Source organism: Ambystoma mexicanum, chromosome 2p (genome assembly GCF_040938575.1).
Source record: "Ambystoma mexicanum isolate Mex_15411 chromosome 2p, UKY_AmexF1_1, whole genome shotgun sequence".
NCBI classification, from domain to species: Eukaryota; Metazoa; Chordata; class Amphibia; order Caudata; family Ambystomatidae; genus Ambystoma; species Ambystoma mexicanum.
The window spans coordinates 1,046,899,786-1,047,173,814 of NC_090923.1; the positions used below are offsets into that span (position 1 = coordinate 1,046,899,786).

At 46.5% G+C, this 274,029-nt stretch overlaps 1 protein-coding gene and 1 pseudogene across 1 annotated transcript; one reads left to right on the top strand and one right to left on the bottom strand.

Moving 5' to 3' along the window:
* Positions 1-29,165: 29,165 nt before the first annotated feature.
* On the bottom strand, positions 29,166-220,841 carry NAALADL1 (N-acetylated alpha-linked acidic dipeptidase like 1). The gene is made up of 19 exons (XM_069643069.1): positions 220,639-220,841; positions 209,312-209,484; positions 184,383-184,504; positions 171,349-171,471; positions 150,702-150,891; positions 148,432-148,525; positions 122,179-122,283; positions 114,276-114,361; positions 107,156-107,275; positions 103,103-103,188; positions 92,652-92,715; positions 91,452-91,519; positions 91,162-91,253; positions 74,603-74,693; positions 73,438-73,519; positions 70,674-70,847; positions 55,791-55,878; positions 38,406-38,501; positions 29,166-30,211 (listed from the first exon to the last, which is right to left on the bottom strand). Exons 1-19 carry the CDS (start codon positions 220,839-220,841, stop codon positions 30,031-30,033), a joined length of 2,238 nt encoding a protein of 745 aa, XP_069499170.1. The 3' UTR covers positions 29,166-30,030.
* Positions 145,401-146,287, top strand: LOC138567079 (phosphoglycerate mutase 1 pseudogene; annotated as a pseudogene).
* Positions 220,842-274,029: the final 53,188 nt, after the last annotated feature.

Below are 274,029 nucleotides of genomic sequence, written 5' to 3' on the forward strand. Positions count from 1 at the left end.
AAAAGAGGGCTGGAGACCCTCTTTCAGGCAGATCATCTGAAGACCTCACTTGAAGCATGAAAAATAGCTCATCCTTGAACCCTGGCTGAAGGTACAGTCTGCCTTACAGCTTCTGCCAGTGAAGGAAAGCTATGAACATCCATAGAGGGAAGCAAGATCCCTCCCCTTAACTTCTCCCAGGGAACAAAAGGAAAAAAGATCCCAGAAGACATTCCAGCCACTTCAGAACCGGTACCTAGCCAGCACATAGCGTGTCCTGCTAGGTTCTGCAGCAAGCTCCTCGGACAGGGAGGGCCAGAAGGTCTCTGAACCCGAAACCAAGGACCAGGCAGCTGCCTTCAACACACTTTCTAGCCCTGGGCCATCTACCTTAAAGGACAACGCTAGCCCATTGAAGAGGAGGGGAGAACTGCAACGATAAGCTTCTGCCGTCATCCACCTTTAACAACATTCTCGAGGCAGTCAAGTTCATCAATCCGCAACCGCCTGCAATGCTGACCGATGTCAAGCCTCAAGCTACCGCCGTCAAGTTGCAGTCGCTGAATGAACCCGAGATGTCTCGACCAGCCCTTTGGAACTGCCTATCAGTAGTGAGACGATTCCTGACCGTGAAGGCCAGTCTGCAGCCGACCACCAAGCTTCTCATGCCAAACTGTCTTGCCGCCCGATACCCGCCATTGACTCCCATCTCGAATTATGTCGTAGAAGCCTGAAAGGCACCCTGAAGCCGACTCAATGCTCTCGAGCACCAAGAACAACTACAGCAAAAGGTACATTGTGGTTCTTTCTCCCTTTTTTGCAGAAGCCAAGAATCCTTGAAAAAGAACGATTGTGGTTATTAACCATACCAACGCCCCTCCTGTCAGTATCCGGAGTGCATCCCTTTTCCTGCTTGGAAACTGTCTGTTCTCTGCATTCCTTTACAGGGTGGGTTGCATTTAGTAGTGTTATTAGATTGTTTGTTGTGATCATAATAAAGTAGATATTTGTATACAACCTTGTCTGGACGAGACTCCTTTTATCATTGGGCAATAATTGTATTTTCGCTGTGTTGCAAATAACCAGCGATCCAGGATCTTTAGAGGAAGGAGCAAGTCTCGTGTCCCGTCCACGTTAACAAAATTGGACAAGGAGGTTTATAGTTTTAATTGTACGCTTGTTTATTCCAATCTGTTTGGATCCATTCCAGTGTATTAGAGTTGTGGAGCTGATGATGGTTTAGAAACCGATATTCACCCCTGGACCACGGGTACCCCGGCATTTGATTCCTCGCAGCACTGGTCCACTCTTACTCTAAGCTTGTTATCCTCTTGCGCTGCTAATGAGGGATTCGAGCCTATGCATGACCGATTCAACCCTGACACCTGCTATTGTGATTTTTCTCCAGATCTTGGCTGGGAGAGCTGGGTTATCCATCCTGAGCTCTTCTTCTACACAGACTGCGTGGGCTGTCAGTGTGCTGATGGCCTCAACGCCACTTCCACCACCGGGCCAGAGACCTGCGTAGAGGACTTGCCCAGCAGCCGGCTTCAGGGAGAACAGGTAACATGTGCATGTCAGGCTCACTGGTATTATTAGCCTTACAAGAGAACTGTTCAGATTTAACTCTCACTGACAGAGTCAATGACGTAAACGTATGGGCTCAAAATCCTCTTAGTCTGTAGACCATGGTAGGAATGTATGGGCAGACTTCTACCCCCAGGAGTCCCTAAACTCTGTCCTGACGTTCAGCACAGATCTTCCATTTTATGGCGCCTATACATAGTGCCAGGGTATAAGGCATAGACCTTCTACTCTGAGGAGCTCCTAAACTGTGCCAGGGTGTTCATCACAGAGCGTTTACTTCCAGGAATTCATCCACAGTGTCAGGCTGTTAGGAGCAGGCCTTCCGTGTCGAGGAGTTCATAATAGGAGTGTTAAATACAGGCCTTCTAGTCCCAGGAATGCATACGCGATGCCATGGTATTAAGAATGGGCATCCAACCATGAGAGTTTGAAAATTGTGTGACCTTCTACTGCTAGTAATTCATACTTGGTGCAAGGGTGTTAGGAACACACCTTCCATCCCTGGAGGTTCATATGCAGTGCCTGGGTGATAGACACAGACCTTCTGTTTTAAGGAGTTCTACAAATATTTTGGGTGCTAGCAACGGTCCGGGTGTGTCCTCATAAAATCCTAAAATGTGTCAGGGTGCCCGGCACATAATTTGTTGATGCAAGAATGTATAAAACATGCCTGTGTCATGGGCATCAACCGTTTATACTAGTGAGCCCATACACTGGGCGAGGGGTCTGTACTAAGCAGTTCATAAGCCGCGCTGAGGCTGCAGGCTCAGATCTCCCTACTTTCATTACCTTACTAATAGAAGCTATGATCTGAAAGAGAAACATTTGAAATCTGTGTGACACACAGATGTTTAAGCCATTGATTAGCAATCAATTTCATGTGTTCACAGACAAATCTTCCTGACTTGGGGATTAACTATTCTGCTACCAGTGCAAACTTTTCTTAGTTTGGGAGCCATGAGTCCATCGCAGGTCGCTGGCACACATCTTCCTAGGAAAGGAGCAAAATGCTCCCTCTCTGTGCCTGCAGCAGCAACCGTGCTAGACGCTATGATGTCTTCAGACACACACCTCGGTACCCAAAGGGATTTAAGTTTGCGTTTCTTTCACTGAAATCACTGTTGACTGGTATTTTTCAGAGGCTGGGGGTTCAACATGAAAATATGCACTTCTGTGTTATTTGTTAATTTTGCCTCTTGGACTGACGCCCACTCGGGCATTCTCGGCAGTAAGAGCAGAAGGTTCCGAAATATTACAACAGATGTTGAGAAAAGTAGTCAATAACTGGCCTTTGATCTAGCCAGGTGTTCTGCAATGGTGTGGACCCCTTGTGCAGACTTCAATATGAACACTTTCTTACCTGCAGCCCAGGGATAGGTTATTTGTTAGGTCCTCCCGTGTATCCTTCAGCCCGACACAGAATGGATCAAAATGTTGCTTCCAAGCTTGGCCACTTTCACGTTTCATGACTAGCTTATGTGGACCGCATCGTTCTGCTTGATATAGCGCAGATCGGTTGCAGCATTCCATGGACATGAGTTGGAATGTGTAGATAAAAATCTCTCAAAATTAATATTGGAAAAACTTCATGACATTTGGCAATACCTCAAGGAAAGTGAAATCTGCTTGGTGCTTGGGAGATAATAAATTGGAGGATGTGAGAAATTAGTTAGACTTGGGTAGGACCGAAGGACTCAACCAATTTGCTTTTGTTTGTAAATAATTTCTACAAGAAATTAACTGTGAAATTAATTACATTATAGAATCCAAGTTGAAGGAAGTGAAAGACAAACCCTACAAATGGGACAGTGTGATTAATTATAATTATTTGATGACTTGGATGATTTTCTCCACTGAATGGCTAAATGTTTATCCAGCATATAGAGATGGTACAGGTTATATAAATGCATTTCCTGACAAGCATACCTGTTGCTTCATTATGAAATTACGTTTCAATTTATTAGAAACTTTCGAAATTCAGGGAGCAATGTTAAGCATGTCATGTTATACCAGGACTTGTAGAGTTTGTAAACGGGAAGATCAAGTTGAAACCTTAAGACATTCATTAATTGCATACACACTATTTTAATAAGAATTATTTTCTTTATTGATCTGTTAGCGATGTGGAAATATTAAACACAAAGTCTTTCGTGATACGGTTATTAAATTTGTATTTCTTTGATTACAGCTCTAGGGGGAGTTTGAGAGGACAATAAGCTCTTTTATCAAACTTGCGAATGATTATTGTGTATCATTATTTATTTTTTGATTAAATCTATAATACAAAACATATTTATTTCTTCTTGCAAAATAAATTATTGCACCATTTATGTCCTTTCTGAAAATAATAAAGTCAAGGAAAGGAAAAGAGAGATGCTGGCTGAAACCGCCATATGAAAGTTCTCCTGAGGAAGGCTGTGGTTTAGACGGCCAAAAAATTGCAGTTGCCACGATTTGTAGAGATCACATTAATAGAATGTCTCTTGATGGGATGCCCATTTATTTTACTGAGGACTAAAAAAGAAGCATCTTTTTAGAGTAGAGGTGTAACATGAAAACGCAGGGATTAAATCCCTCGTCAAAATGGAATAAGGGAGAAACACTTGATTGTTTATGCTTCTGTCTTCTTATTCCTGAATGTTGCGACAAGACGGAGTTTGCGAAATAGGGATGAGATTTCTTCTCTTGGCTTTGTTATTTACAAAACGGACATAAATAATGCATTAGAATTATTTGGAACATAGAACTATCCAACTCTTTTTTGGTATCTGCGTGATAGTGTGAATTGAGCAGTTATATACCTTAGGTAGTCCCGGCCTCATAAGAGTGCCGGTAGACCTCCAAGAATGAGAATTTAATGCCAGCCTATCTTCTCCAGCTGAGAGGCCTACAACTGGGATCATTAACTGCATGTTAGAACAGATGCCTAGATGGAAAGTGTTAGTAGAAATCCTTGTTTTAGATTCTTATCTTGGCTCCTAGAATTTGCCTTCATGCCCACCCGTGGGACCTTTTCAGAACTTTCTCTCACCAGTCATATCCCCGGTGGTTCTTGACTCAGAAGAATCATTGAGTGCACAATTACCATCAGTCAATTGTGCAGGCTTCTATTCTCTCTTGTTGATCAGAAGTATGGTCTAGAGAGTTACTTAATTGGCAGCCCATATCCTATCCCATCTGCACTACTCAAACAGGCTCAGTACCAGCCTCCTCGTGTACCTTGTGAAGCCATTAGAGTGACTTAAAGTAGGCCAGCGGTAGAGTTCACACTTGGGTCACTGCACAAGCTGTTCATAACCCATACATGTTGATTTCAAGACCTGCATTGTCCACCATATTTTCGGCCACTAGTGCCCAGAATGTTTTATATAAGCCAGCTCCCGTTTTTCTGGTTAACCAAGTTCCAGAAGGTATTTATAAATGACATCAATCCTTTCACGTCCAGATACTTGTAGTCTCTGTAATGTAATTCCTCTCAATGTTCTTTTCACTGAAGACAATTTATGTTTCTGGAAAATGAGTGTGACCTGGCTTTTTCCATGACTATAAACTTAGCTAAAACCCCTTGTTTAGTTTGTCAGTCTCCTTAGCGTTAATAAGTGTCTCTGATGCCAATGGCCACAGCAGCTACAGAGTGACATAGTGTAGCTTTCTGTTTTTACGAGTAGTGCTGCTCATCACTGCTGTGTGCTTCTTCATCAGACGGGAGGGACAGGAATTTGCATAGCACGGGGTCCGTTACCTTCGTCGCCATTGTTGGGGGTCGGCCATGGACATCCATCCGGCCCCCTGTGGGTGCTATGGGACGCCAGCACCACGTAGACCCAGTGCCTCGAGGAGTTGCCGGGGGAAACCCGATCTTGGATGGGGTAGGGCGGGCCTTACCAGCACATGTGGGACCCTGGCCACCTTGCTGGCAAAAGGGCCCCATGGCAACATGGCCTGCATGCCCGTGCTTACATGACGTGGGCCTGCAAGCCTGAAATGAGACACAGAGTCAGGTCATTCCATCTTGGAGTCTGCAGCCGTTCTCCTGCACGTGCCTGCGGGGCTCCTTTTATTATCTTGGGCCATGACACAGTCATGGCCCATCATAAAAGGTCAATACACGTGGGAGGGACACATCCCCTTAAAGGGGCAACACACGTGGGAGGGTCACTACTCAACACAATGCAAGAATGTGGTGGTCAGGTTCCACGTGCAATGCTGGTGGCTACAGGTGTGGCATTCTCCTGTGTGATGCAAGAGTAAGGAAAACACACTTTAATTACCCCAGTGGGCAACTGCAGGTACAAATCTGCATGTTATTGTCCAGTGCTCTAGGATGTAATATTTCAGTGCCCGAAAAATACAGAGTATTGGCTGAGGAAGTTCTAGAAATCTATTTAAAGAGAATACTAACCCTTGAAGTCCTGTGAGTATGTGTGCAAAGCTCACTGTGTTCTTGCCTGGTTGCCAGCCCAGATTCCTTGAACATTGAATCCATAGTCACCCTAAAGACCTGGTCTCTCCAAAGCATGAAGTACAGTGCCTATTGTAAGAGTCTTTTCTTATATTGCTAGGCATAGCCTGACAAAGCAGGATGGGTTCCCATACTTTGTGATGGGGACAGTTGTAGAATCCATCCGATGAGCAGGAGCTCTACCCACAAGGCCCCGACACTGCTGGAGTAGCGGGCCTGCCCAGGAAAGCAACCTGGATCAACTGCTGCACCCCAGTAAGCACTGCCACATCGCGCTATTTCCTGCCATCTAATTTCGATTATCAAAATTTGTTGCATAATTGCACGCAATTGCCCACAGAAGCCCCACAAAGGACACAGTGTGCTTTTCAACCCTTGCACCCGCCCCGCACCGGAAAGAGCACGTTTTGTGCCCCGCATCAGAACTGAGGTACACGAGGTACCGACACGAGGCACCCCTTCAAAGATGGCCGCCACATTTACGCATGTTACAATCTGTGCCTTACCTGGCACCCTGCAGTAGTCTTGGACTGTCTGATTGGCCACTGTGACTACTACCCCTGCCGTTGGGCGCCGGCAGGCGAAACCGGCCCTCTCCCACCAAGGCCCTTGGGAACAAGGCCGGTGCCTGTTCTCAGCCTGTTTTCTGCCGACCCTGCCGTCTGCCAGACCCCTGGACCTCCAACACCCGCTTCCTAAGGTAACATCCTGGACATACAACTATACTGCAGTGCAGAGGCCACAAATGATCAGCTTCACCCACAAACTTACCTGATTTGCTGTAACTAACCTTGGCCCGAGTTAACCACCACCTTGTGACACCTTTACCCAACCTACTACGTCTGCATGCCTCTCTTGTACTTCATGGGTATCCGCGCCACCCCACTTCTCTAGGGTGACACCAGTGCATTGTGCACAATTACGACACCAAATCCTCTCTAAGAGTCACACTCGTGAGCTATATTAAATTTACCTTCATCTTGCTCGTCGGTATTTTAGAATTGCTGATTTGTAGCCCATATGCAATATTTTGAATCTAGATGCTTCTACCATTGCACTGTGTCTAATTTGCCATAGAATAACTGATTTGTAGTCCACTAGCAATATTTTGTAACTAGATGCTTCTACCACTGCATTGTGTCTAATTGCCTTAGAATTGCTAATTTGTAGCCCAAATGCAATATTTCGAATCTAGATGCCACTACCATTACACTGTGTCTAATTGCCTTAGAATTGCTAATTTGTAGCCCACTAGCAATATTTTGAATCTAGATGCTTCTACCATTGCACTGTGTCTAACTGCCTTTAGAATCACTGATTTGTAGTCCACTAGCAATATTTTGAATCTAGATATTACCTCCATCACACTGAGTCCAACTGTGCCTTAGTCACCCAGCCATTGCTTAACTGTTATCCTTCCCCTCGCCACCACACCATACCTATCTGGTCACGACATGCGGTCACTGCCCTTTGCCAGCCTCTACCTTACCCACATAGCCGTTCTAGGATCCTTATCCTTCACGTTACGCACTCCCCCCGCCCGCACTCCTAAGTCGCACTACATGTACACCCACGACATCCACCCCACCACTCCCTCTACCATGCTCCACTGCTCTGACCCTCCCTCGAATCCTTACCTCAATGACTCAGCCCTGTGGATTAAACACTTTGCCACTAAACCTACACCAAATCTTCCATGCACTGTACAATACAGGAACACCAGACTTAGATCTAGACTGCCCCGTCCACCTGGCACTCAGCGCAGCCACGCCACCCTCTTACAGCCCATCCCACCTACGCCCCCTAACCAATCGCCATCCACCACACCTACCTTAACACTCAAGGGAGCCCTTATCAATGCCAGATCCCTCATGGCTCACGCCCTTGACATTGCGGACCTAATCACTGTCCAAAACCTCGACTTCCTAGCCATCACTGAAACCTGGCTACATGATGCCTCTGGCCCACTCCTCGCCCTATCTATACCTAACGGGTACGCCATCATTAGAAATGATCGACAATCCAACTTGTCCAAAGGAGGAGGAGTCGCATTCATACACAGTGACAAGATCACTATGAGAACTATTGCCAATGCCCAATTCAGCTCCGCAGAATCCCTATCATTGAAACTATCCCTCTCACCAACCAACACGGCAACACTCCATGTTATATACAGACCCCCAGGTCCACTTGGTTCTTTCACTGATGATGTTGCATCCACCTTGTCTGCCAACACGAAGCCGAATTCTCAGGTACTGCTATTAGGTGACCTCAACCTTGGCCTCTCCGATCCTAAGGACCACATGGCCACCGAAGTTGCCACTACCCTTACCAACCTAGGTTTCCAGCAGCGCGTTCGTGATCCTACCCACAACAAGGGTAGAACGCTAGACTGGATAGCAGACTTTAATTGCAACACCACTGTCCGCTCTAACACTGCCTGCGTTTGGTCTGACCATCACGTCATTACCTTCCTCCACCATAGCCCCTGCTATACCCACGAGAAATATAAAGGACATTACCAAGGAGAAACTGCTTCCTCTCATCCTCCCTATTCTGAACACCTGTGCCACGCTGCACAAGGACCCCACCGTCTTAGTAGACACTTTCAACAGCACTCTGCTCAAAGCCATTGAGACTATAGCCCCGCTAAAACTTCGCAAAGCCAAACAACAGTCCCACCTGAACTCCTGGTTCACTCCGTAGCTTAACAATCTACCAAAGAAAAGCGTAAGTCCGAAGCACTCTGAAAAAGTCATCCTAGTATGACTAATAAAGCCTCCCTACTGATCACCTCACTTAACTACCAGGAAGCCATCCTTCAAGCCAAGAAAGAGACGTATAACCTATGCATATCTCAAGCAAAATCCAACACGAGAGAACTTTTCAAAATTCTCAAAGAATTAGAATCCCCATCCCCTGCCCCAGACTCATGCACTAAAGACAGCACTTGGTGCAACAATATACAAAATACTCTTCTTAACAAAATAACCACTTTGTAATCTAAAATTAATGCTAAACAAAACTCTCTCCACACGCCCCACACAAGCAAAACCATGCCACCTAAAACAACCACCCTTGACTCTCCCGTGCCTTTCAGCTTCATGCCGTTCACCACCCTTGAAGTTGAAAAAATCACCTGCAATTTAAAACCCTCCAATTGCCAAGGGGACGCCTGTCCAGCTCCTATCATTAAGGAATTGGCCCACAACGTTGCTCCCTTCATTACAACCTTTATCAACTCTTCATTTCAAGTGGGGGTGGTCCCTAACAACTTGAAGGATGCTTGGGTCACCCCTCTTCTAAAAAAAACAACCCTAGACCCTGAAGTCCCAACCAACTATGGACCCATCACGACGGTCCCATTTGTCCTGAAAATTTTAGACCGACCAGCGTATCTACAGATACAGAACTACCTGGAAACTAACAATCTTCCAGGCACTAGACAATCTGGCTTCAGACCTAAGCACGGTACGGAGACAGCCCTCTTAGACCTCAAAACCCAAATCGAGGATCTCAAAGACAAAGGCAAACTAGCCCTCCTTCTACTATTAGAATTATCCGCTGCCTTCGACTTGGTCAACCACCAAATCCTCTGTCATCACCTGAAAACTGCAGCCCACTTTTCTGATAATGCTACCAATTGGATTAAATCATTCTTGGACAACAGACATATGAGGCTATTCTCCCTCACTTCCTTTGCCGACCCTGCGCCAGTCCCTTGCGGGGTCCCTCAAGGATCGTGCGTATCTCCTACCCTCTACAATGTTTTCACCAAACCCCTATTTGATGTGCTTGACTATCTGTGTGTCACCTACACCAATTATGCAGATGACACCCAGATACTCATCCCGATCACGAGTGACTACACGGTAGACTCGAAATCCCTAAATGACATATACTATGTCATTCAAGCCTGGATGGCACAACATGAGCTCTGTTTTAATGATGACAAGACAGAGCTCCTCATTCTAGAGCCACAGCAAAGACTTAACAAGTTGCACCCTATGTTCAGCTCCTTCAATATCGACGGAAACTCCATAAAAGTCTCCAAAGATACCAAAACCCTCGGAATCTACCTTGATTCCACTCTTTCCCTTCACAGACAAACGAATGCAGTAGCAGCCGCTTCTGCCCACACTTGCAAGCTAATCATAGCATGTCACCGCTTTCTCTCTACTCAGAACTGCATAACCTGGCTAGGACTTTGGTCATGTCCAAACTTGACTCCTGTAATGCACTGTACCAAGGCACTAACCAATGCAACCTCGACAAACTCCAGATCATACAAAACAACGCCATTAGAGCAGCCCTCAACATCCCGAGATCAGCCCACATCTCTGAAACCAGGAAGAACCTGCACTGGCTGTCAGTCTCCCAAAGGATTGCACTAAAATCTCTTGCCCTGACCTACAAATGCATGAATAACCTGGCCCCCAGCTATCTATCCTCCCGGTTCACCCAGTATAGCCCACATCGCTCACTAAGGTCCGCCTCCAGCCAGAGCCTACTGATCCCGAGATTCAAGCTCCAAACAGCCGGTGAGGCCAGTTTCCCAGTTCTGGCAGCCAAACTGTGGAACTCTGTGCCCCTCTCCATCAGAAACTTGCCTTCCATGAACTCATTCAAACACAAAGCTAAACTTTGGCTAGTCTCCTCTGACGACCAATTGTCACTTAGATAAACATGCTTATTTATGTATTAGTTCTCTAATCTGGAATGTGATCTTACTCTAATGTTCAAATTAAATGTTCTATGCAATGTCATACTGTTATGTAACCACTGTTTCAAGATACGCGCGCAGTAGCCTCCGGGCCTGTTCTGCGCTATACAAATAAAGTAAATACAAATACAAATAGAGCATACTGGGAGGATTACGGTCCAACACGCTCATCATGAGCGTCCAATTACTTTGAAGCAGCTGCTCAGCCTCATGGTGCAAGCAGAGATGTCTTTATAGGAGGGTAAAAGGGGCACTTGCCCCGGGCCCCCACCTTGATGGGGGCCCCACAAGGCTGCATGATCTTTTGAAGTCAGTTTCCATTGTTGGCCAAACATAAATGGCACATGTTGGGATATTTTTTGGCATGCTGCTGAGGCTAAACCCATTGCCTGTCTGTTGTTGACAAGAACATTCTGCCATGATTATGTCATCCTCTAATGCTTTCTGTGTTCACTGTAGTGTCCATAGTTTGTGTGTTCACTATAGCACACATCTTGTATCATTCTCACCGTTCTGCAGGGACACTATTGATCATGTGCAACAGCCAAAGTTGAAATGGATATTGATATATTTGAGAGGTGCAAATGGTCCAGGAGATAGCTTCGTGTGTTAAGCATTCATGCAGAGATCTGTGTTCATAGGCAAGATTACAAAACCAAATTCCAGCAAGGTCAACTCAACCTTTCCTATGTCTGAAGTTGATAAACCTGCATGTATATGTACTTTGTTTTGTAGCACACCAGGTTCTATTATCAACAATGTACCTGCACCAGATAATGGTTGCTATAAAAACAAAAAGCATCAGTATGGTGAAGGTCTAGAAACCAGAAATTGGTTCCTTCAGACGAGTCTTTGTAAAACCTAGGCAGCCACCCCTAACGAGGAGCATAAAGTGTTAGTCTGAAGAGGTAATTAGGTAACCATGTTCAAGACTGTGAAACCAAGGCGTTCATTCTCATGTCCCGGCTTTGTTAGCAAAGATACAGTGATCCTGGACAAATCGTCTTATATCACTGACAGTACTGTGCTATCTTCTGTGAAAAAAGGTTTACCTTCTCACATGCTGGTGGCATTGTTTAGCCCATTGCCTGATCTTACTTTTTATATAGGCCATTTGAGTGGGAGGGGTTCTACACAGAAGAAAGCGGGCCAGATATTGCAGGCCTCTGGCAAGCATATTTTAGGGTCTGCTCATTTGACACAAAAAACAATTTGCTTTTGAGTACAATTCAAAGGTGTATCTGTTTATTTATAAATAACAATTTCACAAGCCTCTGTTTTTAGCGTATTTAAAGCTTTTAAAAAAAAGAGAAAGCCAGATAAAAATCTTTTAAGATCACATCAGTTAGAATGCTGGTACTTAAATCCTTCCCTTGATGATGGAGACAATGAAGCTAGAATAATAACCATTTTGCATAATATATATCTACAACATTTTGTTTAAAAAAACATTAATGTTGGGTTATGCGATTTGTGTACTTTTATAAAATTGATTATTTTATTTAATGGTAAGAACTGGAGAAGAAAATGGCAGAAATTGCAGAATGGGCACAAATCCCAGGATCACTACTTAACCAATGTGTGATCCTCATCTCATTTAATCTCATATTGCCTAACCTGTCAAAATTACCATTCCCTTAACCTTTCAAAAATCTCACCCTTCAGAGTGATTTCGTTCTCAGGGTATGGTCTTCAAAAAAGCCTCACACATGCTTTCAGTGGCTATAGTGTTACTTCCTCTGTAGTAACAGTGAGCATTTATATACTGCACACCACAGTCACTTGTTTCTTTGCTCTCCAATGGTAACACTACTTGTAAAATATGCCCTTCTACTCTCAGTCTCAGACACCTTCCCGGTAGCTTGTTATCTGCAGCCACTATCTATGCTATGGTATGTGTAGCTTTCTCCTTGCTTCCAATTGGCCTCCTGTGTTCATGCTTAAGCACTTTTGCATTGTGTGAGGTGGCTAACCTGAGTCATCTATTCTGAATTATGTGCACCCTTTTCATATGATGCGTGTCCTGCATTCATACTATGGCAGGTATACTTTCCTTGTGGCTGGCAGTGATGAAAAGTGTCCTGTACCTATGCCACAACACAAGTACCTATTTTGTGGACTGCTAATGTCCTTGAAATGCTACTTCTTTATCATTCTGATTACAGCAAGAACGAAGAGGGTAATGGAACTGAAAGGGAGTACCTAAGCTTATTTTGCAAGGCAGCATATCAAGCTATGTGTGGTGATCGCAACAGGGGTGGAGGTGGGCATGACTAGATATTCGGAAACCTTAATTCCTTTGGTTTGGTGGAGGGGGCAACACAGGTGTCCGTGGCCTGGGCCCCAAAAGTGATTAAAATGGCCCTGGGTTCAAGCAGGAAATACCACTGAGAATTAGGTGGGGACAGAGATTGGACAAGTGGCCTCCATGTCAGGATCCATAATACGTTCTATTAGATGTGCAGTGAGACCATTGTTTATGTGTTTTCCTCTTTTTTTAACTCTCCTTTTTTCCACTTCCTTTTAACACCAGGTGAGCTGCTGCCACGTGACAACCTCCCGTGTCCTGTTTGCTTACCTGGACCAGGGCAGCGGGTTGATGCTGCGCTCAGTGGAGGTGAACGAGGAGTGCCTGTGCGGGCCATGAACTGTCCCCATCCGCTTTTCCCGAAAACAGTCCTCTTGAAAGAAAAGAAAGAGGGGGAAGAAAAGGAAGAGGGCCACATTTCTGACCAACTTTCCTAGTTCTGAGTTGCACGTCTTCGACAATTTCCTCTTCCCATCCAGTGATCCCTTCAAGGACCGTGTCCTATATTTTTATTTTTTGTAACATGGAGCCGCGCAGTGGTTCTGTATCTTGGAATTGATCGTCTAACGTTGAAGGGGTCTGAGATGGAGAGTAATTTCAGTTTAATATTGAGCAGTTGTCTTGAAGACTTTCATTAAAGAGAAATGGCAACTTCATGGCCCATGTCCTACCGCCCCACCTTAGCTGGGGGCAGCTGTAGCGAGCAGGACATTCAGTCCAGCTTCAAATGCTTCTTCGCCTTTCAACCTGCACCCCCACCCTGGTTGTTCGAACATGGAACTTGAGTATTAATGACATTGTGGCTGGGACGCTGAGACCCTACATGAGATGATGTTTCTGTCCTACGAGTCCATGTCACAGCCCTTGTGCAAAGGCGCCTGGCTAGGTGCCCCATATGTATTTGCTTAATATAGTCAAGTGGGACTGTACCGCCATTAAACCAGCTGGAATCGAAACACATGTATACAACTGGAGCGAGGGAACACATTTTGGAAATTGTGCTGGCAAAAGATTGTCAATGAAACTGCATAGTTTTGCCTTAGTGCCTGGAGTTTAGTCTTTCCCTCGGTACATTCTGGCGCATATATATGCCCAAAGGCCGCTCAAGCGATTACATTGCTGTATGGTTGCGTACGCCGCTCTACCCAGGCGCCTCGTGCATGGGTGCTTATCTGATAGACATTTCTCCCTTGCAAATGGTAACCATCCAACTCTATGCTTCTGCATAAATTAGTGTATCTGTTGGAAGTCAGAAATTCCTTCAATTGTGAATATGTGTATCTTTGTATTTGTGTAGATACGTTTATGCATATATTTCATGGGTCTAAAAGAACTGTTAGTTAACTCTCTTTATCTCTCAGCAAAGTGGCAAAGAGGTTTTCCCAGAAAGGTGTTTTCTTTCCCAGTTGTTGGAGCATGGTGATGGGGATAGTTGCCTTAGCCAATCACTTTCATCGCTTCATTGAACAGGATTTGGATGCCCCCATCTCCGCAGGACCTGCTATAATTTGTGGGCGCTTCACTGCGTGGTGCTTGAATATCCCAAGTTGATCGGTGCAGCTCTGGGAGGTGGGAGGGCCCTGTATCATGGCTGAACCGGAACCAGTTCAACAGCAATTCTGTTGAATTCTCAATAAGCGGTGGGATGCCCAGCTCAATCGCATTGCAATGCTGTGGCAACTGGTAGACGATCTGCTCCTGAAGGACTTACCACCCTAAGAGAATTCTTCTAAATTAATGTGTCTTGCATATCACAGGTTCCCTATTCATCTAGATCAGGGGTCTGCAACCTTTTTTTTTTTTTTAAATATATTTTTATTTTATCTCAACCAAACAACATTACAACGAAACATAAATAAAACACCTCAAACAACAAAAACAAACGAACAAAAAATAAGGCACTGCAGTCCCCATCCCTCCCCCCTATGAGCCTGTAGAGTGTCCGCCATCAGTGTCCGTTCCATGCGGTGGGGCCTCATCGCTCTCAAGTCCAGCCGAGGCCGACCCCATACCAAACAGCTCAGCTAACAATAACTTCCATGCCGTGAGAGAGCCTGTTTCTTCCTCTTCCCCTGCCATACTGCCGTCCTGCCACACTGCCGTTTCGGCATCAGCCCATTTTTGGAGATCTCGCCACCAGACCTCCACTCGCGGCTTATGACATTTCTTCCACCCCATGGCTATCCTACGTTTGGCAAGCACGTAGGCCAGATCTTTAAGTTTCTCAACATGTCGAAGCTTACGCGCCCTGGGATACCCTCCCAGCAGACAGGCCCAAGCCGAATCCACCTTAAGTGTGATACCCCTCCCTGCCAGCCTCCGCGCCACTTCACCCCAGTAGGTTGCAATCACTGGGCACGCCCAGAACATGTGTATCATGTCCGCATTCTCTTCGTTACACTTGGGGCACGCCTGGCGCCCATTATCCAGAAATTTGGAAATTCTAAGGGGGGTCATATATGCCCTGTGCGTAATATAGAGCTGTATCTGCTTAAACCTGGTGTTCCTCGATACCTTTTTGTGGTACCCCAGGGCGCGCTCCCACATCCCATCCGCCATCGAGGCCCCCATCTCCGCTTCCCATTCCAGTCTCAGGTGCCCCAAATCCTTCCCGACCTTTGTCATCAACATCTCGTACAACCTAGAGACCTCGTGCCCACCCTCTGATGCGTCATACATTATTTCCAGCGTGGCATCCGGTTCATCGGCCAAAGTAGTTTCGGGCCACGTGCTCCGGACCTCCCGGACCACCCTATGATATGTCACATACTGACCCCTGTGTAGCCCCGACCCTGCCTCCAGTTCATCGAACTCCATCAGGGTCCCATCCTGCCAGATGTCGCCCATAGTGATCAACCCCACTGACTCCCAGTATGTCCGGAGAATAGCTCTCAGCTGCCCGTCTTCCTTCGCCAGGGCGACCAGAGGTAACTGCGGCATACACGGCAAGGGGTCACCCATCATCCGACAGGCACGCCGCCATATGTTCCTGCCAAGGGCTAGCATCTTAGGACGCTCTCTCATCCATGAACCGGTCACCCAGATCACCTCCCGCAGATAAAAGGGGGAACAGTCTTTCCCTAGCAGCCTGTGTTCGGAGGTCTCTTCATCCGAGAGCCACCTGGCCACATATTGCAGTTGCGCCGCCATATAATAGGCCTCAAAGTTCGGCAGCTTCGCGCCACCTTTCTCATAAGAGTTCTGCAATTTCCACAATGCGACCCTGTTGCGCGTGCCGTGCCATAGGAAATTCCTACATACACTATGTAACCTAGCAAAAAACTTCCTAGGTATCATATACGGGATGTTATTAAAGTAATTCAGGAGCCTGGGCAGCACCACCATTTTAAGCATAGCTCCACGACCCATCATCGCTAAAGGCAATCTTTCCCAGAACCTCATGCACTTCTCAATCTTTCCCACAGCTAGCTCGGTATTATGCCTGTGTTCTTCCTCGGTCGTGTGATACACGTCAATGCCCAGGTACCGGAAGGAGCTCGTCGCCCGCGGGATCCGCAGCACTGGCAACCTCTCCACCGGTATCCCCACATAACTGCCTAGCGGGAATAGTGCGGATTTCTGAGGGTTGACCGCTATGCCCGACAACCAGACGTACCTCTCCAATACCTCCAAGATATACTGCAAATTCTCTTCCGGATGTTTCAGGTATAACAGCATATCGTCTGCATACAGGGATATAAGATGGCACTCCCCTCCCACCTCTATGCCCACCGGATCATAATGCTGCCGGAGGTAAATCGCTAAGGGCTCGAGGGCCAGTATGTATAACATTGGGGACCAAGGACACCCCTGCCTAGTGCCTCTACCTAACTGCCATCTATCTGGCACCACTGCGCCCGTACGGACCCTAGCCAGAGGCGCACTATATAATAGCTCGGCCCACCTCATGTAGCCTGGTCCCAGTCCAAACCGCCCCAAAGCCGCCAGCAGCCACGGCCATCGCACAGAGTCGAACGCTTTAACCGCGTCCAACGCCACTATCGCCATTTCGCTGTCCTCATTGCACCCCCATTCAACCACCCTGTGAAGGCGTCTATGATTCTGAGTAATATTCCGATTCGGGACATAGCCCGTCTGGTCAGGATGGATCAGCTTGCCTATCACCCTCCGCATTCTGGCCGCCAGGACAGCTGTTAGGATCTTGCTGTCCTGGTTCAGCATCGACAGGGGCCGGTAGGAGCCACAATCATGTCCCGGTTTATTGGGTTTGGGGAGCGGTACTATAATCGCCTCCCTGAGCGATTCCGGCAGCTGCCCCACCTCGAACGCTTCGTTAAGCATCTCCAGCATGGGCGGGAGCACCTCCTCTCCATACGCTTTATAAAATTCACTGGGGAACCCATCCGCTCCTGGGGCCTTGCAAGTGGGTAGCTGCCGCACAATCTCCTGCAGCTCCTCCAGAGTGATCGGAGCATCCATCTCCTGTCGCTCTTCATCACTTATCCTGGGCAGGCCTATGTCTTCAAGTACTACCTCTATCTCCTCCCGGCTTCCCCCTTCTCGATCCTCATATAATGCTTGATAATATTCCGCAATGCCCCATTCACCCCTTCCTGGGTGTCCTCCTCCACGCCCTTTCCAGTGATAACTGATCGGATCGGGGATCTCGGGGTCTCGCTCTTATACAGCCAAGCAAGAAGCCTGCCCGTCTTGTCCCCCCCCGCATGCAACCTCTCAATGTACTTCCTGTAATTCAGATTACAGAGCCTGTCCCAGTGTTCTGCGCACCTCTGCTGCAGATTAGTGACCTCCTCCGTATCAATCCCACCCTCCCCCAGCTCTTTCTCCAACTCAATCTCGGCTTTACGCAGATCAGCCAGGACTCCACCCATTAATCCCTTGGACTTTGCAATGGCAACCCCCCTCATTACAACCTTAAAGGCCTCCCACAAAGTACCAGCCGACTTGACACTACCTGTATTCGCCTCAAAGTAAGCAACTATCTCCTCCCTCATGTCCTCCCTAAAGACTGGATCCTTGAGCGCTTCCGCCCTAAGGCGCCATGTTGGAATTCGCGCACGTGGGGGACAAAGCTGCCATCGCATGACCAGGGGCGAGCGGTCCGAAAGGACCCTCGCCCTGTAGTCTATCTGGTCACACTCCGCGACAACGTCCGGAGTGGCGAAAAAGTAATCCAGCCTTGTGTGTAGCTGGTGCGGGGCCGAGTAATGCGAATATTGCCTCACGCCAGGGTGTCTCGTCCTCCACACGTCTGCCAGGCCAAGGTCTACCAGCAGCGCCTGCAGTACCCTAGCCGCCGGGCTGGGCCTGACCACCCTGTCATCCGACCTGTCCTCCCTGGGGTTTAGTACACAATTAAAATCCCCACCCCAAATCACCGGACCCCCCATCCCTTCACCAAGTCTAGTGATCAGTGTCCTAAAGTATGTCGCCGTGTCCCGGTTGGGAGCATAAGTATTTATAATACACACTACTTTATTTTCCACAAGCCCCCTTACCATGACCAGCCTCCCATCAGACTCCACAACCTCCCCAAGTAGCTTAAACGGGACATGTGGTGCAACCCAAACCAGCACACCTCTAGCATAGGCAGAATATGTAGATCCAACTACTGTCCCTCTCCACTTCCTCCCCACCAGTTCCAGTTTATCCCGTGTCAGATGCATCTCCTGTAACAAGGCGACATCTATCTTTTGCCTTTTTAGGTACAACATGACCTTGTTACGCTTAAGGTAGCTGTTAAGCCCTCTAACGTTCCACGTTAGTATCCTAAGGTCCCCCATGATTTATCAGTAGCTCCCTCCTCCCTCCCAGGCCTGCTCGCCTCCCCCCCACCTCAAAGACCCCCATTTCCAGTTTCTCTCACAGGCTCATATAAAAACTGACACCCCCCACCCCCCTAACCCAACCAACTGCCCAGCTCCATCCCTGGATCTCAGGCATCCCGTGTTCGGTTCTCTCTGGAACCCAAGTAGAGAACCCAACAGGGTGTCACCCCACACACAGTGACTAACCTAAAATCAAACTGGGGTACAAAGAACAGCCCCTGGAGGCTCCCCTCCCTCGCATCCGTATCCGCACACACGGACCATGTTCCAAACTCCTAACGCATACACTTCCATAACAAAGTCACAAAGACTATATTCCAGTCCCAATGTTCATAGCCCAACCGGGCCCGCAGCGTCACTTATCTCTTCCCGTTCCATCCGCCGTCCGCTCATCTGGCTCCTGAGGACAGTTTTGTGCATCGAGCCATTCCATGGCCTCCTCCGGAGTGTCAAAGAACGGCATCTTAGTCTTGAAGAAAACCTTCAGTCTGACCGGGTAGAGCAACATATACTTGTACCCAGCTGCCCGCAATCGCCTTTTAACCGGCCCAAAGTTCATGCGACTGCGCTGCACTTGCAAGGTGTAATCGGGGTAAGCAGTAATGGTCGCCTCTCCTCGCTGTATGGTGCCCCCCCTTACGAAAGTGTTCGAGGATCCTTTCCCGATCCCGATAATTGAGGATCTTGGCGATCACAGGCCTAGGCGGGTTCCCCGGCGGTGGTCTCCTGATCAAGGCCCTGTGCGCCCTCTCCACCGCAAACCCCTGCGACAGGGCTCCTCCAGTGATCTCCTGCAGCAGCAAGTTCTCAATAAACTCAGTGGGATTCTGGCCTTCAGCCCCCTCCGGCAGGCCCACGATGCGAACGTTGTTTCTCCGGGCACGTCCTTCCGCCTCTTCAGCCCTACTTTCCAAGTTGCCCACCCGCTGTACCAGGGCATGGATATCACGCTTATGTGCGGTGCAGTCCGCCACAGTAGGGCCCATCTCCTTTTCCAAAGTTTCCGTGCGCTCAGCCAGGGCTCGCACATCCTGCCTCAGGAGGTTCACGTCCTCCTGCACCGCCCCAACCTGTAGTTCCATCGCAGTTTTCAATTCGGCCACAGCAAGTTGGAGCTTGGTCTCCCACGTCGCCTTCAGGTCCGCGATCGCAGCGAGGACCTCCTGGTTCGCACCACCGGCGGCCATCTCCTTGGTCTGAGCCTTATCCTTGCTCCTGGCTCCTTCCGGGCCGGGCGGCGTCTTGGCGTATTCGTCGAGCGTGGGCTGTTTATTCTTCGCTCTCAGAAGCTTGTTCGACATATCTCCAGTCAGGAGCGTCCTTCTGGCCGCGCTCAGGTCCAAGGCAGGGAGGCACTATGCCCATACACCACAACTCAGTTTGAGAGTCCCAGCTCGCCCAACAATCTCAGGCACCGCTGTTGTCCCGATCCACCGCTCCTTTGTCCCCTCGTCCAGCGGCAGCGGCCATTTTGTCATCCGTCGAGGTCTCGCCACCAGCGCTTCACTCGGCTCCTAAGTACACGTGCGCAATACGAACCCGTGTAAAAATGTATCCTCGCGTGCAGCCGAACTTCATGTACACAGTCTTCACAATCTTCGCCAAATCGCAGCGGTCCTTGCGCGGTATCAGTCGGATTATGTACGGATCAGCGGGAGCCCCCGTACAGGCACGTCTTTTCACATGGCTTCCAAGCCACGCCCCCCGGGTCTGCAACCTTTGGCTCTCCAGATGTTTTGGACTACAAATCCCATCGCCCTAGCCAGCAGAGTCAATAGTGGAATCATGAGAGTTGCAAGTCACAGCATCGATCCAGTGATCTGAGGAAATGCCCTTGAAATTATGCCCCCTCTCCCCTTTTTTTCCATCTAGCAATGGAGAGCACAAGTTGCAAAACATTTTGCACGCCATTGAAAGGGTGTGATAATGCATCCCCTTGGCTTGGGCAGGGAAAAGTTCAGTCCGATTCGCAGATGGCCCCTGAGGGAGCGCGTTCTAGGTGTGCTCATTCAGATGCCCCCTCCTCTCCTTTGCACAATTGTACACATGGAAATTGGGATCCCGTGCCTTTCAAAAGCACACCCCATTTCACAAACTAAACGCTCTTTTGAATGTGTAAAAACGGGAACCAGCCCCTTGCAATGGCATATAAAGCACTGCTGGCCTGCGTGCCAGAAATCCCTTTATCCTCACTTGACGTGACTGGCACCTGACACCAGTTTATGGAAGCAGGCCAGACAGTAGTGCTTGTGCTGGCACGCAGGCTCCTTGAAATGCACAGGTCACCTTTGCGAATAAGGCGAACTGCACGTTTCTCAAAAAGCCTTTCCTCTGTGCTGTTTGTTGGTCCTCAATATTTGGATAAGCGGCCTGGAGATGTTGAAGGAAAGCACTGGAAAAAATGTGCACGATTTTTAAAAATAAGTAGAGGTAACACTCCCCCAGTTGCCTAGTGTTTACCGATCAGATAGACAATTTCTTATAACTTTTGCAGGATTAATTATGCAGGGTCATTTCATGGAGCGAGTGTCAATGTAATACTCCTATTAACCTCCCTTGGTAGATGGAAGTCTCCAAATATCAAGTCTTCTGGAACAGGAACAAGGATAGGAACCTTAGGGGGGAAATCAACTCTAGGACAGAGCACCGCAGAGAGTCCCCCAGAGCCTGGGATTACTGTGTGCAGAGGAGGCAGCACTTCGTGCTGAGTCTTCTGACAGCGGTCTGTTCGATGAGACAGAGGATCTGGGAGCCCCTGGGTCTGGGGGACGGAACGGTGCTCCAGCAACACGTTTTGTGCCGGAGCGCCGCTCCGTCTTGTTCCGGCCATTCCCTGCGCTGAGTGCTTGTATATCAAGTCTTCTGGAACAGGAGCAAGGATGGGAACCTGAGGGGGGAAATCTACTCTAGGACAAAGCCCTGCAGAGAGTTCCCCGGAGCTTGGGATAACTGTAGGCAGCATTTCATGCTAAGTCTTCTGACAGCGGTCTGTTCGATGAGACAAGAGGATCTGGGAGCCCCTGGGTCTGGGGGACGGAACGGTGCTCCAGCAACACGTTTTGTGCCGGAGCGACGCTCCGTCTTGTTCCGGCCATTCCCTGCGCTGAGTGCTTGCATATGAAGTCTTCTGGAACAGGAGCAAGGATGGGAACCTTAGGGGGGGATGAACTCTGGGACACAGCCCCGCAGAGAGTTCCGCGGAGCCTGGGATAACTGTGTGCACAGAGGAGGCAGCACTGAGAGTGCAAAGAATGGATATGCCTGAAGTTGGCCTGAGTCTACCATCACTATGCACCTTTATTGAAAAGAATTCACCCTGCACCCCTGAGTATCTTAAAACACCCGATATCTATGGGCAGAAAGGTATGGGCCTTGTATATAAATGCAATAAATATGTTTACTGTATTCAAGTACAATAAATCTTATCCCGTTTTTTCAAGAAGTAAAATGCTTCCGTGTATGTTCATGTTAATTACACCGAAGTGAAATGTATCCGTTTGCTAAAGCAACAAGCATTTTTCTGCATATAAATATGTATGCAGGCAGATATTTAACTGCCATGTGGAGGTATTTGACCCTTTTCATGGTGATATTTTGGCTCCAATTATCGTATTTTATTACAATATTTAGCCGTTATGTTATACTATTATGTTTCAAGAAAAGTGCCATGATGCTGTCGATCAAAAACATCTTTTCTAAAACAGCGCATGGTGATATGTTAGACCACATCCATCTAACAGCCGGAATGCAGTCATGACATTATCTGTCAGTTTTGATGCAATGCGTTAATTTTCCATCTTCCAAACTTTAGCTTCACTGTTCCCTGCTTGGACTGGCCAGCTGCTCATCTCCTCCTTTTTTCTGTGCACCGCCGACCACCTTCTGCAAATGTGTCCTTGTCATGCTCCTCCTTAAAGCACATAGATGTCACTTGTCAGACCAGGCTGCGAGGATGCCTTGAGGGTAGTCTATTTGAATGCTCTCATGGTCTCCTATATGGGGGTGACACCGTGGCAGGACTCAGAGGGAAGAGTCCATCTCTCCCCTCTCTTCATCCTGTTTCTGTGAAGTGATTCTGGAGAAAGCGAAGAGCAGCCAATCAGAGGGACCATGCCATGCAGAAGGTATGGGTGTGTGTGTTTGTGCGTGCATGTCTATCATTGGTGTGTGAGTGTATTTGTGGGGTTTTAAGGGTATGGTATGTTGGAGTGCAGGGTCAGAGGCGATAACAGGAGCGGCCGGAGCACACAGGTTAGAACTGGGCCCTGAGATTGACACTGGGGAAATTTGGAACAGACCTAGGAGGATAAAGTGACATTGGACAAGAACTATGGAAGTAAGGGTCACATGCAGAAGAACCTAGGTACTGAATGTAAACCGAGGCGAACCAGAGGGGCATTGAATGGGCCATGATTTTCTTTGGTCGCAACCAGTATGAGAAGGGAGCAGCACTGGCATATATTGCAGAGACAGGCTCCATGATTTTCTTTGGCCACAAATATGCTTTAAACAGGAATGCTGGCATACACTGTTGAGACAGTTGCGATCTTGGTCTTTGGGCTCAACCAGCAGGAAAGGGGGCAGCGCTGGCATATATTGTTGAGATATGATTTTCTTTGGACACAAGTATCATGGGCACATGCTTTGTAGGGGCAGAGGCGGCATATATTAGTGAAGCAGACAGCACAACCATGATGAACTTGTGTATGCCAGGATAAATTATTCAGACAAGACGCATGATCTCCTTTGGCCACAACCACCATTAAAATGCTAATATTATTTGGGCACAGGCATCATAAAAACATTTTTTATAGGTGCAGTGCTGGCGTATATATTGTTGAGGAAAGCTGTATGGTTTTCTTTGGTCACAACCAGCACGAAGCAGAGGGGGAGATCCCTGGCATGTACTGTTGCGGTAAGTTGTATGACTTTCTTTGGGCACAAGCGACAGGAGAGGGGGCTGTGCTCGCATGTGTTGTTGCGGCAGGCTGTATGATTTATCTGGGTAAAAGCAGGATGAAAATGTTCATTACAGTGACGATTCTGCCGTACTTTGTTCAGACAATTATCATTATTTTCTTTATACACAACCAGCATGAACAATGGCATAGCTGGCATATAGTGCTTAGACCAGTTGCTTGATTATGTTTGGTTCCAAACATCATTAAAATGTGTTTTACACTGGCAATGCTGGTGTATATTGTTAAGTAAGGCTGAATGATTTTCTTTGGGCACAGGCAGTATAGGATGGGTTTTACACAGTAGCAACCAGCATTAAAAGTATCATTGGCATGTTTAGTTTTATTAATTTCTTAAGTGAACCCAACCCCAAAGGCAGTGGGGCGTTGTACAAAAACGGATAAAAAAACGATGTACGCAATTGGAAAAGTAGACAATCAAAAAAAATGCAATCTCATCCAAGAATAAAAATCCAACACAAAATAAACAAACACAGAGAAAGCCGTCACATATTAGCAACCCGGCGAGAGACAATCTGAATGCAACAAGCATTCTGATTGGCTCTCGCCAGGTCCCTACCCGGCTGGGAATCCCTCCGTCGGGATTCCACGGCCTTTGTCCCCGGCGGGGGGCGTGGCAACCCCTCAGCCAATGAGGAGGCTCAAAGCGGGGCCATCCCCGCTCCGAGCCTCCTCGCGGCTGAAAGTCTGCCTTTGCCCCCCGCCGTGGACTCGGGTAAGTCTTTTTTTTTTTAATTCCCTTCCCTGCCTCCTACCCGCCCCCCAACTTACCTTCTTGGTCCTGCGTCCCCGGCGGGGGATGGACGAGGGAAGCCTCGAGCCGTGTGGAGACTCGGAGTGGGGCCATCCCCGCTCTGCGCCTCCATGCAGTGTCAATGCTGTCAGACATTGTTCAAACCAGCCTTATGATTTTATTTAGGCCCAGCCAGCATGACCACGGCAAAATGCAGGCATAAATTGTTGAAGTAATTTGCATGATTTTCTTTGCACTCAACCAGTAGGAAAGTGGGTGGGGTTGGCATGTGTTGTTTGGACTGGCTGCATCAGGGACATCAATTCACCAAAGTGCCATCACAAGATGTGGCAACACACAACCTTTGCTCCTGATGGCATCACAACAAGTGACATCACTGATGCAAAATAACAGACGGCTTCAAAAGGAGATATTATGGATGGTTGGACCCCTGCGCTGATTTGTTCTCTCTCTAGGTTGCCCCATGATCTTCCTGTAGCCTGGTGTTGAGGTTCCAGTGGGACGGAGCTCCTGAAGTCCCAATGATTGTGAAAGTAGAGAATTGGGTTTCAATCTCGGTTACAATGGCGCTGGATATGGCAGTTGCCATGTGCTATGGTAGTACCCTAGAATGAATCTCCAATAACTCCTGGACTCAGTTAGATGTTAAGGTTGGTCGATTGGTTGTGTACAGTTGCATATTAATTTTATGCCATTTGCATGTCAAGTATTGCCAACACGTGTTTCGACCTAGGGTCGTTGTCAAGGCGGGGCTCACGCCGTGAGCCTGCATGGTTTCACCAGCCCCGCCAGGCTTTAGAATCTAACCAGCTACCCCTTAACAGGAAACACTGGGCCTGCTCATTCACGCCTTGAGAAAAAACCCTAGGTCGAAACACGTGTTGGCAATTCTTGACATGCAAATGGCATATAATTAATATGCAACTGTACACAAGTTTGTCTGACCAACTCGGGCAGTTACTGTGACCTGACCAACGCACCATCAAATCGACCAACCTTAACATCTAACTGTGTCCAGATAATCCAGACTCTTCCATGATCTCAGCTTAATTTGTGTTGAGACACAATTCTCAGCCTTTCCTCTCCATGGGTCCTTGCTTACTAAATTCATGACACTGATGTCCAGCTTTTATATAATGGAGGCTTTGCCTGCAGTCTATTCACTATTCATAACCAGCATCTAAAATTACTTAATCTACTTGCATTACAGCATCTGTACAGTTATTAAATGGCTTGCATTTTCTGCAGCTCATTTCACAAGTGAAATATTCTCTTCGCACATGAAAGTTTCCTCGATTCTTAACTCCGTCATTAGTTTCTGTATGGTCCATACATTTTCTTCAGCCAATATTCTTCAGGCATCACACTCGTCTTCCGTGACGTCACCAGCTTTGTTTTCTCTCTTTTTCATATTCCTTCGGGGAGTTCCTCAGATTGTCATCTTCTTGGGATTACATCTGATAGGGATTCTCAGTGGATACCTTCTATCGAATATACGTCACAGAATTGGCACAACTGTTGGGTTTAAGCATGGCATGATCTCCAGCTTGCAACATATAGACAGCAGGGGGCGGGACTTCCTGCAGAGGCATGTACTCCTCGTCTACATTCCCCTCTCTGGTCGAGTCAACAACCACACCTTCACTGGTTTCCACATCTTGATATTTTCTTTTGAAGAAGTGCTTCTTCGGAGTCCAGATCTTCATCACCCCCTCAGGATACCAGCAGATTTAACATGTTCATCCACACTCCAGGTCATGTAGCTGCACTGTCCATTTGGGTTACAATAGACCCATTATCCCATATGCTTCTTATGATTGTTTGGATACAGAAACTTTGTTTCTGACATCTTCATTGGTCAATTCTTTGGCTCTAAACCCTGATTCAACATCGATCATAATCTTCTTTCCTACTGCCTTCTTTGCCGTCTTCTTACACCAGGCAATCACTATCCTGATCACAAAGAATGCAAACATTACCATCACCAATATTGCTCCAAGAAACTTAAAGATGTTTGCCATCCACTGTGGAATCCATGAGAATATTGACGCAAACCAACTGTCATCTGCAATATCCTCTGTCTCGTCTTCCATCTGGTTATGCAACGTTATGGCCTCTGTTAAATTCCCATTTTCGTCATCATGAGAAGGTGTGAACGTGCAACATGATGGCCCAATTTTAGCGCAAATTCCTCCTTCCATCGCTGTGATCATGTCAAGGACATATCTGTTCTGGACGGTCATTAGTCGTATGTCCCTCAATTCTTCCTTGATAGCGTTGAATCCCTTTATGGTGGTGTTAATTGTCTGCAGAAGCCCCCATCTTGTAATCTGCAACCATTTGGCAATGGCCATCATCTGGAACCTAGGCATGAAGATAGTCTTGAATATTGAAGCAGTCTTGCTGAGCAACCTCGGCTCATACGGAATAGCCTCATATGTGTCTATTGACTTGGCTGAGAAGTAATTCTCTCTTTTGGTTTGATTAAGGAATTCAAGCGATCTTCTCCCTCTCAAGTGAGCATCTACTTTCCAATGTTCAGGTCACTCTGAGGAATCACTAATGCTGGAACATGGACGAAAACCAAGGAGCACGTCCCTCCCCAATCCTTGGGCTGCTTCATGTAGGCCATGCGCCCACAAGCCCAATATCAGTCCATCAGGATGGCAGTCCCTGCTCCCATTCTGGAAACGCCCATTGTACTTTTGCAGCCCGCCTTGTCCCCTATTCTCTTCAATATTTATATCTGGCCTCTTGTGTGTCTGATCCGCTCCTTCGGCGTCAGGTGCTACTTATATGCCGACGACACTCAGATCCTGATCCATTTAGATCTTGATCAGGCTGAGATGTCGTTGTGCCTGCAGGGGTGCCTGTCATCCGTGGGAGACTTGATGAACCACAACTGGCTGAAGTTGAACGGGGATAAGACGGAGGTGCTGGTGGTGGGCTCTCCTTTTGTTCCTTCACTCTGGGTGTCTTTTTTCTGGCCTTCTTCTTTGGGTCCCCTTACTGTTCCAGCCGGCAAGGTGAGGAATTCGGGGGTAATAGCCTTAGCTTCACTTTCTATGGAATCACAGGTTTCTGCTGTCTGTAAAGCAGGGCATTTTCATCTTAGAATTCTGAGGAAGGTTCTTCCTCTGATACCTCCTCATTTACATTCTCTGGTAGTAGCTGCCCTTGTGCTCAGTTGCCTAGACTATTGTAATTCTCTGTATCTATCTCAACCAAAGGGACTTATTCAGTGGCTTCAATGTCTGCAAAACATGGCTGCTCGGGTTGCCACTGGCTCCCCTTATGGTGCCCATATATCCCCTGTGCTATGTGCCTTGCATTGATTGCCGATTGCCCAGTGACTTGTCTTTAAAGCTCTTTGCCCCAGGGGGGTGTGGGTGTGTTGGGCAGTAGAGGGGGAAGGGGGGAGTGGGTGTGTTGGGGAGTAGAGGGGGAGGGGGGAGTTGGTGTGTTGGGGAGTAGAGGGGGGAGGGGGTGTGTGGGGTGGTGGGTATGTTCACTTAGTTTTCTCTATTCAATACACTTTTTGGTTAATCAGAAATCACATGTGTGGACATTGCTTATTGCGTACGTGTGCTTTATTGGTTAATAGTCTACAGTGTCCATGTCCCTGACACACCCAGTGCCCCGAGTGCCATCTCCATGTAACAGCCCCCGTCCATGTGTGCTAGAAGATTTGGTTGATCAGAGTCTGACGCATAGCACGTCCCTCTTGTGCATCGCCTCCTCCATGAGGTGCTGCCCCATCCCCACCCTCCTCATCCTCTTCATCAGGTGGTTGCAGTTCAATGTCAGGCGGCAGGGGCACATTCCGTCTGATGCACATATTGTGTAGCATGACACATGCCATGACGATCTTTGCCACCTTCTCATGGAGGTACAGGAGTGCCCCACCAGACCTGCTGAGGCAGCGAAACCGTGCCTTCAAGAGGCCCACCACACGGGTTTGTGTGTGGGCACGATTATAGTCCTCCTCGTGCCTGTTCTGTGGGTTCTGGACTGGGGTAAGGAGCCACCTCTTCAAGGGATAGCCTGCATCACCTGCATGTGGGCAACAATGTATGTGTAAGTTATCACATCATATTTGACCTCATTAAGTGACACCATGGTATGCATTTATTTCTTCATCTCAACCCCATTTCCATGCATGAATGGAGTCACACGATGTGACTGCTATGTGTGTATTCATCTTATGGACTGTTTTGCATGCCATCAACTAGTGTGCGCTGGGGGGGTCCAGTTCCTTGTGAGTGTCCATGCACTGTGTTAGTCTACGGCGGTTGTTTCTGTGATCTGGCAGATGTCCAGTGATTTGTATGCTTTCATGCTGGCACCGTTGATGTCAGCCTCATGATGATCTCACTACGCCCAACAAAGAGCAGAGAACTCCATTTTCCAAAACGTGATGAATTCTTTAAAGAGCTTGTTTAAAGAAAGCACCACACTTTTCCTCTTGAACCTCTGCGGAAATATGCTGTTTTTAACATACGTTACAGATGTTTTAATAGTACGCTGAAAGATTTTAAAAACAGTAGAAACAATGATCTGAAAAAGTGTGCCCAATCATTTATTTTTAAAAAGACAAAGAAAGAGGAACTGTTCAGAGGTGCCAGAGGTATGTACAACTGAAAACAGGTACAGGGTGCTTTAAGAAACAAATGCAAAAAATTGCAAATGATCATGTGATAAAGTACACAGATGTGTTTAAAAACATGTTTTCTGAGAAAACATTTTCTTAAAGTGCTATTCTTTTTCAAAACAAGCGCATATGCTAGCATACAGAAATCTCTCTTAAAAAGTATACAGAAATACTTTTTTTAAAGGAGCAGGAAATTCTATGCAGAAGTTTGTAGGATTACTCGATCAATGCTCAGAAATAGAATCAGTTAGTGAAGTGTACAGAAATCATTTTCCTAGTGGCAGCAGGCAGAATTATTTTCAAAGTGAAGATCATTGTTGAAAAAGTCATACTCTCAAAAGAGCCTGTTTATCCTTTTCCAAATGGCAGGAATTATTTACAAAAGAGCACTGAACATAATTGCTTATAATGGTGCACATTTTCACAGTGTATATATTTTTCACAAACAAGGCACAGTATCCTTTGAAAGGGGCACTGAATTATTTACAAACCAGCATAGCAATCTATTTAGGAAAGTCTCCATAATAACTATGCTGAAGAGCACTTGACGGAACTCTCAATGCTTGTCCTTTGTGCCTTATAGACATTGATGCATGGCGGCTGCATAGCCTCAGTCTTTTCCAAATTCCCATTGTTGCTGGTTGGTGGGTGCAGCCATTCTCCAGTGGATGGAGGCATGGTCTCATCTCCTGAGTGCGAGAGGCAGTTCTCCATGTACAAAGGCCACCTTACTTCTCCGGGCACGGTTGGTGTGGTAGGAGTTTGAGAACATCATCCTTATATGACAGCCTCCAGGGTGGATGCAGCATTCTCCACGGCTTGGATTGCGATGGTGAGGTGCTTGTGAACCTCCTTCCAGGCATGTGCCTCGCACTGACTGCCTCTCGCTTTGGCATATGCATCTGCCAGCCCTGGAAAGGTGTTGTCGCCAGAGGTTTTGGAGGCCCAGAGCACGTGACTGGAAGAAAGAGAATTGTGGGGGAAAGAATTTTTGTGTTTTAGAATACTCACAAACTCCAGTCACGGGCACGCTACAAGCAGTAAATAGGTTTGAGGTGATCAGAACAAAGAGCAGAATAATTTGTGGCATCAGGCAGATGGATGTGGTGGGTGGCATTGGGTAGGGATGCCCGTGGTGGTTTGATAGGGCGGAAGGAGCTGGGGGATTTAACTGAGGAATAGAGGACAGATAAGCCTCTAGATGCAAGGAGATGTGAGGAGGCTGGACTGCTGAAAAGAGGTCTGAAACACAGTGGATTAACTTTGCTGAAAATGTTGTGGGGGGTCATGACATCTAAATGAGGGGGACCAAAGGGTGTGCCACTAAAGTTGGGGAGACAAACACCATTGTCCCCGTCACCCCCATAAAATTACGCCCATGCGGAAAGAACTTGAATCAATAACTACAATAATCAGGACAGACATACACCACCTCTAAACATAAGAGCCAGGTATTATAAATAATCACTGCTTGAATTATTTAAATTTGCACAGATACAACTTTCTAGAAAATACTATAAAAATACAAACTGCTGTATGTTTTTTGCAAATCTGTATGGGAGAAAGAAAGGTGAGGGTTTTCTGGAAAGTGGAGTGCTGTGCCTAAATATAAATCTTGTAAGTGCAAAATGGCAAGGGGACCGGAAGCGGTTATTAAAAAATTCCATAACAAATACTACATCCAATTTCTGTGTTGACATGCATGTTTCAACCCCTTATACACATCTTAACGTGGGATCTTCATCAGGATGATACTCCCTCATAAGTTCTCTCATATTGTTCCAGAAGTAAAATGTGTTTTCTAGAGGTGCAGCATTTAGTTATTTCTTAAACAGACTGGTCAACTGGTCGAGCCCTCTGTTACATTCATTGCCTCATTAAGTATTGAACTTATTATTTCATGTGGGTCTTCTACATGTTTATGGATACTTCATCCTCGGGTCATCCATACCAGTGTCACGGCCAAGGCAGTGCTGGAAATGGAAAAAATGTACTGGGGGAACTGTCACCTCTTTAGTGGGGCTGCGCTATGGGAGGCAGGGGGTGGGACAAGGGGCATGGCCCCGGCCAGGTTGTACAACACAGTATCTCTTCATAGAACCCAATCCTGATGATTTGCATAAAAGCCAAGAGCATTATGGGAACATCCTAATGTCACAATTTTTAATGTTAAAAATGTCTTATAGTGATTCAGTAAGAACCTCTTTTAAGCGAATAAGGGATTTCTGTTCTGATTGGTCATAAAATTCATCCTAATAAAGAGATGTCTATACATTGCAGGACATATATATCATTTTGGACAGCTTCAACAGCCTATGTGAGGCGTTGGCATTTTCTGTATGCAATCTTCTGAAAGCTTGTTGGAGAGCTGGTTAGTACGTGTCAGAAGTGTGAAAAGGCAGCTTCAGATCGGGTTGGTAGATTTCCGTGCGAGCTCCTGGGGAAAGAGCAGGGCACTCTAGAGCCGCTCTTCTCATTGTTGGTGCGCCTGGGTCTGCCTGGTGGAAGGAGCGGCGCTCTGGCAAGACTCTTTTTGCAGGAGCACCGCTCCGTCTTGTTCCAGCCCATTCCCTGCGCTGGACCATGAGTGATTTAATGGATTAATCACTTCCTGCGTGACCCACTCTGCTTCTGTGTTTCCCTCTCAATAAGGCTGCGATATCACCGGAGCTGTAATAGACAGAGATCTGGCGAAATATAATGGAGGCTGATATATCCGAGCAGTCTTCTGATGACCAAGAGAGCTGTGAGGGCTTGAATGGAGGCACTACACAAAAGTGCATTATGCCAGAAAATCACACTTAGTTGTTGTGAAATCAAGTTTACAGAAGGTTTAGAAATTGCAAAAATGACTGGAGAGAGGCTGCAATCAGTGGGGAGGCAGTCAATGCCTGTGCTGCTCCTACACCCAAAAATCACTTCTAGTTGCTCATCATGAGACTGCGGGTAATACGGAACAACACTCAGCGGCCGGCTCTGATGCTTATGCATAGCAGGAAAAGCACAACACTGCCTATTGATGGGGAACAGAAAAATATATAATTTCACAACTGTTATTGTGCATTTTAGGAAACGTATTATTTATTTTGCAAGAACAGAAACTACCTCAGATGTGTAATAAATCCTACTTAGCCCTGGACGGTAGAGAATTGCGGCAAGAGTCTGTCATCCGTCGCAATGATCGGATGACCAGGCACAGGGACGCAGATTCATCAAAATGCCTGGGGTAGTGGAAGTGACATCGCACACACATGATGACATCACAGGAAGTAATGTCACATCACCTTTGACCTGGATGCCAACAGTTCCTCTTTAACCCTGGGGACAGCACCTTAAGTGGCTTGCGGCATGAAGTACATAAATGTAAACATATTATAATTCCAAATAGGTACTAAGACAGATATGAAGATTTTAGATACCAACCACATTTTAACAAGGGTGCTGCCTTCATATGCCATGGTAGGGATCATGATATGATAGGGTTAGACCCAATAGAATCAACATAAGCCAAGACACTGACATATATATGGCACTATATATATGGCAGTGTATATTTATCCATTGAAGATCGCCTGTCGCCGCCTGACCTTAATTTTTAAATACAATTATTATGACCAAAATTGGTACTCAGTTATCAACCTCAGAAGAATGAAAGCTGAGTTGACGTTGCTGGGATTCAAATCTGCAACCTGCAGATCGCACATAGATCGCAGCAGTGAGCATTCAACCAGCTGAGGTATCTTATTTATTTATTTTGCATTTGTTAGGCACTTATACAACAAGTGAATTGTGTTTAAAAGCGCCCACAGGGCAACAGTGAGGGAACATGGGATTGAAAACAATGTATACATTGGAGGATAAGGACGAACCTACAAGAGCATGCAAGTGCAAAGAGGGAAGAGGGAGGACGGAGGGGAGAGTAAGTGCTGGAGTGCCTGTGCTCGTGGCTGAGCAGCAGATGTAAGTGCTCAGAGTACTAATTGATTGGGAGCGTTGAGCTGCAATAAGTAGGTCAATGCAGGCCTACAGTGGCGTAGGCTTGTGGGTGCCGAGGCAAGTGCTGTGTGTGGGCAGAGGCTGAGGCGATTGGGTGTGGGAGGCCTCTGGCCCTTTGTTTAGCAAAACGCTTTACACACAGAGAGTTGGTACCAGAGGAACATAGAACTCTATAGGGAGAGAATTTAGTAAAAGCAAGTTGCAGATAGCGTGGTCCCCGGAACCAGACAGCCTTATGGATAATGCAGAGTGATTTGAATTTGATCCTTGCAGCAACCAGGAGCCAGTGAAGAGTTTTTAGGGCAGAAGAGATGCACAGTACCTGGGCTTGAGGCCAAGGATAAGTCTTTCTGACCTGTTCTGGATTAGCTGGAGGGGTCGTAGAGAAGAAGAGGGTAGGTTCAAGAGAAGGCTATTGTAGTGGTCAAGCCTAGAGAGAACCAGTTCTCGGGCAACATTGAGCGTCTGGAGGAAAGTGAGAAAAGGGAGCATTCCTTTGAGAAGGAAGAGTTGAAAGTGGGACTTCTTGGCAATGTCCTAAATATGAGGGAGGAAGGAAAGAGAGGAGTTGAACATGACTCCAAGGTTTCTTGCTTCAGATGAATGAGAAGGGGGAGAGCCCATAGAGAAAGGCCAAAGTGAGGGGAAGAAAGAGGGAGCAGGGGTCCCAATAGGAAGCATCTCTGTCTTGTTGGCATTGAGGCAGAGAGCACTGGAAGTGCACAATGATTGGATGGCAGATAGGCAGTCTGGGATGATGGAGGAAGTAAGAGGGTCAGCAGGGAGTTTGAAGAAAAGTTGTGTGTCATCTGTTTAGCACTGGAACTTAGGAGAGAAGGTAGAAATGAGGAGTGCCAGTGGAGCAAGGTAATTGTTAAAGAGCCAAGGGGATAGGTTGGAGCCCTGGGGGTCACCACAGGTGGAGAAAGAGGTGGGGAAGAGAAGCTGCCCAGAATATCCTCGGATGAATGGTCACTTATGAAGGAGGCTAGCCAGTCCAGTGCCTGCTCTGAGATACCCAGGGTATTGTGGAACCCTTTTATGGGGATGGAACAGTTGACTGTGTAAAAATGTAATGCCACAATAAGAAAACATGTAAAAACTGGCTGCACTATGTAGGCTAGACATGTAATAACACGTATCATATTTGCTATAGCCTTGCTGATGCACAATAAAACATTCCATGACACAGTAAGGCATACCTAGATGGGTTGCACCAAAATGCCAGTCTAACTGCATAACACTTATCATGCTTAATTTATCATAGATGCCCAGAAAAATAAACCATGCCACAGTAACAAAAGGCTAGACTGGCTGCACCCAAATGCCAGTCTAGCCAGGTAATTACACTTATCATGATTGCTTCATCAGAGATGCCCATAACTAAATGTCAAGCCACAGTATGAAATTGCTAGATTAGCTGCACCAAAATGCTAGTCTAGCCACATAATAAAACATACAATGCTTAATTCATTATATATGCCCAGCAAATATACCATTACCCAGTAAGAAAAGGCTATACTGGCTGCACCCAAATGCCAGACTAGATAGGTAATAACACTTATGACGCTTACTTTATTATGGGTGCCCAGTAAAATGCCTTACCACAGTAAGAAATGACAAGACTGGCTGTACGAAAATGCCAGTCTAGCCACTAATACTTATCATGCCTGTGTTATCATTGATGATCTTTATGTATTAGTGCACCCCATCTCCTGCCCCACCTTTCCCACACGTCCCCTCTCCCTCCTACTCTCCTCCTCCAGCCCCCAAAATCAACTCCTGAGCCCAGTATTAGCTCTACGTCCCTCTTCTTTGTCCCAGTACTTACGTATGAGACAACGTGCTTCATAGGCAAGTACGGGACGAGGAAGAGTGGGGCTAGGAGTAAGAAAGATTACCAGTAAGTAATCGAGGTATTTAACACAAGCACACACATTCACACACCACTTGCTCATTTACACATGCACTCATTCACTCACACAAGCATGCTTAGCCACCCAAACATTATGCACTCATTCACACACATTACATGATATATACACACACACGTACATTACGTGACACACACACTCACACACAAATACACTTTAACATAAAAGAAACATTTCCTTACCTTCCTGAATCAGTTGCTCCTCCTCTGCCGGCATGACTCTGGCCTCCATGCTCCAGCATGCACGCAAGGAACCAGCTCTGGTTCCTGCCTGGCGCAGCAGAGCACAGGAGCCAGTGCCATCCATGTCCTACCGCCTGCACCCAAACTACAAATAGGTAATCTGCCACCAACCATTCGGTTACTCACAACCAATCATATGAGAATACTCATAGAAGGCAAAAATGGGTACTTGATGTATCCTAAAACTATGAGTTTTAGGGTCTCTGAGAGGCACACCATTCCCATTTGCATCCCTGATGTGGCTTCAGAGTAGGACTCACCAGGGTAAGGTAAATTAACCAGTCAGAGAAAATGCAAAACACACAAAGGCCCCTTGCCAGAGTAGTAGTTAATGACTTTTAACGTCACAGCAAGGAAAGGTGAGCTCAGCCCTCTGATAGTGCATGAATGATTGGGTAAAGGTGAGCAGGGCACTATCACCTTGTATGATTCAGTGGATCACCGTAAAAAAAAGCAGTCAGACAGGACTGGAAAACTGGAGCAGTAGACACCCGCGCGACATCCAAACGATGAGGAGCGAGGTGTCATCTGCATTAGTGAAGAAGAAAAACCAAAGGAGGAAAACCAAAGGAGGAAATAGTAACAGAAAAGGTCTGAACATAAATGTTAAATAAAAGAGGGGACTGTGGTGATCCCAGGGGGAACACCACAGGTCAAGGGGCAAGGGTTTGAAGTTGATAACAATTAGAAAGAAAGGAAGAAAACTAATGCAAGAACAGTGCCAGAAATGCCCAAACTCCAGAGCCGCTCAAGAAGGTCAACTGTCTTGAAGGTTAGCTTGAAGGTCAACTAGGAACAGACCAATTACAGCAAAGACATCAGTCGCCATCCCAACATCATCGCGAAGAGCTAAAACAATGGACTCAGCGCAGCAGTCAAGGAGAAACCCAGCTTGCAGATGTTGAAGTAAACATATTGCTGAAGCTCGGAGGTGGCATTGGCCTCAATAAACTTAGCATGGGCAGGGGGACAAGAGATAGGATGGTAGTTATAAGGAAATTAGAAATGTAGTAATGATCGCAGACTTAAAAGAGAAAGGTACCAGACCCTGGAGAAGAGAGGAATTAAGAGCAGAAAGTTGGGGTCTGGAGACGGGCCAACCGTAAGTTAGGACAGTCAACCAGATAAATCAACAAGAGAAAGGTAAGTAAAGAAAAAAAAAGAAATTAGGACAGCAAGGAAGTCCGGCAGACACAAAGAAAGAAGCGAAATAGAAGAGGTCCGAGACAAAACAACTTTAGGAATCGTAGCCCAAGTCTATCGGTATAGATAGCGAAACATTTTTCACAAAAATCAATAGAAGGAATAATATCAAGAGAAGAAGCAGCAGAGTGAGATTTCTAAATGTGATTTTTCTGGATCATGAGCAGAACCAGTCTGGGGAGGATAGCAATTATGTTTCACCGTGATAATAGCATTTTAGAAGCCTTAAGATGCGAGTAATAGTGAACTCCAGCTGAAGCAAAATAGCAGGGCACCAAAAGAGCTCAGCTGCATTGTTGGTGGTCCTTAAAACCATGTGATCAGGGATTAACCACTAAGCACGGGGATGAGGACAGGAAGTCTTAAGGGGAAGAGAAACACCAAGGACTCCTGTAATTCATGTGGTGAAGGAAGTTGCCTCAGCATCATGATCCGGAAAAAGCGACGGAAGCGAGCAGGTCAAAGTGTTAGGGAAATCCTCCTCCGACATCAGTTTATTCCAAGATCTGGGTGAACTGAGGAGGGCAGAACAAGAAGAAAGAGAACAGGAAACAGTGGGAGACATCAAAAAAGGAATAGCTAAGTGGCCAGACCGAACAAGTGGCAGAACAGATACAACCTTAAATCGTGTGAGTGGCCACATCCGTAGGGCCAGAAACATATGAGGAAGATTAAAATAGCAAGATGACCATCAGTGACAGAAAGTCAATAAAGAAGCACCAAAGAGATGGCAGCTAAAAAGGGGACTCTAGAAGTGTGTGGTGAATCCCTGATCCTCCGTATGCCTGTCCTGCTGAATCCCACCAACCTAATCCCACCCTATCAGCACCACTCTCTGTACCCCTCCCATCGAATTCCAGCGACCACATCTGCCTCTTGTTCCTCTCCCCTCCCACCCCTACTCAGCTCTGTAATAGGGGTTACACCCCATGCCTTCCGCATCACATACCCCATGCCCACCTCCCTATTGCTATGCCAAACCCTCCCATGCACCCTTCCCATGCCCTGCTAGACTCATTTATGTGCCCTCAATGAAGGGCTCTGCCCGGTATGACCCCCAATTCTACCACCTAAACCCAGCCTGAACCCCAGCCCCATGCTCTTCTTGCTGGTTCCTCCTGACCGCCCCTATCCTCCTCGTCCTGCCTCTGCATGCTTACACTGGATGTAGAAAGCAGAACACAGTTTCATGGCCCTGTGTTCATTGCGCAGAGCAGTCAGCAGACCGGGATTCTGATGTGTCCCGTTCGGCGGGGATGGACTAGAGCCAATCAGCAAATCCAAAAATGGGAAACGAATCTTGGCAGCAACAGTTTGGGCACCAGTAACCACTGGAACGGGGGTGGGGGCTACCATGAAAGTAAATCATGGTCTACCAGAGTGTATGAATGTAGGGGCGAAGGTGATCAGAGCCCTCTCACAGTAAATGGCTGAGGGGATCGAGCTGAGCTCTATCAGGACCCTACCAAAGTCAAGGGATCAATGTCAGCATGGCCCGCCAACCCTGACCATGCCCTTGACCCTCTTTTCAAGTTAATCAACGTCTTCAGATGTATGGCCGAGGGAAGCCCTGTGTGGCGCTGGGCATTTTCAAGAATATTTGTGACATGCGAGGGGACAGAGGAAACATGTGAAAGGGAAGATAGAGAAAATGATGTAAGGACAAAGGACAAGAAATGTGGGAAATTAGAGAATGATTCTTCTAGGTGGCTGCCCACAGACTCATGTCTCAACCGAGACCCCCTTAGAAAGCGTCCATTCACCCCACCGAACCTACCTGTAGTAAAACTTATCTGGGAAGGCCAGGGGGTTCAGAAAGGCCCGCTCCAGAAGCATCAACTGGTCATTGATCATCCGCACTTTCAGGGGGCTCCTGCATGTAAAAGAAAGACAGAGACATACGTTGAACTTTGTGATCTGAAGGTGGGTAAAACCACAGTGACAACCGTACATAACAAATAGAATTGAAGATGGGTAACTATGAACTCTACAGCGTCACTCAGAGCCCTGTTGTGGATGGGTGCCTAGCTATAATGTTACGTTATTGACCCCTGATGTACATCCCAACTCTGGGATAGGTGACATGCCCATCAGATTAAGGTCAAGGATAATGCGTACGTATATCCCTTTTCATCCCCTGCATTGTCCAAAGGGATCAGCAGTACAGGTTGTTGACAAGAGCGACATAATGGAAGCTTAAGCAATCTGGGCCTGGGCCAAAAATAAAATACCTGGTTTATTGCCACAATCCACCACCTACCTCCAGTGTCGCCCTCTTTCCCTCCCCACACCACCGGAGACTCGGGGGAAGCAGATCAAATTCTATAGTATCCTATTGTGTGGTCACGCCCGTGTCTTCCATTTTCCACTCGTGTCATAGTAGGGGGTTAGAGCAATCAAAAGCATCTGCACGTCCTACTGACGTTCCATGCAAACCATTGAGTTATGGGGACATGGAAGGGCGCCACCATTTTGTGCACACTTCTGCTAGATTATACCAGTTTAAGTGTCTGCCAAAACCTCAAATTGTACTTAATTCCAGCAAGAGAAACTGTCAAACAAAACTAATGAAATCAATCATCAGCTCTGGTGGTTATGTAAAGCAGTAGTATTTACTACATATAATGAGGGTCACCGGATCTGATGACAGTTCTATACAAACCATACACAACACAGACATACAGACAACTCACTGACGGTAAGGGACAAGCAGTGCCCCAAAGACCTCCAAACTAATAGCCCGGCTCACGGTCCCTGCATTTTACCTACAAGACTACTTCAAAAAGCGTGTAAACATGTAACTACTGCCCGCAGGCTCTTAAAGTTAACAATGTTGAGGTTCTGTCCTCGAGTCCCTTTCTTTAGGTGATGTCAGGGCCTATGGCTCGATTCCAAAATGTTTGATGACATTTCTGAACAGTTACTACAGAGCCCAGTTTATGAGGATTTGTTTCAATCTGTTCCGGGTCTTGGCACAAGAGATGTACATTGCAGGTTTTGGAATCGGGTGGAAACCGGGGAGCACTTGAGTCACCTGTTGATGTTTTGCACAGCCTTTACCACTCTGAGGACAAAACCTTTTGGGAGTTTCTTGAACAATCTTATTTCCACGACCATAACTAGTGGAAGTTGCTACTGTGTGGAGCTCGGGCTTCACTAGCACTAGCCACGGTTCAATTCCTAGAAACTGTATTTAGGAAAGATACTAGAGGGGCACTGTAAATAGGGGCGGGTGTATTTTTATAACTGGATGTGATAACTGGCAACAGAATCATGATCAAATGGACATCACATGGTTGTGTAATTGATTTGTAGGGAAACTACTTCTTTTTCTCTTTTCCTAAGGTTTTATGACGATTATGTGATTGATGTGTTAAATTCTCTTTTTTTTTCTAAAAAGGTTTGTAATAAGCCAAAATGCAAATAAAAAAAAATGTGTTCATTCATTCCAATGATTTTTATTTTTATTTTGTAAAATGCCTCTGATCCGGGGTGGACTGGGAATAATTTGAAAGTGGGCCATATTACAGATTTCATGAACTGTTGATGTAATTTGACTATATTTTACTTCTTTTAATATTGATAATTGTGAAGGTGATAATGTAATATTTACTGTTGATAATGATTGTAAATATATTTTATTGTAATATTAATTGTGTGCTTGAGGTTTTAGTAATTTTAGCCAAATTCACAATAAATAAAAAAAGAAAGAAATGACACATTTTCAGCAAGCCCAACCCTTTTCCTATGAGAATATTTGAAAATGCAATAGGTAACCACACAAAAGAGGCCCAGTTTGCAGAGGCCCACTGGGAAATCTCCGGAGTTCCATATAGGCCAGTCCACCCCTTCCACTGGTCCCTTTTAGTGCTCATTCTGTAAGTCATTTCATCTCGAAGTTACAATCTGCTCTTCAATAAATGCTCATGAACAAAAATGCAAAATACAGAAAGGAAGCAGCGTGGCGCTGTTTGTCTGGCAGGGCCCAGTCCATGGAGGGTACATGGAGGCCAAGTTTTGAGGCTAACTTGCTCCAAGGAAGCTAATAGGACTCTTCTGAGGTGAGGGTGCATTTCCCTTAACTGTGGTAACAGCAGACCACACCAGACACCTGGGGGCCGAACCAGGAAACTAGAGGGGGTTGTTCAGCGATATGTCAGAGTGCACCAGTCTAATTCTGCAAAACATGATATGATACGTTATTTAAAAGGCACTTAATACCCAGAGGTTTCTAAGCGCAGACCCAGGTGTCGAACCTGTGTCGCTGCGTGTCGTCTTGTTTCAAAGCGAGCACGTTGCCCCTGAGCTATCCTCCCCGAAATGCTGATGCTGATGCATAATGCTGAAGACAGTCTCACGATTCAAAAGGTATATGTGTAGGAAATCAGAGGCGCTGAAGGCAAAGGCCACACTAGTCAGATCCCTTTCGTGTAGCTTCAAGGCCACGAGCACACAAGTTTCAAGTGCTACAAAATACAATGTAGTTATGATTTCTGCTGTTGAATTTGATCATGCAACCTGATGCCCATCCAAACCCTGCAGTCGGTGATATGCCAATGAGGGTGAGCCAGCGGCATTGCTAACAGATATTTATATGGCAAGTGGCTCTGGCTGGAAGGGCGAGCTGGGTTTCCAGCACAACACCAAATCCTCTACGCTTTCACTTTCTGGATTTTTATGGTACAATACAAAAAAGAGCCTGGTCTTTCGGGATCACCTAATGAGCCTTGTCCCCAGCAGTTCACCATCAACCTGGCACAGGTCCTCTTTCAATACTTTTCCCCAATGATCAGTACATCTTTTCAAGATTTTTGGTTCATTCCAACCTAAAGCATGTCAAAGTACCACTTCAGTAAAAATACTTCCCTTTCTCTGGTGTGATCAGTGAACTACCGGCTCATCACCAATCATCCCCGCAAAGTGAAGGGGAACATTCCAGTCAAGCAACTCGAAACTCACTTCCATCTGAACGCCCTCCTGTATAGATCTCCATCAGGTTCTGCACTCATAGACATCATTGACCAAACCCAGGACCAATTTGTTTCCTCACACACAGAAATCCTGATCATGCTGGATCTGTCCTTAGCATTTGACACTTTCCCCCCTCATCTTCAAATGCCTCCAATCTTGGTTCAGTGTTTCAGGCTTTCCACTTGATTGGAAGAGATAGCTCCTAGAAAACAGATCTCAGCAGGTCCACCCATGTCCTTGCTTTCGACCTACCCGCATACTGGACTACAGGCTGCCACACGGCTCATCTCTCTCTCTTTACTCTTCAATGGTTATCTGCTCACTCTAGTCCACCTCAGAAGAGGCCTCAGCCTGAACCTTCAAATGGGTGCATACGACACACAACTGGATGTCTGTTATGCCTCCCAAACTGAAGAACAACATGACTCCACTGCTTTTACTTCAGAAACCATCGCAGTCTGTTTTCAGTTGAATGAACAGGAACAAGCTGTCCCTTAATCATGATAGACCTGATATTCTTGTGTTAGGCTTCACATTGCAATCTTGTATTTTCACTGGCTCGACCAATGACAGTCTGCACCAACTCCTAAAACACCAGCCGGAAATCTCATGGTCATCTTTGACTACAAGTACTTCATGGCCAATCCAGTTTATATGTTGGGCAAAAACTACAATGACCACCTCAAACTTGGGGAAAAAATCACCCCACACTCGCTGTGCATTTTTGATCATAGCCAACTTTCTGTCCAAACTACAGTACACCTCCTTTTTATAGGTCACCCTTTTCCACTAGCGCTGTGCTCACAAGACAATCTTCAAAGTATCCAAAGCAAAGATGCCACGCTCATAATCAACCTAAAAGCTGGCATTCACTTCTCCTCCAGCCCCCCGCCCCCGCTTGCCATCAATCAGCTCCATTTGGTTTCCCATCAACTCTCACATCCAGTTAAACATCCTATGCATCATCCATGGAGCCATCCATGGCAAAGAACCCTTGCACCAGAAGATCACATTAGGAAATACAGACTTGATTTGTCCTTTGCTCCCCCCGCCCCTCCTCCATGTGTTATTTATTTATTTATTGTGCATTTGTAATGCATTTATACATCAAGAAATTGTGTTTCAAAGAGCTCACAGAGCAAACGGGGAGGGAACATGGGAACAAAAAGCAATAGAATAAAACTGAAGAACAAGAAAGAGGTGGTCCTACTAGGCCTTGTGAGCAGTGGTCGAAGTGTACGAAAAAAAGCAGTGATATGATATGATATGGCATTTATAATGCGCCTATACACAAGTGTTTCAAGGCGCAACGAGGCAGGGGGGGGAACAAGGGGAGACAGACAACGATCCTACTAGGCCAGGTGTCATTCAGATCGCGCAAGTGCAAGGGTAGAGGGGAAGGGAAAAGTGCAAGGGGGAAAGGGAGAGGGGAAAGTGCAGTACAGGGTTAATAGCATACAGGATAAATAACAAGGGCCAGCTGGTGGCAAGTGCAAGGTAAGTGCAGAGAAGCGCGGGGAAGGGGGGCTGTAGGGATACAGACACAGTCCCGTAGTGCAGGGGTTGCCAGGGAGGCAGTGCAGGGGAGAGTGGCTGGGCCAAGGACCGAGAACGGTGAGTGGCCCAGTTGCAGATTCAGTGCAGTTTCAGTAATTTTAGCAGGGGAAAGTGGGAGAGAAAGCGGAGGCAAAGAGGAGGGTTTTGAGGTGCTTCCGGAACCGGAGGTGGTTCTCCTCAAGTTTCAGGGAGGCAGGAAGGCTGTTCCAGAGGGAGGCCCCTGCAGTGGAGAGAGATCTGCTCCCAACTTGTTGTTTGGAGAAGCGGCTGACCCTGAGGGAGTTGGAGGCGGATGAGCGAAGAGCTCGAGAAGGAAGATATTTCGGAAGAGAGAGTTGAAGGTATTTTGGCCCAAGGCCCCAGAAGACCTTGTGGACAATGCAGAGGAGAGTTTTGAACTTGATCCTCGCAGTCACTGGGAGCCAATGTAGTGATTTCAGTCCTGGAGAGATACGGTTCCTGGGCTTGAGGCCAAGGACAAGTCTCGCAGTCCTCTTCTGGATGAGTTGCAAGGGGCGGAGGGTAGAGGCAGGCAGATTTAGGTAGAGGCTGTTACAGTAGTCCAGCTTCGAGAGAACCAGGGCTCTAGAGACAGTGAGAGTCTGGGGGAAGGAGAGGAAAGGAAGGATAACTCTGAGGAGGTGTAGCTGGTAGTGTGACTTCTTAGAGACGTCGGATATGTGAGGAGAGAAGGAGAGTGTGGAGTCGAAGATGACCCCGAGGTTTTTTGCCTTGCAGGTAGGAGCAGGAAGAGGGCCAAGAGAGGCCGGCCAGAGAGCTGCAGGGAAGGAGGGAGTGGGTGTGCCGATGAGTAGGATCTTAGTCTTACTGGCATTAAGGCAGAGGTCGTTGGCGGCACACCATGCCTGGATTGCAGAAAGACAGTTAGAGATGAGAGAAGGAGAAGAGGAGGCAGAGGGTAGCCTGAAAATGAGCTGGGTATCATCCGCACAGCACTGAAAGTTGGGGCAGAGAGTGGCGATGCGGTGGGCGAGAAGTGCCAGATACTGGTTGAAAAGCCAGGGAGAGAGGTTAGGTCCCTGGGGGACACCACAGGTAGAGAAAAAGATGTCAGAGATGAAAGACCCCAGTTGGACCTGGGAGGGTCGATTGGAGAGGAAAGAGGTCATCCACGCCAGAGCCTGACCAGTGATACCCAGGTTATCACAGAGACGGTTGAGCAGGATGGTATGGTTGACAGTATCAAAGGCAGAAGAGAGATCAAGCAGAATGAGAACACATGGAGTGTTAGAGTCAAGGTTCGAGAGCAGATCCTCACAGATGTTCAGGAGAGCAGTTACCATTTTTCTGGCAGCTCTGAAGCCAGACTGATGGCCATGAAGACTACCAACAGATTCAGCATGGAGATTAAGCTGGGAGATGGCCAGTTTCACCAGGAGCTTGCCCAGGAAGGGAGTCATAGAGATTGGGCGATAGTAAGCTGGGCAGAAGGGATCGGAAGAGGGTTTCTTAAGAAGGGGGTTCACAAGGGAGTGCTTGAGAGGGGATGGGAAGACTCCAGAGGCGAAGGAGTGATTGCAGAAGTCAGCAAGGGCAGGAGCCAAGGAGTCGATGTGGTCCTTGATAGTTTTGGAGGAACAGGGGTGGACCTGTTTTGACAAGACTTTCATAGATCGGACTTGTCTCGAAACCTCGTCAGCAGATAAAAGGGGAAAGGCAGAGAAGGAGCGAGGAGGGGTGGCTACAGAAGGGCCAGAGGAAGAGCAAGGAATAGAGGGGGGGAGGTGATAGGAGGAAACTGAGGACAGGATGTCCTGAGTTTTTGAAATGAAGTGAGAGGCCAGTGCTGTGCAGAGGGCCTGGGAGGGGACAAGAGTGGTAGAGGCTGCAGCAGGGTTGGCCAGCTCCTTGCAGATTTTAAAGAGTTCGGCCGAATTGTTAGATGCTGCAAAGATGCGGGCTTGGATGAGGGCTATCTTCTTGGTGAGAACGGAGAGCCGGTATTGCCTTTGGAGCAGGCGACAGGCCGGTTTGTCAGAGGATGAACATGAAGCACGCCATTTCCTCTCTGCCACCCTGCACTTGCATTTAAGGGTGACTGGATCCGAGTCATACCAGGAGTTGCATTTGGCTTTGGGCTTCAGGCGGATTCTCATGACAGGGGCAAGGATATCAAGGGATCAGATATAGCAGAGTGGAGAGTGGAGAGGGCTGTGTCAGGGTGGGAGTCAGCCAAAGGGGGATGAGGGGGCGAGAAGGTGGCAGCGAAAGCCTCAACTGACACGCGCTTCATGGGTCGGATGACCGAGAAGGAAGGTGGCAGTGATGGATGTGGCTTTGCCTGTGGGGTAGGGAGGGTGAGGTGGGAGGATAGGAGAAAGTGATCACTCCAGGAGAGAGGAGTGGAGAGAGGGACAGAGAGGGGAAGGTCAGAAGAGATCAGAGCATCAAGAGTGTGCCCTGCATAATGAGTCGGACCAGACGGGAGAATAGAGAGTGAGAGAGAGACGCAGAGGTCGCAAAAGAGTCCAGAGGGGGGACAAGAGGCATCCAGGTGGATGTTGAAGTCTCCAAGAAGGACAAACTATGTTCCTTCCTGGCCTGCACCCACTCTCTACAAACCCCATCACCACACCCCCTCCCACACACAATCCAACCCCCCAAACACATGAACCTGCTGTATAAGGGAACGTTCAGTGCTGTTCACTGAAAATACACGTTTCAACTGCTTCCTACACTTTTATTTTGAAATGAAACCATTCCGGAACGGTTTCATTCTAAAATAAAAGTAAAGGAACAGTAAAACTTAATTTTAAAAAGTAGAGGAGCACCGCTCCCACCGCTACCGCTCACTTCGACCAGAGCTTGTGAGCATTTGGAACATGCAAGTGCAGAGAGAGAGAAGCGACAAGGGAAGGGGGTAAGTGCTAGGAGTTCCACAGAGGGAAGTGCCAGAGAGTCAGTTGCGAGCAACAGTTAAAAGATATGTGATTATCTGCCCATCCGGTGTTAGAGCTACATTAGCCATATCTAACGACCTCCCAGCCCACTCAGCAATCCCACTGTCCGCCTTCCTTCTACCGTGCACCTTCTCACCCCATCCCCACATCACCCACAATGCTTGCATGCGCGCCAAAGCACCATGCACTGACACCCTGACCACAAGAGCCACGCATAGACTATCGCTACCTTGCCTCAGGAATGCGAGGTGCACACTCATCACTACATGTGCCTTTCAGCCCCTTCTTCTGCCTCACAGACCAATGCCCCATCCACTAAGAAATGAACGCCTGCATGCACGTACAAACAGATGCCTCATGCAACTTGCCCTCCAGGCTGACCCCTCACTAGACTTGCTGGGCATTAAAAAAGTTGATCCCATCACCATGCTTGCTCCCTCCACTCCATGAGCGTTAAAACCCGAGCTCCAAATATGCCTGCCACCACCGTACCATGCGAGGCATCGTCACCCGTCATGCCCTCTACCAACACACCCGCTCTACCGTGCGATCCAGCACAAACACTCTGCTCTGGCTCAACCACCTGCCTAAAGCCAACTCCTAGCCTTACCTCTATGGCAAACACTATGCCTAATCTACGTAACCTCACTAGCTCAACTAAGATCTATGCTACCATCACAACATAACTACCACTGCCCTTGCGGATCCTTACTAAATCTTGCAGGGGTGCCAAAAACTTGCTCTATCTCTAACCGTCTAAGGGGCTGCCCCTCTCGTGATCTGAGGAGCCACCTTACCAGTGCCCTCTCCAATAGACGCTCTACACACAACAAACCTCCTCTGAAACCTACAACGTCAACCCTAAAAGGAGCTTTAGTTAATGCAAGGTCTATCCTAGCCCACCCATTAGACATCTCAGACCGCATCACCTCAAATAATCTCAACATGCTAGCCATCTACAAAACATGGCTACAAGCCACATCGGGTCCGGCCTTATCCTTAGCCATTCCTCCCAAATATATAATCTATCGGAAATACAGAGCTGAAACTAGAGATCGGGTGGGTTGCCCTCCTAGCCAGAGATACCCTCCATATTAGAGAAATCAGTAACTCCACTATCCCCACAGGAGAACTTCTGACTGCTAAGCCAACCCTGTCTCACACCTCTACAATAACTATACACCTGGTCTACCGGGCACCAGGTGTACCCTACTGCGTCGAAGAGGATATCATGCAACTCTTTCCCGCCAATTACATGCCATTATCCTAGACCATTCTCATGGGTGACCTCGACCTCAACCTGGGCTTTAAAGATGACACAAAAGCCATATCTTTAGCTAGCTTCATCAAAGCATTATGCTTTACTCAACGTATCCTCAGACCTACTCATGCCTGCATCCTGGACTGGCTAGCTGACCTGTATTGCAACATTAAGGTCACTTCCAATCTGCCCTGCTTCTGGTCTGATCACAGCATCACCTCCTTCAATATCCCAGTGTCAAATCTTACACCAAGCCTGGCCACACTACTGCCCCCTACTCTAAGAAGGAACTCCCGTAACATAATCTGTACCCACATCTTGCCTCTGCTGAACGAGCTCGCAATCTCTCAGATTCACATTAGGGACCCTGGTAGAGATTTACAATCAATCTTTCACACGTGCCATCGCGAAAAGTTCGACCTACACCATAATTGCCAAAGCAGATCCAAGCTCCTGGGAGATTTTTGCTATATTACAGGAGCTAGAAATACCAGTGACCCTCCCAACTAACTGTACCTGGTGTGCCAAAATACAAAATTCCTTGCTAGATAAGATTACCTTGCTCCACAAGAAAATACTGCTGAAAATACACTGAGTAGCTGCTACTCAAATCACTCTGCCTCTGAGCCCCCATCCCCGTACAAAATGTGTCTCTATTCAACCTTAAATTGGTTGCAGAAATGGAGGTCATCTGGATTATCAAAGGACTGAAACCTTCCCGATGCCAAGGGAATGTTGCCCTGCCACAGCCATTAAGGACTGCGTGGAAGCGCTTGTACCCTTCATCTACACCCTTATTAACGCCTCATTCACATCCGGTTCAGTGCCAGCTAACCTAAAGGATGCATGCGTCCTGCCGCTGTCCGGTCATTTGGTCGACAGAAAATTGGCCAACAGACAAATGGTCGACGCAATTTGGTCGAAAGACAAATGGTCGAATTTTTATATATATTTTTCAGGTTTTCGTTTAGGAAAAAAAAGGGTTTTTAAGCAAAAAAAGGGGTTGGGGAGGACCCCCCCAAAATCCCCCCCCAAAAAAAAAAAGTGACAATACAAAAAAAAAAAGAATTCGACCATTTGTCTTTCGACCAAATTGCATCAACCATTTGTCCTGTCGCCCTTTTTTTTTCGACCAAATGACCGGTAACCTGTCCTGCCACTGCTAGAAAAATCTACCTTGGACCCGGCCACCCTCACGAACTACCGCCTTATTACTTCCGTCCCATTTCTTCTCAAAATCCTGGATCTTGTGTCATACTTCCAGATCCAGTTACACCACGGACAATCTCTTAGGTCTGTCCCAATCCACACCATTCCAGGCTTCGACCAGGCCATGGCACAGAAACTGCACTACTAGACTTAAAATCAACTCGCTGAATTCAAAGATATGGGCACGGTAGCCCTCCTCCTCTTGCTGGATTTGTCGGCGGCCTTTCACCTTGTGGACCACCAAACCCTGTATCAACACCACTATTCTGCAGCTTACCGCTCTGCTGAAGTCATAGCTTGGATCTCCACTTTTCTGACCAACAGATCAATGAGAGTTTTCTCAGCCACTGCCTCGGCCCCTCCAGCCCCTGTCACCTGTCGGGTCCCCCAAGGCTCTTGTGTGTTACCGACCCTGTACAACGTCTTTTCTAAGCCCCTCTTTGGCTTCCTAGACGACCGGGCATATCATACACAATCTATGCATATGATACAAAACTACTCCTGTCCATCACAGGTAATTACGCTACTGACTCAAACACACTGCATTCAGTCTACCAAGCCATCCAGGCTTGGATGGCCTCCTACATGCTATGCCTCAATAACAATAAGACTGAAATCATGCTGGTCTGGTTGCAAACCTTACTAAGCAAACACGACAAAGCCTACAAATCTTTTGTCATCGACAGTATTACTATCCCAGTCTTGGGTGATGTCAAGACCCTAGGTGTTTACCTAGCGTCCACTCTGTCTCTAACTAGGCAGATCAACGCTATTGGATCATCTGCTGCTTACACAACTAAGTTAATTAATGCATGTAGACCCTTTCTTTCTTCTGACAGCCTGTGCACGCATTGGCTTCAGATTGGAAAATTGTAACGCTCTGTTTGCATGGCACCACCGCCCGAAACATCAGCAAGCTGCAGATTGTACAAAACAATGCGCTCAGGGCTTCACTGAATATCCAGAGATAAGAGCATATCTCTGACGTCAGAATAAGGGCGCACAGCCTTCCGATTCTTGAGCACATTATCTTCAAAACACTTGCCATCACTTACAAATGCCTATCAAACTCTGCCCAAAGATACCTCCTGCAAATGTTCACAAAAGTGCAATCGGCTAGACCCATCCGCACCTCTAACAATCACCGTTTGACCACCCCAAGATTCAGACTTCAGAGATCAGTGGGGTCTGTGATTCCCGGTCATTGCCTCTAAGAACTGGAATGCCTTACCACTGGATCTAAGATCGGAACAATGTTACTGGGCCTTCCGTAAGCACCTTAAGACTCTGCTATTTGCCCAGGATGAGACCACTGTAGGATTCACATCCTAAAAAACTTGTCATTGCCTGAATTGTTTTCCCATGCTATTTTAACCTTTGTAACTAGCGCCTTGATGCCTCCGGGCTTAGTGCGCTTTATAAATGAATAAATCAATAAATAAAAAAATAAATAAAGTAGGCTCATGGTCCAAGATCTGATGGTCTGAAATGTCTTGTCTATTGTGTTTTGGGCCGAAGAAAACCTTCTGGCACTCTGAAGAATTCTGCAAACTCACATGTTCACAGCCTTCTGCTGAACCCAATTCGTCCCACGCATCGCGCTCTCCTCTCATGCAGTGTCCACCTTTTTCCTCTCTCTGGTTCTTCTGTGCTCTGAAGTGAAACTTGTATCCATGGCTTTACAACAAATGCCAATAAATAAATAAATACAATGTTGAAAATCACAGTCATGCTGTTTAATCCCTCTGCGGCTCAGTATGCACCTGGCATGGAAATGCAAGAGAGTCTCCACTCAGACGTTCAGCCCTCAGCTTCCATTTTATTGTCGCGAAATTCTGTGGAAAGGTCACTGCACATGAACAGATATTGCTCTTTGCATAGCATTGGTTGTGTGTTATCGTGCATTGTTCTGTTCCATTAAGTGTTGGCCCATAGGCCATAATGTGATTCCCATTGTTTGTCATTACTGCGTGACATTCCACCCAGTGAACCCTGTGAGGTCCTCTGGTGTCAGTTGGTGCCAGATAAGTGGTGTCCATGGGGAGCTCAAGATTAAACTCCATATCTTAAGCTGGTGGTGTACACCTCATTATTTCCCATTTCCATGGTACCCATGCTTGTTGTTTCCCTACTTTCCAAATCCACATGCCACCCGCTTCCCGTGGCACATGCTTTCCTTGCAAATACTAGCCTTTAGCAAGGCCGTTAGTAGCAGTGAAGCCCTGCTCTTCAGGCTATACTAGGCTAGTAAAGTTCTGCATTGTTAGCTTGGGCCACCCGGTAAGGCCCTAAGAATGCAGCATTATTGTGGTATTAGCACCCAGCATGAGGGTGGGGGGGTCAGATGGGTGGCAGCCTCCCAGCCCATAAGGGGAGTCTGAATGGGGTCTTTGCCTCATGGTCAAAGCCCTGCTCCGAGCATCCTCAGAAGCGTCAGGCTGCCATCTTTCCCTCCGGGAATCAGGTAAGTGTGACCCCATGCTCTCTTTCCCCTCCTTCTTTCCACCTTCTCCTTCTTTCTTTTGAAACCCAGTGCGAACGCGCCAGGGGGGACGAGTCGGAGCCAGTCTGCTGCAGTCCGCGGCTGAACGAGGCGCTGGCGTAGTCTTCCTGCGCTGCCCTGCCATCACCAAGACACAACTCTATCACTGACCATTCTCAGGTGAGATCCCTACCCCGGGAAGCGCCTCAGCATCGGTCTAGCTCAAAACAGGCATTAGGGCCTTTTAGGGGTTAAGACACAGGCTCCCTTTGAGGAAAAACAAGCCTAAAGTCGCCCACAGCAACATACTCGACACAAGGGCATAGATGTAGACCCAGGTGGCAACATCCATCAAGCCAGGACCACAGCTGACAGATCTTACACCGGGTACCCCAGATAAGAATGGCACCACAGAAAAAACCAAGCAGCAACAGCAGGTCTCTAGGACTCTAAAAGTCTGTCTACTAAACACACGGTCTCCTAGCAAACACTCAGAGAACATTCACGATCTCATCAGGGAGAAAGAGCTGGACATGCTTTTGCTGACAGAAACCTGGCTCAGGGAACCAGTTGGTCCTGTCTGTAACAAAGCGGCCCCAGAAGGATATACGATCTACCACCAGAACCAGGATAAAGGGGTAGGAGGTGGGGTGGCCATCATAGCAAGAGAGACATTTAGCTTATTTAAAGCACAGGCTGCGAAACCCTCCACTTCAAATATTCCCCAACCCCTACTGAATGCGTCAACTGCATTGTGATATAAAGGCCCCCATCCCTTGTTTCAGATCTCAACTGCGAGATCACCCAGCAGCTGAATATATTGAAATCTACCAATTCCTCTTCAATTTTGGTGGGCAATCTTTACAGGTGGCGTAGAAACACCCTAGACAAAGAAGCAATCAGTCTTGAAACTACTACTATGAAAGGCAACCAGTTGGACTGGGTTGTAACCTAGAATATCACCATTCAGAACATAACAACCCAGCCCTGTATCTGGTCTGACCATTTCAAAGTTATGTTTGAAATATGTCTGCAAGACACACCCAAGCCTAAACACAGTCCCTACATCAGGACTCAGAGTAGACATTTCAAAGGGATAGGTCCAGAACAACTGGAACCCTGCCTTCGTCAAACATCAGAGAGTTTCCAAACAGGGGACTCCTGTGAACAACTGTTGAGGCACTCTTAAATCTAAAATAGTCAGAAAAACTAATAACCATCAGAGCTGGTTCAACAACACACTTTGTGATCTCAAGATTGAGAAAAGACGATTGGAAAGAATTTGGCAAAAAGACCCCTCACCAGAGACCAAAGAACAATGGATCCTGGCAAACTCCAAATATAGAAAGGGCATTAGAAAGGCTAAAGCAGAATATTACAACCAACTGATCGAAGCTGCTCCCAACTCGCCCAGCAATCTCTTCGACATCCTCAAGTCGCTTGAGAAACCTAAATCCCTATCCCCCCCCCCACATACCCACGGAGGACTGTGAAAATGTGAAAAAGGCCTTTGCAGACAAAACAGAAAAAGCTAGAGAAGCTATCATCCAGGCTAGAGAAACCACTAAAGAGATCCACCTCCCTAACACGGCCAAACTACAGCCATATAAGTTAGACAACTTTAACTTTCAACCTATCTCCGGAGCTGAGATGGTGAAGGTGCTAGCCAAGATGCAACTGTCCTCCTGTGCAGAAAACTTTATTCCTCCTAAAATACTCCTAGAAAATAAGGAATTGTTTGCCCCAGTGTTGTCTAAAATAATCAATGCCTCCTTTCACGATGGCATGATTCCTCAAGCCACAAAGAAGGTGACCATCACACCACTGTTAAAAAAAACAGGGTTGGATTCTAAGGATCTTGACAATATGCACCCAATCACTAACACTAATTCTATCCTGAAAGTTATGGATAAAATTGCCACTGAACAACTGCAGGCTCATGTCGAAGCCAGCAACATTCTGCATGAGCAGCAGTCGGGTTTACGCGCTGCACACAGCACGGAAACCGCAATGTAAGACTTGCAATCACAAATGCTCTCTATAGTGGACAAAGGCAAGACCGGGATACTAATACTTCTGGACCTAAGTGCGGCTTTTGATCTTGTGGATCACACATTACTACAACAGGTACTGGAGAAAATAGCTGGATGCTCCAAAACAGCCCTGGCCTGGCTGGCATCTTTTCTCACAGATCGAGTAGCCAGAGTACATTGGGAAGAGAAGTTCTCAACTCCTACCCCCATTAGTGCTGGGGTCCCTCAAGGAGCTAGTATATCCCCCCTCCTTTTCAACCTCTTTATGAAATATCTGTGTGTCCTCTTGGAATTCATCAGCGTTTATTTTACCAATTACGCTGATGACATACAGTTAGTGCTAGAACTGGAGGGTGATTACCAAACCAACAACAATAAGATCATGACCTTATACGACCTGATTGACAAATGGATGGAAGAAAATTGGAACATGCTTAAATAGCAAAAAATCTGAGCTAATGATTTTTGGCTCCAGCCAAGCGAGGGACAACCTTGGAATAGAATATGAGGAGTTTGTGGTTAAAGACTCATGTATGAAGGTAGTCTCCCATGTAAAAATGCTCGGGATGATGATGGAATCCACCCTGGGGACTGAGGCCCAGACAAACTACCTCTACAAAAAGAATGCCTACAACATAAGGCTCCTGAGAGCCATCCGCCCGCTCCTCAACGAGAACAATGCGGCCACGATAGCCAGGGCCATTATACTGGCGCGTCTTGATTACGGCAATTCATTATTGCTGGGAGCATCAAAAAATGTATCAAGAAATGCCAGATAATTGAAAATAATGTGGTCCGGGCCATAAAGGGGATTAACAGAAGAGACCATGTGATGGAGAGCAGAAGAGCTCTTCACTGGCTCAGTGTCAAGGAGAAAATCCTCTTTAAATCCATGAAGCTGGTGCATAGATGCCTCTACGGAGCAGCACCGTCATACCTCAGATCCAAGTTCACTCGCTATATCGGCAAGAGGGTCTTGAGATCTCAAGCATTAGGCAAGTTACTGGTACCATCAGCAAACCGAGCCCACCCCACTTACCTTCTGCTCCTTTGTCCCTAGTCAGTGCCAGGAACACTCAGTGTGGTTCTATGTGTAGTTCCCTTCTCCCTAATCCATGGCAGCCATCTTGGGTTGTATTTATTTTCAATTTGACAAACGCCAACAAGGTTGTTTCTTAACTTGGAAAAAATACTATTAGCATCCTAGTACAATGGGAGGAGGCTTTGCCGCGGCAGGTAATGCCCTTGCTTTGTTCGGACTTCTAACTGGCCCGGTAAAGTCAGGGTTTATTGCTTAACTAGAATCTGGCACTTGGCTGCATACTCGGCATAGTGGTATAGAGCACTGGTGACGGCTGTGAGGTGCGAGGTGTGCGTGTGAGTTATGTAATTCTTCTGTTGGTTACTTATAAAGCCCATAGTGAGATGAAAGGCACATGATACATACTTACGTGAGACGTTGTCATGATGCTCAGAGCATTAAACATGAATGAGAGTGCTGTATCCTCGGCGTCTCCCCTGTTCTGCTTCTTTATCAGCCCTGCGCAAGATGGCCGAGATGCAGCTTCCTCTGGCAGGCCCATTTGTTGTTCATACTGCATGAAGTGGGGGGGGGCTTTGCCAGTTGCAGATAAATATTTGTTCATATGTGTTATGAATCAATGAATGCATTATGGATATTTGTTATGGATAAAGGAATGTATTATACATTACTATATAGCTCGAGTTGCTTTGCTGTTAGATGTCCACTTTGTTTTATTAACGGAAGGTTATTAAGGGGCAAGTTCCGGGGATGTCACTTCCTCTGACACCACTTCCCATGACACCATGTATGCCCTCATGTGAAGTTATCGAATATGAAAATTAGGCCTAACTATGAAGTAACCTGGCCCAGCAAGATGACATGCAGCGACTGTGTCCAAGGTAGGTGATGCAGGTAGGTTTATTTGAGTACATGAGACAAACCACTAGTCCATCCACATCCCAGCCAGCTCACTAACTGTCATACTTCGGAAGACTCACCCAGCACTCCACCAACAATCCACACCAAGACTCCATCTGTGCATTCAAGCATCCCAGCCCTAGCACGCACACCCCGACAGGCAGACTATTGCACCTCGCCGTCCGCACACACACAAACACAAAGGATGTCAAACACAAAAACACCAGACAAAGGAAAAAGCCCCGCACCATGACAAGACTGCCCAAACACCAACACCGACATTCCAAAACACACTATCAGCACCGCACTCCCAAACAACCCCAGTTGCAGAAACACTGCATCACCTGGAATAAATCACTCAACTGCCAATCATGCACAGACACGCACACTATGCCCCCAAGACACAATATCACCCAGACATAGTTTGTGCATGAAGGAAAATACACTAAACAACCTAGAACTATGCGCTGTTCCTGTTTGCCCCTCCTTGTCTTGTCACGCCTAGAAACACTTGTGTACAGGTGCGTTATAAATGCCATATCATATCATATCAATATCCCCCCACCTTACAGGGCCCAATTTGGCCGGGTGCTGTTACAGGGGGCCGGCTATGGACATCCAGCGGGCCCCAGAGAGCTATGAACACCAGCACTCGACAGGACCAGTGCCTGTGGGGGTTGGGGCCTGCCCTGGCTTGGGGGCCTGGGGCCCTTATTCATCCCCATTGTACAGCAGACACTTGCAGAGTCGCAAGCTTCACAGACGCGTCACAGAATCTTCTCTCACCTCTGGCTGTCCTGCTGCACGGCTGCTGTCTGCTGATTTAGGTGGGTGGCGGCAGATTTGAACCTGGCAATCGCGTCCCCCAGAGGTTCTGAAAGTGGAAAAGGAGAACTATGATTAGCAACTGGCTTATTCCCAAGAGCCAGTCAGGAAAGTAGTAAGAGGCATAGCGTACTCTGTCATATTTCCCAGTGGTCGAAGTGTACCAAAAGAAGTAGTGGAACTATGTTGCCTACTGGCCTGCACTCACTCCCCACAAACCCCATCGCCATGCCCCCTCCACATACAATACACCTGCTGTTTAAAGGAACGTCCAGTGCAGTGCACTGAAAGTGCAAGTTTAAACTGCTTCCTACACTTTTATTTTAAAACGAAACTATTCCTGAACGGTTTCTTTTAAAAATAAAAGTATAGGAACGGTAAAGCTTAATTAGAAGAAGTAGAGGAGAACTGCTCCCGCCCACTTCGACCACTGATATTTCCCAATTCTAAAACGCATAGCTCAACAAAGCGGGAAATGTCACGGCTTGATCTACTTTGAACAATCCCTGTATCTACTGGGGTTGCTGTGCCGCCATATCTTGCCTTGTATCGCCCTGCATTCGCAGGAGGCATCTGTGTCACAATTATTCCTGCGTTAACCGGTTTGAGGGAAACTCAAACCGCTCGAAGTTCGGGTGGTTGCAGGAAGCTTCGTGGAACTTTAAAACCTTTTCAGAGATGTATGGTTGCACAAGTTCAAGGGTTCAAAGCAGACATGGGCCATCTCCTGCCCACCTTCCAATAGAAGCAAACAAACTTTACAAACCTTTTTCTGCAAGAGCGTGCCCTCTTGCAATGGCACAAGATTAACAAAACAAATATTTCTAGTTCAAGCATTCCCTGGCGCGAGAATCCTGGAAGTTACCCCTCCTCTATTTATGATTTTAAAACAAGAAAGAGATCATGACAAAGGTCGTGGACTACAGCAATGGGTCAGAAGGTGTTGGACACAGTTGGCTCCTCGGAAGACGAACCAAAAGACAACCTATACAAAGTAGAAATAAGTCTGGAGAACAGACTGGATATTAACTTTCCGAGGAAGCCAACGGGTTCAAATGATCGTATCACCTGAGACACGAAGTGAGGGCATTTGGATCTCTGACAAAATATTTATCTAAATTCCCCAATGCTTATTTCAGATCGCAATTCATGAAGATTAGGTTGAATTGAATGCCCGTGGCAGAGCTACAGTCAGTGAGAAAGAAGCCGAGACCCAGAGTGATTACTTGCGATCACTGTAAAGAGCAGGGGGCGGCGGGTAATTTAAAGAACTTCACTGCTTTTCTGGCAGGAATGGACGACACCGAGAACAATCCACTTTAAGTCTTTTGTGGAGGCACAAAGCACTTTATCGGCAGAAGATTGGTGGTTGCTTTTAATTAGTGGGGAAAATACCTCTTTGGTATTAGCAACAGGTTTGTTTCTGGATGTTACTTTTAAATCAAAGATGAAATAATAATGAACAAGTGCAACGTGCTGTGTTTTGTACTTTAGAATTTTAAACTCGATGGGATGATTAATTTTGGTTAATTGATGACTGGATGAAATTGCAAAAAGGTTTGTAATAAATCAAAATTTGCAAAAAAAAGTAGTTTAAATGTCTTAACTAGGTCTGCCTTCAAGCACTTGATTTATAAGCACTATGCGTGTCCTTCACTGAAGTCCTGTTAAAAATAAGCATTGGCATAGCCAACAATGTTGGCTTGTGTATAATTATTGGGTATATACCAGGCACTGCTATTATATGCACAGGTACTCACACCATGTTGCACCTGCTACCATTAATTGCCTTTTAATACCACTATGGCAGTGCCTGGCAAGTGGCGTTCCCATGCCTACACAAAAGCCCAAACTATTGGCATTGCCAATGCTTGTTTTGCATTTGTGTTCAGCCCTTGCCCTCTTTGCTGACAGCAAACACGAACAGGGCCAATTTTGATTGCACAGTTAGACTTGCTAATGTGAGAATTGCTTAGTTATGTATTGGACTACAGTGCACTACAGTACAGTGCCAACATGTTAGTGGAACCGCATTGATTTTATTACAACAGCACGAGGGGTATTGGGAGATTATCCAACATGGCAGCAGGGCAGAGTCAGATGCAAGCCGGCGTGCATGGGACTGGCCTTTCCCCAGATGAAGTGATATTTCGGAGTCACTGATAGGCGGGGGGATGCCATTTGTTTATAGGCCAGTCCACCTTTGAGTACAGCCCAATAGCAGAGCTTCAGTGGCGAATTCAATTACTCTGCTCTGACAAAGGATATCGGATGGGGTTAACTTGCATTCTGCTGTACATTTCAAAATATCAAACATACTGCCACAGTCATGCACAATAGTTACACAAAATGAAGAGATTATAGGGGCATCAAGCAAGGAACGCATTTACCTGCTGGAGCACCCTGTGCTTGCCAGAGCTCCATTCTCATGATATGTTTACATCTGCCACATACAGATGTTGGACCAGCTTCGGAAGTGGCAGTGGGCGCCCCCAAGAAATGTGCCCATCCATTAGACAGGCACCTCAGGAGCCATGGTGTGCTCGACTTCTCGTTCCCATCTATCGCTACTCCACTCTGTGCCCAGGAATTGATTGGCTGTGCGGCCTGTGTTCTGCATGGTATATACTTTGCAAACGTGGAGAGAGAGTGAGAGAGTGTGAGGGAGAGAGAGGGAGAGGGAGAGAAGGAGGGAGGGAGAGAAGGAGGGATAGAGAGAGAGAGAGAGAGAGAAAGCGAGAGCGAGAGAGAGCGAGAGAGCTAGAGAGCGAAAGAGAGAGAGAGTGTGTGTGTGTGTGTGTGTGTGTGTGTGTGGTGTTTACAACTATATTTCAACGATTCAAAGCAAGTGCGACCAGACCACAAAAAATTATCTGCTGTGCACAGTGCATTAGGTGAGAGGTGAATATGCCAGCTACAGTAGGGTGCATGCACCACAAGCGGGTGGTGGTGTCAAATGGGCACTGAACAAAGCCAAGCCAAGCAAAGCTCCCACTGGCCTGAGAGTAAAAGCTATTCTGGCCTGCAGTACATGAGGGCATTCCAGACAGGGCAGAGTGTTGCATAGAGGCGAGGGCGCAACGAGTATCATGGCGGGGCCATCAGTTTCCCTGGATCTCTTCCAATTTACGCACCCATTACACAGGTTCCAAGCTCTGCAGATCAGGGCAGATGCTCGGCAGCATTAATTTCTTTATTGTATTGTTTATAGTGGGGACCTAGCTCCCGAATAGCACTGCGCTGTACAGAGTGTGGGTAGCTGGCATTTGGGCTAGCATCTTTTAACAGTAGCGTGGTACTGTGAGGTCTGTGCATCCATTGGAACTAGTCCTTGGTCAGGTGTTGTTGAAAGAGCCATGTTTTGAGAGATTTCCAAAATTGAAAAAATGGTGGGGGCTTTTTGAGCCGACGTCGGGATGGCATTAGTCGGGTCCCCCCAGGCAGTGTAATAGAGCAGCAGCGATTTCTGAGCTTCATCCTCTGACTAGAGGAGCATCCTCGGGGATTGGAGTCATGCTCAGGGATTGGAAGCATTACTCTCCTGTGCAGAGTAGTGACATGTTTACTGTGGCTGGAATCAGGTCCAGCAGAGGCACTGAAGGTAAGCTACACTCTTTACATGCAAATGTATGAGCCTGAGGGTGAAAGGTGTGGGGTTGTGCGTGTGGGGGGCGGGCGGGGGAGAGAGTGTGTGTGAGTGAGTGAGTGAGTGAGTGAGTGAGTGAGTGAGTGAGTGAGTGAGTGAGCGTCTGCATGGGCGTGCGTGCGCAACTGAGGGTGAGAGCTACCAGTGTCTGTAAGCGCATTTGAGTGAGACTGAGAGGTGCGAGTGATGACCTATATTAGGGGAACCAGACGCATAACATTATGTTAAAGTGACACAGATGATATATTAGGGTCAACAGTATCATCAATGTCAGACACCTTTCATTTTTTTAAATTCTGCCACATCTTTTGGGTGGAGTGCTAAGAACCCAACAAGGCACAATGATTCAAGATGCAGACCCGCCTCCTTACCCATTGGCCAGCCTATTCTGCAGAAAGGGTTTTCGTATTCAAGGAAAATGCCCAGTAGCCCATCTTCAAAAACAGCAAACGCCAACTGAAAGAGTTCCAGGTGTCAGTGGAGGAGTATTCCATAGTAGAGGAAGGTGTCAGTGGAGGGGTATTCCATAGTGGAGGAGGGTGTCAGTGGATGAGTATTCCATAGTGGAGGAGTGTGTCGTTGGAGGAGTATTCCATAGTGGAGGAGTGTGTCAGTGGAGGAGTATTCCACAGTTGAGAAGTATGTCAGTGGAGGAGTCTGCCATAGTGGAGGAGTGGGTCAGTTGAGGAGACTGCCATAGTGGAGGAGTATGTAAGTTAAGGAGTCTGCCATAGTGTAGGAGGGTGTCAGTGGAGGAGTATTCCATAGTGGAGGAGTGTGTCGGTGGAGGAGCCTGCATAGTGGAGGAGCCTGCATACTGGAGGAGTGGGCCAGTTGAGGAGTCTTCCATACTGGAGGCGGGTGTCAGTGGAGGATTATTCCATATTGGAGGAGTGTGTCAGTGGAGGAGTATTCCATAGTGGAGAAGTATGTCAGTGGAGGAGTCTGCCATAGTGGAGGAGTCTGCCAGTTGAGAAGACTGCCCTAGTGGAGGAGTATGTAAGTTAAGGAGTCTGCCATAGTGTAGGAGGGTGTCAGTGGAGGAGTATTCCATAGTGTAGGAGGGTGTCAGTGGAGGAGTATTCCATAGTGGAGGAGTGTGCCAGTTGAGGAGACTGTCATAGTAGAGTGTGTCAGTTGAGAAGCATTCAGTTGAGGTGTGTGTCATTGGAGGAGAATTCCATAGTGGAGGAGTGTGTCAGTGGAGGAGTCTGCCATACTGGAGGACGGTGTCAGTGGAGGATTATTCCATATTGAAGGAGTGTGTCAGCGGAGGAGTCTGTCATAGTGAAGGAGGGTGTCAGTGGAGGAGTATCCCATAGTGGAGGAGTGTGTCAGTGGAGGAGTATTCCACAGTGGAGAAGTATGTCAGTTGAGGAGACTGCCATAGTGGAGGAGTATGTAAGTTGAGGAGACTGCCATAGTGGAGGAGTATGTAAGTTAAGGAGTCTGCCATAGTGTAGGAGGGGGCCAGTTGAGGAGACTGCCATAGTTAATGTTAATGTTAAAGGTTATTTGTACCGCACACTATCACCACCGGAGTGGTCCCCTGTTGCTCTGGCAGCTCTGAAAGAGGGAGGGGGGGTGAGTTAGTGGGAATAAGCTGGAAAAGTGCAAGAGTGCAGTGATGTGCTGATGCAGCCTCAGCCCGGTGGGTCCGTCGGCTGGGCTTGGGGTGTTTTACGGTCGGTAGTCGTCGTGTGCTGTTGTGCAGGTCTATGTGGGGTTTGTTTTGTTGTTGCAGTGTAGTGAAGTTAGTGCGGATTGCTGCGTTTTAGGCTTGTGGTTGTGTTTGGTTAGAGTTTGAGAAGTGTATGCAGAGGGATGAAATTGTTAGTGGATTGGTTAGTTGGCATTGCTGTCCTTGCAGTTATGTCTATGTCTGATGTTTGCTATCATTCACTATTTCATCGTTGCTCATTTTCAATATTCTGTCTAGATGTGAGGCAGGCTAGTGATCACGATTCCAACCAAGTGTTGCACTTACCATCATTCACAGTTTCATCCAAGCGTGGCGCATGCTAACATTCACATTTCTATCTAGATGCGACACAAGCTAACGTTAAGAATTCCATCTAAGTGTGGTACATGCTAATCATAATCCCGTCTAGATGCGACGCAGACTATTCTATGGCAGTCTACGTTATGGAGAGGTAAGGTAGAGTGACGAGGGCTTTCTGGAGTAGAGTAATTGCTCTACACCCCACCCATGCCACACTTACAGTTTTGTTGCTGTCTGTTGGCTGCTGGCTTCCTTTGCTTCCCCTGCGGACACCTGTAGACACGCCTTGGAGCCGCTACTGTAGGAGCCGCCCTTTGCCTCGGGGCCCTTAGCCAAGGGGGCTGCCGGGCAGAGGGCTGCCCTGGGAAGGTCTGTTATGACCAGGTGGACGCACCAATCAGGGGAGGTGGACGGGTTGGAGGGGGAGGGTGGGACTGTGAAAAGGCCAGACATAAACAAAGAACTAAACCCCACAGACTGCACCCTTTGGATGCAGCCCAGAAACAGAAACAACAGGCTCAGAAGCCAAAAGAAACACTAGACAGGCACCAGATTAATACACAATGCTCACCAAAAAATATAGAAATATAAATGATTAAATAAATAATTTTAAATATATATATATTAGAAGAAACACTCAGACCACTCCAAAAGAGTGCATAAAGCACGCCAAAAACGGATTACAATCATTGTGAAACTACTCACTCAGAATCAACCAGCCCCTAAAGGTGCTTCCACACTGGTTTCTCCTGCCATATCCTTCCTCATCGCAGTCCTCAAAGCAAATGGAAAATGGCTGCTAGAGCCAATCCACAAACACACCTGACTTTTCTAACCAATTGCAAGAGGGGAGGGTGAGACTGGGAAAAGGCCAGACATAAACAAAGGACTACACCCCACAGACTGCACCCTTTGGATGCAGCACAGAAACAGAAACAACAGGCTCAGAAGCCAAATGAAACACTAGACAGGCACCAGATTAGCACACAATGCTCACCCAAAAATATAGACACATAAATGATTAAATAAATACATTATTTTTTTTAAAATATATATATTAGAAGAAACACTCACACCACTCCAAAAGAGTGCATAAAGCACGCCAAAACAGATTACAATCATTGTGAAACTACTCACTCGGAATCAACCAGCCCCTAAAGGTGCTTCCACACTGGTTTCTCCTTCCATATCCTTCCTCATGGCAGTCCTCAAAGCAAATGGAAAATGGAGTGTGTCAGTGGAGGAGTCTGTAATAGTGGAGGGGTGTGTCTTACCCTGCCGAGATCACATAGATTTTGCCTCATGCTGAATTTTTGTCTGAAGTGCCCTCTCTAGAGGTAGTGGAACAGAGTCCCAGAAATCCTAGATCGGCACCTTCATATCCTTCAAAATGAGGAGGTGTCATGCATGTTTAAATTGCACATAGCTCATGACATTAAAAGACACTGCAGTGTCACTAAGGCCAGTGAGTTTGAGACCCTGAACACGTATGTTACATCTGCGTTGGCATCAGTTGCCACTTTGTGTGTGTTGGATCCAGATATAAAGAAAAGTTCATGGTCAGCTTCAGAATCCGAGGTGGAGGTCTTAGCTCTTGCATCAAAGCCTGAGGTATTTGCCGAGTCGGTGACCGCCTGGACTATTGTGATGCCACTGAGGCCCTGCCCACCTAAGAAGTGGTTCATTGTTCTGCATTTCGCGCATTCCAGACTTCTAGTTGGACATTGCCCATTGTGAGGAAGGGTAGTCCCACAGCACCCTTGTGACTTGCCGGCATGGCCTGGTTCGGCAGGAATCTAGGGGCGAAATGACTGCCTTGTCAGGTGGTGCTTGTTCCTTCACAGAGGGTGTCCTGGTCATCTACAGGTTTCCCAGAGCAACCTGAGGGCGTCAGGCAGCTCATGCTCCTTCTACATCTCCAGAATGCCTTTATGGCCAGTTCCCGGTTCACATCCATATGCCTCCACAATCTCATGGAGCAGCACCCTTGAATTATAGACCTGGTTATGGTCTATAAGTCAGGATGCTTTTGCTTGCGAGTTGATCTAGACGTGACTAGTTGTAATCTCATCTGTCACAGTGCTCATTTACTAGGGGACTAACGTATGTTGTAAGGATGTGATCTGTGCCTCATTTGAATATGTGGTGTGTCAGTGAAATAGATCAGTGGGGAATTCTTGGCTTTATCATCTGCCACTCTCATGGGGTAAAAATGCCTGTTAGGTTTCTCTGGTCACAATGATATCTTGGGCCCAACTGCTGAGGGGGCACTGTGCACCCTGAGCTTTGGGAGTGGAGCAAATTAGTTCCGTTGATGCCACGTGGGTGGGGCCAGTGTGGGGTTTCGTCGGCTCCACAAAAATGTGCTCATACTATAGCTTTCATTCCCCGGTGCCCGGGCGGACATGGGCTTTAACAGACTGACAGCCTGAGCTTTGGTAGGCCCGAGCGAAGTTTTGGTAGGCCTGGGATTTACCGTGGCATGGATAGTTATACATTTTTTTTTGTCCAACGGGAAATCAACTCAGTGCGAACCAATCCCCTGTCGGACAAAAAAAAGTTTTTTTAAAATGGCTGCTGCAATTAAAATGTAAAAAGGACGTCCCTTTCCGGATGATGGTGGCCATGGAAAACATGTTGCAAAATGGCCGCCGTCATCTGAAAAGGGACCTAGTCCCTTTTCTATTTTAATGGCAGCGGTGCACGCAGTGAATGCACAATTGTGTGCGGGAAATGCAGATTGTGATTTGTCAATCTATCTTTCCTGGTGGACCCCCACTGTGTATGTCATTAGCCCAGGAGCAGGGACAGGAGGAATCGCAGGAATCTTGTGTTTATGTGTAGATGCAATGACAGCAAGGCCAATAAGGGGTTCTTCTGCGGGGCCATTTCTTATTATTTGTGGAGGACATTGAGCCCAAAAGGCTTGTCAGGTGTGGTTCGGGGGGCAATGCAGGAGTATGAACCGGCAATGCCCTATAACTTGCATGCAGCAGGGGTACAAGCCTAGATACCTGCCTGTCACTCGGGCACCACTTTTATTGTCCTTGGCCTATTTTATAAGCAAGTCATGCTGGAAAATATAATGTTGGTCAATTTATGTAACCGATTTAGACTAACACTTGCTAATGAGAGCCAAGACCTGGAAGGGTGGTGTCTGGTTTAAATGTAGTCATTTAGCAACTCTTAGAGCAGGGGAATCCTGCTGAGGGCGCATCATGGACTGCAGTGCATGCTAGGCCTTTCATCCTGCAGCACAGCAGGAACATGCTTTCTCTGGGACCCAGACCTCTCATGCTGTCCTATTAATTGCATGCGTCATGCATTCAGTCCTAGGTTTCCTTTGCATGCTGGGATTTGCAGCCTTCATTATCCAATTCAAATGCAGCTCTAAGTCCGACAGTGCATTAATAAAAACAGCCCTGTCTGAGGTATTCTGTGGCAGAGACAGGTTTTTGGTGCTGGTGGGGTGCTCCTTTGGGGGTCCCTGCGATATTAAATGATTCTCGGTGAGAGGCAGTTGGTGAATATGTTTCATGTTTATGTTCATTGGTTTGTATTGCACCGGAGCCTGCAGGCATCAGGGCGCATCCATGGAGGGGCATTATTAACATCTCTCCCAAATGAGTGGGAGTGACAGAGTGTAACCTAAAGTAATGTAGGTGGGTGTGAGGGGATTTCCACCAAGAGCATTTTTAAAATAATGAGTTGAAATGTTGCATGTTATAGCACAATTTTATATGCAAAATTGAGTAATAGACCTACAAGTTATACATGGTTTCCTAGGGTAACACATTAAGAAATACAGTAGATTCCAGTTCACCATAATACACAGGAGCATTTTACAACATTTGCATGATGCCCCTGCCCGCAATATATGCCTGCAATGCCACTTTAAAGGTCATGTGCTGATTCCCCTGCCCACAATATATGTTGCTGTTGCCAATGCGAATCATTTCATGATGCTGGTTCCACTATTATCGTCATTTACACTTTAACTCACATTCATGAGGCAGGGTCCACCAATATATATCATCATTGCCACTATAAACGACTTTCATGATGCAATTGCCCAAATGATATGTCATCAATGCCACTGTAAAGGGCTTTTGTGATGCTGGTGCCCATACTATGGGTCACCATTGCCACTTTAAATCAGATGCATGACCCTGGTGCCCCTAATATGCCATCACTGCCTCTATAAAACAATTTAATGATGCTGTCGCCCCCAATATAGGATATCATTGCCACTCTAAAACACGTTAATGATGCTGGTGTCCAAGCTCTATGTCATCAATGTCACTGTAAAAGGCTTTCATGATGCTAGTGCCTACTCTATATGCCATTATTGCCACTTTATTGTCTTTTGACTCCAGCCAAAGGTTGTGGCAGAATTCTAAAAAATGAAAGGTGTCCAACATCATTAAAAGGGTTGAAGGACCCACCCAAAGGGTGTTCCCGATTGTGGAGGACTGTAAACCAAAACAGGCTACGGGGATGAGAATGTTTTTGGATATGTACCTCCCCGGAAATGCTGCAATGTGGGAGCACCACCACACACCTACTATCTAAAACATCACTACAGGACCTATAATGTGCTTGTGCGTTCACCAAGTTCAAACATGTGAGTTTTGCCCTTTGCTCTATCACTAAGGTGTTAAACTATCTGCGCCTGCATGCACTTCTTCAGGCGTTGAAGGAACACAACCTGATTTTACATCACAAGACTTGTGAATTTACGAACACTATGTTGGAATTCTTTGTCTATCAGTTCACTGTGGTGGGGGTGTATCCAACAAAAGTCTGTGACATCAAAGCAGTCGCACTGTTCCTCAATTCACCAGTCTCCATGTGGTCTAGGTCCACTTCTCCAGAAATTGGCAGATGTGTCCATGGCTCCCCTGGCCTACGTGAGTCGTGTATAATGGTCCTCAAGCAATATTATTCGGAAATCGAGAAGAGGGCATTGCAGTCCAATGGCGATGCCAGCATGTTCTCATCTATTGATATGATAACCATTTCATCCTCATGACTGGCCACAGGCCTCTTCTCAGTTCATGGGTGCATTGTACCATGCCCGACACCTGTTAAAAATGAGATGGGGCTGCTGCAGCTGCAAGAATATCAGTTCCCACTTGACTAATGCCTTGGGCAGAGAATCCTGCAAATATTTTCGCCAGTCATTCCCATGTGGCCACACCGAATGGAGAGGGAATACCAGGAAGTTGAGGACCACGTTTGCTTTGTTATCCAGCAGGCAAATCCCTACAGATCTGTGCCTGCAAGAGATCAGACAGCCAAAGAGCAGTGATAAATACCTGGTGATCATCAAAACAGCCTAGAAGAGAACCAGAGGAGAGGTGTTCTTGAGCAACACACGCATTGTACTGATTCTGTAGTGTGAGAAACCTGATGGTATTCTCCCAAGTAGACCTCGAGAATCCCTTATTCAGATAGCCAGGGAAGGGCTGGCGGCCTCAGATCCACCGCTGGGGGTGGACGAGCGATAGAGGATCACCTGGGTAGGGGTTATGCTTGGGAAAATGCCCCAGCGTGGTATTATACCAAAGAAAGGGAGGAGGCAGACAAGGTCCTTGAGGCTTCTATGGGCTGTACCAACTCGACATCCCTTCCCCCTAAAACGCCTTAGGGTAAAACCAGCTGCGAGAAGGGCCCAGCACCACGTGGGTGCTCATCAAGAGACTCTGGTTGATTCCTCATTTTGTTGAAACTACCAATACCAGAAGGCCTTAAGAGAGCCGCAGGAAGATGTCAAAGTGGTCTTACAGGGGTCTACCAAAATCCCCTGTACAGTCAAAAGTCTTTGACCGGTATGTAATTGGAAAGCTAAGGGAGATGAATCCTGCATAGTGAGAAAAGAGAAAGAACTGTGTGGTTGGCAAGAGTGAACACGACGGGGGGATGCCGATATAAAGGGGCAAAGCCTGATGCCTCGATGAACATTGTGTTGACAAAGAGTGAACCTGACAGAGGGATGTCCTACGTGAACAGTTTAAAAAGACATAAAGATTTGTGAATGCAAAAGGTGAAAATATCTTTGAATCCAAGCCATAGTGAACCCAACAGAGGGAGGCTGACATTCAAGAGGGGTCTGAGCCCAGAAGAGAGGGAGCCAGGGGTGAAGCATCACCCAAAGAGAATTGATCTGAGAAAAGCCATAGTGAACCTGACAGAGAGAGGCAAACATTCGAGAAGGGTATGAGTCTGGAAGACGGGGGTTCAGGGGTGAAAAGCCATCACCCAACGACATGTGAATGTAACTGATTAAAAAATTTGAATACAAGCCATAGTTAACCCGACGAAGGAGGCTGATATTCGAGAGGGGTCTGAGTCTGGAAGAGAGGGGCCCAAGGGTAAAGAATCATCACCACAATTGCAATCAAGTAGGAACTTTTGCTTGTTATTTTGAATATACCAGGCCCTCGGAAGCAAGATACTTAACCACCTAAGGTCCTCATATCACTAGAAACATTTTGTGGATCTGAGCCCGGAATAGGGGGATCCAGGGGTGAAAAGTCATCACCCAACATACATACGAAAAGGAACTCTTTGTTTATTATTTTGAACACATCAGTTCCTCGGAGGCAAGAGACATTTTGTAGAAAAGGGACATAACCACTAGAGGCCCTGATACCTGCGGATAGAATTGTAGTCTCGTGCTGGGAAAGCTCGAGCGTGTGCTGTGCTCCAGAGTCCCACCTTGTCCCATGCTTTAAACGTGGGGAAGGGAGACCACCGGCTACCTCATCCTGACTTACCATTTGTGAACACTTCTTTCTTTCTTGTGAACCCTATCCCACATTCTTTTTGTATTTAGTTGTGTACCATTTGTGAACACTTCTTTCTTTCTTGTGAACCCATTCCCACATTCTTTTTGTATTTAGTTGTAAGGATTGGCAATCGTTTTTGTTTAGTTCATTTGACAAAAGGCCACCAGGACTGCGCTATTATTACTTGATGGTCGTAGCATGCTCCCTTCTCAGATTTAGGTTTAGATTAGGTGTTTTTCCAACCTACCTATACAGTTTAATAAACACCCTTGAACTGTAATCTCTTGTGTCAGTCTTTACTGTTGCCACCATGAGTTCCTTACAGTAGGCAAATCGTCATGGTCTGTTTACAGCAGTCCATGAATTGTTGGTCACAAGCAGAGTGATAGTGTTCAAGGAATATTGAATAGTCCTCACCAGTTGTTTGATCAAGATGTGACATCTTATGGAGATTTTCAGGCCATGGCCAAAACATAGGCCATATTATGGGTGAAGAGTATGGCCAGAGGCTTGAGGAATCAGTAGATGGAGGGTTGTGGCAAGCCACTGGGCCAACCTAAACGTTCTGCTCCAATATGCTCAATGCCTCGAAACACCAAAACATCCCACCAAGTTCCTGCCCAAAACACCTCCTCATGGGCACTCTTTAAGCTTGCTTTAATCAAGCCGTAGCATCAAACTTTGCACTTGAAGGGACTGCCAGTGTTTTTTCAAAGAAATCTTCTGAGAGTTAATGACTTAATTGCAGCTGCAAACCCGCTACTGGTGTAATAGAAATGTCTTAACCAGGTTTGCCTTCTGCCATTCAATTTATAAGCACGCTGCGTGTCTTTCACTGGACAAGCATTGGCAAAGCCAACAGTTTTGGTTTGTGTACAAGTTTTAGGCATTTGCCAGGCACTGATATGAGATGATTGCATCATTTTGCACCTACTACCATCAATGGCCAGTCCCATGCCTGCAAACAAAGGCCAAGCTGTTGTCATTGCCAATGCTTGTTTTGTTAGTACATTGGATAAGTGCCCACAAAATCCTGAAATTGAGTGTGTGGAATCCACTGTAGTTACGGATGTCATCCAGCTGGCTGAAAAAATATTGGTCACCCATGGGCTTCTAGAATCTATTTAGTGAAACAATGAACCACCATTTCAGGGGCATGAATTCAAAGAATACCTGTTGAGCCTAGATATCGCCCACGTAAGGATGACCATGATTGCAAGCAAATAATAATGTGGAGCGGTGTTTGTGAACTCGAAACAAAGCATGAATATACAATGGATTGTGTACCATTTCCTGCGAGTATACCACACCGCACCCCACTGGTAGACTGGGGTGTCTCTGGCAGAGGCAGCAATGGGGCCTGTCATACCCTTTGTGTTTTTGTCCCACCCGTCACAACTAGTCCCTTTGACAAGAGCTCAGAGTAAATGAGAAAAGGGAGTGAAGACTCAGGTTAAGGAGGCAAACCTCACGGGAAACTGATTGGTGCAAACATTTAGAACAGGGATCTGCAGTTTACGGACACAGATGTTTTAGGATCATGACTCCCCAGATACTTCACCATTGACTATGCTAGCTAGGGCTGATAGGAGTTGTAATCCAAAACATGAGGTGGGCCAAGGTTGCAGGCCCCCAATCTAGAAGGATGGAACAATGCCTTGGTAATTCAACTTGTGCAGCAGATACTGACAGGAAGGGTCACAGACCAAATGTGAGGTACTGCTTGCGTAACAGGTGCCAAGATCCATCTTCCATCAAGATTATAACCTAAGGGATTCAGGAAACGATATTGCTTAATCGGCCATTGAGGTTTTTGAAGCTTTTGTGCGCTTTGAGGTAAATGTGATGGTTTTCTGTAGGTTATAAGTGGCACTATGTTTGGTGACCGCTGTCTCAGGTTTGGTGTCATGCTCGGGCATGCGCACTTTGACACAGGTCGCTCTGGCCCAATCAGAGTTAACTAGCAGCAAAGCATGTTGTGTCCTTATTACCTGCTGCCACTGCTGATAGTGTACCAGTGACATCACCGGGAGGATAGCTTAGGGGCAACATGTTTGTCTTGGAAGCAAGACAACTCGGAGCAACACAGGTTCAAATCCAAGCCCTGCGCTTAGAGACTGGTTTCTAGTGTTAAGCACATATTAATAGATTAATTGATTAATTACACCAATTGCCAGCTTTCAAATGACTCCATAACACAAACTACCATGGGGTGGCAATGAGTACATTCACCATTCAATCCCTTCCTCATCCAACAATTCCTTCATGAGGATTAAACATTCCCCATAATATTGTCAACCCATCAGAATTCTAGTTTGTGTAATATCCTTGGTCAGTACTACCCAAAATCCAGGTTTTCTGGCTCTACCCACCATTCAAATGTAAACAATGCCACTCTAACTCACTCAAATCAAGGCTGCATGCCGCAAGAGCAGCGCTGTACTGCGTAACGGTGAAATTGTAGAATGTGTCCAGTGTCTCCCCGTAGTCCCCAACATTAAGTGGGAGAATGAGACTATCCGACAGACGCAAGAGGATGTTTACGGCGGTCCGTGCAACGGTTTGGTGGCTGGTGAAACCTGTGGGGAGAAAGCAAATCAAACCATGAGCCTCTTTCCTGGCACTCTGCATTTGCACACAACACAGATCCACCCACAAGGCAGCTAACCACGACAGGACTCGTAAGGCTGATTCTGATCCGCCCAGGAGCATTATATTGAGGAGCGTGATTGGTAGCCTGTCTGCTACCACGCTCTGCTCCCAGCGACTCTGACCTGCCTCCACACATGGAGCAAATGCATTGATAAGTCTTTCTACAATTATGTGTTTGTAGTTGTGCAAGACATGACGAAAAAAAATGTCATGAAAAATGGGGCTTGAAATGAAAAACAACCAAATAATCTGAATCAAACACAACCGATACCATCAGGTCAGTACTCAATAAAAATGCAAAAAGGAAATTTTTCTCTCAAAATAAGAATTTGAAGATATATATAGTTGAAGTAAAACAACATGACCTTTCCACAGGCAGATTGCATCAAGAAGATATCTGCATATTCAAGATAGAATGAATTCATATTGACTGCCATGCCCAAATCCGAATGTTTTTGTAATCGGGTCAGTGCTCACTACTGTGAGATAACATACTAAATGTAAGGTCACATACACCAAATCCTTTTTTAATTATCTGTTTTATGTGTATTTTTTTGTGAAAAAGACACAGAGCTATCTAAAGGAGTCCAGTGATTGAGTCACATATACAAAGAAATCTGCTACTCATGAAGAAGGCCTAATAACATACAGAGAAAGGGTGTTAGAGATAACACCTAATAGAGATAAAGGCCGAAACATATGTCGACCATCTATGAGGCCTAATTAAAGCACCTCATTATTTGAGAACACGGTTGCAGATTCTCCACATATTTTACAACTGTTTTTGACTTATATATGATGATAACACAAGAATCATGTTGAAAATAGGACTGTTTCGGTAATGTGTGCATTGTCCTTTGTGACAAATTCTAGAAACCTGCTGTACACGTCATATTAAGGGCATTAAGTCACCTACTAACCCAACTGAAAAAGTTCTTATTTTTTGGATAAAAAGCTGATTACCTCTGTGTTTTTTATAATATAACCATTTGTTTTTACTTGTGTTTAAAAGTACTGAATACAATATTTTTTGTAAGAATTTCGTGTTCTAAGGAAACTATGTTGATAGACCGTGAGTTTACAAAAACTCACAACGGTTCAATAGTGGCACACAAACCCGATCAAACGGTCAAAGGGAGGGGTAATCAGTCTGTGCTCTCTTTACACATACCCTGTATCCTTCCCACAACTAGACTGATCCCTCGAAAACAAAAAATAGGGAAGTACCAAACCATAAATCACTTATTGCTAAACTGTGCCACAGGCGGTAAGGGGACTTGGAATTGAAGAGGTTTATGACACATATTGTGTGACTATTGCAACCAGTGCGAGAGCTAAGCCCTTTTTAGACGTTTGTTGGTCCAGAAAAAAAGCATAAACACCTCCAGAAAAGTTGGAGCTAGGTAGTCAAAGAGTGTCATAGACTTGCATGTGTTTAGAACAAGATGCCATGTTGTGGAACCCCACATGTATTGCTAAGCATGCTCTCCCTTGATTGTCTCCTAGCGTCCCGCCCTCCACTACTTTCCATCAGATTGGCACTTTTGCACATCCCAAACTATTTTGTCTTCCATTTTTATTGTCAAAATAGAAAAACAAACAGGAGGCAGTAGAAGTCTAGCTGTCATTCTTAACTAACAATTGACTTTACATGTTTTGCCCTGGAAGTCATTAGCTCCAACAATGTTAAGGAATTTTAGGCATGGAAGCTTTTTCACTGCCAAACACATGGAATGACTTGGATTTTTACAATTGGGATTTTATGACTTCCTCTCCCAAAAAGGCAACTGAAGCAAAGTGTGCCGGGCTTTAAAACGCAATAAGCATGGGAAATAGCTATGGCGCTCGCATAATGTGGGCGAGGGCTCCATTTTACCTGGAGAATTGATCTCCAAAATGCATCAAGGGGTCTGAGAGTCACTGAGGTCAGATTTGGGGAAACGAGAGTGCAGAAAACACCAAGTAGTTGAGTTTAGGAAGAACTCGTCCATCTCATGTCCCCTCAACCTACTGGTTGACCCATTCCGAAGATCTCAACAATTCTGCAGTGCCTTCAAAAAAAAAGAAATCCTAAACTCTGAGTCACTCAGCATGGCATCCATCAAAATGGCGCCTTGCAGGAATGCTAAGGCAGGTCGGACAAAGCAGCCACGGCAAGCTTATGCATTTCATTTATCGTCTGCTGATAATTGTCAGGTTACTTTCAGAAGTTCCTCCTGCAATATTAATGGCAGAGATCAGACAGTTGCTGGGCCTATTTTGACTCCGCTTGCTCAGCATTCTGGGAAAGTGTCATAAGAACGGAGACTGAAGTGAAGGGGCTACAGGGTGGCGAAGTGGCTAACATGTGCGTTCCTTCAGCATACAGCCAGTGACGGAGCCAGAGAGAGGTGAGCGGTGGCCGTGTATCCTGGCTGCCCCGTGGGGCCCAGTGCGCCATCCAGCCTCCCGCTGGCGCCCTGTTATCCGCCCCCACCGCCAATACGTCTCCCAAGCCAGAAGTCTTCCCTCGCACACCTGGGTCGATGTATCGCTTGGCGTAGTCGAACGTATCGTAGGCCGTGTGGTATGCTGGGTAGATGCGCGCAGACGTCTTGCTCTGCGTGTGACAGGAAAAGAGATGAGAAGGTGCAAATAAATAAATACATAACAACAGATATCATGCAGCAAGTTAGATTTCAGTTCGTGGTGATTGATGTATAAAATGGTCAATATTACCGTTACATTTTGAAGTTTTTGAGGACACCAAAAAAGTATGAGTAACAGCACCTCCTACACAAATTGCACAGTTCTCACTCGCTGATCTGCTGTGCCAGAAGCAAACGCCTCAATTAAATCCAGTACCAAACACTTCAATGAAATCATCTTCCTGTTCCACATGACTGGCCTCCAACACTTCAATAGAGTGTTAGCTATTCAATGGAATCTCACTCATTCCCCATCACTGGCCGGAGGCACTTCAATGGTGTCTCACCCATTCCCTATCAAGGGCTTCATACACTTCAATGGAATCACACATATTCTCCATCACTGGCCACATATACTTCAATAGTGTCTCAGTCCCCATCAATGGTCTCGTACAAGTGGTGTCTCACCCATTCCCCATCAAGGGCTTCATACATTTCAATGGAGTCTCATGAATGGCCCATCACTGGCCCCATAGACCTCAATGGTGTATCAGCACCTATCAATAGCCTCAAGCACTTCTCACCAGTGTCTCACTTACTTACCGTCCAGGGTTTCATATATTTTAATTGAGTCACGACAATTCCCCATCACTGGCCCCATAGACTTAAATGGAGTCTCAACCCCCGACCAATGGCCTCATACACTTCGATGGTGTCTCACTCAGTGCTGAATGGTCGCATACATTTCAATGCAGTCTCAACCATTCCACATCACTGGGTCCAAACACTTTAATGGAGACTCATCATTCCCTATCACACGCCTCATATACTTCAATGGGGTCCCACTCACTGCCAGTGGCTATATGCCATTCAGTGATCCTCGCTTGCTTCTAACATCAGTGTCCTCCGACACCCCCAGAATCTCATTCTTTCCCAGATCACTGATCCCATATGTTCCAAAAAAGTCTCCACCAGTTCAGATATTTCCACTATTCAGAGGGCACACAGAGTAAGCTCCTCTCAGTCGTTAATGAAAGATGGGAGAGTCTAATTACCCGGTCATATGTGTATGCCAGATCCATGGAGGTAATGCCCAGGTAGTGGATAAAGGGGGCGTAGTCGCTTCCTGCACCGAGAGTCCCCAAACTGCAAGAGAGAGATTAAAAGAGGCAAATTATTCAGTCAATTTATATAAATCCATTGTTATCCTGCTCTCCACGAGGCCCCTGACAGCAGCGTCATCTGAGTCATCTGAGAGATAGGATGCAATCCAAATTCAATACAGTATCGAACCTCAGACAGCAATGGCAGATGGCAGAGCTATCCCTCGGATTGCACAGCTACTGCAAGCCTAGGCCTCAGACGGCAGAGCTATCCCTCGCATTGCACAGCTATTGCACGCCTAGGCCTCAGACGGCAGAGCTATCCCTCGCATTGCACAGCTATTGCACGCCTAGGCCTCAGACGGCAGAGCTATCCCTCGGATTGCAACCTAGGCCCCGGACAGCAGAGCTATCCCTCGGATTGCACAGGTACTGCAAGCCTAGGCCTCAGACGGCAGAGATATCCCTCGCATTGCACAGCTATTGAACGCCTAGGTCTCAGACGGCAGAGCTATCTCTCGCATTGCACAGCTATTGCACGCCTAGGCCTCAGACGGCAGAGCTGTCCCTCGCATTGCACAGCTATTGCACGCCTAGGCCTCAGACGGCAGAGCTATCCCTCGGATTGCACGTCTACGCCCCAGACAGCAGAGCTATCACTCGGATTGCACAGCTACAGCAAGCCTAGGCCTCAGACAGCAGAGTTATCCCTCGGATTGCACGCTATTGCACGCCTAAGCCTCAGACAGCAGAGCTATCCCTCGTATTGCACAGCTATTGCACGCCTAGGTCTTAGACGTAAGAGCTATTCCTCAGCTTGCAGAGCTATTGCACGCCTAGGTCTCATGCACAGCTATTGCACGCCTAGGCCTGCTCCTGTAAAATGATGTAACATGAGAGAATACACGTAGCTTGATATAACTCTCCCAAGAGAGAAATGGACCCAAACATTTCATGTCCATTTCTTCTTGTCTACTGTGTAGTGCAGTGGTACAATGCGGATAGCACCACGCCCTTGAATAACTTGGATGACCAAGCTGAGTTGCTAACTGAGACGCTGGCAGTCTCAACCTGCAATACGATGTACAGTGCTGTTCTTTACTCTGCATTGCCACTTGACTTTGTGCAGTCCCATAGCGCACAGCATCATCTATTTGATCCTCATGATGGCTGTTGGGACAACATGTCATCTTGTGTCTTGCACTATGGATTTTAAATCTGTGTGTGTATGCAGGCAGCATGTGTCTTCCAAAACGATGCTGATTGTGTTTCTCTGTACTGTTTGTTGCGCATTGGTTTTTCACAGTCCGCATGCATTACAACAGTCTAGCTGTCGAACTGTGTTATGTGCACTCAGTTTTTTCTTTTATGACATGAGATTGAATTATCCATTGGAATTCTTCGGTTATATGTCTCAATGAGTCATGGTTGTTAGCATTGAATAGCTTATGCTAGCATATATATATATATATATATATATATATATATATATATATATATATATATATATATATATATATACACACCACAGATACCAGTGCAGGCATTGCAACATGGCCGACAGTGTGCACCATCAGATACAAGTCCTACTATTATGTTGTCAGTTGGTTTGTTACTATGCTCCTCCTATAAGTATGCACCTGGATTCACAGGCAGTTTATGTCAACAAGCGATGCGCTAGTCACGAAACAGGGTATCGTTCCCCATGCTCATGGACGCTTGTCCAGTTGGCACAGAGACATACATGCCATCATTCTGAGGCACCTAGGAGGGAGATTTCACGAGGCAATTCGGGAGAAATTCATTTCCCCATAGGCATATATTGGAGCTAGAATCATTTTAGGCGGGAGAATGTGAAAAATAGCAATATTTTGCAATACTTTTCAGTTAAAAATCGTGAGTTTCCCGCCTAAATCGGGAGGGTTGGCATGTCTGCAGAGATGCTACCCCTGGTCATTTGTGGCTGTCACTCAGTGAGCCAGGCACCCCTGCTGGCACGTGCAGAGCCCTTTCACAGCCCATTCTTAAAAAATCCAGACTCACGGATGATTTCACCAAGTCTACAAAGTACCACAGAAACCATCCATAGGAGCATTTTTAAAATGGGAAACTGACCAAAGTGCTGGCAGTTCAACTTTTTGTTGGTCACCACCAAAGCATTCTGGGAATTTGTGGTCGCAGCATTGTGAATGCAAGCTTGGTTGGTAATTACTACCGTGTGCTCTACTTTGAGCAGGCCTGTAACATCATAGTACAGTACCCCCTGAAGAAATCCACAGATGTTACCAGTGTTATGGCCCTATGTCATGAAATCATGTTCATGAGGCCATTTCCACCATTTTGTCAGAGCCCTGAAGACACTAAGAAGATTGCACACTGCAGTCTTTCCCAGCTCAGCCTCATGTAGGAGTTTTCCACCCAATGAAATGCAGTCCTATAAAGGATTCAATGGCCGTGGGAAAGTCCTAAAGCTATTAAAGACTATGGGGGTCATTACGACCCTGGCGTTAAGGGTTTAACGGCGCCGTAAAAGGTGTCGGCGCCGATAAACCCTTAACGCCTGATTACGAGGTCCCTTTGCGGGACCCGACCTTAACGGCTGGTCTAGACCAGCCGTTAAAGTAGGGACCCGCAAAGGGACCTTGGTGCTAAGTACGGTACCGCAATTTGCGGTACCGTACTTAGCGCCTTCCCCAGTCCCATTGAGCCCTATGGGGCTAAAATGGGAATGGGGAAGGGCCATGGAGGAAGGGGGAATTACCGCCCCGCCAACCTTGGAATGGGGTGGTAATTCCCCATTGAACCGTGACGGACCCGTTACAACACCGGCACCAACCATGGTGCTAATAGCGCTATGGTTTAGCGCCGGTGTTGTAATGAGGGCCAATGTGATGAAACACAAAGGTGAAGCAGAATCGCCCCTGTCTGTGACTTGAAGGACCTGACGTTTTGTGAAACCGCCCACACAGCTTTTCACGACTGTCAGCAATCCTAAGACATGCATCAGTGATGGGACCCCCCCTTGTTCATCTGCTCAAAGACCAGATAGTGACCATGGGTCCGTAAATTAGGGAAGAAGAGGACTTTGAAGCTCTGGGTCTGGCCAACGGCATGCACCAGAAACAAAGGCCAGGATCAACACAGACATAGCTTAGCGGTGAGGAGTTCATCTGTGCCACAATTCTAAACCCATGTAACGTGCCATGTAGTGTATTAGGAAGGCCACCTCTAAGTCATTACGTGATGTCATCCTAGCAGGGGCCATGTGCCAAACTACAAGCACCAAACTGCCAGAAAGCAATGGGAAGGCTGATCTGATAGTCGTGTGAGCTGTGTGCATACATGGACTTCCACTTCTGGCTGCGTCATGCATTACTAAACTCCTGCAAATGTAGTTATGCATCTTTTGTTTTCTACTAAATGTAGGTTAGTCAGTAACAAAGTTTGCAAACCTGCTTATGTATGTTTTTAACTTTGCAAATTGGTTTATGCTTCTAAACTCCTCCGCACACATGTATTCTTGTGAACTCCTTCACACACATACATGTGTGCAATGATTTTTAGCAACAAAGAGAATTTGTGGGAAATTTCATCTACTAATTTAATGCTTTGGGCAAAAAACATTCCTATGAGCGCAGATGAGAAAAAACAGCAAACTTTGCAATTTCGCATAACCAAATGGGGAATATTGCAAAATGGCTGCAGTGGAAACTAAATGTGCACACCCCTAATTTGACCACATTTATCCTTTCTGCAAAACTCGATTGCAATGTTTTGCAGTCCTCATGCACCACTATTTATGCTGATTCCCAATAACATCTTATAACCTAAAAAGCAGCCTGTTGTGTAAAAGCACTAGCAGAAAAGCCCCTGCACAAAAAGCCAGTAACACAGATGCCTGAAAGATACACCTGCTACTAATTGCAGACAGGATGAGCAGACGGTTCACCATGAAGAGATGACCTATATCTGGAGCCCTGCATTTCCCTTCTGGGTTGGATAGTTAAAGCATGGCTGATGCAGGAGTAGGAAAAGCAGAAGATCAGGATCCAAGGTTACTGACACTAAGATGAATGCTGACCTCTGGGCAAGTGAAGACTCTCTAAAGGCTCAAATAGGAGCAGAATTAACAGGGATGTTGAACTGAGAAGCTACTCTCCATCCGCCGATAAAAAATAAGTCAACAAAAAGGAAAGCTTAAGTGGAGACAAATCCTTCCACGCTGGAGAACCAGACGGGTTGTCTTTGCTGTTCTGATCCATCACTTCCAATCCCTGAGTGGAAGCCCTTTGCCTAGTTGGGTCAAGATTCACAGCAAGGTTGCCAACATCCCCTGCAAAGTGGCTGGCGGGTATATTTCAGGTGTGAAATGTCTTTACACGTAGATTCCTTAGTATGGTCTCCATTACCGCAAGATTGCTCCTAGCCAACGAATGGCTCAGGGGGCCAGTACACACTCCTACATACTGGTTTACGTCTGCTCGCTGTTAAGATGGATTTCTGAACTCTGACCTGGTGGGCAGCGGTTCAGAAGACCAACCTAGTTTCTTGGAACAGGGTAACCTTCTGGACAAGCCAGACCAATCAAGGTAGCATTGGCGGTGGTTAAGACTAGGGGCCTCATTACACGGTAGGCGGTAAGGGTTTACCGGTACCGGTATTTTACCGGTACCGGTAAACCCTTACCGCCTTACTATGAGGCCCCTTTGCGGGTTGGTACATTAACGCAGGCGTTAAAAAAGAAACCCGCAAAGGGACCGGGGTGCTAATTACGGTACCGCAATTTGCGGTACCGTAATTAGCGCCTTCCCCATTCCCATTATGCCCTATGGGGCAAAAATGGGAATGGGGAAGGGTAATGGAGGAAGGAGGAATTACCGCCTTCCCAACCTTGGAATAGGGTGGTAATTCCCCTTTCCTCCAAGGCGGTACCGGTAAATTACCGGCATGAACCATGGCGCTAATAGCGCCATGGTTTACCGCCTACCGTGTAATGAGGCCCTAGGTCTCAGGAAGGGGTGTGGCTGATCGAAAGTCCACAATGAACACAAAGAACAAGGAAACCTCAAATTACTCTCAGTCAGGTGTATATACATATACATTTATTAAAGGCATTTTAAATCAAACACAAGTTAAGATCAGTAGCCATACTTAAACACATACAACACTACTATAAAACATATAAAGAGTTACAGATGGCCTAAAGGAATGGCACACAGTAAGGCTCCACAACCTGTAAGGGAAAGGGAGCAAACAGTGCGACTATACTTTACGCAGTCCTTCACTTTATCAACCCTATCTGAGAGGCAGTCCAATCCCTAATAAGAGTGGAGCCTTATGCACAATGTACTTTTGGATGCAGGTACACGCGATTGTGCGGTTGGGCAAAAATAGGGTCTCTTGCAGGGGCTGTAGCAGCTCAGGAAGGCAGGTGAGGCAGTGAAGAATAAGTTCCCACTATTCGCGGAGGGTCTACCCAAGAGGACAGAACAGGTTCCAAGAGTTGCGTATAGGACGGTAGCACAGGCTACCTGGGAAAAGGTGAATGGCACTCAGGTGACCATCATGCGTAAAAATCGATGGATGCATCAGGGGCCACCGGTAAGGGTTGCAAGTACTCACTGACCTAAGGCTCACTCCGGACCAAACTTCGGCAGTGAAGTCCACTTTGGTTGCGGGTTCAAATGCTGCAATTATGCAGCTCTGCGGCTTTCAGCGGCTGAGTTCCAAGGATGATTCTGTGGCAGGACAGTGAGAATTTCTCCTCTCCTGGTGAAGGAATCAGCTCAGTTTCACTGCAGCACGTCTCAGGGCAAAGGGGGGCACAGCAGCAGTGTGCTCTTGAAGTTCGTCACCACAGCTGGGCGATACAGTGACTGCATGTACTTGAGTTCAGGTGTACTCTCCTAATTCCAGATGTAGGGTGCCTAGGTGTATGAAATTTGGTGGGAGAGTGCCCTCAACCCAGTACTTACGATCTCCTAAGTCTCAAGGGTTAACTCGAGATGGCAGCGGTTCCAGAGCAAAGGTCCTGCGCAAGCTGCTCAGTACGCTGGTTGGCCCAGGAACACTTCCGAGAAGGTTTGCTTTCAGGTTAAGGTGGAGGTGCCATGAGTAGTTGCTCCCACTATTCAAATGGGTCGAAGCGCCTTTGCAGACTTTCTAGTTCGATCAGATGCAGAGGGGTCCTGCACGACAACAGTGGGCTCAGGGTGCCAAACCTTCCAGCCGGTCACCAGCGGTTCCTCAACTCGTCTTCTTGGCTTCAGGATGCTAGATCCTATCCTAGGTTCAGTGAGAACTCAAGAAATCGACCTGGTATGGGTGTTTGGAGCCTTCTTTTATCCAGAATCTCCTTCGTGCCAAAACAAAGAGGACCCAATTGGAGATCTGCTTACATACAGGCACACCAGACGTGGGCTAATCACGGGCCACGGTGGTCCCAGTCATTCCCAGCAAACCGGACTCTCTGGCACCCAGGATGTGTATTGGCACTAGACAGTCCAGCCCACATCCTGGAGGCACACACCCAAGGCATGCAGAAGCCCGCGAAATCTTGGTGTTTTACGGGTGAATGCATGACCAAATAAGGACTGATGTGAGTGTGCCCGACCTGGGGAAGGCAAAGGGACAAGATGGCCAAAGCACGGGACACAGAACCTCGTGGCATAGCCATTTTGGAGCCAGACCCCCTTCCTGTACCAACCGCGGTAAATGTGGTTTGCATGGCAATAAAGGGTTAAAAATATGCGAAAGTGAAAGCTGCCACCAGCCCTGTCCAAGGCACATCTGTACTTCTATCAAAAAATATTTTGAGGGAGTCTAGGGCCTTTGGAAACGAAAGGAAGATCCCAGCGCACTGTACTATAAGGTACATTGTGCACTGGTAACATGTTGCAGAAAAGTTGCAACATAGGAAAGGACTGAGGGAAACAAAGTCTCCCAGTACTGACTGCCTTTAAGGGCATGTCAGTTTCCCCAAAACAAAGTGAGCGAAAACCCAGCAGAGTGCAGCAGAAGGCTGTGCTCCACTGGCAAACGTCAGGCTAGGCTTGCCAGACAACAGCAAAACGTTGGGGGGTTCACAACAGGATGGAAAAATACACATTAATGGAAATATTTCCTAACACTTGCACATTGTGAGACGTATGAAACACAATATGGAAATACACTGCAATCTCACTGTAGGCCTAAGGACATATGGACCCTTTGAGAAGGTATTTCTGAACAAGTAGGGACAAGAGGACAACGCTGTTGAAGACGTGGGGTTGGATACAGTGCTATACATATTTGAAGTAATGTGGGGGGAGGGAGGTTGCCACTTATCCTGTCATACAGGGCCTGCATGGAGGAGGGGGGATGAAGGAGTGAATTCACATGCAGATATTGCAGACTGGTGTTAAATGACAGTTTACCATTTGACCCAAGTATTTTCTCCTGGGCAATATATTTAATCTCTCAGTGCCCAAAAATGTCAAATTTAGCAGTCCCTAATGTCTAAGTTGTCAGCCCCTAAGAAGGATGATTTAGTTCTCTCTTCAAAAAATCCTTAGTCATTGTTTGACTCGCTACAGCGGTACTTCCTATGTAATCATGGTGACCGGTTTACTGAACACCACTTCAGGTGTTTCATGGCTCACTTATGGCAAGACCAGTTGAAAACCATGGCCTTCTAATCTCAGTCTATATTCTGTAACTTCTAACCTGTATCCCTCTTTGCTACAGCATTTGTATCTTCTGCTTTGCTCCAAATCTCTCCCCTCTTCCAAGACTGAGGAACGATTCATTTTGTGAGGTTTAAGGAACTCCTGGTGGCAACAGGAAAGACAGACACAAGTGATCACAGTTCAAGGGTGTTTATTGAACTTCATAATGGGTGAGATAAACGCCTGATCTCAACCTAAATCTAAGGTGTGAGCAAGCTACAGCCATCAAATAATAATAAGGCATTTCTAGTGGGGTCTTGTCAAATAAAAAGGGCCAATACTAAAAAAAAACTATTGCCAATCCTAGTAAATTACAAAAAGAGTGTGGGATAAAGATCACCAGAAAGAAAGAGGTGTTCGCTAAATGAGAAATCAGGATGGTGTGGCTGGGTGTCCGTTCCCCACGTTTAAAGCATGGGACAAGGCAGTACTCTCAAGCACAACACACTTCTGGGCCTCAACAGCACAAGGTTCACAGTTCAGTACAATGATATCAAAACCCCTTCAGAGGCTAAGTCTCTTTCTGCAAAAGTCTCTTGCCTTAGAAGGTTTACTGATTCAAAGTAACAAAAAAACAAAAGTTCTCTCAGTGATATTGCACCTTGGGGGATTGGTCTTCGTGCCTAGGATGTCCCTCCACCGGGCTCGGATCCTCATTGCATTACAGGCCTCCCTCCGTCAGGTTCACTATGGCCTTTCTTCAACACAGTTCATGTATTCCTAATACAGTTAATGTATTGCTAAGTTTCATCAGAAAGCGGGTTTTGTTTCTCCTAGCTTTCTTTCGGCATCCCTAAATTGGGTTCACATTTGCCAATTATCATGCTTCACAATCGTAGTGGAAAGTGGGGTTCCCTTCCCCAAGCTTTCCTCTGGCAACGCGTCAGAGACTTTTGATTGTACAAGGGATTTGACGTGACCTTTGTAGGACCACTCTGATGCCTCACGCCACCCTTTCCTAGGGCCTTCTGGTTCTTGCAGTTTCAAAACAGGTTCCGGTCAAACTCTTTCGAATGAGCGCCCACGTGGCGCCGGACCCCTCTGCACCTGAACCTCAACTGGGCTTTCTTTAAAGTACAAAACATACACACAAGTTCTTCTTTTTGTAAATTCCTTGCATTCAAAAATGTTGCCACTTGCAACCTTGGTCTGAACACAGTTTGGTTTTCTATCAGTTGCCACTGACTCACTGGCTGTGCTGAACCCGTTGGCTTCTTTGTTCTCTGGAGTCAAGGATAATACAACGGTAGCCAGCTTGCTTCTCCACCTGCGTTATCAATGCGCGAGGCCCCCATGTACCATTAAAATATGCTGCTCCGCATGCCAGCTGTACCTCCCGGTCTTTTGTTTTCCCTTTCGGAGGCTTCACGGATCTGAGTTGAAAAGGGCAAGCGCAATTTCCCCTTCATCGTCCTTCCAGGTCTCACCAATTTTCTCCACCCTTTGTACTGCTGGTTTGGTGTAGCTGTCTCCTCATGCATTCAGCCTTGCTCGAAGTGTGCTTTTGTGCAATGCCTTTTATCCCTGTGGGGAAGGGAAAGGGCCTTCAGGTGTGCATGGTTATTGTCAACTGCCTGACTCTGCCTGGCCCGAGTGTTGGGACATGTCAGGTAAACAACTCTGGTGTAAGTCCATTGTCTGTTGCTGTGTAAGAAAGTGTTTGTGTGGGAATGGGAGGTAGAGCTTCTGAGTATTCTACAGGGTAGGATGGGGAAAAGGTGTTACAGGGAAGGGGATGCCGCGTCAGAACCCTCAATGTCCCACTTCCACTCCCTGAAGACCCCTCGCTCAGATGATCCTCCCCCACTGGTCAACCCCCAGGAACGGGATGCAATAGTGATGGCTGTGTCCTGGCCACCTGGACGACAGATCTCCGGAGACCGGCGGGTGATACACCTTCAGGTTTCTCACAGAGGTTAATAAACAGATGCTGGAGTATGTCTACCTTTTTCATATTCCCACTGATTGTTGCCCTTCATCGATATTACAGCCTGTATACCTTTTGTGTGTCTGGTATTGTTAAAATGTGTTCTGTGTCTATGCTAGAACACATGTACCCATATCGGACAAATAATGTCTTCAAAAGGCACTTATTATTCTCCTTCCTGCATGGATCAAGGGGGTTGTTAGACTTCAAGCGAGTTCCCATACTTATTTTAACCACTGTCAGAGAAACAAATCAAGCTATGGGTTGCAATTATGATGAAGTAGGGCGTCATGACCAGAGCTTCTTGGGCTTCTTCCTTTTCTTGGTTTGAGGGGGGTTCCAATGTTGTCTGCGTCCTGACCCCAAAATCCCTAAAGATGGCCCTAGTAACACCTGTTGGAGCAAGGATCACCAGGGCTATAGAAGTGGTGTTTGTGAGTTTTCCAGGCTAATCTCTGACTGCAGCAGTGGCTGTATTTGGGCATCAACGGAAACAAGGTGGATCCATGAGGCCTGACATCCTTCTTTCTAGTCTCAGCAATACTATGGCTGTGATGGTGTTGGTAGGGGCACAAGTAAGCTTAAAGTCTGCCATTGAGGGACGCAGGCATGACTCCCAGCAACCCTGCATCAGTGCTCTCTTATTAGGAAAACTCAATTTCAACAAGAAAAAACAGCCTTGAAAGTCTTGGTTTTACTCTGCCGCAGAACAGGAAAGGAGGTGTGTTTTTTCTTCAGCAGGGGTACAGGGATCTAGGGCTTCCTGGGTTCCAGTCAATCCGAAAGATGTTCTTAATCTTTCCTCATCACATGACAGAAGCAGGGGTGTTGATTGAAATAATGATCCCCTCCTGCATTCAGGAACCCTCCCCGCCATAAGTTAAGCAATCATAAACATGCTACAGCAGCAGCTTAGCCAATCAGCTTTACGGCACCAGATTTTAAATTATGTTGAGCAACTTGAAAGTCACGTCCTTCTTTTATTGTGTAATAAGTGCTTGCATTGCAAGTTATATATCCATTCTCCAGTGAGAAAAGTCCAGCGTTTTAAACATTTTGAATATTATCAATAATAATACTAATAATACCATCTGATAAGGAGCGCCTCCCTCAGAAGGACAGTCCTATGTTCACCCAGTTGAGCAGATAACACTTTGCGTTGTCCTTTGTTGTCCTTTGCTGCAAAAAGGGCACTTGTTCCCTCTATTGAGGGAAGAGCGGGGTCATAACTTTGCCCTTTCACAAGCAATATATAGCAATCTGTTGAGCATATCCGCTCCAGCCTTGCAGCACCCAACCAGATGTTGGCCTGAAGAGAGGGAACTGATGCACTTCATTGCTTTGGTATTTGTCAGCTTCCTCTGATTTTTCACTGGACGCAAGAAGGCCTTCAGAGACGAGTAAATGACCATGGAATCCAAGATCTTCTGCAGATAAAAGGTCATGAACTTTCAGTGGGGCCACAGTGCCTGCACAACCATAATCAGAAGAATCCAGTGTCATGGGCACCTCGGAGGAAAAGAGTGTATAATCATAAAGTGATTTCTGTATGTTTATATTGTATTCATTTACTGAAAATGAAAAGTGCTTGGCCAAGAAGAGCCATATAAAGGCCTGCAAGGTGCTTTAAGAATCTTTATAAACTAATGATACAACAGCTACATTAACCTGGCTGGTGGTGTTGCTGGAGATGGAATCAGTAAATGGGGGCAGCAGAGTTTAAATACTTCCTCAGCAAATACAGTATTTGCAGATACATGCAGGTATGCAATCCAGATAGGGCAGTGGTAGGATGTCATTGGGGTGGGTTGTTACCACGCTAAGATTTTGAGGGTCCTTCCTGGCAGAGAAGGCCTTCATTAGAGCAATGGTAAAGCTAATCATTGTGCTTTGTAGACAACTGTCACTTCCTAGAAGATGGGGACCCAATGGAATTAGAAGGGTGAAAAGGGATTTCCTCCTGATTACACCCCAGGCCATGGTTGTGAAGTAAGCCCTGCAGTTGTTCTACCTGTCTTGGGGTTATGTTACACTCTCTGTTGTTGGAATGCCATCCTCACTGGTGTGCCCATCAATATTCCTATGACCAATATTGCCTGGCTGTGATCATAGAGGATTCACAGTGCACAGACAGGCCTTGGATGAACAGGAGGAATGGCACCTATTGCAAAACATTTGGAATGTCTTGGGAGGTAGAGCTCTGCTCAGCTGGTCATCCGCATAGGAGTAGGTATTTATCTCCCTTCACCGCAAAGGAATTAACAGCACCTTAATGAACTGGGTGAAAAGTTAGTGAAGAAATTAGATAGATGAAGAGCACCTGGTCTTAGTGGGGTGCCCTGTTATGGCCCTACAGACACCTTGTGTGTGGTCTCAAAATGGACAAAGGTTAAGTATCAGTTGTGAAGGTCTGTGGCTCAGAGACAGTGCCTCTGTCTCAAGAAGGACGACAGGATATGCACCAAGGTCACTCTCTTCAAAGTGTCTGCCAAAGAAAAAGTTGAAGAGGTTGAGGTTTGAGAAGATATGGGGCCACTTGTACGCTGCGGTAAAAAGAACAGGGCATAGAACCCCTGACACACCCCTGCTAGAGGCGCCTTCTGTATGCTCCCAAATCCAGGTGCTTATTAGTCCCAACCAATGGCTATGGTGAGACTTCAATGTGGGAGCAATGTAATCCCCATTCTTTGATGTTGGGATTAAAATGATTTTGAGGGAGTGAAAAAAATATATTTGATGTCTAAAGACAATATCATACTTCACTACCCCTAGTCATTTGCACAAATGAAGTGGCCAGTTTTACTTTACAGTTCCTCTTCAGATCAGGCACTGATAACATTACAGCCACTTCCTTTATCACTCCTCTGTTACCAAAACTGATCAAACGTAACAGTGGGACTGTGTGGGTGGAACGAAGGGTGTAGGCCTCTGACTGTCAATTTGCTGTTCCAGTTGTCGCCCGTGAGACTGAGACAGCGTTTGCTCGCAGAGTCGGCATATCGCTACGCCCATGTTTTTCCATAATAAGGTTTGTTGTGGGACGTTGATTTTTACAGCATAGCGACCGCGATTAAATAATATCAACATCGTGGCCCCAGCTGCCCCACAGGCACCTCTACCAGCCACAAGACAAGGTGGTGGTGTGGGCACGTTGCCCCCCCTTTTTTGAACATTCACATCGACTGAATACTATCAATATCACAGTGCATATTTGCCCTACAGCCAGTGACAAGGGCTCTGGTCACTATTTGATGACTGATAGCTACAAGCAATTCAACCTGTCCCTGGAAGTCCATCACTTAAAGTCAAAGAAGTTATTGGGTGTTGGAGGTTTTATTCCTCACTTGTATCAAGTTTTGCCCTGATGAAGGCCCTGTTTAACTAAAGAGGAGACCAAGTTTGGATGCGGTCTACCTCGACCGTTTGGGCCGAAACGCACCACGTCGACACTATTCTCTGCAAATTCATCCATTGCTAATAAAAAATACCCCATGAGGTGATAGGTATTCAACACCTGTTTATCATCAAGAAACCAATTTATCATTGTCTACATAGGTGTTGTTCTTTTTTCCTTTGTTGTCTGATGTAATGTATAGGACAATTTTGTATGCTTTGTCCAAACCCAAACCACATTGTGATATGTTTTATGTGATTTATGTATTTTTAACACAAAAAGAGAAAAGAGAGACTCAAGATGAGTCAACAATAATAAAACATATTATGTTCTAATTTATAAAAGAGTATGGTTTGTCTGATTAGAAGTTGATATAGGTTATGACTTCAAGGTGGATATTTGGTCCCGACTATTGAAAGTCAGCAAAAAATGCAGGATTAGGAGGTAGTTTGTGGTTCTTTTTCTTTTTCTGTCAATTGCTTCCTACTTTCTGTAAGAAGTATTTTTACTTCCTGTTTTTTCTGTTGGGAGACTTTGCCTCTTTTAGGGATTAAAAAAGGTTGATATGACGTTTATCTGTATGGCTGGTGAGACTAAAAAAGGAAGACTTCAACCACAAAGATGGCAATGGCAATTGGACCTTTGTCAGAGAGAAGGCAGAGATGTGACCAGATGACTTCTCTGTGGAGTGGTTTTACCCTGACTTCCATCTCCAGATGCTCACAGGGGATGCTATTAAACCCTTGTTTCTACTCATAGTGGCCAACAACACACGCGACTGGGCCAAAATGACACATTGACTCTCATGTCCAAGAGGGCCTGAACCTGTATGCTAACCTCTTGGTCATCACACCAGAGAGGCTGTGATTCTCCCAGGACTTGGTTGCCACAGCCAGAATGTTAAGGGGGGACCCTCTGCTATTCATCAGCTTTTGACATCTCTAGACTCTGGCACTGGAGACTGGACAAGGACACCGCCATCTTAATTATGGGTTCAGAAGACACTTGAAGCAGCACACAAAGCTCCTACAATCAGCTTGCTTTTATATGCTTTTCTCCAATGGCATAATGCTTTAATATAAGCCCTCCTTGTCTTTGATTGGTTGGCTTATATGTCACTCACAAAGCTCACATTATCTCATCTTGGCAAGCATAGGTTGACTGACACATAGACTGATAAACTCATTCCAGTCTCAGCTAAACATAATTACACAACTTTAAACTCTTGCCAAGAACCACTTCTTATCTACTTCTTGAGACCCTGCCAAATTTACTTGGCAGCTCACACTGTGGGAAGCCTCATGAGCTCTTTGTATTTTTTGCCAAATAATCAGCCGTTCTGTCTGATTGGTAGCTTTCCCATGTTCTTATCTGATTTGCTATCAACCATGTCTGCTTTTCTTGCCACGAAATTCTAAATATACCATAACAGACGTGCTTATCTCACATTGAAAGGGTGCCGAAGAATATTCAAAATCAGAATGATTCAAAACTTTGCACAACTGTTTTCATGACACCATTTTGGATTTGGCATCCATCTTAGAAAATATCTCAGCCTGTTCAGCCTAGATGTTCGGCTACCAAACGGCAAATCATTTTACTTTTGAGCATAACTAATTTTCTATCCAGCTTTCAGACTATATTTTACATATTTATGATGTGCGTGCAATACCCGAGGCACCCTTCACTTCTTGAGTCATTCTGACTACAAAAATATATGTCACCCTATATGCACTCTTTACCTTCAAAAGCACTATAGCTCTGATTTTTGCAATACTGGGATCATTGATCAGCCTATCATGCTATCTGTATTCAGTTTGGGGGGGGAGGGTCTAGTACTCGTATACAAAAACGTCATACTTATTTGGCCCATGTCATCTAGACCTCCTATACACAAAGGCTTAGGTCTCAACTTAGTTGAATTGCCAGGCAGACACCAAAGGCATTATGTTGAGGAAATCCTCTTCAACATTCTCATCTGTGTCCTTGTCAGTGCCCAGATGATTAGTAAAAGGGGACAGCACAATCTGTAGCCATAGTAATAAAGCCAGCACAATCGGGGCTTGCACTTCAAACAGCATCACCAGCCAAATCTGGGCTGCAGAATGGTACAATCAACCCCAAGCCCTTGCAAACGCTTCTGCGCCTTTACATCCTTTCTGGAGTGTCAAGAAATGGGCCACCATGCCCACCTAAGCATTGCAGGTAATGGACTCAAAAGATGGTCTCTAACAGCGAGCCTCCGGCCTCTGCTGTCTTATAACAAAAGAGAAAATAGATGATGTCCATGCCCTCTTGTAGAAAACCATTGACAGAGGTCAGCCAAAGGATTTCTGGTGGTTGGCTACTCTAAGGACTTACCCTGTTGCTCAGACAGAAAGTGAAGATGTATTTGCTTTAATCTTGGTATATTTCTCTCTTTTTACCTTCTTTTGAACAGTGTTTACTTGCCGGGTGGCCTCCTTGTGCTCCCAGATAGATAGGCAGACATGATTGCTGGCTGTTCACACATACAGGCTATTATGTGTTGGCCCGTCCGGTATTAAAGTGCAGGTATTTCTGCGTACCAGCACTTTACTGGACTGGCCAACCACAAGTCTGCCGGCAGGGGCTCTGATCTACCGGCAGGCCTGACCTGCTGGTTTATCAGGCCACTACAGGCAGATAAATGCCTGAATCACCAACATGTTTACTAATCGTGCCAGTGATTCAGGCAACCCCATCCCATGGAGTCCTATTGGACTCCATGGAGCAGGAGAGTTCCCGGTGCCTCCGCTGCCTGTAATATCCTGGTAATACCAGGATATCAGGCAGCGGAGTCGGTACGGTAGTTCTCTGGTACCTGCCGGAATACCGGGGAACTCATAATGAGCCCCATGGACCTAGAATGGCAATCTCCTTTTCTTTTATGTGAAAAATGCTCTGGGTCCCACCCAGTTATGGGGTAGCAATTCTTTGAATGTAGAGGTGGGGGCTGTGGCATGTGAGTAAAGTTGAATCCAAGGGCCTCACCACGAGACTGGCGGTATCCCAGCGGTAATACCGCCAAGATACCGCCAGCTCAAATAGCGTTACTGCTACTCGGTTTGGCGCTATTAGCACCAGATTACATGTAGCAGGCTAACGGTTATTTCCCATTCCCCATTGGGTCCAACGGCAGTTTTATGGCAGTATTAGCACCGGCAAAAACCCTGAAAACGGGCAGAAAGCTGGATTTTTACCTCCAGCAAAAAGCTGGAGGTAAAAACTTTCCACCCAACTCATGATAGGGCCAGCCCTTAAATGCAGCAGTAATAATCTTACTGCCGCATTTAAGGGCTAACACCCAACTCGTGAAGTCTCCTGTCAGAAGTAATTCCGCTTAGAATTGTATTTTTATATACAATTATTTGTTTTATACTCATATTTCACAGAGGTGGAAAGCTTAGTCATAGAGTGGGAGAGAGTGAAGAGGGTCAACAAACCAGAAAAATTGATGCCTGACCTTGGAATGAGGCCGTAGCTTGGGCTGGTCCGGTTGAAAAAGCGTTTCCAGTTGTCATAGACGGTGACCATCGTGTTGTTGGGAATTTTGACCTGCAGACAAAAAAAGAGGTTGGTGATTTAGTTCTGTTGCCCCTTATGAGAAAACCTGCGCATTTTCAGACAACAGGGACTGGTGGTGGAGATCGCCAAGCACCAAGATAGTTAGGGGTGAAAGTGCGTGCTCTGCAGAAGCAAATAGAGATACATATAGACATAGGAGGTGCTGCTGGCACAAGGAATCTTGCTCACCTGCTGAGCCGCTTTAAAGATGACATTTTGTACAGGCGGTGTCCCCTGCGCCCTAAATGTTGCGTTGGCTGAAAATGCAAAGAGAATAAGAGTGAGGGATAGAGATGACGGGTGCAATGGATGTGTCCATCTGTGAGACGTGCTATATAACACAGACACCAAAGCATGTGATGGATGGGGTCTTTAAAAGACACAGGCAGACATACAGTGAGACACAGAGCACAGGTACTGAAGCAAGGGAAGGCAGTGGAAAGACAAATGTGCGCCAAACACTCCTAGAGTAGTCACCATGGGAAGGAGGAAGTCACTAATGCATGCAACCTATGTATATAATTAGCCGCAGAGTACAGGCATTGGAGCGAAGCATGGAGAAGAGGTCCTCCTTGGAGGCAAAGATGTGTAGCAAGCACGGTAGACAGTGGGGCAAGGGCGGTGGATCGGGCCTCAAGGCACCCACCCAAGGGAAGGAGGAGGACCCAAAAGACCTATCAACATGTGCACCATAACCATTCGTAGAGCAAACAAAGTTCAGTGTGTGTGGCAGGGTCCTTAATGGTGGTACCTATAGAGGATGGGACAGAGAAGTGCAAGTGGGTGCCCCTGATGCAAGGAAGAGCACAAGCTCAAGGAGGATGTTCCCAGTGGGTCACAGAGTACTCATGGCAGTCAGGGTGCAGGTAGTCCCAAAGGGTGCACCTACTTATACACTGAACAGTAGGCACTGGAACAGGGAACCAGGGCCTCATTAAATGCAATACTGTCTCTGATGTGCAATAGAGTACAGCCACTGGACTCGAGCAAGGGAAAGATGGAGCGGTCACGATGGAAGCCTCTGTGTGTATTCTGGACCACAGAAAAGGACTATGAGGGCAAGAGGAGGCACTCCTAATGGAGATAGTTGCCTGATGGATGAGCCAAATACCCTTCAGCGGTGGATGTAGATGTCGAAGACCCCAATGAAGGCGTATATGTGTATGAAGAGCCACGGACAGGAGAGCAGGTGTGCCAATGTGTCGGATGAGAAGCGGTCAATGGTGCAAGATCCTAGGGGACAGGCTGAGATGTGCAACATTCAAAGTGTGGGCCCCCTTGCCCTAGTACAATGGTCCCCTCCAAGCGCGTGAAGCAGCCACTGGTAGTTGGTGACCACAAGCTGTGCTTGTGCTGAGGAACGCAGGAGGCACACGCGGCTGCACTCACCAAAGACTGAGATATCCACGTTGATGTAGGCCACGGCCCTTTCCCTCAGCTTGCTAAAATATTCCTGCACCGAGGTTGGCAAAAGCGGGAAAGGGTGCCGGAGAGAAAAACACATGCAATCATTAGTCACTCTTTGGAGACACCCGTCGGGCATAAAGTTTTAAGTAGCAAATATTTCAAAAGATGGCTGTTTCTTTTGTTTTAAAATATAAAACTTGGATGGCACCAGACCCTCTTTATTAGCATTTATATTAGCAGAAGCTTCAATCCTATCCGATTTGAACAGGTCTTCTATCTAGCAACTGGGATGGAGGGCAATCGATTATAGTGCAATCAATAAACAGGTCTCGCCATGTTGCGTTTGCACAAGTCTTTATTTATTCATTGTTAGTAAAGTTGTTCACCGAATGGTGGCCTGTCTGGTGCATGTGCTTACATGTACAAGACACCGGGGAACGGAAGCAGCAACAGTGGCGGCTGCGGGCTGAGGCAATATGGAGCGGGAGGGGCAGGGTGAGGTCAGGGCATGGCAGTGTACGCCAGGAACCTCAGCCAGAGTAAGCGGGCTGGCGCGATTCCGAGGGATTGCCGGGGTGTCCCCCCACATGAGAGGATGGAGTTGGGTGGGGGACGAGTGCCACACGTCTCCAGGGTTTGTGTGGGTTTCCCTCACATCAGAGAAGGGGAAGGGGCCGGGCAGGTCCTTGGAAGTGTTTCCCCCAGCACTGAAGGCACACTTGGGAAATGGGTTTTGGCAAAATTAGCCTTTAGGGAAAACATATGATCCAAGTAAGTATTCTGGACAGTTCAAGGAGAGAGCCGTGAGCTCTGTGAACCTCCCTGAATGCACGCCAAGCGCACCTTCTTCGTCCTGGTGCCGCCTTCCCTGCACGACGTCAGTAACATCGCTCGTGTGCACTTTGATCATGACGTTTGTAACAAGCAAATTTACACCAATCTAATACATAGACCATGTACCTTTCTGAAGCTCTTCTCTCTCGAGTAGATCTTTTAGGGCTGTCTCTACTATCTTTTCTCTTCCCTCTGATCCAGAAGCCTTCTCACTTGCAGTTCTTTCTTCTCTCTGGACTTCTTTGATGATGTCTCTTCTTTCTATGCCTCTAATGCCGATTGTCTTTGGGTTCTCTATGTGTGTTGCAAGTTCTACATTCACTTCTCTGTAACAGTCTCTGCTACATTCTCTGGCTCCCAGGGCACAGTATTGCCTTGAGCCTATTTCTTCTCTTTGCCAATATAGTGCTATTATTAACAAGTTCCATTTTCTTCTGTTAGTGGTCTGTACATAATGTTCTTTCATATTGCTTTTTGGATGGGAGCCAAATATATGTGTAAGATTCACCTTGATCCACTCGCCTCTTTGTTGGTGATGTGTTCTTACTGTTTTTCGTTTGTCATGAATTGTCTTCCTTTTCTGCTGTAGGCCATGTGATATTTCTCTAATTCGCTCTCTGTTGGTTTCTTGATCCTTGTTCCTGCTGCCAGTCCAGCAGGGAACATATTGCGTTTACCTGTCTTTTTCTCATCATATAGGAAGCAGATACTCCTGTCAGAATGCTTGATGTCGTTCGGTCAACAGCTATTCATTGGAGAGTGTCTTATTCACAATCAAGGCCACTGCGGTGTGCTGCTTGAAGTATTACCTTGGTATAGCGGGTCATTCTTTCTTCCTGTCTGTTTTATTGGGGGTGGTAAAAGGTGGCTTTACTGTGTGTTTTGCCATTTCCCTCTAGGTATCCTTGCATCCCTTCAGATGTGAATGGGATTCCAAAGTCTGACGCCAGGTACCTTCTCTTCTGAATACTTAGTTGAAGAATTGTATTGTTGGCTTAGTCATGATCTGCCTTCAAAGCTATCCATTTTGACATGTAGTCAACCAGAACAATAGCACACATTTGATCTTCTGGCATATACTCCATGCGATCAATAAAGTCAACTCCCACTTGAGTCCAAGACTCATTTTGCCATAACACATTAATGTGTGGAGTGGGCCATGTTGTCAGGCTCCTTTCTCCTTCATTGCATTCAATGCTCAATGCTCTTTACTACAGAGTTCATCTAAGGCCACCATTATAGATCTCATACTCTATGCTTTGTCATGGTGGTTCCTGTGTACGCTTCATGCCCCAGATATACAAGTCTTCTGTTGAGTGTATTGGGGATTATCATCACATCTCCGCTCATAAAGCCACAGTGAACATGTATTTTAGTAGACACTTATCAGTATATTTGCATTTCTTGAACTTTCTTTGGCCGATCCGTTTTCCATGAAATCTATTATTTTTTTCAGTATGGGGTCCCCTCACTGCCACGTGTGCTATTCTTCTGTAGTAAGTGCACTGTCATAGGGATTGCTTTTGCCGGTTGTCATGGCTACCATACATTATTCCTTCAACTTCAAGTATGTGTCATTTCTCTACTAGGATTCTCAATAAGCAAGCTGCCTGGTGATCTTGCTACAATGCTATATGCTCAATGTTAAAACTATACTTCCATATTTGTTATGCTAGCATTGCAGGTCTGGGGTCTGCTTCTTGAAACTCCTTTGCCCCAATATGTTTAACAATGGTTTGGCTTATGTTCAAGTCCAGAGTCTGAACTTCCTTCCCAACACAAATGTCATGGAGTGGTTGACTGCCCAGGTGCACGTGAGTAGTGGTGTTCTGTTTTAGTCAATGCTTTTGATGTCTTTTGATGGAAACTCTAGTGTGTACATTCCCCATGTTTCACTTCGCATTAGCGTCGTCCTCAATCCAGATGCACAGGTAGCCACTGCTATCGTGGTTTTGCACTCTGCATCGAAAAGCTTCAGATTCGGTGCATTAACATTTTCCCTGGTCATACTAGCCATTTAGACTCCCCTTTCTAAAAAACATGCTTAGGAATGATAGTTTCATTGAGAATCCTACTGCAAATGTGGCTTAAATTAGTCCATGCTCATGCAAGATTTGATCTGTTTCTTGTGGGTCAGCTCTGCTGCTTTTTCTGTTTAATTTACTAGTCTTACCTTGAGTTCTATCCTTGTCACTGGGATTTAGTACCCTAGGAAGTCCAATATTTCTTTGTTGAATTCACATGTGTCCTTCTTTAAGTGGAATCCAGTCTCTGTCTCTTCGGCACTCCATTCGGGACTGTTGTATGTTCTTCTTCTGGTGCACCAAGAATTAAGATGACATCTTGGAAGTACTTTACCTTTCCTATGCCTTTTAATGTTTGTGTCGTAATTCTTTGGAACAGGAAATGGCTAAACATAGGCTGAATGGCATTCGGGTATAGCGTTCGGAAAGCTATTCATTGTTTTGATCTGGGGTGTAGATTCACTTGAAGGTAAGCACTAGTGATATCCAACTTTGAAAACATTTTAGCATCTCTCAGCAACAGCATCATCTCTGTGATGATCGGTATCAGGAGATTGTCGCTCACCGCCCCTGATTCAGTGCTCTGAGGTCAAGGCACATTCTCAATTTGCTTGATCCATACCTTTGCTTTGCTACCATGGGGCTCACCCATTTGGAGGCTTCTTTTGGTATCTGGTCTTTCCATCGAATTAATTTCCAACAGATTTATATCCATCGAAATGTATTAATTTGAATGCTTTTCCATCGAAAAACATGTCCATTGAATGAATTTCGATGGATTTTAGGCAAGGGTTAGGGCAAGGGTTAGAATTAGGGTTAGGGCAAGGGTTAGGGTTAGGGTTAGGGTAAGGATTAGGGTTAGGGCAAGGGTTAGGGTAAGGGTTAGAATTGGGGTTAGGGCAAGGGTTAGGGTAAGAGTTAGCATTAGGGTTAGAGTTAGGGCAAAGGGTAGAATTACGGTTAGGGCAAGGGTTAGAATTAGCTTTAGGGATAGGGCACGGGTTAGAATTAGAGTTAGGGCAAGAGTCAGGGTTAGGGTTGTGCCCTTGGGGTTAGAGGGGTTAGTGGGGACCCCCCCCCCCACCATAAACAATAAATACAACAATTTACAGGGAGCTGTCCAGTGCTGAAATACAGTGAACATTTCAGCACTGGACACAAGTTAAATTTTGAACATGGGGGTGGTGTGGGGATTTAGAGGGGGGTGAAACCTGGGGATTGAGGGGTTTTGGGGGAGACCCCCCCCCCCAATTAAAAATAAAATACCACAATTTAGAGGGAGCTGTCCAGTGCTGAAATACATTAAAGATTTCAGCACTGGACAAGGGTTACATTTTGAAAATGGGGGTTGGTGTGGAGGGTTAGAGGGGGAGTACCCATGGGGGTTGAGGGGAGTTTGTGGGGGAGACCCCCAATTAAAAATAAATACTGTAAGTTACAGGGAGCTGTCCAGTGTTAAAAATATAGATTCTTGCACTGGACAGCTCCCTGTAACGTTATGTTCCTTCGAATTTCCATGCAAAAAAAGTAAAGTGTTTATGTAATGAAACCCTATTCGATTAAAGGGTTTCGAAGCAGTTACACTTTGCACTTTATGTACAGGAATTTGATGGAACAGTTTTCGATGGAAAAAAATCGATGGTACTTATCTTCGATGGAAAATCTTCGTTGGAAAGACCATAAACCCTTCTTTTAGCAGGTTCTCATGTGGAGTGCCTAGTCCCTCTGTTACAGTCACTGGAACCATGACCATGACCTTTTGTTTCACTGGCAGTACTCATTCTCTTATCTTAATTTTGTGCACATTCCCTTCAAGGTTTCTTTGGAGGGAGTGAATATTTTGGCATATCCTTCCAATAATTTTCCAGCTCTTTCGCGATCACACCTATGACCTGTTCCTCTGTGTTTGGAATTCTTCTTATGTCCAGATCGGCTTGATTTTCTGCGACGTACACTTTGAGTCTCACTTCTCTGTGTTTTCATGAAGCCAATCTTTTTCTCTTTATTTTGGCATGCTTCTAGGCATATGTTTCTCCTTTTTAGTTTGATTTCTCCTCGGTTCCATAGCACTTTGAAGAGTTCTTCGGATGGTAGCATAAGATCTGAAGCAGAATCTGCCATCATGCATATAGGATTCTCATACTCTTTGACTTCGCAACATGGGTAGCTCTTGTTATCCTTTTCTTTCCTTCCTTGATTTTTCCGCTCACTATTCTCACTGGCCTTTTTCATCTTCCTCTTCTGACCTGCTGCGACTTTCTTCTTCTTTCTTCACTTTTTTTACTGTTGTGCCCCCATTCTTTGGCCTCTGGCACCCTTTGTTCCTATTGCTGGCCATTCTCTGCTGCTGGCAACATGGCTTCACATCCCTCACCAGAAAAACTCTCCTGTTCCGTCTGCTTTCTCCTAGATAACTTCTCCTTTTGCTCTATTGCTCTTCTGTTCTTTGATGTTTTCCTTCTCTCCTCGCTGGCTTCCTTCCAGCTTACTTCATTTGCTCTCATTGTTTCTTTCTCAATGCTTTGCCTCGGCTCCCTCCGTTTATGTAGTTCACTTCCACACTCTGTGCTTTCGTTAGTATTACTTGCAACGTGGGATTGTTGCATTGCAACATTTTTTTTTGGGTTGCCTTTTGGTGCTTCTGCAGCCCCGCATTAGAGGGTCTCCTCACATGGTGCCTCAGTCTTATGCTGTCCAATAGTCGCCTATTGGTTCATGTTGTCATTGCTGCCTCCCATAATAATCTGTGCCTCCATGCATTGCTTTAGCTGCCAAACCTTTGGCCCGGTCTATTCAGCGCCTCTTCATATGGGCTCTCTATGTCTCATCTTATCCCTTTTCAAATGGCAGAGTTTGAAATATCCCCTGCCCTCCCATCCCCAGGGCAGTCACTCATACTGCTGCTTTCCAGAGGCGTAGCCAGGATTGTCTAACAAGTGGGGCCTGAAGCTAATGTAATTGGGCCCTCTGCAGTGACATTAACATCTGTAAATGCCCACACCGTGCTGCTGAGCGGGCATTTACTGATTTTGGGTGGGCCTTGCCCCCTCAGGCCCTACCATGTCTACGCTTCTGTTGCTTTCCTTTTTCCGCTGCACTCTTATCAGCCTGATTGCTAGATAAATACTTTGAAGCTTTACAGCCTTTGCTGCCACCATATGCTAGGTGTACCTTGGTTTGCCAGGTATGTCTCAGGCGCTAAGACTTGCTGTGCCATTCTTTTTCCCTTTTCTTTTCTTTGTACTTCTGGTCACTCCAGCACTCTGTGGTGGCGCAATCCCTTCCTCCATCGCCAAATTGTAGTGTAATCATTTATACTGAATTCAATAGACAGGTCTCATCATGTTGTGTTTGTGCAAGTCATTCTTCCTGCATTTAAGTTATTCTGTATAGTTTAAAGGGGGAGCCAGGAGGTCCACGGACCTCCTTTTAGTTCCCCTGCATTGAATGCACCCCAGGTGCACCTCCCGCTTCCTGTTCCACCTCTGTGTCGCCTTTTACGTTGAACGTGACGTCGCTACATGGGAGGAACTTATGTGAAATCTAAGTCACAAAGCAGGAGGCGGCCCTCATCATTCAGACCTCTAGGGGCTCTTCCGGGTGCAAAGTATAAGGACCATTTTCTAACCACAAGCTGATTTTAGATCCAATGTGGGGTCAGTCTGACCCCGTGCAAATCTGAACTGACGATCCATAAATGAAGCCGCCTCCCATCTGAGGGCAATGAAATGGCTGCCATAGAGTTGGGTATTATTTGCAACAGTGTCTCGGGAGCAGCAGGATACAGTGCTTTCTAAATAACTGATCATTAAACATTAGAGTGTTTACTCCAATTCAAATTTATAGGAGAATCTAAATGAACAAATTAGTTTTGAGAGCTGTTGTACCCCTTTGAATAAAACGTATAGTGTAAAAATTCTGCGTGTGGATGCAATCAGCGGCAGCCTGTTCCTAATGGGTGATGAGGCGTGCACCCAACCATTGTGAACGAGCCGCCAGTAAGCGCTCCCCGAGTAATTCCTGGGCTTGCTTGAAGTGTCAAACGAAAACATAGTTTCCCTTTCACAGTTTGTATCCGGAGGATAGCTCAGTATTGTCTTGGGAGGATAGCCCAGGGGCAGTGTGCGTGCCTTGGAAGCAAGATGACACGGAAGCACCAAAGGTTCGATCCCCGGTCCGCGACCTCTGGGTATTAAGCGCGTTATAAATAACCTATCATATCATATCCCAGCACGCATGCCCAATGGCCAATGGTCATGCAAGGCAAGGGCCATTAACTTCCCCAGCTTTGCCTTACCCTTTGGGGATGCTGCCTGTGGTACTGCAGCTCTCAGTGTGTAGGAGGGTGCTCCTGTGCTTCGCCATTCGTTCAGAGCTGTCAGGGCGTCCTCCAGATGACTCTCAGGCTCGTGCGTGTTATGTGCAGGAACCAGGAAGCGCTCTCCACTTCCTTCATGCTACGCATGAGCCTGAGTGTCACGGGACCTGGCGTGATAGATTCTGGACCATGGCAAAGCAGAGCAGGTAAGAAAATAATGTGTGCATGAATGAAAGAGTGTATGTTGTGTGGGTGTGTGTGGATGTGAGAGGGAATGTGTATGGGTGCATGAGTGAACAATGTACCCCCCCGCACACCCAAATCCCCTAATTTGCAGGGGCGGGGGGTCAAATCAGATGATTTGCAGAATTAAATGGGCAAGGGCACACGATGAATCAGATCAGCGAGGCCTCTCACCAGTACGGTGAGCAGAGCTTGTTGTGCCGATAAGCGGGCCTCTGCCCCATTTATTCCCCAAATCACAGGCCATCTCACCAAGACAGTGAGCAGACCTTTTATTTGGGAATGAATCAGAGGCCCTCTCATTAGCATGTTGAGCAGGGCTCACTGTGCTGGAGAATGCGCCGATGATTTTATGGCACCCCCTTTCCCAGCACCCCCAATACAGATTTGAGGATGTGGGGTGAGAGGGTGCATTTTTAATGGGCATCAATGTTAAAGAAAATTATGTTTGTTCAACATTGATGCCCACTTAAATATGCCAGACTGGATGTAGCAATGCAGTTTAGTCTAGCCATGCAGCAACACTTGTCATGCATAATAAATGTTATTATGTGACTAGACCAGTATTTTGGTGTAGCTACTGGCCACAATAAGAGCCAGTCCAGCCATTTCTTACTGTGGCATGACATTTTTGTTCTGGGTATTTATGATAAAGCAAGCATGATAAGTGTTATTGTGTGGCTAGACTGCCATTTTGGTGCAGCCAGGCTAACCATTTATTACCATGGCATGGCATTTTATTCTGGGCATTTGTGATAAAGCAAGCATGCTACGTGTTAATGCAAGTCTACATTGTCCTTTTTGTTCAGCCATTCTAGACATATCTCACTGGTGCATTACTTGTTTCTGGGCATTTAAGATAAAGCAATAATGATAAGTGTTATTACATGTCAAACATGTTTTCTTATTGTGGTATTGCATTTTTAATGGCAAAGCCAACAGGAGTATGTTCTTATGTGTAGGTACTGGCCTTCATTTGCAGAGCCAGCTTGGACATGTTTTCTTCTAGTATCATTCACTAATGGCATTATGAACAAAGCACATATGAGTATAGTCTTATATGGCAATAGTGGCATGTATAGGTGCAGCCAGCAGGGAAATGTATGGACACAACCAGTGTGAAAATGTCTTTTATGCTGACATATATTGCGAGGAAAGGCATCCTGAAAATGTGTTGGAAAATGCTCTTGTGTACTGTTGGTGACCTGCATCTATTGGATTTCTTCATGCTTTACCCTATACAAACCGATTGCAAACTGTCTGACCTTTACCCAATTTTTCACAGAGAGTGTGCTGTATAATGCACCATTTGAACCCATTATTCCAAAAATATTCTGACGGGAGAACCCACCCCCCACAAGCCCTCCTTGGATCGATTGAGCTCTTTCACTATGCTTGGTCGCTCACTCTTATGTGTCGCAAATATTTTCACCCCACTAGTTATAAAATTCTCCGGCTGCCACTGGATGTGATGGCGGTAAATAACATTGCCTTTCTTCGAACAGCTTACCCGCAAAAACAGATGAAACAATGTTTAAATCCCAAAATGGATCCTATTCCCGAATGGCCGTTCTGAGTGCTGAAAACTGTGAAAATGGTGTTTGGGAATTGGACACTTCTATGAGAAGTCTTCACTGACCCAATTCTTATAGGCGAAAACAGTTGCCGAGTCGATCATGCAGAGCAACAGAGGTTCGAATCCTGGATCCATCCTTAAAAGCCATTAAAACACTGATGAAAATAAATACAATTTCAAGAGCTGACACTTTCCACAGAAGATTGACTTTTGATTTAGTACTGAGCTCAGTTATTCAGGACATTGAAATTTAATGAGCTATGGGCCTCATTACGAGGAGGGTGGTAAGGGGTTAACAGCTCTGGTAAAGGTGCCGGAGCCGTTAACTCCTTCTCGCCCCATTACAAGGTCCACGTGCGGGACCGGCTCAGGACGCCTGGTTTTACCAGATGTCCTTAGCGGGTCCCGTGAGCGGCCCAGCATGCCAACAACGGGCCCGTTGTTAGCATGCTCCCCATTCCCATTGAGCCCTATCGGGGCTCAATGGGCATGGGGATGGACGGGGTCTGGGTTCCCTGAATGGGGAAATATCGGGCCCTCCAAGGTCGGAATGGCCTGGTATTTTCCCATTCAGGGAACCCGGACCCGGGTTTGGGGGTAGCCATGCCCTTATTAAGGGCATGGCTACCTCCAAACTCGTAATGAGGCCCTATGTCTTTATTACAACCTAATTTAAGAGGATTCTGTAATTCATCCAGCCTTTGCTGCCACTAACCCACTGAAGCGTATGCTGTCCAATGGTAGACGAGCAGCAGCCTCCATTATTCATTGAGACAGTTCTCACTCTATTGATAGCAAACATGACGCAAATGCTGCACTCTGTGTTTGCTGTTTTGTCCGAGGATACAGAAAACAAAAGCAAAACTGAAGGTAAAACCGCTGAGGCTCCAGTCTGGCCTCACGGTTTCGAGCAGGAAAAAGCAAGTGGAGTCATGGCAATGTGGACCTGTGGGAAGTGGAGACATGGCATCGCTGGGGCGTTTTATGCAACTCTGCTGGAAATTGACTTTTCATTGCATGCCATACAAATCTGCTCTGGTTCCCTACTGCTACAGAGGGACATCCCTTTATTGGGGACCGATGGAGACACACAGGTAGGGACATTGTGCAGCTCTGGGTCCATGTTAAGTCTCAGCATCTCAAGTGAAAGACAACACACACATAATTCAAAATGCACAATGTCAAATTGGACAGCTCACTGAGAGAAAATACCTGTTCTGGTTTGAAAGCCATTTAAATATAATGGTGTTAGCAGTTATTAGCCGGGTAAAATAACATATACTAAAAGCTTAAAGGTAACTCATTAACAAAATGTACATAGTGGAAAAACAGAATATTGGACCTTTCAACTATTCTTGAGCAAATCATCGAAGACACGTTCGGCATACAAGGGGGGCATGACAGGTTGTTAGCAAAGTGTACTGAACATGAAAATGACCTCAGTGTACTCGGTGGATCCAATGAGACCGAACTCCTCAGCTCCCCAGCTTCCAAACACGATGGACCGTCGAGGGCGCCACTTCCCTGCAGGAGTGAAGGAAGCAGGTCATCAACAGGCAGCCCTCAAAATGATGCGATCAATTTCCTGTGGTGCCAATGATTGCCACGAGGGCTCGCTCCGCCACACAATGCCACCCACAACCTAGAACCTAGTGCATGGCCGGGCACTGTTCATAAACATGTTGAAACACAAGATGGATTGTTGCCACTGATGAACTCGACTGCAGAACTGCATCCCCATCAGAATATCAAAACCAGTGATTTAAAAAACAACATCATCAAATCATTTCCTCATCAGTACAAATGTCTCCTATGTTGGTTATATTTGAACAGAAAAATGGCCGAGCTGCAAATTCTTAGCAAGCAATCCAGCTTCCATCTAAAAATTTAAATGTTGCACAAGATTCTATTAAAAAGTGTGTAAGATTTTCCACATCCAGCGCTGTCATAGCAATGGCTTCCTGTGTTCCTTCCTGCTTCGCCAGGGCACGCAGCGACCTCTGCATATTATCAGTCAGCCTCTGTCCCATTACAGAATTCTGCTCATTTACAACCTCATTATAAGTTTCGCGGTGCAGGAAAAATGCTGGTAAAAGTGCTAGAAATTCCATGACTGGCACTTCTACCGCACATCAAAACTCCAAGTTTGCCAGTGGGGGGGTCACTGATTTACCTCCAGCCGAGAGCTGGAGATAAACCAGGCCCCCACCAGAAATAAACTGTTGGTATTACCGGTAATCCCGGCCTTTACCATCCTTTCCGCCACCTGTAATATCCCAGAAATCCTGGGATATTGGGCAGCAGAAACAGTAGGTCTGTTTGCTGGTATCCCACCAGAATTACCGGCAAACTTATAAAATGAGTGGGGGCCTCATTACAAGTATGCCGTTGCTGAATTAATATGACGGTAACTCTGTTTACCGGCACGTTTCTGGACCAGCATACTACAAGTTTGCCGGTGCAATGGCCTGGCACCCCACTGGCAAAAGAAACAAACAGTATTAAAGTTACCAGTATTAGCAATGCCGGTAATACTGGCAATCCCCCCCATGGGATGGAATGGGGATTAACCTACTCTTACTGGCAAATGTAATCTGTCGGTATTTCCGGCAGAACAGGTGCCAGTAGCGGTAGTTCCATTTGGTGGTATCCTTGCGGATTTACCGGCAGGATACCACCAGACATATGAGGCCCTGACACTCCTGTCCTCTACAGCTGTGATAAGGCCCATAATATCTACTGCATTGTAGAGCTTTAAACAACATGCGTACAACTTTTTTTGCTCATGAAAATCTATTGCACTTCAAGTAAACTCCGAAGGGTTTCCATTCCTACACCAATTGATCAGGCAGAATCGATCCCAAAAACATGTGTCTTTTCTTTTGACCATTTCGTTTCAAATAATTTTTTAAAAGGCAGTTGGGTTTCAAAGAGTCCAACCCAGCAATGCCAGCTATAGACCATTCCCAGGGTGAGGAATTAGCCACAAGCTCTTAACTTGCCCCAATATCTACCAAGATTGCTCTGACCATTCCTGTGTGCCACTGGAAGTAATCATGGCATTAAAGTGAACACCCTTTTCATGAAAATCACTTAGATTTCCTGTGCATGTTCAATAGATAATAACTGCCCGGGATATTTGGCCTGGCAATGCGTGGCTGGAATCACCAGAGAATGGGAAGGACTATGGTTCCAAACTGCGGCATCTAACAATTCGGCCGAACTCTTTAAAATCTGCAAGGAGCTGGCCAACCCTGCTGCAGTCTCTACCTCTCCTGTCCCCTCCCAGGCCCTCTGCACGGCACTGGCCTCTCACTTCATTTCAAAAACTCAGGACATCCTGTCCTCACTCTCCTCCTATAACCTCCCCCCCTCTATTCCCTGCCCTTCCTCTGGCTCTTCTGCAGCCACCCCTCCTCTCTCCTTCTCTTCATTTCCCCTTTTTTCTGCTGACGAGGTTTCAAGACAAGTCCGATCTATGAAAGTCTCATCAAAACAGGTCCACCCCTGTTCCTCCAAAACTATCAAGGACCACATTGACTCCTTGGCTCCTGCCCTTGCTGACTTCTGCAATCACTCCTTCGCCTCTGGAGTCTTCCCATCCCCTCTCAAGCACTCCCTTGTGCACCCCCTTCTTAAGAAACCCTCTTCCGACCCTTCCTGCCCAGCTAACTATCGCCCAATCTCTATCACTCCCTTCCTGGGCAAGCTCCTGGAGAAACTGGCCATCTCCCAGCTTAATCTCCATGCTGAATGTGTTGGTAGACTTCATGACCATCAGTCTGGCTTCAGAGCTGCCAGAAGCACGGAAACTGCTCTCCTGAACATCCGTGAGGACCTGCTCTCGAACCTTGACTCTAACATTCCATGTGTTCTCATTTTGCTTGATCTCTCTTCTGCCTTTGATACTGTCAACCATACCATCCTGCTCAACCGTCTCCGTGATAACCTCGGTATCACTGGTCAGGCTCTGACGTGGCTGACCTCTTTCCTCTCAAATCGACCCTCCCAGGTCCAACTGGGGTCTTTCCTCTCTGACATCTTCTTCTCTACCTGTGGTGTCCCCCAGGGATCTAACCTCTCTCCCTGGCTGTTCAACCAGTATCTGGCACTTCTCGCCCACCACATCGCCGCTCTCTGCCCCTACTTTCAGTGCTATGCGGATGATACCCAACTCATTTTCAGGCTACCCTCGGCCTCCTCTTCTCCTTCCCTCATCTCTGACTGTCTTTCTGCTATCCAGGAATGGTGTGCCGCCAACGACCTCTGCCTTAATGCCAGTAAGACTGAGATTCTATTCATCGGCACTCCCACTCCCTCCTTCCCTGCTGCTCTCTGGCCGGCCTCTCTGGGCCCTCTTCCTACTCCTACCTGCAAGGCAAAAAACCTTGGGGTCATCTTCGACTCCACACTCTCCTTCTCTCCTCACATATCCGACGTATCTAATAAGTCACACTACCAGCTACACCTCCTCAGAGGTATCCTTCCTTTCCTCTCCTTCCCCCAGAAGCTCACTGTCTCTAGAGCCCTGGTTCTCTCTAAGCTGGACTACTGTAACAGCCTCTATCTTAATCTGCCCGCCTCTACTCTCCGCCCTTTGCAACTCATCCAGAACAGGACTGCAAGACTTGTCCTTGGCCTCAAGCCCAGGGACCGTATCTCTCCAGGACTGAAATCACTACACTGGCTCCCAGTGACTGCGAGGATCAAGTTCAAAACCCTCTGCATTGTCCACAAGGCCGTCTGGGGCCTTGGGCCAAAATACCTTCAACTCTCTCTTCCTAAATATCTTCCTTCTCGAGCTCTTCGCTCATCCGCCTCCAACTCCCTCAGGGTCAGCCGCTTCTCCAAACAACGAGTTGGGGGCAGATCTCTTTCCACTGCAGGGGCCTCCCTCTGGAACAGCCTCCCTACCTCCCTGAAACTTGAGGAGAACCACCTCCGGTTCCGGAAGCACCTCAAAACCTTCCTCTTTGCCTCCGCTTTCTCTCCCCCTCTCCCCTGCTAATACTACTGAAACTGCACTGAATCTGCAACTGGGCCATTCACCGTTCTCGGCCCAGCCACTCTCCCCTGCACTGCCTCCACGGCAACCCCTGCACTACGGGACTGTGTCTGTATCCATACAGCCCCCCTTCCCAGCACTTGTCTGCACTTACCTCGCACTTGCCACCAGCTGGCCCTTGTTATTTATCCTGTATGCTGTATGCTTATAACCCTGTACTGCACTTTCCCCTCTCCCTTCCCCCATGCACTTTTCCCTTCCCCTCTACCCTTGCCCTTGCGCGATCTGAATGACACCTGGCCTAGTAAGATCGTTGTCTGTCTGCCCTTGTTCCCCCCCCTGCCTCGTCGCGCCTTGAAACACTTGTGTATAGGCGCGTTACAAATGCCTTATCATATCATATCATATATCAAACGGACTAGTAGCTCAATTGTTATCCTACCGCTGCATCTACCACTACATTAAATTGCTGTGGCAGTCGCTCACCTTCCTTCAGCTTTTTGCCCAGCACCCTGGTTACCTCCAGCATGACCGCTGTCCCGCTGCTGGGGTCGATGGCACCGTGGACCCAGCTGTCTCGGTGGTTACCATACAACACATACCGATCTGCAAAAGAAATATCGATAAGATACAAAAGCAATTGCGTCCTGCGAGGTAAATGGATGCTTGGTGTAGCTTAGATCTGTTTGCATCTTCGAATGGGTAACACAGATTGGTAAGTGTGACTAGTGTTACATGGAGGGGTTGAGGCTGGCAAATGACACCGGTTCTCAGAGCAGATCATGTAGCTTACCAGAATGAAAGCATGGCTTTGTGTTTCCAGACATGTGGGGTAGGTGTGGTAAGAGTAAAAGTGAAGTAGGTAGCAGGCCACGCACCAGAAGCTGACAGAAGGTGGGCGAGTTTGTTGCTAAGGGAGATCATGATTGGCAGACCAGACACAGCTGAGAGCTGTCAGAGCTAGCCGAGGTGGAGACACTCTTGTGAATTCAGGATTGGGACAGACACTGAAGTTGGGGTGTTGACAATTCCAGGAAGGATTAGGCTTCCCATATAACCCCAGACCGTTGTCTTCCCATAAGGGATCTCTTCCAGGGCCTTCTCCTTGCAATCAGGGAGTTAGTCCCTGCCCTCCTGCACTCTTGATGGTTTGTGGGTTCTATGGATCTTATTCACCTGATCACAGCAGACAAATAGGTGGGCACCCGTTCTCTTAGAGCAGGGTTGTCCAACTCCAGGGCTTGAGAGGTGGAAAAATGTCAGATTGTCAGGATATGCCTCATTAATATTCATGAAATAGATTTGCATACTATGATTCTAAATGGATGCACATTTATCTCATAAACATTAATGAGGGATATCCTGAAAACACATCAGGTTTACGGCCCTCGAGGCCTGGAGTTGGACACCCCTGTCTTAGAGGATATGTGAACCACTGCCTAACTTCCTGCCCTCTGTGGCTACAGGAGACTAACCATGATGATAATGATGATCACAGCAGGCAGAAAGATGGGCACTGTGAGACGGGCATGGTATCAAGAGAGACACAGACTCAATGGTAACAGTTTCAACACCTTTATTTAATAAAGTTCCAGGGTTGGTGTAATACCTAACTGGCCCTAACGCTAAAGGGATTGTTCCCTCAACTTATGTTTCTAAGGGCTGTCAATGTCAGAAAGTCCAAAACCACAATCCGTCTGAGTCTAAACCTCTAAGTGCACTCACTATTTGACAAAATGTGATGTGGGTCTTCTTAAAGGAAGAATGGTGATTCAAAAGGAAATGTAAACCACAGCTGGTTTCAGGTAGTCTTGCCAATAGGTGTAGTTCTGCCAGTTCAAAATGGTTCAACTCAAAAGGGTTTCCCTAGGAACCTTCCACGTAGGGCTCTTGCAGTAAGTCAATAGAGTTCACAATGTCTCGAGGTTTCTTGGGGTTTCCTTCCCCAAGCTTTGATCTTTCCTGTTCCAAACAAAAAGACACAGTTCCTGTTAGGCCTCTCAGGGTTCCCTTCCCCAAGTCTAGGCCTCTCTTCACATAGATCAACAATGTTTTAGCATTCCTTTTAGGATTCTCTTCCTCAAGCCTAGGCCCCTCTTTACAAAGTTCAACAATGTCTCCTGTGGGCCTCTTAGGGTTCCCTCCCCCAAGCCTAGGCCCCTCCTCACAAAGTTCAACGATGTCTCTTCCTATTAGGCCTCTCAAGGGTCCCTTCCCCAAGTCCAGGTCTTTCTTCACAAAGTTCAACAATGTCTTGTGTGGGCCTCTTAAGGTTCCCTTCCCCACGCCTAGGCCCCTCTGGTCTCACGAAGTTCAACAAACAAAAAAAGTTCCTCTTATCAAGATGTACCTTTCACTGTACAGTTCTTTCATGGGGTAGTATCAGAGACTTTCGAGAATGCCGGGTTCTTTCCTCCTCCCAGGCGTGACCACTCTGACCTCTAACACCTCTCCCCATTCTTTGGCACCTTTTCCTCCTTTGTGCCTCTTTCACTCTGTCCTGTTTCACTTTATTGTGCTTCCTGCACATCTTGTTCTGTCATGCACACTTATACCTTCTTTCCACCTTTCCGTGCCTCTTGCACACTTCTCTTTGCTTTTCACTGTGCTCTCTTGCACATTTATTTTCTCACTGTGTTCTCTTGCACATTCATTTTCCTTTTAAAGTGCCTCTTGCACTCTCTGTATTTCTTTTGGGTCGCTTGCACCCTCTTTCTCACTTTCGGGTTGCTTGCGTCCTCTTTTTACTGTCTGTTTGCCTTCTTACTATATCATTGCTGACTCTAAGATTCAGGTCGCTTGCACCCCTCTCCTTACTTTCGGGGCTCTCTCACACCCATTCTTGGGTGTTTCCAAGCTGCCAGTGCACTTTGCTATCTTTCATTACTTCTGCGCCTCTAGAGCACCTGTCATTCCGCTCTACTTGCTTTCGCAGCTTTCCAGCTTTCGCTTGCTTCACTTTGATTTTACCTTTCTCTTGCTTCACTTTACTTTCTTTCACCGCTTTCCAGCTTTCGCTTGCTTTCATCCCGCTTTCACTCACTGGACTCTTCTTGCAACAGCGCTCCTGCTACAGCCACCCGCATGCTACTGACTTTCTCTCTATCCCATGAAACTCACCAACAGTAGCGCGGCACCGGCATGCAGGTGAAATGGGTTGGCCCTCAGACACCACTGGGATTCGCACACATCCCAGGGGAACGAGCACCAGCCTAACCAAGGCCAATAGACAGCCTTCCTCCCCACTCCAGCTTCCTGGAGCCACGGCTCCCTCGCCACGCTGCAGCCCCTCACATACAACAGGCCAGCATCTCAGCATCCCACACGCCACTGATTCTTCTGGGCTCCTCTACTGGCAGCCGTCTGCTCCTTGGCCTCCTGGATCCATCCAGCAAACCCAGCTCGCTCCATGCTTCTGGCAGAACCACCCTTTTTATTTTGCAGGTGAGTCAATTGGAGCTAGGTGTGCACAGTTGGGGAAAAGTGCCTGACCTTGCCTGACTCTATTAGTGGGACCGTTCAAAGGTGTTAGATGGTAAGCCTCACTTTGTATTTCTATGTTGTTTCTATGGGTAATCCTCATTACTCCGGGTTGCCTCTTCCTCGTCCCAGTATCAGTTGAAAAGGGGGAGTGGAAGATAGAATGAGATTGGAGGGTAAGTCTATTTAGTGAAACATTATTGCATGATTGACAGAAGAAAGAGGGGAATCCCCTTGTCTTGTGTTTACTCAATGGAGTGGCTTCCTTTTGTGGTAGATCACTCCTTATCCCTGACATCCTGTTCTGCCAGCACAAGTCTGGGTTAATGGGGCATAAAGGGATGTTAATGTTAACGCCATGTCTCTGTCCCTTTAATCTTCCTTCTTATCCAGTTTCATGTACTTGTACCTCTTATGTCTCCCCTTTTTATCAGGGACAATGGGGCCTGCATATCCAATGAAGGCTTCAGGGACTTCTTCTCTTTCTCCTACCATTTCGTGGGGATACCGAGTCTCGCCTGGGGTATTCCCCTGAGTGTAACCCCAGGCGCCTCTACCCAGGTGATCCTCCCTCGCTTGTCCACCCCCAGGGTTGGGATCCAAAAGCGATGGTCCACCCCTGGCCACCTGAATAGAGGTTTCCCGGGATCCACATGGAAGAATACCCGTAGGTTTCTCAAAGCACCTGTTCATTCTCTTAAAGGATGTGTGACCTTCTGGGAGCCATCCTGCTCTCTCTGTGTAGTGGTAGAGAACTGACCCTCTTGATATGACTGAGCCCAAAAGAATGGTACTGGGAACACAGGCCAATAGGTATGCCCATTTGTTAAAACAACCAACCTGGTAACTGGAGGGTTTATGCTCCCTCGCCCCAGGAATTCTGCTCCTTCCCACTCCTCTGCCCAAGGTGTGCTACTGTTTAGATTGTGCTCACACTAAATATGCGCATGTGACCCCAAAACATGGAATGTTGAACTGCTCATAAAGGATTTCATATCCCCCTATATATCTCATTGCTTTATATGAACATGATTGAGTGAGCCAATGTCCTTACTCTCCTTTTACGCCTCATCACTGGGATATAGTTTTGAGATATGCCTAACATCCAGAAATGATCTTGAATCCTAAGCATGGTTTTCAGTCACACTGCTATCTAATCCGAGTGAAAATGATTTGTATATAGGTTATAGTTGCTGTAAACAATGGTACTTAGTGATAAGAAAACATGAACAAACCACTCCATAAACCCAAATGGGTTATGTGGAGAGGTTTGCGTCACAGGTTGGTTAACGTGTGCATAGGGATCTCAAGGCACATTTCCAATGTACTGTAATGTAGGAAAAATGCATAAACGCCTTACATAAGGCTTTCACGCGTTTTTCTTACGTCACGGCTCATTTTCAGTAATTTGTATGGTGGAGATGAGGATAAGAATGCCACTTGCATTTCCGCCGCCTCCCTTCCTCACCATCATACAAATCCAGCAGCGTTTGTGTTGGCTTGGATTTTCCTGCTAGCGCAAATGTTATGGATGCCTATGGGGTCTGCCGGCTTTATGCGACCAGCAAAAAGCAAGCAGACCCCTTAGAGATCCATTGTAAACGCTGCCTGCGATGCGTACATGACAGGCAGCGTTTACTCAATTTTGCATGGAGGAGTGCAAAAGCACAGGGCAAAAGGCAGCATACATGCTTGTAAGCCACCTTTTGCCCTGCACATTTGCACTTTACTGTGCAAATGAGGGTCTTTGGCATTGGGAACCCACTGTGCTATGCCAGAAGGACAAGACGGACCACGTGTTGGCATTTCAACAATATACTTTATTTAAAAAATAAGAAAAATGCCTACTTAACCCTATCGCTAAGGGTTTTCCCTACCTAAATGAATGTAACTAGGGTGCTCATCGTCAGTGATCTCCCAAAACAATGATCTGTCTCCAGTCCAAAAACTACCCAGTCTATCCCTACCACTAGTTAAGAGAAATCAAAGGAAAAAGTTGTCCAAGAGAATGACTCCCCTCTCCTGGACAGTGTATTAGAGCTCATACAGTTCCCCCCTGGGGATGGCCTTCAATAACAGGGTTTATCAAGTGTCTCAGTTCTTCAAGGGAGGGTGTAACCTTCCAGTGCTTCCCTTACTTCATTCATGAACAATGATCAGATCTTAGATCCTTCTCGATCTTGCATTGTCTCTTTGTAGGATTCCATCTGCTTCGGAAAGTAGTCAGGATATCTCTTATGGCATATGGTACTTTGACAGTCTCTTTTGGTTCTTAAGTGTACAGAAGAATTGGGACTCTTCTGATTAGTACTTTGACTGGTTGTCTCTCCCCCTTCATCTTCTTGACTTTCATAATATTTTGGTTGAGTGGAACTATGGTAAACAGTCTCTGCACTCCCAACCTTCACATGTATTGAGGTGCACCAGATTGGTCCTTAAGTATCTTGTACTCTTTTGCTGATGTTCAAAAACATTTGCTGGTATTGAGAAGAGTATGATTGGTCCTTGAGTATGCTTTATCCTCTTGTCAGTATTCACATACTTTATTGTTACTGAGACAAGTATAATTGGTCTCTGAGTATTCTTTATGCTCCTGTTGGCATTCACAACTTTTACTGCTACTGAGACGAGTATGATTGGTCTCTGAGTAGTCATTATGTTCTTGTCGGTATTCACAATCATTACTGTCACTGGGATGAGTATGATCAGTCCCCAAGTATTCTTTATTTTCGGGTCAGCCTGCTTCCCACCCGGGTCTCGCGCCATCCCCTTCTGCTTTGGGTAGGCATAACCGGTTCTTCCCGTGGGACCATGGCCTTTCCTCTGGAACAACAGCATAGATCGACTGCGTCTTCTTTCTTTGTGCTGTGGCTCCATGGAGCACTTGTGGCATGGTCATGGCACAATTATTTAACCTCACAGTCCACTCTTCTTGGATCATGCCACCACCTGCAGGATCTTCCCAGGCACGCCAGCTAACTCCTTGCTGTCGTTGTGCCCTCTCCTTCAGCTCCTCTTCTTCCTGTACCGCCAGATCGCCTCAGCATTCTCCAGCTTCTTCTCCAGCCAATGTTTGAACTTCCCAGGTTTTGTTTCTCCTTTGCACTGTCCATCTTCTCTCTTTATCATACAACGCTAGGTCCTCCCCAGTGTATCCGCATAGTCCTTTGCCTCTTTCCATGAAGAAGTGGTGACTCCTTGTCAATGTTCTTTGTTCCAGCAGGGTTGGCTGCCAACCGCTGGTTCTTCTTCACTGTTCCTACGTTATTCTTCATCAAGGTATTATTTTCATAGAAAAGGGATTATAATAACAGATAGAGACTGATTTGTCAAGATTAGAGTGTTTTCGTTAGATGTTGTGAGTAACTCCTTAGAAAGGGTTTTAGGGAGTTCTGTGACCGAACAGGAGTCCATGTCCCCAAGAGGGGAGTCTCTCCCTGTGAGAATCTGCTTTCCACCACCTCTAAGGGGGTTGTTGCATAGCAGGCTCACCACCCTAGTCTCTGAGGGAATGGCTCCCCTCCAGGGAAAAATTACGAGACCCCCTGAATCGTCACACCGCCTATGTCTATGTTTACGCGTAACAGGTCCCCACTGCCGAATGTCAGGGAACTCGAAAAGGAGCCCCTTAGAGTTTTCTATGGTTTTTCAAGTCACTGTTAAGGCCTAGGTGGACCCACTCCCACAGCAAGAACAGAATTACACCAGCAGGCATGGCTGGGGTTGGAGTGAGGGAGTTAAAGTACATCATAATGTAGATATATGCAGGTATGCACTGCAGTTACTGCTATACCGTTCGTAATTAATACAGAGAAGACACAGGTTAGATGGGCAGAGAGAATTCAAAGGTCTTCCTGCCAATGTCACTATGTAGACTTTTAATATTTGGAACAATGCAGCCCATTTTCTAAATCCAGAGGGATTGTGTGTGTCATTAATGGTGCACTGTGTTGCTGTACCTGAGACAGATTGTGACCACAACCCAAAAGGGGCGACAGAAAATTAGGGATTTGCCCTGACATGGAAGGGGATTCTCGCCTTTAAAGAAATTGAGATTTATTATGCACATCATATGTTAGACGTGTGTGATGAGAGTGATTGTGCGATCAATAGAAAACACACTCACCGGGTTCAACGCTTCCTCGGATGACGCCCATGACATTAGCAGATCTGCGGATCTCCCTGTAGTTGTACACGTTCACCTGGACCTCGCTGTAAGAGAGAATATGTTGGTAGAAGACAAGTTGGAAACCAGCTTCTAGAGTAGGTAGCGTAATGGGGCAGATCAGATAGGAGGAACTCAGTGTTCCTGATTACTATCTTCACAATTCCAATCTTCATTGATATGCTATGACTGACAGTATAGGTAAAATATCACAATTTGAGGCAAAATAAAGATAAAAACGAATCCAATGCAAAACATGTATTAAAAAGACAGCAGGTACCACTCAAGGTCATGGAGCAAGATGGCCGCGTAGTAGAAGAGCTCAGTCCCCAACCAGCAACTCCAGCGAAATTCCCTACCTCAGGAAGGTAAATCTCTGCCTCGGGACCCGCAGATGAGGGGGCGGCACTGCGGGTGGGCGAGGAATGTTCCATCATGGTGGATGGTGGCTGGAACCACCAGAGCATGAAAGCTTGCTGGCCCGTGAGCCTGTAGCCTCTGTGCAAAACAGGGTTGCCGTGACCCATCCCAGTGGGGGGGTACAGCACCAGAGAGGAAAGCCAAGCGGAGGCCCGCCGCGCGACCATCTTGCCGGTGGCTGAAGCAGCAAGGAGTCTGCCGGGGGATTTAAACGGTACAGGGGAGAGTTGGCAGGAGCCATGCCTGATAGTGAGGAGGAGTGCATGCAGGTCGGCGCAGGAGGCTGGAGTCTGCACACCAACAGACCGTGAACACACTTCCCATTGTAAAGCGGAGGACAGCCCCCACGTGCTCTAGGATATAGGAACTCCCTGAGGGGCAGACAGCCCGTAACTGAAGGCGGAACGGCTCTGGGCTGTCTAAGCATCCTACTAATAATCTTGGGCCCGGCCTATCATAGGTGTCCCACATTGCCTGCAGTACTGCGAGACAAGCGCGAGGAGAAGATACGTCTGCACACCCAGCAGGGTGGGATACACCCAGGGAGAAACAGGGCGGCCACGGTAGACCGTGGATGGGAGTGAATCAGAGTAGCAATCTGTGCTACCCACATTGGGATCATAGTTGAATCAATGCAGGGGACCCAGTGATCACTGTTAACCCTGATTGGTGGACACCACCAACTGGAGAGGAGATTGGAGTTTGAAAGAGTTTTAAGAAGATCCCTGTCAAGTGGTAGAGCACTCTCTGAAGTGCAGATGGATTTGGAGCGACGTTAGCAGGGGCCCAACCCCCAGAAGAAGCAGGCCCTGAAAAAACCCATTCCTCCTATTCGGTCAGTGTGGCAAGAGCACTGGTGCACAATGGCTGGAAAAGAGAAGAAAGATAGCGTGCCGGCAGCCTCGAGGGGCTTGGGCGGCCTACAGGAAGATGTCCAAAAATGTTATTGTAACTTAAAGCTTTAAGGGCGGAGGTGCAGTCGACTTTGCATGCAGTCACAGAGCATCTTTCGCAAGAGGAAGACAGAGTGGAGGCCTTAGAGCATAGTCAGCGCTCGGCGGATATTGCGGATGTTGGTATGGAAATGCGAATTAAAGAGTTGGGAATCAGGGAAAGGGAAGTGAGAAGCAAACTGGATGGTGTGGAGAACAGGGAGAGGCGAAATAACATACCAATATGGGGTCCGCCATCAACGGACAATGAATCACCCATTAACCTGGAACATGTTTTGGGCCGAGTGCTGAAGAAGCTCCTGGCAACAGAGCATGATAGGGAGATATGTTTTGATAGGGTGCACAGAGGAGCAGGGTTGAGGGATGGGCCGAGATCAGTGGAGGCGAGGTGCCACCAATATAGAGACAAGGAGGACATTCTGTGAAAAGCCAGAGAAGTAGGTGCCATGGACTGAGAACGAGCCTCAATCACGATCTTCCAGGACCACTTCTCCTACATGCTAGAACAATGACCAGAAATGTAGGCCCCTGACATGGTGGCTTCAGGAGGAGGGGGTGAGGTATCGGTGGAGTTTCCCATTTGCTCTCTCCTTTGAGTACAAGGGCAAGCACTATGAGGTTAAGCAAGGGGAGGAAGCAGTCCCGCTTCTTCGAGAGCTGCAGGGGGAGGAGACGCCCCAAGGCCAGGAAAGGCAGAGCTAGCTGAGGGAACATTTTCTAAATGCATTTGCCCAGCCGCAGAGGTGTAGAAAAGATGGCAGCGCAAGGCCCAGGAAGGTCCCGGGTTCGCAGTCAGTGACCCCCGGATGACAAAAGACGCATGACTGAATGTAATTAATCCTGGAGGGATGAAAAATGATGGGATGACGAGAGTGATTAATAATGTTATTGGCTCAGTGAAGGTCTCTACACCAGCCTAGTGACCTGGGTGAGCCAGAGTGTCTCAGGTTTAGAGGGTGCATTACTCTAATTGAGTTACTTTGGTTGCAAATGTTATTCTTGAGGTTATGGAGAAAAGGGGAGAAGGGACGGAAGGGCGGGAAAGTTTTTTTTTCTCTCATACAATGGCCTGGGGAGCTTAGTTACAATTTACTTACCATTCACAAAGGCGGGGAATGATACAGGGTTCTGCAAGAACGGGTGTGGATGAGATCAAAGTTGCTAGCCTCAACATTAAAGGGCTTACCTCCCCAAACAAGCGATCATTAACATGCAATATGTTTCATAAAAAAGCATCTGGCTGTTCTCTTCCTACAGGAGATCCACTTCAGGCAGGGGAAGGAATGTCGATTGAAGGGGAAAGATATTGGAAAGGTGTACTGGCCTAACAAAAAGACCACAAGAAGGAAGCGATGGGCATTTTATTGGGGAGAACCTTTCAATTGAAAGAAACGCAAATCAAGAGGGGGGTGGGTTTGTGGTAGGTTTCTGGCGGTGATAAGATGATATGAGGGAGCACTGATTGCATTGGACACGCTGTATGCACCCAATACGGGCCCGATTGGTTTCCTGAATAGGGTGTTCGCACTCCTGGAGGAGTAGGGGAAGGGATCCACCATCCTGGGGGTTGATTTTAACATGATAGCTGACCTGGAATTAGACTGCTGGTCGGCGAAGGGGGGAGAGTCTAGGAAAAGTTGCAAGGACATCAAATCTTTTACACACACGTGGAGGGCTCATTTTCTATGGGCAAGGCGTTACACTTTCTTTCCCCCACCACATCACATGGACACCAGGATAGACCTCATACTGGTCCTACAGGAGCAGGTCGATAACGTAACCTAACCCCAGGGTGGAGGCTGTCACATGGTCCCACTACAAGATGGTTACTGTAGGGTGGAAAGTGGAGAGGGCTGCCAATGGTGTTGCAATGATACATGGATGAGGTACCCACTCATTACAGATTTCCAGTGAAAAGAGATAAAGGCACACTTTTAAACCAATGATAGAGGTAAGGTACCCATAAGCCATGGTGAGAGGCTTGCTGATTGCGGAGGGGCCAGTAAAAAGAGAGAGGGACTTAGCAGAAGACAGACAGTGGGAAGAGCTGAGGGCCCAACTTACGATGAAAGGCAGGGATACGTAGGAATTGCTGTCCGTGATGATGGATAAATTACAATAGCTAAATTCAGTATTGATTGTGGAGGTGTTTAAAAAGAAGAGGTACACCAAGCAGAAGTACTGCGAGAAGGGTGACAGTGGGTACTCTGCTAGCAAACATGGTGTGGGTACACAGGGTGGAGAGGAGAGTGGACCAGATACATCGGAAAGATGGGACTTTAGTGGAAATAAGGGACAGTATCCCATTTTATTTAGGAAAATACTACAAGAATCTTTACTCACAAACCTCCCAGCGAGGAGGTGACTGCCTCCAGGAATATGGGGATAAGCTGCCGATGCTACAGCTAACGGCACAGGAGGGGGCAATGCTCAAAGCGGAAATCACAAGAGAGGAGGTGGCTCTTGCATTAAGAAGACTAAAGATGGGCAAGGCTCCAGGATAATATGGGTTTACTGCTGACTTCTATACCAGGAACGTTTGGCAGAGCTGCTAGCCAAAGTGTTCATTACTGTCAGTGGGGCAGGGGACATACTTTCTTCCTTTCTTGAAGCTATAATCGCAGTCATACCCAAACTTAATGTGGACTCCAAGGGCTTAGCAAGGGTGCTCACATCGAGGTTGGAGCTCCACCTGCCCATGCTGATCCACCCAGACCAAACAGGGTTCATATTGAACAGGCAGGGCGCAGACAATCTGCGTAAGACTAAGACCCTACACATACTAAATTCACCGGAAGCAAGGAAGCGGGACGCCCTGATTCTTTCACTGGATGTCGAAAAGGCTTTCAACTGGGTCAACTGGGCTTTTTAGAAGGGCGTTCTCTCTTCCATTGGTATGGGACCAAAATGGGTCCCGCCCCTCTATTCCAAGCCGGGGGCGAAAGTAGTGGCCAATAATGTGGAATCCTAGGCCTTCTCATTAGAGAGGGGAATGAGGCAGGAATTCCTGCTTTCTCCCCTCCTACATGCGCTGGCCATGGAGCTATGGGCAATTGCATTAAGGGAAGATACAGGAATCTCGGGGTTCAAGATAAGGGGTGATGAGTACAAGTTCAGCCTCTTTGCTGATGATGCCTTGCTCTTTATTACTAACCTGAGGGAATTCATTCCCCGCCTGCTACCGGGGCTGACCAGATACAGGGATCTGTCTGGCTTTAAAATGAATGTGGAAAAATCTGTCTCTATTGCGCAAGGGGACTTCTCAATTGAGGATACAGAGTATATTGTCGAATTACCATTTCAGGTGGAATCAAAAGGCTTCCATGATGTATCAAAGGAATTCACAGATCTCTTCTTGATAAACTTCCCCCCACTTTGGGCTAGTATACAATCGGACACGCAACATTGGAGCAGGCCCACCCATTCATGGATGGCACGAGTAAACTGCGTAAAAATGTTGATATCACCCAAGTTCCTGTTCCTCTTCCAAATGCTTCCAATTATGCTTCCACCAGCTTTCCTTGAGGAGGTAAAGTGGGCCCTCCTAAAATTTCTTTGGGCGGTAGCTTAACCTAGAATTGCATATAGAGTACAAATTCTCCCACAGACTGACGGGGGTGGGTTTCCCAGACCTGAGTTGGTATTATCAGGCGGCCCAATTATGCATTATGCTGAATCATTTAGACCCTCGCTCCAGGAAGCAATGGACAATGCAGTCTTATCCCCGGATATATTGGGGGAGTGGATGTGGGTGCCCATGAATCAGATCCAGAGGAGGGTGGTTCAGCACCCGGTGCTGGCTGTGTTTTGGTCCGTTTGGTGTGGCTGTGGTGACACGCGTTGGCTCTTTACATGACCCTCAGTTCCGTATAGGCCCCCCCCCGCTGAGAGATCTCATAGCAGAACCCCTACAGTTTCAGCTGTGGCATGGGGCAGGCCTGAATAGAGCGGGTCAGATGTGGCAGGAGGGCAAATGTATCCCGGTGGAGTAGTTAGAAGAATGCCTGCACATTGGCAGGATCTCTGTATTTCGGTACTTGCAGCTCAAGGGGGCACTCATGGACACCAGGTGAGGGAGAACCTAGGGAGAGACCTGACTGCCTTTGAAAAACTGTTATCGCGAAATGGGGGATCCAAGGGCTTAATAGCAAGAATGTACAAGGCTCTACTGTTAGCAGAGCCTATTGATCCACCACTGGCAAGGAAAAAGTGGATGAATGGTCTAGAGAGGGGAAATAGACAATGGGCCTCATTACGAGATTGCCGTTTCCACCTCCTGGTATCCAGGTAATCCCGGAATGTTACGGGCGGCAGCGGAACAGTCAGTGCCCATTCCCATGGAGTCCAACTGGATTCCATGTGAATGGGAACACTGAAGCACCGGCACCGTTGCTAACGGTGCCGGTGCTTCAGTGATTATTCTGCTGGTAGGGGCCTGAACTACCACCAGCAGAGTCACAGTAACCCGGTCCGGAAAAAATGCCATAGCCGGAATTACCCGCATTTTTTCCAGACCAGGTTACTCGTAATGATGCCCATCGTATTGTGGGCCCAGATGTGTCGAAAGGTGTCTCACTCTACGGCTTCCTTACAATACAGGATGCAGGCGATAAAGCTTCTCCATAGGTAGTAGTACCCCCCAGCTACCTTTGCTAAAATGTACTCAAGCACGGACTCTCATTGTTGCAAATGTCGCCAACCAAGAGGACAATACTACTGTATGTGGTGGGGTTGTTTCCGTATACAGACATATTGGAAATAAGTCCTCTCCTGGATTAAAGGAATTGAAAGGGGGGCTTCTGCCCGTGGATGGTATTGTTTAGGGTAAAATTGGAAGCGGAAGAGTTTGACAAGGGTGGTCATATGGTGTGTGCTTTGTTGGTGGCAACCAGGTGCTGCATTGTGCAGTTTTGGAAAAGGAAAACAAATTCCCACACATAGAGAATGGGTTGCGAAGGTGCAATCTATTTATGATATGGAATTTCTAACACACCTGCTGGAGGAATCAAAGTCCAAAATTGAAGGAGCACGGCTCCCCTTCTTCACTAAGTGTGGTTGATAAGAAGCCCCCGGGTAGGGGAATGTTTTGCTTGAGTATGACCCCAGATGCAAGTTCATTAAGAGTTATTGATGAGAAGCCTGAGGGAAGGGAAGGGTGGGTGGGTTATTGATTATAAGTGAAACATGTTACTGATTGTAACTGGAAAAGTTGTGCTTACTCATTTTGTGAAAATGACAATAAAAGTTGATTTTGGAAAAAATACAGCAGTAGGAAATTACAGCAAAAAAGCGGATGAGAAAACCTCAAAAGAGGTAATTAGTGAGAAAACACCTACTAAAATGAAACAGAAAGAACATGCATGTTTGGGTTTAAAGAAGACTTGAGGCAAAATAAGGGATGTTTATCTCATCTACACAAATCTCACTGTAAACCAACCAAGAAGATCACATTCCCATCTCAGTCCCCCTACCCTGCAACCAGCTTACCCTGAGCTGACGTTAACCTATTGAAATAAGGCAAATGAGGCCGGAGAGATGGGCCAGGACCATCAGAGACATATGAGAAAAAAATACATTCTCAGCATTCAGGTAGTAGGTCATTATTGAGGGATCAGTATAATGAATAGCCAATTAAGAAAAGGCAACACACCAATCTCACTGAGTTACAACAAATGACAAATATATTGACCAGATTGTAAGATCACCTATATAGTAACATATGCCATTCACATAGCTGCAGGGTTAAGAAGTCCCAGTTAGGACCAGAATTATAATGGCCTCCTGCACAGAAGACACAAAGAAGGGCGTGCCATGTGAAAGGGCAGATAAAGATTTCAGAGAACACCGCTATCGTAAAAGAAGCTTCATCTTTCAACGACATGGCGCATGGCTAGTGCCCAGTTGATAACCAAGATCATCAGATCTACAGCGTCCATCAACGTTACAGAGAGTTGGCAAACTTTGCAGAGAGCTGGTGAGCCTTACAGCAGTTCGTCAACCTTACAGTTAGTCCACTGCATGGTGACAGACTCTCTCAACTCTGCAGCGGTCTTATTACCTTTACAGAAAAGGAATCCATTTTACAGTGAGTTCTTCACTTTTTAGTTCTTCTACTTGAAAGAGTGTTCACCACCTTCAAATCCAGCTCTCCGACACTGCAGAGCTTGTCAAATGAATAGTGAATGTTGAGACCTCTATTGTCAGTTTCTCAACTTTCAAACGAGTTAATGAACTTTATAGAGTTAATCAACTTGACAGCGAGTTTGTCAAATTTTTGAAAGGTTCATCTACTTGACTGAGAGTTCATCCGGTTTACACATCGACAACATTGTAAGTACAACTAAATACACATTTTACAAGACTATTGTAGGAATCGTGGATCAAATAGTAAACCTACGGCCAAGAAGCACTGGAGTCTTTAAAGGCACTTTCACACACCTGGGTGCTCATTGAACAGGCTAGAAAAGCGGTCACATAGCACTTTTACATACCTGGTGTTAGAAAAGCGCCCAGCCTCTCGAAAGCCTGGTCCCAGGGGATAGTCACAGCCCAGGGATCCCTGCCAAGTTTCTGGAGCCTTGGGCCCGGACAGCTCACTGAAGAAGCAACGCAAAGGAAAAGATTACAATGTCACATATAACACATCTTCCTAACTGACTCAAGTCATTCGCCTTGATCCATGTGTAAGCACTTATTCTATGCGCCTCCTGTTAAGTATGTCTACATTTCTGTCTCTTCAGTGGCCCAAGGTCTGCAGAATCAGCCCCAAGGTTGAGAGATACATTCCTGATGAAGGAGTACAAATGCCACGAAACACATTGAAGACGAACCCATCACAACATTTTTTGATCCGGAATTACGCAATCGCTGGACATTTCACCATAACATCTGTGCTATTGCACGTGTGATAGAATTGACACAAACGTTGATAGAATGTATGGCCTTCCTATTGTTCTATCCTTCAATTGTTCTTTTTTCTTTAGGTCTATTGGCAGTAATACAGGTTTTCCTGACCTGAAATTATTGTTTTGATCCTCTGGAATATTTCATGATGATGTTGCAATTTAGCTATGTGTGATGTGTAAACGTTGACTGAATGCTCAAATAACGTGTTTTTATTAAAAAAAAGAAAAGTGATAATCCTCCCTCGCAAGGAAAAATAGACCAAAAATTGCGTAGCTCACTTAATTGACATAATGACCCACACAAGTAAGTATCCACGTTCACATGTCTTAACGTGTAAAAGGATATTTGCATTATCATAAATATCCTGACAACCACGTTTAGACTGCACTTCGATAAAAGGGAGCAATTTCTTCATGAAAAATGCAATCACGAAGCTTTGTACAAATCAAGTGAACGTGCCGCTTAACCCTTCAGTGCCAAGGGCACGTAAAGGGTTAAAAGGGTTCTTGGAGCAGCTTTTTTAATTTGTGTCGCGTCTCTGATGTGAGCGGGCAGTGTGCTGTTTCTGCCCAATGATTATTTTGGGCAGACACCTCCCACTGCCCTATCATGCGCCTGGTGCAAGCAGGTACAGCTACGCAGCGGAAAGAGTAATAGCTGCGCCTACAGCAATGGCTGTGACACAAATCCCTTGTTGAGAGCCACCTTTTTAGTTGTGGCTTACTTCGGAGCCGCTGGATGACAAAGTATTGCAAAAAGGTTAGTGGTAGCTGGGACTGCCCGGCCAAATCACGCTTCGTGTCCTTCCACCTGCCACCTGCCACATTCTACTAAGAGATAGTAGGAGTATATCACTTATTTCAATGCTTGCTAACACGTACAGGAACAAACACAATATTGCCACGTCCTTATCCATGTCTGCAAGTGGAAGAATAGCTATCGACATCCTGGAAGTTTAATCTGTGTGGGTTGAGTAGAATGGTAGGAGCCTATTCTCCCCCTTGGGTCACAGTATTCTCCTGCTTTCAGTTCATATCCCTGCCTGTTACTTTGTTTTCTTGCCACCAAGCTCTGTAACTCGCGTGCGCGCGCGCGTGACTGTGCGTGTGCGTCCGCGCGCAATGGCCATGTACCATGCAGAAAGAGTATCCCTTGTTTGTGAGGAGGGGCTGCTGTCTGTTTGTGTGTCAGCATTCTCCATGTATGCATGAGAGCGTCTGCCCTATATGAGCAGGTGTGCTTACGTGTTTGGAAAAGGCAGATTTGTATCTATTTCAGCGTGATTAAGAGCATCTCTCTCCCCCATGCTCTCCCACTCCGCCATGAGCTCTGTCTGTCTCTCCCCTTGTTCTTTCTCTTCCCACCCATCTGCGCCATGTCTTTCAGAGGAATGACAAGTTTTAGCCTGTGGGGCAAATACAATTTAGCGGGCCATGGTTCAATGGCCCCATCCTATGCTGTAGCGGCCCGACCCCCTATTCAAATTGCATATCGGGATATGCCCAGATCATACTATTTTAGTCATGTGGAGAATCTGAGATTCTATGGGCATTTCTGGCCCTGTCATGATTTTTTATTTAAGTGTGACAGCCACAGTTTAAACCACAGCGTTCACACTTGCCGTTCCATCCTTCAAACAGAGATGGAAATGCCCCTCCGCCCCCACCTCCCTCCGAAGCATTTCACAGAGACGGGCCCGTCTCAGTGAATGCACTCTGGGGACCTGTCATACATTAGTGTCTGGTGCAAGGGGGTAGGACAGTGTATCCTTTGCACTGCTGTCAGCCCCTCTGTAATGTGCAGGTCACCTTTAAGAATAAGGTGATCTGAGCATTTCTAAAAATGGAGCACCTTTCATTTATGCTTCTTTTTGAGAATCTGACTCTATATATCTTCCCACAATAGTTTGAAACAAAAATACATTCCCAGAGTTTCTAATCTCAATACCAAACCTCCCACCCCAACACTCAAATACATGCACATTGTGCCCTGGGTAGAAATCATTGATACCGGGGCAGTTTGTTCATAATGCGTGAAGGGGCACTGACCCAACTGTACCCTCACCCATTATGAAGGAGGCACAGTTTAAACTGTCAAAGCGAAAGAGGGATTTCAGGTTTATTTACTGGGCATCTGTGATGAAGCAAGCATGACAAGTGTTATTACATGGCTAGAATGAAATGATGGTGCAGTCAGTCCAGCCATTGCTTCCTGTGGCATGACTTTTTTTTTTACTAGGCTTCTGTGATACAGTATCATAACCAAACAATGGCATGCCACAGTAAGAGATGGCTAAACTGGCTACAAGAAAAGGCCAGTCTAGCAATGTAATAACACTTATCATGGTTGTTTTTATCATAGATGTTATGTTATGTTAATTTATTTTATAAAGCGCACACTCACTGAAGCATCTTGGCGCTATCAGAGAATGGAGAAAGAACCATCATCAAAGAAAAAAGAGAATAGATTTGAAACAGATAGGTTTTCAACAATTGACGAAAAGCTAAATAATTATCAGTAGATCTCAATGGAGAGGGCAGAGAGTTCCACAGCTTTGCAGCGGCCACTGAAAATGAGCGGCCTCCAACCCGATCAAACCGGTAGCGAGGAACAATGAGGAGGCAGGACTCCTTCTACAGTAGATTGCGGGATGGTAAATAGGGGCAAAACTTTTCCCGAAGATACTCCGTACCTGACCCATAAAAGGCCCAATGTACTATCACCAGTGATTTAAACTGGACCCGCTGCCGAACTGGCAGCCAGTGTAACGATCTGAGGACAGGGGAAATAGGAACACCATAGGGAGATCCCGTACAGATACGAGCAGCATAATTTTGGAGAAGGTGTAGTCGGTGCAACAAGTACATAGGTTGTGAGTTGCAGTAGTCTAATCGACTTAATACTAGCGAGGCCGTAACTAAGGGCCTGAGTCGAGCCAGAAGAAGCGGCAGGTCCCTACGGATGGCACAGAGTTGAAAGAAGCCTGCATTACAAATAGACCCAATTTAGGCTTTCATCGACAAGGATGCAGAGAGGATGACTCTGAGATGTTTTACCTGCAAGACAGGAGAAGGACACGTCTCCAGCTTGGTGGGCCAAAAGGCCGAAGACCAGGACAGGGCAGGCTCAGTGACAGCATGCCGGGGCCGCATGGTGGTGCACCACCAGGACCTCGGTCTTATCCCGGTCACTTTCAGCCAATTGCTGCCCATCCACTCAGCCACGGCCGCAAGGCAACTCCTGAGATACGAGGTGCGCTGGGAAGAATCTAGCTGGATGATGATTTGGGTATCATCAGCATAGGAGTAGCACCTGAAGAGGAAGGAGCGGATGAGCAAAACAAGAGGCTGAATATAGATACTAAACAAGGCCGGGGACAAGGCCGATCCCTGGGGAGCCACCAAAAGCAGCATTGCAGCAGCTGAAAAAAGGAGGCAAGAGTCAATATTTGACTGCGATCGGCCAAGAAAGAGGCAAACCACGCCAGAACCTGGCCAGCTGCCGCCAAACGATCCAATAGTACCTGGTGGTCTACGGATTGGAATGCAGCCGGTAAGTACTAAGAGAAGGGCGTCTGTTCCGCCCTCCTCGGCCAGTCGACACAGATCATCGGACACAGAGACCAGAACGCTCTCTGTCCCACGACCCGGGCAAAACCCTGACTAAAACAGATTAAGGAAAGAAGAAGACTCAAGAAAAGACGTGAGCAGAGGAGATACAAGAGATTACATTAATTTCATGAAAAATGGGAGTACAGAAATGAGCCTAAAATTTACCAGGGATGTGGGGTCTGATGATGCCCAGTAAAACATATCTTGCAGTAGTAAGAAATGGCCAGACTGGCTACATCAAAATGCCAGTCTAGGTACCACATAATAACACTTATCATGCTTTTTGTATCTCGTGATAAGTGTTATTGTATGTGTGCGTGTCTGCACACTTTTCAATGTGGGTGACACGCTACCTTTGCGGTGCTGGTTCGGCTGGGTTACGTCATTATTTGTTTGGGATGCCTACTGCTGCAATGTTCTGCCATGTTTTGCTATGTGCCTGCACTGAGCTATATTATCTATAGCCTGCCCTGTTTTGAAGTGCTACACTGAGTTAGGTTTGGTATACTACACTATTTTACGCCATACTACACCATGTTATGTCTTAAGCAGTAGAAACATGTTGTGTAATGTCTTGTTCTGCTGGGATCAATGCGTTATTTTTCCAAAGCTAAATGCACATTATCTAGAATGTACCTGAGCGCTACTGTATGTACTCATTCACTCCTTTTTGGAGAGGATGCAGAATACAATGACTGTTTTCTTTTATACTAGCTGGTTAGGTCATGTTATATTATGTTGAGGTTTCATTTCAAGCACCATTGAAGCAGCCATAACACACACAACAGGTAGCACCCCCCTAAACACAAAACAACAAAAGAAGAAAAGAAAAACTAGAAGGGTAGACTTGGAAATCTAATCTGTTCACTAGACCATGCCCCCCTGTTTCGACCTAACATGCCTATTATGCCTTCTACTCACAGGGCACAGTAACTGCAGCCCAGGATGAGAAGGTTTGTCAAAGGCTGGATTATGTAAATTAATTCACATAAGCACTCCACCCCAGCCTAAAAGGATTCCTGGCTCACATACCAATGTAACCATTAATTTAAAGGTACTCGCAGGACTCAGAAACCTCCAGGAAGGCCGGACTAGGGCTTCTGCCCCCAAACCAGCAGTGGTTGAAATCCCACCCTCAGTTAAATATGCCGATATTTCCTTCCAGCTTTCCCATCTATATAATCTGGCCATTCAGGGTTTAGGCGGTACGTAGAGGGACATTGCATGCTGTGTTTTCTTGGGCATGGTTTCTACATGCTTTGGTTCACCATGACACTGTGCAAGGTTGGATATGCACTGTGTCCTTAAGCACTTTGCGCACACGCCTATGGTTTTGGTACCCATGATATAAATGAGGAAACCAAACACAATTGAGATTTCTTTGCTGGCTTTTCAGGGCGTTTTCGTCTTTGTTTTCTTGGGCATGGCTTCAACATTCCCAGGTTCACCATGCAGTGAGTACATGCCAGTCATGCCCCCCTGGTGCAGCGAACACTTCTTCTCCAACTAACTTGTGTTGATGCTGCACCGCCTAGAATGCGTTCATTCCCATGATAAATCCGGTCCAATTGTATACATTGCCCCTCCACCTTTTCCTTCTCATACCTTTGCTGAGGATTTCATCAGTCTCTTGCCAACATCCCAATTATCCACCCGACTTTGCTCCTTCCTATCACTACTGAACGTTCTATCTTACTCCTCTTTTGCCTCTCTGACAGGCAAAAGCGCTTCAACGCCATAAACTATGGCAGAAGGCACTATGCAAATGCAAGATAGCATACCACAATGTAACGTGGCCTCTAATCCTAGCACTTATCACCTCAAAATGGCACCACAACGTTCCCTTTAAGACAGGCAGGTGCATTGGATTAGTTACTCTACACGCACCATGGAGCTCCACTGACTTATTCAGTATTATGCAATGAGTTCCTAAGATTCAGGAAGACCCAGTTAAATTCCAAGAAGAGTTGCAGGTCATCATAGAATGTTACAACCCCACTTATGTTGATTTCGAGTTGCTATTAAGGGACACTCTTCCGCCAGTCACGTTCATGCTACTGAAACAAAAATGCAATTTGCCATTGCAAGAATTCCCTGCACAACATCTGTAAGAATTTACTGATAGGTCGCTCCATTTAGGAGATGTGTCCCAAAAAGAAGGATTGGTCTAAGATAAATGCTTGTAAACAAATTAAAGGCGAGAAACCCTGCTGATGATCTTGAAAAATGTAGAAAATGCTTTGACCAATACTCTGGGATTCCAAACATGGTGATTACTGCACCAAGAGCAATTTGTCATGTGACTGCAGTTTAAGATTGTGGAGGGGATTAAGGCTGTACTTGTGGATTGGGAGGAAAAGGAGTTGATGGAAGTATTATTAGATGCTTGACATTTTCAGGAAAATGCTGAAAGACAGAAAGAGAACACTGAAGCGCAATTAATGCTATTACAAATTCAGCAGCTACAGGCCTCAAAGGGAAGGGCGGCGCACCATGCTGGTGTCTGCTTCTGAGGGAGAGTGCAGAGAAAAGGGAGAGGAGCTTGGCTAACCAGGGACAAGGAGGATTTCAAAAAAGACAAACTGGCAATGCATAGAACGACCAATGTAATTACTGTAAGGAGTTTTGACATTGGACGTCTGAGTGCCCAAACGGACCACTGCAGCAGTCAGCACGGCCAGCGCCATTCCCTGCTTCCTTTTCTCAACACTTTCCTCCACCACCGCCTAATATGTTGAATACACAATATAACATCCATGCGGTCTGTAAGATTATTGTCCTGTTGATGCCACTTGATGCATCTGCTCCCTATATTAATTGTGCCATGGGCAACAGAAATGTTTCGTGTTTGGTTGATATAGAGCTTCAAGCTGCACATTGAGAGCTTTGGAGCTTTGACATGCCCTTACTCGCCCAACGGCCTGTCACTACGGGTCCTATCTTTGAGGACAACACATTCTTGTTGAGCCAATGTATGCCAGTGAGTTCACTGGGTTTGGATGAATTGTCTAAAATGCTCTTTACTATTCTCCGAATGGAATAGTCTTGGATGCCCCCAAACAGAAAACTGGAGTTGTGGGCTGTGTTTCAAGAAAGCCGAAATTCGAAAACAGACGGCAGGATGACACTTCCTCATTGCAACAGTCCTCACAATACTTGGATTCTTCCTATTAAGAAGCCTGGTTAAGATGATTACCATGTTGTGCAAGACCTGCAAGACCTGAAGCTGTTAATGCTGTGGTCTTGCCAACTGTTCCTGTGGTTCCTTATCCTGCTTCTATTTTGCCCTGCGTTCCTGCTACCAGTACGCTTTATACTGTGGTAGATGTATGCTCTGCCTTCTTTTCCATACCTAAGCACCCTGATAGTCAATATGTATTCTCCTTTTCATATAGAAATCCCCAATTTTGTTTCACAAGATTACAAGGGTATGTTGAAAGTCAGACACTTTTCCCCCAATTCTGAAGAGAGATCTTGATAAACTTGTGTTTGAGAGGGTGTCTGTCTGGCTCAGTATGTAGATTACCTCCTATTGGCATCTCCCTCATTGAAAGCCTAAGAACAAGACTCACTCTATCAATTGACAGGTATTGCTTATACGTAAGGCTACCAGTTTTATGGTATTTATTTTTTAGACATTTCCATCTATATCCATATTTATTCTGTGGCTATTATATCTGCATTTACGTGCATTTATTATTTTTGCCATAGAAATCTAATTTACAACCAGTGTTTTTTCCACATATATTCAATGAAAAATGTACTTGGACGATGGTTGGTAATAATGGAAACTGTAGCAAAAGTTATTTATTACCCATATGAACATTGGCTGCTTCTTTTATGGCTTCTGCTGGTTGGACTTAAATATCTGCAGCCATTTAAATCTTGCAAATGAAAATACTTTGATACTTTGCACTAACCATTCATGGGCCAAGACAGTGTAGAGAGCCAAGTAAAAGACCTGCTTTGCCGATTTAAGCTGTATTTTACAAATAAATACTGACAGAAAACAGAGTGATTTTGCTCTGTATTTATATGTAAACATCGTTAAAAATGGAAAACAAGGAGCCTTACTTATGAGGGTCATAAGGCCCCCAACTGAAAGCTGCGATTGTGTCAGACTAGAGTCCACTATTTGGGTCATGACATTTCTTCTAGGGAAAGACACCTGTCCCAAGACCTCATTAATGTATTTTACAGGTACCTAGACCACGAACCCGAAATCAAATGAGAGAATTCCTTTCTGCCGCCAGCGAGTCTTGGATATGCCGCATTTGTTAAACCTTTTCAATATCTTACCCTTGATTTGGTTATTGAACCCCTGCCCTGGTCCACTGAAGCTGAAGCCGCCTATGTCAAAATCAAGAAAGAATTGTCAAGAGCTTCAGCTCTGGGGTTGCCTGATTATCTGACGTCTTTTACATTATCCTGTGATGAACGAGATGCAATTAACCAAGATGCATTGACTCAATTGCATGGTGACAAGCACTGTCCAATTGCATTCTGACAGTAAAGCACTAGACTCAGTGGCTGCAGGGTTAGCCTCTTGTTTACCAGTTGTAGCAGCTACTGCATTGCTATTTGGGGAAGCATGTGCATTGTTCAAGGACACCCAGTCAGTGTCCCAGGAGCACATGCTCTATTAGCTTTACTTCTGAAGGACAAATGCTAGCACATATCGAACTCAAGATTAACCAAGTATGAGAAACTGCTCCTTTCAGCTGCTAATGGTACTCTCAGCAGATGCTCTTTTTTGAATCCCACCTCTCTGCTCTCCACTCCCTCTGATGGCGATCCACAGGACTGCCTGGTAGTAATTGAAACCCTCATAACCCCTGGATCTGATCTGAGGGATGCGTCTGTACATAACCCAGAAATGGGTTTTGTTTGTTGATTGTTCTTGTTTACCTAATAACAATGGGGGCTGACTTTCCACTGGTTACGCACTATGTACTCTGCATGAGGTTCTCGAGGCATATCAACTGCACAATGCAAATTCAGCTCCAAGTAGCTGAACTAATTGCACTCGCTTGTGCTTATAGCCTCGCAGAGAACAAGTCTTCTACTGTGTATTCATATTGGTGAGCGAAGTGTGGTGTGGCTGAAGTGTGCAGTCGGCAGAGGATCGCCTGTTAACTACCTGCTTCAAAAGGGCAAGGACTTTAGCTTGCTGAATTTTTGCTGCTTGCTTGGACCCAAAGAAGCACCGCCCCTCTCTTGGAGCTTTGGTACTTTTAGCATGGCAACACACATGTTCGCACCTGCGTTTGTGAACAAAGTGTGCACTTGGCAGTCAGCAGGTAAGAGTTAGCAAACAGAATTTTCTGACAGCTTATCCTCATGATTTGATTTGATTGGTTATTTATAACATGCTTAATACCCAGAGGTTTCTAAGCGCGGACCCGGGGATTGAACCTCTGGTGCTGCATGTCATCTTGCTTCCAAGGTGAACACGTTGCCCCTGAGCTATCCTTCCCCGACAATGCAAACCTCTTTGTAATTATACCACCTCATCAACTTTTATTACAACTTTTATTACTAATAGCTATCACCTTAAAGGCAGGTCACTTGCCACACAGTGGGCCTCATTACGAGTTCGGAGGGAGCCATACCCTTACTAAGGGCATGGCTGCCTGCAAACTCAGGTCCGGGTCTGGGTTCCTTGAATGAGGAATTACCGGGCCATTCCAACCTTGGAGGACCCGGTAATTCCTCATTCAAAATACCCATCCCCATTCCCATTCGAGCCCCCATATGGCTCAATGGGAATGGGGAGGGAGCTAATAACGGGGTCATTATTAGCTCCCTGGTCCCCTCGCGGGACCCACAAAGGAAGTCTGGTCTGACCAGGCGTCCTTACCGGGTCCCGCAAGGGAACCTTGTAATAGGGCAGAATGGGATTAACGGCACCGACACCATTACCGGTGCCGTTATACCCATTCCACCATGGTTGTAAAGAAGCCCAGTTGATCGTGTGGGATACCAGATGTGTAGTCTTAGGACTTTCCCCTTTAGTATCATTAGCTAGTATCATTTATTGGCTTCTTTCAGCTCAGCTTGTCATTAGTTTCAAAGACCGTATTGTGGTCCAGTACAAAGCTGTTGGCCTTCGGAGTAGGAGAAATCAGCACAACTGAGGAATCTACTGCATTCTTATTACGCTTTACTCTCTTTTTTTATTTTTTTCATCCATCAGTATTTTTGTTGTTTCTTCGATTTTGCTTTTGGACATTTTTGCTATTCTTACTAACCTTATCAAATAATTCTGTGATATTATGAATGTCAGAAGTAATGATGTCTTTTTGAGAGACTGGTGTAATTTCTTCAATTTAGATCATGTCATCTTCTTGTTGAAGTTGGCCATTATCTGTTGGCCTCATTAAACTCACTGACTTGCATGAATGAGGACTGCAACCTATTGGCAGCAGTTGATGATTCAATGTGCTTAAGGACAGTCATGCTGGTTTCTTCTACTTTTAGTATGGCTGTGCATGCTGCCAAAATAGCTTTCATCAAAAGTAGCAGTATTTATTTTTATTCAATGCCCTAGGTTGAATTAATTATCTCCTATTACAGGAGTTTCTTAAAAATTGGCTATACCTCCGAAGATGGGCTGCTAGACTCGACCAGAGTTTCGACCTTTAATTATGAAAACTTGAAAACTGTATGGGGGAGTGATGATCGGCGTGTGGTTACCAACAAGAATGTTCAATGCATCCCGCATACTAAATGCCAAGCCAACTCATGGTGTTGGCTACCCGCCACGTTAATGCCCAGGAAAAATCAATGTACCTAATCCATGCAACCGTTCACTCAAACTTCTTATATGGAATACCAGGAGTCATAAACATTTTACTACAAGAAAAGAGCGGGCGGAACACTTAGCCAAATTTGATATTTTTGCACGACAGGAAACATGGCTTGAAGCCAATTTCAGACTAGATGGCTTTACTTGCCCCACCTGTCTGGCAATCAAAGGGCATTAAGGCCAAACTAAAGGTGAGCTGCTAATTGGTGTACAACCAAAGACAACATTGGAATTTGGTAGGAACGTGGAATGTAAGGGCTGGAAAGAGGGAAGATGGGAATGGGAGGAAACAAAATGAGGGACTGGCAATGGAATTGAATTTGAGGGTTGACCTAGGAGGACATGTATGTTTGTGGGCGGTCGGGGGGAGGTATTAGGGGGTGTTGTGCTGTCAGGATGTTGTATTGGTATTTTTGTTGGTGATAACCTATACTTGAATTATAATAATAGATTTGAAGATAAAAAACACATTACTGAATACAATGTTAGCACCCCCCATGATTATCTAATATGTGGCCCTGATACAAACAACAGCCCACACAGAAAGATTACTTGTGAAGAATGTGGATGATTCCCTGGTGATACAATATCCCAAAGTATTATATTCCATATTATGGACATTTGTACAAAATTAGAGTTAGAGATACCCCAAGGGCAATGTTATACTGTGTGTTGATTTAAACGCACATTGCGACATTGTATATGCAATGACCAAAGATTCCTCAACTCAAAAATGCAGGCACCTTCTAAGCCTGCTAAATTTAAAAGTAAACTAATTACAAAGGGCACTCAATGTAGAGAATTTGCCAACAATATATGGGACTGCATCTTATTGATATATATTACGGGAGCGACACATGGATATACAAATGGTGCAATTATATCTCTCACAGCAACGTGGATTACATCTTTACCAATCCCGAATTGAAAGACAAGATCCTATATTCTATGGTGACTCCAAATCCGTGGAGTGACCATGCTTGTATTGTGTTTCATATAAAAGTGAATAATGAAAATAAACCCACCAAATTGACTGTCCAGTACCGGGTGAACAACCAGGGAAATGGAATCAGCTGGCACAGTTCAAGCGTCAATAAGTACAATGCTTTCATACCGAGGGATTTTCAGTTACGGAATTTGTATTCTCAACTGATGGTGTAAGGGTGCAGAGGTACGAGTCTGACACAGATGTGGCATGTTGGTTAGTATAGACCTTTATTTAGAATAATAAAGGAAACGGGAAAGCCTACTTTCTATGAGGGGTTGCTCTACCTCAACAAAAATACTATGGACCCAGTCTGGATGTCTGTAAAGTAAATGTCCACCGTACTGTGTCCAAACCTATTTCCGTCCCTTACACCTACAAACTGACAAAAGAAAACTGGATGTCACATTAACCCAGAAGGAGACCCCTCTCATTCTGGATATAAACTCCAAGACACAGTTCTTTGTGAAAAGAATATGTAGTTAACTGTTCACTTTTCGAAGGTTCATCTCAAACGAAAACACAGTTCCTCACTTTCCTGGGAAAAACATCTTCCTCAGTTCTTGCTCAGTTAATAAACAAAACATAGTTCTCTCCTCTCCTGGAGGGAACCACCCTTTGACAAAACTCTGTCTGAAAACAATACACAGTTCCCTAGTCTTCTGGGGGGATCTTCTTACTTGGACTTTCTAAGTTTTTTATTAGGCCTGGTTCACTAACCTGCCAGACCCGACCATAGACTTTTCCAATGGTGCTGCATGTCTGGTTCAATAAGCTGCCCAACTTGGTTTCAGAGTGTTTAAGTTCCAAAGATATTTGCTCTTCCACTGGATCCCCTATTCTATTCTCCTATGTCTTCTCAGCATCTCCCTGGCTGCTTCTGGGTTCCAGCCCACTGGTTCTGCGTGTCTCTGATTTAAGGTGGCTGTTCAACCGTCAGAAACTTTGCTGATGCACTTTGCTTGTTTTCATTTGGGTCCCAGACCATGTTGCACATTGGCAGGGATTTCACCGCTTTCATATAGGTCCCAAACCTGTTTTGTCTGCTTCTGTGGGACACCTGCCCCTGTTTTACTTAGCATCCACTTGGATAAACCCGGTATCCTCTCTTGACAGATACTATCCCAGGTAGGTTTGTTCTCAAGTTCGTATCAATGCATAAGGTTACCCTGCTATCCCCTTGCGCCCTTTTGGATTTGGTTATCTGGTTTACAAAGTTTGTACTAGGTTGCACAATTCCTCTTCTATCCACTTGGGATTTCCGGATATGTTCTTGTGATTTACAAAGTTTTTATTAAGTTGTATGATTGTATCCACTTGGGTTTTAGGGACTTGCTTACAAGGTTCTTCAGTGTTCCAGATACCTCAATGCCCCCAAAACTGGTCTGACCCTTTCCCTACCGTGGGGTGGTCTGCTGTCTCTTCCAGAGGTGGAGCAGCGCTTCTCTGCTGCTGCTGCTCTTGGCGTTCCCTGCCTCGCTAATCTGCAGCTCTGGACTTTTCCTTGCATCTCTGGCTGCTCACGTCTTTGTTCTCGGTTGGATTCCACCAGTCCGGCTCCCTTTCTCACGGCCATCGGATAGGTCCACTTGACTGGGACCTCTCGAACCGTCACAACTTTCTGTGCCTCAGTTTCCATGCTTCGGGTCCTCGGTCATGGAACGAGCGTCTTGTTCCCTGCTTTTCCACGGCAACCTCTCATTGAGTCCTTCTTTCCTTTTTATGTTTGGGGCTGCCTCTTGACAACTGTACAGCGTGCTTTGGTTCCTCTGAGGGCTTTTGACTGCTTGTTCCCTCTTCTTTGTCCCAGTGGTATTTGGTATTGAGTTTGGGATAGTCTCCCTCTTCCTCATCCCAGTATTGGAATTAAGACTTTCTATTTTACTGTAACATATAAAGGCATGGGGGACCAGAGGGACCTGCGTGGGGGATTAAGAGAGTGGGGGAACAAAAGTGTCAAGGGAATACAGCGTTCTCCCAGGGCCATCATCACCGGTCCCATGAAGGATCTCCCTTCCCATGAGATCCAGCCAGTGAGAACCACCCCCAGGGGGACTATCGGTTAAAGGCCTCGCCTCCCGGGCCTCATGTGAAGGGGACTCCCCCATGGAAGCAGTGACAATAACCTGGGATTTGTCACAATGGCAACATGATGACTGATAGATTCACAAAGATAATGAGTGAGGCCTGCTATCATCCAAACTCAGTCACTAAGACTGATCATGTACAAAATTAAATCTATGATTATCATGTAGCCAGACTTAAATGGAATATCACTCGAAATATTAGAATGATTGCCAAAAATAGAAATATGAATATGAGGGCTAAGTCAGATTTTATTACAAACCAGAAAACTAAATATAAATACTGGCTATGCCATAAAATAAATCTGTGTATAGGGCGCAATGGCAACTAAAGTATAACACCATGCAAAATAATAGACTTTAAAAAAGTTTGGTACATGATAAAAGAATTCCGAGACTATGATAATAAGCACGAGTGGAATCCTATTTCTGCTGCCCAATGGAAATCCCATGTTAAGAAAACCTATTGCAACAAACAGGCCACTGAAACCTTATCGCATAAACAAACTGACAATAAATGTCAATTTGTTTTCAGAAAGGAAGATATCCTTTACTGTATGTACAATCTGCAGCCTTCAGGAGCACCAGGGTTAGATGGCCTATCCAATAGGATAATTAACAGCAATCCTCTGCTTTGGGCCGAAATACTGAAAGCCTTATTTGAGAAGATTCTTAGCACTAGCTGTATACCGACCTCTTGGAAAATGTCTCATGTAGTACCAATCCATAAAAAAGGCAAACATACGGATCCAGCGAATTACAGGCTATTAGCCATGTTGGATGCACCAGGTAAAGTGCTTTGCAAGCTATTATTAAAAGACATTGGGAAATGGACAGAAGGAAACAAATTATCCCACACTTCCAAACAGGCTTTTGCCCAGGATGTAATACCTCACACAACACCTGGAATCTCCCATATTTAATCAATTCATCTTGCCAGAATAGGGATTCCCGGCTATACCTGGCATTTGTGGCTTTCACAGCAGCTTTCGACACAATCAATAGGGAGCTACTGTGGCAACAACTGAGGAAATGGTGTTTTCCAGAATCATGGCTGAAATTAATCAAACAGTTATGTAGTGACACTACGATCTGCATTCGACTCAATGAGAAGGGTGAACTTTCTAATCCGATTTGCACCAACAGTGGCTTAAAGTAGTGATGTGTTTTAGCGCCCCTGCTTTTTCAGTTATGTCTAGCAGATCTAGAGAATGCTCCCGAAGACGTCCGTTGTTTTCCTCAAAAAATCAAAAAACACATGGCCATTGACTTGGCTATGCAGACGACATTGTCATCGTTGACCGCACGGCAATAGAGCTACAAAGAACTTTAAAAGCATTATTGGAATTCTCTAGATCAAATTATCTGCAGACCAGCCATGCTAAAACTGAAATCATGTGCTGTGGCAAGAGCAGAAATGATAACAAAAACTCTTGGTCAATTCAGGGAAATAAATTGGATGTTATCCAGAGCAGTGCCTATCTTGGTGTTTATATCACACACAATCTCAATAAAATATCACTTAAGAACTACATAGCATCCAAGTCTAAAAACACATTTCATTGCATCAAGACATTCATACAAAAAGCAGGTGGTTTATCATATCTTGAGCGAGCTAATTAGCTAATTGCCACTGTGGATTGACTGATACGAAAATGTATTCTTTTATTGTGCTTCAATTTGTTCCCCTCATTAATGATCACAGGAGCTTGAAAAACAAAATATCAAAACAAAACCGAGGATGCTGTCTTTTTCAAAACACACTAGAGTATACTGGACACTTACTGACTCAATGCCCCATAATGTCTTGATGTCATTATGAATTCTACTGGAAACAAGGTGGCAATGGTATGGACATCCTTTATTGGAACCAATCTTGGCATTATATTATCTCAGGTAGATCCATCATTTTCTCAAAGAAGATATATGAATTACGGAAGGTCATATACAAGGTACTACCATTAGTTGAAGTAGAATCAAGTTTTTAAATGATCTAAAAATGTCATAGAACTTGTATATTATTATGCAATGATGTATTGTGCATTATGCTACCTTTCTAACTGTATTGAACTTAAACAATTCTAGGAATAATTATTGATATTTATATTTGTGCATTATGGTGCTGAAAGGTAAATTGTTATTAACTAACTATATAACACCTAAATAAATATAAAAATGAAAAGAAAATTCAAGATATGAACACGGGGTGGTGCATTATTTTGGCATTCTTTGGCAACAAAGGGGCTATTTGACTTCTGAGGTTGCCCCCATCATTAATGGATTATATGTTACTGCTATTTTTCATGCCGTTTTACTTCCTGCTGCCTTGGCGAAAGTGAAATACTCAGGGCATGATGAGTCACAAACCTTTGCTGGTGTGGGCAACAATCTGGCTGATTAATCAGCCCAAAATGCGTCATTGTTAAAGGGCCCCCTGGCTCTTAATGATGTTCCTATTTGTGTTTCAGTTGAACAGTCACTGATTGCAACTCTTTCCAGTCTTGCTGTGCTGCCATATCAACCACCAGAGTCTGAGAAGGAGCTGTGATCCAAAAGAAACTGTAAATTGCATGCTGATTCACTCTGGAGCTCTTCCAATGGCCGCCTACTAGAATGATTGTACTGTATCTTGCCAGACTGGCACATTCTGTAGGACACTCCGGGAAAGGAGCAATGCTTAATCTTCGGAACTGCGATTGGTTTACTCGTTACTTCCCTACCCATGGATCAGAGCTATTGTGGTAACTGCTTTGTGTGTTTAGCTCACAGTGTGGGGAGAAGGGAAAAACCGTGTCATCTGCAGATCCAGCCTTAAATGTTCTGTTGGTCTGTGTCTGCATGTGCAGCCAGACTTCATACAGCTCTCCAAGTGTCGGAACTTTGCGTATTGCCTAATAGTAGTTGATATATACTTACCGGTTGGGTAGAAGCCTATCCGTGCCTGACACCTGATTCCATCACTTTAGCAAAACGATTCTTAGTTTACTTCATTCCCACCAGATGTGGACTCCCGCTTGTTACCGATAGTGATGGAGGGACTCATTTTACCGGGCAAATCATTAGGGATGTATGTAAAGCTCTTACTATTTCCAAGCAATTTCATTGTGCTTAGCAGCCCGAGTAAAGCGGAACAGTAGAATGCTGGAACAGAGGTATTAAACTCTGACTTTCAAAAGTGTGTCAGGAATCGAGCCGCAGAAGGCCTGAGGCCTTACCCTTAGTGATACCACACATGTGCAATAACCCACCATAAAAAACATGGCTTGTCACTGCATGAAATTCAGAAAGGACGCACCATGCATATAGGTACTTCACCTCCAGTACCAGCACACTGTCTGAATATCCAGTTGGAGGAAGGAATAATATTACATTATTGTGAGCCCCTTGTAAAATCACAGCCATTTCTTCATTTGCAAGTGAAGAGGATCTGTCAGAACTGCTGCTGAACCTTGCCACACGGTGCAGCTGGAGTTATATATAGGTGAAAGTGCACCATTAGAAATTAATGTTGCAACCCCGCTGGCACAGACCTTACCAGATTCTGTGCCCACCATACAGATGGCTGTGAAGTGTCTGCGGCTTACGACCTGGACCCATGCCTCACTGTGTAGGTTGCTCCTGTCTCCACCGGAAGTCCAGGAGTAACCGTGATTTTTTCCATGACCAATGCTCAGTCGTCGATATCGGAACAGGGACACCTGCGGATTCCACAACTTCCTCTCTACCTGTACGTTGATGTTCTGGGACGGGACCCAGGCCTGCTGCAACTATTCGAGGTTGTGGTAATGCTCCAGAAGCGGCTCTTGGTAATGCTCCAGAAGCAGCTCTTTGGCCATGTCCAGCGAGCCCTGGAAACATTCGATGAGTAGAATCTGACTTTAGCCTTCCAGGAGAACAGCAGGAATCTGCTAGTGGCCTACATGGTTCAGTCTCCCAGTCTCCCATACAGAAAGGAAATACAATCTTTGTCCACACCGAGGACCATTCTGGGAGTGACCCTTAGGTTTCAGAAGAGGAAAGCTGCTGTCGACCTCACAGATAATATTCGAACAATAAATGTCTCCGTTAGATCATGAAAAGAATGAAGGAGAGATGCAGTAAGCGTTCAGGTTTTCCTTTTACGGCGGTGCTGCTGGATTGTTTCTACTGATAAGCAGTCTGCTCATTCCCATGAAATGGCATGGTTGCCTTTGGCCATACCTGTCTCCTCTGCTTACTCTCATCCTGATATTGTCTGCTTTGATTTGAACTTGTTGACTGAATTCCAGCCTCAGTTGGATTCTCTCTACGAGACTCTTGGACGCTGGCTTTCCTTTGAATATCTGCGGAACTTCGCCCAGGAAGACACTGAGAACTATATCCTCGAACAACATATTTCACTCACAAAATAATGTCCACATCATTATCATGTGTTTACAGGTTCCCATTCTTTTAACATTTCTTTCACTACATTGACCACCTCCTGCCATAAGTCGCAAGGCCCTGATGCACACCCTTGGGTAGAAAGTAAAAATAAATGTCTTTGTGCAACCTGACAGTGTGCTCGCATCCAAAACATTTCTAACTGCTCAACTGCCACACGATCTGACTTCTGGGTTCCCTGTAAATCCTGTTCCCTTGGACTGGGGTGATGTTTGCAGTGATCTTAGATACGTTTATGGAACCTGAGTCCCCAGACCATGTATTTGTTATTATTCTGAGATGGGATTTTCTGGCCATCCGAATTTTCCCTGCCCAGATCAACTTCCTAGGAAACCTGCTTTTATACACCTATCCCCCTCTGCTGCAGATCCTCTATGTCACAGAAACCAGGGCTCTATATTCATGGGAATTACTTGATGTTGATATTATCTTTCCCCAAATGCTTGTGTGACCAGTAACAATGTCACCTTTTCCTTTGGCAAAGGCTTCACTTACCGTGGAGCCTATTTCATCTGTGGGGTAAATGCGTATTACTGGTTGCCTATGGATTGGAGTGGGAGTTGTTACATAGGATAGATCTTACCTGCTATACGGCATTCTTCCAATTTCCCATCAGTTCCTAGGAACAGAAGCGCATCTGGTTGGGAAACCTTCATTGAAGGCGTGGGATATAGAATGCCTGTTGCCTCTTTCATTGATCACTTACGAACAGGTGGCTATTCTCACTGACACCAGCTTGACCTCTAAAGGTGTTTGCACTCACGCTGGATCAGACTGTTGTACATCTTACCAAATTATGGGGATTACATCACCATTATCGCTGCGCACTTTTGTATAACGGTAGCTATAATTCACGAAGAGAACGCCTCCTGTGGATGGTCTTTGTGGTCCTGATTGGCAGGCCCCATTAACTCACTGGGAGCTTCCATCTTACATTGAGTACTGTTAGTTGTCATATCCCTGTGAGGGTATGCTGCTTATTCCTCATAGCCAAATGTATATGTTGCCCTCTAAAAAAAGAAAAATTGCAAGAACACTGAAGGTACCAGAGATGTTATTGTTGTTGTTGAAGACTTCTGAGGAGTTGTTGAACCGAGTCCTGGAAATGTACGAATTGTTTACCCATAATTATTAACATATGAGACTAATGACATGTTCTCATAAGTGAAAAATGTATGTGATAAAATATGAAACTCAAAATGAGCATAAAGAGATGTGTTCCAATCTTAAGAACCAACCCAGTATGTTAATGCTGCTATATTAGGCTGGACCAATATAACTCTATACTGGTGGTCTCCAGTGATGAAGTTGCCAGGCAAAAGGCCGCCAAGGGGCGACATTTCCCAAAAGATGCACCCTCATTAAAATCAAACACTTTCCCCAAATATTCTAGAACTGGAATTTATGATATACAATTATGCCCCTCCTAGAATATTTGGGGAAAGTAATTTAGGGGTCAGGAAAAAAAAGTCATCTGCCTGGCGACTTTTTCAAGGCAACAGTATCACATGGAACTGCAATGGTCTGGTTACATAGAATATTCCATCTTAAGCTTGCCTCCAAGATGTGTTTCTGCATGGAATGCATTCATGAAGATATTCGTTTTGCATTGCTCGGCTACTGCACGGTGAGGCTGTTTTGTTAAAGTATGTCAACGTATAATTGCACTGCTGAATACTGGCTCACACCACGTGTCCACGTGTGGTCAAAACTAGACAGACAATAGTACATCCTCCCTAATGAGCTTGCAGCTGCAGAATGACGTGGGGACTGCTCCGCACAGGGCCATGGGTAGTGGAAGAGTTATAGTACGCCTTTGACATTCTTGTGATAAGCCGAGAACTGAAAGGGTACCCTTAGAAATGACGTCATGAGCATGTAAGTGCACCACGACTCGTAAATAGGTTTCAATGTGTTGGAAAGTGTATACAAACTGCAGTATTACGGGAGGGGCAAGTCTGTTGAATGTATGTCTTTGGAAGCCTGTACTGTCAATGTACATTCTTTTCTTTTACTTTGCTGCTAATTAAAGATGTACTAAGCCTACCTCATTCATTCTTTGCATCTCGTGCCTGGATGCTTTGGCTATAATGGAGAATCAGTTCAAAACAGGAAATGTCAGCTGGTCTCCATAGGGCAGGGAAGGATACCTCACATGTCTTTGCAATCCGAGACATGGGCAGGCTTCCATAGAAGCTCAGACCAACCCCCTTTCTGTCTACCTGGCCCCATGGACATGGCCCAATTACAGACCGGTCCAGCCCACACTACACATGTGCAATACATACCACTAAGCAGCACCAAAAGGAAAGATAAACCAGACGATGAACGCCATCTTGCTCAGTGGAAGAGTGTGTTTGAGAATGAGCTGGAGGGAGGTGTTTGGAAGAGGTTGGTGAGCACGAGGTTTATTGAGAGGAAAGCTGGGAGAAGAGTGTTGAAGGTTAGAGGGAGGAAGCTACATTGGAAGGAGGGTTATTGAAGGTCGGAGCAGAAATGCTTAGGAGGTTGGAGAGCAGTTACTATCAGGGAGGAGACTTGTTGTGGAGATTGGAGGGAGACATTTGGAGAAGATTGGAGGAGAATTGTTACCATGTTGGGGGGTGGGTGATTTAGGAGGATAAAGGGTGAATTTGTCGCAGTTCGGGGATAAGTATTCCCATCTGGATGGCGAGGCATTAAGTGGAGTGATCCGGAGAGGAGTAGTAAATGGAAGAAGGGGAGAACCATTACCATCTGGGAAGGAGAACAGGGAGAAGCTAAAGGGGAAGATAGAGTTACAAAGCCTGAGAAAAAGGTAGGAGAGTAGACCCCCTTAGTAGCCAGAAAGACCCAGAAGGTTTTGTGAACCAGTTCGGTCCAAGGCAGACATTACAGATGGGAAGAGGTACGAGGCAGTGCAATCTCACTTAGGGAAAGAGAGGCAATGACGGAGGTATCAACAAACAGAGTTTCACAGAGTCCAGGTCCCTAGATCAGGGAAGAGGCAAGCTGGGTGTGAACACCACAATCTGCCCTAAAAACCCTGAAAGATTGGACCAGCATTGAGAAAGACCCACCTCTGCCTCAGACATCTAGATGACACCTCAGACTCTGCGTAGGCCCAGGCTCGGACTGGCCTATATGGCAATAGGCCTGTGGTCAAACCAAAAACACAAAATTCTGCTGCGGCCCAGTTTTTTTGGTCAAAGTGGGCCACTTTTCTGGCCAATTTGATGAGTTAATTCACTCTGCGGCTAGTCATTTTGACCAGTGTTGCTGAGCATTGTGGGAAACTTCTTTTTCGTCATGATTCATTATTGAAAAACGTATCTTCTGTTTTGGCTGCATAAACAAACGTAATCTCCTTGGGAGCTGCATCCTTGCACCTGCCTTTTTGTGCTTCCCTCTCGTGCTGACCATCACAAATTATACCCTTCAAAAACACTCTTTCCAATTCATTAAGACAACACCATTGCTATTAAGCCATTCCATTGTGTATTATCAGTTAATAATCCCTGTACGCAGCCCTAAAAAGCGCCAAAACTTACAACCAGTCTCTTTTTGAGTTCTAAGAAAACCTTTATTTATTATTTATTTATGTGTTTTGATGAGCACTAAATATCCCCCTGCCACCATTCCAGCACCTGTGTCTGCCAGTATCATGACCAGGTCAAAGAAACATTTATCCTTAAACCACAGTTAAATACCAAAGGTCTAGCTATAGCGCTGGATCCCTGTGAGGTAATTGGTTTTGGCTTAGCACTAAAAAACAAGTGCTGACAAAGCCAATCGTTTTGGCTTTTGTATAGGCCGTTTATAGGGCCTCTTAACGAGTTGGGCAGTAGCCCTTAAATGCAATTAGCAATTAGCGCCGGGATACAGCCGAACCCCTGATGAGACCCTATAGACTTTTTCTTCTTTCGTTACAACAAACACAGGTCCTGATAGCTATGTGCTTCAACCAATGGACCCAAAGGGGAATGGTGACTTACTGCTCTACTGCTACTCGGGATCCAGCGCTAATAGCGCCGGACCGAGTAGCAGTAACGCTAATAGCCTTGGGCGTTATCCCGGCGCAATTAGCGCTGGGATGCAGCCCAACCCCTGATGAGGCTCTATAGACTTTCGCTTCTTTCGTTTCAACAAACACAAGTCCTGATAGCTATGTGCTTCAACCAAACTGCCATCCTTAATGTACACTCTTCGGTGTGCTTTCATTTTTCCGATATGCAGCGCCGTTACATTACCTGTAAATCAAACAGGCGCAAGTTCCATGTGTCTCCACACCAGGATTCACGTCATCCATTTGCTTCTTCGCCTCAAGCGCTGTCAACAATGTTATACTCATGGTAAGCCACCATTCATCCATTTTACAATGAATTGCATAACGCATCTTTTGCCGCTATCCGGAGGCCTCGTGCCTCAGAATGTACCCAGTGCCAATTTGCTCAGTGTCCCCAATAGAGCGTGTTGGGGTACATGAATGGAACAGAACTGACTGCATGAATCCACATCTTACAGCACACCCGACCCCCGCACATCTCCTTGGTAGATGCCCAGGGATCCAGGGATCGCCATTCACACTACCATCTCTGAAATTACAGGTACGCCCTTTTGGCTTGAGATCAGATACCCTAAACATGTCTATGTCTTAAAATTGCAAGTATGGCAAGAGAAACAACATGGACTATTTTTTTTCTTTTTTGTCTTTTTGATCATGTATTCATAGAGCCCGCCCTGAAGAAGGGCAACCTGTTCGAATTACATTGGCAAAGGGTCCTTGCACAATATTAATTTATGAATGAACTATTAAAGAGTAAACTTCTCTCAAAACACGAAAAATTGGATTTTGACAATAAGCAGTAGTTTTCCCAAGTGACAGCCGTAGTCATTCGGCCAACAGCACTGAGTAGAGATGGCTGCTTAGAAGCTGGTATTGGTACGACTTGGCGAAAGCACCTGGAACCAAGAGAATCGATTTTGTGGTTGGTTTGATGCCGATTTAAGCACCGTCGGCCAGCAGGAAGCTGAGAGAGGGGCAAAGGCTTTAAAAGATGCAGGCTATGAGTTTGATGTTTGTTACACCTCTGTCCTTAAACGGGCCATCCGCACCATCTGGATTATGCTGGATGGCATTGATCAGATGTGGGTGCCTATTGTCAGAACGTGGCGCTTGAACGAAAGGCACTATGGTGGGCTGACTGGCCTAAACAAGGCGGAGAGGCACAGGTGAATATTTGGAGGCGCTCGTTTGATGTTCCTCCGCCACCCATGGACCCAGGTCATTGCTACTACACAAAAATCATCAAGGATCGTCGTTATGCTGGTCTACCAGAAGACATGCTCCCAACCTGCGAGAGCCTTAAAGACACAATTGCCCGAGCTCTCCCTTTCTGGGATGAGGAGGTTGCCCCACAGATCATGGATGGCAAGAGGGTTATGATTGCTGCCCCTGGCAACAGCCTACGAGGGATTGTCAAGCACTTGGAAGGTATGTCAGAAGAGGCAATCATGGAGCTCAACCTGCCCACCGGTATCCCCATCGTGTATGAGCTGGACAAGAATTTGAAGCCCATTAAACCCATGGAGTTTCTGGGCGATGAGGAGACTGTCCGCAAAGCCATGGAGGCTGTCGCTGCCCAGGGAAAAGCCAAGAAGTAAAAAAAATGCTCATCAGTGAGACTCAGCCTAACCTCTGCATCCACCGAACACCACAGACCTAGGAACTCTGAAATACAAATGGTTTTGAGAGAGTACCTGCAAAATAAAGAACCTGGCAGGAAAAGTATACTTATTACATCTATAGATATTGTTACTTGAGTGCGAAAGCACCTTTTCCCCTACTAGAAAGTTTACTTTGCTGAAATATAGGAACATTCGTCCTAGTTCACAGGCCAGTCATGTCTCACTATTTACCTCACCAACGGCTATACTTGCCAGATCACCTGTTGAGGTCAGTTATTTAAACTTCCCCTCCCAAATAATGACTTGCAATACATAAATTGGTTACTGCTTATTAATCCAGCAGTACTGAGCACTCGCATATTTTCTCTAACCCAAAACACTGGTTTCTCAAGGAAAACAATATGCTGGTTACATTTCTCCTAGTTAGTCTAACTACAGTGAGACAAAGACAGCAGTGCTGCTAAAGATCTAAAGCAAGGGTGGGGTGCAAATCAAATGGCGCTTACCCTTTGTCTAATCCGTTTCCAAAACCTATTCTTTTTCTAAAAAATGAACAAGAAAACCCTGATGGTGCAACATGCACATTTTCACTTATCTTGAGGCTTTCTGTGCAAACTGGTGTTTAGAAAGATTCCTGTTACTTTCATCTGCTGCTATTTTTGGTACGTGCAGTGGTTAAATCTAAAGCCCAGTTTACTGAAAATAGCATTTCTTTTGGGAACACGACCATTTCTAAAAGGTGTTCATTAATACCTTGTCCATTTATCTTGCTTCTTCCAGCAAGATGGAACCAGTGCCGCAAACATTCCAGTTCCCCACGGTTCACGATTCCACTTGTTATTTACATTTTTATAATTCAACTATTCAGGGTGTCAAATCATTGTTCGTTTTAACTTATCAGTTATGCATGTTTTTCTAAATTACTTTTGCAAATCTCTAAGTCAGGGGAGTTGCTAGGTCTGGAAACGACCCGGGGCTAAGCTGATGTCAGAACTTTTGGGACTGGGGGCTAGCTAGTATTTTGGCTGTAGCTCCTGAGATTCTATCCGGGGCTACAACGGTTTAAAACGGTTCTTCATTCCATGACTCTGTTGCATGGAATGTTTGTTTCTAATATGAACAGAAAATGCACTGTATTGACTTGCACAGACATGCCTCTGTATGGTGGTTATTCCAAGTCACACATTTAAGTGAGACATTTTAATGTACATTGGGCCAGTGTCCAACTGCTTACTTGCTTGAGAGAGACCTGCACTTTTGACCTGTATTTTGGAATTCCTATGTGCTGTTATAACCACAATCCATTCCTTTTATTGTGCGTGTGAAGCCCATCAAAATACAGTATACACGTGTCGGGAAGTGCATCATTGCTCTGAGTGCAGGTTTGTTTCAATAAACCTACACCGTTGGCCTTTGTGTCTTTATTGAACTTGTAGTGAGCAAAGGACTTTGCACTAAGTTTACTGTATATGTATGCTCATTCTACCGGTTAACTTCCTGTTTTAAAAAAAAAAATCTCAGTTTATTTAAAGTGTGATGTGCAATAAAAAAATAAATAAATAAGAAAAAAACAGTAGTTTTCCCTACACCCACCGGTGTCCTCAGGTCTGATGATCATTTCACCAGACACCCTTTTCTGGACTTTGCCCTGTAGGCTTTTGCCACTGTTGGGAACAGTAGAAAGGGGGGTTTGGCTTCCAGAAAACCAGTAGGATGCATGAAGCAACATTGGCACACCCATTCCATGTCTGGAAATCACCAATACAGGTACCCCCATGCAGCATGAGTCGCAGAAGATGCCAGCAGCATCCAGCATCAATCAAAAGGGGAATCCTTCTGTGGGATAGTAGGTACCCCAATGTGGAAATTAGCCTGTCTGTGCATCGGGGCTATGGTGCATAGACACTATTTGGGCAGATTTCACTAATTTCACCCACTCATCATCTCTATCACCTGTTCACCCTTTCTTCCTGGCAGCAAATGTGCATCTTTGACATGCGTGTGACCCTCACACTGGACTGGCCGTGTTGTATGTTTGTCTTGTTTCCTATGCTGTACTTATGTACAGAATACAGTTAAGGGGAGCCACGTGCAGGGGCCCTAACAAGATTTACCCCTGATCAGCACCCCCCAGGACTGACCAATATACCCACATCTCTGCTGTGCTTGAAATCAACTCACTACTGATATGGTGCAAAAAATGGCAGACATGCTGCATTACCCAGCACCCCCCCCCCACCTCCAACCCCATGTGAACTTACCATATAAGCATCCTGGCATCCGCAAATCCAATTGGCTGGGTTGGGATGGGTGGGATTCCTTGGATTTCAGACTCATTGATGCGGTATGTATGTTCTGGAAGTGAAAGGCAAACAGACTGGTGGCAGCAGAGCAGTGAAATCCAATGGGCCAGAACCCGCACACACGCGCTAGCCCTCTAGGTAAGCAGTAGCACATACATGGGTGTGCAGCCTAGCAGTGTCCATGTGGTAGCACTGGGCCCCAGATCAAGAGAAATACAGATCTGCATTCCCCGCCTCTAAATAGATCCATACTGATTGAAGACTGCCTAGAAATAGTGCATGGTCTAGACCCCAGCAACTGTGACTCAAGGCTCTGGTCATGGGACACTGGAAGGAAGGAGGTGTACGGCCGTATAAAAGAGACATTCAAACTCTGAACAAGAAATATTACGGCCCATCAGGTTTATAATAAGATACATGTGGTCAAGCATTCACACTAGGATGGGGCAGTGAGGAAACGTACAAACAAGCAGAAAGAAGTGAGGAAACATACAAGCAAGCAAAAAGAAGTGAGGAAACTTACAAGAAAGAAGTGACGAAACTTACAAGCAAGCAGAAAGAAGTGAGGAAACTTACAAGAAAGCAAAAAGAAGTGAGGAAACTTACAAGAAAGAAGTGAGGAAACTTACAAGCAAGCAGAAAGAAGTGACAAAACTTACAAGCAAGCAGAAAGAAGTGAGGAAACTTACAAGCAAGCAAAAAGAAGTGAGGAAACTTACAAGAAAGAAGTGACGAAACTTACAAGCAAGCAGAAAGAAGTGAGGAAACTTACAAGCAAGCAGAAAGAAGTGAGGAAACTTACAAGCAAGTAAAAAGAAGTGAGGAAACTTACAAGAAAGAAGTGAGGAAACTTACAAGCAAGCAGAAAGAAGTGATGAAACTTACAAGCAAGCACAAAGAAGTGAGGAAACTTACAAGAAAGAAGTGAGGAAAGTTACAAACAAGCAGAAAGAAGTGAGGAAAGTTACAAGCAAGCAGAAAGAAGTGAGGAAACTTACAAGCAAGCAAAAAGAAGTGAGGAAACTTACAAGAAAGAAGTGACGAAACTTACAAGCAAGCAGAAAGAAGTGACGAAACTTACAAGAAAGCAAAAAGAAGTGAGGAAACTTACAAGAAAGAAGTGGTGAAACTTACAAGCAAGCAGAAAGAAGTGAGGAAACTTACAAGCAAGCAAAAAGAAGTGAGGAAACTTACAAGAAAGAAGTGAGGAAACTTACAAGCAAGCAGAAAGAAGTGACAAAACTTACAAGCAAGCAGAAAGAAGTGACGAAACTTACAAGCAAGCAAAAAGAAGTGAGGAAACTTACGAGAAAGAAGTGATGAAACTTACAAGCAAGCAGAAAGAAGTGAGGAAACTTACAAGCAAGTAAAAAGAAGTGAGGAAACGTACAAGAAAGAAGTGAGGAAACTTACAAGCAAGCAGAAAGAAGTGAGGAAACTTACAAGCAAGTAAAAAGAAGTGATGAAACTTACAAGAAAGAAGTGAGGAAACTTACAAGCAAGCAGAAAGAAGTGACGAAACTTACAAGCAAGCAAAAAGAAGTGAGGAAAGTTACAAGAAAGAAGTGAGGAAAGTTACAAGCAAGCAGAAAGAAGTGAGGAAACTTACAAGCAAGCAAAAAGAAGTGAGGGAACTTACAAGAAAGAAGTGAGGAAAGTTACAAGCAAGCAGAAAGAAGTGAGGAAACTTACAAGCAAGCAAAAAGAAGTGAGGAAACTTACAAGAAAGAAGTGACAAAACTTACAAGCAAGCAGAAAGAAGTGAGGAAACTTACAAGCAAGCAAAAAGAAGTGAGGAAACTTACAAGAAAGAAGTGAGGAAACTTACAAGCAAGCAGAAAGAAGTGAGGAAACTTACAAGCAAGCAGAAAGAAGTGAGGAAACTTAAGAAAGAAGTGAGGAAACTTACAAGCAAGAAGAAATAATTATTTCTTCACGCAGAGAAAAGATCCAGGAGGTACTTTCTAAAGAACCAAGAGTGGTAAAGTAATTCAGTCTGAATTTGAACAGACACACGGGAGCCATTACAGTAGAAGGAAAGTGGGTAAAGTTGGAGACACAGTTTTCGAATAGGCATTAGAAAAGGTCGAGTAAATGGGGCCAGCAGGGCTTTTCTGCAGCCAAATCCAATCTTTCAATCTGTTGCTTTGATAAGCCCAAGGCTTCAAGCGGTAGGATTCCCATTGGCTATGAAAACAAAGAGCGGCCCCCTTTGCACGAGCACATACCTTTTGCTGGGTAATATGGGGTCAGCAGGTCCCCAAAATAACCATTGTAGGAACCACGCTCCACGCCGGATGGGGGCAGGTACCAGGAGTGTGGGTAAGTCTCGTTCTCTAGTGCCTTGCCGTCATTAATGTCCTTGGGGTCTGTGTAGACGATGACTCCGATCACCCCAAATATGGCCCCGTTGATGGCCTGGAAATGAAGAGTAAGGTATAATAGTGAGTGACAGGATCACGCAAGTGGCCCGGCGGGGCACTGCTCTCCTGGCCATGAGGTTTCCAATGGGACCCACAAGGTGAGAGTGTTCTAAATCTTGAGCCAGTACCATAAACCCCTGCTTATCATTCTATATATGCCTTTTGTCCACTGCCGCTTGCTATCTCTCCCCGCCGTTCTGTCTCTTGAGTACAGCCAGAGGCAGGGGGAGCATGGCTGATACGGTAGAGGGTTGGAATGGCATGCATGGAGGAGGCGTGGAGGATGATGCACAATGCATACATGGACGGTGGCCCTACCTCGCATACACCCAATTTACCAGCCTATATCTCATCTTCTGATTTACAATTCAGTAACTTGACTCATGCTCTGACAATCCTATTTGCTGCCATAGAAGAAGCATACAAAACAAGCATTGTCAACCCCATCAGTTTTCTGTAGGCATGTGAAAGACATGTAGGCACTGCCGTAGTGGTATTAACTGGCAATCAATGGTAGCAGCTGCAAAATGGCGTGAGTACTTGGGCGTATCATTTAATCAAGCCTTACCATCAAACTTTGCACTCCAGTGCCAACCAGTGTTTTTTCAAAGCAGTCTTCTTAGAGTTAATGACTTAATTGGAGTTGTACACCCGCTACTGGTGTAATAAAAAGGTCTTACCAGGTCTACCTTCATCCATTTCATTTATAAGCATGCTGCATGTTCTCCACTGAACTCCTGTCAAAAACAAGCATTGCTTGTTTGTAAGTAGTATGCATTTTCCATGCACTGCTATTAGATACACAGGTACTATCACCATTTTGCACCTACTACCATCAATGGGCAGATAGTACCACTACGGCTGTGCCTGGCAAGTGCCTTTTGTAAAGAGAATAGTAACCCAAAACCTACGCGGCAAAAATAATCCAAGAAACCAAATGATCACTGCACCATTTTGCAAGGGAAAACAAGGTTTATTGCATGCAGAAAGGTCTCGGATGGTCCCGTAGAACCGAACTGATGTGGAGCTCATCAGACCCCAAGAAGTTACAGGGTATATAGCAGAAAAACGCAAATCAGCATACATAGGTTACAACGTTATCCCACCACCCTCATTGGCTACCCCCTATAGAACATGCTAATACCCTCCTATATTCCCTGGGCCGAATGGCCATACATTATCTAAACCCATTCCCCTATTCACATGACCCACTACGTCGTCATCATTAAAATTAAATCCAGGTACGGGATTGGCTAATAAGGAAAATTGATACAATAATAAATTGTGACCGTCACATGATGTGCACCCCTCCGATCCAGACACATGCAAAGTAAAACTGGCAAGGCCAATTCTGCTTTCATAAGACAATGGACCTTCTCATTATACCAGATGCCGTGGCGCACACAAGCTGAAACTCAGACCTTGTACTGAATTTATTGGCATCACCTTTACTCCTCCTATCCCAAATCAAACAATGTTCCAGACATGGCTCCCCTCCCCTCCCCCTTATCTCCTTCAGATCCCAGGTGCCCAGCAATGACGTTACCAGGGCACCACTCTTGAGTGTGAATTACAGGGATTTATTTGCTTTTGGTTATGCGCCTTCTTGTAATTCAACAGGGTGACTGCTCCTTGGGTGAGGGCAATAGTGCTTTAAATATTTGCCTGGCCTATTGGCATCACAAAACCTCATGCCGTATTCTCATGAATTTGTCCTTCGAGGGACGCATTCCTACCTATGCTCCCCACAGCTAACATTCCGTTCCCACTGCTTTCATGCCCTGCAGCTGGATACAATTAGCGTGTATCTGTGCACTGATGGTGCTTATTGACCTCAGCTTCTCTCCCGGGGACAGAAAAGGGATGTATCTTGGCAATGAGCTAAAGGAAGCCGCGGCTCCACTTCAAGGCCTGTGTTCTATGCTGTTCATTGTGTACTAGGCTTTAAAAAACAATATGGCAGCACACCTGCCATGTCAACATGCTGACCTCGCTCCTGCAACAGTATCTTTCTGACTCCCATCTTCCACCTGCTTCAGCCCTTTCCTCGAACCTCACTGAAAAAGATAACGTTCTATACAACTCCTAAACACAGGGCCTATACACTGCCCTATATATAACTTCTGCAACCGCAACATTGATATATTTGTTGCTCCTTCTTTGTTGCTATATGTGGGTATCTAATATGTGTCAAAACTAACAAGTGATACGTGCGCCATTCTGCCGTGCACAACTCGCTCTGCTCACACTGTGCTATGCGCTAATAGATTTATCTCAGCCTGAACCATTTTGCCTGGCTGGGATGCTGTAAGTGCATCCTAACATTTTTCCATGCCTACACAAAAGCCCCAACTGTTGACATTGCCAATGCTTGTTTTCCTTGTCCCACTCCTACTTTTCCATGTTCGGCCTTCATCTTCACTAACACCCTAAAGTGTATTGTCTTTGTGTGTGGTTGTAGTATATCTCGCAATAAATGAATAAATGTTCAATGTGTACAGGCCTCAGCATGAAGACATTTGAGTCAATATTGCTCAAAAGGGAGAAATCTACGGCTGCGCATACATTTTACGGTATTACCACAAAATATCGCAGACCATCACTGCAAATCTGAAAATGTCAAATACATTTTCAAAAAGCCCCATTTCAATGCATATATATGTGGGAGGATGGCTTAAGCTGATAGTAAATGTGGAGGGTGTAGGATGGGTGTGCAGGGGGTCATATATATGCAGGGAATTGGGGTAAAAGAAAAAGAAAATTCTGTATTTTCGGATTCGCAGAGTTTTTTCTATACTTTCACATAGATCCGAATTGATGATACAACCATATGCCATGCAATACTTGAGAAGGCCATTTCACATGTGGCTTAAGGTAGAGGAATGGCTATTCACACTAGGGAAGGCTGGTATGTGGATGAAATGATGGCAGGGTGGGCCTCCACCATATGCTCCTGGGCGTACAGAAAGGATCAATGTGTGCTGTGCTGAGGCTTACTACAAAATCAGCTTGTAATCTATGGAAAAGAGGGTGGGCCTTGCTCCTCATGCCACACCCTTTCTAAACTGTTGGCCAACACAATAGAAAATGTGGAAGTCCCTATTCCATGGTTGATTCCTATTGCCTTTGCGAAGAAAGCCATGAAGCCTAGTCAGGTTCACAGAACAGCCTAAATTAATGAGGGTGACCAGATTATCCATATAAAAAACCGGGACACACCAATGGCATAGAAGAAGGACTACAGTTTTAGAGGCAATAAACACCAAAGAAGGACTAAAATACAAACTGGCCACGAATGAAACTGTAGTCCTACTTCTATGTTGGTGACCTATCCTGGCGCATGTTGGAGTCCCAGAACGCTGGTCAGAGGAGAGAGGACCTGGAGGAAGGGTGAAGATATGGGCAGGGGTGAAAAGCAAGTTTGACTGCGGCATCCAGCCCGATGTTGGTATTTTTTCCATTGGTGTAACCAAAAACCGGGACTATATGCACCCGACGCCCAAATCCCAGAATGGGGTTTTTAAACTAAAAAAAGTGACAGCACACCGGAACTGAGGGGTAAATAGTGGGACAGTCCCGGGAAAACAGTGACGTCTGGTCACCCTAACAATAATATCAGGCTAACCTATCCACCCATATCAAGTACAACTTTTTTGACACAATTTGGCATCCAGACATGCTGATGGCTCAGTTTCGATATGTCTATTGCAGCTAAGCTTCGTCCAGCTGAAAGAAGTTCTTAACATCAGTGGTGACCTATAGATGTCCTCCCAAAACAAAGACGCAGAGCCTATTCCACAGAAGCTAACAATCTTTGGGTGACCATTTCGACGAATTGGAATATGTCAAAGACGCACTTGAATTATTTGCTTATGTCTTTAACATCAACACCATAATGCCAACTTAAAGAAGGCAAATGACTTCACCAGGCAGTCCCTCTGCTGCCAGGAGTGTCACAGGTGAGGAGCTTCCTCTGTATAGACGCGCCTCCTTGCTGTTTCCTCTCCAGATAGCCGCTGTGAGAAATCCCCTACAGGATCTGAGAGAGGCTTGATCCATGTGGGAATTGACCGATTAGCACCAGTATTGCAAGCCACAAAGAACATTCAACAAGCCAACAACACCATGGCAAGCCACAAAGGACATTCGACAAACCAACACCATCATGGCAAGCCACAAAGCACATTCAACAAGCCAACACCATCATAGCAAGCCACAAAGGACATTCAACAAGCCAACACCACCATGGCAAGCCACAAAGGAAATGCAACAAGCCAACATCACCATAGCAAGCCACAAAGGACATTCAACAATCCAACACCACCATAGCAAGCCACAAAGGACATTCAACAAGCCAACACCACCATAGCAAGCCACAAAGGGCATTCAACAAGCCAACACCCCCATGGCAAGCCACAAAGGGCATTCAACAAGCCAACACCCCCATGGCATGCTTCACCTTCGCAAAGCTTGGAAATAGAGGGGATGCAAGCCCATCTCGACTTTGCACATAACTATACTACACTGACACACAAGCTTCCGGCACCTGAGCACAGACTCACACAGCAATAATACTCTTAGATCAAAATGGAAGCAAGTACAGAGGAGGGAGCATCACTTTCACTGGTACATGTATGGAGAGAAATGTACACTCATCATGGCGAATAAGCCCATTATTCCCACAGCCCATGGGCACTGACTCACATCAAAAAGCAGGTGCCGCAGATGTGGGTCAATGATGTATAGCCTGGATATGGCGAGGTTGCTGTATGAACAATCAAAAATGGCGGCAAAACCCAAAAACAGAAAACTCAGCAACTAATATTTGAATTCCAGAATAAGGTCATAAAACAGGCTGCCAGTGTAAACCAGCCTCAAACTGTGTGTTATCCAGCTAGACATATCAGCAGAAAGTCCCGGTTTTCTTTACTTTTTGTTTTCATCATATCAGGCCATTTTGAGAAATAATCTTTTGTCAAAGTACAATACTAGGTTGAGAAAATATAAAACGATGAACAATTACTTAAATAGAATTCCGCGCCAATTCTTCCCATGCTTGGTCTTTTTCAGAATCTCTTAAATGAATTTGCTATTTCTGATGCATAAAGTAACTGTACTGAAAAAGTTCACAATGTGCATCTCATAAATAATATTGTTCTGTGCAAAGAGTCCACATCATATTTCATATCACAAAGAGTCTATATTCCCGACCTAGTCTAAAAGGCTTCAGCAGTTGTATTTCCATTTGCAAAGAACTCACACTGCACATAAAGTCTACAGATCTTCAATAACTGGCTGCAGCAATATTGCTCAACCTCGTCCGGGACTCGTGTTTCGCCCGCCAGGCTTCTTCAAGGCTATGACACTGAGCAATGCATATCAGGGTCTGCTTTGATTATAGAGAGCAAATTAATGCTTTGGGCTGCCTGTGTTCCATGATCTATCAATGGTGTATGCCTCATTGCAACCCCACCTCGTTTTCCTCGGTGGGTATAAACACGCCTCGAGCACATTCCTGGCGCCCTGGCCCACAGGTGGCCCTGCTGGCAATGCCCCCATGTACCCCTGGAGTCACCCATATTCAAGACAGGACTACAAATCCTAGAGTGGTTGCACGATAGCAGGATTGGAAAGCAAGTGCAGAATGTAAAGGGGCACCATGGCCTATATATTTATTTATTTAAATTTATATAGCAATCAAACAGCCGTTGGGCATGAAGGCGCTGTTACATGTGATGAGCTTAGTTACACGAGGCATCTGAATGGCCTTTGGAGTGACTACAGATTAGATGCATACAATATACATTACAGGCAGGTAATAATAGGAGCGTTGTATACAGGTAGCATATGGTGATGATTAGGTGAAGAGTAGAGTTTTCACACCTCTGCGGAAGGCAATGTGTGAGTGCATATGTTAACAAGCCAGCAATGCCAGCAATACAAACGCCAATCCGATAAACATCCCACTCGCAACGTGCCATGTGGGGGTGGGGGGGCGTTCAGCAGTCATACCCACTGTTATCGGACACCTATGCCACTCAACTGCCTGGCACAGAGCACAATTGTAGCTTCAGGTAATAAAGTGGGTGGAGAAGTGCAAACTAAATTACTATAGTGTGTTCCGCTGACACATTTAAGTTGTAAGTGTAAAACGCACCTGAGTCCTCGCTCGCCCCCTCATGGTTCCATGCGCTCCCACCAGTGGATGAGGGCATGTAATCTGTGGCGTAGAACCCTTTAACAAAGTGGCAGGTGGGAAACATGTGGTGTTGACACGTGGGAAGTGCACAGTCCCGAGTGCCTGTATGCTTCCATGTCGTCAGTGGTGGGCACACTTCAGCAAGCCAACACTGATGACAGGCATGGCTGGAGCCGTTGGATATTTGGTTCCATGTGTTAAAATCTTGGCAAACAATTGCCGTTTACACAAAGAATCGCTGCAAAAAAGCTGTGGTTTTGCTGCAGCAATCCATGTAATGGATGCGCGAGACACCCCCGCAACCATCGAACCCATAATACCATTTTAAAGGGAGCGCGGGACACCCCTGCAACCTCTGCTCGCCTTAAATGGTATAATGGGCACACCTTTACCAGGTCAAACCACTGCCATTTATTTTACAGACAACTTTTTTGCTGCAATTTTATTACTGTACACCGGATATTCACAAGGGTGAGGGCTGGGGCAAGAGAAGTAGCACGTAGTAGTAGTGTGTACTGAGCCACATTGCTAAAGGTAATGCTTTTTGGTGGTGCCATCTGTCAGACATTGGCTGGGTGGACCATGGGTATAATGTATGGGAGGGCGTATCGTCAAACGTGATAAGAATCTATGCGGGAGGGAGAGTGGATAGTACCCTGGGGTTGTTCTGTGCCCAATATGCAGGCCTGTCTGCCATAGGCGTCCCATTGCATGCCCTCTTGTATAGTCTTCTGTTCGGATACTATGCCCTCGCTGCTTATAGTTCCATCATATACTGATAATGATGCCAGAAGGTTCCTGAAATTGCGATGGTATTGAAGACCAGGGGTGACTGGCCTACTTGGCACAAAGGCACAATGCCAAATGATGTGCAGACAAAACACGTGTTTCGCCAGGACATACTACAGAGCAGTGTCATAATGCAATATGGACACTAACATCCACCCTGCATTGCGGGGGGTCGGGTGCATATGTCATATGCTGAACATAGTTGTGAACACATCCGAAGTGGGCATTGTGCCCTGGCTCGCTGCTGCACAAAAACTTAAACCTCCCTCCTGTACCCAAACGTAAGAAGCCCCGGTCAAGATACCATTACAGCACCTAGTAACCAAGCAGAGACAGGATACCACCATGCAGAGGCAGGCAGAACAGTATGCATGCCAGTACATCATGTCATTATCCATTTCACATTTTTAATACAGTAGGTCAAAGTTACAATGTATTGACTTTTTCCCTTTATAGATGGGAGACATACAATAAACCACAGGAAAACAGGATCAAATTAAAATTGGTTATTTATAACGCACTTAATACCCAAATGTTTCTAAGCACAGACCAGGGGATCGAACCTGTGTTGCTCTGCATCGTCTTACTTCCAAGGTGAGCGTGTTGCCCTTGAGCTATCTTCCTAAGTACACTACAAAGAGGAGGGTAATCACTCTGTCTGACAAAAGATGAACTAATCATCATCATTTGTATAGCGCCTTTCACCATTGGTATGGTCCCACCACGCTGTAGGTTGAACGCCCTCGGGGGACAGGAGTCCAGGTATGGGAATATTCATCAGAGGAAGTTCAGAATGCGTGTGTGCATTTTAGTCAAAGTGAAATTGGGGAGGGGAGGCCAGGTCCCTACTGGCTACCCATTTACTACCCATTTACGGAGGCACGTGGATGGGTGCTTAGAAAATATGAGAGCGTAGAAAAACATTATGTGTCCAGCTAGACCAAATTTCTGTCATGGGGGATAGCTGCATTCTATTGGCAGAGGTGCTGTGCAATATGTCGGCGGGAAAGTCGTATGGTTGCTGATGTGTGCCGGAGAGCGGCCTTGCCTTTGGCTAACAGATGCCCTACCGAACTCTGTTATTTCCTGTGCTATCGGTGCGAGATTGGCCGCCGGGTCCTTAATGTAAATGATTGCATCATCTGCATACAAAGATACCAGTTAGCTCTGCCCCCCGATGGCCAGCCCTCTATGTCCATGAAACTTTCTCAGTCTCCTGGCCCGCACCTCTATCGCAATAGCGAATAGCAATGGCGAGAGGGGACAGCCCTGCCTGGTCCCCCTCCCAAGAGTGAACAATGCGGATCACGTGCCGCCTATATTAATTTGCGCGCTGGAGCCCACATAGAGCAAGCGCACCGCGTTTAGGTAGTATGCCGGCACTCCCACCTGGGCCAGCACCTCAAAGAGGTAAATCCACTCCACAGAGTCAAAAGCCTTCTCCATATCAAGGAGTGCCGCCACTGCCTGCTTAGAGGGGTCAATTTGTGCCAGGATTGTGAACAGACGCCTGAGAATTAACCAGGTAGACCTCCAGGTATAAAACCCGATTGGTCCCAGTGAACGATCTGTGTAACGTAGGGGAGCAGTCGATCCGCCAGTACCTTGGCGAATATTTTAGTGTCAAGGTTTAGTAAGGAGACTGGGCAGTATGATGAACCTTCCATCGGGTCCTTTCCAGGCTTAAGGATCAAAGTAACCACTGCTTCCCTCATTGAGGGAGGCAATGCGCCGAACCGCTTCCCCTCCTCCCAGACCTCTAGCAAGTGCTGTGCAACCTCTGCCCCCCATTCCTTATAGAATTTGGCCGTTATACCGTCTGAGCCCAGAGCCTTAGCGGTGGAAGAGCCTGCACCACACCCAATATATCATCAACCGATATGGGCCATGCCAGGTCCTCCACCGCTCCAACATCCACTTTAGGAATCGCTGCTGCCCTGATATAATCTCCAAGAGCATTGGCTTGCATTGTGCCTCTTGTGGCATACAAATCCCCATAGAACTCGCGGAAAGCTTCCACTATTTCACTTGGTTTCACTCTAATCTCTCCCCTGGACATTCTCACTGCAGATATCTCCCTTTGTCCCCGCTCATGTCTGATCAGTGCCGCCAGGTGTCTTCCCGGCCTTCCCTCCTCCCCATATCTACACGCCATAGCGGGACTGGCAAAATAGCTTACTTCTCTGTCGGCTAGCTCCTGGAAGCGGTCAATCCCTCCTTCAATTTGGCCAGCGCGCTCAGGGTATTTAACCTCGCCACCTCCCCCTCACTATGCTTTATCTCTAGTTCCACTTCCTGCAGTTGTCTACGGATTAGTTTCAGCATCCCCAACTCGGTGGACATGCATCCTCCCCTCAGCACCACCTTGAACGACTCCCACAGAGTTCCCTACCCTGCTACAGTTCCCGCGTTCTCCAGGAAGTAGTTCTTCACCAGGTCATGTACACCACTTTTAAATACTATGTCCAGGAGAGCCGCAGGCTTGAACCTCCAGTGTGGACGTTGGGGTGTGGTATCTAAGCGCACCGACCAGAGCACTGGAGAATGATCCGAGAGGGTCCTCGGAAGCAACTCACAGCTCTCCGTACAATGTACCAGATGGGAGCTCCCCAAGATGTAATCTATCCTGGTAGAAGGATTATGTGCTGTAATGTGATGTGAGTACCCCCGCGCCCCTGGATGTAGGACTCACCATATATCCCCCAGATCTAGGGCTTTCATTGCACCAATCACAGCATCAGCCGCCTTTGTGCACCTCCTTACCTTCCCAGTCTTGTCCAAGCATGGATCCAGCCACACATTGAGATCACCCGCCCAAATGATGTTGGTATCTACATATTTGTGACATTTCCCCAGCAGGGAGTCGAAGAATTCAGGATCGTCTGTATTTGGCCCATACACATTAACCAGGGTTATCTTCACCTCTCCAATACACCCCGAGACTATCACAAACCTCCCACCAGAGTCCACTACAGTTTCACTGACCCTGAACCCTAGGGATTTATGTACCAGCGTCATCACCCCCGCTGAATATGCAGAATAGGACGTATAGTATTTACAATCACCCCAGGCCCTGGCAACTCCCTCGTTCCCTTTCCCTTTGAGGTGGGTCTCCTGACCCGTGTCTTTCACAGTACTGTACACTTCTCGTGCTTTGCGCTGGTCATTCAGCCCCCGCACATTCCAACTTATGGCTTTAAGTACCATTGCTCGGGTGTGGCACATATCGGAGGGAGCGTTGACCCTTCCCTGTCAACCGCCCCGCAAGCTTTCTCATAACCATTCTGAGACGATGTGAACCTTTTTGTGAACCCCTATACTTGCCAACCGGGAATGTCACCCTCCTCTCCTGTCCAGCATCCCAAATCCCCCCTTCCACTCCCCCCTACGCACACTGCCCAACCCCAACCGGCAGTGAAACCCCCCCTCCCCTACAACATCTCAACTTTAGAATCAACATAGGCAACAGCCCAGGGGGCATAGGACACCACTCCCCAAGACGCCTCCTGGGCCATACGCCGAAGGAGGATCAATCCCTAAGCATCTTGCATCACAGCCTGCTGACTGACTAGTTACATATTTAGCCGTGTTCCAGCTTGACCCAACGGTACCCATGTATCTACATTCCTTGGTGGTGGCATACATTGTTCCCAGTACATTGGAGTACCTTGCATCTCACTGCATCCCGCAGAATGCCACTTCTGCAGTCACCACCACTCCATGCTGCTATCTTCATTTCGGCAGATTGTCTAAGAATTCGTGGACCGCCGCAGGATTAGTAAAGAAGTGTGCTCTTCCCCCATGCTGCACCCATAGTTTGGAGGGGTATTGCATAGAATATTGCAACGCCTTATCACGCAGGGCCCTCTTAGCAGCTGTGAAAGACATGCAGGCTTTCTGGACCACCGGCGTGATGTCCGGATAAAAGGACACCCTGCTATTCCTGTAGGTCTCCTAGTTCTCTTGCCCTCCTCAATATCGTATCCCAGTCTCGATAGTTGAGCACTTTCGCTATCACCGGACGAGGGCTCTGGCCCGGAATGATCTGAGAGATCGTGTGCGCTCTCTCCACCAAGAACTGGGGGGACAGAGCCGGCTCCTGGAGGACCTCCTTGATAAAAGTTTACTTGAACTCTTCCATGTTCTTCTGCAGCACTGTCTCTGTGATCCCTACCACCCTTATAATATTTCTCTGCGACCGCGGCTTGAGATCTTCATTTTTTGTCTCTCATAGCTCTCACTTCTCCCGCCCTTCATAGTCCCGCACCCAGGGACGGGTAAAGCTAAGGAGGAGTCGCCTTGTGATTATCACTGTTCCCTTCTTGCTCCAGTCTGGTTGCCCTGTATCTGCCCAGTGATCACCTGTGCCAAACCTGCAGTTGCATGAGCTGGTGACTTTCCTGAGTCTCGCTGCGTTTCCGGATCTCTGCCACCCCCTCCAATACTAGTGTAGGATTGTCCCCTAGTTCCACCCGCCCGACCGGGCACAACTGGCTTATTGTCTTATCCGCTGTGATTGGGGGCAAGCCCGCCAGGCCTCAAAACAAGTGTCCTGCCTTTCCCCCCAGCAGCTGCTTAGAGTCTCCCCTGATGTCACCAAGGGCCGTTTATTCAGTGAATCCTTCCCGCAGACCAGCCTTCTCTCTATCTGTGATCTAAGCAAATGTGATTGCATCTTTAACTCCTCACCTTATCAGTAACATGTCAAAATGGCCTCCGGGGGGGTAGGGTCCCACATCTCACCTCCTGCGTCACACCTCCGAAGTGTCTATCACTCTGCTCCTGGGTCCAGCCTGCAGTTATGCCCGCTGGGCATTCCGACTGCTTCTGCCCGTCGTCCTCAAACGTGATTCGGCTCTTGTCCAACAGTCTCTCCGGGCTGTCAGCAGCTCTGGGGCCCTCGACGCTGTTCGCTGGCTTTTTTGAGTTGTGGCGGCAAGCTCCCCCACACTTTTCGCTGTGGGCGCCCCACAGGCCCGCCGGTGCCCTTGCGCTCCAAGCTAGGCGGCCAGCCCCATCCATCGCTTGAAGCACCTCCGCCAGTGAAGGGGGCCGGGGGATGGAGAGACCTCTGATGTGCCCCTACGCTCTCTGTGCCCGTACTCCACCCCCAGCCCCTCCAATGCGGATTGTAGTAATCGGTTGGTGCAGATGGGAGGTCGCCCTCCTCAATGGGATCCATTCCCCTCCAACCCCCAGGTGGGCTCCAAACCTCTGGTTCCCTTCAGCCCGGCCCACATTTCTCCACAGTCTCTTGGGTGTCCTGGCTCAGCCCGCCGGCTCTCCCTCGGCAGTGCCTCACCAAACGTCCTCTGCTCTGCTCAGTATACGGCCACCCAGTGTTTCGCCACCAATCTCGGCATGCAACCGTTGCTGCTGATTGTCTTTCTCGGCTCCACCTCCTCCTGCCGCGGGTCACGCACAAGCACTCGGCACCTGAGTTACCGAGCAGCGCTCCCCGGCCCAGCGCACTCACCACACACCTCCACGTAGCTGCTGTTCTGGGAAGCGGAAAGTGACCAAAACGCACAGGCGTGACCCTCAGGTCTCCTGCAGCACCTCCACCGACTCTCAGCTCGTATTATTCCTGTTGGGTCTGCTTAAATCTTCCTCCAACTCAGGGCCTCTCCGGAGCTCACATGAGAGCGGCCATCTTGGTCCTGGGCTCTCTAGCGCGCCCGTCTGTCAGCTTTAAAAGGAAAGCCGTGTGAAGCTTCCATGTACAAGGCTTGCATGAGGCCACAGTGTCACAGTCACCTCCCAACCTCATGTGGCTCTCTAGAGCACCCGCACCAGCAGCCCATCAGAGGCTGCAGGTCCCTTAATTGCTGCTTAGCACTTTCTTTCTTCAAGGAGAGTTTTTAAATTAGGACTGATTTATAAATGATGGCTCATTTAAGGGATACATGTGGGCGGACAGCGGAACTTGAGGGCGGACGTAACCCCTTGGCTTTCTTTTAGGTTGGCAAGCTTGCTCAAGTATTTGGCTACCAGGATTTATCCAGGTTGTCATGTTCCCAATGCAGACGCTTACCCACAAGAAAACAATCACTTGCCTTGCATTGGGTTTTTGTTTTCCAGGGAATATTTCACTACAGGTTGCTGGGTTTCAAAGGTGAGCACATGCAATGCTTTTCTAGCATTTTTATTGGAACTTTTATTGGAACATTTCCTCTCTCATGTTAATTTTCTGGTGTTCATTACTTTTTTTAAAGTCCAATGCTCTTTTGGCTTTCACACTTCCTTCTAAGGGGAAGGTCAATTGAACTACATTTGTACATTTCACTTTAGGATATGTTCACTTACTGTGCATATATTCATGGGTGCCAGCTTTTGATTTTCACTATGGGCACAAAAGTTCCCACACAGAGTGAAGCGAGAGAGCCGTGCTCACCCCGGTCAAAACAACACTTTTTACAGCACATGGTGCAGCAGGAATAGGAAAAAAGCCATATGATATACAGAAAGGTATAAACATATAACACCTCAGCAACAATCAACTAATCTGCTGAGTTGCCTTTGAAACATTCTGCTATAGGCTCCCCTGATATTCCCACACCAGGCAAACAGTTTTGGCCTGCTCACCCCCTCCAATAAAGCCTAAGGGGGTACATTAATGAGACTCCCTTCTCATTTTGTAGTGAGCAGCACTTGACAAACAGTTATTATCTGCTTGGAGTTTATTCATTTTGACAGTCAAAATGATGCTTATCTCCATCAAAGTGAGTGCTCCCGGGGAAATCCTTTTATCATGCTATGGCTTATCTGCTACAACTAGAAGTCTGTACAATGTGGAAAGGTTGTTTTCACAAATCAAAGTCTTCATGGGAAGAAAACAAAGGACAAGGATGGGCAAAGAGTCCCTGAAAAAGTATTGCATAATTTACTACAATAATTTTGACTTGTAGAAATGTTAGATATTACTGGATTAACACATTCATCTTTATTGTCTGGGAAGGGGTCATAACATCTTGCTCTAAGAGACATTACCATACTTATGCACGCAATGAAACAATAAAAGAATACTTGTGTGTTTACACTGGAAAAAACAGTTATCCGTGATTTTTTGAAGTGGGCAAAGGGGAAAACACAGATAAACACAGATACAGAAACTTTTTGAAAACACTGAAAAAACACCCCCCGGAAGTAAAAAATAATAAACCCCTAAAACAGGAAACCCTAATCATATATCATATCATGGATGGAAGTCTGCAAGTCTCAGAATGCATAGCAATGCAAGCCTGTACAAAATCTCCTCTGTATGACACCACCATACGTTCAGCACTTAAAGACACAAAGTAAAAAAATGTTGTATGTAAGGTCACCACCATAATTATGATCAAAGGCGCTATATAAATGACAAAATGAATGAATGAATGACTGGAGGTAATTGTTTGGCACACACTTCCAGCTTGTTGTTATGTGCGGTGTTCAAAAATTTAAATTTTCACATAAAATCAAACCCTTTCCTTTGTGTGTGCCAAACTTGCACACACCATGGATATAAACTACATTTTTAATGTGTTTTTTGTTTAAACACAAACCTTTACACAACCATATAGAAACTCAGTTGTAAAAAGTGAATTATATTTTGCGAGTCACTTTAATTGTCCTGTAAGAAGCCACAGATTGTGTAGGTAACTAGACTGGTGTGCAGCCTTTCAGCTTGTCCCATCACAGTTCCAGTCACCCAGATATTCACAGATTAGAAAAGCCACTGCTACAGGATGGGGTGGGCAGGGACATGATGGAGCACCGCAGGGTGGGGCGAGGGGCGGGAGTGGGCACAGCTTTCCATAGCAAAGGCTGCAAGACCTCAGGCCATGATGGGGCGAGGGGCGGGAGTGGGCACAGCTTTCCATAGCAAAGGCTGCAAGACCTCAGGCCATGATGGGGCACTGCGGGGTGGGGCGAGGGGCGGGAGTGGGCATAGCTTTCCATAGCAAAGGCTGCAAGACCTCAGGCCATGATGGGGCGAGGGGCGGGAGTGGGCACAGCTTTCCATAGCAAAGGCTGCAAGACCTCAGGCCATGATGGGGCACTGCGGGGTGGGGCGAGGGGCGGGAGTGGGCACAGCTTTCCAGAGCAAAGGCTGCAAGACCTCAGTCCTTCATTGCAGTACGGTTTAGGGAAAGGTGTTCATGTTCTCCTCGCTGCATGCCAGAGTACCACTACTCTCCATCTGCGTGAAGAAGACCCTCTACTCAATAATGGCAGGAAGACGAAGCGCAGACAGTGAAGGCTGATGAGGGCCATCCCAATCCAAGTAGAGCACAGGGGAGGGTCTTCCACACCGGCCAAGCCAACCCTTTGGTGTCTTAAAAAGCATAGGCCCAACCCGTTTCCAAAAACCCTGGCAGCCTCGCCTGGCCCATCGCAAGCTGCATCTTCTGCCCCCTTTGCAGCACTGGATGACTTATTTGGGGATCATTTCCTAGAGGGGTGTCACAGGAACAGGCTTCAAGGTCATGATTTTCGCTCCAGCAATGGGGTCAAGGGTAACTCCCAACCCCGGCAGTTTGCAACGTGCTCACTAGTGGTTTAAACCTACTCGTGACAAATGATTTGACCACGTGGACTGGTCAAGCCATGCCAGCATAGCCACTGGTAGATAGCTCACAAGTTAAGCGCTGACCTCTCAGTCTGTACCTTATGTGTTTGAATACTGAAAAGGGCTGACTCAGTTGCTCATCAATAAATTCAGTGCCATTAATTTGGGTAATTGGGTCATTATAGCAGCAATTATTACAGTGCTTAGAAGGCACAGGAATCCTGCATGAAACATTAGATACAACCTTGATATTATTATTACTGAAAAAGAGTTCCCGGAGGGAGTGCATCCCCCTATAAAGCCGAAATCCATTCATGTTTGGTTCTCTGTGGCCCAGCCCTGCAACATACAAGTGTGGATTTCCTTGTGTGCCTGCACGTGCACAGTCGAATGTATTGTCCTCCTTTGTACGACACAAACAATGCCCACATGGCCTTATAGGGCACCAACCTCACAGGCCGGGCAATGGCCTTAGGTGGTCACCGCTGTCTCTATCCATAACAGGGCTTTGTATAAATCCAGGTGCGTGTCTGTCCTTCGCGAGTCCTGAGGGCTGTGTTGTGTTGTGTACGGTGCCTGGCCATTTTCTGGGCAGAGAGGTTCGGCTGGAGTAAGTCCGTTTGGTGTGCCTGCTCTTTGGTTGGTTGTAACACAAATAGCCAGACAGTCCTTTCTTTAACCAACTGCAAACTCAGGCCAACATACAGGGCCGGCCTTAATGGCAGCAGCGCCTTGGGCGAATTGGCGCCCCCCCTCGCTCTTGCGCGCCCCTGGTTAACAGGGGGCAGGGCAGAAGGGGGCGGGCCAGGATGGGCCACTTTTATTTTTTTAACCTCCTCGCTCCGGCGAGGAGGTAATGATATGAATAGGGCGCGTCAGAACCCCATTGTCATTGAATGAGCCCGTTGCCGCGCCTTCTCCAACTACGCCAGCTCGGGGAGCCCTTGAAAGACTCCCCCGAGCTGGCGTGGCGGGGGCTAATGGCGCCCTGAGGGGCATGGTGCCCCGGGCGGTCGCCCGACTCGCCCCCCCCCGAGGCCGGCTCTGCCCACATATGCAGTGCCGTCTGTTTCATTTGACCAAGCATAACTTCACTTTTGGACATGCATTGTTTGAGACTCATCAACTCGAGTGGAGGGGGAGTGCGATTTATTCAATTGCTGACCGGACCATTAAATTGTGCTCACCCGCCCCTGAATGAAATAAAGAGAGGCCCACCTCTTGAAATCGCCATGTTTCATGGCTCCACTTATCCTGGTAGTGAGAATGCTAGGTGACGGCGCCGGGCCCCCCTCCAAGCAGTGACGCCCACTGCGACTAGAGGGTGGGAAGAGGGGTGAGTTTAGTGGAGGATGAGACAAATGGGGGCAAAGGGGAAGTGAGTCAGGGGGAACGCCGGAAGTTGTAGGGGCCTTGTTCTGCAGGGCCGTATTTAAGGGCTTGCAGGACAAGGGGAGGACCCTGTGAAACCAGCCTTACTGTGACAAGACCACACAGACCAAGAAGAACACAAACCCACGACCACATACTCAACCCGAGAAGATGGAGTAATGAGGCACAAGCCTCGGTATCCAAAAATCACTGCTGATGGATACAAATCTATCAGCAAGAAGAAGAACAAGCGCCGGGGTGCCCTCTTTCATCATGTTCCTCCCTACAGTAGGTGTATCTTCCGGAAGTGTCCTGGGAACCCGGCCCGCAAACCGCACATTGGCATGCCGAGTGGATTGGAAAGTAGCACGCACCCAAGTTGACGGGTCAAGGAGAGTTAGTGCAGGACGGAGGTGTCCGAATATTTGAGCCAGGAAGCCCATGCGCCGAGCGAGACGAGACGCAGGTCGGGGAAGTGATAATTGAGGAGGGGAGTGATGGAACCCCGGCGGCGGGATGGGATGGACACAGACCCTGGGCGAGATTTGCTTTCCTGGCTAGAGAAGTGGGCTGGGAAATGGCAATTAAAAAGATGAGTGCCCCTGCAATTGATGGGTCCGGAAGCCTGACGTTAGTCCCGGAGCTGGAGGATGAACTGGCCGCATTAACAGCGCGGTTGGCAATGTGAAGGAGCTGCCTCCACCCCAGGACCAGTCCAAAGCATTTTTTATCTCCGATGAGGTCATTTCGCAGAGGGGGGCAGGGTATCATTGGGCGATGCTGCAACTGTGGGTGAGATGGAGGGAGTCTTAAACAAGAAAGTGGACATGATTAGTGGGTTTTTGCTGGGGAGAACGCATTGGCACAGGGCGGGCTGTGGACCAGGCTCTCCCCAATAAGGGAACAGGTGGGAGGGGGCTCCAGTACAAGAGGAGGGGCCAGCAGGGTATGCGCGGGACGTACTCATGGGGCATCCCCGGGAATATTTCAGGGGGGTCAGCGTCCTGGCCGTCAGACGGACTGAGCAATGGAGTTGAGGATAGGTTCCCAACAATCACTGAGAACAATCACCTGTGCTGCCACATCCCCGAGGGGTTGAAGGAGGTCATATGGAACAGGAAATTCATTGACATGTTCTCCTTCCTGGGGCAGGAAACAAAACGGTACGGTACACCCCAAGGTAACTGTGGCAGGGATGCAGTGAAAGCTAGAAAAATGTCAAGGCCTGAGGAGAACTTGGCGAATTGGTTAGAGACATTTAAAATAAGGGCTTAGATCATTGTGCAAAAACAACCTGATCAGGGCCCTGATCTGTACAGCCACATGAAATGTGTTATTGAGGAGCAGAGAAGGTTGGGGGGTGGGGGTCGGGGGTCAGGGAGCTGCTGAGGTAGCAGCTTTTCCGCGAAAGTTTGGAAAGTGACCCAGCCATGAAGTGAGAACACAAACAGGTGGAGGGATGTTGTACTCCATGATGGTAGCCTCAGAGAACCTGTTCAACACGGGAGCTGGCATCGTGGGCTTGGTAGCTGGGATCGCTCAGCAGGGGGGGCCACTCCATCCCTCCCGTCAATCAAGCATGAACAGGGAGCAGCGTTAGAGGAGCGGGCTAGACTAGCTTTTCATAACTAGGGCATAGCGTTGGTCAACACCACCCCAGCTGCATAGGTGTCTTGGGGTTCAATAGCACCAACGGGGGTTCAGAGGGCTACCACCTCAGGTCAGCAGGAAAGGGTCGCCCAAGTTCGCAGCGGGGCAGCCATTCCCGTAACGGAACACCTGTAAGATAACTCCTGGCTCAATAAACTGTGCTGCGGCATATTCAACTTTCCCACCTTATTAACTGGTCCTGGCTCTTTATTTGCGGGAAGACGGTGGGGGTGTGGTCATGACAAGGGGAGCGCGTGCACTGGGGTGGGAAGGGGCCGAGGGTCAAGACTTGAGAGGGAATGGTACGGCAGAAGGGCGCACGTGCGGCCTGTCAGTGCTAAGCCCTTTAGTGAAGGCGTTTTCTCAGTGCACTCTAGCGAGCTTTCTCCCATTGAAAGACTGGTGCAGAACTGCAGCAATCTGAGCCCGTGCGTGCCTAATACACTTACAGCACATGCCCCTGAGTGACATATCACACCAGAGAGCTTCAGATTCTGGTGCTCTTGTGCAGCGCTTGCATCCCCTGCGCGAGCGCCCGAGTCACGGACACAAAACGAACGAAAGCACCAACGCGCAAGATCGGAAGTGAGGACAGGGGCTCCTCGCCCTGATAGTCTGTGGCGTGAGGCCCGATGGACCATAGGAGCCTGCCTGTCCCCGCCGATGAATCCACTCAGCTGCTAACGCAATTCCGCTCCTGCCAGCCTAGAGGTTTGTCAGCGTGAACACGACATCAGTACGTCTGGATGCCATTCATGTTACCGTGGCAGTGTTCTATCACCCCCACACTTCCTCATTTTACATTTCCATACAAAGAGTGACACCGATACAGTTCAAATCCAAGCCTCTTTTACAGATAAGCATTCTCTTTCATGCCCTCACCACTCTAGAATTAATTAAAGTCTACAATACTGGTTCTGTCTGGTTTTGTCTGCTGTTTTCTATAACAATTTCTCACTATTTGTGCAATTTGCGTTTTTGTAAATCATTTTACTTTCCTGTGCCTTATTTTCCTTGGGTGCAAAACTGGGGGCACCTTTAAGGGACTTAGTTATAATTTTTTGGCAGGTATACTGACAAAAAAGCCTCCATCATAAAGACTTTCGGATACTATAGTGTTTCTCCAGATAGAAATAGCAGAGCGAGGACTTGTTTAAAGCAATTGCACAAACTCTCTACTTGTTGGTCTCTGCCTGTGCAAACATTCACAAAGTGATGAAATGGCAGTGACCCAACGTGTGTCGCCCCCAGGAACCGCCCGCTCACTCAACCCCCTGAAAACAATACCCTACTCCTGCTAATGTCAGGGGGATTGATATTGGGGGAACCAGGGGACTCCATTGTATTCTGTAGGAGTTCCCAAAGAAGCAGACCTGGTGGAGGGGCAACTCTTGAAGTTGGAAAGAAAATGCATTGGCACTGCGCTGAGTCTCAGGGAGGTGCAGCCATCTTGCACCGCATGCCCCAGTGCCTCTTCCTCCCTTGAGGCCTCACCCATGGGTGTAATTTTAGGGGGGTCAAGGGTGTTTGCCCCCCAACTTTTGTGGCACACCATGTTGTCCCACTCATTTGGCAGGGGCCCCTTTCATTCAGATGTCATGCCCTCCCACATTTTCAGCAAAGTTACCCTGCTGTTCTCACCCCAACACCACATACCCTTGTGAGGGTGGAGTTTCCACAATTCCACTTACCTGCGCCCTCTGGCCTGTGTCTTAGCTGCGTGCCCCAGCCTGTGTCTTACTTGTGTGCTCCGGCCTGTGCCTTACTTGCGTGCTCCGGCCTGTGCCTTGTCCTGCGCGCTCCGGCCTGTGCCTTACCTGCGCGCTCCGGCCTGTGCCTTACCTGCGCGCTCCGGCCTGTGCCTTACTTGCGTGCTCCGGCCTGTGCCTTACCTTCGCGCTCCGGCCTGCGCCTCCATAGCGGACGATAGCGATGGTGCCAGCGAGATCCACACCTTGTTTAAGCAGCTCTTCGTAGTCACTGGTCTTCCCCTGGTTCGCGTACACCAGCTTTCCCTGCAGGAGGGCAAAAACACAAAAGGGTCTAGTCAGTGGGTTATCACCATCCCGCCTGCACCTGTCCACCATTTCAAGCATGGACAGCATTACCTGAAACGGACGAAACGCTGACCTTTCTCTGGGATCTATTTAACCAATTGCAACTATGCCAGGACAGATACAATGCACCTCCATCTCCGGCTCGTACATCTTATCAGAGCCTCACGCTTCATCCCCTCACTCACCTGACATACTTCAAATGAGTCCCACTACACATTTCACTGGCCTCCAGTACAATAGACTTTAGTTAAGGATTACTCATGTTCTCTCATATCACTAGCCCTACATATAGTGGCTGGCTATGTAGACGTCAGTGGAGACTCACAGATTCAAATATTACTGGTCCCATACACTGCAATTGGGTCTCATTCATTGCATGTATGTATGTATAATGGGATTTATATAGCAAAAAAAGTCACTGGAAGGCATGAGAGCACTACACATAAGGGCCCTTCCCCTGGGGGTTGTAAGTAAGGTGCAGGGGTGTCAGGGGTAGCTGGTATGGGAAAGGGGAGATGTGGCGCAGGCGTGGGGACGCTCCAGAGGGTGAGAAGTAGGGTTGAATGGAGCGATCAGGGATTGGCAAGGTGTTCTTTGAGGAGCAGGGCGTTCTGATCCTCTGTGGAGTTTAGGATGGAGAGGGCCAGCCTTATCTGTGTTGGCAGCATGTTCTAGAGACAGGAAAAGCCTGGTTCCTAGTGTTTCCCTCCTGCAGTTCTTTGTTTGTAGCCTGACAGTGTAGTGGCTTCTGCTGGAGCACTGGGCTCCAGGGACAGTGAGGGATCCCTTCCAGGTAGACCAGTGTTTTGGTTGTGACGGCTATGTAGGTGATGCAGGATATCTAGAACATGATGAGTGCTTGAAGGGGCAGCCAGTGCAGCTCCTTGAGGTCAGAGGTGATGTTGAATTTTCTCAGTCCTGCAATGAGTCATGATGCAGCATGCTGGATGGCCTTCAAAATGGACAAGGTGACATCTGAAACTCCTGCAAGTAGGGTGTTGCTTGGGTCCAAGCTGGGTCCAGGTGATAGATGACCAGGGTTTCAAAAACTGTTTTGAAACTGGGTGGCGGGGGGGCTGGAAAGGTTTGGGTTTGCTGATGAGTGCAAGCTGGTACCATGCTGTTTTGATCTTTTTGGAGATGTGTGTTTTGAATGAGAGGTTATAGTCAATGGTAAAGCTAAGAGATTTTGCACTGGGTGGGAGTTGAGGTGTGAATCCGTCAAGCTCAACGTCCTTCAGCCAATTCTAGACTTGGGCATGCTTGCTGGAGTGTCCTAGGAGAAGGAATTTGGTGGCCCTCAGTGATAATTGCAAAAAAAAAGGCCTGCACGTGAAAGTCAACAGTGATCATTTCGGAAAAAAGGCTACACAACGTAGAAGATTGTGACACAGGAGGCACAGCGCAGTGACAGGCCAAAATGGCGAAGCACTGTGAGGGAGTGCCAGGACAGGAGCAAGACACAGAGGAGAGAATCGGGGACACACAGGAACGGACATGAGCCAGGCAAGGACGACCAGGCCCGCCAAGGGTGATTCACAAAGGGATGATAGGGGGATGGTTTCAGGGGTCTCCCCCCAAAAGTACAAGGACACACCTGATGGACAGAGTGTGGGAGGAAATGCAGAGTGGCGTTCCAGTGATCTCCCCTCGATGCCAAGAGAGCACACATGCTAAAAGAACAGAGACTTCGTGTTGCACTAAAGTAAAATAACGAATGCATCTGTGTAAAGGGAGTCTTGTGAAAAGGGCAAAATATAACCCAATTGGTTCTTTATTGAGTTGAGCTTCAGGTAGGTGTTTACATACAGGTTTCCATAAGGGAAAGCCAGTGCTTGCGTTGAGGGCTTTCGTTGATGGGATTGCTTTGGACAACCCTCCACTATCTTGTTTTCCACTTTTGGGTGAGGCCAAATCTGATTTGGCATTGCAGGCTGTACAAAAGGGTCTGAATGGGCAGGACGTGAACCAGTGCAGGACTAGTTGCGAGGATGTTGAACAGGGCTTCATGGTCAACGATATTTAAGGCAGCAAAGAGGTCAAGAAGGATTAGTAATTAGAGGTCCCCTTTGTCGAGGATGTGGGGAGTGTCATCCATAACTTGGATGGTAGCAGTCTCTGTGCTCCGAATCCGGATTGGATCTCTTGTAGAAGATTGTGCTGAGCAATTCTTTCAGTGGTCATTTCAGTCACTTTCTCGAGGCAGGGGAGATGTGCGATTGGGCAATAGTCGACCAGATTGTCCAGGTTGAGTGTGGATTTCTTCACCAGGAAAAAGATCTGACCTATTTTAGTAGATCTGAGAAGGGATGTGTTGATGACATTGACACGTGCTGTGCATGCTTCACCTCTCAGGGCCGACAAAGTGGAGGAGGGAAGAGACAGAGGTTATCTGTTTAGGTGGTGGCTTTGAGGACTCAAAGAGTGTTGGGCAGGTCTTTTGGAGTAATTGGCCTAAATTTAATCCAACTAATAGGCTTCAGGCTGGTATGGGAGGCATGCCACGTGACCTGCCTGATACACTATAACTTCTATTGTATGTTATAATCGGGTCCAACTCATTCTCAAATTATTGGTCTCATAGGTTTGAATTAATGGGGCCTCACCCATGCCTACATGACAGGCCTCATATACTTTGATGCTGCAGTTACGCACATGCCCACTTCAGTTTAATGGGGCCTCACGCGCCCTGTGTCGCAGGTCTACCATACATGAATTGCCACATTGCTGTCCTGGACTGTCCTATCCCTTGCAGGAAGGGTGTTGTGCCTTGATGAGCCCTGCAAGCTCCGCTTTAACCCGGGTGTCACTGAGTTGACAGCCTTGATCATTGACCGCCATCCACCATCAGATGGTTTTATGGAGGTTGTCCAGGGCAAATGCCAAGAGCAGTGACACTTTATAGACCTTAAGGACGCCATCTCGAGGGCCTCATTGCTCAGCACGGGGCTATTTAGAAGAGTGAGTCCTGATGAGATTAGATAACACCCAGGGATCCCCTTGTAAACACAGGTCAGCCAGATGTTTTGGGGGAGTGGTTGTGGACTATGTAACCCGGCAGAGATGTGTAAGCTAGCAGAGCATGGGGGTGGGGTCCACAGAACATGTGACTGAGCAGAGATATGCAACTCTGCAGAATGAGGTTTTTGCTGAATGGCTGTAAATTTCCCGCAAGGTTTATGTTTGGTAAACCTACAGTGCAATATTACATTAAGCTTGCACTGGTGCAAAGATGAGAGGGAATCCATTGGGCGGGTTTCTTTCTGTAGCATATAAGGGAATGAAGCAAATAGGTTTCATTCGAGTCACATGACATAACATGTTTGCCCGAACTCAAGTCATGGAGCAAGATGATTTCGATCTTTTTTGCTTGTTACGTGGTGGGACTGAAGTAAAATAGATGTTTCTCCAAACATAGCCTGCACCGCGTGTGACACATTTCTGCACTAGGGCAATACAAAGAGATGCGCTTACTTTCCACTCGTTTGTTGTTTACGTAACACAGAACCGAGCAGAGCCAACGCGCTCCAATTTTTGAATGCCAATAGAGGGGCTAAGTTTCAGACAATATCCCTTTGCCATATTTCTAGAACGTTCTAGAAATGTGGACGTAGTATGGATTGGATAAAAGCCATGCCTATGGTGCAAAATTGATTCCTCCAATTTTTGCAGGTGCAAGTGTTACACCCTATCAGCACAGTTTTAGAGCTGCATTGAAAGAGCTTTAACTCTCTATCAAAGCTCTTGATGTTGCATATTAGAGAGGGACCATGGTGCCAGTCTTCTGCTACATGATACAAAAAGCGTGTATTGGTTTTTGAAGATGATTTTTCTGTCTAAATACTGGATGAGATTAACCTGCTTTGTTTTACAGTGTAGGCTTTAACTTTTTTAAAAAAACAAAAAACCTTTGGAACATCATTTGAAGTTTAACTTTGTGTTATGTGAAATTATTTTCATATCTAAAGGACCTAAGCTGAACTGTAATTGTCTTTATGAACATTTAGAGGTGTTTCCTCGCCACCACTCTGCAGCTTGGAATGATCACCAGGCTGGGCTGAAACTCATGCTATCCTCTTCCTAGCTAGAATAAGCACATCTTGTCTTCTAGCTCAGAGGCGGATACTGCGAGCCTCGCGCAACACATTAGAGGTTTTGACTCCCAGTGTCCTGTGAGAGGACTTCCATCATGCCGCTCACTAGGTCCTCATTGGCGTCTCTCTTCCAGTTGGGATCCCATGGTCTTATTGTTTCACTGAAAGTTCTTCTTTCCTGACTACTTAGCTTGACGTGCACCTGACCCAGCTCATCCCAGCGGGCCTGGTGGGGGATTTTATAATTTCCCATTGGACATGTCTTCCACTAAGTGTATGGTGGTTTCGCCTGCGATTTCTCTAAGTTTTAAAGTTTTCGTTGTAGCATAAAATAAAATAAAATAATGGAACTGTTCTTTTTTACAAGGGACATTACTCAGGTTCAACGTCTCCCTACTTTAGCAAAAGCCATATTGTCCAAGGTAATCCCGTATCTCCTTTTCCCTGCAAGAAGGTGAAAACCTCTAGCCAATCAAACCAAGGGTCAACTTGTGCTGCCCTGCATTTAGTTTCACCCCTGTGTGCAACATCTGTGCCTCCCTACCGTTGCTGAAGGATCATCATGTGATCATATTTACCTAGGATGGTTTCTTTAACATGAATGCAGTGTAGAGGTTTCTAGGAGCGGCAAAAGCCTTCCCATCATTAAGGAGGTGGCATGGGTAAAATGGCCGACAGCCTTGACACAGATTCCTAGTCTGCATTACTGTAACATGAAAACGTCATCAGAAGTTAGTCAGGGCAAGGCAGGGTCAAATCTACGGTGTTGCCGGGCTTCTACCAAATTAAATGCCAGAAAGCGGTATAAATATCTGTCGATGACACTGAGAAATTAGACTATTCAATTTCCCAAAGCCTAGTTGCCTTCATAGTATCAACTGAAGGAGGCTTCTCAGTGCCCCCTCAGCCCCTGTGGTAACAGCTGCCCTGCCTATCAGATTCATGGTGGGTTTGTACCTTCAAATGCGCTATGCCGTGTCGCGCATTGCATCGATTTCTACAGAATCGCAGCTTCTCTTAGCTTCGGGTGCACTGGGATGAAGACTGATTTTAATGCATTTATAATGCGCAGACTGAGCAGAATGAACCACATCTAGGCGCAGGTGACGTTGTGTAAATGAAGATCTGCTCCAAGACGACAGCACATGGACAGAGAATTTCGTATCACTAAATAGAGAATCATTTAAAAGAAAGGTTTTCAGTGCTTTACGGAACTGCATAAGGGAATCCCCTTTTTTTTAACTGCGAAGGGAGGCTATTCCAGAACTTGGGGCCAAATACAGGGAACCGTCTATCCTCCTTTGACACATAGCGGGAAGGTGGAACCACCAGTAAAAATGTATCAGCGGAGCGTAACATATGCAATGGCTGATATCGCATCAATTTCTATGCCAGGTATAAGGAAGCCATATTGTTTAGGGTACGACGGTCATCCATCGGCTGTTTATTTTTTTTGCAGCACTTTTTGCCGAACATTTCTTGCCAAAAAAACCATTGAAAAATATGGAGGGGGTGGGGGGGGGGTGCTAAGGGCATATAAGGGCTAGTGTGGGGTGAGGCATAGGGAATAAATAATGGGGGCGGGTTGGAAGGACCCCCCAAATAAAATAAAAATACAAGATTCGATGCATTTTTTCCCGCAAAAAATTGAATGAATGAACATAGAGCCATTGTTTAGGCATTTATAAATCAGGCAGAGGATATTAAAATTGATGCTCTCTTCAACTGGCAGCGAATCTGGGGTGTGGCACAAAGCAGAAATATGGGCAGACTTCGGTGCTTTATGAATCAGCTTCACTGCATGCATTTTTTCCGCCCTTTTAAGGCGGGGCAGGTGTTTACGAGATATTCCAGCTAGCATAATGTTGCCGTAATCCAATTTAGAATTGGCTGGTGTCCTGACAACTCTAGTATGGTCTTCAGGTGGGAGATATGGCAAGGCGAGTCAAAGAAGCCGCAAAGAATAGAAGACTGATTGCACTTGTGCTCCAACCTGCATCTTACAATTTAGGTTATCTTGCCATATACAACCTATGTCTTTTCTTTTTGAGGTGAATTCCAAGTTAGAGGCCATCAAGCAGGGGTGGGGAGGACGCTTCTCCTTGTCTAACAGGAGATGTTTCGGGCCAAACAGTGCCACCTCTGTTTTACTAGCGTTCAGTTGAAGCCAATTTGATGTCATCCAATTCTTCACATCTTCTGGGCACTACCCAACTTTATGGAATTAATCTCTGTAATCCCCCAGCTTCAGAAAGATCTGGGTGTCATCAGCATAGCATTGAAACCCCACCCCGTGGCTCCTCAGTGTAACCATCAATAGTTGCATGTATAGATTAGAGGGTAGGGGGGTGAGCCCTGAGGGGCCCAACACTCTTGAGCAAAAGCTCCCAAATCTCAACTGGTGCCGGAGCTCGAATAGGAAGGAGCCGAGCCATTTGATGGCATGATCTGAAACCTTACCAACCCTCTTTAAGCGGTTTAAAATGATGCCATGATCTACAGTATCGAATGCCGCGGACAGCTCAAGCATAATTAGCACCCTGAAGGAGATCGTGCCAGGACGCCATTAATGGAGTGTCAGTGCCACTTCATGGCCGGATCACAGATTGATAGGGGTCAAGCAGAGAGAGTTTTTCTACATGGGACCTCATTAGGACACCGGCACTAAACCATGGTGCTGTTAGCACCATGGTCCATGCCGGAGTCCGCCATGGAGAAAGGGGAAATACCACCCCATTCCAAGGTTGGTGGGGTGGTAATTCCCCCTTCTCCATGGCCCTTCCCCATTCCCATTTTTGCCCCATAGGGCTCAATGGGAATGGGGAAGGCGGCAAATACGGTACAGCAAATTGCGGTACCGTAATTGCCATCAAGGTCCCTTTGCGGGTCCCTACTTTAACAGCTGGTCCAGACCAGCCGTTAAGGTTGGGAGCCACAAAGGGACCTCGTAGTAAGGCGTTAAGGGGTTGACGGCGCCGTAGCCTTTTTACGGCGCCGTTAACCCCTTAACGCCGGGGTCATAATGACCCCTATGGCCTTTTAGCTGAACGGTGACAACTTTCTTCAAGACTTTGCCAGGTCAAGGCAATCCAGCTACCGGGCAAAAATTCTGACGACTTGTGTCCAAATTAGTTTTTTTTTTAATAGAGTCGTTAAAATGGGAGTTTCTTAGCCTAGATGTCATTTCACCTTGAGATAGAGAAGCAGTAACAAACCAAGTCATAACAGGCATAATCTCTGAAGCCAAGCGTTGAGTTGGGCGTGCTGGTAGATCAAAGAACAAATCATTTGCGGATTTGAGGGTTTTTTAAAATCAAATTTAAGATGGAATCCTCTGAAACTACTTTAAAATCAAACTGGTCTTCCATGTGTAGATGCATATGCCCTTCAATCTTGGGGTCACATTGAAGCTCAGAGGCCGGATTTGGATACTGGACTGATGGTCTATTATGTACAATTTTTTCATGAATGGCTTTGATTTTATTAGAGAAGAACATATTAAAAGTATTAGCTTCATATACTGAAGGTTCTGCTGCTGATGAGGTGCTACCAGGCCGAGTAAAATGTGCAATGACGAGAAAAGTTGCCTGGGTCTGTTATTAGCTTCCCTAACCTTATTGTACAGAAAGTTTGATTTGGCTTCAAAAATGGCTTCTTACATTCCTTCACTGCTTGCCTTGGGGTGGAAGCCATATCAGGGGTTCTAAGTGCCCTCCGTCATTTTCTTTGGAATGCTCTGTATTTTGATCCAAGCAGAACACGAGTGTGGGAGAACCACGGTTTAGATTTAGATTTTACTAGCTGCAGTACAGAAGGTGCAAATGTAGTGCACGTGACATTCATAATAGACACTCCCTGAGAGGTCACCTGGGGACGGGTCTGTGGAACCCAGGGCCTCATAAAGAGCAAGCCCAGGAATGTGTCTATGAAAAATAACCTAGAGAAATGTTCTGACCAAGTAATCGGCACGGTATCAAGCATGGTTATTTCAACACTGCTGGTGGGCGAGATAGGATTGAGACAATGCCCCTGCAAATGAAAGGGGGACACTTCAAGTTATGGCTATTCAAGAATTCCCAGAATTCCTTACAGTCTGGGGCATTTTGATCATCAAGCCATATGTTTAAATTTCCAAAACAAACCAACTCACAATGTTTAATCCTGTGGTGGATAAAAATAAGACTATGCAAGTTGACTTAGAAACAGGGTGTGGTCATGCAACCGGCTCTTGACCAATGGCAGCCCACGTGGGCTCTCAGAGGGTCTTTTCCCTTGCTGGGGCATTTCTCCATACTCTGGGCTTCTTTTCCAAGTAAGAACACTTCTGAATTGCTCGGGGGATGTAAGTGCCATGTCAGATGGAAACATAGCAAGAACTGTAACTAACCCTATTTCACTTGATTACATTTGATTAATTGCATTAATTGTAACCGTCACTCAACCCTTGGAAATCAAAGAACGAGAAGATACATAGGCCACGGTAAGAGAAGAAGAGATTTAATGATATCGTCATCTTCTGTCAGCTCTTCAATGTGATGCAGTTCCTCCAGCAAGGAGTTCCAGGGGATAGCACCCTGAGCACTCACATATCTAATCCAAACTCCCAAAACATTTAAAGCATCACATTTCAATAATACATTTCTGTTTCAAGCACAGTTGTCTTGTATTCCACTTCCTAACATATAATGCACCTGCTACATTCTATAGTATCTGAAGCTGTTCTATAGCCTATCTTGTGGCCCCAAGCAATGGTGCATAGCAATCGCCCAGTTTCACACCAACTATTGCCCCGGGGAATGGTATCATGTGTACTCAGACAGACCATCTAAGCGAACATAACATAAAAAATTGCGGATCTGGATATATAGCTAATATGTTGATCTAACGAGACTGAGGAGTCAAAAATAGCAGCTAGAGAGTTAACATTTTCTTGCAGCTGAATAAAATGATATGCAATAACAAAGTTATTTGGTCCTACATGCCATGCATGTAGAAGTGACCACTAATAATTGAATTTTCACTTGATTCAGGAACAATCAATTACCCGTCACCTGCTTATCCACTCTACTGAAGATGTATTGCAATCTTGCATCATCCTTTTCATAGTCGCCTGCCAGATGGATGAAATACAACACCACATTCTAGGAGATCATGTGGGATTGTTCATTTCAATGTTAACTTGCCATCCCCTCGCTCACCACCGCTACCCCCGACATTGACACTTGACAGCAACAGGGTCCAATGTCTCTTGCCATTCTGTAGTGACACAGTTTGCATTCTGCCTGCTTAGCAAGTTAATCTAGAAATATTCTTTCACTGCTTAAACTGCCAAAGTATTCCCATGTATTACAATGAGATGCAGCTTCAAATGAATGCTAATAGGGTAGTGTGAGTCTTAATTGTATTAAGGGCACACATCTGGTGTGGTTATCGCTGAAGGACTACAGAAGTGACCTTGGCAGTCTAGGCATGCCTGTCTCCACTTTGCAGACCATTGTGCAAATTGAGAGGAACTAAATCCTCCTTAGTGAAGTTTGAGAATCTTCCACTCATTGTATTTAAGTCAATGTACTGAAAACCTATAAAAACTGTGGATAAAGGGGCGGGGTAATACAGTATCGGGTTTGCTTGGGGGATACTGTGCTGTCCATTCCTACGTTCACTCTGCAGTGCTGCTATTAAAGATTTACTGAATCAACCTCAACCTAGCTCTGATTGTTGTGTCTGAGTTCTGTGACATTGGAGAGGACATTTTAGAATAATCTTGGTGATTTATTTTATTTATTTATTTATTGGTCACTTGTTAGGCACTTACACAATTAGCAACACTGTTTCAAAGTGCCCTAAAGCCCTAGCGATGCAGCGAAGAACCGTTTTAGTGGTATATTGAGTGGGGACCAGACTTATCTGGGATAGAAGAGAGTTGGAAACCAGCTATTTGAGAAAGCTGGGCTCAGCTACCATGCTCAAGAAGCTTGGAAAGAAAGGGGAGAAGGCAAACAGGGAAATGATTAGCAGAAGAGACAGGATCAGAATAAGGTTTATTTGAGATACTAAGGATAGAAGTGTGCTTGAAAGATTTCCGAAATATCCCAATAAAGAGTGAACCCATGAAAAGAAAGGTCAAATAAGTGAGTGGAAAATGATTAAGAAGAGAAAAGACAGGTTATGTTGGTAGGGGCAGAGGTAGGTTTAGCTTTGAGAAAACAAAGACGTTGTGAGATAGCAGAGGAAGAGGAGAATGAACATATTGTTAGAAGTATCAGAGAAACAATGAAGACAGTAACATTACAAAAAGGAAGCATTGAAAAAGATAATACATTTCGGTTTATCATATGTCAAGTACAGCCCTAAATGACCCAATGTATTTATTGCTATGACAAATGTACATCAGTAAAGTTAATCCCATTACAAGTATTTTGTATTCGTTTTTGAGATTTAAATAGTGCTTCTACCAAAATGCTGCACAAATTAGCAAACAAGTAGTAACATAAATATGCATTAATGGTATACAAAACCTAAGCGCATGGAACGCAGATTATGAGTCCGAAAAAAATAGAGAAGACAAGATTTGATGCAGGAATGGAACATGTGAAGAGAAGTAGAAAAGCGAAAAGATGGGGGAGAGAATTCCAGTGCTTAGGGGCTACTAGAGCAAAAGAACGCAAATGGGATTGAGCGCAAGGAGATTTAGGACCGAAGAGAAGGTGTCAAAATTGGGAGTGAAGAGGGCAAGTGGTAGATATGAGGAAATCCGAGGATAGATAGAGTGGAGCAAAAGCATGAAAGCATTTCTATACAATACAGAGGAAATTGAATAATAAGTGAGAAAGCAAAAGAAGTAGGCAAATAGAGAGAAGAGAAGGAGTAACATGAGTAGCAGGGAAATACAAAGAAGAGAAGAAGGAACATGAGTAGTAGGGAAATATAGAGAAGAGAAGGAGGAACGAGGGGAAATCTAAGAGATGGCAAACAACAAAGTCAAAGAATGAGAAAAGAGGGGGATGGTGAGAAGCAGGGAGTCCAAGTAGGAGAGCCAATCAATGGTCAAGATGGGAGAACATAAGAGAGGAGAGGGGAGGTATAGTGGCAAGAAAAGGGAAGCAATGGGCTCTGTGGATGTTCTAGAGATGAAAGCGAAACGTTTGAGCAGTATCGGAGATATGAAGAGAGAAGAGAGGGAGGGTTCAAAGGTGACAGCAAGGATGTCCTCAGAAGTAGAAAGGGGGAGAGAATGGGGAGGAAACAAGAGAGCAGAAGGAGGCAGGGGTGGGTGGAGAGATGTGGCAGTGCAGTAATTGAGTTTTGGCCAGGGACAAGGTAGAGAAAGTGGGGGTTCATGCAGACTTCTAAAGCAAAAAGAAAGCTAGAAAGAGTGGAGTTCAGAGAATCGGAGAAGGGTGAAAAGGAAACAAAAATGTGGAAATCATTGCCATAAAAGTGCCACGTGATATCAGCCATTCAAAGTAATTAACACAAAACGGTATAGACTTCAAACATAAAAATGAGACCAAAACAAGATCTGTTCTTGCGGAGCCTAGGTGATCTGATACTCTTACCATTAAACTAATTGAAGAAGCAACTAACCGGGACGAATGTGCATGGAGATTCTCCACCTTTCAGCAAATCACAATTCCAGAAGCATACAAAGAAAGGAAGACACATCATTAAGGCGGATATGTGTCCTTACACCTTTGATATCTACCATTACCTACCATTATCCATACCAATAGGCTTTGCTCTACTAGGTGATGTTAAAGGGAAAACTATGAGCCAAAAACGAAAACAATCTTAGCTGAAAAGAAAGAAGCAGATGCTGAAACTGGCCTGGTGGACAGGTTAGGGAGTGTAGGTGAATAACAGAGTGAGTAAATAGGGAAGAAGGAGAGCGGAAAAGAATGGGAATTATTCCAAGATAGTATAGCTTATTATCCCAAAGGGAGGCCAAAGAATAGGAAGACTATAGAGGAGAAAGTCTACTAATGTCATCCATATTTCTTCCCACCACCTTTTTGTTTTTCACAAGATGTCACAAGCAGCTTCAAAGGTGGGAGTAAAGCAAGGATGGTGGGGTAAATTAGGGCTGGTCTGGGAAAAGCATAGTTGGCGAGATGTCTAAGGTAGTGTAAGAAGAGATGCAGGAAATAAAACATGAACAGCAGATCAAATTGTAAAAGAGAAAGGGCGGGGAGCAGAGTTAGGTTGTATGCATGTGAAATGAGGAAGTGAGGTGTGAGACAAGAGGAAGTGAAAGCTAACACGCGCGCGGGTGTCAAGTGAAGGAGGGTCACGGTGCAGACAAGCAAAAAAAAGAGTGGGGGAGGAAGAGCTAAGCGTGGGCAAAACAGGGGAGCAGAGAAGGTAGTGAGCAGATGTCAGAAAAGGGTGAGCGGTAACAAGGGTGTAGGCAAAGGAAGCTGCTGTGCCCGCACTCCGCACCACTGGATGCCTATGGAGGACCATGGGGAAAGTCCTCGGACCAGAGCGCTATGGAACCTGCTGTAATTACACTTTGCTGCAGGCCCAGGTAGTAGTATAGGCCAGGTGCCCATTACGACAGCCTATGGAAGCTGATGTGTGCGTGCAATAATTCAAGGCATATAAGTGTGGGTACGATCATCGCCTTCCTCTCACCCCTCTCCTTTCCTAAAGGGCTCCAAAAGCTACCTCTGCCACCTTGCTTCCAGTGCCCTCCTGGCTGGCGCCCATACATGCATTCTGCCAGTCTGTTTTCTGGGCTCCATGGGGTCCCGGGGTAGGGCTCAGTAACTCTACCTTAGGGTTGCCAGGAGGTGAGAAGGCCGCGTAGGGCTGCACCACATCTGGATCCCGTTGGTCTTCGGTGTCCCCACTCTCCGTGCGCTGCGAGATGAACGGCATGGACCCGTTTGGTAAGACTGAAATGTAAGGGGTTGCACATTAGAACACATGTGGCTCGTGTCAGGGCTGGCATATCAATACACGTCTGGATTCTCCATCCTGAGGCTTGTCTGTGAATGAGTCATTTCAGAAAATCATTTTGCATTTTTTAAGCTGGCATGCTCAGAGGTCCTATCATTATCAAAATATACAGACTTATACCACAACTGTATTGCAATTTATTTGACATGCTTTGTAAGTAGTCTCCATATAAAAATTGCTACCAGGTTTAGAAGACAGATAATTACAAGAGTCAGAAATGTCATCATTTTCAGATATATTTGGAGGAAATGTGGGTGACCCTGAGAAAACTATTTCCGTCCCTGAGGCCATTAAAATTGGACACAACCCCCTAACACTTGGCAATAACCCCTTGTCAAATCCTCTGGCTGGGTCTCATTGTTATGATCTCTCAACTCATACCTGTTTATGTTGCAGCCCTTCAAAACTTGCATCATGTTCCAGCATATGTCAACTAAATGTTTGGTGCTGAGAGATTGCATGACCATCAGCACAAAATTGATGAATAGGTGACAGAGCTTGGGGTTTCTTATCCGATAATTTAAAAGCAGGCAAGAGAAAGTGCAGCTACTCACCTATACGTCTAGGTCCCCTCAATGTGCAACTCTGTCTGACACATAACCTTTGCCGTTAGCCCTGCAGGCCAAGTGGATTTCATTTGATGTGTAGGTTTACAGAGCACACGTACGCCTCAACAGAGGCGTCTCAGTGCGGACAGATTATGCAAAGAATGTTAGGTTTAAGATATTCAATATAAACTAAAAAACCACCTCAGAATGAACCGAGGGAGCGGAAACCGGCATATGTCAGGTGGCATCCATGGGGGCGCGGAGGGGACAAGGAAGATACAAAAACAGTATGGATTCGTTGGGATCCAAATCCAAATCAGTCTGCGGGCCCAGCACATCTCCACCAGGACTTCCTGAAGGACCCAGTGGCTGATCTAGCCTCCGCAGCATGTGGAGAGGTTCACTTCACTATGAATACGGGGACAAGCAGGCAAAGCACTGATTACATGACAGTAACAGCACATTGGGTCACCTTCCTCTCTAGTGGGAAGCAAGGAAAGCCATCCAAGCAGCTCCAAGCTGTCCACCAATAAGCCACTCGGTGCATGCAAGGGTTTGATAGTAGGAGCCTGACGGGAGCAGGCATCTGGGATACTGTGGAGCAGGTAATGGCAGAGTGACTGACTCCCGGGCAACTAGCATTTGGCTTTCGGGCAGCAGACAATGACTCCCATATCATTGCTGCACTATGCTCGGGAACACAATGCATGTGCCACACTTTGCATATATTATTCTCCTTGTGTTGCACGTTTTGTCAGCGATTCCTCCACGTCCATGATAACAACATTTCTGTGGCACACAAGATCTGCTCTCATTTCAGACAAATGTGTATGTCTCTCCTGTCTTGCAGTGACGAGGGCACTGTGATGAATTCTGCAGAGTCACCACCAACCCCCAGCCTAACGTCTCCTTCCGTGTGGGCAGCGAAAGGCAGTCGCTACCTGATCCTAACCCTCGGGGTGAATTCAGGAGGGAGGATCACTTGGTAGGAGACTGCTATCCAGGGGAAGTGGTGACTCCGCTCGAAGAGACGCAGTATTCATCTTCTTTTGAGGATGAGGATCAAATCATCCCCAGATACCTAATGGCATGTTATCAATGTACAAATCCCTACCATATACCTACTCAAAGAATCTGTCATGGAAAATCATTGAGACAGAATAAAATGTGAAATCCTTTAATGGTCATGATTCTGCCTTGGGTAGAAGTCGTCACTCCGATGTGGGACCACAAACCATTCTCACAACCTCCCCTCACCCTTATAATCATAAGTATATAAAACAATCACCTTTAACCGAGTATAAAATGATTAATACTATTGTGGACTTCAGTACCCATAATGATTTTGGTACTGCAACGAGTAGGAAGGGCTCAGAAGCAATGACGATTAAGACTGCTGTTAACCAAAAGGTGCAGTGTAGTTGTTGCAGACCAGGGCAGGTGAGCGGGACATTTAAATCCCTAAATGAGATCCAGCTGGGAGAAGGAGGTAAAGGAGAGGTAGAAGGCAGTGCGGTTGGGATTGCTGAAGGTGAGGCTATCTGAGGTGCAGCCACCGAGAGCAGAACGGCAGTGGAAGCCGTTGCAAAGATTGCAGGTGAATGGTTTTGCTGAGGACACTGCAGCGCAAAGCGGCGTGATTAGGAGAAGCCCAGCTGATGAGGAGACGTACCCCCGATTCACCACACGGCGTGTTGGTGAGCGAAGAGCTGCGGGAGAGACACGCAGCCACCAAAGGGACGCAGAAGCTGGAGAGTGAGCAGACAGGATGCCAGGGGTCCACTGCGATAGCTGACAGTAAGAAGGAGATGCCAAAGAAAGCTGGTGTGTTGACCAAATGATAATGCTGACCACAGGGCCCTCCGAATAAGAGAATTGCTAAAAGCACTTGCTTTTGAATACCGAACAATTAAAGAAACTAACCATAAACCGTATAACTCTGAATACCGCACAATTGAAGAAGCAGAACAAAAGTGGCAAGAATGTAAGTCCCCTTGTATGGGACTACAATTGGGGAAAGATTATAACCAGCATTGCCAATAGCCAAGAGGCTGTGTGAAAACCACCCTAAGGCCACAAGGGCATACATCCCTGTATAGGAGATATCAATTGGGGAAGGCTTATAATCAGCATTGCCAACAGCCAATGGGCTGTGTGAAAACCACCCTGAACCAACAAGGGCATATATCCTGGTACAGGAGATATGTATGTATGTATTTATTTATTTATTGGGTAATTATAAAGCGCCTACACAACAAATGGTGTTTCAAGGAGCCTCAAGACAAAAAAGGGGGGTGGGGACAGAGAACAAAAACAACAATAACGGTCCTACTAGGCCTTGTGTCATTCGGATCGTGCAAGTGCAGTAAAGATAAATGTAGGGGGGAGTGGAGAGAGGGAAAAAGAGGGTCACCTGGGACTAGGCAAGTGCTAAGGGGAGGCCTAGAGGGCAGGGAGTGCAGGGTGTGAGGGCCACATGCTAAATGTGAGGACGGGGTGATCCAGGCTCTGTAGGGAAGCACACCCGGCAAGCTAGTCAGGGGAAGAGGGCACAGAAAGGCAAGTGTAGGTCAGGTGGGTCAGGGAGACCGGGGTGCTGGGGCAGACTGGGCAGGGAGGGCCTGGTGCACTGTAGAACTCATAAGGGACCAGGCAGCCAGTCAATACAGCAGAGGGGGGCATTAGCATGGGAGGGGGAGAGGGAAGGACAAAGATAAAAGGAGGGTCTTGAGAAGCTTACAGAATTTAATGAGATCCAGCTGAAGCCTGAGAGGGGAAGGGAGGCCATTCCAGAAGTAGGAGCTGTATAGGCGCTATATAAATAAACCATCATATCATCATATCTACCCCCACTCTCTGCTTGGAAAAGCTTCTGATCTGAGGAGAGTTGTAGCTAGAAAACTGAAGGGCTCTAGCAGGGAGATATTTAGGGAGAGTGAGTTGGATGTAGTGGGGTTCCAGGCCCCAGAAAGCCTTGTGGATGATGCAGAGGGTCTTGAACTTCATCCTCGCAGCCACCGGGAGCCACTGGAGAAGTTTTAGGGCTGCATAAATACAGTACCTGGGCTTGATGCAAAGGATACGACTTGCAGTCCTATTCTGGATTAGTTGAAGGGGGCAAAGGGAGGATAAAGGAAGAGGCTGTTACAGTAGTCCAGCCTAGAGATGACCAGAGCTCTGGAGACATTGAGTATCTGGCCAATGATGAGGAAAGGGAGAATGCCGCTGAGGAGGTACAGCTGAAAGTGGGCCTTCTTGGCAAGGCCCATGAAGTGAGGAGAGAAGGAGAGAGAGGAGTCGAAGAGGAGGGAGGCCAGAGAGTAGGAGTGAAGGAGGGAGCAAGGGTCCCAATGAGAAGGATCTCAGTCTTACTGGCATTAAGGCAGAGATCATTTGCAGCCTACCATGCCTGAATAGCAGTCAGACAGTCAGGAAGGAGAGGAAGAAGAGGAGTATATGGAGGGAAGCTTGAAGGAGAGCTGTGTGTCGTCCGCATAACACTGGAAGTGAGGAGACAAGGTGGAGATCAAGTGGGCCAGAGAGGCAAGGTGTTGAAGAGCCACAGCAAGAGAATAGAACCCTGAGGGATGCTGCAGGTGAAGAGTATGTGGTAGTGGAGAGGAAAGGGCCCAGTTGAACCTGAGAAGGTCGGTCAGATAGGGAGGAGGTCAACCAGTCCAGTGCCAGGTCTGTGATGCCAAGGGTATCACAGAGTCAATTTATGAGGGTGGCATGATTGACCATATCAAAGGCAGAGGAAAGATCGAGAAGGATGAGAACAGAGGAAGAGTTGGAATCGAGATTTGGGAGCAAATCTTCATGGGTGTTCAGGATAGCAGTTTCTGTGCCTTTGGCTGCTCTGAAGCCAAACTGGTGGTTGTGGAGATAATCAACAGATTTACTGTGGTAGATCAGCTGGGAGATGACCAGCTTCTCCAAGAGTTTGCCCAGGAAGGGGGTAATCGAGATAGGGTGCTAATTAGCCAGGCAGGTAGGGCCGACAGAAGGCTTTTTAGGGAGTGGGTGCACAAGGGAGTGCTTGAGGGGTAGTGCGAAGGAGCCAGTGGCAAAGAGTGATTGCAGAAATCAGTCAAGACTGGAGCAAGGGAGGCAATGTTGTCCTTGATAGTTCCGGAGGAGCAGGAGAACACCGTTTTGGAGGAGTCTTTCATAGAGAGGACTTGTTTAGATACCTCATCCGGTGCTATGGGTGAGAAGGAGGAGAGTAGGAGGGAAGGGTTGAGGGGGGCCAAGGGAGGCCTGAGAGCAGGTGATGGAGGAGGGAGGGGAGTAGAGAAAAGTACGGACAGGATGTCCTGAGATTTGGTTGTGTAGTGGGAGGTCAGTGCAGTGCAGAGGGCCTGGAATGGCAAAGGAGAAGTTGAGACTGATGTAGGATTGGCAGGTTCCTTGCAGATTCTGAACAGTTCAGCTGTGTTGTTGGTGGCCCCAGAGATGCAGGCTTGGATATGGGCCCTCTTCTTCGAGCGGATGGAAAGTCTGTATTACCTTTGGAACAGGCGGCAGGCAAGTCTGTCAGTGAATGTGCTTGAAGCCAGCCACTTCTGTTGAGCAACTCTGCACTTGCATTTCAGAGAGGCTAGGTCAGAGTCATACCAGGTGTTGCGCTTCGAGACAGGCTTCATGTGGATCGTCGTGGCAGGGGCAAGGATGTCCAGGGTGTTGGAAATGGAGAGATAAAGATTAGCAAGGGCTGTGACAGTCAGAGAGTCAGTGGCTAGAGTGGGAATGAAAGTGGCGGCAAAAGCAACAACTGACTCTCGCTTCATTGGTCTCAACAACGTAGAAGGAGACTGGCAGCACTGGCAGAGGCTTAGCCGTGGGACCCAAGAGATCCAGTTGAGAGGACAGGAGAGCATGGTCAGACAAGGAGAGAGGTATAGTGAGAGGGTTAGAGATGGGGATGTCTGCTGAGATGAGTGCATCCAAGGTGTGTCCAGCTGAGTGGGTCAGACCGGAATGAAGAATGGTAAGGGAAAGGGAGTCACAGAGGCTACAGAAGAGTTCAGTGGCTGCATCAGGAGAGTCATGGTGAATATTGAAGTCACTGAGGAGGAAATGCTTGGAGGTAAAAGACAGGAGAGAAGAGGTGAGGTCAGACCACTCCGAAAGGAAGAGAGAGACCGGACCAGGGGTCCTTTACATGGGTGCGAGAGTCAGCGAGAAGATAGGAGAGACACCAAACCTGCAGACGAGGCATTTGAAGGAAGAGTAGGATTTATTATCTGGTTTTTAGCATTCTTCATGCAAAGGTTGATCTTTTGAAATGTTTTGTTAATTTAAATATCAGGGAAGAAGAAAACAAAAACAACATACATTTCCCCACTCCACAAACAAAACAAAAATAATTTACCAAGTTCCCCTGAATGCCACCACAGAAAAACCCACAGCATTTTTATATGCCCTCATGGTTGTGCTTTTCAAAAATGTTTGCTGTGCACTCCCCATTACTGCCTCATGCACCAATTCTCCATGGCTGAAAATGTTCCTGCGCAGTAGGCACATTGTCCTGATTTGCCGGTCAATGTTGTCCATGGCACTGTCCTCCAGACATGGACCCTGTCTCCCACATTTCCTGGGAATGGCACCTGGGATTTGACTCTACCTTCTGTCCCACAGGCTCAGGCTCCTCCCCGGCCTCTGTGTCAGTGTCACCTCTGTTCACATCCACACCACAGCAACATCTGCTGGAGGAGGCCGGCTGTGCACCTCCCCCAGAGAATACTCAAAGACTGGGCATCCACCTCATCTGATTGGGAGGATAACAAATCCACGTCCACTGGATGCAATTACTGTACTCGTCCTGCACAGACACCACCACATCAGATTGCCCCCTGCATCCATGTCACTTTCCCCAGCAAAAAGAAAACAATGAATGTTTGTCAACCAAATAATCAAAGATTTCCCTCACAAAAAAAAACTGCCATCCAAAGTAAGAAAAATAAAGGTATTCCCAGCGTAAGTAACACAGTTTTGAAATTCAAATCATGACAAATGGAAAGGCTTCCCTCACAAACAAAAGAAATTACATCCCAAACAAACTGTCCAAGTGCCTTGTACACAAAGAAAACAAAAATAAAGGAAATAAAACAAAATGAAATCCTGCCTAACATTTCAACAATGTTTCTCTTTGTCCTTCTGTAGTGGATCAGCGTTGCCTGGCCTTCCTGCAGCCAAGGAAAGCCCACAAAGGAAACAGGAGTCGCTAGTTCTTCATATAGGCTCCCAACCCAATTTTTAGCCTAAGAACCCATCCATGCGAGAATATCAGAATCCAGCATCACGACTGGATCCTCACGCAATGATCGAATCCGCATATGAGCTTCCCGATCTCCTCCGAACTCATGAGAGAGATTTGTAAGTCTCAATTCTCCGGTGGGCTCTCGCAGATTCACCCGAAGGCGGTGACTAAACCTGAACCTCGGAGAGCATTTCGAGAGATTTGCCCAGGATTAATCAATACCGATAGCATGCAGTAGCAGCACAGAAGATGTGGTATCTCCATGAAAGACTGTTTCTTAATACAATGTTCCACAGCGCCAAACTGCAGCCTACACCTCCACAAGGTTGGCATCACATAGAGTCCTAGCAGTGTTCCAAGGCTATGTTCTGTTTCCGAACCGCTCCTCCTCTCTCACCTCTTGCAGTGTCCAGTTTCAACCACACTGCAGAATTTGGAGCTCATCCTTATCTAGGTTCCACTCAGCCCAGCCAGCAGCTGGCTCTCTCACTCACATGCCTGAGCATGCACGTTGCTCCTTGCCATGATTATCATGCAATGGAACCAAAAAAACATTTCCAAATGTAGATTTATTTCAGAGGCCCTGATTAGGAAACATGGGTATCCGCAGATTTGATTGAAAAAAAAACAAAAGGTAAATTTCTTTGAATTTCGGCTGTATGAAAAAAGCGAACAGATAGAATGGAGCCCTTGGGGACGCCACAGGTGGAGGAGGAAGTATGGGAGGAGAAAGGACCAAGAATGGTGATGGAGAAACAGTCAGTGAGGAAGGAGGTGAGCCAGTCCAGTGCCCAATCCGAGATACCGAGGGTGTCATGGAGTGTTTTTATGAGGATGGAATGGTTCACTGTGTCAAAGGCCAAAGAGAGATCAAGGAAGATGAGGACAGAAGGGGAGTTGGAGTGAAGGGATGCAAGCAGTTCTTCACGGGTGTTCAAAAGAGCAGTTTCCGTGCCTCTGGAAGCTCGGTATGAGAGTTGAGTTGAGGGAGAGCCAACTTCTCAATTTCCCCAGGAAGGGGGTGATGGAAATGGGGCAGTAGTTAGCTGGGCTGGAAGAGTCTGCAGAGGGTTTTTTAAGGAGGGGGTGCACAAGGGAGTGCTTGAGGGAGGGTGGAGAAGAACCAGTAGAAATTGAGTGGTTGCAGAGATCAGCAAGAGCAGGGGCGAGAGTGGAGATGTTGTCTTTGATGGTTCTGGAAGAACATCGGGCAACCAGTTTGGAAGAGACATTCATGGAGATGACAACTCTGGTAACTTCTTCAAGGGAGACAGGACTGGAGGAGGAAAAGGGGGTAGGGGATTGATGGGTGGTGGGAGGGAGAGGGGGAGGGTTGAGAGTGAGTACGTCTTGGGTTTCGGAAATTAAGTGAGATGCGAGTGAATTACATAGGGCCTATGAACGAACAGAGGTAGCAGATACTGTGGATGTTGAATAGTTCAGACATGTTGTTGGAAGGATTGGACACTCATGCCTGAATGTGGGCTCTTTTTTTTAGCATGGATGGAGAATCTGCCATGTCTCTGGGACAGGCGGCAGGCCAGTTTGTGCAAGGGTGCACCTGAGGTGTGCCCCTTCCTTTCTGCAGCCCTGCACATAGGTTTTTGGTCTGCAAGATTGGAGTCGTACCAGTTGTTACGCTTGGAGGCAGGTTTCAGGCGGATCCTTAAGACTGGGGCAAGAATGTCAAGGGTGTTGGTAAACGACAGATAGAGGCTTTTGAGGGCAGAATCAGTAGTAGAGTCTGTATTGGGTGAGCGTGGGGGAATGAAAGTAGAAGAGAAGGCAGAGGCTGACACTCATTTCATCGGACGGATGTTCGTGAACGAGGTTGGCAGAGCTTTATGAGGAGTTGTCACAGGGCCATATAAACCCAGACGAGTAGAGAGGAGAGAGTGGTCAGTCCAGGAGAGAAGGGTGACCAGGGGAGAAGAGAGAGTGAGGTTGGAATGGATGATGTGCTTCCAGCAGAATGGGTAGGGCCAGAGGGGAGATAGGAGAGGCATAGGGAGGGACAGAGATCAGTGAAAAGGGTGGTTGCTGTGCAAGGGGAGTCTAGATGGAAGTTGAAGTCACCTAGTAGTAGCAGGATGGAGGTGGTAGGGAGTAGGGAGGAACTGAAATCCGCCCAATTGGAGAGGAGGAGAGAAGAAGTGCCTGGGGGCCGGTAGATGGTAGAAATCAGGGGTGTTGCTAGGGGGGGGGTGAGGGGGCTATAGCCCCTGATCTTTTGGTTGTAGCCCCGGATAGAATCTCAGGTGCTACAGCCAAAAGACTAGCTAGCCCCCAGTCCCAACAGTTCCGACATCAGCTTAGCCCCGGGTCTTTTCCAGGCCTAGCAACTCCCCTGGTAGCAATGGTCAAGGTGGTGGAAGGATAGATGACCAATTTGCATACCAGGCTCTCAAAGGATGAATAAGGCTGAATGGGTAGGATGGAGAAGGAACCCACTCAGGGAAGATTAAGGCAACTCCGCGGCCAGCAATATGAGCTCGAGGTTTTAGCCCAAAGAACTTCCAAGTGAAAACACTTGGTGTGGTATTGTTTATTTATATAGCGGCTATACACAGGCAAGATTTTTAAAGCGCTCAAGGAGGGTGGAAACATGGGGAAAATACAACAGTTGCTCAGAGCCCTTGAAAATCTGATACGATAATGGTCTGCACAGGCAGAATAAGTGCATAAAATACATTTAACAGTATGGGAATATAGCAAATAGGCCTGACAGCGATTTTGCTATTTTAACAGTACAACTAGGGGTGAAGACAGGGGATTTCTTTCAAAGGGGGAAACCATCTTGGACTCTTGGAGGTAACCATGTTTATTTGTCTCTCAATCAACACTACTCAAAAGAGCCGGGATAAAGCTGGCCGCTCCACTGCTCAATCAGAAGGGGCGGCTTCCATGTGGAACTTCACACGCAAGCCTTAAATTCAATATTTAGACAGGATTCCTGGCTTACATGGCACACAGGAAGAAAGCAAAGAGGTCTTGAGCATTGCTGAGACGAATGGTGAGTGGCAGAAAGGCAAGCGGAGGCGAAGAGAGGGATTTTCCTGGGCATGCTCAGGGACCACGGGTAGAGGCAACTGAGGCACAACAGGCAAGAGTCTGTCATTTGAAATGAGAGGATCCTACATGTTCTGTTCTCAAAATACTGCATAAAGGTGGTTTCGATCCTGTAGGAAAAAGAAGGTCACATTTTATGGCATCCGACACTCTTTTGTAATATGTGAAGATTAAGATAAGGGGAGGGCTGAGGGCTCAAGGGTTGCGCTACGAGGGTGAGGCGGAAACCTTTTATGGTCTTGGATTGGTATGCAGTTTATCTCTGCTGTCTGGCAGATTATCAGTCAAGGATAATATTACAGGTTTATGTTTTTGGTTCCTGTCAGATCTGGGGGGATAGGGAGATTTGTAGGATGAAAATGGGCTGGGGACAATTCGAGCACTTGACTCATCACCAACCCAAAAACTAGCAAAACTTAGGTAGCATGTGAGGTGGTCATTTTCCTAATCTGCTTGATAAAGCGAGGAGGTTCGAAACGCGTCGGTGTTCATTCAGTCTCTCCTCTGGTTTCCAGAGGCATGTAGTGCCTTCATATGTTTAAGTAGCAAGTGCTTTACCTCAGCGAAGGCAAACAAGAGAGTAGTGGAATGCTCGTTAGTCACACTACGTCTATCATCCATTGTGTGGGAAGGCAAGGTCGTTTTAAGGCGTGTTAAAGAAAGGCTAATCTTGGACGCACCATTCCCCAAGCTATTAGCCTCTGAATGTTAACTAAAATCATAGGTTGAACACCATCTGTCCAAGGATTGCAGGCGGACATGCAGCACCATTCATGTGGGCAAACGAGCCAACCCTCGGCACTTGGAAGCTTTAAATTGGCTGGGTCCTTCAGACACATGGGCGCTCATTTTATTCAAGCTTGTCATTTGGCTTTGTCAAACAGCTCGTCGTCGTCAAACGTTTGTCATTTGCAGGCAGAGTGCAAAATGGAAGGACAAAAGGCGGCGTACAAGCGTGGATACCACTTTTTGCCCTCCCCTTTTTCCACTCTGCTGTGCATATAAGGCAAACGCTGCCTGCCATGCATGCATGGCAGGCGGCGTTCACAATAGATCCCTATGGAGTCTGCCTGCTTTTTCCAGGTGCAAAAAGCAGGCCGACTCTATAGTGTTCCCCAGCATTTGCGCCGGCATGAAAATATGTGCCGGCCCAAATGCTGGAAGATTTGTATGGCGGAGAGGAACAGAGCAGCGGAAACGCATCCTGCCCCTCCTCTCTGCTATACAAATGCAGGAAAATGGGGCACGACCTAAATGAAAGAAGTATAATCCGTACGCAAGGCTTTTACGTCTATCTTTTGCATCATTGATGTTGATATTTTATTTGTATTGCGCTCATACACATGTGTTTCAGAGCGCGAACAGGCAGGGAGGGGAACAAGAGAGAACAAAAACAGCGATCTTACTAGGCCCAGCGACATTGAGAGCGCGCATTACGGCCACGGCAAAATAAGCTCCACATACTACACCCACACAAATAGCGATTATATAAAAATAAATTGCACATTTCTGAGATCTATTCCCAATCCAAGAGTTGAAATAACACACAAGGGTCAATTCAATATCAAGGATCACTCTGTGGTTGGTATTTCGCTGGATCCTGAGATCAAGGCTAGGCAGCGTGGGAGAATTTGGTGGGAAAATTACCCATTCACAGACCTCACAGTGTGCAAAGAGATTATAAAACAAATTACACTTTAATTTACTGTCAAGCACCTTGAACGGTGCTGAAAGCTATAATCTGGGATACATCGCAGGCGTTTAAGAAACAGCACTGACCAGAAGTGCCATCGGAAAGGAACAGAATTAAGACCGCTAGCTAACATTAATGACTAAAACAGATCCGAAGGTGAAGCTCTGCCTTTGACAGATCCAGTTTGCAATCTCAGCATACTTCCATTTTTGATTTCCCAACCCATGTTATTCCCAGTTTGCCCAACCCTGGCAAATTCCCAGTTTGCCCAACCCTAGTAAATTCCCAGTGTGACAATCCTCACATGCTCCAGATGTGTCTGCTCATTGTACGTTCCCCGTGTGCGCAATGCTAGTAAACATTACGTTTGACCAACCCCTTGATGTTTCTAGCTTGCAGATTGCCAATATACTCGGTGGCACTATCACAGCATACACCCGGGTGACACATCCTAGCCTGCTCCCAGTCCGAGAACCGGTATCCACAATGCAAGCCTACTCCTAGATATACAACCCACTTTGCAATTTATTTATAGTCTGGCAAACCCAGAACACTAGAGGTTTCCAAATCCTTGTATATTCACTGTTGACACAATCCGAGAAAATGTCCAGTTTGCACAATCCCAGTGTGTTCACAGGTTTACAATTCAATGTACAGAATCCTGGTATACCCTAGATTTTCTGTGCCACAGTGCTAGTATTCTTGAAGTTTGACAAGCCTAGTATGCACACAGCATGCAATATGCCAATATATACAAGTTTGGCAGCCGTACTATGTTCCCAGTTTGCATCAAGCCAATATAATCTACAGTTTACGATCCCTGGACTTCCGCTTTGCATTTAGTATTCCTGTGATGAAGTCCCCTGCCTGCCTCTGCGGGCATACAGTGGGGTGACCAAGGGTGACCAAAGGGGCCGGACCCAGTGGATTATGGTGCCATGGCTGGTATGCATCATGCCTGGGATCCTATATGGCCTCGAGGTATTGCCGGCATGTCATGTCAACTAGCTTGAAAATGTTGTGGGAAGGATACTGTGTTCCCTACTGGGATTTACCACCGCCACCCCTGTAGAGCCTCTGAGGATGGAGTTGGGGTTGCCTTCTCTTACTTAACTTTGGATTATGGCAATGTGCAGGTTGTGGGTAAAGATCTCGCTATTGTCTGATTCCAATTCCTTATTGGGCCTTTCTGTTGAACATGCTCGTATTCGGCCAAATAATACTGCATATGGGGAGCTGATGGACATGGTGAACGCCCATTTTGATGAAGTGATGTCGGTGTTGCCATTGCTTATGAAGCTGCCCCATTTTTGAAAAAATTGAAAGAGAAAAAGCTTGGCTGGGATCGCTCTCAATCTATCCACAAATTGACAGAGAAGAAGAGATGCACGCGATATGCAATACAGGGCTCATTTTCAGACCTCCCTTGTGGTTATTTATTTAAGCATCGAAATCCATCTTTGACACGCTTCATAATTTACCTGCGTTTTAACATCCTTCCAGTGATAGAGTACATTGCAACATGGACGGGTATACTGTGGGCAGCCAGGCTTTGCCGCCTGTATGGATGTGGCATTGAAATCTCCAGGTATGAACTAACCGAATGGCCCTCATTGGTAGAGGCACACGGCAGAGAGCGTATGAGGAATTCTCTGACCCTGGCTTGGACCAATTTTTGTCTGTAATGTATGGGGCTGAATCATTGGTAATTACTGCTGCCAACGGCGTGACTAGAGGGTTGGGGGGAGTGTGGGCATCACAGGGGGTGACACCAATGCCAGCGCATTATACTCAAACTTAAATTTCTAGACAGAACACACTGCTCCTTTCCGTGCAATCGAAGCTAGAAGATCGTTTGGTGAGTAACAAAATGTATTATGGATACCAGATGGAGACTTGGAACAGTTGCCCACTGAAGTATGGGGGTAACGCTCTTCCTGCCACAGCTGACAAAGGCACTAAAGCATAGCCCAATAATGCGACTGAGAATGCCTGTCCTGCCTGACCCCCTTGCTGTGACGCACCTCTTACGTGACAGACGCACGTCTGCCGTGTTGTTATCATTACAGGAGACGCGTGCAGTGCTGTAACAATGCGACCGCATTGACAAGGTCCACGCGGGAGAAACTGCTCCCACTACGCAGAGGAGCTTAGATACACAGGGCTGTAACAACCATTAAGGTGATAATCTCAGAGCGATTACTAAAATAACGGAGAATCTAACTAGTTCAACCTTGAGCCTTGGTAATTTGTACATCGCGCCTCGAAGTACAGAGTGCTCCACCCTACATATGGATAGATATATAAGCATATACATAGATAGAGAAATAAGATCCTCCCTCTTCTCTTCCTTTTTGCACACCAGAAAACGTGGCTACATGACTGCGGACCGCACCGGGTGATACCAACCCTAGTGATGCCACTGACTGCTGAAGCTTTCTATGTCTGGAAAAGGTTTTCAAAAAGGGTTCATTTGAAAAACCTATTTTATGATATGTGATTTGTTATTCTGTTGTGGTAGAATGTTGATGCATAGGTATGAACACATTTCTTGTATTTCTGTATGATGTTATTTTAAACATTTGTAATTAGTTTTATAGTGTAAACGGTTTGCAAGTCAAGCCATATAAAATTTATAATTAAAAAACAGTTTATTTTTAAAAACAAGTCTTATTTGGAGACGCACAGTATTCCATCATGGATGCAATAGAGGGAATGGGGAGAGCAGGTATATCTTATGCTATGTTATTGTGATTTATACAGCACACTGCTGCCATTTTCAGGGGCTCTGGAGTATCGGAAAAGGAAGTAGTGCAGAGAGGGCTTAGGTAGCGGGATAGAGAGGGAAAGCTCTAGAGAGCTTTGATGTGCTGTTCGCTTCAGTTCTAAATAACCGTTCACTTTGTGCTGGTTTGTTTTTAATTGGTAGACATTATGTGGTGTTTGGTGTATGAGTGTGTATGGGTGAATTGTATGTAAATGGTTTAGTTTCCTGTTGGGTGTTGTCGAGTGTGTGCAGTTTGTGGTGATTTTACATGTTTGCTGCGGTAGAGGTATGAGTGTGTTGTGTTTAGTGTTTAAGGGTGAAAATGCAGGATATTGGAGAGTTTTATTAGGGTTAGTGGAGGTTGGTCTGTGTTCTTTTGTGCCATGGTTATGTTAACCTGTCAAGTTCATACTATACTATGGTGCTTTGTGGTAGATGTTTTATTTCGCTGGGTGATTCTGTTACAGTTCCTCAGATTTCGGTTGTTTTGGTGTGTCCATTTTGAACTGTTGGCAGTTTCCATTTGTTGATTTTTCCTGTTCAGGTTGTGAGTTAAGGAGCCATGTTTTTAGCAATTTTCTAAACTTTAGGTGGTCTTCTGTTGTTCGTATTTCTTTTGAAAGCAAGTTCCAAAGTTTTAGAGCGATGCAGGAGAACACTGTTCCCCCAAATTTCCACTTTGAGTACTGTTTAGGTTTGAGGGTGGATATCGTTGCTTGATCCAAGTGTTCGGTTTGGTTTGTAGATGAACATTCTCCCCTGTAGGAATTCTGCTCCTTGTCCGTAAATTGCTCTGTGTGTTATGCAGAGCGTTTTGAAGTAAATGTGATTTTGGACTGCTAGACAATGTAGGGTTCTCAGTGCTGCTATGATGAATTCTCCTTAGTGAATCTGAGGCACAGTCTTGCTGCTGCTTTCTGTACTTGTTGTAGTTTTTTGATAAGATAGTCCAGCATTCCGAGTGCAAAGAAATGTGCAAAACAAATGTCGAATGAACACAGAATATATACTTTTGCTGATAAGAAATTCTCAAATAGTGCAGTGCCTAAAACCAAATAAAAGTATTTAACTACAAATTATGGATACATCTATGGGGTCGAACTTGACCATGAGTTATGCTAATTCTTTCATGCAAATATGTGCATTAATAATATGAGGAACAAGAGTTGTTTTAAAAGACTAAAAGGTGGCATTATTAAAGAAATGTGAGATTTGGAAAAAATTATTTCACAATGTTATCTGATGAATCTGAGGATGTCGTCCCTTCTCCCCTAGGGGGAGACCGTTCCCATGGGGCCAGGGTGGTGCAACCACAGTACACTAGTCCCCCTGGGGGTGGTGCACTGGGGGAGGATCACATGGGAGAGGAATCCCCTAATGGGATTAGCGATGACCATTCCCAGAGAACGCAGTATTCCTCAGCTTTATTAGACCCTCCCTCCTTCCCCAAACCAATCTCTCCTTCCCTGTGCCCAGTCATTGCAAATATATTTTATTGTGAGGTCAACCAACCTGCTATATTAGACCTTTCTGGTGGCCCTGAAAACACCAACTATTCCCCATGTAACTCCAATTCAAGTACTCTGAAGAAGAAGATGACCAGGAGGATGATGATCTTTCCAGAGAACCATCGGAACGGTTTTGTTTATCACCACATTTGATTGGTCAAGGGAAATGCAAATCTGTAGAGGGAAACCAACATGGAGAGAGCAATCATCCGACCAGGAGGCCTGAGAGATGCCAAACAGCCGAACAGGCGACTGCAGCAGGAGACGTTATGCGCAGATGTGAACAGGAACGCAGAGGTAGTCCAAGCAACAGGAGCTACTTTACACACTATCCGACCAAACCTTTGGCTGCCCTCAAATCTGGCAAGCTGCCCGAAAGCAAAGCCCCATCCCGTGAAGGGAGACGAGACTGGCAGAGTGTAAGGGGTCAGAAATGAGAGACGGATGCAAAGTTGTAATGTTCTCAAGGTCAGACATCTTTATTTAACAAAAAAGAGTTGGATGAAATGTCCTTCTGTCCAAAACATACTACTCTGTCCGTCACACTAAAATTAACACTAAAAGTGCAAGGAAATGTATCTGGCTTATATTTGGCAAAATCTGTTTTTCAGAAGTAAGGCAAATAGACAAATCTGAACAAGAATAGTATTTTTTCCAAAGAGGAGTTCTTTGATCCAGAGTGTGATTTCTCTTCCTCCGGATTATTTAAGTATGTTAGAAAAAGTGTCTCTTTCCAACAATGGCTTTTTAAAGATGGCAAAAGCGTCTTTTGCAGATAGCAGTTCCTTAAAGATAGCAAGAATGTCTCTTGCGAACAACAGCTCCTTAAGGATAGCAAAAGTATCTCTTTCAAATAGCAATTCCTTAAGAATGGTAAGGGTGTTACTTTCAAAGAATAGTTCTTTAAGGATAGCAAAAGAAATGTCTCATTTAAATAATAGTTCATTAGAAATTGTAAGGATGTCAATTTCAAACAATAATTCCTTGAGGATAGCAAAAGAGATGTCTCTTTCAAATGATACCTTCTTAAGGATGGCAAATTGTCTCTTTCAAACAATATGGTAAATGTTTCTCCGGTGTACTTCGTTACCATATACTTTGTAAAACAAACTACGTTTCTTCATACAACTTTAATTGGCCTTCTGGTATACTGCCCTGCCAGGAGTCGTTCCACTATTTTTACAACTTTAATTAACCTCCTGGTATACTCCCACGCCAGGAATTCCTTTCACTCTATATGCAATTTTACTGTACGTCCTGGTATACTTCCCTGCCAGGAATCCTTTCACTCTGGGACTTACAGATCCCCTAGTATACTCTCCTGCCAAGTATTCTGCCTCCCAATGTTCACTGTCTGGTTTGTTCCTTTCATCAGCACTTCTTCCTGAGTTCACTGTCCTTTAATTCAACGCATTTGTACTACTTCACTGTGTTTCTGCTTCATTGGCCTGAGGTACCAGTTGTTCCAAGCTTTCCCACATTGACAGCTCATGTATGGAGATGTGTTCTGCCTTTTTACATCCTCTTTAATATTCATTTGCTTAGGGTAATGTTTGTTCCAACTTTCTTCACCTTGAAATTTCATGTATGGGGAATTGTTTAAATTCTGTCTTTTACTTCACTTGGTCCATTTTCAAAATAGTTGCTTAATTGCTCCCAGGCCTGTCGGTACACCCTGGGGTCCCCAATGACTCTGGGTGGACTCACCAGTGTACTGAACTGTTCCCAGTCCATGGCACACCGTTGCCGTGAAGTTCCCATGTTGGGATGATTTCCCCTGCACTTCAGGCCTCTTTTCCCCTCTCCAGGCAGCTCTGCACTCACCCGCTAGCACAACCACTGTCCCTCTGCACCACTGTGTTCCTGGTAGCTTCTCCATTTCTGCCGGTCTTCCGATGGCTTTCTCTTGGTGACTCCAGTGTCCCTGTCAGCCTCGTGCCACACTAGTATGTAATGCCTGCGAGCAACAGGATAGAGGGGCATGCTTCCTTCAGTGCAGTTCCTCTTTGCACAGCATCCCGCTTCAGCTGTGCCTCTCTCGTCTCCGGGCCTGCTTCTTCCTGCTCTGGCTATCTCATTTGAAAAGTGGATACTATCTTTAAATGTCCTGGTCATCCGTACCTCCTCAAAACGACTAGTCTGCATGCGTGTGTTTCTCTTGATCCACATTAACTCCTTCTTCCTCTTCTTCGTCTCAGTACTTGAGGCCTTCTGGGAGTTGGAGCTTAAAGAATCTCTATAACTTCCAATTTGATATTGTTCAGGACTGTTTCCCAACTAACCATTAAAGACAGGAGATGTGAAAGGAGTGTCATGTGTGTATGAGGTATGAATGATGTTTTGCCTAGTGTGATTTTCAAAGAGAGGTTTTTGGGGCTTACAATGGGAAGGAATTGTATAGTGACAACAAGTCAAGACAAATGTAGGAATGATAAAGTCTTCTCCATTATGAAGAGACTACTGTGTCTCTCCTGATGGGGCCATCACCCCCTCCCACATGATCTTCCCTCATAATACCACCCCCAGGGTCAGGATCAGGTTGCAGCTGTTGTCCCCTAGTCACATGGGAGGTGATCCTTGAGGGAGAATTAGTGCTGACTCCATAGGATTCATCACATCACAGGAGTTCCCGCTACTGAGAAGAGAAACCTGAAGAGAAAACCGAACGCAAGTTGACCGGCAAGAACGCCGACAACTGCAGAGAACGGCTGCACATTGTAGGAGCCTCAGAGGCAAGCACCGTTGTTTGGAGGATATGAACCACAGCAACAGGTACATTGGCAGACCAAGAAGTGATGGAGGTCCGGAAGGAATCCGGGAGGAATCGGGGAACGGCTTGAGAATGCAAGATACAAGGTTCTGGCACCCACACCTAAATGAGGGCAAGAGAACAAGAGGTTCTGGGACCCTAAAATAAGCAGAGAGAGTACAGAAGGGGGCTTATGCTTGGCAGGAGAGTAAACCAAGCTATTGCAACAGAGCAGTGCAAGTCTGGGACCCGCACCCAGATAATACCCAATGAATAAGAGGGTCTGGGACCCTGAGATAAACAGAAGCAGCCTACAAGAAGGGATGCACTTGGCAGGAGAGTAAACCAATCTATTGTGACCATGCATTGCGAGTCTGGAACCCGCACCGACATGAGAATTTGAGAATTAGAGGTCTGGGACCCTGACAACAAAAGAGACGGATCAGAAAAAGGCTTTGCTTGGCAGGACAGTACACCAAGTTGGTATAATGAAATTATAAGAGAACAGTGAAGTGCAGCCAAGAAGATACGGGGTCTGGGACCTAAAGTGATAAAGAAAGGAAAAGTAGGACCAGAAGGAATCTAGGGAAAGGAACAAACCCCCTAATCCTTGGAGTTGAACATTGTGGAACATTTCTTTTGTTGTTTTGTTGTTTTCATCACCCGAGACACTGGGACACCTTTTGTTAGGCAAGAACTGTCAATACCACTTTACTTTGAAAGAGACCACTGTTGCACATTTAGTTTAGGTTATTAGTGTTAGGGTCAGAAGTAGGTCTTTGGGACACAACAGTGACAAGCTTTATTTCATTTGACATCCTAACACTTTCACTAGTTTTCTTTGAGGCAGGGAAACCCCTCTTAGCTTTCGGGACAGAGAGGCCATTTTTTCCAAACCTTTTTTTGGTTAATAAAAGTTTATAGCCAAAACTATGCCACCTTTGTGTCCGAGCCTTACTTCTGCACCCTTGCAATTGTTAAAAGTACTTTATATATTCAGGAGCGCAGTACACAACTTCTAGATACATGTCACACTGGAGACTAGTAAACATATATCAATAATTAGCTGAAACATACTGACAAGTGTTCTGCTACATACAGTCTCTTTCCATCGCTTAGCAATAAAGCGAAGATTGCTCTTTTTATGTTATTAGGAAATAAATTCCGACATTGCAATCGAACTACATGAAAAAGTGCTGTCTTTAATATGGTTATCAAGGAGAATTTACAGATAAGATTTATTTTAGAGTATTTAAATGTTTTCTTTGACTGGTTTGAAACCATGAACCGTTTTACTTCCTCTTTATTATGTATTTAGGAAGAAAGAGTTAATTTAACAATGGTCCCATGACATACAGGAAATTAATAGAACAAGAACATTACAAGGAACTAACAGTTCTTTGTTAAAATAGGGCAGGGATGTTAAGAGATCTACTGGTGATGGCAGATTTCGGGGAACAGATCCACCGTCATTTTTACAAACCCCAAGTTAGGGGGCATACATGAACTTGGAACTTCATGTTTGTGTCAATATATACTTCAAATAGTCAACATTATGACAACATAGTGTCTTGCGACTGATATCCCGCCGAGTTTTCATATGCTCCACACATGTAAGGAGAAGCCTTTAAAAGATATTCTGTAACGCGGCATACACCAACATTCTGCAGAACCCACAAACGCAACAAACATTTGATCCCAGTGAGAACATCGCCGCCCAAGAAACAGACACTGAGCGAGGGCACACATGCAAGGTTAATTATCATCTATGTGCCTGTGCCTGCAGAACAGGTTGGTGCCCAATACCTTGTGCCCTGAAGTATGTTGCCAGGCACTCACTAAAACAGTTTAACATAATAAATTGAATTCTTTTGGAAAATCATCTACAGAAAAGAAACCTTGCATGTTTTGCTGTTGAAGTATTGAAGCTGGTTACTTCTGCCCTCTTAAAGCGGCTGGGGTAGAGGCCAAGTTGAGTTTTTCACAAGTCATTTCCATACTGTAGTCTGCCTTGTAGTCTGCCCTATCTGTCCAATGCTCTTCCATTAGGAACCTTTAATGATGTATTACTCTTTAGAGACTTTATTTAAGAGCACATGAACATTATTAGAGGATCCAGATCCCAAGTACTTATTGGGTGGTGAAAGGAACTCATGGTGGAAACAGTAAAGGCAGACTTAAGTGATCACAGTTCAAGGGTGTTTATTAAACTGTGTAGGTAGGTTGCAAAAACGCGTAATCTAAACCTAAATCTAAGATGGGAGCATCAAATAATAATAAGGCAGTCCTAGTGGCATCTTGACAAATTGAAGGGCCTATACTAAAAAAACACTTGCCAATCCTTACAACTAAATACAAAAAGAATGTGGGATAGGATTCACAAGAAAGAAAGAAGTGTTCACAAATGATAAGTCAGGATGTGTCAGCCAGGGGTCTCCTTCCCCATGTTTTGAGCATAGGACAAGGCGGGACTCCTGAGCACAGCTCTCTCTCGAGCTTTCCTAGCAGAAGACTACAGTTTTGTTTTCAGGTATCAGGACCTTTGGTGGTTAAGTGTCTTTTCTACAAAAAGTCTCTGGCCTCCAAGGACTTGACGTGTTAAAAAATAAAAAGGTTCCTTTCCGTATGTACGCTAGGTGATGACTTTTTACCTCTGGATCCCCTTCTTCCGGGCTCAGATCCACTAAAGGTCCTTGCTATTTCAGGACCTTTGTTGGTTAAGTGTCTTGCTTCCAACGGCCTGATATATTCAGAATGACAAACAAAAGATCCTTTCTAATTGCACTGAGGGTGATGATTCTTCATCCCTGGGTCCCACTCTTCCGGGCTCAGACCCCCCTCGAATGTCAGCCTCCCTCCGTCGGGTTCACTATGACTTGTATTCAAAGAGATTTCATGTATCATTGGGTGATGGCTTTTCACCCCTGGATCCCACTCTTCCCTCCGTTGGGTTCACTACAGCTTTTATACCAAATACAGATTCTCTCATGTGGGTCCTTTACTGATGGGGTATTGGTTCCCTTGAGGGTAGCATCTTCAAGGGCCCAATAGTGCTAGTATCTTCAGCTGTCACAGGTTCCTTGTGTAGAAAGACTCATCATCGACTCCCCAAACCACTGTCTAAAGCCAGCAGAACAATGACAGGAGTCTACAGTTCCTTGCCCCTGCATGAAATCACTAGAGAGAGTTCGGCCCTGCAGTACAGGTCTAACGCTCTCTTCAGAGTCTACGATTGTGTCACTTAAGTCAGGACATGCACCTAGATACTGAAGGCGTCTCTGCAGCTCCTACCCTCTTCAGCCTCCAGGTGGATCGCAGAGCTGGATTTATCGCCCTGGTAGGCCAGCTTTCCTGGTCTTTATAGACCACGCAGGCCTTCTGACAGAGTAGGATGACTAACTTTATCACAGAACCCACCCAGGTGTGTCCCTTGTTCTCATGCCTCGGTGACTCCCTGATCTGCCTCCATGCTTTGAGGTGAAGGATCAAAATTGCTGGATGGAGGAGCACAACCGTGCAGACGCGTTACGCTCTTTTCAGCGAGTTTACCAGGCACATATGAGAGAGTAGTCTGGAGACTGGTTTGCCCTTAAAATGTGTTAGTTGGGTGTTTTGGCATAGGTCGAAGTTGAGTTACAAGTCGGAGCAGTGGATTTAAGTCAAGCTGTGCTAACCAAAATCAGAAGAGCGTTTTAAAAATCTGATTACATTAGGGAGCGATTCCCAAAAGTCAGTGAAGACGGATAAAGGACCAGCTTGCTCCTCATGCTGTAAATGTGATGCATGGGTTGAGCCAATGTTGCCCGGGTTTCGAAAGCCTTGTCCTTACGTTGGAATTCATCGACTGTTGGTTGGGCTTCTACTGCTGAAGATGTGGTACTACTGGCTTTAATTTAAATTCAGTGTCTTCAATCAATAATGACAAAAAACGTATTCAACACACAGATTTTTTTTATGGTCCACCCTTATTATAAGTTGAGACAGCATGTATTGGAGAAAATATAGCATAGAGTCAATACCCCATGATTATAGCATGGAATACCACCTGGAAATCCAAAGGAATTCATTACAATGTTGCCTCTACTGCAAAAGTGGATGTAAAATGATTATTTTCCGGTACATTTGGATTTTGGTGCAAAATATCTGGTGCCAAAATCACAAAACATGTTTTCAGAGTAGGGCATCTCTTTAACGAAGGATGCGTCCTATACATAGTCACGTGTGCGCCCATTCTAGCGCCATTTGTCTCACTCCTCCATCCTATAGTGCAAACCTACGAGTGAGAGAGGGGTGTTTCAGGGCATTCCAAACCCAAATCCATATTTAGGATCGGGATGTGCATTAAAAAGCTTGGGAGGGCAAACGATTGCCCTGCACGTGTTTGGAGCAGGCATAAGGGAAGGTGCAATACACAAAAGGATTCTCAGCGGCACTTCTGCCCACTGTTGTCTCTTGCGGAGCAGAAGCCGACCTTTGCATGTATTCAGAACACTTTTTTGACTGTGAGCCTCAAAAAAAAGAAATCTGGAGGTCTCCTTTGATTAATCCTTTTCCTTTGATCAATACCTCTGGGTATTAAGCGCGTTATAAATAGCCTATCATATCATATCTCTGCCATAGAGTGCAGCAGCCATTATATCACCAGCGTTCTACGAAAGGTCGCCACATCTGTGCAATATCCAGTTGGTTCAGCCACCCGTCTTGGCGCTAAACTGGATTACTGCAACAGTCCCTGATGGCTCTTCCCTGGGAAGGCAGTGCCCGTGTTCAAGCCGTCCAGAACAGGGTGGCTCAATTTATTTATTTATTTGCATATTTAAAGCGCCCACACAGCCCGCAAGCATCGAGGCGCTGTTACAGGTCTTAGTTGCGTATTTATAACGCGCTTAAATACGCAGAGGTTTCTAACCACGGACCCAGGGATCGTACCTGTGTTGCTTTGTGTCGACTTGCTTCCAAGGCGAACACGTTGCCGCTGAGCTATCCTCCCGGGACAATTGATCTTGAGTCTGAAAAAATACGACCATGTGGCCGGTGCCCTAAACAATTTAACACTGTGTGCCAATTTAACACCAGATCGAGTTCAAAGATCAATTCATCACATGAAAAGAGGTTTGGAATAGAACCCCCAGCCTGCATATCGAACCACCCAACAAATCACATCCCCAGAAGGGTAACCAAATCCAGCTCATCTAGTAATGTGGCCCCCAGACTCTTCAAGGAGATGAGATATGGAGAGCGAAGCGTCTCAGTATTAGGACCGAACCTGCACAATGCTATACCCAAAAACCCAGGCTTGAGCCTGATCATCTGAAATTCAGAAGGGCACTCAAGACCACCCTGTTCCAAAAAAGTGTTTCCCATCTGAGGGAAGCCACAACACTCGTGCCAAAGTCCAGCACTCATAGCAAGGCACTTCTGATGTATTGCACCTAATCCAGTATAAAGCATATGTTTTAGATCCTTTCTTCTTTAGCCTTTGTAAATATCTTGGAATTTGTTTCCGGTTCTATTTTGTTCCTTTTGCCCCGTTGCTCCCTGCTCCTGTGCTCTCCCAGCAATATCTCAGATTTTTTTTAAATCCAGGCAGCAATTTACAAAACACCAAACAAATATATAAATATGTTAGTGTTGTTTCTGGCCTTACCGTAGTGATCTTGTAATGGGTGTTGGATCCAGGACTTACCGCCTGCAGGTTTGAAACTAGTGCATTTGTGGTAATTCCAAAGGATGCCATGTTTACCATCATGAGCCACTTAATGGCATACTCTGTGCTCTAGCGATGAAATAACGCTTTCCAATTTCCCCAGCAAAACTGTGACTCTGCCCTCTTAACCTGCAGGGGTCTGGAACCTGCAGCTCTCCAGATGCTTTGGACTACGACTACCATGAGTTTTTCTCATTGACTATGCTAGCTAGGGATGATGGGAGTTGCAGTCCAAAACATCTGGCGAGTCAGAGGTTGCAGACCCCTGAACTACTGTGTTGAATACATTATCAGGTCAAATGTTGGCTTAATTTGGAGATTTTGCATTGATACTTGGACGGTTCTGACTGTAAAGGCTATACGGGTCTGATTGGGATGGCAAGATCTATGGCAGACCAGAGAGCACAAAGCATCGGAGAACGTGATCATTTGAAACTCACCCACGGCAACGCTGTTTGGTTGAGAAGCGTTGGGGAAGGAGAGGAAGGCATGGTACCACTCATCCTTGGCTTCATCTAGACCAGTGTCTTTGTCTTGCCAGCGGTTCATGATCAGCTTCACGAGGTCTTCATCTCCTTTCGTTGTCGCCATGTGTGGTACTAGGGTCAACTTCCTGAGATAGACAAGCAATAAGATCAGTGTTAATAAGCACCAAGAATGGGGGCGCTCTGTCGGGCCACTGCATACCGAACAAGCTTAATTTGAAGATATTTAGCATGCACTCCACATAAAGTCAATTTGCTCAGGGTCTGCCACCGTGAAAACCCCATAATGTCTGCTTCTATTGCCTGCCAAGCTCAATAAGGTTTAAAGTTAACTTTGTTATTTAGCAACACCAAATTCGAGTGGGATTCCTTCATGTTCCATGCACTCTAGTTGAAAATCCCTTCCCACAGGCCCTCAACACAGGACCATTGAGCCACGATCAATTGACATTAGCAGTGAGTGCACTGCTTTCTGTACCTCCTCAGATGGGTACAGATCTCAAGTGGGTGGGCGGGACTACCCTTGAAAGTCCACTCAGAGAGATGTGTTCAACTTAATGAGATTTTTTTTAAAACTTGGATTTCAAAGTACCCATGGCTCGGTGAAGTCTGATTCTATCTCCTCTTTGTAGCGTGTTGTGACTACTGCATGTCACCACTAGGGTGCGTGCTGCAGTCATGTGAATGCTGCCAATAAGAACGGTGAGCAGATTCCCGCTCACCATTTTCCTCCCGACTGCCTATTTCAGGAGCATCACTGCGGCCCTGGGCTGTCAGCACACAGGATGGCCCTGACAGGCCTCTCGTCCTCATCTCACACCATGGGGGCGGGACATGCCAGCCCCATAACATCTGGCAACGAGGATGGGATGCAGCGCCATGCCAATCTCCAAACACAAAGGGGTTTGGCCTGCCCCGGCATACTGCCAGAATGGCGCAGCTCGCTCCACATGGGAGTTTGCACACGGCCAAGGGGATGCAGCCTTGTCCCCTGCCACAATGCCGGTCTCCGCAGCCCCTGGTGAAGCTTGCGCCTGCTGGAGCAACACCCGGGCCAAGGAACCCTCCCGGATGCCGGCCTTCCCCGCACCCACATGTGATCTGATTTGGCAAGGCGTAGCCATTGAAGGCCAACATGGTGGCCAGGACGGGTGGCGCGGCCTCCCTGCAGCCAGGACACACTCCTGCCTGGGGGAATCTGCAGGTGGCGCGGCCTGGACCGCTGCCTAAGCAGCCTCCGACTGGGAGGATCCCTGACGGGACGCAGCCAAGACCGATGCTTTGTCTGCACTCACACGCTGTATAAACCTTCTGCCTGGGGGAGATGAAGCAGTGCAGCAAGGATCACTGCTGCGGTGAGCGTATAAATAACTCCACATGGGGATAGAGAGCATGTGGTGCAGCCCTGACATACTGCTGTCATGACCCCCTGCTTGGGGGAGATGTAAGATGTAGCGGCCGGTCTCCGCCACCACATTCACTTGAATACCTCCCGAATGGGGGAGAGGAAGGGTGGCACGGGCTGTTAGGTCACCCTCTCGCCTGGCTAAAAACAACCAATTGTGACACTATTAACTGTCTTCTGTTTAGTTGTATCCTGTATATGAACTATCACTTGTCACTATAGGTGGTGGTTATACACAAATTTCTAAGCACACATTTGTTTTAGTTTTTGTACAATTAAATTGTGTTACCAACTCAGTAACTATAAAGGTTTATTGAATGTTAGAAACAAATGACATTTTGTGACCTAGATTTCAAAAAATTCTTTCTTTTTTTCTTAAAAATAAGTTCAAATGCATTACTATGAAATGCATGAACAGCTAATTAAATAAAAGCTGTATCTATTCATTTTTTCTATTTTTGTCTGCACTCTCAATTGCTTGCTTGAGTACTACTACATACAAAAGGTATTTGAATGTATGTTACATGACAGAATAACTTTAGGTTTACAGCAATTAGAAAGTAGACCTTAGAAATACAGTCGTCAGGACAACCCCCCTTGTACCATGCTGCCACAAAATCGATCGCCATGTGTACATTAAACTCACGCCTGGGAGAGAGGACGCAGCGTGGCGGTATCGCCATGCAGCCTGCTTTGGCTCCAGCCTTTGGAGAGAGAGCAGGTGCAGCGTGGCAATACACCCCTATTCGATGCCGCCGTTTCGGCACAACCACTTCGCCGAGCACCATTTCAGCACGCCCATTTCAGCGCAGAAGCTTTTCTGGCGCCGCTGATTTGGTGCGAGGGACGTTTGGACATGGCGGACATTGCAGCCACGCCTAAACACCCTCATTTCATGTGCAAGTTGACAGGTAATGTGCCTGTTAATGTGTTTCATTTGCGAGAAGTAATCCAGTTTGAACATTCGGTAGGTACACTGTGTTACAGCCCGGGGCAGTTGTAAGTCTGAGGGATTGTAAATAAAGCATGCAGCTGGGAGCGCCTCTGGCATGGCATGAGTCCATATCAGTGGTAAACTCGGACGTAACCCCTTAGGGCGAACGTCCTGGCTGTTTCTCTTCCAAAGAAACGGGCAAGACTGCAGCCGCCCTGCAAATCATGCAGAGGTTCCCTTCACGTCCCCCAATACAAAGGTAGGCCATGTTTTACGACTATGTTTTTATAGAAGGGGTAAATAATTGCATGAGAAGCCTAGAGCCTTGGCGTCCCCTTTCCTCTTCCGGCTTCACCATCTGCCTTTGGGAGATCAGGTTTGATATTTTTTTCGCCCCCCTTTCCTCCGTTGTTTGAATTATAAAATATTTCAAATGCAGTAAACTCGGGTTGCACCTAAAACATTTATGCATTTGCACTCCCAGAGCTAAAAATGTCACCTGGGTACGCTGGCGATGTGTCATGTGATTGCATTTACTTTATTGGATAATAGCAGCCGAGTCCTTTCTTCAAGGTGTTTTTTTCTGTGCATGTGGGTGGCCTGCAGGCGTATGTTTGAAAGGGAAAGAAGGTTTGTGGAATGTTGCTTTTTAGATTCTGCCCATACTTTATTCAAGGTGCAGAAAGTATATTTAAAAATGGCTTCCATTTGGTCGCTAAAAGAATGGTGATGCGGTTAGGCCTCTGGGAAGTGGATGGTGCTGTTAATATGTGTTTAGGCAGTAGACCATCATCAAACTTGCCTGTAATGCAAATCTTTTTTAAAAAATGTCTCTCTCTACCAACATTTCTAAATCCTCTGTCACAGATGAAAGTACAGTCATTGATGTAGCCCACAGCCATCAATGCTGTGGCCTCATGGCGCTGTAGACAGGGCCGGTCTTAGTCCAGAGTGAACCCCAGGCTGGAAGCATCATTGGTGCCCCCCTCCCCCAAAAATGACAACACACATTTGATATTACAAATGTTGTAAATAGGGGCACTAAATAAAGAATGAGATGGAAATAAAGCCACTCAATTTATAAGCACTCTGCGTGTCCTTCACTGAGATCCTGGTAAAAAGTAGCATTGGCAAAAGACAACATTTATGGCTTGTGCATATGTTTTAAACATTTGCCAGGCACTGCTATTAGAAGCCCAGGTACTCACACCATTTTGCACCTGCTACCAACAATGGGTAGTTAATACCACTATGGCTGTGAATGGTAAGTGCCTTTCCCATGACCACACAAAAACCCAAACTGTTGGCATTGCCAATCCTTGTTCGAGTTGTCCTAGCCTGGCCTGGGACATGTCTCCTGCGAGTGTGATCGACCCCCGCTCTGGACTCGTCTCCTCATTGTTACTCTTCGGAAATGAGGGCAGGCGTTAACACCCATTCTGAACTTTAAAAGCATTCCTTGAGCGCTATGTGGTGACGCACTGCAATGCGTGCGCAGTTAGCATATGACAAAGAGGTCTTCATGAAGTTATCAAAAGTCATATCAATTATCACATTTTCTCATAAGTGAGATAAAGAACTGCACAGCATGCTGAAGGAGCTTACCTTTGGCACACCATATTAACAAAACTAACAAATGGCCAGACCTGAGCTCAGTGCACACCTGCTCTTCGGACCACAGCAGTCAGCAGTGTTTGCACTCACACGTTTTGCATTGTTCCGTTTTGCATTGTTCAGTAAGTGAATGCTACAATGTTCTGTTCTAAACCAATGTTGTTAAAGAGTTTATAGACTGCTTGGGCTCAAAAACTAAAGAGTTAATGACATTTCCAATTTCAGTAAAAGGGCACCAGATGTGCCTGTGTTCCTCCATTAGTCCCAAGGCAATGCCTGTAAAGAGCTTCTGAAACAAAATGGCACAACTGTGAGCATATACTATTTACATTCTATCACACGATTGATTACAGCCTCGTTTTGGTGTAAATCCCAGGCCCACATTACAAAAATGGTGCACCGATGCAAGTGCAATTTTCCACAATATTAGCACTCAGTCAAAAATTGGCCATCTGCAAAAAAAGTATTCTTTCAAAGCATTTTTGCACCAGGGCAAAGTTTGCCCTAGTGCTAATACTATGGCAAGCTTTGTCCTGGTGCAAAAAGGCACTGAAAGAATACATTTTTTCATTAAGATAATAACATTGCTTATTAGAACGTGTACAAACTTTGCCCTGGATCAAAGATTCATTGAATGAATACTTGTTTTGCTCTAGAGCAATGTTTGCCCTAGTGCTAACACCATGCACAATTGCACATGCACTGGGGCAAAAGTTCTGTAATCTGACCCCACGTGTGTTTACTTTCTCCATCTCCATGTTGCCCTAGTCAGAGGGATGAAAGGACAAATTGACTTCTCTGGGATTTGAACGCATACCAATCTCAACACGAGAAAATGCTGAGCTCTCCTAAAAAGAAGGATTGAACCCAGGATCAGACTGGAGCCTTGGTTTGGACCACAATGAAAAAGTTTCCGCTAATCAATAAAGTCATTTTGATCTTTTTTTGAGAGACTGTTGTAGTGTTGCACATTGTGTATTGTAAAGTATATTTGATCCATAACACTGGTCGAAACCTCTAGCTGCATGTTGAGCCTGCACTTCTGACAATGCCCTGCACACAAGTACAAGCCTGATTGAACCCACTGATGTGAAGGTTGCTGTGGGTCGGATGAGTTTAATCAATTCAGCTATTTCCACCTAGCTTGCTTTTAACCCATGACTAAAGTGCAGTCTGCAGGTCGTTCTGGGCGGAGTTTCATTTTCACTGGTTGCTATGCTATCCATTTCCTAAACGTACCTGTTTGCAATTTCCGTTTGCCATTTCTGTATTAGCATGCTGTGTTCTTAGGGAATATTCATAAGTAAACTCCATTGATCAGGCTCTGCAGTCGTACGATTCTGAAGTGAAATGTGTGTTTCTCCCTGTGTCTGGTGTGTGTAAACTAAAGCTCAGGATGAATTAGAAGGCCGAAGTTGCCTACGGCTGATGGGCAGGAACAATAACATAGTGTGTTGTTTAACATCTTGCCTGATGCATTGCGGGGAGGAAACTTACGTGCCTGCAAAAGGCCAGAGAGATGCACAAACGTGACAGAAGTTGAAGAGTGGTAGAGAGCCAAGTGACAGAACAAGAGTTGAAGAAAGGCAAGAGATGGAATGCAAGAGAGGGGGCAAAATAAAAAGGAGAAAAATGGGGACAGACACGAGACAGAACAAGAGGGATGGGGAGGAGAAACAACAGGAGGCCAAGGAAAGAACAGGAGAAAGAAGGGAGGCAAGCCGAGAGGGACAAAGGAGACACAAATGTGTGCGTGTAACAAGGAGAATGAAACGGCAGCATTTGAGAGGATGAGAAAGGCGAGAGTGTAAGAGGGACCATGAGTAAACAAGAGAAAGAGCAAAGGAGGGAGGTAGAACAGGTGTAAGAGAATGAAGGGGTGCCAGTGTAACAGATAGAACTACTGCAGAAGGACGAGGGAGAGGCAAAGGGGAGAAACAGACGAGGCAATTAATTAAAAGTAAATTGCCAAGATAATGGTGTGCACATTACACTGTAAATCACATGCTTAGTAACAGGTTTTTGATGCTGGCCTCTGCAAACCCCCACTCCATAGTTCCATAATGAAACAACCTGGGGCATGAGGTTTCTCGCACAGTCTCTGACCCAACCCTACTGCCACGCAAGCAACCCACTCACTCTTGCTCATTTGAAAGTGCTACTCTTCTACGACTCTGTCTGATCTACCAACAAACTAAATGACCAATAATGGCTTCAGCGGGACCACTTTTAAAAACATTATATCACATTTACTCTCCCGGGAGACAGAACAGGTATAATAGAATGTGAGTGGTTTGTCTCTTGGCAACCTCCTTGCTCCCAGCTCTCCCTATGATGTCCCCTCTACCCAGGACCTCTCCCGCAACCCCAATGAACGGGGGGTGGGGAATTTGGGGGCTCGATTTCATAACTTCATTTCTCAGGGGTGCTTGGCATGCAAAAGTCTGAAGACCACTGCTCTACAGTTCACCCCCACATTCCCCCTCGCTGGCGTGACAGTTTAGGAAAACCTTGATTGGCCAAAAAGCTGTCACACCCCCTGCATCACCCCCACACCGCATACTGGCACCAAAGTGAGAATGACAAAGTGTGCTAATGCGGGAACACAGATTTTTTTTTCAGCAACGTTGCAATCCAAAAAAGCACAAGAAGTAACATGTGTTCAAATAAAACACTTTACAAGTCGGTCGCTGCTGCATCCCTTTCGGTGGCCACTGGGGGACCGATTTGTAGAACCAAATGGTAGGACCAACTGGAAGGCAATTGTCTGGCAGCCAGTGGCAGCTGGGGAATATTTTCATTGGAGGGTCCTGATATATGCACGTGAGAGTAACACATGAAAGACAATAGATACCAAGTCGCCAGCAGAACGCAGGAGCATTTTCCAACACATTTTGTTCATGCATTTCCCCACAATATATTCCAGTGTAAGAATATATTTTCATGCTGGCTGTGGCAATATATGACAGTAATACCACCTAAAAACAAAAGTCATGTTTGTTTTCCCCCCAAGATACTAGGAATGCCACTGTAAGAAAACATGTTAATTCTGGTTGTGCGAGCAGATGCCAGTATTGCCACATCAGAACACACACATAATGCCTTTGCCCATAATGCACTAATCCCAGCGTAGGAAAACATTTGACTGCAGGCAGCACCAGTATCCTCATACTACGCTCCTAATGCAGTTACTATACCAATGTTGCAAAATATGTCCAGCATGTCTGAACCGAGAACATGCCAGTAGGCCCATCTAAAAGCACATTCACTGACATAATGCACTTATGTAACAGTTAAAAAACATGTCCATGCTGCGCCGGCCAATATATTCTGATATCTCGACATAAGAACTCGCTCATATTGGCTTTGCCCATAATGAAGTAGTAATGCATGTGTAACAAAACATGTCCAAGATGGCTGTGCCAATACATGACAGTAGTCACACCTAAAGACAATCTCACTAATGTTGTTTTTGCTAGAATGCAAGTTCAACTGCTGGCGCCTTGTTCCCCTTCCCACTCTCCATCAGAACTACTAGACTTCCCCACCCTCCCACATGCACACATCACGAGTGAAAACCTTACTAAAACACTCACATGCACATACATGCCTCACTCATTTACATGCACACACGCTCACAGGTGCCCTCGCATACAACCCCTCAAGTGCAGATATACATACAATCACAATACATACAAGTGTTCCTACACTTACCTGATTGGTTTTGTCATCTTAGCTTCCCTCCAAACATTGACCAAGATGGCCCACACAGTGCCTCTATGGGACTGCATGTCTTCTCCTGTTAATCACCTGGCTGATCCCATGCTCTTTGCACATAGATGAGAGATCACGTTACATCAAAACAATGCCCTTTCGCTGCTTTCGATTAGATGGGGACCCGCCAAACAAAACCTTCTACCAACCCCCACCGACACAATAGTGCCCACCCTAGCTCCCTGCGGCGCTGCCCTCAGGACCTGTGCACCAATCCCATGCTCAAACATGACAGTAACTTAGCCCCCTTACCTGCTTGTGGCATGCCCAAGTCGCCATTATCAGGGTTAGGGGGAGCGTGTTTGCCTCTTGACTTGGACTGCGGAAAGCTGAAAAGAGCAGCCGCTGCAGGGATTATTTGTAACCTATAATCTTCAGATTGCGCCTTCGAACATTAATTATTATACTTCGAAAAATAACATGACAACCACCTCTTCAAGGTCATGGTCGATAATGCATTGCTGGATTATATATACATTTGGTTTTACACTCTTATAGAGTTACAGTTACTTACCAACAACACCGTTCAATCTTGGCAGTGGCACGGCAGCTGGCACAACAAGGATAGCTTCTCTGGGCTCAGGCTCCTCCTGGCTGGCCTGGGCACCTGACTACTCCCTTGATGATTCCTCATCAATTTTCACACCAACTGACACAGGGTCGCAGCAGGGCAGGCTGGCTGCTCCCAATCAATTAACCCCTGTGTGACTGTCAGCGCATATGCTGAAGGAGAACACGTGCGGCCAGGCGTGGGGTCTGGCTGGCTGGCGCCACCGGCACGGGCAAGTAAAAGAAACACTGTTGCTATTGCTGCCCTGAGCTGAGAATGCTCAGTGCACTGCTAGCAATACATTAAAATCAACATGGTGCGGCCTGTCTTTGCAGGAGCACCGAAATGGCATGCACTGCAGACACTGTCTATTTGAAGTTGTATGCGCATCATTTCTGTATGAGACGTGGTCTCTCGGACTTTCAGGTGCAGCGCCGGCGACCACCTAGAGGTTCACACGTCAGGCAGCCGCCTGCACTGCCTGACACAAAGACCGGTCCTGGCTGTAAGCTGCAGAGTGGGTGCGTGGTTGCAAAGCTTCCTGCGTCGATCATGTTGGCAGCTGTGTGTGGGGGCGAGAGATGTGCTTTGACTGATGGTAAGTATGTCAAGCTGCCCACATCTAAGTTGGGAGCAATACATGTTTGTTTTAACTGCACCTGTAACATGTTACAGGTGCAGTTTCATGTCCGCTGTCGCATACGTGGCTGATATCTTTTTTCCAATTAACGGGGCTATTTTGTGTTTATTAACTGCACCTGTAACCTGTTACAGGTGCAGTTTCATGTCTGTCGTCGTGCCAAAACATCCCCGCGCCCAGCAGAGGGCCCCGCGCCGTACTGGCTGCGGTGAACTGGGCACGCCAAAATGGGACGTGAGGCCAAACGGCTGCCCCATGACGATGTGCTCCTTAATGTCCTGCTCCAGCAGCGGAGAGGAAGTGGCGCAGCCCCCGCCGCATTAAATTCATGCATCACGCCTGGGGGAGAGATGAAGTGGCACGTGCCCCCCTTACTCATTTAAATTACTCCTGCCTGGTGGGAGAGAGGTCAAGGAGCGACCTCCACCAATGTCGCATCAAATGGAGCTACTGTGTGGCGGAGCCCGGGCATGGCGCAGCCAAGCCTGCTGTGTGGACAGCCCCCAACTGCCCTCATCACTCCCGCCTGGGGAGTGAGCCTAGATGGAGCACGGCCTGAAAGGCTGCTGGCAGCCTTTTCCCCATGAAGTGTGACCTAGCCCCAACCGGCCAACTGCAGAGTGAGAGGGTGTCGCTGGGACAGACCTATGCGTGAGAGCGGGATGACTAATGACGGATACTTGAAACTGCTATCCTGCATCTTTTCTGATGCCCAAAGTGAACCCCGTGAAGGACCCTGTCCTCATCAGTGATGCTTGCGACCACTCCAGAATTATTTGGGTTTGTTCCACATGGATTCAATTCTAAGTCACAAAAACGCTTTGGCTGTCGTGAAGATTTTGTGGAGGTTTTGTTTGCAGCTCTGTTCACCCGCAAGGGTAGGGTGTGGGGCTTGTATGCCAGTCTTCTCAAGCCCTCAGACACTCCGGTAGGAGCAGTGCAATAGTGGTGTGGCTGGGGAACACTGTCTTTGTGGTACACTGACATCAGTGCAGAATGTTAGCTAATTGCTTCAGTCCAGCAGGGTGGCCTCTACAGTCAGGGGCAGGGTGAGACCTGACAGTCTATGAATCACAAATTCAGCAAGGTACTCAAATCTCCCGGGCATCAATGTAGGTAGCCCCAATGTTGGGCTTGGAGCCCGGGCATAGTGCTCTAAATAGGGGTAGAGGGGATCCACGCAGCCAATCCCGCTGGAAGGTCTAGGTGAGTCAGATTGGGAAGTCTAGAACCGGTACAGAAAAACTTACTCCCCAACTATTGCTGGAAGGTCTCCCTCCCATGCATGTGAATGTAGGCTGGTCATCTTTCTCACTCTGGAGTACAATGTTGGCATAGCCACTGGATTTGCTTTAGCACCGATGTCTTCTGCTAGAGTTTCCCTTTTTACCGACCTGATCTCTCCAATGAGAGTAAATAAGCCCCTCTCGAGAGATGCTCCTGCAGTGAGCAGCCTGGAACTGCAGGGGCATGGGTCACTCCAAAGTGCAAGGGTTGAGTCATGCAGTGGCAGGATAATACGTGAATGCACACCAGAACCCCCTCGCCGCCTTTCACCAGTACCCTTGCCAGAAGAAGAGGACAGTGGTTATATGAGCACAGAAACCTACCCCTACTTGCCAACCACAAGGGTGATAGTTCCTGATGAAGAAAGGAATGGGGTTGGTCTGAGCAATGAACTGACACTTTTCAAGCTCCTCTACATGGGAAATATCTCAGAATTGAGCAAGAGGGGGCAATGCTGTCTTTTAAAGGCGGGGCCGTCACGTGTATGCTTACTTTTGTTTTCAAAGCACCCTGCAGTTGTTGACCGCACATCCAACTCACCCGCAGGGCTCTCCAACAGACTGTTCTTTGAAGAGCCCCATTTTGCCCTGGAGCTCTAGTGTCTTCAATGCGCCAGAACACTACAGGACTGTACACTAAGACCAAGTCAGACTTCCTTCCATAATGCCAACCAATATGTGTAGCATTACAGCGATTTAGCGTTCCCAGGGCAACCTTGAGATGCAGTCTCTCCCATCTCAACCCTGTCCTTCTAGTGACAGGGAAGCTGGTCTCCCCTATGGGCCTTCTCACACTCAAGTTGCTAGCTATCTACCCAAAGAGCACGTGATGCACAGAGATGCAGTTCTCACCCTCTGGAAGGGATGTTTTCAGCCATAGGGCACACACATTGAGATGCCACCAGAACTTCTCTGTGAAATTGTAGCCACCACAACCCAGGCACCCTGAATGTACAGCATGTGGAAAGCACTTCCAAAGTGGCCCCACCGCAAGGGAACCCCCTTCCCAATATTGCCCAAGCCAACAATGCCAGACTTAACCAGATCCACTGAGCAACATCAACAAACCATGGGCGTACCTCAAGTGATCTTCAATTTGCTGGGCATCGATTTCTGCCGCAATCTGCTGGAGCAGGGACTCATCAATATCCTGGGACAGGTCCTGCAGCCAGTTTGGCTCGGGGGCGGAGGGCTTGGGTATGGCAAAGTGGCCTAGCAGCAAGCCGATGGTCAGGACCCCGGCAGCGCCAAGGACACCCCCGAGGATGATATACCAGCGCATCCTGTTGACACCACCGCCAGTCGCAAGAAAGAGCTCAGGCAAGGGTAGTACAGGGCCTTTTATAAAGACATCAGAGAAATGCAGAGCAAGCATGGCAATAACACTTAAATTGCCCTCTATCAGTAACTAGGTGATGTCCCATAGTTACTCATTAGCAAGTGGGTGCTTCAGATTGCCCAGATGGCGGAGTACGAGGCTGCCCTTTGCTCAGAGCGGAAATAAAAATTCACGCAAGAGAACATCCTTCAGCAAATCATGAACACTATCCAGGTGGCTTCACAGATTCCAGGGCGGCGGCCGGGTTCAGATTCCTGCCAATTGATCTCCTCATGACAACAGCATGACCCCAAATGGAGGACAAGCCGCCAACATGACCCCAGTCTCATTTATCTAACAGTTCTAAGTACCCCCAGCTCACAGTGCTTCGCTAAATGAGGTGGAAACATGTCTGGCATGGCTTGTGGTCTCGTGCGGAAGGGATGTGACCTAGCAGTTCAGGGTGGCGAAGAACCATGGACTGGAGGGTTGACCAAAGCAATTGCACAGAGGTTGAAGATTCATTCTAAACCTGCCAGCCACCACCTCTTGGTTTCACTAAATGTCTCAAGCTGTGATCAGAAAGTAGGTGGCAACGATGTATTTCTGCATAATATGGCAGGTTTATCAAAACCATACAATACCAATCATCTTTATACATAAGACGAATAAAACCCATATATACATACAAAATATGAATTACAGCTCTCGATAATAAAACTTTTTGGGCATGGTCCACTCTTCTTTAGTTCATCCTCTGGCATCACCGAGTGCTAAAAAAAAAATGCTACAAATTGCACTACAACAATTTCCAGATCACTATGTGAAACAATACACCCCGAGTTCACCAAGAAATATATGTTTTCGTCATCACCGTTTGTCTTCTCCCCAATGGCATTTTGTAACATAATTCCTATCGGTCGATGCGGATCTATTAATTCCTTACATCTTGCACACGTGTGTTAACGATCCCACCTCCATTTTGCATAGTCTACGCACCCTGTAAGGAGTCCCAATTCCCGGGCAGGCAGCCTTCATGGATCAGACTGGAATCAGGCACGATCCTAATTCAAGAATGAAAGGTCTTGCATGGAAAGACAGAGCAGTTTTAGCAGATGGCAGCAGTGCACGCAGGCAGGAACTGGTACAGCTTAGAGGCGCAGCCTGCTGGCATTGTTGTGGTTGGTGATCTGGAGAGCCAGGTTACACCAGGCCAGGGCACAGCACAGGAAACGCGCCCCACGGCTATAGCAACACATATTTGAAATGTCCAAGAAGCAGGTGTACTGATGTCCAACTGAAATTAAAAAAGTACAAACATTCTGACGTAGGTCATGAAATCATCGGTTCTTCTTATAGGTGAGGCCATTACACTGCCGTTCAAACTCACAGCCCTTCGCGTGTTGGCATCTCGCAGTTTGTAATGCACTGCTGTCCAGTTTGCTGGTATTTCCCAAGCTGCCAGCAGCATCATTGCCCACCAGGCCGTAGGAGCCATCATACACAAGCAGCAGGCCGCTGTCTTCATATTACACAGACGAGAGGAGCAGCAGAGGGCAAAATAGATCTTAAAAAGCAATTATTGTGGGGCATCACCCTCATAGTCAGAATGAAAAGAATTTGAATTAGTGCCCCCTTGTGTGCTATTTTCTTTTCTGAGTTTTTGAAACTGGCTTCAAAACTATGCAAACCCAATTTGTGACACTCATACGAGAAATAAACATCACATTGGAACAAGTGTAAATATTAGGTAACAAGTCCATCAATGCCAACATTTCTACAAAAAAACAGCCCCTCTCCCCTTCAACACCATTTTGTGATAAAATAGCTATTATCGGGTCGGGCGGTGCCATCCTAGGTCCAGGAGATCCTCTGTGGCACCGATCAAACCTTGTGCATAATATTAGCTCTGACAACACCTCAATATCTCCGGAAAGACCAAACCTAAATTTAGATAAATCCTGCATACTCGCTTTTGCCCTGGTTTCGTTGTTTAGCTTTTGCAAAGGTTTTTCGAAGGAGGTTGGGCCGCAGCGGTCAGTGCTTGGCAAGGGACAGGAGAAACCGCACATTTGAGATTGCAGTCCTATCCGACGGCCGATCCTAGGCCAAGGGATGTGCATCTTGCTGCGCGGGGCCCCTTAAGGAATCCGCGCTCCATCTGTTTCCTTTCATGCTCCTCATTTCAGCGTGAAGAGCCCCCTGCAAGGTTTCAGTATGATCCTGAAACCAATCATCTATTGTCAGTTAGTGAGCAAGTGCAAGTGGATTTAGGTCACGTAACCTAAGACCCACCCGCCTGCTTAGCCCTGCCCCTTCCTTTCCTTTCTTAACTCTTAGATCAAGGGTGTCTTTCGCCGGGTGCACAAAGTGAAAGTCAAATGAAGAAAAGGGCAATTCCTGTTTGGACCGGGAGGACCCAGGACCAGAACCCCTGCCCCTCTTAACATCAAGTAAGCTCCCTTGAATATGTGTTTGACCCCCCTCTCCCAGCAGCCCATACCAACCATTGGCAATCATCATCAACCACAATGCTCACCAGCAACATCCCCGACAATGCATTGCAGCAACCTCACCCACATCAACATACAACCCATCACCACTTAAGCATCCACCACTAGACGAAAACTGATGCTCGCCAAGGTCCGCTTAGCAATCAACCAAGCAGCGGACATCGCCGACCTCATCACCACACATGACTTAGATGCCATCTTCATTACTGAGACCTGGAGGACATCCACCTCCACCCACATCCTAGATATCCTCAACCCCAAAGGCTATAGAATTCTACAATGAGACCACCCAATCAAGATCAGCGGAGGTCCCGCCATCATTCACAAGACATCATGCCCATGCACCCAACTGAACGTCGCCACCATTGGCTCTTTTGAAAACCTATCCTGCCACTTCCCGCTCTCGCCAACAGACAAAGTCACATTTCAACTCATCTACAGAACGCCCAAGCCCAACACCTCCTTCATCGAATACTTCTTCACAGACTTGGGGTCACGACTATGTCTATAACGCATGCCAAGAACATCTTCCTCTGCGTCTTCCAAATTCCTGGCAACTCAGCAACCAAGTCAACAGTGACGTCATTTGGGGGTCTACCTTGCTACCCCTGGGGTCTCCCTTGCTACCCCTAAACAAAAAAAAAACAACAATAAATGTTTATTTTTTAAATGCAAGTTCCTGTGCTGTTGCCAGCACCATATGGCTCTTTATATTTGGAGTGGCTGGCTTTCTAGTTTGGCCCTCTTAAAAAACAGGGGCTTCCACAAGTGTAACACTTTCAGCAGTGACCCTAAATAAGAACGAGTAGGAACAACAAATAATTTGTATTTCTGGAATTCTATACAATAATTGCTAGCCTCATTAAAGGTTTATTTCAGGCGCACTTCAGGGGGTGAGTCACTGATTTAGGCTGTTTTTAAAACACCTCAACTCAGCCTTTCATCCTTCTGAGGTCGATAAATGAGTACCAATACAGGTTGGGTGATATTGTATGTATATTTGTTCTATATAAAGCACTTAAGCATAAGTGCTATATAATAACACATCATTATCATTTGCCCTTGGACGTCTGCTTGCATTCACAGTAGTTTGGTAATATGGACCTATACACACTGATATTAACAATACATATGGTGATCCATTCTTGCATGAAATGTATATCACATTATAGTGATATCCTAACCATATTTTTCATAGTGTACTTAGGAACAATGGTATGTGCTGCCACTTCATGTTTTTTCAAGGGGCGAAAGGTCGTGTTCCATCGCTTCCCGTGATGTTACTTTGGGGTGGGTGTCAAATGACATCACTTCCTGTGATGTCATCCGAGGCCAAAGGTCAGTTGATGTCACTTCTGCGACCCCTGGCATTTTGGTGAAATGTTGTCTCTGCAAGTCAATAAAGGAATATCTCCAGTGCTTACTCGACACACTGAACCTCAGAAAGCACACAAAAGACCCAACTCACAGTAAAGGTAATATCCTCAACCACCCTGTCTACCCTCCATCACAGCTCTCCTATTCCTCTTGTCTAGTCAGACAATCTGGCAATTCCTTTTGAGATTAGTCACACCTCTCAAGCAAACCCACTGAAAACCAAGGAAACAAGCCTCCAGATCTTTCAAGAACTTCCCCGTAGAGACTGCCATTGAAGACATCACCAAACACTACCTCATATGGGCTAATCTACCTCTGACAAACCAGGACTGCAATAGCTTCTCCAAGAACTCGTCACCACCCATACACACAACACCCATCGCCCCAGTGAAATAGCGCATCCTCAAGTCTCAAACTTCTGCGCCCTGCTGCACTCAAATACTCAACCTCAACAAACAAACCATCAGCAGAAAACAAAAAAGAATTGGTGAAAATCCTGCAGCACATCTGACCTCGACCTGCTCAAGGAACTCTGTGCTAAATGCAGAGGATTGATCAACACTGCCAACTACTAACAAAACACCATAGCCAAGGCCAACAATGAAAGCAGAGCCCTCTTCAAAGCCATCAAGCACTGCATCAGCACTCTGCCCGACCCGCCCACATCACTATCTATCGAAGAATCCACCGCCATCAACTTTCTTCATCAAGAAGATCAATATGATCAGCCAACATATAGACACCAATGACACATCTTACAGCACACTACACATCACATCTCGCAAAACCACAACTTCTTGGACAACCTCCAATGCACTAACTGTGGAAGGCACCACTACTACCTTAGCATCCCTGAAGGTCACGTCATATGCGGACGACATCTTCCCTGTCTCTGTATTGAAGACCCTTCCAACTGAAGCTCTCCTCCCTTACCTGACAATCATTAACAGCTCCCTAACTTAAGGCACCTTCCCCTCAACCCTCAAGAATTGACAAATCCTCCCGCTTATTAAGAAACCAACACTGGACCCTGACGAGCTCAGCAACGCTTCACCCATCTTCCCTTCCTAGCTACAATGGTCGAAATGGGTGGGAGCGGTAGGGAGCGGTGCTACTCTACTTCTTTTAATTAAGTTTTACAGTTCCTATACTTTTATTTTAAAAAGAAACCGTTTCAGAATGGTTTCATTTTAAAATAAAAGTGCAGGAAGAAGTTGAAACTTGCACTTTCAGTGCACTGCACTGAGCGTTTCCCTAAACAGCAGGAGCATGTGGTTTGGGGTTTGTATTGTGCGTGGGAGGGTGTGTGACGATGGGGTGTGTGGGAGCGGTGCAGGCTAATAGGGAACATCATTCCACTACTTCTTTTTGTACACTTCGACAACTGCCTAGCTAAGATCCTTGAGAAAGCAGTAGCCACAACTCCTCCAAAACATTGAAGCCAATAAACTCCTTCAGTCCTACCAATCTGGATTCAGACCCAGATGCAGCACAGAAACGGCTACCATCAAGGTGATCGATGATGCCCTTCAAATCCTCAATTATGGCCGACCTTGCCTCCTAATTCTTCTTGACCTCTCAGCAGCATTAGACACAGTAGACCACCAGACACTCACTGACAGTCTACATCGCTGCATGGGGATCAGTGGGATTGTCCTCTGGTTCAAATCCTACCTTGCTAATCGACAACAGTTCATACAAATTATTTCTTCCAAATAACCAACTCTACCCATCACCTGTGAAGTCCTACAAGGATCCATCCTATCCCCCTTTGAGCATATGGCCTTGAGGGTATTGTGCATGCAATGGATGGGGATGCAGAATAACCCTGACACCAAATAATCAAACCAACTCAGGAAGATGGCAAAGGTGCAGTTTTATTAACAATTATCTAAAAGATGGAGTTACAACGGGATCAACACATGATTGCTCGAGCTCTCAGTGTATTTCTCATAAAAACATCCTTCCATGCAAAAAATACATCAGATGTGACGTCATACTACGTGGCAAATAAGAAACCTGCGAGGGATTGTGATACGTTCAAGGGGAACATCCCAGTATACTTCCTATAAGGGGTGGGATTGTGATTGGCTATCTACTGTCAGGTGGACAATTTATGCCTACCTCTAAAACATGTCCTCTTCAACACTATTAAGTCATCGGTATATCATTGGCCTTCAAACTATAAGGCTCTTTGTTATACGGTCCTCTATAATTGGTTGGCATGCTCGTGCCATGTCTGGAACATTCGGTTCACTTAGCAGCACATAAGCTCAGACACAGGTGCCAGGAGGTGGACTTAACTTTACCTCCCCCACCCAATTACCCCAACATCTCTCATCACTCATGCCTTCTGCCATGCAGACTGTCTTTGAACTTGGCCTTGCAAAGTATCCTTGTCTGTGGGAATATATGGGAGTACAGGCTTTCACTATTGTTGTTCTAGAACTCCACGCTCAACTCTATTCCCATCCTTGACTCACATGACAGGAGACCACGATTTGGTCCATTTTGCAGCATTTATATGTCTTAAATGAATAAAACTTGGCACGCTGTATGTTCTTTCTTTTGCATCTTAACAAGGGATGATTCAGCTTCACACGTTCATGCCTTCTAGACTATATAACCGACCTTGGCTGCTTCAGCTTTGATACCAGGCCAGACAGCCTCACCATTTGTTTCCACAATCTCAGCTTATTCTTGCTGCAACACAGTTCTCGCCTTTTCTCTCCATCATGGATCCTGGCTTACTAAATTCATGACACAGATGTCCAGTTGCTATACAATGGCGGCTTCGCCAACAGTCTATTCACTACAAATAGCCGGCTTTCGCTGGCCCACCCCTCAAAGGCCCACTTCGTTCCTGCGTTTCTCTGCCTGCTCATTTCCTTTCTCCCTGGAGCCCATGGTGGTCGGCTCCCTGCCTGCATACCTGATGAGACGCCTGATGTTTTACTCATGGTGCCCGTGCATCTCCTCCTTATTCATTCCACACATGATGTAGGAGGATTCCATCAATGAAGAAAGAAAAGGAAAAAACTGGGATGAATTTATTTAATCTAACACGCCATCCATTCATGGTGCATTCCGCCCTCCCTGCCTGTTGCCCACCATCACTTTGGGCAGCGAACACACTCCCCGAGGTGAGAATGGCATAAGTAGGCCTTTTCTCTGCCGGGCACTCGGCAATTCAGAGATGGCCGCCGCCTTCCCTAATCATTAAGAGGGCCTCCGTGAAGCTCACCACCTGCAGCCGATTGGCTACCTACAAAACAAAACTGGCCTATTGTGGGCTGGCAGGCTTTAGCATGCCCATCCGTCAAAGGCCCACTTTCTAAGGCCCTGTCTGTTCCCCTGTCCGTTGCTTGGCTGGATCTCAGGGTCCCCCCTAAATCCCCATGTGCACATGGAGCTGAGGAGAACTTGTACACTTTCTGGTCACATCGAAATCAATGGAACATTTAACATTTCTCTGAAGGTTAGTTTTCTGACCTAGAATCATCGACCTTTACCCCCTCACCTCGGACTGTCCCATCCCTCACCTCATCCCATCTGGACTCCCACTCACCATACCTCCAAAAATCGAATTTAGCTGTGCCTAGTGGCTGCATTGTGTTTTCATCTGTCCTGCTGAGGTCTAATTTAGCTGTGCCTAGTGGCTGCATTGTGTTTTCATCTGTCCTGCTAAAATCGAATTTAGATGTGCCTAGTGGCTGCATTGTGTTTTCATCTGTCCTGCTGAGATCGAATTTAGTTGTGCCTAGTGGCTGCATAGTGTTTTCATCTGTCCTGCTAAAAATCGAATTTAGTTGTGCCTAGTGGCTGCATTGTGTTTTCATATGTCCTGCTTAGATTGAATTTAGTTCTGCCTAGTGGCTGCATTGCATTTTCATCTGTCCTGCTAAAAATTGAATTTAGCTGTGTTAATGTTAATGTTAAAGGATATTTGTACCGTGCACTATCACCACCGGAGTGCTCCCCTGGCGCTCTGGTGGCTCTGAAAAAGGGAGGAGGGGGCGGGTTAGTGGGAATAAGCTGGATAAGTGCAAGAGAGCCGTGATGTGCTATTGGCAGCCTCAGCCCAGTGGGTCAGTTGGCTGGGTTTATGGTGTTTTACGTTTGGTAGTCGTTGTGTGCTGTTGTGTAAGTCTATGTGTGGTTTGTTTTGTTGTTGCAGGGTAGTGAAGTTTTGTGCGGATTGCTGTGTTTTAGGCTCGTGGTTGTGTTTGGTTAGAGTTTGAGAGGTGTTTGCAGAGGGATGTAATTGTTAGTAGATAGGTTAGTTGGCATTGCTGTCCTTGCAATTATCTCTAGGTGTGATGCTTGCTACCATTCACTATTCCATCCGAGTGTGGTGCACGCTAATTTCAATATTCCGTCTAGATGTGAGGCAGGCCAGTGATCACGATTCCATCCACGTGTGGCACCTGTCATTACCCACAGCTTCACCCAAGTGTGACGCATGCTAACATTCACAATCCCGTCCCGATGTGACGCAAGACAAAGGCCCTCATTACAACACCGGCGGTAACCAATGGCACTATTAGCACCATGGTTGCTGCCGGTATTGTAACGAGTCCGCCATGGTGCAATGGGGAATTACCACCCCATTCCAAGGTTTGTCGGGCGGTAATTCATCATTCACCATTGGCCCTTCCCCATTCCCATTTTTGCCCCATAGGGCTCAATGGGAATGGGGAAGGCGGTAATTACGGAACAGCAAATTGCGGTACCATAATTACCTTCAAGGTCCCTTTGCGGGTCCCTACTTTAACGGCTGGTCCAGACCAGCCATTAAGGTCGGGAGCCGCAAAGGGACCTCGTAATTAGGTGCTAAGGGGTTAACGGCGCCACAGCCTTTTACGGTGCCGTTAACCACTTAGCGCCAGGGTCGCAATGAGGCCCAAAGTCAAGAATTCCATCCAAGTGTGGCACGTGGTAACATCCACAATCCTGTCTAGACGTGACGCAGGCTAAGGTTAAGAATTCCATCCAAGTGTGGTGCATGCTAACATTCACATTTCTATCCAGATGCGATGCGGGCTAAGGTTAAGAATTCCATCTAAGTGTGGTGCATGCTAACATTCACATTTCTATCTAGATGCGACGCAGGCTAGGGTTAAGAATTCCATCTGGGTATGGTGCATGCTAACATTCACATTTCTATCTAGATGCGACGTAGGCTTGGGTTAAGAATTCCATCCAAGTGTAGTGCATGGCAACATTCACATTTCCATCCAGATGCGACGCGGGCTAAGGATTCCGTCTAGGTGTGGTGCATGCTAACATTCACATTTCTATCTAGATGCGATGCAGGCTAAGGTTCAGAATTCCATCTAAGTATGGTGCATGCTAACATTCACATTTCTATCCAGATGCGACGTAGGCTTGGGTTAAGAATTCCATCCAAGTGTAGTGCATGGCAACATTCACATTTCCATCCAGATGCGACGCGGGCTAAGGATTCCGTCTAGGTGTGGTGCATGCTAACATTCACATTTCTATCTAGATGCGATGCAGGCTAAGGTTCAGAATTCCATCTAAGTATGGTGCATGCTAACATTCACATCTCCATCCAGATGCGACACAGGCCAATCTTCACAGTTCCTTCAAGGTGTGGCTCTAGCTAACATTGGCAATTAAGTTAGTATGTATTGCAAGGCAACATTTACAGTCCATTTACAGTGGTCACAAGTCTCTCTAAGTGTGCATTGTATAAGTCTATGGCAGTCTACATTATGGAAAGGTAAGGTAGAGTGGCAGGGGCTTTCTGGAGTAGAGTAATTGCTCTACACCCCACCCATGCCACACTCACAGTTTTTGTTGGGTGTCCGCTTGACTGCTGGCTTTCTTGGCCTCCCCTGCTGACACCTGCAGACACTCTCTGGAGCCGCCTCTGTTGGAGCCGCCTCTGTTGGAGCCGCCTCTGTTGGAGCCGCCTCTGTTGGAGCCGTCTCTGTTGGAGCTGCCTCTGTTGGAGTAGCCCTTTACCTTGGGCCCTTAGCCGCAGGGCTGCATGGGCAGAGGGCTGCCCTGTGATGGTCACTTATGACCAGGTGGGTTGGCCTATCAAGGGAGGGGTGAGGGCTGGGAGGCGGGATGAGGAAGCGGGAGAGATGGGGAGAGAATGAGGGTGCCGGGAGCCGGTTACGGGGCTCAGAGGGCCATAAAAATAATTAAACAGGCCCAGGAGGGTCCTAGTGCCTAGTGGCTGCATTGTGTTTTCATCTGTCCTGCTAGAAATCAAATTTAGCTGTGCCTAGTTGCTGCATTGTGTTTTCATCTGTCCTGCTAAAAATCGATTTTAGCTGTGCCTAGTGGCTGCATTGTGTTTTCACCTGTCCTACTAAAAATCAAATTTAGATGTGCCTAGTGGCTGCATTATGTTTTCACCTGTCCTACTAAAAATCGAATTTAGATGTGCCTAGTGGCTGCATTGTGTTTTCATCTGTCCTGCTAGAAATCGAATTTAGCTATGCCTAGTGGCTGCATTGTATTTTAATTAGCTGTGTGCACTACCCTCTGTCTGCCTCTCCTCCCTTGTCCCCTCCACCACACCTCCTTCCTCCATGTGCCTTAGCACTTCAGACTGGTAAGTGTCCTCCAAACCACTGTAGTTAACTATGTCACAATCTATCTATCTCTCCTATCTTCTCTAACTGCTTCGCTATCTCCTATCCATCTCCTATCCATAAATCTGGCCAGTAGAAACTTAAGAAGGACATACTGGGCTCCAACCCAGGTCTTCCTATTGCAGACACCTGTGTCAAGGCCTCCGCCAGAGAGACACTCACAGACATCGTCTTCTTTGTTAACGCACCTGACCTATGGACTCGCTACATGGTCGATTTTCTCTCTCCTATCGCCTCTTCTCCCAACAATGGTGGCACTCGATGGGAGTTTCTCCTTGACCTTTTCGCCATTTCCAGAGTCATCATCAATCTCTATTTCAATGGAACTATCATGGTTCAGGTTCTTGCCCCTGTCATGAGGGTCCGACTGAAGCCTTCCAAAAAGTGCAACTCTTGGTACGACTCCGATCTGGCTGCCCTTAAACGCAAATGTAGGGCAGCTGAGTGGAAATGGAATTCATTGGGTGGACCATCTGACAAACAGGTATGTCACCTCCTTGAAAGGCAATATCGACTCTGCATCTGCTCCAAGAAAAGAGTCTTTAGCCAAGCCTGCATCTCCGCAGCATCAAACAACACAGCAAACCTTTCAAAGTCTGCAAGGAACTGGCCAATCCTTCAGCAGCCTCTTCTTCTGTCACAACCCACCCAGGACCTTTGCTCGGCCCTGGCTGCACACTTCATCACAAAAACCCAAGGCATCCGCTGCTCCCTCTCTTCCACACCACAGCATACACCAACACCGGAGCCTCCCTTGGCCCCCCCTCCACTTTCCCTCTCCTCTCGTTCACCCATCAAACCCGATGAGGTCACCAGACAAGTCCGGTCTATGAAGGTTTCATCCAAACAGGTGGACCCATGCCCCTCCAAAACCATTAACGACAATATTGACTCCCTCACCCCAGCGTTGGCTGATCTCTGCAACCTCTCCTTTTCCACTGAAGTTTTCCCAACTGCTCTTTAGCACTCCCTTGTGCCCCCCCGGCTCAAGAAACCCTCTGCCGACACCTCCATTCCGGCAAACTACTGCCCTATCTCTATCACTCCTTTCCTGGGAAAACTCCTTGAGAAGTTCGCTATCTTTTAGCTGACCCTCCACACTGAATCTATTGGTTGCTTCCATGACCATCAGTCTGTCTTTAGAGCATCCAGAGGCATGGAAACTGCTCTCCTGAACACCCATGGAGACATGCACTCAAATCTTGACACTAACACTCTCTCTGTCCTCATTCCCCTTGACCTCTTCTCTGCCTTTGACACAGTTAACCACAACATGCTGATCGCACGTCTCTGTGACAGCCTAGGAATCACAGGTCAGGCTCTGGCGTGGTTAACCTCCTTTCTCTCTGACCGCCCATCCCAGGTGGAACTCAGCGCCTTTCTCTCGACTATCGCTCTCTCAACCTGCGGCGTTCCCCAGGGATCTAACCTATCCCCCTGGCTCTTCAACGTCTAAATGACTGCCTTGGCACGTGTGATTGCCACTTTCACCTCTAACTTCTAGTGGTATGTGGATGATATGCAACTATCTATCAGGCTCCCCTCAGCCGCCTCTTCGCTCATATCTGACTGTCCACTATTCAGTCATGGCGTGCTGCAAACAACCTCTGCCTCAATGCCAGTAAGACTGAGATCGTTCTCATTGGGACCCCTGCTCCCGCTTTCCCACTTTCACTCTGGCCGGCCTCCCTTGGCCCTGCACCCGCACCCGCACCCATCTGCGAGGCTAAATACGTTGGGGTCATATTCGACTACACTCTCTGTTTCTCCTCTCACATTTCGGACATCTCTAAAAAGTCTAACTATCAGCTACATCTCCTCAGAGGTACTCTACCTTTTCTCACTTTTCCCCAGCGGCTCACTGTCTCCAAAGCCCTGGTTCTCTCTAAGCTGGACTATTGCAACAGTCTATTCCTCAACCTCACTGCCTCTGCCCTGCGCACTCTGCAATTCATCCAGAACAGAACCGCAAGACGTATCCTTGGCCTCAAGCCCAGGGACCTCATCTCTCCGGTGCTGAAATCTCTTCACTGGCTCCCTGTGGAGGCAAGGATCAAGTTCAAGACCTTCTGCATTGTCCACATGGCTTTCTGGGGCCTGAGACCTAGCTACCTGCAACGTTGCCTACCCAAATATTGTCTCTCACAAGCCCTCCACTCATCTACCTCCAACCTTCTGTGAGTAAGCCGGTTCTCCAAGCAGAGATTTGGAGGGAGATCCTTATCCTCAGCAGGTGCCTCCCTCTGGAATAGCCTCCCTGCCGCCCTCTGTCTTGAGCCTGATCTTCTTAAGTTTCGGAAACTCCATAAAACCTTCCTCTTCTCCTCGCCTCTTCCTTCTCTCTCCCTCACCGTGTGAGCGTCTGTGCATTTGCACGATCCGAATGCACCTGCCTGAAGATCGTCTGTCTGTTCTCCCTTGTCTTCACCCCTTAATTGCATTTGGTAAAACTGCAAAATCGTCGTCAGGCCTATTTGCTGTATCTAAATTGTTAAATGTATTATAGGCACTTACTCTGCCTATGCAGACTATTATCGTCTATGAATTTCAAGGGCTCGGAGTACCAGTTTTTTTCCCCCATGTTCCCATCATCCTTGAGTGCTTTGAAACACGTGCCTGTGTATAGGCGCTTTATAAATAAATATTATCATACCATACCAGCTTCTAAGATTACTTAATCTACTTGCGTTACAGCATCTGTACAGTTATTGAAAGGCTTGCATTTTCTGCAGTGCTTCGCACACATGCAATCCTCTTTTTGCATATGAAAGTTTACTTGATTCTTAACTTCTGCATCAGTTTCTGTAAGACATGGGTGCACAACAAATGGCCCGCGAGCCAGTTACGGCCCGCCATGCTCTTTTGTCCGGCCCGCGAGGCACAAAGACTTTCCTAATGGAGGACGGCCCGCAAGCAGCATCGGCTGCCCTCCATTAGGAAAGTCTTTGTTGTCTTCCAGGCCAGACAAAACACTGGCCCTCATTGGTTCAGTACACACGAACCACGCAGCTCCTACGAGCCACGTAGTGCGTGTGTGCTGCACCAGTGGAAGGCCAGCACTACGGCTGGCGTGGTCCATAAGACTTAATGCCGGAAGACTTAATGTACGATTCCAGCGACTTCCATCTTACCTGCCTTCCAGCACGTCTCCGGTAAGTGGTCTGTTTGTGTTTGTGTGTCGGGTCTGTTTTGCTGTATGTTTGTGTGTGTATGTTGAGATTGGGTGGGTGGTGGGGGGTGTCGGATGTGTCGGATGTGTATGAATGTTTGGATTGTAATGTTTTTTGTGTGTATGTTGAGATGCGGGGCTGTCGGATGTGTATGAATATTTGGATTTTAATGTTTTTTGGGTGTATGTTGAGATGCGGGGGTGTCGGATGTGTATGAATGTTTGGATTGTAATGTTTTTTGTGTGTATGTTGAGATGCGGGGGTGTCGGATGTGTATGAATGTTTGAATTGTAATGGTTTTTGTGTGTATGTTGAGATGCAGGGGTGTCGGATGTGTATGAATGTTTGGATTTGAATGTTTTGTGTGTGTATGTTGAGATGCGGGGTGGGGGGTGTCGGATGTGTATGAATGTTTTGATTTGAATGTTTTTTGTGTGTATGTTGAGATGCGGGGGTGGGGGGGTGTCGGATGTGTATGAATGTTTGGATTTGAATGTTTTTTGTGTGTATGTTGAGATGCAGGGGTGGGGGTGTGTTGGGGGTGTCGGATGTGTATGAATGTTTGGATTGTAATGTTGTTTGTGTGTATGTTGAGATGCAGGGGTGTCGGATGTGTATGAATGTTTGGATTTTAATGTTTTTTGTGTGTATGTTGAGATGCGGGGGTTGGGGGGTGTCGGATGTGTATGAATGTTTTGATTTTAATGTTTTTTGTGTGTATGTTGAGATGCGGGGGGTGTCGGATGTGTATGAATGTTTGGATTTTAATGTTTTTTGTGTGTATGTTGAGATGCGGGGGGTGTCGGATGTGTATGAATGTTTGGATTGTAATGTTTTTTGTGTGTATGTTGAGATGCAGGGGTGTCGGATGTGTATAAATGTTTGGATTTTAATGTTTTTTGTGTGTATGTTGAGATGCAGGGGTGTCGGATGTGTATGAATGTTTGGATTGTAATGTTTTTTGTGTGTATGTTGAGATGCAGGGGTGTCGGATGTGTATGAATGTTTGGATTTGAATGTTTTTTGTGTGTATGTTGAGATGCGGGGGTGGGGGGGTGTCGGATGTGTATGAATGTTTGGATTTGAATTTTTTTTGTGTGTATGTTGAGATGCAGGGGTGGGGGTGTGTTGGGGGGTGTCGGATGTGTATGAATGTTTGGATTGTAATGTTTTTTGTGTGTATGTTGAGATGCAGGGGTGTCGGATGTGTATGAATGTTTGGATTTTAATGTTTTTTGTGTGTATGTTGAGATGCGGGGGTGGGGGGTGTCAGATGTGTATGAATGTTTTGATTTTAATGTTTTTTGTGTGTATGTTGAGATGCGGGGGGGGTGTCGGATGTGTATGAATGTTTGGATTTTAATGTTTTTTGTGTGTATGTTGAGATGCGGGGGGTGTCGGATGTGTATGAATGTTTGGATTGTAATGTTTTGTATGTGTATGTTGAGATGCAGGGGTATCGGATGTGTATAAATGTTTGGATTTTAATGTTTTTTGTGTGTATGTTGAGATGCAGGGGTGTCGGATGTGTATGAATGTTTGGATTTGAATGTTTTTGTGTGTATGTTGAGATGCAGGGGTGTCGGATGTGTATGAATGTTTGGATTTGAATGTTTTTTGTGTGTATGTTGAGATGCGGGGGTGGGGGGGTTTCGGATGTGTATGAATGTTTTGATTTGAATGTTTTTTGTGTATGTTGAGATGCGGGGGTAGGGGGGGTGTCGGATGTGTATGAATGTTTGGATTTGAATGTTTTTTGTGTGTATGTTGAGATGCGGGGGTGGGGGTGTGTTGGGGGTGTCGGATGGTATGAATGTTTGGATTTGAATGTTTTTTGTGTGTAAATGTTGAGATGCGTGGGTGGGGGGGGCGGGTGTGCATGAATGTTTGTTTTGGAGTGTAAGTGCGGTGTATGTTGAGATGCAGGGTCTGTATGTGTGCATGCTTGCTAGTTTGTATGCTGAGTTGGGGGTTGGGGGGTTCTGGTCTGTATGGGTGCTCGTTTGAGAGTTTGCTGATTTGGGGGGTGGGGGGTTCGGGTCTTTATGGGTGTGTGTGTGCTGAGTTGCGGGGTGGGGGGTTTGGGTCTGTATGGGTGCATGTTTGTGTGTGTGCTGAGTTGGGGGGTGGGGAGTGGGGGGTTTGGGTCTGTATGGGGGCTTGTTTGAGAGTGTGCTGATTTGGAGGGTGGGGGGTTCGGGTCTGTATCGGTGCATGCTTGAGAGTGTGTGTGCTGAGTTGGTGGGGGTAGGGGTTTGGGTCTGTGTGGGTGCATGTTTGTGTGTGTGCTGAGTTGGGGGGTGGGAGATCGGGTCTGTATGGGTGCTTGTTTGAGAGTGTGCTGATTTGGAGGGTGGGGGTTCGGGTCTGTATCAGTGCATGCTTGAGAGTGTGTGTGCTGAGTTGGGGGGGTGGGGGTTCGGGTCTGTATGGGTGCATGTTTGTGTGTGTGCTGAGTTGGGGGGGTGGGGGGTTCGGGTCTGTATGGGTGCATGTTTGTGTGTGTGCTCAGTTGGGGGGTGGGTGGTTCGGGTCTGTATGGGTGCATGCGTGTGTGCTCAGTTGGGCCAGTGGGGGGTTCAGGTCTGTATGGGTGCATGTTTGTGTGTGTGCTCAGTTGGGGGTGGGGGGTTCGGGTCTGTATGGGTGCATGCTTGAGAGTGTGTGTGCTGAGTTGGGGGGTGGGGTGTTCGGGTCTGTATGTTTGCATGTTTGTGTGTGTGCTGAGTTGGGGGTTGGGGGCTCGGGGGTGAAGGGTTCGGGTCTGTATGGGTGCTGATTTGTTGTGTTTGGTTGGGGGTTGAGGGAGGCATGGGGCCTAGTGTTTGGTTGGGGTTGAGGGGGCCATGGGGCATAGTGTTTTGTTGAGGGGGGTGGGGGCCATGGGGCATAGTGCTTGGTTGAGGGGTGGGGGTGCCATGGGGCATAGTGTTTGGTTGGGGGTTAGGGGGCCATGGGGCATAGTGTTTGGTTGGGGGTTAGGGGGCCATGGGGCATAGTGTTTGGTTGAGGGGTGGGGGCCATGGGGCATAGTGTTTGGTTGGGGATTGAGGGAGCCATGCGGCATAGTGTTTGGTTGGGGGTGAGGGGGCCATGGGGCATAGTGTTTGGTTGGGGGTGGGAGCCATGGGGCATGGTGTTGCACTCCAAGAGTGAACCCAATAATAAAGCTAAATCAGGAACAGTTAGGAGATGTACATCCTTTGCTTTTTGAGGAAACCTGACTCAACGAAGGCCATACTCCTCTTGGGCAACCCAAACAGCAAACTATAGCAGTCCAAAATAACGGAATGTCCGATCTAGGGTCAATAAAATATATATAAGTTAATTAAACAGACGAGATACAATAACTAAATAGAAATAAATTATAACAATGGAAAATGTGTAGTACAAAATGTAAGTTTGAAATGCAAATAAAAATCGTTACCCCTCAAAAACATATTCTTTTTCCATGTGTTTAATACAAATTGGGGGTTTAAAAAGCCTCCTTCCACGCCCCGCCTACCGCCGCGCCCACATTTACTTTTCGGCCCACCATAGCCCTCATGTAAGGTACTTTCAGCCCTCTGTCAAAATCAGTTGTGCACCCCTGCTGTAAGATCTATGCATTCTCTTCAGCCAGTATTCTCAGTGCGTCATGCTCGTCTCTTGTGACGTCACTGGCTTCTCTTTCACTCTTTTTCATATTCATTCAAGGAGTTCCCCCCTCAGATCGTCATCTCTTCGGAGATACATTTGATAGGATTTTCTCAGAGGATACCTTCTTTGGAATACTCGCCGAGGTATGGTCACAAAATGCCGGTGTTAAGCATGGCACAACCTCAGGCTTCCAACATATAGGAGGTAGGGGGGTGGGATTTCCTGCAAAGGCATGTAACTGCTCCTCTACACCGTGATCTTCAATCTGTACATGGAGCCACTCAGAACACTCCTCGCTCCACAAAACATCCACATCCACCAATAAGCAGATTACACACAGATCACCTCAAGATATCCTCCATTGAAGACATCCACAGGCTCAAGGCCTGCCTCACATTTATCCAGTCCTGGATGTCCTTTGCTTCCCTGAAGCTCCACCCCTCCCAGAGTGAATTCCTACTGCTGACCAACAACAGCGAACACCCTGACATCCAGACCTGGCTCTCTGCTATGAACCTCAAAGGCTTCACACCCCAGCTTGCCTTCTGTGCCACTTGGGTTCAATATCAACAGGCACCTCATGTTCAAACAGCACGTGGCAAGGAAGACACAAACAGCTTGGTAGAAACTTTCTCTACTACAGGAAATCAAGCCCTTCATCCCAGAAAACAGCTTCAGATACGCTGTCCAAGCCTTGGTCCTCTCCCACCTGGATGGCGGCAATGCCCTTTTGGAAGGCCTTCCAGTCACTACCCTGGAACCCCCCGAGATGAGTCCTGCATTTTGCAGTAAGACTTATCAAAGGACTCTGCAAATTCGACCACATCACCTGACCCTCATTAAACTGCACTGGCTCCTGCTGCAATCCTGTATCATTTTCAAATCCTGTTGCATCATCTACAAGGCTTTCACCCTTAAGTCCTGAAGCTACCTCGCTGAGAAGCTCAGCATCTCCGGAGGCCTGGGATCCACCAGAAGTATGGAAATGTGCAGACTTGAACTCAGTCATTGGAGGAAGGGAAGAACCAGAAGACAGGCCTTCTCTGTCTATGCTCCAAGACTCAGGAACCTCCACCACCCTGTCAACATCAGACTTGCTCCATTGCTTCTACAGTTCAGGAAAGAGCTCAAGACCCTCCCCTTAAAGGAAAAAGCTCCTCACTAACACCCAGGCCCACCCACCCCACACTCCCCAACATACCTGAGACTCATTGAACTGCTCCCCACTGTCTCCTCCCCTGGTTGCTTGTAGATCCCTTGCCGCCAATTGCCCACCCTCTCCCCTCTCTGTTAGCTCCCGCTCCCTTTTTCTCTGCTTCCCTCACTGTGTCCTTTCCCTATGATTGTACAGTGATCTGTTGCTTCCCAATTTAGGTCTGTGCTCAATAAATACCCTATTTATAATAATAATAATAATAATAATAATCATCATATAGAGCTATCTCAACACCAGGAAAGTGGCGGTGAGGGTTGCAGGGGTATTTTTCATCTTGGCATGTAGCTCTGTGCATTGGCTCAAAGGAGTTTGGGGGTTGTTGTAGATACTGGAATAGACGTATGGAAGAAACAATCAATACCCCAATCATACACTGTTCGCTGCCCATACAGGCATTTCCCCAATGGGCAAAAGCCCTACCTGGACAATGAGCACAGCACCTGTACCAGTCAGAGGAAGGATTGAGATGCCTCTCAGCCTACCAACCAGGATACTAAGGATGGTTAAATGGGAGTCTGAAGTCCCCATATCTCAAGCAGCCTTTCTCTGAAACAAAGGTTCTTGCCTTCCATGACCCTTAAGATGCAGTGCACGGTAATGCCAACACACAGGGTGCAAAGTGTCTTTTTGAGAAAGGAGTGGAGCAAAAGAGACAGAAAGAGAAAGGGAAAGAGAGAGAGAGAGAGAGAAAGAGATAGAGAGAGAGAGAGAGAGAGAGAGAGAGAGAGAGAGAGAGAGAGAGAGAGAGAGAGAGAGGTTTGACAATGGCAGTGTGACAAAGTAAAATGCTACCTGTTTGCAAGGGTCCAGTGGTAGGAGCACAAGATGGACAACAGGTTGTTGTTCCCTGTAAAGTCTTTTATGTTTTTTGATGACTTTAATGCCTTTTTTCATGCCTTCCAATGCCATGTTATGATTTGCTATATGAGGTTTCAGGATTGTCATCTCGATTTCTGGAAGTGTGATTGCCCCACAATACTCTGGCCTGCGGTTATAATACATTTCAAAATGGCAAGTCGGAGAGTTGGGACACTACGTTGCTGGCTGTCTTTCTTTCCTGGAGTTTCTGGAGTCTTTCTGCTATTTCAACTTGCGGGCCTGCCTGTAAGCGGGTACAAAGAATGCAGCACACGTGGAGCGTGTGGTGTGCACAATGTGTTTTGGCAAGTTGGAGAGTCTGGAGACTACATTGCTGGGTGTCTTTCTTTCGTGGAGTTTCTGGAGTCTTTCTGCTATTTCAACTTGCGAGCCTGCCTGGAGGCAGGTACATAAACTGCAGCATAGGCAGAGCGTGCGATGTGCGCAGTGTGTTTTTGTGTTTGGGTGTGAGGGCCTATTGTCTTCTTGCTCACCTGCAGAGTCAGCCCTTTGAAGCCTGCGGGTGTTGAGGAAAACTACAACCTGCTCCTTACCAGGGTCTGCTCAACCTCACTCCACACTTGTAAGAGACTCTATGCTGCTGCTGTGCCGCTATCATTTTCTTTCATTGCTGATTTGGTATTAGTTTGCATCTGAACTGTGACCTGTCGCCATGGATCTTGGGTGTCCTTCCTTAACTCCTTAACACTGCGCAGTTGCAACCAAGCTGAAGCACCGAGCAACCACCACAATCGCCATGCGAGCCGCTAAGCATTCTGCGTTGGCTACACAAGGAAATATGGGCACTCAGTCCCGGGCTTTCCATCCCCTCCAGACTTGCCCACCAACAGCGGTGGACGGTGATGCCAATCGACCGAAATACATCAGATAAGGCCCTGCAGACTCTTACGGGCATTGAGTCCAAGCAGCTGACTCCGTCCACTGCTCATGAAAAGAAATCGAGACGCTCAGTGCGGGCTTCCCTACAACGAACTGTGAATTTAACAGACAAGCAGGATAATGTAGTCTGGTGCCAAGTAAAATTACCGAAGGGGGCAGACACTCTCATTTTAAATATGACCACTAGCAATGAAATACCTATTGCCCAGTCTTCTTTGGAATTACTGAAAGAGAAGACTCCTGAAGCAGATACGAGCCATCATTCACAGGATTGTGATCTTGAAGCTGATAATCTCGAAGACATAAGTCTACACACATGGGACAGAAATGTTAGCAGCTCCTCAGCCACCATATTCTCAGTCTTGGAGACACTGTTGGTGCAACTCTCTAACAAAAGTGATACCATAAATACTAAGCTAAATACACTCTGTATTCATTTGGAAAAGGTTGTAGGTCACTAAACAGCCCCCAAAAGTGCATGAACGCATCTATTGGTCTTACTAATAAAATTAGCAACAACGTCAGTAACTTAGAAAGTTCCTTTCAGGAGCTAGTGCAACAGCCTGCATTGAATCATAATGGGGTGACCAGTGGGACAGGCCTGGACTCCAATGTGTGGTATCAACGGAAAAAAGGAAAGTGGGGAAGCGGGCTGCCATGTATGAACATCGGTCTGATAAGAACGAGAGAATCAACAAAAAACAGTCTCAGGTCATTTTAGCTGAGGCTAGAAATGTTCAGCCTCCTTCAACCAATCCAGTGATAACTACAGTTGGATCTAACCTCTTTCAAAAACAATTTGAAGAGGCCTCTGAATCCCTCAACTGTGTGTTACACTTTTCATTAACAGTTGTCGATGATCCTCCAACACTCACTAACGCAGGCGCGATAGAACAACAGCAGCTTGTGAAGCTGGTTGAATCATCTGCTCACCCGCAGACTGATACTCAGATAATCTCGACTACTTGCCTCATTACAGAGGGCTTGCCCACCAACCGGGGAACCCATGGGATCGGGAAAGGATTAACACCCTATAGCCTGCAATACAACGACTCAAGTAGACTTGGCGAGAGAGAATGTTGATAATTTCAGAACCAAGTCTTCAGACGTAGCAGACATTGTTAGGGCCCTGAAGATACAGAGTATTTTCTGCAATGACAAGCACCTTTTCCTCAATCAGTCACGCACAATGGACCTTTTGCATAATATAATTCCATTACGATATATTAACAGCGGTGATGTTGACATAGTTGACATTGACATAGTTGACTGACGGGAAGATGTCATTTATGCCTCCTCAATCGTTTATTTTTTTCTGAGAATACTCTTTTGTACATTCTGGAACATTGTTTTCCCCTCTATAAACTAGGCTTAGAGTGGTCTTCCATCAAGATGAAAGACCCTCATTCATATGGACATGCTGGTGTGGTATGTAGGGATGCAAGCTATAAAGGTCGACTATTTTGTGCAATCTAATCCTGCTGAAGAATCAAATACCAACTTAACGAATACTGCACCAGAGATAAACTCCAACTCACTTCCTACGAGATATGGCACAAACATTGAGGGGCCCAGTGACAAAGGTGATTCATCTGCAGACGAGTCTCATTGGTCATGGCTGGCCAATATGGTGGCAGGACGGAGCGACCTGCGACCCTAACCTTGGCTCAACATCACAGTTTCTTTTGCTAAGTTGGAATAAACGTGGCTCTACCGATCTTTTTAGTGAAGACAGTCTATTGGGGCAAATAGATTGGTTGAGTATAATAGCTCTACAGGAAACCTGGCTGGCCAATTCTCTTGTCGTGGATGGGTGGCACTTGTTAACTCGCCCTGCTATACAGGGCACTAGAGGATGCCCCAAGGGGTGGTTGTTATTGGGTGTAAGAAAACCTCTTAGATTGGAGGAGGTTTCCTCTCCCTCTATGAATGTTCTCATTGGAAATGTTATCTTTCCTCAAGACTCCCCCCGCCCCCAAGTAATTAATATTGTAATTAATATCTATGTACCTCCTTATGATGAGAGTCATCTGTTTGTGATGAGGGAGCTTGAGGAAACATTTGGCTACATGAAAACTGCAAGCACAATACTGGTCTGCAGTGACTTTAATGCAAACATTCCATCTATTGCCCCTTTTGAGGATAGTAACACCATGTGTCCGGATCCACTGGCCTCTTGGCTTAAACCATCCAGGGAAAGACAGGGGCTGAAGTGGGGTTGTTTGATGGCTTTGGCTGGGTTCTGAATGGTTAATGGAGCCATTCCATCTGATTCTCTTGCACCTTTTACTTGTGTGAGTGGCACTGGGAGCAGCATATTGGATTAAGTCATCGACACGAACCGTGAGACAATAATTGATGATCTGTGTGTGTCGCACCGCCATGAAAGCGATCACTATCCTCTCATAACACGTCTAAACCTTCCAGGGCTATCCACTTGCAGTACGCAAACTGGTCAATTGGCCATAAATTCTACCTTGAATCGGATTTCTTGGAATGACCCGAACATTCAAAAAGCACTGTCCATAACAATCTATGCTTTAAATGCTTTTTTGGGGACTTTCCAAGAAACCAATGCTACGACGAGTGCTGAGTCTGCAACTTTAGTTCTTGACTCATTTGCAGCCCTTGTGAAAAGCATAGGTTCCTGTGCTACAGTTAAACGCAAGCCCGTTAGCAGGGTAGGTGCCATTATCAATAAAGAATCATAGGCTTCCCTATGATAGGGCAATACGAGATAGCAAGAGAGCCCCAAGGAGCAAACTACGTACTCTAGCAAAGACTGAGTTGGATCCTATTGAAGACTGTTGAAAAAACAAAGACATAAAGAAACAGCTACTCCAAATGGTTGAGGAGACATACGTATCTGAGTGCACTAGGTGGAAAGCCCTGGTCTTTGCATCCCAAACCAATGATTCCTGTGAGTTCTGGCGGATTATTGGAGAGGGGGCTCCGAAGAACAGGGAAACTAGGGACCTGAATGGTGTTTCAGAATCAGCATGGAAGTTGCACATAGAACAGGCATTTGGGGCTGTACAGGGGGAGGCATGAAGTGATGACGATCAATGTTCCATCTGGTCCTATTTCCACACTCCTAGAGATATTCGCAGACTCATTGGCGCTAGTAAATCCTGTAGGGCACGTGGGCCTGATGGAATCTTCAGCTCTCTAATTATATCTGCCTCCGATGTCTGGACTGAAGGGCTGGATGTGCTATTCCCGTCCAATGTTTTTGCTCGAGTTTTACTACTTGAATTGGAATCTTGGGTTGAGAGTTGTAACATCATACCACTCAATCAAACTGTTTTTTGGGAGGGACACAATACTACTACTAATACTTTGGCTCTCACCACCCTTATTCAGCAGGCATGGGTGGTAAAACACACTATGGTCTATGTGGCATTTATCAATCTTAGTGCCGCATTTGATACCGTAGAGCACAATTGACTCTGGCGCAAGTTAGCTGGGTGGGGCATTTCACCTAGCCTACTGAGTATGATAATCTCCCTGTATGAGCACACCCGAGTTAAGATCAGGGTGGACCAACATGGGAAAACCACCAAATGGATAGCAACACACAAAGCCTTAAAGTAGGGCCGTATTCTCGCGCACATACTTTTCTTTTCTTTTTTTTAATTCTTTTTTATTGTTTTCATCATCATAATCAATAACAAGAGCAAAAACACAGAAATTAACACAATTCGTAAGCAGCAACCAACTAAACTAAACCCCCTTACCCCGCCAATGGATCCCCCCACCCAACCCTACACCCCGCCCCAGGTTATCCATAAATGTCCAAAAGCTTAAGTCTCTGAGGGCACCATTGCTCCCTGAAGTCCCCTTTTAAGTATGCCAGCGTCTCTCCCCAGTCTGCCGGGAAGTTTTCCAGACTGTTATTTACTGCATAAGATCCCCATTCCATCGAAACTATGTCCCACATTTTCCGTAACCAGTCTTGCTCAGTCGGGATCGTGGGGCTCTTCCACCTCTGAGCGATGAGGGCCATCGCAGCCAGCGTAAAGATTACTTTTGCCTTGGTTCTACCCTTCCCTTCTTTCTCGTCCCCCGCCCTCCTTTTCCCTAGGAGAATCTCTTGCGGATCCTGATCGGCCCCCTCCCCCAATGTCTGAGATAGGGCCTTTCCTACCCCGCTCCAGAAAGGCCTGATGACTGGACAATCCCACCATATGTGGGTCGCTGAACCCCTTTCCCCGCATCCCCTCCAACATTTCGCCTCAGACGCCGGGTACATCGCGTGCAGGCGAGCCGGAGTATAGTGCCAGCCAAACAAGTATTTATACCATGCCTCCTGCAGTTGGGACGCCCTTGTCACCCTTGGGATCAACTTCCAGAGCCTCACCCAGTCCTCCTGTCCCATGCCGGGCCCCGGATGTTGCTGCCAACTCCTCATGTACGCCCAAGTGGTTACCGGGCCTGCCTGCTCTAGCTGTCTATACAGATCCGAAATCAACCCTTTGAAACCCTCCCGAGTGGAAACAAATTGCTCAAATTGCGTGAGGCCCCGCATCGCTGCCTTCCTTATTTCCCCGGACATTACCCAGTGTCAAATCTGGAAGTAGCGGTGCCTCTCCCATTCCCTCACCCCAAATTCTTGCTTGCATTCCTCAAACGTTTTCACCCTATCGCCACGAAACATATCCCTCAACGTTCTGCAGTCCCCTTTCTCCCACTGTGCGAACGCTCCTATCTCCAGCCCCGGTGTGAAGTCCCCGTTATTCAAGATGGGGGGGAATGGGGACGGGAAGGTCGTGATCCCCCGCTTCTCCACTGCCCCATCCCAGTTATCCACCACTCCCTTTGTGATCGCACTTAAATATAAATGCGTTGGCCTCAGTCTTTGCAGGATGCCACAACACCTCCCCCAAATGATGCTTAACTACAGCTCTATCCATTTTTACCCAGTGTTTAAGATAGGTGTCCGAAAACCACTCTCTGATCACCCTTAGTTGAGCGGCTTCATGATAGCGGCGAATGTCAGGGAATGCCAGGCCCCCCCTCTCTCTAGAAGCCAGTAGAAGCCGCCTAGATAAGCGCAGCCTCCTTCCCTCCCATACAAACTCTTTGACTACCTTCTCTAGTCTCTTGAAAAAACTTTCCGGGACCGGAAGGGGAATAGCCTGGAAAAGATATAATACTCGAGGAAGCACACCATTTTGAGGGCGGCACCCCTCCCCAACTAGGACAATCGTAGAGCGCTCCATCTTCTTAAATCTTTCTTAATAGCTAACAGCAGGGGCTCATAGTTGGCCCCACACCAACCCGCCAAAGATGGTGTGATCCTAACTCCCAAGTAGCGTAGCCCGGTAGGGCTCCATTTAAATGGGGAGGTCGCCTGTGTATTTTCCGCCTCCTGCTTCCCTAGGGACAGATTCATAAGCTCCGATTTCAAAAAATTGATCCGCAGACCCGATAGTTTGCCAAATCTGCTCAGAAGTTCTATGCTTGCACCAATGGAAACCTTAGGGTTAGTGAGGGTAAGCAATATGTCATCGGCGAAAGCCGCTACTTTATGCTGCCTCCCCCCGAATGGTATTCCCTGAATCTCCTCCGACTCCCGGATAGCCACTAGCAGTGGCTCCAGATATATTGCGTAGAGTAAACGAGAGAGGGGGCAGCCCTGCTTCGTCCCCCGCCCTAACCTGATCGTCTGAGACACCTCCCCATTTACTGGGATCCGCGAGGTGGGGTTCTTATAGTTAGCTGAGACCATTCGTATAAATCCCATCCCCAGGCCCATCCTTTCCATCACCTGAAATAAGAACGACCACTCCACCCGATCGAATGCTTTTTCGGCGTCGAGCGCCAAAAGTACCGCTGGAGTGGACGTCTTGCGCGATTTCTCCACCAGGTGGGCCACCCTTCTGATATTGTCAGCGGTCTGCCTCCCCACGATAAAGCCTGACTGGTCCTGATCGACCAAAAGAGGTAGATGCCTTTCCAGGTGCTTAGCCAGGATTTTGGTGAAGATTTTTGCCTCTGTATTTATAAGGGCAATTGGGCGATACGAGGTACATTCCTCGGGGTCCTTACCCACCTTGTGAATGAGGGAAATTTTTGCCTCTTCAATCGAGGGAGTGATGCCACCCTCTTCACCAAACGTGTTGAACAGTTGCGTTAGGTGCGGAACCAGGAGGTGGGAGAAAGCCTTGTAGAAGGAAGCCGGTTAGCCGTCAGGGCCAGGAGCCCTGCCGAGGGGAAGCGTCGCTATTATAGCCCTAACCTCATCCTCTGTAATTGGTCGGCCTAGGTCTTCGCCTTCCCCTTCGGATAATCGCGGGAGGGGGAGGCCCTCCAGAAACTCTCTCTGTAGCTGAGTACACAGGCTCTGTGAAGAGTACAGCGCCCCGTAGAATTCTACCAGCCTCCCCTTTATCTCTTCGGCCTGGGTAAGCCTTCATCCTCCCACATCTCTAATCGCCGTTATAATCTTCTGCTCCCTTTGCCCCCTCAGGAGGCGAGCCAGGAGTGAGTCTGCCTTATTGGCCTTGGCATAACATTTTTGCCTGACCCTAAGCATTGCCTCTTCCGCTTTTTTAGTGTGCAAGATCCCCAGCTGGCCCTCCGCCATTCTATATTTCCTGTAAGCCTTCCTAGTTGGGGTCTCCTGCACACACGCCCTGGCCTCCTCATCCTCATTTCCCAGCCGAGTTTCCAGGCTTCTCAGCAATCTACCTCTTTCCGCCTTTATAGCAATGATTTCCCCCCTCAAGGTCGCTTTAAAGGCATCCCACCTCACACTTTGACTAGTGTCCCAACTGTTATTCCTCTCAAAGAAATCTCGAATTCTGTCCCCTAGCTCCTCTCGCAATACCTGATCCCTCAGGAGCTCCTCTGGGAACCTCCAAGTCCACACCCCTGGCCTACGCCTCCCGAGCTGCATGTTCAGTTGCACCACCTTGTGGTCCGCTATCCCTAGGGGGCCCACCTCCACGTCCTCCACCTGCCCCACCAAACTAGCTGAAATCCAGATGTAATCAATGCGGGACTGTGTTTTATGGACATCTGACAGAAAGGTAAATCCCTCTTCCTTCCCCCGTATTGCGCGCCAGGCATCGCGCAGCCCAGCCTCCTCCCATTTCCCTCTCAACTGAGGAGATGCAGTGGCACCGCCCCGTTCCCTATCCTGCCGGGAGCGGTCCTCTTTCCTATCCCAGGCAAGATTAAAATCCCCATCACTATCACTTGTCCCCTAGCGAAATTCTCTAAGGTGCCCAACATAGCACGCAGGAATTGGTCTTGACCCACAGTAGGGGCATATATACCGAGGCAATCGTATATTGAGATCCCAATATCTCCCCTCTCACCATGATGTATCTTCCATTTTTATCACTGAGGATATCATGTGGCCGAAAGTTAATTCCCTTCCCAAAAGCCAGGGCGACTCCCCCCTTTTCGTAGGACCCGATGCAAACAATATCATTGGGAAGCCCCTCAGGCGCAAGCAACCCTGGTCTCGTTTTAATAAATGCATCTCCTGCAGCGCCATCACGTCTGGCTTTTGGGACTCAGTAAACAACTCTAGCTTAGTCCGTTTGAGGGGGGAGTTCAATCCTCTCACATTATGCGTCAGCCACTTGAAAGCTGTGTAGAGGAACAGCTTTCCAACCATACCCCCATGTTAACCTGACCGCACCTTCCCTCCTCCTCCTGGGGGAAATATCGAACTCCTCCCCTAACCACTGCCCCCTTCCTTTTCGTTTCACCCCATCTAGGGTTCCATTCCTCTCCATTGGCGACCCACCACGCCTCCCTCCCGTCCCATCCCCCCTCCATCATGAAACCCCCACTTCCCCTCAGTTTGTCCCGCCCTCCCCCCCAAGCTTAGGGCTAGGACTCCTACTCCCTCCCCCCACCCACCGAGCCAGAGCAACCGCCTCTTCCGCTCCTCCCCCTTCCCCCTACCGGGCCACATCGCCCTTAATGATCCCAAGATGTTGCTTCCCCTTCCCCAAGCTCCTCCACCAGCCTCTAGGGTCCACCACCACTTGCATATCCAAACCCAACTCAGGCACTCCCCTTGCTACCATCTCGTCCCTCCGCCCCACTCCCTCCCCCTTCCCTCAGAGAGCCGCTGTTCCCTCTCGAGCCCTTCCTCTTCTTATCGCCCATCGTGGACCATTCCCACGGCCTCTGCCTTGGTCTGTTGTCTCCGGCTCGCCGTGCACCAGCCGAGGGATCCTCCTCGAGGTCGATCCGCAGCAGAGCAGACCCCTCCTAGACAGACGTAATCCGTTTCTGAGAGCCTTCCCAATCAAAGACAAGGCCAAATGGAAATGTCCACTTGTAGCTAACCCCGCGTCCCTTCAACACCTTCAATACCGGTGCCATCTGTCTCCTCTTGATTAGGGTGATGTTCGCCAGATCCTGAAATAGAGCGATCTGTTGCTCTTTATACACTATTGGATCCTGTTTCCGCGCAGCCTGGCGAACAGCCTCCTTTTGCGCGTTCCTCGCAAAAGCAGCTAGTACATCTCTCGGTCTCGAGGTGGGCCCCTTACCGGGCCTTCCAACCCTATGGACTCGATCTAATTCAATGGCATCTGGGTCCTCTCTACCTAGAATGTTCACGAAAATAGCCTGAACCTCCCTTTTCAAGTCCCTGTCTGAGACTGACTCAGGTAATTGCTTTACTCTGATATTGATTCTTCGCGACCTGTTTTCGGCATCCTCCATCTGGATCTCAAGGTTCTGGGTCGCAACATCCAAGCGCTGTATAGCCTCACTATTGGCGGTAGTGTCCTTGTCTATTTCCTGGAGACCCCTTTCTAGGAGGTCAGTCCTCTCCCCCAGTTGCCGTAAGTCCTGCTTGATCTCCCCAAGAGCCTCATTGAGATCTGGCCTCATCAACTGAAACTGATCTTGGAGTGTCTTAGCCAAATTGGCATGAAGCACTTAAATCTCGCTCAGTACATCCTGTCCTGCCACCTGGGATGGCTCTTTCTGCGCCCCCACCACCGCTCCCCCTCCTCCAAGTCCTCAGCGCCTCCATCCGAGCCTTCACCCATCTCCTGCACCGACCATAAAGAGCGGAGGGTGCCCTGTGGCTCCTCTAGGCACTGCAACCCCTTCCCACTTTTCCCCTTGTGGCGTGTAGCCATCTGTCCGGACTGTGGCCTGCCTCGTGGGGGGTGGCTCCTCCTTGTGCTTGGCTCCCCCGCGTCCCCCCAGGGTAATCCCTTCACCCGGTTTGTCCAGTCCCACGCCCGCCGAGACCTGACGCCCCAGCGGCCCCCCCTCTACTTCCGCCACCTACTCCTCTACCTGGCTGCCGCACCACAGTATTCCAGAGAGATGACCGAACCTGGTGGCCAGGAGACAACGGAAGGGGCCAAGCGCCAGTGATCTTCAAATGCTGAAAGCAGTAGGGATCAAAGATATAACCCAAGGTGGCATCCCTCCCGGGTGCAGGCACACACCAGGGACCACAGCCAAATACTGCTCTCTAAAGCAGAATCCACAGGGTCATGTGCTAGTACCGTCCCCGAGGCGCAGGGGGTGACCTCAGCCCACTAGTCTCAAGGGGGGGAGCCGAGCTCTACCAGGTCGTAAATGCCGCCACTTCCTGAGCCTCCACAAAAAAAAAAGTTACCAAGAGCTCCCGACTGCTTTCACAGCTGTTGGAGGTCTAGGGGGCCCGCCCACCTCCGTGCCGCTGCTGCCCCCACTCACCGCCGCTTCACGGGGCTCCGGGCAGCCACACTCCCCCGATCTATGCTTGGGCCACTGTCCGCCGACGTCGCGGGCTGCTCCCGCTCCTCCTGTACAGACCTTCGGTGGGGGGAGCCCGCCCGAGGCAGCAAGGCTGCCGGCGATCCTCTTCTGCGGCGGTGCCTCCTCCACCACTCCCCCAGGCGGGGCAGGTGTACTGGCCAGGCCGCTGGGCCGCTCCGAATCCGGCTCGCCGCCCGCAAGCCTCAACGGGGCGCCGCACCCGTGCGGCCACCACCCGTTATCTTCAAGGGCAAGCATCTTCCGCCGGGGCCGCCCATTACTCCCCTCCTCAGCCCCGACCTCCTTCAGCAGCCGTGCGGCCGGAGCGCCGAATCTCCTCCTCCTCTAGGCCTTGAAACCAGCCCGGGCTCTCCTCGTTGCTGGGCTCCGCCGTTCCGAGCCCCGACCTCCGTGCTCCCCTCACAGTTCGCTCCCGTAGGCTTCGGGAGCCCCGCCACTCCGCAGAGACGTTGCCCACAGTGAACGGGGTGGTGGACCGCTCAGTGACTGCTCTGGGGTCCGGAGCCTCGGACAACACGTCTAGTCCATGCGGTCCGCCATCTTGGAATCACGCACATACTTTTTAACCTCTATCTTTCCGACTTGGGTAATGCCTTGACCAGCCCTGCCTCGATTCCACCGAAACTGGGCTCCCTTCTAATACAATGGTTTGGCTATGCAGACGATATTGCAGTTCTAGAACTTAGACCACGGGGCTTGCAGGCTACCTAGAATAACCTGAAGGAATACACTAATTTCAATTCATTTATGGTGAACACTCTTAAAACCAACATTATGGTATTTAGCCCAGCCAGAGAAGGGCTAAAGGGAGTAAAGTGGGAGATGGGTGGAATGCCCATTGAAGTGGACAACACATACAAGTATTTGGGTCTGCATCTTGATAGCAAACTACATGGCATAGCACATTTCAATCATTTCTGTACCAGAACTTCCATTCTCACCGGCACTATCAGCTCTTTCGCTAACAAAGCTGGAGGGTTTTCCATTCTTGCACTACTCAAGTTTTACCAAGCTAAGGTGTCCTCCATTATCCTTTATGGAGCAGAAGTATGGGCTATACAAAATCTCACAAAGGTTAGTAAACTTGAGCATACCCTATTGAAAAGGCTGCCCACATTGCCATAGCGCACTGCTATTGATATGATTTTATTGGAGTACAATGTGATGCCCATTACCCTGAGAATTGAATTTGGCTGCTTGTTACAGCCTGGAAACTTGCAAGTGCACCGGCCCAGACACTTATGCCTTACACACAAGGTTATATCTACTAGAATATCACTAATGCCACATAGCAATTTGGCCAAAATAAACACACTTTCCAACCACTGGCTACAGCAAAGTGGCTATACGCTGGGCACGACACTAAGCATTTTCAAGAACCGGCTCAAGGCCACACTGAATGAAAGCAGTTATGAACAGTCTATGGTCAATTTAGCCACAAATAACCATGCGTCTGAATTTCTTTTGTATATGCAAGACTGGATGACATCACCCCCATATAGTCAACAATTTATTGGTAATTCCCTTGTTTGGGATTACATAAAATTGAAATGTAACAACGTTAGGACCAGGCAGATAGAGTGTGTGTGGTATAGAATTCTGAGGGAAAATAGGGAATGTCGCTTGTGTGGGGTAGGTACTCTTGAGACGGTAAAACACCTTTTGTTTGAGTGTGAGGTCTTGTGGACATTGAGACAAACTACACAGCTGGCCGTGGGCTTGACAAATGCTAAAAAGCATGCACGGGGGATGGGAGCTGTTTCTAAGTGGGAAGAGTGTAGCATGTATCATCTATTTCACTATCCTGTGCAGGAAGATTGCATCTATTTTGGAAATATGTAGATTAATGGTTTGCCGTCATTGGGTAATATCCATTGCTCATCTGCCCTTCTGCTGTTAATTTCTGTTTCCTTTTCTTATGTGCATGTATGGATAAAGGGCTCATATGATTGGTAACCCATTAGATGATTTGTATGTTAGCACAGTATTTTATGGATGTATGTTTTAATTTTTCGTTCTGTGAAAAGTTTGAATCAAACTACACAGTACGGTAAAATAAATAAATAATAAATAAATGGCTGCCTGCTGTATATAAGCTTCTTTTCCCTTACATGTGACAGCGGCAATGTCCCATGGTCTCAGGGAGAAACTGACCTGGCTGCAAACCCAGAAACTAACAAAGACTAGATGAAATAAGCATTCTCAAACCCAAAGCTTCTGGCATTCCAAATGTAGAGGAAGAGCTTTTTTGGTCCTACAGGCTTTACCATAAAATTGTACCTGCTACATTTAAAAAGACAACTCTACTTGCTTTGCCAATGCTTGTTTGCGGTGTGCTGCCCACAAAACATTAGCTTTTGCCATTGATGGCCTCTTTTATTCAAGCCATTAAGGAACTTGGACTCTGCCTTTGGAGTTGGCCTGTGAAAACCAAGAAACCAACAAAGACTAGATGAAATAAGCATTGTCATGGCCAACGTTTCTGGCATTCCAAATGTAGAGGAAAAGCTTTTTTGGTCCTACAGGCTTTGCCAGAAAATTGCACCTTCTACATTCAAATTTGAAAAGACAAACCTATTTGCTTTGCCAGTGCTTGTTTGAGGTGTGCTGTCCACAAAACATTAGCTATTGCCACCAATGGCCTCTTTTATTCAAACCAATTAGGAAGTTGGAATCAGCCTTTGGAGTTGGGCTGTGATTTTGTTGGGTAGACGTAGGTGAAAAGAATAGACCCTGCTTCGTTGGTTCTAAGATAAGTGCGAGTGTGTTTCCCATAGAATTAATTTCACAAAAATCAAGGTTAAGAAAAGCTAATTTATGGCCGTCAGCCTCATATCTGCAGGGCGTCCCATTCCGTGAAAATAAGATATACGACACTCAGAGCTCCACGCCCACACCCGTGGCGACTGCCTGGGCGATTAAAGGGCCGTTATGGTGAAGGAACTACATTTCCCAGGAGGGTGTGCACTTTCTCCCCGACCATGGACGTAGAAACGGGCGTTACACACGGCTGGTCACTTCTCAGGTTGCTTTGCACGGTTGTGTGGCGTTCTGTTTCCAGTTTCTTTCTCTGTTTGTTATCTCGGCTGCTGGCACAATAGACTAGTTCTCCCTAGCTTGACATCGTGTGAATGTCCCTTTGGCATTGACAACTGATATCTTTGGAACCACCGGCTTCAGGTTTACTTGTGTCCTCAACAGTGGTGGAAGTGAGCAGGAGCGGTTGGGAGTGGTGCTCCTCTACTTTTTTAAATTAAGTTTTACTGTTCCTATACTTTTATTTTAAAAAGAAACTGTTCCGGAATGGTTTCGTTTTGAAATAAAAATTTAGGAAGAAGTTGAAACTTGCACTTTCAGTGCACTGCAAAGAATGTTCCCTTAAACAGCAGGTGCATGTGTTTGGGGGTTTGTATTGTGTGGGAGGGGGCGTGGTGATGGGGTTTGTGGGTAGTGGGTGCAGGCCAGTAGGGAATATAGTTCCACTACTTCTTTTCATACACTTTGACCACTGGTCCTCATCCTCGCTACGGTTTCTCAATTTAACGTACGGAACTGATCCCACAGATTTGGATCCTTGTCTGCTTTTGTTGGAAATGACTTGTAACTATACTCTGGGTTTTTCCTCGAGACTTTTGGGCTTGGTCCCGTGAGCACCTCCTTGACTTTGGGGGACAGGAGCGGCCTCCCCGGCTTGGTTCCACATACACCAGAGCATCATATACAGACGTTCAAGAAGAACAGGCAAGTGCTGCACAATATTGCATTACTGTGGGAATGGGTGCAAGGTCTAACAGCTTTGTGATCATTACACAGACAATGAATAACTTTATTACTGCAACCGGATCACATTTTAATATGTGATTTCACCTAATCATTAGGCACTTTTCAGACAAGACCTTCAAGGGTCCATCCATTCCGCATTTATATATAGAGGATGCCCCATGCAATAAGCGGGCACTTGGCTTAGACCTGGACCTTTTGATAGTCCATATCAGTCCCTACTTATCAGAGACTAACACGTCTGATTGATATTTACTATGTCCTTGGTTAGAAACTCTGACATCCTTCCAAACACACGTCTAATGATTGATAATACAGGTAAAAACCGCAGCACAGTCAATACCAGAAATCTTTGGCTCACAGGAAACTCTCCATTTCTTCTCACCGAATGACCACTTTCGTTAACCCTTTAGGGCGATGGCGCAACCCACCTAAGAAGTTGCAATCACTACCTACTAAGGCTGAAAGGTAAAATAACCTTGCTTACTGGCCTCCTCGGCTAAAACTGTTGAGTACTCCATGTTAATGCACATTATCTTGTCCCCAGTTACTTAACCAAGATTGCAGGGACGTGGCAAATGCTTTTCTCACGTGACTCAGCAATATGGCGCATGGATTATAAAAAGTTAAATATTACAACGGTAACATTATTTTTCGTTTTGATACCATTCAGATTATCTACTTCTATCGACCCACACTAAGTACTGCACTGTCAAGAAAACACTATGGAATCTGAACCAACCTCATAGGCACCCACCATTATGGTATAGGCAGAAAGCCTAACAAACTTAACTAGCATCTGGCGAATCAAAGAAGGACGCCGCCCACAACAAAGCACAGCCCAGGCATGACCTGACACCTTAGGGAACAACCTGAATCTTATTAGACTCAGTTGCACTCAACCAGGCACTAATCCAAGGGATAACTCAGAAAGATAATTCAAGTCATCACTAAATCTTCTCCTCTAACTCTCAGAATGTTTTCTCTCTCTCTCTCTCTCTTCTTTTCCCCTTGCTTCCGTCCACCACAATTCGACAAATGACCATGTAACGACTATTATGCCTTGGTCAATATTAGAATGCATGCCTGTAATGATGAAATTATGCAACAACCCTGTACTTTGACACAGAAAACTGGGAATTCAACAATTGTTATGACATGTACTAAAACAGATTAACCTGTGAAGCAAAAGTACAGCCATACTGTAAATACTGAATGTGTATATATGTTAGACATAATTGAACATATGTATACAATTTGTAGATATGATACCATGCCTTGATAAAACCTGATGAAGGGTGAAACATAAGCATGTGCTACCAACAGGTCTATGTTAGCAAACAGCACTTATTGCCTGACTTAGAATCCTTAATAACTCTGAACAATCACCGCAACCCGTGTACCTGCTTCCTAGCGCAAGTAATGCACTAACTGATTACCAATATCACTTTTTTCCCAGGCTGACTGTAAGTGAATGTCAGCCACAGTTAGTGTGTTGCAGCCAGGATCGTATATAATGTAATGCATATATCCCAAGATATAATATAGAGAGGCACACAGGTGAAAAATTAACTTTACCTCCAATCAGAGAAATGACAGGACGCTATGCTGAGAGATCCTGGTGTGCCTTTGAGACTGCCTCCTTATAACAAAAAGTCAGAGTGTGCTTCAGGTGCTACGCTGTTCCGCTTTGTCCCGTGCTGAAAACGTGGGGAAGGGGAAGTTACAGTTCAAAAGTCCTGAACTACCAAACCCTATGGACCTTTCATGTGTTACTCACTGTCTCTTTACACACTTCATTATCCCACACCCTTTTGTTCTTTAGAGTAAGGTATGGCAATAGGTCTATTAGTGTAGGCCATGTTTGTTTTGACACAACACAACTAGGACAGCGTTTTCTTTATTTGATGGTTGTAGCTTGCTCCCATCTGTAGATTTAGGGTTAGATAGGCGTTTATCGAACCTCTTTGTTGAAATTTGATAAACACCCTTGAACTGTACTTCTTGTGTCTGTCGTACTTCTGGTACCATGCCTTCCTTACAGTTTCTTCTTGCGCCAGCTGGAATAGCTCTGATGCCCTGGCGATCATGGAGTAGAACGATCCAACCTCATCCGGTGGGGACACCCTATGCGGAGCATCCAAATGTGGCGATTCACTGTCCGCTGCGACGAGGTCCACATCATTATCCGTCGTTGTGGCCGTATCCGTTCCCATACCCATGTTTGTGTCTGCTGGGGGAGTAAGGGCCTGACGTGGTGGAGGAGGGTGAAATGGGGGCGTCAGATGATGCTTCTTCTTCTTCACTGGTGGCTGACCAGGAACCTGGGGGCCCACAGGTACAGGAGCTGGAGGCATCCTCATCTGGATCTCTGACGACAAGGTGTGTAGAGTCAACAGAATATCCAAGGAAATATACCTCGGCTGGGAAGGCAGAATAGGGAAACTAGGCCCTGCGATGTTGTCACTGTCATCCTCCTCTTCAACGTCCTTGTGGACAGTATGTAAGGACTCTTGATCTTTGTCGTCCTTTGGACAAGACCTCCATTGTTTGGGCAACGGCCTGGCAGGGCTGTTTTGGGGCCTCCTCACCCCCCACCTTCTTCCGCCCTGAGGGTCTTGAACTGGGGGCCTGCACTGGATTCACCCCTTCTGGCATACCTGCAGACTGCCAAAGTCACTGGGGGCAGAGACACTTTCTGAGCCGTGGAAGCTACCCTTGTAGGATCAGCGCCCGTAGCTTCAGTGATAGTAGTAGTCGATTGGGCTACCAATGAGGTCTTCACCTGTGCCGGTTGAGCCTGCTTGGGCTGCATGGCTTTCTTCTCCTCCGTCCGTGGCTTCTCGGATTTCTCACTATGTTTAGCCGGGGTAGATGACTTCCTCTTTGCAGAGGAGCTTGATGGTAGGCTGGCAATGAAGGCAAAAGGTGATGCTGATCACGCCCTATCCACTTTGGGACGTGCTTCTGTGGCAAACCCGGTGCACTCGGACTTGCGACTCTTGGCCCTATCTTGGTCCCCCATGGATGTGGGGCCCTCAAAGGACTTAGAAGGCCGCTCCTCGGACCGGCCGGTCCTGGGGGAGGCATGACCCTGCTCGTCGGACGGGTCAGAGGCCTTTGCACTAAGCCAAAGCCGCCAGCTTACTATGCCTGTCATCGTTTTCTTGGAGAAAGCAAGGCATATCTCGCACTCTACTTCCTTGTAGTGCGGGTGCAGGCAGTAAAGGCATTGCAGGTGCATGGCTTCCACAAACCCATTCCGTAGCCCACATTTGGTGCAGGGCCTGAAGAGGAACCTTCCCTCCTTCTTCTCTTCCGTCATGATCAGAGGGTGCGCACTAGGCCGAAGAGGCCTTGTCGAATCTTCGATGGATCCCCGATGTCAGCAGAAAACAAAAAAAAACGTACAAATAGCTTGGAGAGCAAACTCGAGGAATCCCAACACTGAAGAGTGGGTTAACAATCTGAAGATGGCTGCCAGGGGAGGGGCTAAGGGAGAGAACTGTCATTGGATGGGGGCAGTATGACCCAGAGGACGGTGATTGGTTTAGAGGAGAAATACAGTTTTTAAGTGAGAGTGAAACTGTTTTTTCTTTTACTGAAGTTTCTGTAAAGACGAGCCGCAACACTTAAGTGTGCAGAACTTAAGATTTATCATGCAGATACATACAAAAGTAAAGACCCCAACCTCCTCTCGTAGCTCTATTCTCCAACTGCCTTCCTTCAACACCTGCTCATTCCCTTAATGAATCTAGACATCATGTTCCATGATAACATTCCACTGACTTCTCTCTTTCCTTACCAAGAGCATTACACAACACAAAACAGTTTTCCGGCCTGATGTCGCAGAATATTCATGAGCATGTAAATCCATGCGAGACCCACACTGGAGAAGTGTAAATATTGTCCTTAAAGCCAAGAGGCCAACAAAGAGAGGGATCCTGGTTGTGCGACCTGTGATGGGTGGACCATGTGGCCTGACAACTGCGCCTAGAACAGCGAGCCCTGAACTGTGAGAACCAAAAGATATTATGAAATAAATGACTAAGAAGTGACATTGCCAGTGAATGGATAAGGCAATCCAGGAACAGGGCCAATTGGCATTGAGTTGTGTTAATCCTTTTGTTAAAAGGACTAAAACAAGTATAACTGGCGGAGCTGAAGTCTTGGGGAAGGGAGCCCTGAGACGTGAGGAGCTACATTTGTGGTCTTGAGAACGAGGGCTCGAGACCATCTTTCTTTTGAACTGTGAAATTTGGTAATTGGGGAAGGGAACCCTGAGAATTGTGTGGAGCTATATTACCTTGAGTGAGAGAAGGGTAATTTTGAGACTTTTGTGGAACTGTCGTGTACTTGGAGAAGGAAAGCTGAAGACGAAGATACAAGCTGGACCAAGCTCAGAACTGCATGTTGATCACCATTTCTTTGATTATTCACATCCCTACACACTGTTTAGCTTTAGTTATGAGGGTAAGCATAGGTTTTAGACACAGACAGACTTTTAAGCTGAACTCTTTAACTCAGACTTTCCTTAGTTTCGTTCAGGCAAGGAAATCCCACCTTGGCACAGGGCAAGTTAGGCCTCTACCATCCTGGCATTTTAAGTTAATACATATCTTTTGTTTGAATCTTGAGTCTGTTGTCTGTGTCTTGATTCATGGTGCCTTCACATGTCACATTTCCAAAGGTATGTTCTCTGCAATGAATATTTGCTCTCTACGAATGGCAGTGATTTCATATTTTTAATGATAAATATTCTAACCATTTAGTTTTTGTGGAAGTGTAAAAAAATGTGTTTCAAAGCGAGAGAGGTGACATTTATTTCAAAAACTGCTTGAAGGTTTTCCAATAGTGAATCCTTTAGCCAGCTCTACCTTTAGCTGTAGTTCACAACAGTGATGACACATAAGGGTGACAGACTACTGTGATGAGGGCCCAGACAGCAGTTTCTAGGCCACATAGCGCCTAGAGCAAAACGCTTGAATGTGTCCCTATCCTGCAAGTTTGTTTTATCAAAAGTTGAGAGGGTTCCTCTACACTTAGCATGCCCATCCAAAACACTGGAATTTTTGGTATGCTATATAAAACATAAAATATTATTATTATTGTTATTGCTAAATTGCAATTAAATACTTACAAGAAATAAGTAGACACAGCCACTAGACGATATTCAAAAACTCACTTTCAATTGGGGCTCATTACAGGTATGGCAGTGCAGGGAATCATTGATTGCAATGGAATTACTGCCCCTTTTCCTGCAATGCCATACTACGAGTATGGTCCCGGAGTGGGGCATTATTTCCAGCATCATGTTGGAGTAAGATCCTCCCACTTTCTGCCAAAAATCGGCAAAATCAGTGGAATTACAGCAGCAGTAATTCTGCTGGCGGTATTCTGCCAAAAATGCCCTATAGAGTCCAATGTAATCTCAAACATGGGGATTAACTCTGCCACCGCCATTTATAATCCGGAGGTAATTCCGCTGAACCAAGTGGCACCAACAGGAATTCTATTGGGCAGTATCCAGCAGATTTACTGCCACAATACCGCACGACTCGTAATGAGCACCTATATTCTCTTGTGTATATGTTCTTTGTCTAAAGAACCATTTCCTAGAGATCCACATTAAATGTTTAATAGTGCAAGAGAGGTTTTAATGAGCGACATTTACAGGTAGAACTTGTACTTTGCATTCAGTGTTTTAAGCATCTGGTGTGCCCAGTGTACAATCATTTATGGTGCCTAGTGGGAACAGCTCTGCAGAAAATGCATTAGCCTACTGAGCTACCTTATTAGGTTTTGAAGCAATAACTAGAAGTCTACACACATGTCTGCAGCAGGCGCATTAGCATGCAGCACTATCTTACGGGGATATTGGAATCTGTGACTTCTGAGCTATCCCACCAGCCTACCGTACTACCGTAGATGATTTGTACAAGTGCACAGTCCTCCATGTTGTAGTAGGCTAGGAGTGCTATTGTTTACCAGCAATCTGTGTGTAACGCTCAGCAATCTGTAATGTGCATGGCCCTTTTAGAGATAGATATTTGGTGGATAACCAGACTTGATCCCCTACTTGATAGTGAGGGGCTTCCTTCCGATGTTGATCTGCTCCTTTCTTGTATTGTTCTTTAGCCCTTTGAAGGTGAGAAACAGCTTCCTTAAAGGCTTGGGTGATTGTAGAATGCAGGTAGTCTACTGCTGGTGTTTCAAGATCTTGGAGGGGATCCAACTCCGAGGTTCGAGGGTGACTGCCGTACAAAAGAAAAAACGGGGTTTTCCCAGTTCCCGAATGGACAGAGTTATTGTAGGCATACTCGGCTATCCAAAGGATATCTTTCCAAGTTTTTTCAGTTTGTTGCAGCATGCAGCGTAAATACTGTTCCAGAGTTTGATTGGTCCTCTCGGTTTGTCCGTCGGTCTGAGGGTGGTGACTGGTCGATAGTCTCACATCAATTTGAGCCGACCGACAGCAACTTCGCCAAAAATGAGAAATAAATTGACTACCTCGATCCGAAATTAGAACCGAAGGAAAACCGTGCAGTCGGACGATGTTTTCGAGAAATTCTCGGGCCAGAGTTGCTGCTGTTGGCAAGCCTTTGAGCGGAATGAAATGCGCCATCTTGGAGAATAAGTCCACGATTACTAGAATCGTATTGTATCCGGAGCATGGAGGTAGATCGGTGATGAAGTCCATAGAAAGCGTATGCCAAGGGCGAGGTGGGATGTCAATAGGGCATAAGAGGCCTGCTGGTCTTTCCTTTTGACTCTTGTTTTGGGCGCATACTCCACAGGACATTATAAAGTCTCTGATATCTTTTTTCCAAGACGGCCACCAGAAGTAGCGCTTGATCTTTTCTGAGGTCTTGGCTATACCGGGATGACCTTCCATTAAAGAGTCGTGATAACAAGAGATTACTTTTTTCTGTAAATCTGTGCTGGGTAGGTATAATCGTTCTTGGAAATACAATAAGTTGTCCTTTACTGCAAAGTCCTTTCCCTGCAGATGCCAATTCTGTATGTCTGCTGGAGTTACAAGTTGCCTGGCTTTATCCTTAACTTCCTCTTTGGATTCTGTGGCGATTACACCCAGAATTCTTTGTTCGGGAATGATTGGTACAGGTTTAGGGTTGACCAAGTGTTCTTCCACTCCCATCCGAGAAAGGGCATCGGCTTTACCGTTCTTTGTACCAGGTCGATAGGTAATTATGAAGTCAAACTCGGCAAATAATAATGCCCAACGGAGTTGTCTAGAGGATTGGGCTTTTGCGGTCTTCAAATATTGCAGGTTTCGGTGATCCGTAATCACAGTAACGGTGTGTCGGGCCCCCAGCAGATAATGCCGCCAAGCCTTAAAGGCAGACTTGATAGCCAGAAGTTCCTTGTCAGTAATCGTGTAATTGATTTCAGGAGGCGAGAATTTGCGGGACCAAAATGCCACGGGATGCAACTGATTGGTTACCGCGTCCTTTTGTGATAGAACTGCCCCCATGGCAAGGCTTGAAGCATCAGTTTCCACGATGTAGGGGAGTTCGGGGCGAGGGTGTTTTAAGATTGGTGCAGAGATAAATTTAGTCTTCAAATCCTGGAAAGCTTGTTCCGCCTCGGTAGACCATTCAAAACGTTTGTTTTTCTTTAACAAGGCAGTGATGGGCTGGACTATTCGAGAGAATTCGGGGATAAACCTGCGGTAAAAGTTAGCGAAGCCTAACATGCTTTGCACACCTTTTACGGAGGATGGTGATGGCCATTTGAGAACTGCATCGACCTTCTTTGAATCCATACGCACTCCGCCAGGTGATAATATGAATCCCAAGGATTCAACTTCAGTCATGTTGAAAACACATTTTTCCAACTTAGCGAAAAGTTTGTGTTGACGCAATCTTTCGAGGACCATTTTCACGTGTTTCCGATGTTCAGATTCCGATGAAGAATAAACGAGGATGTCGTCAATGTAAACAACAACACATACATCTATGAGCTCTCTGAGGACATCGTTCATAAAATATTGAAAGGCGGCCGGGGCATTGCAAAGTCCGAAGGGCATGACCTGATATTCAAATAGCCCATACTTGGTGCGGAAGGCCGTCTTCCATTCATCGCCCTCTTTTACTCGTACCAAGTGGTAAGCTCCTCTAAGATCCAGCTTTGTATATATGCATGCTTTTCTGACTTGGTCCAGGAGTTCAGGGATCAAAGGTAACGGATATCTATTCTTAACGGTGATCTGGTTCAGGGAGCGATAATCGATACAAGTTCTAAGGTCTCCTTCCTTTTTTGGAACGAAGAACAAAGCTGAAGAAGCAGGGGACTTGGAAGGACGAATAAACCCATTTGCCAGGTATTGATCCAGGTATTGTCGAAGGTGAAGGTTCTCAGGCTCGGTGAGGGCATAAATTCTACTACAAGGAGGAGTAGATCCAGGTATCAGGTCTATCTGGCAGTCATAAGACCTATGAGGAGGTAGAGAGTTAGCCTGATCCTTCCGGAAAACATCTTGGTATTCTAGGTATTCGGGAGGTAACTGGGGAGTCTCTGAAGAAATTGCGGCCAGTGCAACACCAGGTGGAGGGTGACAAGTAGAGACACATTCTGGAAACTGGACCGTTCTTGCTCGCCAATCGATCAGAGGATTGTGTTTCTCTAACCAAGGTATTCCTAGAATAATCTGAAACTGAGGGGCCTTGATCACATCGAACACGATCTTCTCATGGTGTCCATCTTGACTTACTAGCGTCACCTCTTGAGTGGTATGCGTTACTGGGCCGGAGGCTATCTCCGTACCATCCACCGTAGTAATGACGTCCTTTACAGCCTTGGGACAAAGAGTTAGATTCATCCTCAAAACCATTTCATGATCCACATAATTGCCGATGGCACCGCTGTCGACGTAAGCTTCAATTGCATGTAATCGATCCGGATTATCAGGGCTAATGAGGACCATAGGTATCACGAAATGCGAGGTCACGAGGACCTCTATTCTTGTCGGGCGAGGTCGTTTCCCTGCTCAGAGTTTGTAACTTTGGTAACTGCAGCTCCTACTGCCTTTTTGGCAGGTTTCACCGGACAGTCTCGAAGAAAGTGCCCTGAGTTTCCGCAATATAGGCATAATTGCAACTGTTTCCTCCTTTCCCGCTCCCTTTGTGTTAGAGGACCTTTCAGACCCCCTATTTGCATGGGCTCCGCGGAGTCTACTCCTTTGGAAGGAGTTGGCGGTTTGGAAAATACTCGAGCATCACACTTGGAACGATCGGCCTTCCTGTTCTGCAGCCTGTGATCTATTTGAACAACCAAGTCTATATAATCCGAACAGTCTTGTGGGGGTTTCACTACTTGGGCTAAAACGTCTTTGAGCTCTCCACGTAGACCTCTATAAAACAGCGTAATCCTTTTGTCCTCAGGCCATTGAGTTTCCACTATTAGTCTATTGAAAGATGCAATATAAGCCAAAAGGTCTTGATTACCCTGTCGCAACGAAAGAAGCTCATTGTCCAAGGCCTGCCCCTGTGAATGTCTTGCGAACAGTTTTTCCATACTAAGCTGAAAGGCTTGAAAATCATGGAGAACCGGATCATCTTGATTAACTAGAGGGATCGACCAGTCTGCCGCATTGCCACTAAGGTACGAAAGTACAAAAGCTACTTTTGCTTGATCAGTTGGAAAGGCTGCTGGCCGGCATAAGAAGTGCAACCGGCACTGATTGATAAATACTGCAAACCTCTTTGGGTCACCAGAAAATCGTTCGGGCGGAGCCAGAGGTACATTCCCAGGTAGGATGATCTGCACTGGATTCATAGAGGATGTTGAAGGAAGATTTGCCCCTGATGCGGGTAACGGGGTCTGTCCGGCTTGTGACTGTAGCACTTGTCTAGCAAGATTGTCTGTTCTCTCCTTGGAAATAATTAGTTCCCTTCTTAGAGCATTCGTTTCCTGACGAGCTGCATGCACTTCTGCCCTTAGTTCCCCAAGTAACCGGGCTAGGGGGTCAGTATCCGAGGTTTCCATAGCGCCTGGGCGAGAGTTTTGCGGTAGGCTTTGCGTTCTGTAACGCTCACCTGATTCTCGCAGAGGCGCCGGTCTTGACTGGGCGACTACCGTATATTCAAAGGTGATGTGTAGCACCCGGTTGGCTCTTTGGGCTGGACCTCTGTGCACTGTATGCCTGATGTGTAGAGTAAGATGTCTGCAGATAGAAAATATGGGGTTAATGAACTGGGGTTATTGGGGTGTCCCTATCTCTTTCCTCTTCTCCTCTCCTGTAGACCCCCAAAGGTTAACGCTCTCACCTTAGGTAAGTGAATGCCGAGCTCTCCATCTGCCTCGGGGCAGGGTGCTGTAATCAGTTTCTTCACTGGATAGGTAGCGCAGGCCTCTTGACTTCAGAGGACTGCTGTCCGTCGTTTACTGCACGAACGGTAAGTTTCGAGTCGTTCAAATGTCTTTTAAAGTCTTTAGTAATGATGTCTCTTGTTTTGCAGGGTTCCGGCGATGGCGGATGACGGGCTGAAGTGAGTTGAAGATGGAGCCCGTGTGATGAATAGAAGCGCCTGGAAGCACGTAAGTAAGCGCTTGTTGCCTGCTTCACGATGCGCTCTAACTGTCTTTTTATTTTGCAGGTACGAGTTCGGAGCGGCTGCAGGGTGCCGGAATACCCACTGGATTAGATGTGGAAAGGAGTAATGGCACGTGAGTATTAAAGTTCCCCAATGTCTTTAAACGCACCTTGTTTTGTCTTTCAGATGCGGGATGCAGCGCCGAAGGCCTCCGGAGCGTGCGAAGAGTTGGTAAGCTTTTGTCTTTCAGATGCCAGAATGCAGTGTGAAGACCTCCGGAGCGCACGAAGAGTAGGTAAGCTTTTGCCTTTCAGATGCCGGAATGCTAACCTGTTCTTTCTTGTCTTTATAGGTGTTGCTGAAGACTGGATTCAGGATGGTAAGCCTTTCCCTTTCAGATGCTGGAATGCTAACCTGTTCTTTCTTGTCTTTATAGGTGTTGCTGAAGACTGGATTCAGGATGGTAAGCCTTTTTCCTTAGGCCCAGGACCGGATGCAGAAGACACGATGAGCGTTCTGCTGCAGAGGTTGCAGAATAACGCAAAGCAAGATTCATCCACCGGGTGTGGTTTAAATAGCCTCCTGTAGTGCTTAGGTGTCTCCTTCCACAGCCACGCCTAAGTAAGAAAAGAGTTCCTGGTAAGAAAAGAGTTCCTGCCTTCCAGAAGAGTTCCAGTGTTCTGAATCTAGGGAGTGGCTCCAGCCCCAACCAACAGGAAAAGTAGTTCCAAACAGAAGAGGATCAGAGGCTCAACTGGCAGGCAAGTAAGCAGCATGGTCTGCTGAAGGTAAGTCCACCCAAGCATTATGAGCCCGGCGCTTCCAGCGCTGGGACTGGGCATATTTATGAGCCTGGTGCCACTGGCGCCAGGACTGGGTCCAAAAGGTCCCAATTGGGACTGGTTGGCACTCGGAACCTGGGTTATGGATCTGCTTCCAAGGGAGTTGGGAAAACCCTGACCTTTTGGAAGCAGAGATCATGACACTGTGCAGTGCTTTATGGAAGCATCAGAATAGTCAGAAATGAACTCTCTTGAGGGTGTACCTAATAGTTAGTATTACCCACCTTAAAGGCACTCATTTTACCAAAAGACTTAAGGTTGATCTGTGAGAGGTTTTCAAACTTCACACATATTGTAATAGCAATGTCAAACAAAAAACAAAGCTGAAGACTAGGAGTGCAAATGGCGGTACAGCTTATAGGGTAAAGTTGCGGTTGACTAGAGAGTCTGTCTGCAGAGCTCCTAGAAACACCACCAGGCCATCTCTAGGAATCTCATGCCAATTCACTAGCCTGTGCTAAAATGAGGCACATGCCTGATACCTCATTGCCATGAGTGCCTCCAGAGATGGCAACTATTTGTATGAGAGCATGATCAGCCATGGGACACACCAACTTTAATGAAGGGATAAAAAACAGCCTAGAAAGTGACCACGCAGAATAATCTTTGCTCAGTGTACGACACCGTCATTCTAAACCATAGTCCAGGATGAACAAAAAAGTTATCTACAGAGTTGACCAATAAATGTTCAAAGCTTTGTGTTTCTGCACATGGGTGTCACAAAGCAAACTCTCTGTGGGTACTTTGAGGGCATAGGATCAGCTGTTCCCAGGTAGTGCTCAGAGACACATTTATGAGCTCTGTTCCTGTTTGTCTGTTTTATTTTGCTTGGCATTTCAAATGACAGAGCCCATCAAATATGTTTCTATGATGTCTTTGATGTGAGCAGGGAATTTTAAACCTGGCGCGATTATTAGCAGAGGACGCTATACACAACTATAACACTGGCACGTTATTACCACACCGGCACACTCATGATAAGGTGCATAGCTTTGCTCAGAATCAAAGTTATGGGAGATCCTCCGAGCATACATGAGGGGTGAGAGTACGAAAGTCCGGATTAACATGGAAATCAGACAGAACCGTAAGTAAAAAAATAGGTTCTGAGCATGGCTATGGACCTCATTATGAGTGTGCCAGTGTGGTAATAATGTGCCGGTATTACCGCATACCAGCATGTTACTGCACCAGCACACTCCAAGTTTGCCAGTAGGGTGGCGGATATACCTCCAGCTCTGAGCTGGCAGTATGTCCGCCACCCTACTGACAAAAAACAGATGGTTTTACCAGCCCGGTAATAACAGTGCTGGTAAGACCAGCAAATTCCCCCATGGAGTCCCATGGGACTCTATGGATGGGGATTTGCTGGCGTTTACACCACCTGGAATGTGCCGGTAATTCCGGTAGACCAAGTGGTGGAAGCAGTGTCACAGTTTCGGGATACCGGCAAACATGTAATGAGACTGTATATCTTTGTGCAGCGGAGAAGGCTTCATTTACAGTGGTTAACTCCTCATAGCGTACTGGCAATCTGAAGGATTCCAGGCCAGTGGCAAATGATAAACCTTTTTAGTGGAGGGGAATTCATATTTCCCTTACATTAGCATCAGTGACCCAGCATAGCGACGGAGCCCCAAGTAATGCACGGGTGCTTGTGCAAGTTCTTTCCCAGACAGCCTTTTTTTAAATACTGGGTGGTAATTGTGCATTGGAGAGCACAATTTGAGAGAAATAGGATAAATGTCCATTGAATTTACAATTGGTTCTGTAGGCTAACACATGAAAACAGCAAATGGATACCAATCCCCAACATAACACTGGGACATGTTACATTTCCATGGTGCTGTACCCACAATATATGCCAGCATTTCCATTTTAAAACATTTCTATGATTGACACCAAACACATGCAGTTGCACTATCACCCACACACTCACAGTCACTTATAGACACACACACTTCTATACAGAACGAAAAGTCCAGCATACACACAGACCTAATGTTCGAACACTCATTCAAACACTCATTCTACACTCTTGTTCAGAGGAGAATTGACTAGCATTTCAGTGCTGGACTGCCCTTGTGGGACAAAGACTGATATGCAAATGCATATTTCTCCTCTGTGAAGGGTGCAGTTAGCTAAAACGTGCTTCTAGACCCTCCTGAGTGGAAGAAATTCCAAACAACAGGGTATTTGACCCATGTTTGTTCTCAGTAGAAGGTCTCCCACACTCCCTTTCAATTGTGTAAAACGTGGAGTTTCACCCTAAGTAACTAAGGTTAATCCAGGCGTGGACCCCTTGCTCACTGTGCCTTAGGGAGACTCAGCTTCACCTCACTGATGAGGCCCAACAAGGCTGAAACATGTGTCAGGGTTGCTGATGGTACTCCTGTTCAGAGGAGAATTGCCTAGAATTTCGGTGCTGGACTGCCCTTGTGGGTGAGACAAGGAGTGATATACAAATGGATATTTCTCCTCTGTGAAGGGTGCAGTGAGCTAAAATGTGGTCATAGGCCCTCCTGAGTGGAAGAGATTCAAAGCAACAGGGTATTTGACCCATGTTTGTTCTCAGTAGAGGGGCTCTCACACTCCCTTTCGAATCCAGGCTGCATTCACATCTCTGAAGTGAGTACTAAACTTGCCGAGCTCTCTTATTGATCTAACTCACAAAGCTACCAACCATGTTTTAGGGCAGGTGGCACTATCTGCTTGTTAGAATAAGAATAAGTTTAGGGGGTAATGTACGGTTGAGTCTCAGCTACCATCCCTGGTCCATGCAAAGCACCAGCCTTGTGCCCGTTTCTCGTTTAAGCATGTGATAGAGCCCCCAGTGTCTTCACTTTTTGCATTCAGGAGACAAGGAACCTCTAGGAGATACATACAGTCAAGGTAACTTCCCCTCATTTACCAGCGGATTACATACATAATTTAATAACGGTTCCTAGGGATTGCATCGACAGCCAAATCATCAACAACCATACCATTTACATAAAAGCATCTAAAAAAAAAACATTTCATGCATTTTTTAAGGGGGGGAAACCCCCCTCTTTAAACCATTAAACACTTTTTTACTAAACTAAACCCTTTACCATTGAAAAAAATGCATTTGATGGTTTTTTCGATGCATTTTCTTCAATGGTATGGTTTGCCGATGCTTTGTATTCGATGTAATGACCGGATACCTTAATAACATGTAAGGCCATAAAAAACACTCAGGAACAATGGTGAAAGAAAGCTCAGCTTTTATTTATTTTACTCTTCTTTCTTTTTACTCTTACCCATCCCTGCCTTTCATCTTCTTCTCTACAGCATTATGCTCTCTGCAGCAGTGTCACAACTGATTTTGTTATGATGTATCTGTCATGGATGCCTTCATCCCCTTATTGTTCAGATTCATGAATGTCCTAAATGTGAAGCTAGCTATCACATGAGGTCTATATTGGGAGATCTGGTTCTCATCTCGTCATTTGCATTATTCATGCCACCCAAGCAAGGATACTGACATGGAAGTCACAATCTATGAGGGGGATCACTCTGTGAGGTGAGGGCAGACCCAGCCACATTCAGGACCTTGGAAGGAGGACTAAGTGGACAGGCTTAAAGGGCAAGAGCAGACACAGTTGCCTTAGGAGCTTCTATGGTAGGTAAAAGCTGGCTAGCCTAAGGAACACAGTAAGGGCTTAGGGGAGATCATTGTGAGGGAACTGGGATCAGGATGCTCTTTATGGTTGCAGCTCTGACATGGGTACAACAGGATTATTCATTTGGTGATGGAAATGGACAAAGCAGTGAAGTTGTGTGCCTAATATTTCTTGTCCCCATCTGGGACCACTAGTAAGTTAGATTTAGGCTATTTCTCGGTAATCCTTTGGAGCGTGGTCGCTGCCAAAATGATCTGCCCGATCTAAAGCTGGCAGTCTCTCTCTTGGGCCCTCGATGAGTCACCGCTGTTATGTTATGTTATGTTATGTTATATCAACTTATAAAGCGCATGGTCACCCAAAGGCATCATGGCGCTAGAGAGGAAAACTGCTAGGAAGAGGAGAAACTAGTGAAGGAGCCAGGGACTAGAATAGATTAGTTTTCAAAGCTCTTCTGAAGCTCGAATGGTTAGAAGTGGTTTGAAGTAGCAGAGGGAGATTGTACCAAAGTTTGGCTGTGGCAATGGAGAAGGCTCTGCCACCAAGCCTCTCCCGGTTGCATCTTGGAACGATAAGTAGATTAGAGGTGGCGGAGCAGAGATCCCGATCTGACGTGTATCGGGAAAACGTAGACTGCAGAAATTCAGCTCCATGACCGTGGATTGCCCGATGGACGAGATGTGTCATGATCCAGCATGGAAAGGGTCATTTGCACCTGCTAAGTGGGGGGTCATTTCTGTTAGTGGCTGCACTGTTTAGCCCTTGCCTCACTGAATAAATCTGGAATGGATAAAACAGGAAGAGCCGTCTACTCCTAAGGAGTAAGGGTTGGCTTTCTTATGTGATTTCCCGTATCCACATGGCCCTCCCTAGTTCTGGAAAGGACTTTGCTGCCCTGCTACCCGGTTCCACATAAGGGTAAACTCAGTCCTGTGCTTTTTCTAAGGGAATGATGTCCTGAGCCATGATCGGAGGCAGGGATACCCATGAGAAGCATGGTTTACCTGGAACATTTATACTATCTTCACCCTCTTTTTCTGTCATATACTCCCAATAGTAGAGTACATGTTTTAAACATATCACTGGTAGAGCGGTCATATGCTGTAATTCTTAGAGGGTGGTTACAAGTTCCTATGACTTAGGTGTCAAAACCAAAAGAACCACATTAGGCTTCATAAAAGAAGGAAAACATTTTTACAAGTCCCTTAAAATCAAGGTAAACGCTTTTCCCAGGAGTCCAATAGTTGCCAACTGTGAGCAAATACAATGTAAATGGCTCCAGCTAGCAACAGAAGAGGCCAGGTAGGAACTGAAAGAAAGAACATCATCCTGGCATTTAAGTTAATACATATCTTTTGTTTGAATCTTGTTGCTGTTGTCTGTGTCTTGATTCATGATGCCTTCACATGTCACATGTACAAAGGTTCTGCAGTGAATATTTGCTCTCTACGAATGGCAGTCATTTCATATTTTTAATGATAAATATTCTATCCATTTAGTTTTTGTGGAACTGTAAGAAAATGTGTTTTGAAGCGAGAGAGGTCACATTTATTTCAAAAACTGCTTGAAGGTTTTACAATAGTGAATCCTTTAGCCAGCTCTACCTTTAGCTGTAGTTCACAACAGTGATGACACATAAGGGTGACAGACTACTGTGATGAGGGCCCAGACAGCAGTTTCTAGGCCACATAGCGCCTAGAGCAAAACGCTTGAATGTGTCCCTATCCTGCAAGTTTGTTTTATCAAAAGTTGAGAGGGTTCCTCTACACTTAGCATGCCCATCCAAAACACTGGAATTTTTGGTATGCTATATAAAACATAAAATATTATTATTATTGTTATTGCTAAATTGCAATTAAATACTTACAAGAAATAAGTAGACACAGCCACTAGACGATATTCAAAAACTCACTTTCAATTGGGGCTCATTACAGGTATGGCAGTGCAGGGAATCATTGATTGCAATGGAATTACTGCCCCTTTTCCTGCAATGCCATACTACGAGTATGGTCCCGGAGTGGGGCATTATTTCCAGCATCATGTTGGAGTAAGATCCTCCCACTTTCTGCCAAAAATCGGCAAAATCAGTGGAATTACAGCAGCAGTAATTCTGCTGGCGGTATTCTGCCAAAAATGCCCTATAGAGTCCAATGTAATCTCAAACATGGGGATTAACTCTGCCACCGCCATTTATAATCCGGCGGTAATTCCGCTGAACCAAGTGGCACCAACAGGAATTCTATTGGGCAGTATCCAGCAGATTTACTGCCACAATACCGCCCGACTCGTAATGAGCACCTATATTCTCTTGTGTATATGTTCTTTGTCTAAAGAACCATTTCCTAGAGATCCACATTAAATGTTTGATAGTGCAAGAGAGGTTTTAATGAGCGACATTTACAGGTAGAACTTGTACTTTGCATTCAGTGTTTTAAGCATCTGGTGTGCCCAGTGTACAATCATTTATGGTGCCTAGTGGGAACAGCTCTGCAGAAAATGCATTAGCCTACTGAGCTACCTTATTAGGTTTTGAAGCAGTAACTAGAAGTCTACACACATCTCTGCAGCAGGCGCATTAGCATGCAGCACTATCTTACGGGGATATTTGAATCTGTGACTTCTGAGCTATCCCACCAGCCTACCGTACTACCGTAAATGATTTGTACAAGTGCACAGTCCTCCATGTTGTAGTAGGCTAGGAGTGCTATTGTTTACCAGCAATCTGTGCAGTGCTTTATGGAAGCATCAGAATAGTCAGAAATGAACTCTCTTGAGGGTGTACCTAATAGTTAGTATTACCCACCTTAAAGGCACTCATTTTACCAAAAGACTTAAGGTTGATCTGTGAGAGGTTTTCAAACTTCACACATATTGTAATAGCAATGTCAAACAAAAAACAAAGCTGAAGACTAGGAGTGCAAATGGCGGTACAGCTTATAGGGTAAAGTTGCGGTTGACTAGAGAGTCTGTCTGCAGAGCTCCTAGAAACACCACCAGGCCATCTCTAGGAATCTCATGCCAATTCACTAGCCTGTGCTAAAATGAGGCACATGCCTGATACCTCATTGCCATGAGTGCCTCCAGAGATGGCAACTATTTGTATGAGAGCATGATCAGCCATGGGACACACCAACTTTAATGAAGGGATAAAAAACAACCTAGAAAGTGACCACGCAGAATAATCACCTCATAGGAGTGCTTTGCTCAGTGTACGACACCGTCATTCTAAACCATAGTCCAGGATGAACAAAAAAGTTATCTACAGAGTTGACCAATAAATGTTCAAAGCTTTGTGTTTCTGCACATGGGTGTCACAAAGCAAACTCTCTGTGGGTACTTTGAGGGCATAGGATCAGCTGTTCCCAGGTAGTGCTCAGAGACACATTTATGAGCTCTGTTCCTGTTTGTCTGTTTTATTTTGCTTGGCATTTCAAATGACAGAGCCCATCAAATATGTTTCTATGATGTATTTGATGTGAGCAGGGAATTTTAAACCTGGCGCGATTATTAGCAGAGGACGCTATACACAACTATAACACTGGCACGTTATTACCACACCGGCACACTCATGATAAGGTGCATAGCTATGCTCAGAATCAAAGTTATGCAAGATCCTCCCAGCATACATGAGGGGTGAGAGTACAAAAGTCCTGATTAACATGGAAATCAGACAGAACCGTAAGCAAAAAAATAGGTTCTGAGCATGGCTATGGACCTCATTATGAGTGTGCCAGTGTGGTAATAATGTGCCGGTATTACCGCATACCAGCATGTTACTGCACCAGCACACTCCAAGTTTGCCAGTAGGGTGGCGGATATACCTCCAGCTCTGAGCTGGCAGTATGTCCGCCACCCTACTGACAAAAAACAGATGGTTTTACCAGCCCGGTAATAACAGTGCTGGTAAGACCAGCAAATTCCCCCATGGAGTCCCTTGGGACTCCATGGATGGGGATTTGCTGGCGTTTACACCACCTGGAATCTGCCGGTAATTCCGGTAGACCAAGTGGTGGAAGCAGTGTCACAGTTTCGGGATACCAGCAAACATGTAATGAGACTGTATATCTTTGTGCAGCGGAGAAGGCTTCATTTACAGTGGTTAACTCCTCATAGCGTACTGGCAATCTGAAGGATTCCAGTCCATTGGCAAATGATAGACCTTTTTAGTGGAGGGGAATTCATATTTCCCGTACATTAGCATCAGTGACCCAGCATAGCGACGGAGCCCCAAGTAATGCACGGGTGCTTGTGCAAGTTCTTTCCCAGACAGCCTTT

Coding starts and splice junctions, on each gene's coding strand:
- NAALADL1 (XM_069643069.1), bottom strand. CDS start 220,841: ATGCGCTGGTATATCATCCTCGGGGGTGTCCTTGGCGCTGCCGGGGTC. Junction 114,362..122,178: donor GGGCGCTTTTCTAACACCAG/GTATGTAAAAGT, acceptor TCTCTCTTACAG/CGAGGTCCAGGTGAACGTGT. Junction 91,254..91,451: donor TCTTTAAAGCGGCTCAGCAG/GTGAGCAAGATT, acceptor TTTTGTCTGCAG/GTCAAAATTCCCAACAACAC.